Source organism: Melitaea cinxia, chromosome 6 (assembly GCF_905220565.1).
Source record: "Melitaea cinxia chromosome 6, ilMelCinx1.1, whole genome shotgun sequence".
NCBI classification, from domain to species: Eukaryota; Metazoa; Arthropoda; class Insecta; order Lepidoptera; family Nymphalidae; genus Melitaea; species Melitaea cinxia.
Genome location: NC_059399.1, coordinates 15,742,022 through 16,030,379, shown reverse-complemented (window position 1 = coordinate 16,030,379; position 288,358 = coordinate 15,742,022). Strand labels below are relative to the sequence as shown.

The following is a 288,358-nucleotide window of genomic DNA, read 5'->3' as shown; positions in this document are numbered from 1 at the left end:
AAAATGCATCTACGTACAACGTACTTATTGTTAATCGACTTTCAAATAATCATGTTTGCTCGCAAAGGAACAAAAACCGACTTCAACTACATCGACAAGTACATAAGCAGATGAAGCAATAGTCATGTAATTACGCATTATTAGATAAAACTCGATAAGTACTTGTTAGATCTCAATTAAATTTAAATGGGACCACATGACACGCTCCACCTTTCGATTAATAAAAATCATCAAAACCGGTCCACCGAGTCATAGGTTCTGAGGTAAAATACATAAAAAAATACAACCGAATTGAGAATCTCCTCCTTTTTTGAAGTCGGTTAAAAAGCTGTTTAAAGAATGTAAAAGTGCCATTTCCTATATTATTGCATTTAAATTATAACACTTATTATTTACGAAGTAAAAAATTCTAATACGCTTATTGGATTCGTCACAGAGATCAATTAGGTATCATTAAAAAAAACCCAGGAAACAAAAACGTCAATGACGATGACAATTATTCCGTTCCACTCAAAACAATCATCACAATTATGTCACGCGTCACACTCTGACGTAGTATGCACTTGACCTGTAATTTATATTATGGCGTAGTAAACGCCATGAAAATATTACAAAACATACATGAGTTTTATTTACAACTTTAGATTAATATCTCATGGTACATTTTTTCAAGTTCATTAAATTTCCAGTGTAAAAAAAATTTAGTAGTCAATTGTTTTTGAAAACAGGTATTATCAACTTAAAACAATAGGTTATATTCCATATCCAATTTGTTTCATTAATGTTACCAGTAAATATTAAGACTTAGCGGTGATAGTAATCATCTTAAACCGTCAAAGTTTATTTATTTGTATTATTTTTTTTTTTAAATGACATTATTTTGACTTTCGTTAAGTGTTTATATCACCTTATGACGAAATGTTTCATTTCATTTCAAAGTATCTAATAATAGCGTTTTCTCGCAAACAAAATAAAAACGAGACAATTACAACGTGGATCGACGAAAAAATAGTCAAATAAATATGGAATATTAGAAATAGCTCAAAAACGACTTGTCAAATATCCATCAAAATTAAATGGGACTACATGCACTATCTTTCGTTTAAAAAAAAGATCATCGAAATCTGTATATTCAGTTTAGTAAAACATTTAAGGTTTCACACATAAAAAATACAGTTGAATTGAGAATCTCTCTTTTTTGGAGACGACAATAATATTGTTTGCCAGCAAACGAAAAAACGGTCACGAACCTGCCTGCCCAGCGTGGTGATTATGGACAAAACACACTTGAGGAGGCCTATGTCCAGCAGTGGACTGCAGTAGGCTAAAGTGATGATGATGATAAAATGAAACGTCTTCCGAATAGTTAATACTAATTTTCTGTTTGGTTAGTCGCCATCTTTGTCATGTGTTGGCGGGATTGTTGTCCCATAAATATGATAATTTGTAAGTAAAGAAGCAGTTATTGTTTAATTATTGTGCGGCTCATGTTGCTACTCGATAAGTGGCGACAAGTGAGTAGTGTGATAACATATTCAGTGTAGTTAAAAGTTTGTATTGTTAATAAATAACTATAGATTTGAAGTGAGAAATAAATGTTTCGTTGAGTTCATTGATGATGAATGATTGTTAATGGTGACCGACCCAGCGTGGTGACTATGGGCAAAACACATGAGTTCACGTTATTTTTGGCGTAAACTTGTGGAGGCCTATGTCCAGCAGTGGACTGAGTAGGCTGTAATGATGATTGTTAATGAATAACTATAGATTTGAAGTGAGAAATAAATGTTTCGTTGAGTGTTCTCAGTCATGTTCTACACTACTTATTATTAATAGAATAAAAATTTTAAACAATTTTACAGATCATTTTATAAAGTACGTCTAAATATGACGAGACATGTTTTAAAAATTGACCCTTGGAACTGTGGCCTTGAAAATGTCTTTTTGTTAGAAAACTATAAAATAAAAAACTGCCAAATGCAACTGCATGAGATACAACATTACAAACCTGTACAATACTAGTTCCTTTTTGTGTAGTACGTATTGATTTACTAATTACTTAATAATATTTTTCGTTGTACAATAAATTAAATTTTCATAGCAATATTAATAACGACCGCTCTGGTGTAGTAGTGAATGTGCCATGTACGCAAATAAACACCGGCGCTTTTCGGGTTTAATTGCCGCTCGGAATAGATATTTTGACAAATACTTCTTTCCAGTTTCGTTGTATGTCCTTGCGGGTTCTTGGTTTGTTCAGGGAGGAGCCACCATGCCTCGGAGAGCCCATTAAGCTTTCGGCCCCGGTTGTATTATATACGCCTGATAGCCATCTTTACTCACAGTAGGAATATGTCTTTTAACTCGCAGTGGAGCAGCGTGATAAATTAAGCTCCAATACTTCTACGTGGAGAGAAGAGGCCTATTCCCAGCTATGGAAAGTTACATGCTGAATTATGTACAAGTGGTAATTACTAATATTTTAGAATTTACTGATTCTTGTACATAGATGAGATAAATCTAACAATAACTTCGAAAATAACTCAATTAAGTCTATATCATCTTAACCGTTAAAAATCATAGTATTATACTTGTGTATTATTAACTAAGCATTTTAAAACATACGGGTACGTATTAGGACTAAAGGTAGCGACCTTGATTTGATACACAAGTCTTCTATCTACTGGGTCATCTTAGGCCATATAATAAAGACAAAAAAAATTAACAAGTAACTCAAAACACGTACTTATCTTACGTGCAAATCTCTCTTAGGACCATATTAGTCGTATTCTGTCGCAAAATATAGTAATTTCAATGCCGTATTAACCGCGCATTATCTCAGAAACAAAGTCAGGTTTTTGACATTTAATTGCAATATTGTCTCATACGTATTGTATTTCAACTGAAACAAAAAATGTGGCTTGTTGTAGTTTTTGTTGATCATACGTGACTACGGATTCAATTAAAAAATTTCCGACTTCAGAAATTATCCTTGATATAATGCTTTGTTCTTTTGAGTTGATCATGATAATTACAGTTACCTGCCTAGTACGAATTTCCGTATTACTTTGTAGTTATTGAGAAAAAGCAAAATTCCCCTTTTTCTGTGCTTGAACTGAGAAAAATATATTACTACTGAGGGAATTTCCTTTTTCTCTATAGCCTCAAACCGCTCGAGAATTTGTGATAGCAGTTGGAACTATAGAATATTATTCTGTCGAAGTCATAGTAGGGATATCAATAAATCCCTAGATCACTATTCCACGCGGGCTCAATCTGAGTAGAGTCATAGTTTTGCAAAAAGTTAATGAAAACGACTTAAGACTTAGAAAGTTTTGTATAGTGAGACGATAAAACTTAAGTCCAAAAGGTCCCTTTTCAATTAATCTTTTCTTTCTGGCTTAATTTTATTTTACTTTTTTAAAGCGATACTGCAACTGTTCTTCTCTTACACTATTCATGGATGTCGATGTCCCGAAACCAGAAAATCCGACAGCATCTTAGCTGACTTTTTGAATGAAATTCAAATACATACTCATACACAAATAAACATACCGAAAGAAAATAAATAAAAAGGACCTGTGACGTAAGTTTTGTAAACATAGTCTTTACATTTCCGTAACAAGAAAAAAAGGCATTTTAAAGTGAAGTCAGATTTTTTAATTGGATTGGCAAACGATGTTACAGTCGACTCTAGATAGATAATTAGTCAATTTTGTAATATTGATTATTAATATTTTCACGCGTATAACACGCAATTAACTTCATTGACTTTTAAATGTAAAGGTTTAAATGATGTATAAAAGATTAGGCAATAAGTAAAATGCTTTAATGTTTGTTATATGTTGCACATTGATTGCTTAGAAATTGTTCTTAACAACAATTCGTTCGTAATTTCATTTGAGATAAGATTTATTTCTACTACGTTACAATAGGTTGTAGTATAATTTTTTAATGTTATATTAATGTGTGTGTGTGTGTATGTGTGTGTGTGTGTTATAGTGTTTTTTTACAGAGAGTCGATTATGAAAAAGAAATACGTGCAGCTGATAGCTCTATAAACTGTTGACAGAATGCTTCTTCTTGGCAGAACTTTTTTCCTATATTTTCGAACAACTAATATGTTCACGTCCTCAAGGTCCCACTATAATATCAAATCTCATTTCATGCTTTGAAACTCAAATATGATAAATACAAACGTCCAGACAAACATCTGTATGGACTATACAAATATTTTTAAGGCCAATGATTGATCATATGACCGTTAACGCTACAGCCTATTATTATGTGTGTGAATACGTCATTAGGGATTTTGAGTAACTTAATATTTGACTAAGTTAAGGTTGCTTATAATACTGGGTACCTAAGTTTGTAATATACCTAATTTTAAGATATAAATTTTTATTTATTGATATTTTTGCAACCTTAACTTTTTTTTATTATCGTTGAGTCTTTTTTTATTACTTGTAAATGATATTATTTTTGATTTTCGTTATGTGTGTACCGCGACCTTAACCTTATAGCGAAATAAATATTTTCATTTCATTAATTAAAAACATAATACATAATTATGTACTTTCCTTCACTCATTTTTTTACATTTACATTTTTTTCAGTTTTTATACAAAAGCTTCTAGAAAAAAAAAACGTGTGTGTGTGTCAGCACAACTGGAGTTTACTCCGTCAGCTCCGTAATCTAAATAGGCACAAAAAAGGCTTACTAGGCTAAGAATAACTGTGTTTGCAGGCAAACGAAAAAAATCCGACTTCAATTATATCGTCAAGTAATACAACGTTGGTAGACGAAAAAATAGTCAAGTAAATAGGCATTATCAAAGATTACTCCAAAAGTTGAAATCAGATTTCGATGAAATTTAAATGTGGCACATGATCAACATCAGCTTTCAATTAACTTAAAAATCATCAAAATCGGTACACCCTGTAAAAAGTTATGCGGATTTTGGAGAGTTTCCCTCGATATCTCTGGGATGCCATCATCAAATTCTAGTTTCCTTATCATGGTACCACACTTAGGATATCTCCTTTTCAACAAAAAAAGAATTATCAAAATCGGTTCATAAATGTCGAAGTTATCCCAGAACATACATAAAAAAATTCAAAATATCCGGTCGAATTGAGTAACCACCTCCTCTTTTTAAGTCGGTTAAAAAGAATAATATCAAATGGTAAATAAATGATTCACATAACGCCATCTATCGGAACCCAATAAGTTTCTGATAGATGGCGCACAAAACGTAATTCGTTCAGTAGATTTTACACCTCATATTTTTTTTATACCGGGGCCTTATATGAAAATTGATTTTTAAGGAGTAAACTCTAAAACATATTAAACCTATTACACTTAACGGTTTTCAGGCGAATGTAATCATACGCCGAGTGTTCAGGAACATACAACACAAGTGTAGGAGCCCGGACCATGACGGATGGATGGCAAGGAATATATGCTAACAGACACGCCAATCGTCAAAAGTAAATTTACTGAGAACCTAAGCAGTAAAGTTACTTTGTTTATAAGACAGGAAAATCATCAACATTAAACGTAAACCTTATTTTAATTTATTGACACACACACATAATTCTAAATTTAATATCGTATTAGGTAACACTAGCTGATCTGCCAACTGTAATCTTTACTCATACTATGGAGACAATACATATAAAAATAATGTAAAAAAACGAGTGTGCTTTAGACCACACGACTGAAGTAAAACTTACGAAACGTAACTTTCTCAACTTCCGTTCTTTGTAACCTAAGCAGCTTACTCCCCAAGTCAAGCGTATGTGAAGAAGTTTCACTTCAAAAACACTATTATTTGAACATTTTTGAATATCATATCAAAAATTGACCGCTCCAGCGGGGTTCGTACCCGCGTCTCCGACTGACCGTGTCGGATTAACTCCGTAATATTGTCCAGTTAGGACCGGTTTTACGTTTATTTAGTGATAATCATCTTCTATAGCACCAGTGATCATATTTTTTTAAAAACTCAATAGAGATCATCTATAACTAACATCCAAACGAATACAATTGTTAAGTCCACAACCACAAGTCTTATCACAGAATCACAGAAAAAAAGAAAAAAGTATAATTTCGTTTAGAAATATCCTGTTTTATTCTAACGACACAAATTGCATCACAAGTTTATTGCACAAATATTAGTGATTAATGCTACGTCATTAAGTTATCTGTAAAGATTTTCCTCTGTTTATATTTTTCACAAATATCAACTGTAGCGACATCTATCTAGCAGCATACGAACTACGGAACTAGAGAAAACTGACGTATCCAACATCGCACTATCAAAGTCATCAAAGTGATTGAGTATATATACAAGTACCCAACAACAACCGTTGGGGCCAGTAGACACAACACCCGTCTGGTTGGAGGATCCTCCCTTTGCGATGGCGGACGAAGAACTTCACAAACTATACCATCGCACCCCAAACAACTATACTGTACCTGTTTCTATGTCAACGTTAGTTTACATTCATGCGCATTCGCCCATGTGTGTGTAAGTAAAAATGTTTATATTGTTCCTAATAATATAGTAAAGTAGTTGGGTTTTGTCAATTGAATATTTTCGTATTTTATTGTTAATCTGTTGAATTGACATTATAAATAGAAAACAAAAGGGTAGTCTAAGTTGTAAGTAGAAGTTCTAAGTATTTTCTTCTGTATAAATCATTCACATGACGTAGCATCCGTATTATAAAATAAATATCAGCGTTTACCAACCATTTTCAATCAACTGACATAATTCGAGTTCCCATATGCAAAAACGGTCCGTTTTGACAAAGAATTTTAAAATTTCGAATAAGATCTGTTCGAAAAACGAATCGTTTCTTAGATTAACTTGTTCATATTAGTACGTACATATAACCACTCCAATTTTTTTAATATTTATTTTTAGGAACATGAATTAGAACAAAAATTATAAAAATTATCGGAATTTGCTTTAAAGTTAATAACGTTTACGTTATATTGATTTTATTAAATACTGGGTTCACTTAATCTCTTTATTTATTACCAAAACGTTCGTGGTCTTCGAACTCAAAATAATACTTTCTTTAGGAGCTTAATGTGCAATGATTAGGATAATATCTGTCTAATCGAAACATGGTTGAATTATGAAATTTTTGACGCTGAATTATTCGGTAGTCAATACAAAGTATACAGATGTGATCGTAATTATGCTTCTAGGGGGGATCGGATGGGTGGTGGTGTCCTTATAGCATTTAAGCGTGGCCTCTTAGTTATCGAATCAGAGCCTGTCGAATTCTCTGGTTCTGTTGTGGATGTTATGCAGGTTATGTTACAGATTAATGTACGACCAAATTCAGCTGTGTTGCATTTATTTTGTTGCTATTTTCCACATTGTCTATACCAGTCTAACGCTTTGGTCGACTTTTTTGAATCTATTTCAAATTATTATTTTAATAAACCTTGCGATCACTTTTTAATATTAGGTGATTTTAATATTAGTGCTACTAGATGGAGCCACTATGACTCATTATATAATTTTCTCCAATTTACTGGTTTTAGTCAATTTAATAATGTTCATAATATTAATGATAGATTTCTTGATTTGGTGATTAGCGATGTTAACTGTCATACCCGCCATTGTAGGAAGCCGCTGGTAATTGAGGACTCTCATCATCCAACTTTACTTGTGCAGCCTCTTATTTTATGCACTCTTACATTGTGCCCTCCAATTCGTTGTTTTTCTGTCTTCCGTGCTGCTGATTACGATACCATAAATTTAGAATTGTCCTCAATTAAATGGGCTGATGTTATAAATACGAATGATATAGATACGGCACTATGTAATTTTTATGAAGTAATTAATTTAATTATTGAAAAGTACGTCCCAACCAAAAAATGTGGTGTACGATAAGGTGTACGATATCCCCCGTGGTATACGAAGTCGCTCATTAAAATTATTAATGAGAAGCTGAAATTTCATAAAAAATGGAAGATTTATAAGAGAGAGTGTGACTACAATACGTTTAAACTTTTACGCAATCGCCAAAAGCGTGTTCAGTCGGAATGTTACGATAAATTCATTGAGAATGCTGAAAGTAATATCAAACTTAATAGCAAATCCTTTTGGTCTTTTATTAAATCCAAGAAAGCCTCTACCGACATTCCAGATATAATGATTTTTAATGAAATTCAATCTTCTAACGGTTGCGAAATCAGTCAGCTTTTTAATTCCTATTTTCAGTATTCCTTTGAATCTAATTCACAATCACATAGTGACAGTGAATCATTGCTGGTAGATCTCTGTTGTAACTCTCAGGCTGCTTCTATAGGTTCGTTCGATCTTTCTACTAAATTAGTCAGAAAGTACTAGAAAGGTTTGGATATATGCAAAGGGGGCGGTCCTGATAGTATTCCTCCCATTTTTCTTAAGTCTTGCTACAGTAATTTGGATGTCCCTCTATTTTATTTAACTTATCTCTTCGTACTGGAAGAGTGCCTAAAATATGGAAACAATCGTTCGTAGTACCAATTTACAAGGCGAGAGATAGGCACAACATACAGAATTATAGACCTATATCAAAACTAAACACTGTTGCAAAATTATTTGAAAAAATTATTTATGATCAATTGTATCCCGTAGTAAGCCCTCTGCTCATTGACCAGCAGCATGGATTTATAGATGGCAGATCGACCGAAACAAACCTTTGTGAGTTGACTCATCAACTAACAACAACAATGGATAGGGGTGGTTAAGTTGATGTCGTTTATACGGACTTTTCAAAAGCCTTTGATAAGATCTCTCATAACCTGTTAGTCAAAAAACTTAGTGCAATGCATATACACGGAGATTTGCTTCGTTGGCTTGAATCTTATTTATGCGACCGTAGTCAAGCTGTTGCTGTTAAGGGTTTTTGTTCGTCATTTGTGCTCGTTACCTCTGGAGTACCCCAGGGCCCTCATCTCGACCATTATTATTTAATATCTTTATCGATGACATAACTAAATACATTAGTAATTGCAGTATATTGCTCTATGCAGATGATATGAAGATTTTCAAAATTATTGACTCTCCTCACGACTGCATTTTACTTCAGGATGATCTTGATAGCTTTAAGAGTTACTGTAATTATAACCTCTTAAAATTAAATATAAAAAATGCAGTGCCGTGACATTTACGAGGAAGATGAGGGCTATACAGTTTGACTACAAATTACAGAATACCGTTATAGCCAGAGTTTCTGAGATAAGAGATTTGGGTGTCTTCTTAGATCAAAAGTTAAGTTATGCTTATCATATTGATTATATCACATCCAAAGCTTATAAGATTCTTGGTTTTATCCTAAGATCTACTAAAGAGTTTAAAAATTGCTTTACCCTTATCCTTCTTTTTAATGCTTACGTAAGGTCCGTTTTGGAATATGGATCTACAGTTTGGAACCTGACTTATAAAAAATATATAAATAAAATCGAAAAAATCCAATTAATTTTTTTAAAACATTTGCGATTTAGAATTGCCAACTGAGGTAGGGCACAGCAGGAATTTCCTGCTCAAAATACGGAGCAGCCCGACTGGGGTAGTACCTCGACCTTACAGAAGATCACAGCAAAATAATACTGTTTTCAAGCAGTATTGTGTTCCTGTTGGTGAGTAAGGTGACCAGAGCTCCTGGGGGGATTGGGGATTGGGTCGGCAACGCGCTTGCGATGCTTCTGGTGTTGCAGGTGTCTATAGGCTACGGTAATCGCTTACCATCAGGTGAGCCGTAAGCTTGTTTGCCGACCTAGTGACATATAAAAAAAAAAAAAAAAATTGCCAATTCCAACCATTCGAACAATAAAGTCCTAGCGAGTATCACCCCATTAAATGTGCGCAGAAACTTAAGGGACCAATTATTTCTTTACAAAATTGTCCATAGTCTTGTTGATTCTAAAAGTCTTTTCAGTAAAATTTTATTTGAATGTCCCCGTCTTAGCTCAAGAAATCAATCTTTGTTCTTCGTGCCCTGTTGTAAAAATGATTATGCCAGAAATGAGTTTTTGCTGCGTGCCTGTAAGAATTATAAAAAGCATTGTGAGATTTTAGATATATTCAACATGAAAATTAGTAAATATAAGAATAGTTTATATAAATTGTTATTTAGTGAACAATTGTTTTAACTGTTAATTAGTGTGTTTACTTTATGTTTAGTTTTTTTGTTTTTATCGTGGATTGTCAAGTGTTTGTTATAATTTTCTGTGGAAACTTGATTGATTTGTGTTATTCTTGTATTGTTTTTATTGAAGAGTGTTGTGATAATTGTTTGTTTCCAAAATAAAAAAATAAAATAAAACAAAAATAAAAGAGTGCTAACGTCTAAATAATTTTAGGGATACTACTAAATTTCAAAAATAGGCAGGTTGACTCTCCAAACGGACAAGGATTATTCTACACGAAACACGTTCACAGTTCACGAAATTCGTCTCGAATTGAAGCGCGCACAGCGCACGCACGTCATCCCTTCCACGGTGACCTTTCTTCACTACTCTTCTAACATTATATATTCTTTCCTCTGTGATCTTTATAATAAAAGAGTGAAATCCTTATCTCAGAAATAAAACGTAGTTTGTGGGATTAAAACAGAATTATATTTCGACACAACCTTCTCACAGCTCGGTACAAAGTAAAGTGAGTCGACATCTTTGCTGTCAGTTGATTCTGACAAATCGAATGAACGACATCAATCATTTGATTATTCGTTTGCAATGATTAGTCAATGTGACTAATCATTGCTTACAAGATGTTAAAAAAACTTAAGAATTATATATTAATTAAATTAACCTGACAATAATAACATATGGTAATCATATAATGTAAAGCGAATTTAAGTGTTCAAGGTTTGTGTGTATGACATTTTTATTAACTTAAGAGGTCCAAGTCTTAGCAAATAATGGTTTATGGACATTATATGTAAAATGACTTCTATTTTTAACTACACAATCACCATTTTATGTTGGTCAGTCATTGGAAACAAATACAACAAGACCTGCGCAGTATAATAAGTCTATCGCTACTTAACGTCTAGAAGTTTTAGTAACATGTTCCAATCCTATAACGCTTTTTAACAATCATACTACCGTAAAAATATTTCGTTACATTGTACAATATAAAACTATATTTTATAAAACTTAATGTCTTTATTAAGTAGCCCGTTAACTTCAGTAGTCTTTCTCTTACCTCTCTATTTTCTTTTATCTATTAGCTCTCTTTTACATAAAAGAAACCTTTGCCCAACCGTAAGCTTGACCTTAATCAAAAATTTTCCTTCGTTGATATCAACAATGCCGTTCCTAGGCATTACATCCATCAGTTCCGACACATTCAGCTGTCGGTCCCGATTGTTATCATGCAGGTACTCTTGATAGCGATCGTTACTCATAAAGGGAATATATCCACCAATCGGCATCGGAGCAGCGTGGTGAATTAAGCTCTAATCCTTCTCTTACATGGAGAGAGGCTATGCCCAGGAATGGGATATTCAGTGGAGTGCATAAAGTTTTTAGACAGGGTAGGGTAGGCAGTCAAAAAAATTTGAACAGCTACACTGAACTTACTTTCTCGCAATTTGTTCCTAATTTATTTTAATTTTGTTGGGAATAGAGGCTTTTAGATAATTTCAAGAACAGAGAAGTGTTGTGATTTGTATTAATTTAATTGTAATTTGCGATAAAAAGATTGTATTATTTCATTAAAACTTATAATTATTTATAATTTTACTATTAAATATTGTAAGAATCTGGCAACTAAATTAAATGTCATTTAAACCAATGGGAATCGATTACAGTGGGGGTATGTTAAGTGGAGATAATTTGTTGGTAAGCTAGAGGAAGGAACGGAGGATTCATTCTGGTTGCTGGATTTGAAGCGAGCACTAGTTCTGTCATTGGTTACTTCATCATTACAGCCTATACAGTCCACTGCTGGATATAGGCCTCCACAAGTTGACGCCAAAAATAACGTGAACTCATGTGTTTTGCCCATAGTCACCACGCTGGGCAGGCGGGTTGGTGACCGCAGGGCTGGCTTTGTCGCACCGAAGAATTTGGTTACTTAATCATATATATTGTATATTCAATCAATCCAACCAATTAAATTACTTATTCATATACTGTATATCCAATCAATTGTATTAAAAGATCAGTCAGTCAGAAAAGGTGTTTAATTTCATCACATATTAGAAGTGGCAAGCATCTACTGCTCACAAAGGTACGTTGAATAATTATTTATTAGTCTTAATCTTAATTTATTATTGATATATAACAAACTTTATTACGTATTTAGCAATATAACAATTTTTATTATTGTAGGTAACAGTAAAAAAATGGACAGCAAATTAATCGTTACTAAACGGTGGTTTTTATCGGAATATCATTCGGTCAAGCTACTCTTGATAATGATATTCTGTGTAGTGTTGCATGGATCATTTGGTCAGGGCTACACTCTGACAGTGACACTATGCTATACAGAACCGTGCCGATTACATTTTTTGTATTTTTATGTTGTGACAATGTGAAATGTTGGATAAAACTTGGCCAAGTCGACTCTTTGGCAGTTTTATGCTAATATTCTCGTACTGGGTTGGTTTGTGAGGGTAAAAAGAGTGTATCCACATCGAGTATAAATATTGAATATTGGATAAAACTTGGCCAAGGCAACTCTTTGGCAGTTTTATACTAATACTATCGTACTGAGCTATAATTAGATCATTTGGTCAGGGCTACACTTCGATAATGGTTTATAATAGCCTTAGATACATATAAAATATTACAAAGAAAAGAGAGGGTATCTACATCATTAGATATAGAATTTAATACTCTGTGTTATTTTTTGTTACTATTATAAAGCAGCATAGCGTCCGGGAACATTCGACTAAAAGAAGTTATTGTAGCTTATTCAAATTGCACAATGTGATGTATGATTCTGTGTATTGTGATTTAGTTTGTAACATAATTGTAATAATCCAAGAATATACTTGCGACCCTCTCTTCCTGTGGGTGTCGTAAGAGGCGACTAAGGGATAACAAGGTTCCACAACCACCTTGGAACTTAAGAAGCCGACCGATGGCGGGATAACCATCCAACTGCTGGCTTTGAAATACACAGGCCGAAGACGGGCAGCAGTGTCTTCGGTGCGACAAAGCCAGTACTGCGGTCACCAACCCGCTTGCCCAGGGTGGTGACTATGGGCAAAACACATGAGTTCACGTTATTTTTGGCGTAAACTTGTGGAGGCCTATGTCCAGCAGTGGACTGTATAGGCTGTAATGATGATAATTGCGACCCTGCGTAATTCATATATATATATATTACTAAATGTACATACTAAGAGGCTATACTTATGGAATAAAATAATATATGTACATATAACACTTGATTAAATTATACGTAGATAGTATATTATTATGTATTAGATAGGCTAGATGCGCCTTTATTTTATGAGGCTAGATGCGCCTCCGGTTTACCTGGGCTAAATGCGCCTTCGGTTTACAAACTTATAAATAAAACTGTAAATAATAGGTTAAGACTGATAAAGAAATTCATGTAAATAACTATTATATAATACTCTTATATAAGATAACGTTTGTACGAATAATATAAATAATGATTCGAATGTTGTGATTTTTTTAATTTAATTGTAATTTGCGATGAAAAGATTGTATTATTTCATTAAAATATATAATTATTTTTAATTTTACTATAAAATTTTGTCAGAATCTGGCAACTAAATTAAATGTCATTTAAACCAATGGGAATCGATTACAGTGGGGGTATGTTAAGTGGGGATAATTTGTTGGTAAGCTAGAGGAAGGAACGGAAGATTCATTCTGGTTGCTGGATTTGAAGCGAGCACTAGTTCTGTCATTGGTTACTTAATCATATATATTATATATCCAATCAATTTAATTACTTATTCATATACTGTATATCAAATCAATTGTATTAAAAACTCAGACAGTCAGAAAAGGTGTTTAATTTCATCACACAAGTAAATTATTGGACACGTAAAGTGCATTTATACTAATAATGCAGGCATACAAATATACGTACAGCACCCAACTGATACCTATTTCACTTGGGTAAGTCATGAGTGAAACATCAAACAAATCAGATACTGGATAAACACAGTGACCTCATAAGGCCGGCACTCTGATAATTTTGTTCGTTTCAAACATAGGAAATCATTGACAACACTATTAATTAGTTACGAAATTGTATTCTTAATGAAAGTACTTGTTTATTTATTAATAAATATGTCAACACTAGCGCCGTCATACGCAATTAGAAAGGAATTTATAAGCAACAGATGCAACGATCGCGCCACCTAGCACATTGTTCGATAAGTCATCTACCCTCATTTATTATATTACTCGAGTTATTCTGACGTGTACGAAACGAACGGTGCAACCGCCGCTAAGGCAGTCTTGGCTCTGGCTTGGCACGATACACTTGTTGTATCCTGCTAGTAGCTTAACCTAGACTCATTCGATAATTAATTTGTGCATACGAATTAATTGTTACATATTATGGCGGATAACTCGAGCAGTGAAGGTGAGCGTTGATACGTATCCCAAAGGAGATCTCCTTAAACCTACACCTGGGTCGCAAGTCCTAGGCACTGCTCTGAGTTACTCCCTATGCCACACGATAGATTGGATCGGATCGCATTACAATTTTGTTATAATCATTTTAAGTACTACCTACATAGTATTGTAAAGAGTGCGAGTATAACCTACGCCCGTGCCTTGCAAATATAGAAAAGGAGCTTCCAATTTAGTCGAAAGACTGCAAATAAAAAATTATAATGTCATTGTTATTTATGTGTTCAATCGATACGCCTGAACAATTTTTAATTTATCTGTAAAATCGAACGTGGTGAATTTCGATGCATTATTTACTTTCATCAAACACACGTCTCCGTTACATATTTCACAAGTAAACTTATTCATCACTAATATCTAATATATTAATATTTTCACTAATAACAAAAACGCACAAAAGAAAAATTAAAAGTGAATTATCATAATATTACTCTGTGGAATGTTGCGATTACGCGACCGTGTCAAAAATCATAATGATTAGTACAAATGGTATCGAATTCAAGACAATTTAATTTGACAGGTTATTCTTAGGCAGTACCTAATTTCGTTGTTAAGCCGACCAATGCTAAAAACACAATACTTTGTTTGTATTCCATATGACACGCGCGACATTATAAAACTGTAGGATTATTTAATGTCCTACTGTCATTGCTACCATTTGTTAAGCGATTATAAATAGGCAGAAGTTTCATAAAAGGCCCGTTGTCGATGCGAACGAAGCGCTGCTATCGCATAGGTATATGACGGCGGGTTTTTTTGAAGTGGATTTAAATTGCATTATGATTTGTGTCTTTTTCAAAAATATGTATTCAAAAATAATTGTAATGTTCATGTTTTATATATCATTTTTAGTAACATGCCAGGGTAGGCAGTACCTTTCTGCCTATATGAAATGCACGCTACGGTGGATATTATAGGCTGAAGTGTAAAATATATAATAATTACTACACTAATAAACAATAAATCTTAATTCAAATTAACTGACAAAATAATCAAAACGGCTTAAATTTAAGTAAATAGATCTGTTGACAGACGACGATCATATTCATATTCCTGATTCAGTATTCATCTCGCGTCAATAGCGTACGATCACGCAACGTCTTGTGAGTTGTATATTACTTATCGTTCCTTTATTTACAATCTTGTTATTTCACAAATACACGTTAAACATTACTACTACATATTATTGTTATTTTATTCGTGGAATTTTCAAAGTTTATTCCAAACGCCTCTACTATTCTTCAAATTCAATTCAACCTTCATAGCAATATTAGTGGGTTTTTTTTGGAAAACAACTTATTTTCACAATAATTTTCTTTTTAACAGCTTCGCAAATCCAATAGTTACCCAATTACTAACCAGTCTACTTGTTCTTTTCAGAAATTGTATCTGGTCTACTCAGAAGACTACAAAAATGTTTTTTAACATTCTTATATACATCGTTTACTACATGATGTACACAATTCTTCTGGCGATTGCTGGACTCTGGTGCTTTGAAGAGTGTGCCCTGACAGAGGAAGAAGAATACGAATTTATCCACCATCACCGAGCCATGCCGTACTGAGCTGCGACCTCATAGGCATCTTAGAAGCGAGGAGTGTTCTCGGCCTACTTTGTCTATGCCCAAAACTGTGAGTATCTTCTGACATACTTACATGCGGGTGTGCTATGTATTATTTATTATAAAGCAACATATGGATCACCTTATTATATGGTGTATTCACTTTTAACATAAATATAATTAAGCAGAATTGGTACTACAAGAACATATATATACAAGAAGATGAGCAAGTGAAATTGTATATTTAAACATTGGATAAAAAAAAGGTAATAAAGAAATCTACATAAATATGAATATCCAGTAAATATACCTTAGTCATGTTTTTTTTACAAAGTTAGAATCCTATAAACATCTGAAACAAAAATTTTATGCTATTTATATCGATGTGCAAAAAGTTAGGATTTGTAATTTTAACTACGTTCAATATTCATGTAAATTGGACGCATCATTGAATTGAGCTTTGCTTGTTAAACATAAAAATAGTATTTATAACTTTAAAATACACGATAACATTGTACCTAAATCAGGAAATCAAATCATTTAAACAGAAAAATGTCCTGTTATGTACTATATTGACGTAATTTGCGTGAGCGTTAAACACAAGCGGTTATAAACCTGTGACCCCAGAAGAACAATGTTAATGCTTACAAAAAATTAAAAAACAAATATATAGGTATTTATGACAAACGCTTTAAAAAAGTTTCGTCTTTAGAATGATTGTGTACTATTGTTTGAAGTCTCTCGAAATTATGAAAGACGTAAATACGTAAAAAAAATCATAAATTTATGAACTATTAAGCACAGAGTATATAACTTTAAGAGCCTTGAAAGTTAAAACATTTATTTTATATATTTTTTTATCTATATTTTTTTTTACATTTATGCAACATTAATTCAATTTCTATTGCACTTAAAGTATTGGAAAGTAGGATCTAGTATTATTTGAATCGATTTAGCTGTTACTGTTTGTTTTATATTTCTCGTATATTAAAGATGCCAAGCATAGAGTTATGAAAGCACTAGCAATGTATTTTAATTCACGAATCATTCATAAAAAAAATTATGAACTTATTTTTTAAAGTTCGTTGTGTACTCATTTTTTATGAGATCTATTAGTAATAATAAACAATTCAGCGCCATTTCACAATCACAAAGTTTCGACGTAACACGAAAAGTATAACACGTTGTTTTTAAAATTATAACGTTGTTTTTTTTAAAAAAAATCCCGACATTTCAGAGCTTACAATTTAAAAAAAGTATACAAACTTTTATACTTTATTATATGATCTTTTTATCATGCAAGATTCAAACATAACATCAAAACACTAGTAGGAAACAACATAACTTATACAACAACAGTTTTAAAGAATTATAAAGAAACAATAAATATTACTAGTCAAAAGATTACACAACCACCTCGCAACGAACGACCGGACGGACCAAGGTAAAGACACCTCTGTACGTTTCAGTACTCTATGTAATTTGAACGACGCTACAACGTTCAGTACTTTGTATATATGAAAACAATTCTTGCAACTCAATCAGTCTGTGACAGGCCTCATTAAAGAAGCCTTTTGTAGCATTTTTTAAAAAGTTTTGTGTCAGATATACTTTTAATTAATCGGATATTGAAATTATATTCTATATTCAAAGAGGTGATAGTTTAATTAGTATAAAGCTGTAAGTAACTTAATTTTAATGCAATACATTCTATTAATTTACATTGAACGAATAATATGAGTTTTTATTATTTTTTTTTTATGACATTCATTTCATGCAAAAACAAAAACTAAAGTTGGAAAACCAAAGTTAAATATTTAACAGTAATTGGTCAATATCATTTCATTTCATAGATTTGTGTAAATGAAAAGTTTAACTTAAACTACATCGACTAGTTGATACAACGTCAAGACGAAAAAATAGTCAAGTAAATACTCATTATTAGAGATATCTCAAAGAGTACTTGTCAGATCTGAATAAAATTTAAATAGGACCAATTGACACGCAGCACATTTCGATTTAAAAAAAATCCACGAAATCGCTCCACCCAGTCAAAAGTTCTGAGTTAACTAACATATAGAATCGAATTGAGACCCTCCTCCTTTTTTTAAAGTCTGTTAAAAAAGATACTTAAAATATCACAATCAATACTGTGGTTTGCCCAAACGTTTACATTTAATTTTAAGGCCTCATCATTTATTTACGAATAGAAAATTTTACTTTCTTATTATTTTTTTCATTTTTTTACTTCATTTTTAAATCTGTGATTTTTTTACACTTCCCTGGTAGAAGTTTAATAAATTCGTTTTTAAAGAATAGTTTCAACCGTAAATTACCTGGTGAAAGTTATGCTACATATGCCAGCAATAATTTAATGTTTTCAAATAAAATTAAGAACCTTTTGAACTATATATATTGTTTTCTAATGTTACGCGAATTTCACTCACATAATGTAACAACTTTTTCGAACTGTCCGACGAGTCCTCCCGTGACTATTGCTGTAAAGTATCTGAAACGTCGTACATGTGCAAAATCTAATAAACCGCGATAAAATCCGAAAAAGTTGTTTCATTATAATCGATTAATATTTTTGGTCGTTATTTTGCTTCAATGTCTCAAAGCAGACAGTTTACAGCCGTTACAGTATACAAGTCATCTAAACGAAATAGATTATTATTATATTTGACTTAGAACATCTATTTACTATGCTTGCAAAAACATAAATGTTTAATTTTAAAACGGAAACAGACAATATCGTCGTACTAAATACATCTTTTCTCACATGTGATAAGAGTTGAAGATCGATACACCTATACTAACACGTATTTCAGTACAATAAGCTTTGAATTTTTATCAAACACTTTTGAAATTTAATATCAATATATATTTTTAAAATTGAGTTACCGTTTATAAATAAAAATATGCATAAGTTCAGCACTGCACCAAATTGGACAATTATTTTTCTTTGTGTTCGTTACTGTCAGAATAAGGCATAAAGGAAATGCCTTATTCTGACAGTAATTTAAAAAAAACCGAATGTGCTTCAGACCACATGGCTGAAATAAAACTTCTTTAACTGCTACAGTAATGTACGAAACGTAACTCTATCTCTTTCTATCTTTACTAACTTGTATCTCCCTCACAACTTTCATTCGCCTCGCCTGATCACACTTTTCCTAACGCTTTCGTCACGCATTCACCAACTCACTCCCCAAATCAAGCGAGCGTATTGAAGTTTTACTTCAAAAATCTAACATAGATTATAAGTAAATATTGTTACTAAGACACTAATACACTATGGATGTTCACGTCTGAAATAAACGCTTATTATTATTATTATTATTATAAAAATCGGTGAATTCACGAAACACTCGTACGCTGGATTAGCTAATTTATTTATATTTATTTATTTTATCACATAGAAAACCAACACAAAAAATACGTAATCTGAAATAACTATTAAGAAAACATGCAATATTTTTAAACGACTTCAAAAGTGCTATTACATTTTAGTAGTTTATAAGCCTGTTTCACCACTTGTGGATAACGCTATTTGATGGATACGATATCCAACAGATAAGTTTTGATGTATTATTCTTTTTCACAATCGAATTTCACTGTATTTATGAAATGTTTCCGGTCTCAAATATGAAACTAAAACTTATAGTTATAGATTGAGGTGAAACCGGTCCTGATACCCTATCCTACCTCCTGGTATTAAAGTCTAACCGTAACATATTTGCACGAGAAACTTTATCCACAAGCGTTTATACAAGCCCTAAAAGATATTGAATTTACGACGTACATCATTTTACATTTGGTTTTTAAGAAGAACATGCTGACGTACTACAGATAAAGTTATGTTTAAATTTTTTTTTCAATTATCTTATCTGTTTACGATTTTCCTGTTACGTCATTGTTTTCCGTTTTAAATAATCATATTCCAAATTGAGAAACGTTCCGGAACAAATAGGTTGACTACGCAGAAGGTCTATATACCTTTATTCTTAACATATTACCACTATTACTTTAAGTTAAACTAGCTGGCTAATTTTTTTTGTGAATGTCTCGATTTTCAATAAAACAAACTTTTTTTTGTTCACGGCGGGATCACGGGGCCGCTATGCACTTCCGCGATTCCGCCGGCGTTTGCCCAAACTAAGGCCCGACGAAATAAATAACTCATAAAACAATATAGAACACAAACAAAAAATTATTTAATTTGGTGAAGTTATTGTTTGTAATGCTCGCACATACATTTTAGTAACTAATTTGTTTCTATATAAATATTATTTATATGTATTTCTCGAAAAAAAAGTAGGTATCTATATCAGCCGGTTGTTACCTATATATAACATAAGGATTAAGTTCCTTACCATAAGAACAGACGACCGTGTGTGTACATTATACATATTTGTTATTATTTATTGAATTTGATTTTTTTTGTATTGAATTTATTTGAATGTAAACATTTGTATGTAAGTTTATTATACATCTACACCACCTACCCAATTTAGATAATAAGTTTCCTTTCTATGTATGGATTGTCTCGAAGAAATGGCTAATTAGCCATTAGTCCACCCATTGTACTTCACTGTCTGTAACTATCTTTATGCTTTGTTTGTAATATATTTGTGGTGTACAATAAAGTATAAAATAAATAAATAAAATATTATATATATCACTGTCAAACATCATATTACTTAATCGTTGTAAGATTATATTAAATTATTTTACTGATATAACAATATTAATAACTACTGAGCCTGACTATTGCTGGTTCTTCTCTGCACGCTCTACATTCCGATTCGGCGGTAGCTTCACTTTTATCGATCATTAAAATTGTTACTTTTAAGATATCGATTCGAAGCTATTGTAGAAGCCTGTTTGATTTTTTTTTATATCTACACAATACACACACGGTCGTCTGTTCCTAAAGTAAGCAACTTAATGCTTGTTATAGGTAACAGATGACTGGTATAGCTACATATATTTTTTTCGATACACATACTTATAAATAATACATATATAAATATATAAATAAATATTTATATTACACCCAGACTCGGGGTTGGAATCGAACCCACAACCCACGGAGCAGAAAGCAAGGTCACTGCAAACTGCACCAACTGGCTAGTCAAAGTCACAATCAGCAATATTTTATTTATTTTATAATATTTGTTAATATTTTTGTATTTTTTATCGTTAAATAACAACTTCAACTGGCATAATTATAACAACAATCAATTACAAAAAAGCACCTACTCAAAGCTCTTTTGTTTAAAATAATATTTGCTATTATAAAAGCACAGGTATGAATACTCAAAAACTTTTAAAATTATGGTATGGATTTAATATATTATTATATTATTACATTTGTAAAATAAGTTCAATTGTATCATATTAATAATTTCTACGAGTTATATCTGTGACAAGAAGTATATTATCACTATACCATGTCAAATCATAGTAAAGCAAGCTGAAATCGCAAAGCTTGTTTTGTTAGCGCCTACAGATATTTTTTAGGCTTGGCTATTTCTTACACATCATACCAAATTCTTTTCTTTTTTTTTATTTAAGCCGTATATTTAAAATAAAGACAATGTATTTTATGTCATCATTACTTCAGCCAATTCCACTAGTAGACATGGGTCTCCACAAGTTAATAATAATAATAAGAAATTAATTTTTGTCAACACTATTTCAATTTACAAATGAAAATTATCAATTTAATATTTACATTTATTAAAATAATACGTATTTTATTAAATAATTTTGACCATAAAACACATGAGAACACATTATTATTCTAACCTTAAAAACCATAAAGAGCAATTACGAAAGTAATTTCGTAACAACCTTCAAGATTTCATCCGCAGCCTCGCCTCTATGTACCTATTTATCCTACGGTCACTGTCGCGTTCTACATAAACCAACGAACTTGATATTTGAACTTGTGAAAATTATAATACCAGTAACGCCACGAGGTCGTTTAGTAAGAGCTAATATTGATGGGCCTTTCTAAACTGAACGCCAATTACATGACATTTCTAAATGTCAAGTTGTTATTGAAAACCTTTGTTTGTTTGTCTAAAACAAACATTCTTACTATTTGTTCTTCATAGCCTCATTTTAATATTTTTTAAACAATCTGGAATACATCTTGAATTCAGTATGAATATTCAAATATAGATCGAAGTATGACGAAAACGTCGTTTGAAATAATATGACAGCCCAGCGGAACTCATACAAAACGACATTTTTTGAAGTATCAAAGAAGTCAGACGCTGTATATTTCTACTCCCTGCTATAATGTTATTAGATTTATTAGTTGTGCTATCCATGACATCGATCCACTTTAATCTTATATTTAAATTAAATTTTAATTTTATTCTTACATTTTTTTTAAATTTATATCTATTAAAAGCCATTTACTTTTGTCTAAGATTTAATATCTCAAAATACCTAACAACGTATATTTTTTTCCAATAATATCTTAATATACATAAATTACGGGTCACGTTGTTTGTCTGGAATGGACTCCTAAACTACTAAACCGATTTTAATCAAATTTGCACACCGTATACAGTTTGATCCAACTTGAAAGATAGGCTACATTTTATTTTAATATGGCGGTACGAAGTTCGCCAGGTCAGCTAGTTTTTGATATTTCCTTGTCATTAATTTGTAAAGCTACCGGATAAATATTTAAGTAAAGGTTAAAATATGATCTAAAGTTCACTCGGTTTATTGACATTTAGGTAGTTTGCTGAACTATATCGAAGAAAGCCAACGTTAAGGAAAAGACCTCCGATATAAATGTGTCACATGTTGTATGTAATCAGACTATATTAATTTTACTGGAGATGTTTACATGTTTAGACCTACTGGGAACTCATTCTATTAAATAATAGGTGAAATACAAATCATACTTAATAAATCGTCGAAGGAAGTAAATACATTTTTAATCTAAAACTAACTGGGTGTTATAATATATATAAAACATATAAAACATTCTGATTGATCACCTTACCCCACTTCCCAAATTGTGCCTAATCAAGTAACACAACCTGTAATTACATCAGATCAACGAAAAAAAAAGGAAAACGACTCAATAAAATCCTAGCACGTACGGAAGGCGGGTTAACTGCATGTCGAGTTACACGAATATTGTGCAACAAACAGACGCGAGTGCAGGATATTGCGCCAAGGACTAAAGAACCGGTACATTCGGAAGAATGCTGGAAATGGCTGCATGTCCCGAATGATTTGTATTAAAGTAGTATTTTTACAAGGAGGTTGTGTCCCAACGGCTTAACTAAAAAAAAATCTTTCTATAAGCAAAAAAACTTAAGCTTCATATGAAAATATAAAAACTACATTTTATTGAAATCAATATTAAATTCAATAACAAATAAATTTTATCGTTGGCTCTATCGTAAAATTATTTATTTTACAGGTAGCCCTTTTTGAATACGTGTTAAATTAATTATTATCGTATATTGAAGAGGCTTAAATGACGGTACAGACTGTTTTTTATACAACTAGGTCGGCAAACAAGGGTATGGCTAACTTGTTGGTAAGCGATTGCCCTAGCTTATAGACGCCAGTAACACCAGAAGCATCGCAAGCGCGTTGCTGATCCTACCCACAAATCCCTCTTAGGAGCTTTGGTCACATTACTCACAACATGAACACATCACTGCTTGGAAGCAGTATTAGTTAGCTGTGCTCTTCTGTAAGGTCAACTGACTTTCTTAGCCGGATTGCTCCAGATTTTGAGCAGGATATTTCCTGCTGTCCGCCACCTCAGTTAAGTTTTCTATTTGTCTGTTATATGCATGAATGTAGATTACGAGGTAGATAAAAATGTGAAAATATGTGGTATATTGGCATTTCAAGGCACTCACTCGGAATAGGAATAGTACCTGTAGTTACTAACTCACGAACAAAAAACGAATCGTTTTCTGAATATAAAAACCTGAATTAAAGTAAGAGTCGTTACCGATAACGAAATGAATAGTCTGATCTTTAATAAACTATTGTCTCATATTTTGTCTTTTTTTTTCGTTTTTCTTGACGTTTCCTAATAAATACAAACATGCAATTCAGTTACATAATACGGAAATTACGATCATACGAACCGTACTTTAGCATTTGAACTTGACATTGTATTATACAATAACAATGGAAAGAAAAAAACTGATGAATAATTAGAAATAACATTTTAATAAAAATATGATATAAAAAAATACGTACGTAATTCATTTTACATAATATACAACATAATGAACAACTATTTATAAACATTTTCACTTTTATATTAGGAGTCAAGGTCTTAATAAAAATAAATATTTTGTAAATAAAAATTAACTTATATAGCTGATGATGATGATGATGATGATGACGCAAAGTACAAAACACAAACGCCAATGCCACTACAAAAATTAATGCGACCTAAAAACACATAATTATATCTTAAATGGGAATCGAAAATGTTAACAAAATAGTCGTTTGAAATCCACTCCAAGTCATTAATGTCGCTTAAACAATTGAATCAAATTAATTTTAACAAAAATTTTCAACATATTTTAAACCTTTGGGTCAGCTGATTTTCTTGTTGATTTAATATAAAAAATAAGGAAAGTAGTGTATCGATTTTATTTTTTCCATTCAAACCTTATCCGGACAGTAATGAATACAGACAAAAAAAGATTCTCCAATTCACTTCGGAAGTTATTCGCCTACCTGCATTTCGGCGTTTCATTTTTAATTACATATGTAAGCATTATTATAGAAGCCACAATATATTAAGTCATAGACACGTTTGCAATTTTATAATGAAATAATTAGACATAAAAAATAAAAAATTACAATCTCGCAACAGAACAAATTGTATTAACAAATAGAATCTAGATCTAAAACTAAACCCACTTAAGCCTCCAAGCGAAACGATACTTGGTTGCCATCTGTAAACAGTAATAAGAGTTTATCAGAATTATAAAATGACAAACTGGCGTCAATTTTTTTTTATTTTTTTTTTTTTTTGTTTACATAGGAAAAGGTTGAGGTTCCATAATAATTTGTATGTGTTTTTTTTTTATTAGTATTTTTGTGAGTAGTCTTGTCGAAATATTTTATTGCGTTTGATTTTTCGTTGTAGCATATGAATGAGATCGAGAAATTTCCACAGAAAAATAACAAATTTTGATTAACGTAGTTATAGTAGCTATACGTCTATACATAGGAGGCTAATATCCTTACTTTGACTTCAAAGCAGCTCGTCTATTTCAAAAAAGTAAAATTAAAAAAAAAAACGCGCGTAATGTTGTCTATTACCATAACCACCCATTTCAAGTAACGCAGTTTACGAGTCGATCACCCCAATATTAGGTACCTTTTATTTATTTATTTATTTATTTATTTATTTACAGAAGAAAAAAGATACAATTTATGTGATAAACAGTGCAGCAAAAACAATGCGCAGTTTAACAGTGCACTGTGTTTCTAAAGTAATAGTACTAAAGTACATACGACATTATATACTAACATAAAAATATGATATAAAGCTTTACAAATATAGATTATACATGTGAATATATTGGAAAGAAAAAAAAATAACATTAAGTGGTTAAAAAATAGTTACAATCATAATAAAAATAATAAATGCGGTCATGTCAATCTCTCTCTTTAAGTTGGTCTAAAAAGAATTTTTTAAATATGTTTTTGTAGTTATTTTTTTGAATTTTTTTTTTTTTTAATTTGATGGCAGATTATTTATTAAGAATGGAATAATATATTCAAGCGTACGTTTTCCATAAAAATTACTATGCCTAGGTATTTTTAATGTATGATTTGTAATATTTCTTGTTAGTTTATAGTGACTCATTTTTATTTGAATGTTTGAATTATAATATTGTTCTATTAATAATGTATATTTTATTTTAGTATGTATTGGCATTACTTTGCAGTAGTTAAATAATTTCAATGAGTTGTTTTTGTATTTATTTCTTATGTATATGGGTACGATTGTTTTTAAGATTCGTAATTGGAGATGATATATTCTATCGAGATGTGATTTAAATGTAAGACCGTAGGTGCTTAGTCCATAAGATATAATAGATTCACCTAAAGATTTATAAAACATTAATAGTATTGTGAATGGAATTTTGGGTTTAATTATGGTTAATTTGGCTAAAAGGGCACGTAATTTGTCACAAACATTGTTTATATGTTCCTTCCAATTGAGGTTAGTATCTATAGTAATACCAAGGTAACGCTGAGTTTTAACAAAGTCAATGTGGTTACAGTTGCAGGTCCCAGTATATGAATTATGAAAACATTGATGGCTATGTGCAGTGACTTGTATGTCCCCAGAGAATCTATTTTGCGTTGAGCTTATATAGATGGCTTTTGTTTTTTCTCTATTTATTACTAGACCAACATCATGGGACCATTTTGAAAGTTGGTCAAAATCATATTGAATTTTTTTAATTGTTTGTTTTATATCATGATGGGCCGACAGAAGACATGTATCATCCGCATATTGATACATTTCACAGGTTTTTACAACGTTTTTAAGATCGTTAACATATGTTAGGTAATGAAGGGGTCCTAAAACTGAACCCTGTGGAGTTCCTTCTGTTATTGGTATTTCGTCACTGAGGATATCAGTAATTTTAACGCGATATGTTCTATTTGAAAGATAATTATAACACCAATTTAGAAGTGGGCCCCTTATTCCGTTATTTTCTAATTTTTCAAGAAGAATGTTATGTTGTAGAGTATCAAATGCTTTGCTATAATCTATAAATATTATTAAAATGTGCTTTTTATCGTTCAAGTGTTTATTTACAGTATTCGAAAATATTGATAAACGTTGTGTAGTACTTTTTTTTGGCTGAAAACCGAATTGATTCCTATATAATATGTTATTTTTATTATAAAAATTTTGAATTTGTTGATGAATGTATTTTTCCGTTATTTTATCAATTATTGGTAAAATAGTTATAGGTTTTAAAATAATAGTATCTTTCTTATAAACAATTTTTAATTACTTGCCTCTGATAGCACATTTACTATTATGACTGAAGTACACAAACGGTATGGGACAGCATTTTTTTTTTCATTTCCTGCATGCATCTATCATGAAACACGTGATGATTTGACATGATATACAAACCTTTGTATTGCAACACGAGATGCATGCTAGTTGCAAATTAACATGCATTATAATGCATTTATTCAAATTAAATCGTATCATTGCAAAAACGCTTCTTTTGTGCGCTTGAGGTTATAATAATTATTGCGTTAGTTATTGTGAATCAGATGAAGATTTATAATTATGTTTTAGACATATTTATACCCTGTGTTGTGTGTGAGGCGATTATCTATATTGTATTTAGATCATTTGATAATTTAAATTGCATTTGTGTTACGATCCTTAGCTGTAGACCTGAAATGAACGGGGAAGACTGAAATGTTATTAGTTGACTATTTTTAAAAGTTTAACTTACTGTTCCCTTTGTGTATATTTCGTTATCTGTACCTATATTAAGGGTATTTGGGATTTTGATTTTTAAATTTATACTAAAAGTAAAATTAAAAATTTTAAAAACCCTTCGCCACAAAAAATAAACTCTAAAAATGAACAAAATGACCAAGTCATGGTTACCTTACCATATACATTCAATATCATTGAACTAACACGGTACCAAATTTCGAATCGTTCATGCATAAGGAAGTTAGCCAGATCCCCTAATAAACTAGAAAAGAGCTAATCATCTTCAAACGGCTGAACAGATTTTCATGAAACATGGCTAAAACTAAACGAAAATCGGTTCATCCGTTTGGGAGCTACGATACCACAGACAGGTACATAGATACACAGACACGTTAAACTTATAACACTCCTCTTGTTGCGTCGGGAGTTAAAAATACAATAAAATATTACCTACAATTTAAGGATAAGTCCTGAAGAATTTAATTTAATTAAATTCAAAAATGGCGTGAACTTGTGGAGGTCTATGCATAGCAGAGGACTGCGATAGGCTGAAATGACTGACTGTCTAACCTAAATAATAATTAGTTACAAGAAAAGCTTGTCAGGATTTTTAAAACATTCTCTTTATATTGAATAAAATTTATGCAAAATTCATATAGGCCATGAACATGTCTTGCGTGAAGAGCATCCCAGCTGGGAAAGCATCTAAGCATTCACAGAAGGTAACAGCCAAAAAATACTGATCTCAATTAGTGTTGAGTTTCAGTGGTGAGTAAGTTAGCTAGAGCTCATGGGGAGGGTGCGGGCGCTTATAGGCTACGATACTAACAGGTAGACCGTACCTATACAAGTTTGTCACTATTTCGTGTTATGCGCCTATTATGACCTAGACTATTGAGAAATCAACATATCTATTACAAAAAATAAATCATTTTATGCACGACAATTTACCTTGAAGTTAGATCACACAAAACAGTTGAGCACATAAAATAATTATCGTACAATAATATTTTCAGTTACGTAATCACCGTTCTCGACCCCAACCCAAATGGTCTTTATTATTTTAATGACAAGTGTAAACGTGTGATGTGGACATTTCACAATGTTGACAAGCTTTGACCTTAGCGTTCTGGTCGAGATGAGAGTCGTAGGCGATATTGAATGTCCGGTATTTGTGAATTTACTTAATCGGATAACGAAATTCATTCAGTTTTCGTTTAAATTTCGGACAAATTTTTCTTTATTTTTGGTTTGGTTTATGATTTTTTTTTAATCGTCGAAAAATCAATTTGAATAAAGAGGTCTCTTAACTATTTTTCAAATTACATGACCTTAAGAATTTAACGTAGATACTATTTTTCTTGTCACTGTTGTGTTGAGAAAACGATTTTAATATTTCCTTAATAAAAATTATCTCTGAGATTTTTCTTTGAGTCGATCTTTGGATACGAACATGCTAATAAAAAAAAACAAGTGTGCTTTAGACCACACGACTAGAGTTAAACTTTTTTAGCAATAAGAATGCACTGTGTCTTAGATTTACAACGCGTAACTATGAGAGAAAGAGAAAGAAAATGTGTGATCGCACCTCTCTCTCGCTCCGTTCACCTCACCTGATCCCAGTTTTCGTAAAACTCTCGTCACGCATTCACCAGCTTACTCCCCAAGTCAAGCCTGTGTAAGGAAGTTTTACTTTTAAATTAATCTTTAACTCTGTAACGATTAATTTACCTACAGTATGTAACAAACTCTCTTCTATGATATAATATGCCCGATGGCTTTTCGTACATTCCGAGGTACGACACAAAGCCTCACACACATCTACATACATAGACTGAAATCAAATAATTATATAATAAAAAGATATAATTATTTAATTTTAGTCTAGGTATATACTTCTTCCAGCGAGGTCGATCCCGCGACCATCGGGGTTGAGTCCACTAATTTCACATTACGCTCAAACGACTGTAATAATTTAGATGAAAAATCTCGTATAATTAAGATGAAAAATTTGATTGTTTTAAATGAATTAGTTTCGGCAGTTTTTTTTTTTAAATATTTTTACTCATAAAACTGATATAAGTGAAGATGAGACGAATAATATATTATATAAATAAAATTCATGTGCCTTCCATATTCGTAACAATCACTTAACAGCTAAATTAATTGATTAAAACATCATTCTATATAATAGCACAGGCTGTCGTAAAAGACAGATGAAATAAAAGAATTCAAACTATTTAGTAATTATATGATATTTATTTAACGTGCGATTATGAATATAATTTCAAAAAGTTATAATTCATTGAAATGTTATAAAATTTTACAAAGTTTTATTTTTGCGTAACAGTTTGAAAGCCTTAAATCCACATATTACCATTATTTGAACATTATTATTTTCTTTTTAACTGATTTGTATCGTAACAATATTTTGTGATTCAACTATTAACCCGTACGCACTTTCCGGTGACCCTGCTTTCTGCTCCGGGGGTTGAGGGTTCGATTCCCGCCTAGAGTCTGGATGTGGTATATGTATATATTGATATAGAAGCATTATTTCTATATATTTATCGTATAAAAAATATATATAAAAACATATATAAAAAATTAGCAGTTACAGAGACTGCAAATAAAAGTGAAAACTTAGAACTTTCAACAATTCAAATAATAATCAAACAAAAACACTGTTTCAACAATACACAGTATACGCATTGAACTTCTCACTAAATCCATTAAATTTCACTTATAAGATACACATGGCACTAATGTGGCACAAAACGTCAGCTATATAGCTACAAATATTTTGCTAATACTCGTAAGTATGTCGGTGACGCGAGTTTTCACCTCAAAAATATGCTATGTAACTTTTTCTATAAAGAATTAGAGTCTTAGTTTAAGCTAATGTGCTGTTAAATAACAAATTATGAACTTAAAAATTACAATTAGATTAAAAATTCGGGTCTGATGGTACAATGTTATGTAAATAATATATTAATGTATAAATATTTTAAAAGCTACTTTTTTTAAGTTTACGTGTTTTCGTGGGGAAAAAAAACAACAATAAAAAGTTTAAGAATTTTTTTTTTTGTATATTAAAAATAAAACAACCTTGAAAAACATCTTTATAATGATAAATAAATAATAAATAAATATTTACACAATACACACACGGTCGCCTGTTCCTATGATAAGCAACTTAATGCTTGTGTTACAGGTAACATCCGACTGTTAGAACTATTTATTTTTAATATACACAACAAAACTTTACTTACATATAATACATATATAAATATGTAAATACAAATATTACACTCAGACTTAGGCGGGAATCGAACCCGCAACCATTCCAGTTGCCAGTTGAAATTGTAATTACATCTTTTCCATCTTTCCATGATTATCAATTACAGTTTATGTATGTATATATATATATATATATATATATATATATATATACAGGGAATATAACACATATTAACTTGATAATTTTTAGACGACTATTACGAAGTATTTTTAAAAGTCTAAATTTACAAAGCTTTGCGGCTACGGCATGATGGTGAATGATCAAGTTATTATAAAGCTATAATCACATTCACAATACAGACTCTACTGAGAATGATTGGCTTGAATCTCTAAGCTATGTACTTTTGAAAGCTAGTATTTATTCAAAAATTCTCAACTGAAACTTACCAACGATACGTTTAACATTTGATTATGACATTAATTTTAAAACTAAATAAGCAGTTGAAATATTATAATTAAGATGTACATTACACTATCCACAGAGGAAGTGGTTACTTAGCCGTTTCCGCTCTACGGGCTCTTACGATACGAAATTCATTTTTATATTTTTAAACAATTGTTACTATAATTTAATTATATAAAATGAGTTAATTACGAATAAATATTACACACCTAACAGACATTCGACAAATGTTGCAAAATAAAAGATATTGAAATAAATGCGAAAATTAGAAACTAGTGAAGGCCATTGCTGTTCCGAAGAAAAATTGCTCAATTTATCTGCTGTGTGTTGACCACTACACTATTTAAATGCATTACGAGCAGACGAGCGCATCGGACCGCTAGCTTCAAATGTTGGGCCAACGTGGACCAGATGTTATCATACAAATGTGCTTTAATATTGGACCAATTCGAGCCAGTGTCATTACATAAATAAACATCAAATTTTGGGCCAACTTGGTCAATATTGCCAATTTAAGCTAAAACTGACTAATCATTTGTTTCTGGACATAATGTTGTTTTAAACTTTTTTTATATAACTAGGTCGGCAATAAGCGTACGACTCACCTGATGGTAAGCGATTACCGTAGTTTATAGACGTCTGCAACACCAGAAGCATCGCAAGCGCGTTTCCTACCCTATCCTCAATTTCCCCCAGGAGCTTTTGAGATTTCTTTCAATAGTTAACAGTAAAGTATTTAATTAAAGATTCAGTTTCAGTATTTTTTTATTTTAAGTTATAATACCTATTGTAAATGAATAATATAGAATAAAAATTTAGAATAATAATTTTGTACTCTACAAGTTCTGAACTTTTTTTTAATATAACTAACTAGGTCGGCAAACAAGCGTACGGCTCACCTGATGGTAAGCGATTACCGTAGCTTATAGACGTCTGCAACACCAGAAGCATCGCAAGCGCGTTGCAGACACAATACCCAATCCCCCCCTCACTGAGCTCTGGTCACCTTACTCACCAACAGGAACACAATACTGCTTGAAAACAGTATTATTTAGCTGTAGTCTTCTGTAAGGTCGAGGTACTACCCCAGTCGGGCTGCTCCATATTTTGAGCAGAAAATTCCTGCTGTGTCCTACCTCAGTTAACTTAAATAATTAAATATTATTAACAAAAAATTGAACTATAATAAAAAATAAGCTAGTATTGTACAAAATACATACAGTACTGATTGGGAATTAGAATGATCATTTCATTTGTTTAAAAAGGTTTTATTTAGGTAATTGACTAAAAAGAGTAAATTTCATGTTTATAAATAAAAGCATACGTGTATTAATTGTTATCAGTTATCAGTCTTAATTAACAATTTACATTGCTATAATGAAACAACTTTTTCGGATTTTTCAACTTTTCAGCAACCATGGTAACGGAAGGACTGACCTCGCGTGAATATGGTTGCTGTAAAGTATCCGAAAGATCGAGCATCTAAAAAAAAATAATTGACCGCATTAAAATCCGAAAAAGTTGGTTCATTTTAGTGAGTGCAATTCGCGTAAACATTAGAAAATTTATCGTTATTCTTTCAAATAAAAACGTTTTTACGTAATTAAAGTTTAGTATTTTTACTAGAAATGTCATAGTATAATATAATATCAATAGTGAATTGTGTTTTGTTTAACTAATTTTTCTCACAATAATTATAAAATAATTGTGTTTGCTGGTAAAAGAAAAAAAAACTGACTTCAATTACATCGACAAGTAATACAACGTAGGTTGTCGAAAAAATAGTCAAGTAAATACGCATTATCAAAGATTACTCCAAAAGTTGTAATCAGATCTCGATGAAATTTTAATGTGACAACATGATAAGCATTGGCTTTCGATTAAATTAAAAATCATCAAAATCGGTACAACCTGTAAAAAGTTATGCGGATTTTCGAAAGTTTCTCTCGATTTCTCTGGGATCCCATCATCAAATCCTGATTTCCTTATCATGGTACAACTTTTAGGATATTTCTTTTCCAACAAAAAAAAAGAATTATCAAAATCGGTTCATAAATGTCAAGGTTATCCCCGAACATACATTAAAAAAAATATACGGTCGAATTGAGTAACCTCCTCCTCTTTTGAAGTCAGTTAAAAATACTTTAAATACTTTTTTAAAAAAATTCATATTTTTATATATTGTCATTCATTACTAAGTTAATATAAAGACTGTGATTATTAACAGAAGTTCAACATTAAGCCATCCAACAATAAAAGTAAAGATGAAAGAGCATATTAAGAGAAATTAGACCTTATATATTTTTTTTTACATTTTACTCTTTAATATAAACTATTCATGAGCATTCAGAAGCCTTAAATTAAAAAGGGGCCGTTGATCCAGGGGTGAACAGCCCCTTACACCCCACTCTTATTCCATCTCTGATTCATATATAAGTTTAATAAATACTTTTCACAATTTCATATTTTTGTGTTAAAAAAAAAAAACTGAAATCTATACATTTAAAACCACGAGCAAGGCCTCAAATCTATCAGTAATAATTAATTAATCTATATAAATAAAAATGAATGTTTCCTAAGCGCATAACTCGAGAATGGCTCGACCACTTCGGCAATTTTTTTTTTTTGTATGTTCCTTAAGTGCCACGGAAGGTTTTAATACAAAAAAAAATCTATTAACTTTTGACAGAACGAAGTCTGTCCGGGTAGCTAGTTAAAATAATTATTTTTGGTTTGACTTCATTTTACGAAAAATTTCATTGGACAGTATCGCACTAACCATGACTAACTTTCTCTGTAACAAAAACAAGAGTTCTATGTCTCTCAGTCTATGTGTTAAGGTTCTCAAATCGCGGAATACTAATAAAAAAAAATTAAAATATCATAGAGTCATATATTAGAAAGTTCTCGTCTCTTCTATGGGTTTTTGACGAGTGTCAATTGCATTTTTAGGTATGTTTTCACACATCACATTATGATTGTCAAAACATTTATAACATAAACACGTTTGTGAAATGATTTAAACAATACCTTAATTAAAAAATTTACAAAAAATATTCGAAACTTAATAAATTTTGTTTTATTTCCAATAACACAAAAATAAACAAGAAATTACTTAAAATTATATTAACACAAACAACTACGGTTAAAATCGTAAGACATCAATGAAAAATCATCTGACAATCACCGTTACGTATCGTCGTGGAAACGCTAACTCTTTAGCTTTAATAATAGAACGCAATTTAGAATGACGCAATCACGGTACTTACGTCCTTGTGAAGGCGTGGGGTGGTGCTAACGATCGCTTGAACAGAACCGCGAGTTTCAATTGCCAGCTTGTGACCGACGCAAGCGCACTTTCCAAGCTTTCATTTTCGTCTTGAGATGACGCGATAAAATATATTATTTCAAAAGAAATGTATAGCTTGATAAACGATTTCGGTAATATATTTTTATTATAGATTTTTTTTAAATAGTTATGGGTATTTTAATAGTTTTGGGTATTTTTTGTTTGTTGTCATTTTGTCGTTCTTTTCAGGTGACAGCTTGCACCAGCAAATTGTTGCCGAGTGAAGAAAGTGACACTGGCAAGTGAAGTGTAGTGTTGTGTTGAACATTTAAGTGTAAGTGACATTTTTCAACGATGTCCGGTTTCGTTAAGATCGCGATAGACGATTACTATTCAGACAACAATTGGACGACAATTATCAACAAATATTGGATGCTAGCGGAAAGGGTGTCAGGTAAGCGGTGATTTTTTTTTTAGTTTTGCTTAAGCCTTACTTATTTTATTATGAAAAATATTTAAATTAAATAGTGTCCTAGTTAATTTGAATATTTTTATTATTTTATTTTGTATCAGATGAAATTTATAATAAACTTAAAGATATAAATAATGGTACCTCCATAGAAATATTAAGAGATACACAATTTTTTTTAAGTATAAAATGAATAGAAAAAGGTAGTATATAATTTAAATTTAATTATTTCAAAAACTCCATTATTATAAAAAAAAAACTAATTAAATTTACGTAATTTTTTTGTGCATTATGAAAATATTTGATGAAATACTCAAAAAAAATGTAATACGCATACGTTTCTATTTATATAAAATTGTAGATAAAGAAAATAAACGAGTATCGAAAAGGAAAGTCCAATTTAACTAAACAAAGCATAGATCCAAATTTTCAGCTAGTAGCAATAGGGTACCGTAAATGTTATGTTACCCTGGTACTATAAACTTGACTAGAATCTATCATTATAACGAAACAACTTTTTCGGATTTTATCGCGGTTTATTAATTTTTTTATGTGCCCGACGTTTCGGATACTTTACAGCATGGTCACAAGGGGGAAGTTTAATTATGTATATATATAGATTATAAAATGAATGCGTAATATTTATTTTTTATAACAAAAAAAATCTATATTAGATTGTATTCATTAAAAAATTTAACATCATGATTTAGAAAAAAAAACTAAAATATTACACTTTAGATATCATAATTACATTTTATCTAATCAAAATTACATGTTTCAAATTTAAAAGGTGATACAAGATATGTATCATAAGCAAAAACTCAAAATCCAAATTAACTTTATTAATTCATTGAAAGGATGCCGGTAAAGATTTTACATCCTCTATTTTCATGTAACCTATACACGTATACTTATATGGCTTAAGTGCGTGCTAGTCTTTTTGAGAACTCGAATCAGAACTAAACGATAAACCTTTTAATTTAAAAATGCTAGTAACTTCTACATGACTTACTGTCTGTTTCTCGGTTTTGCTCGCATGTATTTCTAGGTTCCCAAACACTATTACAACAAACAAATGCTGAAATAAATATTTATTTCAAATACAAATATATGCTCCGAGAATAAATCAACTTCACGGCCATTATTATATTAAATACTTCGTCGAGCCTTCATTTCGAAGATTCAGCAATACTCGAAGACAAGTCTTCGAGCAATGCATCTTGCCTGTTTTGATAAACGGTGCTGAGACGTAGAAACTGACGAAGGGTTCACAAGCTTTAATTCGCTCAAAGTTTAATGGAACGGGCTATGCTAGGGGTCTCTCTTAAAGATAGGATCAGAAATGAGACTATCCGCTAGAGAACGAAAGTAACCGACATAGCCTGTAGAATAAGCAAGTTGAAGTGCCAGTGGGCTAGTTACGTGTCACAGGACCATTCTTGCTGGCGCAGACATATCCTGGAGTAGAGATGGCATGCTGGCAAACGCAGTGTGGACGCCCTCCAACCCGCTGGACTGACAATCTACGTAAGATTGCCAGTGGAGACTGGATGAGGATTGCGGAAAACCGGGATATTTGGTGTGAGGGATAGGTCCAGCAGCGATAAGCAAATAGTTACTTAATTACTATTCTATACAACTGCAGTTCGATTCAAAATAAAAAGAGTTGTATATGAGTATCACGATCTTTCTTTCCTTTTTGTAATATTGTATTTTCAATTATAGGATAAGAATATCCATACTAGATTTCCTAGTTTTATTAACTATATTATTTGTATTATATATCGTTTCCTCAAAGAACTATATAATTAAAACCATTAAGGTTTACATCTGTGCTATCTCGTGCCTATTTATAATATAAATTTACTATATATACGCATATATAAATTAAACATAATCACAAATGGTGTCGGCCGAGTAAAATAGAACCACCCTCTTTCTTCCCGTGGAGGTCGTAAAAGGCGACCGAGGGATAAATATAAACCTGACTCAAAATCATCAGGGTCCTGAAAAAGGAAAACTTCATTTGAAACCCGGAATGGGGTCTCCGTCAAGCATTCGTGGGATATCTCTAAAATGCGAAAGACTCCTGCAGCCGAACTGGCTCCACACGTATCGACTCTCCGTTCCTGTGGGCCTAGTCAGTGAGGTCGAGAGGGTGGCGCAGAGCTTAGGCAACTCTGCGTTTTCCTGAAGAGTGTCCTAGGCGACACAGTGTCTGTCTAACACTGTCTAAATCGTCTGCAATAGACGGACTAAGGTCAATGATTCTATACAACCAATTTTACTCTACATTTATAGCTTTTCAAAAATGAACTCATAATTTCCTTGTGTCTTAAAATACAATTATCATAAAAATTGCTATACTTTTTAATACCACCATATAATTTGAAATTTATATTGTGGTCTAGGATTTTGTTATAATCGAAATGTAGGACTGTATGTATGTACAAAAAAATATACCAGCAATATCATTTATCGATACAAAATTTAAATCAAAGCCAGTAAAATCGATTTAAATAGTTTGTCATTTTTGTTTTATGTATCTTTAAGATTTCCTGAAAAAAAAATCAATTTAAACATACACATAATAAATTAATTTCAAAAAATGCAAACACTAATTCTTATTAAACTAAATCGATCCATATAATCTCAAATCAAGATCTCTTTAATCACTTTTGAATCAAAGTAAAATACGGAACAACGCAAATTTAAATTAGGTATTTAAAATACAACCTTACTTCACTCTCCTCATTTGATCATATCAACTATCAACTGATTTACCCAATGAAAATTTGGTAGCTAATCCTAATTAACGATAAGCTAAGTCAAACTTTTGACCAAAAAAGAATTTAACAATAAAAAAAATATATTTTTTTAAAACCAACTTGTAAGAAGTATATTTAAAAACACGATGACATATTTAATACAAGATTATATATCATAAACTAGCTGTGCCTACGAGTTTGTCCGCGTGGAATTTAACAGAAAAGTTATTTTTTAGTTCACAGAGATATAAAATAAATATATTTTTAATTAAAGCTTAAGGTACTCCTTACTATATCACCTATCTGACAGTGAAAGTCCCGTCAAAACCGATCCAGCCATTTCAGAGATTGCCGGAACAAACAGACGGACAAACAGACAAAAATTGTAAAAAATGTTATTTTGGTATATGTGCCATGAATACATCCATATTGCATTTAGTAAAAAGGGGTTATTTTAATATTACAAACGGACACTCCAATTTTATTTATTTGTATATACGATTTAGTTATAATAATATGTATATGTATTCAAGTTTATTATAACACAACATTGTGAATCGCTTTTCGCATACTAAAAAAGAAGTGTTTCGTTTTTTCTTCATCTTCTTCATCAAAATTAATAATTATTATTTTTATGAAAATTTAAGTAACTACAAATGCAATTTAATATCAAATTATAGAGGAATTTGTATTTATGAATACATTCTTATTCAGAAGTTAAATTGCGATTCGTTCTTAATTTAATTGCAAGAAATATTGCTTAGAACGTCAAGATATGTGGCGTTGTTAAAAATAATATTTTATTAAAAAAATACCTTGAATCTAATCTCGACCTTACAGAAGACTTCAGCTAAATAATACTGTTTTCAGCAGTATTCTGTTCCTGTTGGTGAATAAGGTGACCAGTGCTTCTGGGGGGAATTGGGGATAGGGTCGGCAACGCGCTTGCGATGCTTCTGGTGTTGCAGACGTCTATAAGCTGCGGTAATCGCTGACCGTACCGTTACCGGTGAGCCGTACGCTCGTTTGCCAACCTATAATGGCATATACAAAAAAAAAAGTTTATCTAGGTCAGTTATAAATTACTGTCGTTTTCAGAACAAGACTATTCGAAAATAAAAACATTAATAAATTAACTATCTAACAACCTAGATCTATTCCAAAAATAAATATAGACAGGTTCTTAGACATACCATTAAAGTTTTGATCCCAAATCGTTTTCACCGTTATACTATCAATTATTAAACACAAATTATGCAGTGTCCAGTCCAGTACAGAACTGGATTTCTGGACATAGTCCATATGATTATTTGAGTTAATTTGCTGCCTAACAAGAATTAGTTACTTTACGTGACTCTCTTTAATCGTAATGCCTTCGTCTAGCAGTGATGTATTTCTAACTTTACGATACTACCATTCAACCACATTTTCTATGTCGGTTACTCCTTTTCTTCTACTGATTTGCAACCACACATCATCCTTGGCGATACGCACTGTTCCGTGACTTTGGTCTTCAGGCAACAATAATCTTAGACTATCTAATAGTGCTTGGTTTTTAAAGCATTACCCATATGGGCTAAAGCTATTGGCTTTTTTCTCTTTCCTAATTTGTCTCTTGTATATAATCAGTCGTCTTCCAGGTGTATTTATTATGTATATGTTAACAATTTTTCTATACGGTCATCAGCTACTCAGGTTTCGAACTTTATTCCTGTAAGTAACTTTACTCAGTTGATATATTTTTAGTAAATACATATATTAATAAATAATTTTATACATCCAGACTAAAAAAGTATACAATCCTGGAAAAGAAAACTCAAAGTAAAGTACTGCACACATACTTCACAGATTTTTAACATATTCATTTTAAGGTACTCTGCACACTTTAACTGGCTTTAGACTGATATCAATTGAAACAAATTTTTTCCTTAAAATTTATTTTAAATTCAATCAAACTGACTTAACAAGAAAATATTAAGGGAAAATCAATTTTAGTAGATATATTACTATGGGAATGCTGTATTTTTTAGTAGTAACGAAGTAATTCAAGTATCAAAACCTAACGGTTGAAATAAGACTAGTGCTTGTGACAGAATTGCGTAAATGTCTTAGTATCTAGTATAGTAAATCAGGCATAACGGCTTATAGCAAAAACTTGACAAAATACAGAAATAAAGTGATTACTTCACTGATGTCTGCTAAATCGAAACTAAAAATATATAAGAAAGTAACTTAGTGTTATCCAATTATCGTTGAAGGGTTTTAATGCGACTTTCACTCGTAAATTAAATAAAATAAAATTAATAGAAGATGACGTTTCACATGATCGGTAGTAAGAAACATGTTTTATACTCCAAAATACACAACTCTGCCTCTCTGACACACTTACGTCTTGATGACAATCATGTATTTTCCAATTATGCACTCAGAGTAATTTCCTATCGTAATAATTAAAGTAATCATAACTTTAAATGAGTGTTGTATGAAGCTTGCAATTTTTTTTTTTTTTTTGTTAATTTGAATGCCCAAATAGCCAATTAAAGACACGTTCTTGATTATTATTATTTTTTTGTTTTTGTCGTAAGAATCGGAGGCAAAAAAAAATTAATTCGAGTGAAAACTCTTCCCGTCTTCCGTTACGTTGAAAATGTAAAAAATCAAATTTACCTACTACTAATTTTGAATAATGCTCTATTTTGCTTTTTTGTTTTTCGCTGTAGCAAAATAGTCAACGACTTAACTTTGTTAATTTCCATACCAAATATTTAAATATGTTGAATCGCCTACATCTGCAATATAGGCAGGTACACATTTTATTTGTGTAGAAATAATTCTATTACAATATACAAAATATTATACATATTTACAATTCACAACTTAAGAACTAAATATTTACAGATAGTTTTGGTATAAATCATGTCCGCGTGGAATTGTTGAATATGTTGAATTAAATTTAAAATGAATTCAGACTCCAAAAAAAAAAATCATCAAACATTCTGTTAGAGAAAAAAAACGACATTAATACGACAAAAAGACTTTATTTATGCGACTTTATCAGTATTACTGTCTCGTTAAAATGTAAACGTAATGATCATTTCATCATTTATTTCCATAGTATACGTAGATATTATTTGGAAATTGAAGAATGGTTAAAATTTTAAAAGATTTTTATAATAATTTTAATTTTTTCTATTCTTTTTATTTTATAAAAATAAAATAAGATAAATTTAAATGAAATCATCGCATGTCATGTACATAAACGTAGAAATTGTCTGTCATGGCTTTCTATTTCTATTGTAAAACACAACTCCTAATGTACTATTATCGATATACTGTTTATGTTAGAAATATATTTAAAGTTATATTACAATAGTGTCAACGTATAATTTTAACATTTTTGTGTAATCTAATTAACTTCAATTAAAAAAGCCGACTTCAATTTACATTCATAAGTCGAAGAAATAATCAATTAAATACGTATAAATCAAAAAGTACTCGTCGAATCTCATTCAAAGTGACCACGTGACAAGCACCATCTTTCGAATAAAGAAAGATACATTAAAATCGGTAAACTCATTTAAAAGTTATGAACTAACACACATAAAAAATATAGTTCAATTACGAACTTACTACGAACTTATGGTTGATTTAGTACTTGCTTCTTAAACTTTTATAAGTTATGTAAAAGTCTACGCACATCTTTTTTCATGCTTTTCACATTAAAAAAATGAAACAATCTACGACGCTGCTACACCGCGGCCTGATTTGATATAATTAACTATCTCAGATAAGTTTGTTAAATAAGGTAATTTTTAACATTTTTTCCTACACTAACACTAAAGAGCGCGTTTTAAACTACCACTATGAATATATATACAGCATTATATAAAATGAAGAAAATGTATATCTTAACCGGTAAAATTAAAGTCGAAGACTTGATCGGTTAAACAACGATCAGTATAATTTCATGGTTAACTATTGTATTCAAAAATAACTTTGAGTATTCGTTACTGAAATAATTAATCGTAACAAACAAGTTGGCCTCAATAATTATAACTTTTCAAGCTATTTCTTCTATTTATTTAGAAACGAAATGACGTAAACTTAATAAAAATGTAAATATATATATTTTTTTATTACTTTGTTGGATACAAAAAATATATATAATTTATTTAATCAACAAAAGCGACAAAATACTCATAGGCAAGAGATTCCCCTATAAAAAGCCTTATTATTAGAATAAGGCTTTTTATATTAACGTTAATGTCAAAAATATATATCTATACAAATAAATAAAATCGAAGTGTCTGGTTGTTGTATAAAAATAACCGCTTTTTACTAAATTCATATTGATATACAAGGTACATATATAAAAATAACATTTTTCATAATTTTTGTCTGTCTGTCTGGCTGTCTGTCTGATTGTTCCGGCTAGTCTCTGAAACGGCTGGACCGATTTTGACGGGACTTTCAATAACAGATAGCTGATGTAACAAGAGGTAACTTGGCTACTTTTATATTAAGAATTTATTTATTTTGTAACTCTACGAACTAAACATATTTTTTTTAAATTCCACGCGGACGTAGTCGCGGGCACAGCTAGTTTTCTAAATAAAATGACAAAATAGAACTATTTCACTTCATTTTCAGGGATTTTAATCGAAAAACTAATATTTGTACGAGTGATTTTAATATACAAATGAATGATACCATCACGTTCCGTTACGATAACAAAAAATAAAATAATCATCGCTTTCACTTTTCGATTTTGTAATGAACAAGATACAAGACTCAAAGAAAATTACTACATAGAATTCAAGAGATTAAAAATTTCTCTGTTGCAAGAAATACTGAAAGTAGATAAATAATAAGTAATTTTTCCATACTTTTAAGATAACATCTTTTTCATCATTAACATCTTTTAAGATATAAATGATATTAAACGTATATAAAATTTTGTGAGCACATAATTTAACACAAACTTCTTCTGATAGTGGTATTATACCATTTGACGATGTTTTGAATGTGTTGCGAAGTTTGTAGTGGCCTTGCTTTCTGTTCCGCGGATTGCGGGTTCGATTCCTGCCTGATTCTGACTGTTATATGTGTATTTATATATTTATATATATATGTATTATTTCTATGTATATTTATCAAAAAAAATATTAGCTATAACAGTCGACTGTTTCCTGTAATACATTCATTAAGTTGCTTAACATGGGAACATTCGGCCGTGTGTGTATGTATTATAAAATATTACGTCCTTGTTATTACGGGTATATATATTATAGTACTTATTTTAGTAATTAAGATCACTTGTAATCAGTTGCATTCGTATTCTTGACTTTGAACATTCGAAGGTCCTTTTGAAGCCTATTTGAAAAAATTATTTTTGATTTTATGCATGTTTTATTGTAAGAAGTAAGCTATAAATTTTGACTCCTTGATTTTTCATCACTTGTCCAACCAAAGATTGCACAAGGTGTATCTTTGGTCCAATACTATTCAATTTATTCATTACTGACATTTCTTTTAGATCCCAGAGTACAAGGATGGTTTCTGTTCGACACACCAATAGCAACCTTCGCGATGGTTGTCGCGTACCTTGCCTTCGTCTTGGTGATAGGACCATTATGGATGGCGAACAGAAAACCATTCCGTATAAAGAACGTCTTGGTCGGTTACAACGCAGCTCAAGTTCTTCTATCATTATACATGTTCTACGAGGTGAGTGACAACATTAATTTAAAATATACAATTATTAATAGAAATAATGTTCTAAAGAAGCGTGATAAATTTAGGTTAGTTAAGACTGTTGATTAAAGACTCAAATTAAATTAATATTTTTAATATAAAAAGATTCAAGCATAACTTTAAATTGACTTAAAGAGATTTGAAGGAAGTCTCAACAAATTTGAGGTCATTTTTGAAATTATTATAATAGTTGGTCATTTGATGTATGTCACAACATTGTAGCGAGTACGTAAAACCACAATAAGTCATTGATGAAGCTGTTAAATTTGTACTTAGTACTACTTTGAGACTATGCATTTCGTCACGTGTTCGTGTTAGTGATGTCAAGGTGAGTCATTAAATAATTTTTCGAGCCATGCATCCGTGACGTAAACCAAAAATAAACCCAATGACATAGGGTTAAAATTTAGGATATGATTCATGAATATTTAATTAATTTTGTTCGAATAGGACTCTGTACTATAGTGCAGAATGGCTTTACAGATTTTTCTAGCCAATAATAATAATTAATATTTTTCATGCATTCGATTATATCTCTAAATAGTTTAAGCTTACTTAAGTTGATAAGTTTAGTTGAATAGTTTAAGTTAGACCCTTTTAAAGTGTGATTTTTAGATAAACTTTTCCTTTTTAAATAAATAATATTGTGTAATTTAAAATAAATAAATAGCTTTAATCATTAGACTATTGTACGCCTTTGTTGGAAAATCCTAAAAAAAATATTATTCAGGTTATTTACAATCAAGACAATTATTTTTTTACATGTTATTGAAACCATCTGACGTTTGTTAACATTCCTATTGTTTTCTTTGTCTAATTACATAATACAGTTGCTTGAAGATATAATACTGTGTAGATATCGAAAAATTAAACTTATTGACAGATTGAATTTAAATTACTGTTTATATTACTTCGTTACATGTTTGGATTTAGTGACGCTGTATTTAATGCAAGATGTTGCCAATTTTGTATTACAACACAGTTTTTTTTAAAGTAACTGAGAATTTTCTTTCCGATCATTCTCTGCAGAATCTACATTTTGAATTGGTGGTAACGATAATTAAAATTTTAATTTGTGATATGAAAATTCAGAGATGCTTTTGAAGCCTATATGAATAAACTTATTTTTTATTTTGGATTTTTTCAAAACTATTTTATACCTATTATTTAATAAAATTTACGATTCATAAAAAAAAACTTCTCAATATGTATACATTAAATTGAATTATGTTTTACAGAGTAATAATTAGTTTTATGTAAAAATTTATTACTTTATACTTTATAACTTTTTTCCTTACTAACATCAATGTATTCGTACAGTCACTTCAGCCGTGAAAGTTACTGTGGCGTTATTGTTATAGAAGTTTAAGCATGTCTTACGGTCTAGGCCATTTAATTTGTTTTCTAATAACATACTAATTACTGACGTAGGTACGTAGTATAGGACGTAGGACGTAACCCCCTCTCTTCCCGTGGGTGTCGTAAGAGGCGACTAAGGGATAACACAGTTCCACTACTACCTTGGAATTAAAAGGGCCGACCGATGGCGGGATAGCCATCTAACTCCTGGCTTTGAAATACACAGGCCGAAGACGGGCAGCAGCGTCTTCGGTGCGACAAAGCCAGCCCTGCGGTCACCAACCCGCCTGCCCAGCGTGGTGACTAGTATGGGCTAAACACATGAATTCACGCCATTTTTGACGTGAACTTGTAAAGGCCTATATCCAGTAGTGGACTGCGAAAGGGTGCTGTAATGATACTGACGTAGGTACAACTGCTAAGACGATTTTAATTGAATATAAATTAGGAGGGGATAGTCTGTAAATTAATAGGAATCAAAAAAACACATTTTTTTTACTACCTTTGTTATAACATATGCTGATTTGTAACATTATTACTTCAGCCTATCACAGTCTACTTACGGATATAGGCCTCCTCAAGTTCGCGCCAAAAATGGCGCAAGCTCATGCCCATAGTCACCACGCTGGGCAGGCGGGTTGGTGACGACAGGGCTGGCGAACATTACCATTAGGAATCGTAAAAAATCAAGAAATTTCTTATATCTACTGATATAATCTGTGTCAGCCAGTTGTTACTTAAAACATAGACATTAAGTTTTCTACCTTTGGAACACATGACAGTTTTATGCTTAGTTTACACAGTTTAAAAAAACTGTGACTATTCATAGATTTTACTGTGGACATAACTCATTATTTATATAAATTTTGTAATAATATCGTTTATTTACAGCACTTAATGTCGGGATGGTGGGCCGACTACAGTCTTTCCTGCCAGCCAGTTGACTACAGCGACAGTGAAAAAGCACGGCGGGTAAATATACACTATATTTTATTTGATATAGTTCATACTTTTTTAAACGAGTTCAAAAAAAAGAGGTTACATTTTAAGGGGGTGGGTTATATAATTACTTGATACGATGTAATTTTCTTGATTCTTTTTTTATCGAAATATGGTGTTTGTCGTATGGTCTAATTGAAATTTGATCGAAATGTGATGGACAGTCTTTAAGTTATACCTAATAATACGTTTCGATTTAATTGAGTATTCTTTCGCCTACTGTAGCTGTGTTACTTGTAAATTAAAGTCAGATTTTTCATTTTCGAGTAAAAACAATTCTATATTTATACATATAACATTATATATATAATGTAAGTTTGCTACGTCACATTACAAATCATCCCTTAGTATCAACTGTAACTTTTAACCTGCTAAATCTCATATCTTATATATAAAATTCTCGTGTCACAATCTTAATTAAAATACTCCTCCGAAACGGCTAGACCAATTTTTATGAAATTTTGTGTGCATATCGGGTAGGTCTGAAAATTGACTATTTTTCATAACCTTAAGTTATAAGGGGGGGGGGGGGTCAAGGGTGCTAATAACATATATGGGAAAACAACGTTTGCGGGGTCAGCTGGTATTTATATAATAACATTTTATATACACATAAACAATAATGATATTGTATATATTAATCAATATATAGACCCATATAATAAATGTGGACTTGTCTGAAGTCTCCTCTTCTAGTAATAGGAAAAGACAGAAGCTTAATCTGCTAGGCTGATCCAGTGTGTATTTGTGGATGTGACATAATTTTTTTAAATTTCTATCACTCAATAATAAAGCTGACTAGAAATTAAATCCGCGAAATCTTTCGTTCTTAAAGGCAAATATTTCAAAATCTGTATTTACATAAACATACTCATGTTAAAGTGATTGAAAATTTTTATCAAATGCTTCGCACAAAACTTCAAATCCCTTATAATAAATAAAATAAATAAATAAATATCTTATAACATTCACACATAGTCGTCTGTTCCTAAGAAAAACAACTTAATGCTTGTGGTTATAAATAACAGCCGGCTGATATAGCTAAATATTTTTTTTATAGATATACATGGAAATAATATATATATATATACAAATATTACACCTAGACCCAGACGGGAATCGAAACCCAAAACCACGGAGCAAAAAGCAAGCCACTACAAACTGCGCCAACGGGCTAGTCACTAATAATTTAAGTTAAGCCTCAAAATGTATTCACAAAATAAATACAATACAATTTTCAATTCAATTAATGATAGTTCAAAAAGATAATATATTGTCTAATTACAAATATAATAAACGAAACGAATATGAGAGACACGGTCAACGAGAAGCTCATTAGTCATAGAAAGTGCACGAGGATACCGGTTGTGCGGGCCGGTAAATATTTGCAGATATTGTAACGAATAGAAGTGACAATCGCTCTAGGCCAGATATTCGTATGTGAACAAATATTTGGTCTGGGTGTGTGTACGGATGTACGAGATGTATATACAAAGTATATGTGTGTATGTATATGTGTTTGTCAGTCACTCATTGAGTCAGTTTTACTTTTATTATAAAATTATAAATATATTAAAAATGATAATTAAAATAATAATTATATCAATGACATTTTTCAAAATATTGTTTTAAGCGTCCTTTATGTTGTTGACAGTACTTACTGCTATTTTAACAAATTAAAATTTGAAAACACTTGATTCGCACAATATGAGATGGCTTCTTGGCTGACTAATTTGATTTTATGACTTTTTGATACAATCTGATCGGATAATAGTTAATTTTAATCAAATTGATAAATTGACTATTTCAATAACAACTGATTGCAGAATAAAATTTAAAGAAAAAGTAGAATGGCCGCTCGAACTAAGCCTTTAAAATTTATTAAAAGAAAGTCATATTTGTATTAATTTCTGTTCATATTATTGAAATTCCAAAATGTAACTTACACAAAGCTCATTATGATCACATATTTGCAAAATTAAATATTAAATGACTAACTACCAAATTTGCTGTAAAAGCAATGAATGAAAAATTAAACTAACTCATTAACTTAACTCATTCACAACATCTGACCATTAACAGATAATAAACATTTAAACTAATGCAGTAATAAATTACCAAGATTACTTTTAATCAAACCATGAAAGCGTGAAGAAACAAAATATGCAGAAACATTTCAAAAACATCCATAAAAAAAATTGCCAAAATGAATAAACGGTACCAGGCATATCTAATAGTCTACATGTCTGTGCATGTCGGTCAAGTTCACTCGAAGGCTATGCACATGCGTACTTTCGAAACATTATTTATTTTCGCATAAGAAACAAAAGAGAAATTACAATTTCTTCGCGGGCGTGGTCGGAAATCGAATGTAATTTGTAAATATCGGCTTTAGGGTTAATGTTATTTTTGACAAAAGGTTAAGAGTTCATTACCCTCTCGCGTCATTTTCAGTAGTAAAATATGAATAATTTCATATTTTACTTCAAGCAATATAAATAGAGAAATGAAATACTTTAACTAACAAAAATATTTTTTTGTATTCTAAATATAATGACAATAAAAAATATATAATAGAAACTAATACAAAAAGTATAATAATATATTCGTTTTTATTATACCTACTTATATAATTATATATTATGACGATAATATATGATAGACTCGATTTATCATTACATAGTATAAAACAAAGTCGCTTCCCGCTGTCTGTATGCTTAGTTCTTTAAAACTACGCAACGGATTTTGATGCGGTTTTCTTTAGTAAAATAAAGTGGTTCCAGAGGAAGGTTTATTTATGTGTACAATACATGCATAATATAGTTAAGGAACACTGATAGTTTTTGCAACCGTGCTAAGTCGGGCGGGTCGCTAGTATACTTATGAAACAAAACAACGAAGAAGCCACAAGACTTTAAACTATACATAACTTTTAATTTTTTTTTTTTCATACCTGTACCAAGGAACTTAATAAAATAAACAAGTTGACCAGTATCAGTAGAAATTAATTGTTTGACTTTCAACTCTGAAAGCTGCGAAAATAAGTCTTCCGACAAGACACCTACATTTACTACTTTTATAAGTATACATTTTATAATTATCTTTCAACATCAAAACAACATCTTTGTCGACACATTAGCATTAAAACGAATCATTACAATAATTGTATCGTTTAAATATGTACGTATATATTTTGATAGCTAGCACTTTTATCAAATAATAATATATGTGGAAAAAATAGTGACAAATATTGATAAAATGACGACGCGTTAATAACGCAACGGCTGATGCACTGGTGAAGATTTGTATTGGCCATACAGATGTTTGGCCAATACAAATCTTCTCTTTTCTTGATCTTGATAAAATACCGAATACTTAATAATCTGAGGTAGAGCACAGCAAGAAATATCCTGCTCAAAATCTGAAGCAACTCGACTGGGGGAAGTACCTCTAAAAATTATGTATCTATAAAAGGCAGCTGTTACCTAAAACTAAGGCATTAAAAGCAACTATTAGAGAACATTAGGAGCCGTAGACTGTGTGTATGTTAAAGATATTTTATAGCGCTGTTGACACATATAGCACTAAACAATATTATAAAAAAAAAGACACACACACCCACAGTCCCACACCTCACATACGTATATGTACTCATTGTACTCAAAACCTGTTCCGAATAACCGACACCGTAAAATATTTCGATAAAAAAGTTCCGCAGTTCCATTGACCGCAACCTTTACTCGCCGTGAACTCGTGACGTAAGAGTGAAAGCCGGTTAACGGAGTAACTCTTTGCGTCATCTCCGTTAAAAGTGAAATTACCGTCTATGTGGTTGCTGAAGGAAATTCCTTGATCACTATTTAACGATGTGTATGGTCTTTTTAGAGACGATTTCGTTAATAAGCTTAAGTATAAGAGGTCACAGAAAAAATATTATATATATGTATAAGTACATAGTGAGTCCATACTAATATTATAAAGCTGAAAAGTTTGTTTGTTTAGCACGTTAATCAAAAATCAAAATCAAAATAACTTTATCCAAATACGCTTCAAAAGCACCTTCCAATCGCCATCTAACAAATTGATCCCAGGAGCTTCTGGTTCGAATCGAAAAATTATTTGTGTTAAATAGTCGTTTTTTTTTTTTTTTTTGTTTTGATATCGCAGGGTAACCTATTTACGGGTGATATCCAGGATGCCCGGGTAGGCATTCCTAGACCGTATGTCGGCTTAGCACTTGGGGGTGCACTACCGACCAAAACCCCTGCGGGAGCCTTCGGCCGCTTTAATTGGAGGGTCCCGGAACTGCAGGCAACAGAATCCCTCCAGCGATAATATTCGATAATAAGCGAAATAGTCGATTTACCGAGGAAGGCTGTAGACTTTTTTTCTCAAATTGCGCATGCGAAACGGCGGGAACAGCGAATAATCATATATCCTCCCCCCCCCCCCCCCCCCATAATAACCCCTACTAATATTATAAATGTGAATGTATGTTTGTTTGTTAGGCTTTCACACGAAAACTACTTAACCGATTATCATGAAACGTTGCACACATATATTTGGAGATATATAGTAACATAGGATACTTTTTATTTTAATAACTTTTTATTTTCGAAAAATTTAATTCGAGCGAAACCGCGAGTAAAAGCAAGCATAATATATATATTTATAATTATAAATGATATATAAATTTGCCACGATAACTTTTTACTCAACTAAGCGTTAGATTCTACATATCTATCATATATTTGTTTTACTTCAAGTCTCAAGCTCAGGCGTAATATATGCAATCATTAAAAGCTTCCATATCAGTCGACTGTCATCTGAAAAACAGGTATTAATTTACCGACTTCACAAACTAACGACCGCGTGTTTGTTAAATTTGTTTATTTATACATACACATTTATTTATTTATTGCAAAGACAATTTTTCATATATAAACATGGAAAGATGAAAAAGATGTAATTACAATTTCAACTAGCAACTGGAATAAATACTGAAAATTTAATTGATCGGCTCGTTTGGCAGCTATGTTGGTTTCAATTTCTTGTGGCAATAAAATCTAATATAATGCTTAGTATTCTTTTCACAAAATTAGTAAAATAAAGTTACTATACAAAAACTTTTCTCTTCCCGTGGGTTTCGTAAGAGGTGACTAAGGGATAATACAATTCCACTACTACCTCGGAACTTAAATAGGCGACCGATGGCAGGATAACCATCCAACTACTGGCTTTGAAATACATAGGCCGAAGATGGGCAGCAGCGTCTTCGGTGCAACAAAGCCATCTCTACGGTCACCAACCCGCCTGCCCAGCGTGGTGACTATGGTCAAAACACATGAGTTCGCGCCATTTTTGGCGTGAACTTGTGGAGGCCCATGTCCAGTAGTGGACTGCGAAAGGCCGATGTGATGATGTGATGTACAAAAACTTATTATGCTTAACATTCGATATTTACAATGCATTTTGCATTTATTTGAATAATCTAACCATGTATAAAACGATTATTATTGATTAAATTTTGTTTTTTTTTTTTTTTTTTTTGAAATCTGAATCCTCCATTTTTCTTCTAGATGCTTCATCTATGCTGGGTATACTACTTCTCAAAACTGTCAGAGTTCGCAGACACAATATTCTTCGTGATGAGAAAGAAGAAGAGTCAGATCACATGGCTACATCTTTACCACCACTCGTTAACGCCATTCGAGGCTTGGCTTTTAGTCAAATTTATCGCAGGTAAGTCATTTGAAGGGTATTTTACGATATTTAGGTTGAACGTTTAGGTAGGAAAGTTCTAAATTCTGTCGTATTCAAAGTACGGTCATTTTTCCTACAGTAGTACACAAGTATATATATAGTGTATATACACAATAATTAATCTGAACATAATGGTACTCTATCAACTTGATTCAGGCTTGAATTGTGATATAAATTTTACCTGAAACTGGAGATCAGCAATGTATGAATTTCTTTCATAAATTGTTATAATAAACTTCATAAATATACTAAACTTCAAAAAGCAGCAATTTGAAGACAAAAACAAAAATAAATATCTCAGATTTGTCACAAATCAGGTAAAAAAGCAGTGAAACATCACATAAATATCAATTAATGAGTATTAATATCTAAAATACGTATACGTTTTGTGGCAAAACTAGGAAGAAATCAACGCCAAATAAATGTGTAAGAATAATATATTTTGTCTAATCACTACCATTAGTCACTTACGCTACGATGTTCGGTACTTTGATATTAATTTTGTGTTCGAATATTTATTATAAAATTAAAAAAAAATCAATCTCTTTTAGACATTTTTTTTTTCGAATTCGAATTGTAACACACTTATTAATTTTGTTAAGGTGGTCACGGAACCTTCTCGAACATCATCAACAACCTCGTCCACGTGATCATGTACAGCTACTACATGATGGCAGCCATGGGACCGCAGTACCAGAAGTACTTATGGTGGAAGAAACATCTAACAACGTTACAACTAGTAAGTAATTTTTAGCAATTTCTTACCATTTCATTGATTTACCTCTTTAAGTGCAACAATTTAAATATTACGAATTTGATTTTGAAATACTTTTGACGTCAATAGATGCTTTAAGATGTCAATATCAAAATGTGATAAGTCGACCCGTCGGCGTATATAGGCTAAAAGACATTTTTGTTTACTATAACTTCCTCTTTACAATAATTATTTTCCGTGACTTTTTCACTCAGATACTTTCTAATATCTTTTCTCGTCATTAACATTACTTTGTTACATATTATGTGTATGCTATTATTAGTCAAATATGTTGTCTTCTGTAGTTTTCTTGAGTGACTAACTAAAATTTATAGCATTATAGAACGTCTTTTTAAAAAGACGGGTAATGCTTTCGAAGAAGAAAACAAAGAAATTCATAGTGAGACAATTATATTAAATCTGTATTTGCACTATTTAATGAGTAAATTTGAGGCCACTGAATCATACAAATGTTTCAAAATAAACTCACACATATAGTGACAGTTAGGAAACATCCGCAGCTAAAGTATTTAACACATTTTGGACCTATTAGGACCTTTCATACCACACCCAGATAACTTGCGCAGGCTGATCTTGCGCAAGCTTAGGACTTGGGTATGCTAGTAGTAAATCTATTGCAAATGATATTCTGATCCGTTCAATATAAAAGCAAAAGGTCTGTGAAATACATTTGTATCTGTCAAAATTATAATAAGTGGTGGTGGTGATCCATATCTGTTTTACTGATAGAACTATTAAATTTTGTTCTATTAAATACTAACTTAATTTCTCAAATTACACTTTTCACACATAGACACTTTCCAAGAATTTGATTTAATCTATGTCTATAATATAAAAATAGTCGCTGAATGTGTTGCTAAGCGCAAAACTCGAGAACGGTTGGACCGATTTCGCTAATTCTTTTTTCAAAATATTCCTTGAAGTACGAGGATGGTTCTTACGGAGAGAAAAATTCTAAAAAAAAAAATTTTAAATTTCCTGAAAAAGTCTAAAAACAACACTTTTCTATACTCCCATACAAAAGATTTGTGATAATACTTAAAAGTCAATTTGAACTTTAATACCATACGATAAAGTTTGTGTTAGGCGATACGAAGTTCGCCGGGTCAGCTAGTATATAAATAAAAATGAATGTTGCTAAGCGCATAACCCGAGCAGGGCTTGACCAATTCGGCTAATTTTTTTTTGTATGTTCCTTTAGACCCACGGAAGGTTTTAATACTAAAAATAAATAATAAAGTAAATAAAAATCTATTAACTTCCTGACAGCTAGTTTATAAAATATTTTTGAAGTTATATTGATAGTTGAAGTGTCTTGCTATACACAAAATTATCTTCAGTTATTATTATTTTTTTAATATGAAGATTTATTGTTTCCCATATTCTAGAACAGTGGGGACTGTTCTAGAATATGATTCCAAAATACCGTTAATTATTTAATTAATCAATAATTGATATCATTGTTTAACGCAATAAATCTCGAACATTTTTTTACATATTTTTTATGAATGAGTCCGGATATTTGTTACGAGGTTACTAGGAGGAAAAGGCTTCATCCGGTGCATAATAATTTATACAGAATTTGTATTACTATTGTAGAAATGATTACCAAGAATAAATAAAATGTTTCAAGGTCTACTTAATTATGATACTTCTTTAATTGGTAAAGTAGAATTATCTAAATTCAACCATTTGATGAGTTAGCTCAGTGTCCACAGTTACTGAGTTTAAATTCGATCATTCATTTTTTTTGTATTGATCATACATATGTGTGCGGAATGTTTGTTTATTAATTACATTGTTTATTACAAGCTCGTTGCCGAAATACTTTGAAATGTATGTAGATTAAAATCCACAATCATGTATTCTTAAGTTTTATATCATTAACTTTAAGAATGAAGTCTTTGTGGACCACACTTGGTAGTTGTTTTGTGCAACGCAAGTAATGACGTGTGGCTGGTAATGACTCTCAGACGGTAATGATTCTTAGATGGAAATGATGATATTTTTTAATGTCTTAAATGACTTCAACACATTTAATAAAGGAATGCAAGAAAAAACTGTTATTTAAACACGTCATCTATTAAGGTTTTGTGTACAAGTGTTAGAAAGCTGAATTACTTTATCTGCCTCAAAAATATTGTAATTTTTGCTGTTTTAAAGAAATACGTGGTTCTACATTCATTTACATGACGAATATTAACTTAAACTCAAGCAAACAGTATTTTTTAAGCCTTCGAAAATTTGAAAGCAAGTAGCTCCATTTTTAACCGACTTCCAAAAAAGGAGGAGGTTTTCAATTCGACTGTATTTTTTTTTTTTTTTTTTTTTTTATGTATGTTACATCAGAACTTTTGCCCGCGTGGACCGATTTCGACAAATTTTGTTTTTAATCGAAAGGTGGTGTGTGCCAATTGGTCCCATTTAAATTTATTTGAGATCTAACAACTACTTTTCGAGTTATATCTAATAATGTGTTTTTACTTGACGCTTTTTTCGTCGACCTACGTTGTATTATACCGCATAACTTTCTACTGGATGTACCCATTTTGATAATTCTTTTTTTGTTGGAAAGGGGATATCCCTAGTTTGGTACCGTGATAAGGAAACTAGGATCTGATGATGGGATCCTAGAGGAATCGAGGGAAACTCTCGAAAATCCCTAATAACTTTTTACTGGGTGTACCGATTTCGATAATTTTTAATTTAATCGAAAGCTGATGTTTATCATGTGGTCACATATAAATTTCACCGAGATCTGATAACTACTTTTTGAGTAATCTTTAATAACGCGTAGTTGCTTGGCTATTTTTTCGTCGATCTACGTTGTATTACTTGTCGATGTAATTGAAGTCGGTTTTTTTTTCGTTTGCGAGCAAACACAATTATTTACTCAAATGCAAAGAAAAGCTTATAAAAAGGGAGAAGTTTCTTCTTTTTCTGTAAGAAGGTACTGTCAAGAATGTTCAATTTCTCATGGCCTTATAATAGAATGCGAGCGTGGCGCTGTCAGATGTAAAAAAGAAAAATAAGAAAAATTGTACAATGGTAATACTAGAACAAGGCCGAGTGGTGGCAACTTGAAATAACAATAATAAGACATTCTAATTACAATAGCACGACGACCTATTTTAAAATTTTAATTGACATAATTTTAAATATAATCTGCAGGTAAAAATATTAATATGAGTTGTAATCTGATACTTTATGCCTAGGCGTCAACTATTTGATCTACAGATTAAGCAGAATTTTTATTTATTTATATATTCATTTAATTTTGTGAGAGGAACTTCAGCATTTTAAAAGAGGTTTTATGTTTTAAAGTCGACGCGCTGATTGTAGTAATAGCAGTTTTAATTGCACGCTTATTAAAAGTACATTATATCGAAAATTATGATTCTATGTAATATCAATGATGAGATTTAAAAAACATAACCAAACATCGATTCCTCAAAAACCAATATCTGTATGTACGAAGACCAATCATACTTTTTTAAAATAATTATATATATTTATTAGATAAATTTATGGAATAAAATTTCAATAAAATGGAATTTATTTAAAAAAAGAACATTACTCGAAATAATGTTTCAAATCAAAAAAAGAACCAAAGAGGTCAATAACGAAAAACAATATGAAACTCACAAAGAACTAATCAAATAAAAATCTATAAATAAATAAAAACAAATAACTTAAATATCGTTAAGATCTAAATAACAGTAACCAGACTAAATGGCAGTTAAATTGCTAGTTATTTAATAAAATACAGTATTAAATGCGCGAGGCAACATTCGTAGATTTCAACACGGCAAGCGGAACGCCATATCCTTTCTCTGTTGCATTGCAGTGAACGTTCTACTGCATACTAAGACCTTCGACTGATAGAACTTAATTAGATATTTAATAAAGATAGTCTTGAACCATGATAATCATCCTTGAAACTTGAAAATAATCACGATAAGTAGTAAAATAAATGTTTAACACATACAAACAGTTGTCTGTTCCTAAGGTAGGCAACTTAATGACTGTGTTATATCTAACAGACGACTAATTAGCCACACATTTTCCTTTGATAAATATGTATACAAATTTGCAGAGGGTCATATATAAAATTTAGAATGTGTAGGCTGGCCAGATTCAATAAAAACTTTGAAAACTTCCGTAGAGGAATTGAATGAAGTCATGATTCTTTTTTATTATAAATTCTTTATTGCACTTTAAAGAACATAATTACAAACATAATTACTTTTTCTGTAATACATTGCTATCGCAGTACGTTTTGATACGGCCCGGAGACCGGATATGGCCCGCGGGCCGTATCTTTGATATCCCTGGTTTAGAGTTTTATCCACCACAATGCTTCACTAGGAGTTTGTTGATAATTAATTAATTTCCCTATATATAAAAGGATTGAACTTAAGCACGAAGAGTTCATATTGATTATTTTTAACCGACTTCAAAAAAATCGTCACTATACAAATTAAAAAGGAGGTAATTCTCAATTCGACGGTATTTTTGTTATGTATTTATTTCAGAACTTTTTACTGTGGACCGATTTCGATTATAGTTTTTTTTTTTTTTTTTAATGAAAGCTAGTGCTTGTCAGATGGCTGGGACCATTTTTAAATTTGACTGAGATCTGACTAGAACCTTTTGAGTTATGTCTAATAATGCGTATTAACTTGATTATTAATTTTTCGTTGTATTACTGCTCGATTTAAGTGAATCCGGCTTTTTTTCCGTTTGCAAACAAACACAATTATATTTGTTATTAAAAATGTCATACTACATACAATACACAATTAATAAATGTTTTGTATTATTTGTAGCTTTATGACGTATGTATAGTCTATTTTACAGCTTAGACCACAATGTTTCACAAATAGAGGTCTATGTAAGAACCCTTTATTGTCAAATTCTTAAAAACGTGTAGAGTTTGTTACAAAATTTTTGCAATTGTCTTTCTAATCTTCGATCAATCTTTGCAATCTTTCTTTTTAATTTCATTCAATGTCAAATGATTTAATAGATAGAGAGATATCCAGACAACAATGAACATTTCTTTTTCGTTTTTGCGTTCAACTTCGATAATATAAAGACCCCACAAAAAATCCAAATAGTTTAAATGTATAGAACTGAGTCTATCACATTTTTAACACAACTATAGTTGTACCCGACAATTGTTAAATATTAACAATAAATAACTATTATTACAATTTTAAAATAACATCGATTCGATCAACTTATTTTCATCCATACCAAATAAACGAGTAATAGAGTCATTGATGTTAAAATCGAAAGTATATATAGAGAAAGTTCGAAAGCATATCTCCTAAGACATGAAGGCTGTATAGCGAAATTTGTTCACCTTGAGATGATTATAAAAAATTCGAATTATTTTTTTTTTTCATTTTTGTTTATTTGTACTGACGATTTCGCGACGTTGGGTAATTCATTTGTTTATTGCACCCTGTACATTGTACAAGGTTGATAGAAAAATTAACGGATATAGTTTCATTTACTTTTTCATATTTTACTAAAATAATGTTTACTGTGAGCATTATAAAATATAATTTTGGTACTTTTTTTTTCTAGTTATAATACTGTTGATGAACAGACTACCTGACAGTATGAACTTTTTGGTTAGTTTCGTATGCAGGATAACAAAAAACCGTTTTTTAATACAAATAATTTCGATTGCTATCTCATTTTCCGATACTAAAAAATAGACAAAAAACCGTTTTTATTCACTTTTATTATTTTTATATTCCTTGAAATTATAAAATCAATTAAAAGAAATTCTTACCGGCCAGACGTCTAGCCAGAAATCTTTTTTTTTTTTAATTGCCAAAAAACTCATAGTCGGCTATTATTGAAGTTATATAGTTTCCTAATGTTTACGCGAATTTCACTCATTGAAATGAAACAACTTTTTCGGATTTTAACGCGGTTTGATAAGTTTTTAGATACCCGACGACCTCCTCCCATGACCATGGTTGCTGTAAAGTATCCGAAACTTCGGGCATCTAAAAAACTTAATAAACCGCGATAAAATCCGAATAACTTGTTTCATCATATTGTGTGATATAGTAAGTATATTGAAACCTACAAAATATTTTGTAAAGTAAAATTAAATAATGCATACACCACGAGTAACTTCTTCGCTTCAGCCTGTAATATCCCACTACTGGGCATAAGCCTCTTTCCCCATGTAGAAAAACGATCAGAGCTTAATCCACCACACTGCTGCGGGTTGGCGGGTATATTCTCTACTATGAGTAACGATCGCTATCAGGTGTACATGATAACAACCGGGACCGACGGCTTAACGTGCTCTCCGAGGCACGGTGGGGAGACCCACAAGAACTGCACAAACACCCAGACCACGGCAAACCCCTGTATGGCCAATAGAAATGTTTGTCATGTGCGGGAATCGAACCCGCAACCGCCAGCGCAACAGGTAGATACAATCCATGGCTGTAACCGTTGCGCCAACGCGGCGTCACGAGTAATTTAATCATTATTATATCACTATGTCAAAATAAGTCAAGTAATAAAATAAAAAATAATTCTTTGTAATCATATACGATTTCCTAATACGAGAAGGTCGTATAATCTACATCTGTAATCGAAATCACTTTTAGAGCGGAACAAGTTCAAGTGCACCATTTTACGGGTTTTGCAATCAATTATTGTTTACTACAGTCATTAACTTACTTAATCACTAATTAAAATTACCAAGGAATTGGTAAATATCCCGTTTTACATAAAAATCATAATATGTAACATATTTATAAGATTGTATAGCATGGTTTTATAAGTTTGACATAATTAAGTACTAAGGTACAATTGAAATGTAAATTAATTAATTTTTAATACTAACTAAACTTAGCAACACAGTATTATTTATATAATCTAAAAATAATTATAACATTTTACAAAACAGTTAAATATTAATATAAACAACTTTTGTGATTATGTTTAATTTATATATGTGTATATATGTTACGCTCAAAGATCGAAAACGCTCATTGAGCGGAAAAATAGCTCACAACGCGATGTGGTCACAGTAAAACATCCACATACCGAAATTCGTGTTATGACTCTAATGAAAACGCGCACGACGCGTTGTGGCAATCAAAGAAAGACCAAATAGCGAAATTCGTGTCGTGGCTTACATGCTAATCGATCTCAACGCGTTGTGGCAATGAAGAAAAGCCATGACGTGTTCTGAGCATTCATTGTGTTAACCATATCACGACGGACAGGTTGTAACTTGTCGGTGTCGGCTCGGGTGCAAAGACGCATTGAAACCTCAGTTTTATTCATTTCTTTTCTGTTTATGAGAGTGAATTTTAATGTCAGCGCTAATTATGACGAATAAAAAAGAATTGTTTTACGATAAATTACGTGAGTTTGTGGAAACAAGCACTGATCGCAGTTTTATTATGACTACAGAAAAAGTAAAGAGAGCAAATGTAACTTGTAAGCTCTGTTTCAGAAAGAATAGCATAAACGTTGAAAGAGAATGTGCTAAATGAGGTCTACAGGAACAGGCAAACAAAATGGTTTCATTATCTAATTTGAAATTTCCCTGTGTTGAAACGTTAGTACTTTTTAGTTAGAGTTCCTGAAGTTGATAGAGGACGTGCAGCACCCAGGAATGTTATGTGTGTTGTTATGAGCATTAATCCATCAGGTCACCAGTTAGGAAACAAGGAAGGTACACTCGATAGACTTTATGCACGTAATGAATTTACACTTTCTGAAACCAACTTTATTAACATTTGTGATGTGCCCTCAATCGTTAACACTTCGCTCGGCATCTATGTTATCGTCTGGAAGTAAGCAAGGGTTTATAATGTGCCACTGCAAAAGATACTGTATTGATAAAAAGTGCAAGTGTCGCTCCAAGAATATAAAATGCAACTCATAATGCCACAGTAATAGTTCATGTAAAAATAAATAGCAATCAATATTGTTGTTGTTTATTGGTGATCAATAAACATTTGTGTTAAATATTTTTATTTCTTGAAAGAATTTTAATTGTCATGAAAAAATTAAAACCCTTATCATTTTATGTGAATTATGAGTAATTTACAAATGATATGAATATTTTGTGTTCAGTGATTTATTACTTAATACATTGATTTTTTTAAATATAAAGTAATCTCAATAAATAATAAATATCGTTTCATTTTAATTTATATAATTACATACTTAATATATTTGATAATGAGAAACACGCCGTGATTGCCGTGATTTTATAAAATGAAAAATATTTCTTAAGGACATCTACCAAAACGTTTCCAGCCTAGGCCTAGTAGGATCTATATCGGAAAGTAGTGTGCGTTGTAATCAAATAGTATTCCATACGCGTCATGGCTTTTCTTCATTGTCACAACGCGTTGAGATCGAATAGCATGTAAGCCACGACACGAATTTCGCTATTTGGTCTTTCTTTGATTGCCACAACGCGTCGTGCGCGTTTTCATTAGAGCCATAACACGAATTTCGCCATGTGGATGTTTTACTGTGACCACATCGCGTTGTGAGCTATTTTTCCGCTCAATGAGCGTTTTCGATCTTTAAGCGTAACATATATATAGTAAATTTATATTATAAATAGGCTCGAGGTAGCATAGATCTAAACCTTAATGGTTTTAATTATATAGTTCTTTGAGAAAACGATATATAATACAAATAATATAGTTAATAAAATTAGGAAATCTAGTATGGATATTCTTATCCTAGAATTGAAAATACAACAATGCAAAAAGGAAAGAAAGATCGTGATACTTGTAATACAACTTTCTTTTTATTTTGAATCGAACTGTCAAAGCCAAATTCCTCAAAGCTTGCATAATTATTTGAATCATTATACCGACCGAATAAAACTTTTACGTACAGTCAAAGGTCGCAATGAATAGTTTTCGTCGATAACAATTTCTTTTGTACTTAAAAGAAACATTGGCAAATTTATAGTTAATTTTATCAATGAAATTTAATAATAAAAATATTACGAATTCCGGAATCATTTTGATGTATTTATGACATGTGTATTCTTTAAAAAGTAATCACACCTTTCTTTATAATTTCTCAGGTCTAAGGTGCGTATTTTTGCACATTAAAACTATTATTCAAAATCTATTATATATTTTTCGTTTTTTGCAACACGAACTTTAAAAGCAAAACTGCTTATTATTAACTTAAATAACCATTTAAGGTAATAATTTTCTTCGAGTCTTTAAAAAACTATACACTTAAAATATATACATTAACAAAATATAATCTTACTTAAAAAGTTTTTATTTTGAATTTTACAGAAGAATAAAGCGTGTAGGTATCTTCTTACTTTGTAAGTAATACTTATACTATCTTCTGCCTAAGTATATTTTTTTTATAAAATAATATAACAATAAATATAAAAACTTTTTATATGTTAATATTTATTTATAATAGTTAAAATATTTCATATTTGAAGTGTTAGCGTAAGTAGTTTTACTCGATTTCCTAATTATTTCTTACCGACGTGATATGTTAAGAATTCTCTGTGGTGTCACAAATGTAGGTTAGTAAGGGCTTTGACAAAAACTAAGTTTACTGGTTTGATGCAATTTTACTATAACCAGTTGTCATACAAATGTGTAAAAGTGTTTTTGTCAGTCACTTTCGTGATATGAAAAAATAAAATTTAAATTATTTGTTCATTTTGACCTTTAGAAAAATTTAAACTTAAATATTGAAAGTGTTTATCATGTTTTATCGATTTTTATCGAGGTTTATTTTACATTTTTATCACCAATACATGAACTGACCTTAAGTGTAGGTCCATTGGATCTTTTTCGCCATTTTACAGATAAATTAAATTTTAATGGTAAAACAGAGCTGTCAATATATTTTTATCTGTTGGTTACCGTTGTTCGTTCAAATAGCTCTATCAGCAATTAAAGAAATAGGTCCCTAATATATATAGTTCTGTTTTCAACATTGATTAAAAGAGGATTGTTGTTACTTCACTATCTGTGTTTATTTCATTGTTTTGATGTGACAACGTCTAATAAATCGATTAACGCCGGTTGCATGCACGAAAAAATTGGTCGTCTGTATAGTTGGTTTACGGACGATAGTTTAACGTGACAACGTCATAACAAACATCTCCTCATAATAAAAATGAATATAACTCCCAAACCGCGATTGATCAGCGTAATGGACTAAGTTCCGAGCCTACTTCTACATGGAGAAAGAGCTCCATGCCCAGCAGTGGGATACTATAAGCTGATTCAGTCAATCAGTACCTACTACCATATTTATAATACCCTGGAGGAAAATATTCTATGATAACCATCAATTATGTTTTTTTTTACTTTCTTCTTCTTTCTTTCTTCCTCATTGATGTGAATCTAATATTTGTATGATAGCTGTTAGTTCGACTGTTGATTCGAAAGTGTTAGTCAAAGCCTACTTGAATAATTTAATCAGGGTTTTTTTCTATTCTTATTCGAAGTGAGCGGATAGCATTCTTTATAATATTTTCACTTCTTTCAAATAATAATTCAATTTGTACATTGAGCGTCTAATGTTTTAGTATTTAATGAAAAATATTTGAAACAAAAAGAACATAAAATTCAAAAGTTTAACGGCAATTATTAAAAATGCGTAAGCTATATTGAAATGTGTGTATATGAGATATTGTGCTGATAGTTAATTGTTTAAATATTTTTAAATTCTTATTTATGAAATATGCTACAGTTAATTATTTCAGTGATTCAAACTAAGCCATGAATACTTAAGTTTATATTAGTAAATAATTAGATACATAGGAGATAGATTGACTGAAAGATAATATCCCAAATATTTTTGATTGAATTTATTTTTTAGACCATTTGTTCACTAAAGACTTGTCAATTATCTCAGTTATATTAACAATACTATTCATCTTGAGCGATTTTAAAATTAACATAGATCGCTTAAAATATGATTTGTAACTGAAAATTATAAAACATTACCTTCTCCCTGATAATTTATTCAATACATAAAATAATTTTTAACAAAAAAAAAACCGACTTCAAACAGGAAACTAAAAAGTGAAAAATAAATTTACTTAGTACAAAGTAATTCGTATTTTGATTTAGTTAATCCGAAATGATTAAATAAATATTTTATAATTTTGAAGTCGGTGCCAAGTAAAACAATAACTACTCTAGTATCATCTACTCGTAAGTTATACTCAGTTTTCTTTCATAATTTGTTTCATTGACTATTAGGTTGAATACTGTTATTATTCTGTTATTGTTTTGACATATCTAATAGTATTTTTTTTTACTTGTTTGTTGTGTGTGTGTTGTTTGTATTTGTTATTGTAGCCAGGTTGTATTTGTATTGTATTTACTTGGCACCAACTTCAAAATTATAAAATATTTAATCGTTTCTGATTAACTAAATCAAAATACGAATTACTTTGTACTAAGTAAATTTATTTTTCACTTTTTAGTTTCCTGTTTGAAGTCGGTTTTTTTTTGTTAAAAATTATTTTATTTTACACTTTTTAGTGATGTTTAGACCTAACAAGGATGCTTTTTCTCTTATGCCGGGGGTCCGGAAACATACACAATACACAAGCACAAACACCCAGACAATGACAAACATCTATATGGCCAATACAAATGTCTATCGTGCGCGGAGATTGAACCCACTAACGCCAGCGCAACAGCCGGTGCTGTGACCGCTGCGCTAACGCGTCGACATACTATGAGTAAAGTTCGCTATCAGGTGTACGTAATAACAACCGGGACTGACAGCCTAGCGTGTTCTCTGAGGCTAGGTTGGGAGAACCACAAGGATTAACAACTAGACCGAAAATAAATATTTGTGTAAACATAAATATCCACTCCGAGCAGGAATAGAACCCGCGACCGTCGGTGTTTAGGCGCCGCCGACACGGCAAATGCACCATTATATCAAAGCGGTCGTCAAACAGCAAAAGGTAACTGCTGTAAATTGTTGAGAAATTCCCTCGAGTGTTTATGGGCTCCATCATCAAACCTGGTCCTGCGACACAGATGATCACACAGAAGGTAATTGCTATAAATCAATGAAAAGTTCTCTCGACTATCTTTCGTCTCCATCATCAGACTGTAATGGCACTTGTAACTCATATAGGTGCAAAGTTCTCATCAATAGAAACGAATTAAGTTCAAACAGCAGGTAATTGCTATAAGTCGTTGAAGAGTTCCCTCGACTATCTTTCGTCTCCATCATCAGACTTTAATGGCACTTGTAACTCATATAGGTGCAAAGTTCTCATCAATAGAAACGAATAAAGTTCAAACAGCAGGTAATTGCTATAAGTCGTTAAAGAGTTCCCTCGACTATCTTTCGTCTCCATCATCAGACTGAAATGGCACTTATAACTCATATATATGCAAAGTTCTCATCAATAGAAATGAATTAAGTTCAAAAACCAGGTAATTGCTATAAATTGTTGAGGAGTTCCCTCTACTATCTTTCTTCTCCATCATCAGATCGACTCCAGACCTTTATTAAATAGTAGTGCTTTATAGTACTTAATGAAAACATGATTAAATTTACTAGTCACCGTTACGATTTTTAAAAGTTTCCCTCGATTTCTCTGGGATCCCATCATCAGATCCTGGTTTCCTTATCATGGTACCAAACTATAGATATCTCCTTTCCAACAAAAAAAGAATTATCAAAATCGGTTCATAAACGAAGAAGTTATCCCCGAACATACATAAATAAAAAAATATATATATACGGTCGAATTGAGTAACCTCCTCCTTTTTTTGAAGTCGGTTAAAAATACAAATACGTATTCGATTAAACCTTATGAATGTTTTGTTTTTATTATTGAGTATCACTCAACGTGTGCGTAAGCACAAGTTTATCACTTGTAAATATCATACAATAATTTATTCCATAATTATAGGCTGTAAATGTTAGCGTCAAATAAACACTTAGTACGCAGCCAGGTCAACGACTTTAATGTTTCGCAAACACAACTCGATCTTAAATTTTCATTGATAGTTTATATACTTTGTGATAGAATATACATTTATATAGATATTATAAATCAAAGAAGTATATAATCACTACTAAAATGATAATGCATATCTCATGAAATGAACTATTATCTGAATCCAATAATAGGTACGTAAGTACTTAAATTTTATAAATATAATATTATTTTCTACGTGAAAATTAGAAATATTGTATTTTTAATTTGATAGCTTTCAACATTCAATAAAATATTATATTCAATACAAAAATATATCATAGAAAACTATAATAAACATTTACATCACAAAATTTATTGAACACCATAATAAAAAAACGAGTTTACTTTAAACCCCACGATTGAAGAAAAACTTTTTTAGTTACTCTACAGTAATGTACGAAACGTAATTCTCTCACTTTTTATCTTCACTCACTTATATATCCCTCTCAACTTCCTTTCACCTCGCCCGATCACACTTTTCATAACGCTCTCGTCACATATTAACCAGCTTACTCCCCAAGTCTAGCATGCATAAAAAAGTTTTACTTCAAAAAAGGGGAAACAAAAATTCAGGTTACTTCGTAAAAAAACTCTGTGAGGACTTACACAAATTAATTAAAAAATTATAAACAAATAACATAAAATAACATGCAAAACATACATGTTAACTCCATTTGACGAGAATTCGAAATTCAAACTGTCTATGACCTTTAGAACCCTTAGTCCGGAAACTTAATATAGAATAAAAATGAAAATATTCAATACCAAAGTTTGTCGTGTCATGGGCGGCGATTAAAACAGCCGTCAATCACGCAAGAAGAAATGATCATCACGCAAATGCCTACGAATACTACTTATGTGCAGGATAAACTTCTATCTACAAAATAGGCCCTGAGTATTTTACGACTATTGCCATTTATGCGACGACGCGTTATCTCATTGGTCACTGAAATTGACTGATGCGCAATCGATGACAAATGTTTGTATAATTTCACAAAAATATTTGTATGATTTGGGCGTTTGTGGTTGTTTATTGAGTGTTTTTGGACCTACAAACACAGAATCATATTCTAATATGTCCGTTGAAAATTAATCACTGATAATGCATAATTAAAGTGGCCCGTCGTTGGTGCAGTTTACAATGTCCCTGCTTTCTGCTCCTGGAGTTGTGTGCTTGATTTCCGTTCCGAATCTAGGTGTAATTAATGTTTATTTATTTGTTTATTATTTTTAGCTAAATTTGTTAAAACATATAAAGGTAAATCTATTAGATGTGTGGTTACGGCAGTAAGAATATAGCCTCTTCCCGTGGGTGTCGTAAGAGGCGACTAAGGGATATCACAGTTCCACTACCACCTTGGAACTTATAAAGCCGACCGATGGCGGGATAATCATCCAACTGCTGGCTTTGAAATACACAGGCTGAAGACGGCAGCAGCGTCTTTGGTGCGACAAAGCCAGCCCTGCGGTCACCAACCCGCCTGCCTAGCGTGGTGACTATGAGCAACACTCATGAGTTCATGTCATTTTTGGCGTGAACTTGTGGTGGCCTATGTCCAGCCGTGGACTGCAATAGTCTGAAGTGATGATGATGATAATGTTGATGATGATGAGCTAAATCTATTATTATCAGCCATTTGTTGACTACTTTACACAGGCACCTGAGAAAAAGTAGGCCATTTATGTATGTTAATCATGTGATATTAGTCAAAAGTATTTAGATAAATAAATGTGTGTCTTTTTTACAGATCCAATTCTTCATGGTTCTCTTCCACTCGATAAGCGCACTGGTCTACGACTGCGGTTATCCGAAGTAAGTTAAAATAAATAACTATTTATTTAAAGAAGTATTTCAACAAATGACCCATAAAAACAATTCTTCTAATAATGAATACAACTAAAAAATTTAATTGTCACAACAATTTTACAATTACAATAATAATCATAATAATAACTAATACGAATAAAATAATTAACAATAATTTCATTATAACATTTAAGCTATTTTTATTTAAATCACTCTTTTATTCCTTGCATTTTATTATGAGCTAAGACAAAAATTAATATTATGATCTCCTTCCCAATTCAACCACATTGACAATCAAAGTCCAATGTCCAACCAGCAATTCGGATGTAAAAACTATAGACATATGTATAAAGTGCCTTTCGTATCAATGGTATTTGTATAAAATAACTAATATAACGTAAATAAACAAACTATTTTTTATTTTATTAAAAGAAATAAAATTAGCAAGCAAATTAAAGCAGCTAGTAAAAAAACTATCACCGAACTATGGTCTAACGTTAACAAAAGAACAGAACGCAACCTTCATTATAGATTATTATGAAGTATCGTGCTGTGTAAGATCTTATATGATCTTTCGATAAGAGATTTTAATGAAGTCACGGTAATGATGATGATTACATATCACACCATTTCGAACTTTGCTTACGAACTTTCTATTGGCGGATTGATTGTTTATTGTTACTGTTTAAGATTCTTGATATATTTTCAATGAAACTTAAATTTTGAATCAGTGATACTATAATGTTTCCAAATTGCATGTCTTGTAATACGATAATTTTTTTTTAAATATTGATGAAAGTGATTGGTAAAATTGATTGACAGTAAGTGATTGATTTTATATGTGTATAGCCAAGAGAGGTGAACATAGAGCGGTTTTCATTTTTACTTTTTTATTTAGATACTATTGAAAGCTTATGCATTAACTATCATTACATAGTATAAAACAAAGTCGCCTCCCGCTGTCTGTATGCTTAGATCTTTAAAACTACCCAACGGATTTTGATGCGGTTTTTAACCGACGAAAAAAACGGAGGAGGTTCTCAAGTCGACGCGTATATTTTTTTATGTATGACCACGCATAACTTTTTACAGAATAGTCCGTTTATTCTTTTTTTTATTGGAAAGAGTATACCCTGAAATTGGTCCCATTTAAATTTGAAAATAAAAATCCAACCCTAAGGGTAAGAAAACAGGGGATTAAAGAAGTTTTATATAAACTTTAATAGCTTAAGTAAGACAGGTAGATATTTTAAAACTAATAAAAAATTAAGCATGTAGAAATTAGAGGATTATAGCCCCAAAAAAAAAAGAAATAAAAACTTTTTATCAAAAAATTAAACAGCCGAAAAAACTGAAAAGCAAAAAGTAATAAAAAAACTTAATAACTAACTTCTTAAAGTAATGCAACTATATCTAAGTAAATAATTTAGTTTTCAATTAACCTTAATAACTAAGTTCTTAAACTAATGTAAGTATAGCTAAGTAATTTTGAGGAGTTTTGAGTAAATAGAGTGATTCCAGAGGAAGGTTTATACATAGTAGAGGAACACTGATAGTTTTAGAGGTTTCTAATGTGATGTCGTAAATAAACACATTTTTCGCGCTTACATTGCAAATATTTATTTTATATTAAGTATCAGCATTGCACCTGTACGAAACCGGGGCGGATCGCTAGTATTGAATAAATATAATACAGATAGTAATATAGTTGAAAATTTGCATAGGAAAATATTCACGTGAATAATTCACTAACAAGGCAATTTTACTTGGAAGTCTATTATTTTTTATTGTGTTATCAATTCAAAAATTCTTCAGAACTACTTATGGCAAATACCTGAATTTTCGAGTAATTAATCAACAATTATTTCGACCACAAATGAAAATGAAAACACCATCTATTAATGGTGATGACGAAGCTGGATCGATAATTTGGTTTCATTGGTTGAACACATCTACTCGTATCACGTGATCCGTTTCCTAAAGATGCTTTCTGCATTTTAAACCCTGTTATTTTTTAGACAAAATAAAGGGTAACACCACACTATGACGAATAAAAGTGAAACAATAACTAAGAAATAATTATATTGACACAAAACGCGGACGAAAGTAATGTGAATCAATTTAAGTAACTTGAAATGATGATGGACAGCTTGGCTAAGAAAAGTCAAGAGTTTAACAGACCATTCATATCATACAGTGAGACTATAACGTATAGAAGTGAAAAATTGATTAGTGGAAGGGTACCCTAGCGCACAAAAATCTTCCGTAACGTTAAAAATCCTATAAGATGGCTATACAGTGTCTAATGTATAGTCTACGTGATGACTGTTATTATTATTGCAATTTATTATTATTAGGTTACATAATTATTATCATATATTTTTATAAATCATTGTAAATAAAATTAAGTTGTTAAAATAATTTTGTAAAGTAGTTTTTTTAATTTTTTATCGATAACAACTCATAATAAAAAATGTATACCCGATAAATATTTTCTTAATACCTCGAATAGAAATTGAAATTTATATTTTACACTAAGGAACTTCGTTCCTATCTGGTGTCCCACGACACCACACGGTTTTTTATAAATAAATTGATATTAAGCTGGACCTTAAAGTAACGAACAATTTACCTTCTAAAAATCCATCAAACTTTTTTAACAGCATGTTAAGAATAATAATTTGCATACACGCATAAATAACTCTAAGAACCGGACCACACTATCTAAATGGAAAGTCATACATAGGTGACTCTGACTGTATTTATGTATGTGTCGTATTTTGTCATGCATGATGTGCATTTTCTAACTCGAAATATGATCTTTAATTTTCTTTTATATAAAATAGATTTAGGCTTGTAAAATGACAGTTAAAAATAATGAAACGTTTAATTATGACATGGTTCTATAAAGGTGTCCCCAATCCCAATTATTTTCACAGTCGCCAATTCAAAAATCAATCCTTGATGCTACCTATAATTATTAAAATCAATACTAAATACATTTGTTGTCTGTAAGAGATTACTTAAAAACAATAAGATCGCCTTAGTTTGCGCGCCTGTCTTTGCTGTGTGTGTGTTCTTTTCTCTGTATTTTTAAGTGCAATAATTTTAATTTCTTAAATTAAATATTTTATTAAATAAATTAAATTAAATATTTAATTAAATAAATTAAGTAATACAATAAAATTTTATTTCACTTTTACTTTTCCTTAATACATACTTTTAAAGGCGTTATAAATATTAATAAGCAATCAAACAAATGGATTTTTAATTGTAACATTTTAACTGTAGTAATTACCTTTCTTTTACAGAATCATCGCTGCTGGTCTTATTCTTCATTCAACAATCTTCATCGTCTTATTTACGAACTTTTACATGCAAGCTTACAAAAAGGAGAAGCCCAAAACAACAGTCGATACGTGCAACAACAACACAACTGGATACATCCCTAACGGTCACGCGAAAGTAAATGGACACGTTTCTGTAAACGGAATAAAAACGAATGGAGTACCAAATGGTTTCATAAATGAAACCGAAGTACACGAAGAATTAGTGGATGATAAATCACTATCGAACGGTTACACAAATGGACACGTCTTGAAAGAAAAAGTGCAATAACAAAAAGTGGTTGTAGAACATGAAAGAGGTACAAAGACTTTGCTACTGATAATGAATTAATGCTCATTGCTCAATTTATTGTAATTAATTTTACCTTAATTACATTTACTATTGAATTTATATGTGGCTCCATTTGTATTTTGATTATTCTGTCAATCAAACTAAGTACAGAAAACGATTTGAAAATTTTATCGAATATTCAGAAGCAGAAATTTTAATTTCAAATTTAATATACACCAATAAATTACATATACAAACATTTGTACATAAATCCGAACTTTTGAATCCGTTTATCTTTTATTGAATCAATAAAACTTAAACGATTTCAATAATATAGTTGTAAAGAAATCGAATAAAATATCGCTGACAACAGTATTTTATATGATGTATAATTAAAGCTGTCGCTGTATCGTTAGCTATGTTTTGCTGTAAATAGCTTTGTATATAACATTAATTATATTTTTATGCTACAAAAGGATCAGATGTATTCAAATATTGTGGTGCTATATTCTATTTTCTTACGCGTATTGTTATATTTTTTTTTCAACGGACGCGACTTAATCTACCTCATAGTCTTCCGTTCTCTTCCTAATATTCGTTCAATTTGAAGCTTTATTTAATATTAGACTTATTTGTAAATATAAGCTTACGAATGTTAATAGCGTTATGTATTTGATTAACTCTGATTTCTACTTTTTTTATTAAAAAAATAATAATAATAGTGCAACAAAAAAATTAATCGCTAAAGGCAATACCTGACTGAAAATTAATTCAAATTGTGAATTCAAAACAAAATAATCATATTTGATCTTATAAAAATCGAATTTATGTCTCGTTAACAGTATTAAAATTATCAGAAGTAAATAAGTACATTTTTATACAATTATACATAATTATACATTGTACATAAATATTAAACATATTATAGCTCCGGTGGAAGTAAATGTTTATATTTTAATGTTAGTAAAGGCAACGTATACCAGTCAATTGTAGCTCAAATATTTTTATTTGTATAAATGTATTAGTTTTAAGAAATTTAAGACTATTTTAATAAATGTACACTTTTGTACTTAAATAAAATACGTATAAATATTGTTTGTCTTTTATTTCGTACATTATTTATAAGCATACATAAATAATTTGTTTTAACATAAAATAAATCAATACTAATATCATAAAAATGAAAATTTCGTTTACTTAAACGCGCCAATCTCAAGCAGAAGTGATTCGAATTGAAAAATTATTTTTGTATCGGATAAGTCCATTTACCAAGGTAGGCTATATGATATTTGTTCCTCAAATTAACCGTGGAGCACAGCTAGTATGTAATAAATTGCATCCTCAACGAGCTTCGTATTTACCAACTGTTTGATCACTTCTACTTTGCTACTACTGCGTCAGCTTTTTAAGACGTTTAGTTAAGGTTACTCTGGTTCTTGTTGGATGTTGATATAACCTGATTTATCTGTAAGAAAGTATAACAATAGTTTATTAAACATTATACATATTTACAATTCACAACTTAAGAACTAAATATTTACAGATAGTTTTGGTACAAATCATGTCCGCGTGTAATTGTGCCAAGAATGCTGGCAGCATTTCCCCGTTGAATCGCTATGCCGATTCTCTGGGCAAAACATGCACAAGCCCTCTTGTGGTTTTGATTACGAATAATCAATCAAAAAATAATAATCAATAAATAAATGTGAGCAACTTCATGCTTGTGTTATAGGTAACAACCGACCGATATAGGTATATCTTTTTAAATACATATATCCCAGATTCGAGGCGGGAATCGAACACACAATCGTCGGTGCAGAAAGCAGGGTTCTCACTGCGCCATCACAATATACAACAATAAACAAAAACTAATTATAAATAAAAATATATTTTTTTCTTTCTCAAAAAAAAAGTTGTGCTGGTGTTGAATCGACTTAATTCTGTTTAGTGTAGACGATAATTTGTGTTTGCTCGCAAACGAAAAACAAACCGACTTCAATTACATCAACAAGTAATACAACGTAGGTAGACGGAAAAAATAGTCAAGTAAATACGCGTTATCAAAGATTAGTCAAAAAATTAGATCAGATGTCGATGAAATTTAAATCTGACTACAAAACAAAAGATCAGCATTCGATTTAATTAAAAATCATCAAAATCAGTACACCCAGTAAAAAGTTATTCGGTATAATACAACGTAGGTTGACGAAAAAATAGTCAAGTAAAAACGCATTATTAGATATAACTCGAAAAGTATTTGTTAGATCCCAAATAAATTTAAATAGGGCCAAATGACACACATTATTTTATTTTTTTTTATCGAAATTCCATCCAGTCAAAAGTTCTGAAATAACATACATAAAAAAATAGAAAAAATACAATCGAATTGAGAATCCTTTTTTGGAAGTCGGTTAAAAAGTTTGAGCAAGACAGAACAAGTAGAGTAGTCAAAGCAAATCAAATGTTGATCGATTTTTTCTTTTATAGATTTAACATATTATAAACTTGGCGTTTTTAACTTTTAACTGTAACTTCAAATCTTCGAAAAAAGAAACAAACCATCTGAATTTCTTAGAAAACCGCTGAAATTGAATTACTAAGTTTGAAGCTTGAAAGAGCAAATACGAGCTGAGTAAAGCTCAGTAAAGTAAGTTTGGTTCGTTGTGAACTTAACAAGAGACTTGTTAGTTTCGCGACTACTGACGAAACGTACGATACCATTGTTGTACTTAAGAAGTACCTTGCTTTCAAACGGAAGTGCTGTTAGGGTAGTTTTCGTAGAACCTACATGGACATTTTAATGAAAATAGCAAGTACAATAAAAAAATACAAGTCCTTACACGCTTAGACCGGAATCAAAACAACCATGCATAATTTAAGACTCAATGTAGAGTACTTTCTTAAAAGGAAAAATATAAAAATAATCTTGACAAATTTTTACTCTACAGCGCCATCTATGAATAAACAAATGAACTAAGACGGCAATAGCTGTAAATTTTCTCTACATAATTTAGTGAACTAGTAAAAACGTGGTTCTAGATGTCGATGTAATAGAATATTTTATATTAGAATGCAGTATTAAATATGTATAATTGATTTTATTTTTAATTTTATCCTGAATCCATACAGATACGTATTTCTATTTGTATAAAGTAAATCTACGTAAAATAACGGCATATTTAATGCCTAAACTACACATATATCGTCACAAAAATATTAATATCGGCATTTTTTTTCTTTACCTAGTATTAGCAATAACTATTTATCGACTTGATTAAAACTGCGAGGGCTGTTTAATATTAAAAAAAAATTGTAAAGAATAATAAAAACTATACATGTGTATATACAAAAGTATGGTAAGTAATGAACTGAATTATTCTGAATACGTTCTACCGTTAGGCCAAGGCCTCTTTTTCATATTAGAGGAGAGTTGGAACCATAGATTACTTATACAATTGAACAGACACAAAGTCAAAGAGTTACGCTCGACCACAGACTCTTAAACGGGATATTACAATCGAGGAGTGTATGGATAGGTTAGGGTTATTTTTTTATTTTTTTTTGTATGACGAAACTGTCGTTAAACGTTGTACTTTTTAATGTTAGATAAGCTAGGGTTATTTTTTTTTTTTTGTTAAACGAAACTCTCGTTAAATGTTGTACTTCTTAAGTTAGATAGGTTAGGGTTAAATTACACTCCTCGATTGTACATAATTACCCTTAAACGTCTAAACGAATCTCTACATCGTAAATATGTACAAATATAAAATAATTAACAAAGTAACTAGTTAGTTAAGCTGTTGTGTTGGTATGGTAGGATTATAAAATATTTTCTTTGCAGTCTTATTCCTTATCACGTCCTTTTGATTCTTGAGATTGTCTGGAAAAGATCGCTCATTTAGAAATAAGGCCGTTTTATACACGTTTATGATTTGCCTTCATACAAACATTTTTTTTTCCTTTTCGATGTAAAATATCATCTATTAGTGTACAATAAAGCATATTTGTAATGTTTTGTAAAATCTATAATATAAAAATGAGTCGCTGAATGTGTTGCTAAGCGCAAAACTCGAGAACGGTTGGACCGATTTCGCTAATTCTTTTTTTAAAATATTCCTTGAAGTACGAGGATGGTTCTTACGGAGAGAAAAATTCAAAAAAAAAACTTAAATTTCCTGAAAAAGTCTAAAAACAACACTTTTCTATACTCCCATACAAAAGATTTGTGATAATACTTAAAAGTAAATTTGAACTTTAATACCATACGATAAAGTTTGTGTTAGGCGATACAAAGTTCGCCGGGTCAGCTAGTATATGTATAAAAGACAATATGTAAACAATTGAGCAATTAGCCTCATCGGTTAAAGTGTAACCTTAATCATACAAAAATATCTTTGTGTATGCACAATATTAAGACAGATAAAAGAATTTAAGTATACAAATGTCTACATTTACAATGTCTACAGCTTACGAGCATAGCCACCATATATTTTAATATATATATAATGCCTGTTCATGTAGGTAATACACAAGTACAAAAAACAAAGCACACAAAAAATTATAAGCTTAATCTTCTTTATCAAGATGCTATCCTTATCCATTCTCCTAAAAGCCTGTGTAAACTAATGACCGTGGCAATATTGATTTTGATTACAATACAAAAGGGGTAATAATAATAATGTATTTATTGACCCTAACAAACGTAATCCCAAGGGTCCCGATAACAATACAAACACATACAAACAGAGATTTAAATGTTCGCTACCGACTTAGAGTTGGAGTACTTACTACTTGCAATAATTTTATAGATATAAATATGTTATTCGATGCTAATTATAGTTAGTTATTATTTATTATGAGAAACTCAGGTAAGACAAAATGTCAAGTAACTATACATGTTCATATTTGTAATGTATATAAATGCCAAAAAAGATGGTAAAATTGAATTTAAATGCATGGATTAACAAAACTAATTAAAACATTTTAATTTTAATTTTTATACATTTCTGCCCTGAGTTATCAGGTCTTAGCAACGGATGGACGCAATAGTCACAGCAACTGCCCAAGTCCCAGGTTAAATTTCCACTTATGACAATTAGTATCATAGGACAAATAATTTTTATTTTTGCACTCCGGGCGTTTGCTATTGCGTTGTGTTGTGTTTCTGACATAGAAATTTCGCAGTTTCCACGAATGTGAATTTAAAATGATATAATGCCAATGAAACATATAACAGCATTCAAAAACAACTACGCTATAAAATAACACGTAAAGACATACGCGCAGAGCAATAACTAAAGACGCAGACGAAACCGCGCTAGCAGTGTAGTTTATTATACTTATAATTAGGTAGATCATGAAGAAATTTTCTCTTGGTCTATTTATACTAACAAGATTCTACAACCAGCAATAGTATTTAAATCGAATTATATTAAAAGTAAGAAAAACGACAAATCATAAGTGCAATAAATTAAACAAAAATTTTCATTAGTATTGAGAAAGTACGCTCCCGTCCTTCCGGCTAACTTCATCGAAAACCCCTAAATAAGAGCTAATTAAGCAGCCGCCATTTTTATCGGCTTATTATACGACAGATTATATCGAATACCTGTTAAACGAAATCCAATAAAAATAACAGTTCCGTAGCAACCTCGTTCTGGCGCCATTCGAATGAACTAATTGAAACGAAAATCCAAGCTTTAAAATTTAACGGTGTGCCGATAACTTCCCAAGACCCTCGTAAGCCTTAATTATCGCCCGGCGAAATGTCAATAAATGTGACGTTCAGACGGTTTTTTTCCCTCCCCTTCCTAATTTGTTGGCCCTAAAATTGTAGCCCTACATTTTGTATACAAACCAAATATGAAGAAACGCCGCGCAAAGCGTTGTACAGCTATGATATTTATGTGAATGGATACATCGAACAAAAGCTGAGGTCAGTTTATAGTGGATACTGTAACCCTGCTGAGAGAAGGGTACACAGGGTTGAAACACGCACCACTCAAGCGCCCTTTGTTCACAAAAGTGTGAGAGAGATGGCGTTACTGTTGCCAATGTTGAACCGTTTCGATTCATGCATAGCCAATAATAGAGATTTACAAAAAAAAAAATTAAAGCTTTCTTATTAAAATTAAAAAAATAAAAATATTTTGAATCTTGAAGAATGAAAACAAAAATTGTAAACAGATAACTTAATATTATTATTGATAAATATAAAATAATATAAGTTTACAACTGCAAATAGTATTTAAAAAAAAATATTAAACATTAGCTCGACTGAATTTTTTGAAAGTGAATTTAAAAATGTAAACAAAATATCATGAATCAATATTGTTTTGAGGAGAACGGAACGCAATTGAAGTAAACGTCGTGCGCCGGCCGGGCCGAAACCTTCGGTCGGCCGGGGTAATGTAATCAGTCGTCCGAGTGCGTGCATTGAGGACGCACGTCCGCCGCGTACCGTACCACCGCTCTCTATACAATATACAACAAAATAACCAAAGAATCACTACCCTGACCACTAAAATATGCATCGAAACAGTGTTCCCGTGTTATTTTAAAGTGTTCTGTATTTATAAATATGTGAAAGAATCTGTTATATCGAGTGGTAATGTCAAGAAGCTTTGCACCCAGCGTCAGTATCTTGAATAATGATATAAAACAACATTTCGTACGGCAATAAATCGCTCGTAAATGTGTGCTTTAATCGGTAATGTGTCATCGAAGTAGGGGTTGAAATAGAACATTTTAGTGGAATAACAATGGTTAGACCACATAAAGAGTAGATGTCCGTATAATATGCTAATCAGAGGGTTTCTTTAAACCCGCACACAAAACCTCTGCACTAGACACTGCAGTGCGATTTGTGTTGCAAATTTCCATGTTTTTGTCACTCTGCCCAAAATGTATTGATATTTAATCGAATTGAAGAGTGATCGTTGTATTTTTTTTTTGTATCAATATTTACAACTAAACATTTGATAATTAGAACGCTTTGTTTATATTTGGATTAAACTGTGACTTCAGTATTGGTTTGTGCAAATCAGCTTGTTAAAACGAAAATAGGAATGTAATGAAGTATTTTAATTAATCTGAATAACTTAAGGCTACATTCATAACAGTAACTTTATGGTGCTTCTATACTAGCTACACTATCCAGGGACTAGACTGGTTTAACTTGCCGCACCGTCTGCTCACCGAGTTACTTTTTGTTTGATAAAACAAAAGCAATAATGACTACCGTCATTGCAGTTTTATTGTTACTTTTTCATGGGATTGTTATTAATTGCAGCAAAAGTAACTGCTACTAATTACGCTTTATAATCTTAAATTTATGGTTGATTTGTTGGTTTAAATACAGATTAAAAATATAATTATACAAATTTAAAAAAAAAAACGTCTATTACTAACTGCATAAAAAACAAACGAACAATTAAGGATCATTTTATGAAATTTATCATACAATATTTAAAAAAAAGTCCGGCTCTTACGATTATATATTTTTAGGACCTTCATCATTTTATTTAATTAATATAGGTATTATAATTTATCTCATCGCGAATTAAAAACAATTGTAAAGATTAGCTACTTGGCAAAATAAGAGTAATTTAAAGATATCGAAAATAAATACCTATTGTAGTAGTACAAAGATAGGGTACACTCTAAAACATTATATCTCTTCTATATAAAGAGTTTCGATTCATCAAAGAAATTAAATCTCTAAATAATAACTCGAAAATGTCTCGACCAATTCGGTTTGTTTATTTTTTGTATGTTCCTTAAAGCCCCCGGAAGGTTTTAATACTAAATAAATAAATAAAATAAACAAAAATTTACTATTACCTTTTGACAGAACGAAATCTGTCCGAGCAGCTAGTCAGTAAATATAGTTACAAAGTAAATTATCATAACCTTAGATAACCAACGGACTTCTGCCAGGAATATGTCATTTACTCAAGTTCCATCTAAGAAATGGAACTAAAACTTGTCTGTTCTATTCAGAGAATTCAAGCTTTAGAAACTAGTGATTCATCTGAAAGTACCTAGTTGGCTTTGCAAACTTCTATAATAGCCTTTGCAATTCCGCCATTGGTCAAAAGCATTCTACTACTTTTTCATACCCTCTTTCAACCCTCTCGCAATCTTAATAGACTCAATAACCAATTTTGTATTTAGGTTCAGTAATCGTGGAAGGAAAATACGGATTTACGAAAGCAGATGGAGTGAAATTTGTCCACGCTCCGTTTATTTTCAATGACGTCTTCGAAAACAATGAAGATTCTTCGCTGTGATGCAAATTTCTCAGTCTTTGATTTAATAAATAATAAATATTTTATATCAAAAGTCACAACAAATACAACTGTAAAGCTTTTTTATTTTAAACTGGTAATTATTAAAGTTTCGCAAACAACGGTGATATAAAAATCAAATTATTAATTCATAAAATTAATTAAATCTTTAACTACCCTTTAAAAATAAAACAAAATATCAAAATATTTACTTTATTAGGAATAAAAATGTTTAAAAAGAATGTCTTTGACATTCTAAAATACTTCGAAAAACAAATCTCAAAAACTAGTCTCATGTTTCATTATATCCCTAAATCGAAGTAATGTAACAAAAACAATTTTACGTTTAATACCAATCTTTGGTAAAAACGTTAAGGTTAACCGATTTGTCAAATTTTCTTACAAACAATACAAATCATAGCAGATGTACTCCCTCTAAGAGAACCCACCAACTATGGAAGGTATAAATCATAAGATATCCGAGAATGGACGACGAAGAACATCGATCCCATCGGAACTCGGTAATTTATGGGTTATATCATTTAGTGCGTACTTATTGGTTTACAAAATTTATAGCTTTTAAATTTTATCTCGGAAACAACAAATGGGTACATGAAGTATTTATCTTTATTGCACCTATACAGCTTTCTGTAATGTGTCTTTTCATTTGAGTGTTATAAATTATTTAACAGGGAGTTTTCGTATGGGAATGAATGTTTTACATTTAATGTGTTTTTATGTCTTGATAGTAAATAAATTAACATTTTTATGTCCAACCATTTTTAAGATAAATTCTTACATAATTGGTAAACTTATGAATTATAGTCAACGTCTTGAAAACAGAATGTATTATTAATTAAATATTAAAAGCATTATCAGCAAAACACATAAATTCGTGGAACATTTACTAGAAAATAAAACAGAATATTAAAACAAGAAATCCAAAGTTATTGTAAAAAGAATAGAAATAATTGTGTTTGCTGGCAAACGAAAAAAAACCGACTTCAATTATATCGACAAGTAATACAACGTCATCATCATCATTATCATCATTACAGCCTATACAGTCCACTGCTGGACATAGGCCTCCACAAGTTCACGCCGAAAATGGCGTGAACTTATGTGTTTTGCCCATAGTCACCACGTTGGGCAGGCGAGTTGGTGACTGCAGGACTGGCTTTGTCGCACCGAAGACGATGCTGCTCGTCTTAGGTCTATGTATTTCAAAGCCAGTAATTAGATGGTTATCCCGCGTACAACGGAGGTAGACGAAAAAGTAGTCAAGTAAATACGCGTTATCAAAGATTACTCAAAAAGTTGTAATCAGATCTCGATGAAATTTAAATGTGACCACATGATAAACATCGGCTTTCGATTAAATTAAAAAATCATCAAAAACGGTACAGCTAGTAAAAAGTAATGCGGATTTTCGAGTTTCCCTCTATTTCTCTGGGATTCCATCATTAGATCATAATAACGACGTACATAAACGAGTTACATAAGTCATAACGACGTACATAAGTTATCCCCGAAAATACACAAAAAAAATTTATATATATACACGGTCGAATTGAGTAACCTCCTCCTTTTTTGAAGTCGGTTAAAAAATAAAAAACGATACAAAATAAAAATGACCAAAGATTAAGCCGACTTAGAATCATTACTTACCGGAAACTATAAATATCAACCGGTTTCGTATAAAGATCACATGAATAAAGAGAGCAAGAAATCTTACGAAAATTATAGATAATCTCACTTAATGATAGCTTAGGATACATGACGAATGGAATGGCATCGTAATAAACTTGCGTCTGACATTAATAATTATGTTATAAAATGTATAACTAAGACCAAAATATGGTGTATTTGTTTCTATTTATAGGTAGATAGTTATAATGATGCATTCTAATTTTATAGTAAAATGTTTGTTAAAGAAAATAAGTTAAAAAGTCAAGAAAAAATACGAAACACAGTATTTTATTAGTGGAAAAAATTACTAATTCATGTGTCTTCAATTCTATTGTTTCCGACTTGTGTTCGTTAACATGTTATGATAAGTCCTGCTTTTCTAAAATAATTAAAAAGTAAATACTAATTCATTTAAAAGTAGTAATTCCTACTAAAAAATAATAACAGTATGTTGCTATACTCGGTATAAATATATAAAATGAATACCAGATTTTTTTTCTTCACATTGTTGTAACACACACACACACATAACAGATTAATCTAAAATATCAACGTTAGTTAATATTATCGATACTTAGGTAATTATATTTTTATTAACAAAAGAAAATAACTAATAGATTTAATATGCAAGCAATAACTCTTTTCTTACACTCACGTTTATTTTTAACTTAAAATTAATGATCAAATTGTAAAAGCCATTCGCGTTTCGTACTAAACGCTACTATGTTAGATTAATTTCTCAGCTAGGAGCTAATTCACCTTTTGAATCGCTTTTCCTTTATTTTCTTTCTGCTAAAAACTACTGTTCGAATCAATTTGTCTTCTCAAATACATTTTTGTTTCACCAGCTCGTGAAGTTCCGTGCCCGTTCTTTATGTAGTAACGATTTTTAAAAGTTTCTCCCTAACCGAAAATATATTCTAACAAAGGAAATGCGAAACTTTTGTTGTATATCTTAAAACACATCATAAGAATATGCTCGGTATGATTTCAACGGAAGAAAAAGTAATGTTCGTCAAATCTTGACTAACGTTTTAACCATTAATAGTTTCACCAAAAAGTATCTAATCTATGCAACGTCTAAGCAGAAGAAATTGTCTCATCAATGAAACACCAATCACCCTTTAAAAAGTACATGTATTAAAAAAGAATTTCAGTGACATTTATAACCTCCTTTCAAAAATTCAATTAAAATTCCATCTCAAACCAATCGTTGATAGTAATAAAATCTATTTTCTATTTCTACCCCTCGAATCCGAAGCGATCGTTCAAGCGAAAAGTGGGACTACGCCTGGATACCGTGTCACTTGTGACTGACAGCTGACAGAATCGCGTGACATTTTACATTTTTGTTTGCAAAACAATGAATAATAAACCATATTATCTAAGCAATAAAGGTCAACGTGGATGCAAATGTTTTTGTCTAAATGCCTCGGGCAGTAGTATTATATAGGACGATTAATATATCACATTGTATACACCACCGCTGTGGGAGACAGACGTGCAAAAATTTATCATTTATATGAAAAATATTATGTTAATTTCTCGTAAAACAAAACTGACGTTTTTTGGATTTAATAAACGTTATTCTATTATAATATTAGTCCAAGACTTTCTTGTATTTGACTACATAAATAAAATACAATTTGTTTATTGTTTCTTGGACAGTAGAATATGATCTCTCATAATCTATTAAAGAGTATAATGTAGTTAGAGACATTTGGGATTATATATCGCTAGGTAACCGTAAGTTTCATGTTTTGTAACGATAGCTATTAGTACTAATAGAAATTCTATTTACAATCATAACTATAATGCCAGTTTCAATAGTTCACTATCGATATAAATTATAATTTTAATTAAAACCCTTTAAAATATTATATTTAATACAATACAAGTTATTCATTCTAATATAAATTTATTTGAATAACTTTGTGTAGAGATGTAAATACGATTTGACGATAGTGAATAAATAATATTCAACAAACTTTCAAATTGGTTTACCAATTAAAATATTTCGTTATTTGAAATAAATTCGAACATGGAATAAAGATGAAAGATTAATTGGCAAGAAAACAAAAATAATAAAAATTCACGAAGCTTTTCCACAGAGTATTCTTGTTAGAAAATAATTAAATATACAGTCATTTTATTAAATTTTATAAAAAAGAAGTAACTCATTTATTTTATTGGTAAAATTTATTGATAAAAATAATAAATACCTTACTTTACTTAACGTCACTTTTTGTAAAATAACTTTTAGAAATGTATTAAGCAATTTTATTAATTATTAAATTAGATAAATTTGAATTTAAATTATATGAAAAATAAATATTCAACCAATACTTTTATTATCTCTTGAGGTCTAAAATTTAATGCGCTGTTGTATCAATCAAATAAATATTACATAACACATGTCTTCACTTTAAAATTAATTAGAAATTATATATATAACAAGAATGTACTGCAAAAAATAACATCTTCAGTGTGATGGACATCATGAATGGCAATGTTATATTTGAGTGTTCCACATATACTCTATTTTTTGCTTTACTTGTCCATATCCTGGCAAATTTGAACTAACGTTCCCTATGAAGTCCGTACTCCCAAGGATCATCCTAACTGGTCTCATTTGACTGTCCGTGCTCAGTTTAACATGTTACATAAGGGTGTGTGCTCACCCCATATTTCCCAGCGTCACTCACAATGTTTGACCGACTTATTTCCGAGTGACTTCAGACCCTCACTATGAGAGGAAATAAATACTAAGTTGACTGAAATGATTAACCGCGATGACGTCTGGATAGTTCGCCTTTTTATGGCAAGGGAGATGTTTGCATAATATTCCAGTCGTTGACAAAAAAAGCAACTTTTTAAAGTCAAACAATAGGTCACGAATACTTAACTTATTAATTTAAATTTGTTACTAACATTATTGTAAAATGTCAAATGATTTTATGAAAACGAGAAATAAAAGATTTTTTCATAAAATTAATCAAATTATTGCCTGCATTAATTGCACATACATTGCTATTTTTATACAACGACTCTATCAACTAATACCACCAACAGATAGACGTATTGACTCAGGATATTTAGAATTTGATTATTTTCAACATAACTTTTACATACTAATTGTTTTAAGTGCGGTTCATACCTTCGTTGTAATTCCACTGTTACTTATTTAACACTTTATTGCACATTTGCAATAACATTCGGAAAATAAAAATAATGTATCTTGAAAAAAGTTTATGTAGTAACGATATTTGTGTAAATTGGAACATTTGATTAAAAGAAACAAATTTTTTAGCCTTTATTTATCCTACACAACAAAGACTTTTTGCTTTACTAACGCCGAGTTGCACGAAAAGAAATTAAAATTTAAGTAGTGATTAAACTAATTTAATCGCAAGTATTGTATGAAATTCTTGTGATTAAATTAGTTTAATCTCTACTTAAATTTTAATTTTGTTTCGTGCAACTCGGCGTAAGGAAAGTAACTAAATACAAAACGCTACTGCACTGCGGATTGTTCTGACATGTGTCTTGAAATTTTCTGCTATGTACGGCTACGCGATTCATTTTTACGCCATTGAAAAATAATAATGACACCTTTAAAACACGAAAATATAAGAAGTTCCAACGTATATTGTGACATAATTAATTGTATTAGTTTAAGTTCCGATGCCCTTATAAAGAATTCGTCAAATTAAGATTTTTATTAAGCACAATTTTATCAGTATTATTGACTGGAATTTGTAATTAATTTTACTAAAGCTGCAAAATCAATAATAATAATTTTCAATGATGATAATAATTAATATAATTACAATTTTAAATGAAAAAAAAACTACAGAAAATTACAAAAACTGACGATTAAAATTAAATTTAAAAAAATCCATAAAACATAAAAGTACCAAAATATTTTATAACTACTTCAGGAATACGTATATTCTCAACTTACTTTACTCTATTCTTTTTAATCCTGTTGTACCTGCTTATCTAAAACGACGATTTAAGTTTCTTAGTGATTCCAATGAACGCAGTTTTCGTTCTGAGGAAAGCTTACTTCTTGAATTTCCCTCTCACTCCTCTTTCGTTTATACTAAATCTTTCACTGTTCAAGCTTGTCGACTTAGGAATTCTATAGACGTGTAAAATCGGTTTCTATTTTTAACCCACTTCCAAAAAAGGAGGAAGCTCTCAATTTAACTGTATTTTTTATGTATGTTACTTCAGAAATTTTGACTGAGTGGACCGATTTCTACAAAATTTTTTTTAATCGAAAGGTGGTGTGTGTCATTTGGTCTCACTTGAGTTTATTTGAGATCTAACAACAACTTTTCGAGTAATATAAATAATACGTTTTTACTTGACTATTTTCGTCGACCTACGTTGTATTATACCGCATAACTTTTTACTAGGTGTACCGATTTTGATGGTTTTTAATTTAATCGAAAGCTGATGTTTATCGTGTAGTCATATTTCAATTTCATCGAGATCTGATAACAAATTTTTGAGTAATCTTTTGTTGTATTACATGTCGATGTAATTGAAGTCGGCTTTTTTTCCTTTGCGTACAAGTCGAACTCGGTCCACCCAGTCTAAAGTTCTGAAGTAACATATATACAAAAAAAAAAAGAAAAATACAGTCGAATTAAGAACCTCCTCCTTTTTTGGAAGTCGGTTAAAAATCAATCTGATACGTATTATTATTTTCTGTTGGTGTTCAATAAAGTGTATTGTTATGTTATGTCATGTTAATCAACCACTCTTTAAAAAAATTCAATCGATTACGTAATTTGCCTAACTAAAAAAACATAAATAAAATAATAATTGAAAAAGTCGCCTTCATGATTTTTATAAGTGTACAGTACATAATGTTTGAAATTGGTGTAATTTATTTAGCTATCTTTGTGTAATTATTGAATTTTTATCTTGTTCCAGCTTTTTCAATTGACTTTCTAATAGTTGTTCTTCACGCAGGCGGCTTTTCTTGTTTTTTTTTTATTTATAATATTATTTTTAACCATTGTTATATCGCCGCAATTATATGTTAATTAATATATATAACCTATACCCATGTATTAATAACTGCGACAAACATGAGACATTACAAATTATATAGGTACTAAGACAAACGTTTTATACTATGTATGTACTACATTACATAATATATATATTATTCTTACACTTATACTATATACTACATGTATACACTATAATTATGTATGTATCTCAATACCCATTCTTACACACACCTCAACCATGTAATTACATACCTAATTCATAAATAAAGTACCTAAGTATTTCGATAATTACCCACAAAAATATAGTAATGTATCAAGTCACAAAGAGTATCCAAGTCAAAATAATAAAACATAATAATAAGTAGTTTACGAAATCCAATAATAGTAAAGCCGAATCACAGCAATACGATGCAGAACAAATTCAATAAAACAAGCCAAATTCAGAAAAATAGCACTATGCGCTAAATGTACTCGTAGTCAATAAGAAACGAAAGATGCGAATACTCAAATATCGTCAACAATTAATAGCTGAATAGCCGGCGCACGCACACTAAGAACGCGACAGTCACACGTAGAAAAAACGGAGCGGAGATGGTGCGGGGCGCGGTAGCGGCATGCAGCGCGACAGAAACATTTTATTCAAATACCTATTTTTGAAAAGTCTCTTCGGTACCCTTTCCTCTTAACTAAACTTATACTAAGATTTGTGAACTGTGATGTTGTTTGCATAATTACTAAAAAGTCTATAAAATATTAGCGATCAACTTGTACACAGTGTTACTATTGTAGTAATTAACGATGTATATTTGAAAAGATCGCCCTCAAAACATCGAAATATTTTTTTTGTTTGGAGTTTCTTTCCTTCCTTTGGTTTCGAATTTATTTTACTTGAGGTCATTATAGCGACAATGAAGTACGTAGATTCTGTAAAAATCAAGAGTCTATTGCATTTATCAGTCTATATATCTCGTACATTACATCCCTTAGCCTTTGACTACCCTACGGACCCTGAAAACGTATCCCACGTCTTCCCAGTAATGACTCAATAGACTACGAATAACGAACGCCGACATATAAATTAACCGCAGAACATCTGCCAAACAGTTAGCTGCCATTAAATTGTATTTAAATGACTTGAAGAGGTTTTTCTTTTTTATAATAATAATAGTTATTTAGTTCAACGATTATCAGTTCGTTTAGATATTGTTATTTAACGAAAAGGGACGTCTACTTATTCGTTACTGTCTTAGGTCTTTATTTAGTATTTAGTGTAAATATGAGTGCATTATTCTACAACGACTTTAAAAGCCTTTACTTATTTAATTATGTATTATTATCATGTGACGTACAAAAAGTTCAATTTTTTTTCACCATAATATATGAACTTTTTTTGTAAATTACACTTCGTAATTACTCCCAACAATGGATCATCGTTCATCAAACTTTTTAAGTTTTTTTTTTTTCAAATCTGTCACATGCAACATTTTGTTTTTTCCTTCCATAATAATAATTCACATTTTCACGTACTCTCCCATAAACATAATAATGTCCCATAAAGTCCGTTAATGACAAAAATTTGGATTTACAAATGGCACATTGCCAAAAATTTAAAGCCTATTTAAAAATGAATCAATAAATTTAAACACGTTTATACATTAAAAGAAATTTAAAATTGCTGTCCAGTTTCCGTTGATAACAAAGGTTTTCAAACGTTTCGAATAGTGACATGAGTAGACATCGAGTTGATATCAAAGAGCGCCCACGACCCCTTTCGTAACGACGAGATATACCTGGGCGTTTGAAAGTTTTAATTTTTTTATTCGGTCTTCTATAGTGATTTAAAAACCAATTAAATCTTGCAGTTGTTCGGGATGAGTGGGTTTTGTGTTGAACGATGTGTTTTGATCTTTGCCCATTTTTGTTATGAGAAAAAGTCTATGACAAACAGTATGAAAGAACTCTTTGTCAGTGGCAACACATACGCGTATTTCTATAACATTATAATAGTTATAGTACTGAACTTTTTTAGTACGAAATTCTCACTTCCAAGTATAAATATTAGATTTAAATAAATATTTTGGGGTCTGCATATGTTTCTATGGTGATATAATTAAAAAAGTCATTAACATTTTTAATAATTTAATCACATTATAAATATGCAGTCAAAACCGAGACCTGCCTTTAATGTCATGATTAAATATATTCGTGATCATAATTTGAAGTTCCCCACCTTATAATGTTGTTTTTATTCTAGCGCGCAGCTGTCTTACTTGTATTATAACCCTTATTTGTATAGAATAAAGTTTAGATTTAGTTGAACAAACTAAATCCAGAACAGTTACCCAACGTTTTTACAAGTAGATCGCGTGACCGAAGTAAATCACATAGCAAGTACATGCGGATGGCTGGAACCTAATTTCAATACCTTAGGGTTGCTTTTCATCCCATACTTTTAGTTCTAAATTTGGTTCTATAATAAGCCATGAACTATGGTGTATGGTGGTGTATGGTTTCTTTGCTATAGCGCACTTATCGAGTGGTTTATTTGACTGATATATTTACCATATATTATGATGTTATTTGCTTAAGTGTCCTAGTTATTGAAGTCTGAATGTTAAGGATCAATCGAAATTAACTCAAGTTCTTCTTTATTAATAGGTAAGTAGAAAGCCTTATACTCGACCTACAGAGGATATCGTCTATTTCAAACAAACATCTGTATGCTGTACTGCATAAATATTTATCATGAGTGCCTTCGAGTGACGCACAACTTCAAGGCAGTAGCGAGCTTCTCTCATACCATCATACAAAACAGTCGTTAGACTTTATCCTCCTTATTCCTTCATTACTTATTTGACTTCTCAAATATGACCCTTCTAACCTCAACTGGTGATCAAAATGTATTGCATATTATTAATGCTAGTATATTATGGACTATTTGTTTAATGTTACACGATGATCGTATATCGTGATAAATATTTCTACCGCCGTTATTACTATCCTAACCTCATCTTCTATCTACGCTGGTTTTGAACTAAATATCTTCGATTTATGACTCAGTTTCTTGATTCATGAAGATCAATTAGTTACATAATATGTTTTCAGTAAAGATGTCTAACAAAAAGAATATGATAGAACTGTAGGGATACTGAAAATAAAAGGAGTTCCTGAAATCAAATTAGAAATAAAATAATTTAAATGACCTAAATTTTGTTTACCCGAGGAGTGATAAAGGTTTTCTCGTTGACAATAAAAAGGACTTGTGTCAGCTTTTTGAATACTCTTAACGAGGTGTACCGAATGCCCTCGAACCAACAATAGCTGTCGACAGTTCAAGGCTTTTAGATAATTACATAATCGATATTCAGTACAGCAGAACAATATAGAAATTTATTTATTTGGTAACACTCGTCGAATTTCGTCAAAATGTATTCAAAGAAAAGTTTGTCGTTTATATAAACGGAATATTTAAATAAAATTCGTGAACCAAAAAAAAATCTCTTATTGTGAGGATATGAATGATGTGCCATTGTTTTAATCTGATCAGTGTAGGTCTATAAAGGTTATATCGTATATTTGTAAACCGCACCCTTTAGCTTCAGTCTATCGTAACCCAAACAAATAGCGAACTACTTGATCTTACAACACAGCAAATTACAATATTTGACATTTTCGGCAAATTAAATGAAGTAGGGCGCAGGAAATTTCCTGCTCAAAATCTGGAGCAGCCCGACTGGGTTAGTACCTCGACCTTATAAAAGATCACAGCTAAATAATGTTGCTTTCAAGCAGTGATCTATTCCTGTTGGTGAGTGAACGGAGCTCCTGAGGGGGATTGGGGATAGGATCGGCAACGCGGTTGTGGTGCTTCTGGTTTTGCAGGCCAACGCCTGCTAAAGCAACGGTAATCATCTATTAAGTGAACCGTACGCTTGTTTACCGAAATAATTGTATAAAAAAATTAAGATGTACAAATCAAATTTATTTATTCATTGTTTACTGTAAAAATGATTTAACACATGTAAACCCAAAAATATCAGCCGAATCATCATCTTAAAATTCGGAAACGAATAAATCTTTAAAAAAAATAATTACGAATTCCCTAATAACCATGTATAGATTTATCCGTTATACTAAAAGGCTGATTAAAGTATTAACTTAGATTGAAAGTATTAATCAAAACTTGAGAGCCTTCGTAACGTTCGATCCATTCTATTACTACTAAAAGGTGCCTTATCGACGATCTGTTTCAACGTTTTGATTTATTAAGGGCGCCTCCAGAGTAGCCATTAAACTTAAAGCTTCATAAAAATCTAGGTAAATATATGTAAAAAAAAAAAAACTTTACGAATTTTAGCGAACAAGGTCAAAATCAGGCCAGCTATATATCCCTAGCATTATTAATCTTGCTTTGTTTCAAAGATATATACTTTATGAGACTACATATTTAACGTGATATTTATCGTTCAATCGTTGGGCGCTTTGTCAAATTAATAAGCATCTTTTATAGGCGGAATATTATTAAACTGCGCTTGAAATTTCTATTTTTATAGAAAAACTCCTTCTCTACATTAAGTTCTTCTAAAAAATTTATAAAAACTGTTAACGTCAAGGAAAGACAATATCATTAATCACATTATTAGACGAAGAGTTGTTAGCGTCAATGAATATTATTTATCACATTCTTAGAACAAGAGTTCTCAAAACTAAAACCAATATTTAGCCAATTAAGTACAACAATAAGTAAAAAACAATTTCATATTCATTATAATATTTTTTATTCCTTCTCTCTCAACTGTCTTCTAAATATCAAATGTACTATATATGCTATTAGTATCACATTTAAGCCCTACATATTATCATTTTTAATTTAAATGTAGATATATTTTATATGAAATTTGGCATGATGGCATTGATCTTTCGTGTCACAAAGTACTTAATGACGATATTCACTTTATAAGTATAGGTAATGTGTAACGAAAAAAAAAACACATATTCTGAGTAACATGAAATAGTACCAAATTTTAGCTGATAATCTTATTATACGACGTATTAAAAGAGCTTATTGAAAAATACTCTCGGACATGTTACCGGCTTAACGTAAAAGTTTCTAACTAAAAACGAAATAGCAATAGTATTTTAACACTGAATCCTACACAAAGTTCATCTTTTTCTGAATTACTGTAGGAAATTTAGTCATCGGAACTCGACCATCTTTGTCAAAATGTCTTTTGATCTCACCATAATTATTCTCTTGACATCTATGGGAATATATCTAACTTTTAGCAATTTAATATATTTCTAAACTCACACCATTTCTAGGATTTTATTAAGAGCTTGATTAGCAACAAAACTATTTTATTATTCTTAAAAAATCATATCATAACTCTATAACAAATATACCACCATGGGACAGAACTAAGCAACGCAAATTGAAGTTATTTAATCAAACAAACAAAAGTGGAGCTAAGTGACGAGTAAAGTGTAGTGTCAATGTTCAAACCATGGCCCGGGATCGGCCGACCGCGCGGCACTTCCACAACCAACCAGAGCTACAGAGGGGCGGAAGCTACGGCCTCGTGCTGAGGTGGATATTCTTCGTGTGGGTGGCGAACTGCGGTCCGTTGGGGAACACAGTAAAACAAGATGGTGAGTTTAGATTATAATATGTTTTACCGCACCATTTAACTCACATTTTGTACATATATACATATACAATTATATATAAGTACATATTTAATTTTTTTCTTTTAAGGTAAGAAAGAATTGTATCTAATGGCTTGTATAAGTGTAATATCTTTCAGCAAGCAGCACAAAGAAATTACAAAGGTTCTTGCATCTTCTGTGATCAATTAGTTTCCTATAGTTTTTATCTGCACTCATTTTTATCCTGCATTATCCAGGCACACTTTACCAAGTTATTTGAAAGAAGAATTTGAATATCCTTAAGATTGTAATCAGCAACTTATATCCTCTAATGACCTAAATTTTGCGTACCCAGCTTAATAAACAAAGTTTTGTAAACGTTCATTTTGTATACAGGCAATACAGTTGTGAATTACTTACCGGTGATTTTATAGCTGAAAAAAAAAACATTTTTATTTAGAGTAGGTAAACATTGGTGTAAAAATAATTGAATTCGTTCTTCCGTTTAAAATGTACAGTCTATTTTCAACCGCTTTCTGGCATTCAATTAGACCGAAATTGGGCACAAATACATCAAAAATATATTTTTTTATTTGATCGCTTATAAAACATAATATCGAGAAGTTATTACCGCCTAACTAATGTATGCATTAGAAGACATAAAGAAAATGAGACATAGTCGAAACTTTTTCCCTTAAAGTTAAGCGTATTTTACTTTTTTCTTGTTACTATTGCATTGGCCTTTGCTTTTCATAATACATTTACTAGTGGTACTCAACGAAAGATAATTGTCAATTTATAAAGTTATTCACAACGCGGTTATAAATATTCTTCGTGATCCGGACATTGTGTTGAGTCTGTATACCGTACATATAAAAAATATCTTTCCGAATCAAGATTCTCATTACACTTTTGCTTGTTGAGAATTAGTCATTTTTGTGTATTCGGTTTTTTTTTTAGATTTTCATATACGTTTCTTTATAGAAAAAAAAATTAACATAATTGTGTTAAAAAGTAACACAACGTTACCAAAGATTACTCAAAAAGTGGTGATCAGTGCTCCATCAAATCAAGACTACAAGATTAGTATTTCTATTAAAACAAGTGTCATCAAAATCAGTGTACCCAGTGAAAAGTTATGCGGCTATAATACAATGTAGGTCGATGAAAAAATAGTCAAGTAAATACGCATTATTGGATGTAGGTAACTCGAAAAGTACTTGTCAAATCTCAATTTAATTTAAATGGGACCACATGACACGCACGAACTATCGATAAAAACAAAATTTCAAAACCGGTTGACGCAGTCAAATGTTCTGAGGTAACATAAATTAAAAAAAAAGTACAATCGAATTGAGTACATCCGCCTTTTTTGGAAATCGATTAAAAATCCTATAAACAACATAAGAATCGACTAACTAAAATGAGGAGTAAATGTTGTACATACACAACATTGCGTTACGCAACCAAACAGTTGAGATATAGCTATCAAAGCCAGCAATATTTTTCCATCAAAGGCAGTTCGGCCACCGTGACGGGGGGTTCAGTAGACAATAGTTCCAAAAAAACCAGTCCCTTTTGTTTTCACCGTCCCTCTGACAGCAATTAATGTTGTATTTTTACTTCATGCCGCCTTCACACGAGCTACGTGTTTGTTAGAGATTGTATTGGAGACGATGTGTGTTTATTTATGTTAGTAAATTAAAGTTTATATTTTTGACGCAACGGTCACAGAACTGGTTTGTGGCTGTTGCACGAGCGGTTGCGGGTTCGTTCCCCGCCCATAATAACCACCGTGCCCCGAAGAGCACGTTAAGCCGTCGGTACCGGTTGTTATCATGTACACTTGATAGCGATCGTTATTCATAGTAGGGAACATCTAAATATATAATAGTAGGGATATCCGCAAACCCTCATTGGAGCAGTGTGATTAAGCTCAGATCCTTCTCATACATGGGGAAAGAGCCCTACCCAGCAGTGGGATATTACAGGCTGAAACGTATTTTTTTGTATTTAAAAATCGCAATGCAGCTAAATTGTTTTGTGTTTGTCTGGATAATCATAATAGTACTAAACTCTTTTTTTTTTCAATTTGAAAATGTCATATTCAAGTCATTATGCTAATTACATTTAATTAATTAAAATCACCCTATAATAGATAAGAGTGGATTAATGACGTAAAACTTTAACTAATCTGAGAAAAAGCGAGTAAAGTCACGACGTATTTTTGTCTTGTCGATATTAATTTTATTTAGAAGTGTAATTTTTTACAGGTATTTGATTTTCATTTTTATTTTTCCGATTCCGATTCCATTTTTATTTTTGATTTTCATTTTTTTTTAATTAAAAAAATTTTTAAAAGACTTCGGCCTCCGAGTATCAACATTTTAAGTAAAGAATTATTTAAATTCTATCTTCATTATGATATATGTAAAATAATACAGATAATATATTTTATGTTACCACCAGATAGTAAGGCAATTAAAGATCAAAACTGCGAAAGCCGCGTCCAATTTCATTCAGCATATTTTTCGCGAAGTCGAAACCAACACAGACGGATAAAAGTTCTAAAACTAATTTAGCTTATTTTGCTCATGTGGATTGTCTCTACAATTCGTTTTCCTATATATCTCTTATTTATAAATAGCAGACAATGAATATTTAAAATATTTGAATTTATTGTTTTATATTTTAGAAGTATATTGACTGATAAATTCGTCTGAAGGTGACCTTTATTCCCTAATAGAGTTGTAACGACACCACCTGCCCGGGGCGGGCCAGTTGCGGATATTGTTTAAATGATTAATTTTTTATTAAAACATTTATTACAAATTATATCACAGCGCTCGATTTCATTTACGAAAATATTTCATTTATGTTGTATTAATAATTTATGAGGTGTAAATTAATTATATTGCTTTTTATATCGTTACATGAATACTGTTTAATTTTACGCATAAATGCGTAAATTTTTAATGAAAATTTTATTATAGGTGTATATTGAAATTGTTTCATGTTTTAACCTATTTTAACAAAGGAATCATGTTAAGTGTAATTAATTTTTATATTTGTTTGTTATGTCAGGGTTCACACCAAAATATATATTTCATATAAACATTGAAAAAATATTATAACTACGATTGAGGAAGGAAAATGTTTAATAATGTTTTGTTTTTTAAGATTTATTTAAATGACTTATGTTTTTAAAAAACAGAGTAGAATTCATTTAGTTGAGGTTATAAAATTTAGTTTTAGTTTTTAAATATACTTAAATGAGGCATGAAATTGAAGGATAAGTCAAATCATTCTCTCTTTGTGCATGTCTCCGACTGCATGTTATGTAGTTGCATAAAGTTTCGAAGGACTACCGTATTAATATATTTTAAATGTATAGCACAAAATGATTGATATTGTTTCTATTTATTTCGCTGATTTTGTGTGCATATTGAATTTTTATCTTGTTCCAGCTTTTTCAGTTGATTTTCTATTAGTTGTTCTTCACGCAGGCGGGTTTTTTGTTTTTTTTTTTTAATTATTATTTTATTACTTTTTTTTCGGTCGTACCAACTCAGAAACCTTTGTGGGCTCATGCACAATACTTTTTACGATTTTATAAAGGACATGCCTACAGACAAACATTCATATATATATAGATTAAAATATGAATGTTCTAAGTTGTCATTATAATAAATTTCAAATTTAATAATATCTGTCGGTACAATTGTATTATCGTTACTATTCAGACTGACTTCGAGCACGTCGCTTGCTACTAGAACCGGGCTTACGATTCAGTTAAGACCAAGACGTCTGAGAAGTTAGGAACAGAGTTTCAACGTAAAGTGGACGCAAAAAAAGATATAAAATTTGAAACATTTTCTCGATAACACCTTTATTGTTTCAGGGGTTGTCAGTTGGGTAAGTTTTAAAAGCAATTTAAAATTAAACAGAAATGTTTGTATTTCTGTACGAAGTTATTCATTTTATTTTATTGTTTACTTAGTCTGGACGGTACAATGGGTAGAGATTCATGAAGTTCCAACAAACGTTCGTAATATCTCGTGCATACAGTAAAACAAATAACCTAATTGATTATTGAATAAATCAGCTTACTAACTAATAACGAATGTATGTACATGGATCCCAATATCAATTATGGTTGCCTAAGTCCAAAATAATTTCCCAACATTGTAGCTTACCTTATTCCTTCCTTTTTGATTCCTTTATATAACCTAAGTAAATTCGTCGTCAGATACCAAAAAATACGTCCTTTATAAACAGACCTCATCAAGTAAATTGAAGGTCTATTTGTCTGTGGGTACAATTATAACCGCCATTGATGATAGAGAGCTAAAAACTAATAAAGCTATTATAAATTTTATTTTATTTTTAGGTTTGAAATACTTAAAAAAAAATTAGGGTTCAGACTGAACATCCTATCCACTACTTCTTTTTACTCCAATTCTTTTTCAGTTAAAGCTGTTCAACTTTGGAACGCTCTACCTCTTCCTATAAAACAAGCCCAATCCCTGTCTTGCTTTAAAAAATACCTCAAGGCGCACTATTTGTCACTTAGTACGTCATAATTGTTTTTATCTCTGCATAACATATTGTAGGAGTATCGCTTCACTTGTATTTTGTATTCTATGCTATTATTCATATTATATGTATTTCGTTTATATGTAGGTATAGTATTTTTATGCGTATGTATATATATGTGTATGTATGTCTGTGTATATATATATATGTTTGTATGTATGTATCTATGTATGTATGTATGTATTGTGCTGTATATGTATGTGTATTTATACTCGATAGTTGATATTGTTCTAGGTGACACTAATTGTCACTTCTCTGTATACACTTCCCCTACCGCTTTTTCACTACGCTGTGTCCTATATGCCCAAAGGTTGTCTGGAAGAGATCGCTACTCTAGCGATAAGACCGCCTTTGTACACTGTTTTATTTTTATTTTATTTTTATTTGTGATATGTTATTGTGTTGATTGTTGTTGTGTACAATAAAGAGTATCTATCTATCTATCTATCCTATATGGATTATCAGTATAATCTGTGTTGAGGATGATCAGCTAATCTCCCCAGTGATAAAATGTATAATTTTAGTACAAGCTATAAAATAGTTTTTTTTTTTTTTTTATAGAAATATTAATAAACTAGCAACCCGCCCCGACTTAGCACGGTTGCAAAAACTATCAGTGTTCCTCTATTATATCATGCATGTATTATACATATAAACCTTCCTCTTCAATCACTCTATCTATTAAAAAAAACCGCATCAAAATCCGTTGCGTAGTTTTAAAGATTTAAGCATACATAGAGACAGAGAAAGCGACTTTGTTTTATACTATGTAGTGATATTAAAATAAATGAAACTAAATATCATACTACTATATACCAAATTTCATAATTTAATTCACTTAGGCACTTAACATATTATTTTATTATATAAATAAAAAAGTCGACAAAGACCCCATTTCATTCAACCTATGTGATGGTGACACACATCAATGAAAAGATCACTTGTTAGTATAATAATTTCTATCGTCTCATTTCATTATTTAGCTTTTATTTAAATTAAATTTATTTCAGCCATGTAAATGAATAGCTGGCACTTAACACGGTTTATTTTAAAAAGTAGGTAAGTTAAGTATACAGGAATCCATACAACATTGAAGTCTAGTGAAAAGCAGAGTTATAAATAGGTTGCCGGGGTCGCTCAATTAAAATGAACGTCGAAGAAAAATCACGTTTCAAACCATTTAAGAAATTACCTACATTTCAAGTTTTTCTTGTGGCATCGAGATTCAGTACTATACGCTACAAAAATCTATACGTATCATAATTTCATTAATGGCTATCTTTTTACGTAATAGTAGTTCGATTTGAAAAATTCTTTTCTAAGTAATGCTTTATTAGAAAATATAAAATATATACATACTGCCCTTTAAGAGTACTGTCATTAATCTTAAACACTTTTAATTCGTGTTGGCGCAGTTTGTAGTGACCCTGCTCTCTGCACCGAGGGTTGTGGGTTCGATTCTAACCCCGAGTCTGGGTGTAATATAAATATTTATTTATATATTTATATATGTATTATTTATAAGTATGTTTATCGAAAAAAAAATATGTAGCTATATACCAGTTGGCTGTTACCTATAACACAAGCATTAGGTTACTTACTTTAGGAACAGACGACCGTGTGTGTATTGTGTATTAAAATATATATATATATACCTACCTGGTTCGATGTGAAAATATATTTTCTAAGGATGATTATTATGCAGTTGATGAAAGAAGAGATATTCACCATCAAATGATTATAAGTAAAGTTAAGTTATAGATCATCTAATTTAAATAATCCGATCAACGTTACAGATAAACAGGTTAAGCAACAAACGGACAGGTGCAATCTCGTTCTTTTATATATATTTTACAAAGAGACATAAACAAAAGAACACGTAGATCTCGTCATTTGTAAGAGAAAACATCTGCATGTCCTGAGGGAACGGATGCGACCTGTGCGGAGTCTTTGAAGCTGATACACCTGTGCACAAATATACCATGTGAAAGAGAATGAAAGCACTTACCTATCTCTATTTGAGAGAATTACTCTTATTGACCTAATTTTAATACTACTAAAATAGTTTTGTTTATAGTAGGTAGTCGTCACGATATCGGAATATTGGCAACGATTTTTTTTTTTAAATAAGTATCAGTTTTAAATTACCGATTTCCAGCTGAATTTTTTTAAAATAATGAAATAAATAAATGTCTTAACAACATAGATAATTAGTAGCAAGTGACAAAGTAACCCGTAACAAAGCTCTAGCTACCCTTCATACACACGTATTTATGTAGCCTAAATACTAAACTCAGCGAACACCGTCAAGGCTCTCCCAAAAGACTCATACATCGATATTAACTAGAATCTCCGTCATTGTCCTTATTACACACAACACATGCGTATAGCTAATGTAGCTTTTAAGATGATAACAATAAAAGCAATTATGCTTTGAATTGTTTTGTACTTTGAGTAAAGATCTGATCTGATATACAACGTTTGCATTGTCCGGTTCACGAGTCTACTCAAAACTCAGATATATTATTTTGGCCAGAAAACTTTTGGACTCAATGTAATATATAAGGGTAACATATTAATGTTGACCTATACATAATGTTTGGGTAAATAAATACATACGCTATAAATGTGTCTGTATAAATACTGTTCAAAATTATTTTACCAAATAACGCCAGTGTGTGACAGTATTCTGAAGCTTGTCTAACTGAGTGTTCGCTCATTCTCGTATATTTACATCATATAGGTCTGTCTTTGACATCACAACGAAGGCTTTGAACATTTTCAGTAAATATTTATATCTGTAGATTATATTATCATCTACAAAATAATAAAAAAGATTATACGTATATTATTTGGAATTTTAGCTTAATTATCAATTTTTTAATACTTTCGAAAAGAAATCTGCATGCAAGAGTATAACCAGCTCATTAACGAATTTATTTTTATGTATCTCTGTCTCTTCGCTTCAGCCTATCGCAGTCCACTGCTGGACATAGTCCTCTCAAAGGTGGCGCCAAATATCCCGATTTTTCGCAATCCTCATCCAGTGTCCACCAATAATCATCAGTCTAGAGGGCAGGAAATAATCCCACACTGTGTTTGCCAACAAGCGATCTTCATTCCAGGAACTCCTACTCCAGCGGCCATCAATCCTGTGACATAGGTGATCAGTCCACCGCTACCGTAACTTGCTAATTAATGATACTTTAATATGATTTTAATTCGTACTAACTGGTTTGCAGAAAACTGGATCGGGAGACCTATGTCCAGTAGTTGAGTGCAATATGTTAGCCTGGTAACTAGTAAAATATCATTGTATCTCTATTTCCCTCTCTCTCTTGCACAATAATATTGTAGACATAAACATACCATTTAAAGTAATCCCTCTTAATCTTATAATAAATCTTATCCCTTACTTTGCAAGTGTAAGGGGATAAAGTACGTCGATTTGTGTTAGAACTTGGGTGATTAAGCCTGTTTATCAATTAGTATTGTCAGGTGTAAGTTTAGGAGTGTCGTACTGTTGGATAGTCAGAGATGTATTGCCCTTTTTAATTGGTAAAAGTTTATTATGATTTAACGTGTGTATTGATGAATAACTTTGATAATAGAGTAGGATTTAATTAATCGATGACATGTTTAGCCCGATATTGTAGAGGGTATTTGTAATGACAAATTAATACTGCACAATTTCATTTTTTTTTGTCGAAATAATTTTCCAATATTTCAAGATATTAAAAAGTGGAACAAACTTGTGATTAACTAACAACATGGAAAAATCAGTCAAACATTCGACAAATGTTTAACATTCTAAATGAGATTATCAATAAATATAATATTCATTTTTGAATTTAAATAATAGAAGATTTTAAGTACATTTTGCTTAAGTATAAAGCTTTTAGGTAGCGACAATCTAAGCAAGAAATATGAAGTCTCAAATATGTACATCTGTTATTTCGCAAAACTCTAGTGCTGTGAAGAGACGTGTCAAGAGACTCTTTGAACCTTTGATATTAGAATTATGGATTCTTTTTTTATTTTTGACACGAAACAAACGACCTCTCGTACTGTTATGCGCCGAAATATTTTTCACAAAATTTTCCATGCGATTTTATCGAAAATTCGAGATAAAAGTAGCCTATTCTATTCTGAACTATCTGCATACCAAGTTGCGCGGCAAACAATTTAACAGTATTAGCGTGAATCGGATTGATCCTAAAATTAGCAATTTCAAACAAACCATCAACTTTGTAATATATGTATAATTTAGGAAAAGCTAAAATTTTGTTTTAATGAATCAGTTACATTTGCTGCGAAATTCTTTATCTAAATTCAAGAGTGTATCTCCAAATTAAGTGTATACATCTAAGAACACGCGATATCCAATCGACCTGGTAGCGATATAGCCCTTAACCGGATACGTAAATGGCCGTTTGTTATAGAGGGTTGAACTGTCCAATGTAGAGACAAGGTAGATCGAGTTCCCGGTGACGCGTTAATTGGAATACGCGTTTATTGAAACTCGCTGTCCGTAGAAACATCTGCAAAACACCAGGTGATTCGTATTGTGGCTTTTATCTCAAAATATTTTTACCTCGAGCCTTAAAACAAAAAAAAATGGGTTTTCATAGTAACTCATTATTTGCCTACCTTGATTTAAAAAAAATTGCATGATTTAGAATAAAAAAGGACATGGGTTCAAAAGCCCGTGGATCTATATCACTTACATAAAAAATATTAACTCATTATTACTAATGAATTAGGAATGACAACTTGATACTTACAAATTTATGTTACTGTACGGTAGAAACTGTTTTGTCAAATTAATAATTTATAGTAGAGATATAATAAGGGTATTAATATTATATTCTTTTTCGAGTTAAATGCGATATAAAAATTATCTGGTCAAAAATGCTTATGTTTCAAAAAAATATAGCAGTTTTTTTACATAATAATCAAACTTGAATAGTTAAACTATATTTTTTTTGTGACTTTAGTAACTCTACTATTGAATTCCAATGTTGGAAGTATTCGTAATTAATTCGAATTCTACTTTTCGTATTTCAGATTTGTGTAATATATTGATGACTTCTATAAAGCTTTTTTCAGACACAGCACGGCGTTGATAGCCTACGTTAGGTACTTGTATGTGATTTTTCTAGTAAAGAAAGAACTTTTAAAACTAAATTGATTAGTTACAAAGATTTTCGAAGACACCCACAAATGCGTTTTTTTCTTTTTTTTTTTGATAATGTAAGTAGGTAAACGTGTTCAATATTACGTACACAGGAAAAAAGTTTTCTTAAAACAAAACACATATGTATAAAAACGCGATTAAAATCTGTATCCAAAGTTTGGTACTTTGCCAAAACAAATACGTCGGAAAAAATGTAAAAAGTGCTTATTCTGGCTACGAAAGTATATTTGACGACTCGTCCTTAAGTGGAAAATAATATTTATTACTTAGGAGCTGCTAAAGTAAATATGATTCATTTGACATTTAAATAAAACATTTGTATTGAATAATATTTTTTGCTGTAAATATCTGTTAAACGACTAGAAAATCTACTAATACTAACTTCTACTCGCGGCTTCAGTCGCAATATTTTTTTTAAATAAAAAGTAAAACATAGGAATGTTACTTTTAATACTCCAAGTTCCAGTTAAGTAGTTTTCGCGTGAAAGCGTAACAAACACACATTCACATTTATAATATTATAGGGATGTACTCCACTTAATGTGAGTAATCCGCTTGTATAAAAATGTTTCCTTTAATTTTTTTTTTTTTTTTCAAAATATATGAGTCGCTTCTTGCTTAGTTTTTATTGACGAACAATTTTTATGTTTGTATTTTTTACTGCAAGCAAATATGATCGTTCTTTTTGATTAATTTCATTTGTCTTTGCTTGAGTATAAAAAAAATTCTAGTTATATAAAACTTTTGTATTTTTAACTGCTTTTTTAAGTTGTTGGTTATATTTGGTTATTTTATTTGTTTTTTGTTTTTAATTTGTGTGGATATATTTTGTTGTTAATCCACTGTAACTTATCATTACCTTCAAAGGCTAAGCTAAGTAAGTGTAATTGGTGGACTTTACTGGATTTTGTACTACTATTATTTGTTGTCAACGCGATTTGATTAGATAGCGAAACATTTTCACTGAATCTAAAGTAACGGTTATTTATTTTTATATAAATTTATACCTATCTGTTTTTTTTACTGAACATAAATAAAAAGAAATATCATTGAAAAATCTCCTGATCTGGATGATCGATATAGAGACTTGATTCTTACATTAAACATAAATCTCATACATACATAAATACGAACAAAATCAGAACGAAGTTCGTCAAGTTGTTGGCCAAGCTAACCGACTCGAGTGAGTCACAACATGAGTCAGGACAATAGCGACTGGCTAGATAAGACTAGATGTTTTGGTACTTGGCTGCTTGGTTTGTGTAGTTTATTCGGCAGTTTCGCTACATTTTGACATAAATATTTATTGCCTTTCGAGTTTTCTATTTTCAACAAAAATTTTGTGGACATTATGTAGTACCTACATTAGTTATTTTGACAAAACTAAAGCATTGCGATTTTTTACCAGTCCGAATAAATAAGATTATTGTTACTCAACAATATTGTAATTTAAAAAAATACTGCTTGTTATTATTATTATTATATACTTTATTGCACTTAAAAAAACAATATACAGAAAATTACAAGTATAGTTGATGGCAAAGGTGTACTTATCCCTAGAAGAGATCTCTTCCAATCAACCAATGGTCATGAGAGAGAGTGTCATATAACGGGGGACACAGTGCAAGAAATAACAACGTAAAGAAAATAGTTAAATATGTATCTTAAAGAAAGTTCTAGAGACAAAAACATTTAGATCGTAGCTTGTTTGACCTTCTGCTCGAAGCAACAATCGTGACTATAGCTGAAAAAATGTAGATCTTCTTTTGCACTATCTATTTGATTATTATTATGTTTGGAACGAAGTTCCTTACGGCAGGCTTGACATTTGGCTGGGCGAGCGAACTGAAAAAAATGTGATACTAAAACCGTAAGAAAAATATATAACGGAAGTGACGTAATATCAGTCACACGACTGTATAATATGAGGTATTACTAGTAAACTATTTTTTTTAATTATTTTATGTAATTTTATACTGTCGATAAAAATAAATAAAGAGTTGGAATTATTATTATTATTATTATTATTTTGTTTGATTTATTTTATTTTACGGTATTTTTTATTTTCTAAAATACTAAATTTCCTAAATACTTTTATGTACTTAATTAAAAACCAATCAACAAAATTAAAAAAAAATCAAGAACTAGAAAATACATATATAATTCAACATTTTTTTTTTTTCAAATTGTCTTGCTTTTATACTATCCGAAGGAAGTTCGTTCCTACCTGGTGTCCCATGACACCGCATAATTTTTATATTTAAAAACTTTAGAAAGCCCTTAAACTAGTATCTTCTTTTCCTAAAATAAACATGCAAAACATATTAATGATTTCATGGAGGTTGTATGTATACTATTTGATATTAAACCTGATATTAAAGGCTGTAATAATCCATACAATTGCAAAAGATTGCATATTATTAGTATTATTATATTTTCTATTAGTATAATAGATATTTACAGCAAATAATATTATATACAAAATTTAGTTTAGCATAATATACAAAATTTAGTTTTTCCTTTGTTTTATTTTAAAACTGCTCTCAATATTCCAAGAACTGGATATTTTTTTTCATTGCGAAACATTTTCACCGAATCTACAATAACGGTTATTTATTAAAACACCGTAAAACTTTTTATCGCACATAAATCGATCGAATTAATTTGTCATAATTCATAAACTTGGCTATAACTGTACTAACAAACTTCGAAGATAATTATTTGAAGCTATTATTTTAACTGAAATGGGGCACAGCAGGAAATTTCCTGCGCGAAATTTGGGGCAGAAGCCGACCGGGGGCTACAGAAGATCACAGCTAAATAATACTGCTTTCAAACAGTGTTGTGTTCCTATTGGTGAGTAAGGTGACCGAGAGCTTCTGGTGTGGTAGACGTCTATAAGCTACGGTAATCGCTTACCTTATCGCTGCTTCACTTAGTTATATATATATAAAAAACACATAAATATGACTTGCAAATAAATGAACATTTAAATAAAATGGTAATTTTGCTATTAACATTATCGGCTATTTTATGCAATCAATATTTTATTTGTGAAGTCTTTTACGAATTTTTTGATCAACGTAACTCTATAAAACTGTACCTCTCGCAACAGCCAATTACACTAAAAACTACTTATTATTTTACATGTAACACAAAGTTATTCTAACCGGCTTCAAAAAAGGAGGTTTCTCAATTCAATTGTATATTTTTTTTTATTAATATGTGCTACCTCATAACTTTTTACTGGGCGTACCATTTCTGATAATGTTGTTGTTGTGTAGTAGTGTTGTAAAATGGAACTCTTTAAATTTGATCGAGGTCTGAAGAATACTTTTCGAGTTATCCCTAGTCATGCATATTTACTTATTTATTTATTTCAAATTCCTATGTTGTATTACTTGTTGATGCAAATTAAAGACGTTTTTTTTTTCGTTTAAGAACAAACTGTATGTATATAATATGTAATAACATACAATAAATATATACAGATTAAATATAAAATTGTCTTGTTTGGAACCGCATTAAACAGACAATGAGTGGTATGCAAATAATTCTAAATTAAGCGAGCTAACTAAACGACCCCTAAGAATAATAATAGACCTGTTTGCCACAAAGTGCTTTGCTGTGTCACCATTCATCATCTTCCAACTACATTAATATTAAGACGGATAGCATCTCCCCTCTCACTCTCACGTTTCTCTTTCTCCCTCTATCGCACACATTCTCTTAGACGTTATCTATTCGATAGCTCTACGTTGGGGAAGTTTTTTCGATAGTAAATTAGTTTGAGAGCTACGAAATCATTTGATATAGATTTTAGAAGCAATACTTTATTTAATTTTAGAATGTTCGTTTCTTCGTTATATAAAATAATGTATAATATGAAACTTAAGTTTTTAAAGTGACTTTTTAAGATTTCCATTTTGTTTCTCGTTCGCACGTTCACCTATCTCTTTCGCACGTGATCCTCAGACGTTATCTGCTTGACAGCTTCGCTGGGGAAGTTTTTCGATACTAAATAACTTTGAGTGCTTCTATAAAATTGTTTTTATAGTGAATTCTTTATTCGTTTTTTAAATTGTTTTTCTTTTTTATAGTTTAAAAATGCTTTTAAGTTTTAACTTTATATGTATATAACACTTTATTACTGTTTAAGGTGATGTCTAATACCTAAAGAAAGCTACTTTGAATTTTATTCGTAAATTTCTACTATTTTAAGTTGAAATTTCTTTTCCAAATAAGTGAAATTAAACGATAAATTGTTGATTGATTTCTTATATCATATTCATTAAATGTACTTGAAATTTCAATTTAATTAAACACTGTTTCAAATTTTTTAAAAAATCTTAATTTTTGACTGTGATAAACTTCATAGAACGCGTAAACATAGGTTTTTTTAATTGTATAACAGTATTACAAAATAGGTGAATAACCTTGGTTAAATATTTTTTGTGTTGCCATTTAAAAAAATTGTTATCCTCCTAGACTATGATATTTAATATCCAAGGGGAGCGACACTTACAAAAATGCGACTGCCTATTTAAAATTATTGATGGCATTAAAAACGTTGATAACAGCAACATGACTTGTTTTATCTTAAAGTCGGGAGAATATTAAAGTCATTTGGAGTCATAATGGAATTATGGATATTAATCTTAATAGCTATTTATGACTTACTTATAAATTACATGTTAACCATTTTTAATCATAAAATGTTCTTAGGAAAGATTTCGAATAATTATTAATAGAAATATTGATATAACTTTTTTATAGAATTTAACAGGAATTTTCATTTGAAAACAAAGACAAAATTAATCTTACTTTAGAATAGACACGTACCTGTTTTTTTCTGAGATTCTCCGTTAAATTATTCGAATATCTTAAGAATTTTAAAAGCACATGCGCAATTTAAAAATTTCGTAACAAAAATGCATCTTCATAAAAAGTCAACATCAATGATGAACGCGGGATGAATTTAAATTGTTTTAATATTATTCTTAAAGTCGATTTCTGTAAAAAAGTTCTCATAAAAATGATACTATACAAAAAATCAGATGTGAACAAGAGATAGAGAAATCCGACGTTGTATCAGAAACATTAAAATTCGTAGTGTGATTATTGACACTTGGTTCGTTCCACATGACACCTGAATTTTTTTAAGGACTAGATCAGCAGACAAGTTTACGGCCCACCAGATGGTAAGGATATACTTATAGGATCTTCTGTAAGGTATACTACCCAGACGGTCTTTTCCAGATTTTCAGCCGGATATTTCCTACTTTGTCCTACCAGTAAGGTAAATCTTATTTCACGCATAAGCCTCTTTGTCCGTGTAGGAGAAACGTCGGAACTCAGTCTACTACGCTGCTCCGGTTTTGGTTTGGCGGATATATTCCCCCGCAAATATCAACAAATATTAACCCGCACTGGAGTAGCTGTCTATTATTTAATTTCAAAATAATATTTCAATATAAATTTGATGTAATGTATTTTTTTTATAAAATTGTAACAAGGTAAAATAGGACAAAAAGAACCCATGAGCTTCCAGATTAAACCCAGGTCATTCTTATCATTCAAATACTTAATAATTAAAATTTTTTTGTCAAATAATCAAAATAAAAAACAAACACAGGTATCATGTTATATATTTCACTAATTCGTATCATATATCACATTATATAAATCTAAATATACATTTACAAATAAACAAAGTTAACAATCATTGTCGCAAGTAGAACAAATCATTTTTTCCCTCCCTCGTTAGTAAGCTCGACAGTACTTTTTTGACGTCTGCCGTAGGGCGTCTCTAGCGATTCAAGGGTTTTACAAAACAAACTTACGCACAGAAACAATATGATTTTTATATTTAAGAGCGTAAGGGTCAAAATGTAGAGTTTTTTAAATCACCAAGTACATTGTTACATTTACAATGTTTGGACAAAATTTTTGCAATTGACAAAAAACTTTGAGTCTTATGATAAAAGAAATACAGAATAAAATCCTATATAACAATTGTAGCCTGTCATATACATAACAATTTTCATTCATGTACACTCTCGTAACTCTTCAGATGAGTGTCTGAGACGCGTACTCGGAAAATCTTTGAAATAAATACAACTTCTTTCAATTTTGTATCGAAACCTCTTATGATTTTATTTAAATAAGACCAAAATAAGTAGAAAGTTATGTACGTGTAATTTTACATTTTAGTACGTAATAGAAGGTAGTTGATAAAATTATAAAACTAAATTGCAACGCATGCAGCGCTCTTACTATTTTCAGTTTTTTTTTTTTAATTGCCAAGTAAATTAATAGATAGAACTTTTATAAAACTATTATTTTAATAAACTATTTATACAGTAAATCACAGTAAAAGGAGAACCAATTACATCAAAAATTAAACAGTAATATCTGTTAAGTATAATTTTATAATCTATACTTAGGTAGTCATATATACTTAAGTAGTACTACATATACTACAAATTAATTTAGATTTATAAAACTTTAAATTTTGAAATATAAATCATTTTCAATGTTTGGTTTAGTACTTCACATTTGAAAGTATTATTTATGGTAGTGAAGGCCAAAAAGCTAAATCTGAATTCACTCAAGCGTCATGAGGATCTATTGAATTGTGAAAATTAGACGCAAAATAAAAAAAAAGTTATATTATATATGCCCTTATAGCGGTAGGGAAAGCGTGTAGTCAGTCACAAAGAAATAAGTAGGTACTCGAGCGCATCAGATATTCATACTGTATGTACTCTGCGTGTTTCTGATAGCGGAAAAATATTAATCTGCCAGTTTGCATGGTGGGTGTGATCATATGGTGGGATAGAGTTTTTTTTTCAAGCTCAGTGATTCAGGTATTTCCTCCACGTAATGGTCAGATTTTGGGTCAGTACGACGAGAACACCAAGATGAAGCGTCTGTATAGCATAATAATCTGACGTGCTCGAGTTTTTCTAATAATCGTTTTTTTTTTTTTTTTTACTAATCCGATCGGGTATCCTAGGCGATTATATAAAGTCCTCGAGTATAGTTGGAGTTCTTCACAAGGTGCAATAGGGTACCCATTATTTTATTCTGATGCGCTCGAGACATTCCTTAAATCTCCGATAGGGCTCCCTTACCATTATACACAAATTTGTCAGTTGTCAGTTCAGCCTATTGCAGTCCACTGCTGGACATAGGCCTTCTATTTATATAAATCAAAAAAATAATTAAAAAATAATAACGATAACGAACAATAAATAATGACCTATTTAAGAAACTCTAAAAACAGATATTATTATACTAAACAAAATATTATGTCACTCAAATCACTCAATCAAAGAACAACTCAAGTAGCGTTGCAATTGTAAACAAAGTTCTACGTAATCGGCCCTGCTCCGAGTACGACTTGAAAACTTCATAATTACCACTATAATAACTACTTAACGTTTTACTAATTTATATTAGGAGTTACTCCCTTAAAAGAATTACTACATTCTTTCTATTTGTCTTTTTTACGTCTTTTACGACTTGAGTCGATTCTTTTTACACTTGAGTCACGACATTATTTTTATATCATTGAAGCGAAATAAAAGAAGTAGTTATTAAGGAGATGTTGGCGCGTATATTCATTCACAGAATATTTGTATACGCAATATAAATCATTGTCCTGGTCTGAGATATTGTATTTCTGTGTTATGTTTTCGGGCTCTCGATATGAGATTTACATTCTTAAATTATATTATATCACATCATATGTCATATATCATATCATATCATATATTATATATCATATCACATCATACCATGTCATGTTATATCATATCATATTCGAAGCCGTTGACTATAAATTGCTTGTTTATTATTATATTTATAGAACTTTGACTAGGAAAACAATTCTGTATTATAATTTAAATAATTAGTCATCTCTATTCTAATACTCAGACAATGCTAACTTTCCTAATTTAATAATTCTAATATAAATTACTCGTTCATTTGCAAGTAAAATGAAAACACAGCAGAACAAAGAAAGTATTTATTCGGTCGTAGTTTTAAAATAAATGAAATAAGTTAAATGTAATTTTTCATAGCTTAAATTATAAAAATATACAAAAACAAATGCAACAGCCCTATTTTTAAAAAAATTGAAGTATTGTGTTAGGTAACAGCCGACTATTTTTTTTTTTATATCACTAGGTTGGCTAACAAGCGTACGGCTCACCTGATGGCAAGACATTACCGTAGCTTATAGACGCCTGCAACACCAGAAGCATCACAAGCGCGTTGCCGACCCAATCCCCAATCCCCCCAGGAGCTCTGGCACCTTACTCACCAACAGGAACACAGTACTGCTTGAAAACAGTATTATTTAGCTGTGGTCTTCTGTAAGGTCGAGGTACTACCCCAGTCGGGCTGCTCCAGATTTTGACCAGAAAATGCCTGCTGTGCCCTACCTCAGTCAAATAGGGGCCCATGAGTATGAAACGCTTGTTTACCAAATAGCGTTGTCAATAAATCTTTACTAGTAAAGTATGAGCCAGTAATAATAAACAAAAAAATAACCTTAATTAGACATTTTATAAAGTTCTCAAAATTTGTATCAGTCGATCGGAAGGGGACCGCTAAACTTATTCGGCCCTATATCTATGTGCGCATCTGTAATCCTCAGAATGGACCCAAATAAAGGGAAGGGCAGGTGAAAAGACTGCGGTTGGTAATTTATTACAAAAATAAAGCCGTAGGGGCTATCTGATCGTGACTTACATTGGACCTCTGGATCCTTTAGGGATTTTGTGTTCGCACATACTTAACTGAGAGCTGATTATATTAGAAGTGACATGTTTGTTAATAATATTGTATGCGTGTTGTTTTAGTATGAATCCGAGTTTACTTTCGAGATTTGGTAAATTGGGTGATATGTACGGTCGGCCAAGAAAGTGGTGTACCAGTTTTGATTTAGTTTCCTGGTCATCGAAAATTACAACAAGGTTCGTTATTCAAAGATATTACTGAAAGAGACATATAATAATGACGTAAACCTTATTGATAAGTATTCATACGTCATTTTTATACATGACATTTTAAACTCTATTAGGTATAAATAATATCGTTATCAATAATCAGATAAAGACGGCAATAGAAGTTGTCAGATCGATCTGCAAGCGAAACTAATCTTTATCACCTGTGAATATAACAACAATATAATAAAAATAACTACACTAACGAAATTGAGGACCATCTTTGAACTAACAAAATAAAAATTATATTTCTATTGTTTTTTTTTATTATTATTTTTTAGTATGTTATATCGAATGCCATTTGCAATATTCTCTATTCTACAGTTTCGGTTCCTAAAAATGTATAGGCTGTTATAAAGTTTATAATGCAGTGATTTGTAACTTGACGTTCCTACTGCTATTATGATATTATATACAGCCTAGGAACAATATTTACGTCCTATATTATTTACATCAGAATATATGTTATATACTAGTTAATATATAAGTTTTCAAAATGTCATCGTCACTTAAACCATTACTAAAATATACAAAATTAATTCCACAGATTTCTTTAGTAGGTATACGCTTCAGCTTGTAATATCCCTCTGGGCATAGGCCTCTTTCCCCATGTAGAAGAAGAATCAGAACTTAATCCACCACGCTGCTCCAATGCGGGTTGGCGGATATATTCCCTACTATGAGTAACGATCGCTATCAGGTGTACATGAAAACAACCGGGACCGACGGCTTAGCGTGCGCTCCGAGGCACGGTGGGGACCCATTAATACCCACAATCCTGATGCTTGTAACTCCAACAAAATAAAAAAAAACATAATGATTAGCGAACATTATATGTATCTTATTTTTCGTCTTCATTGTGAATGTCAACATCGTACAAGATTAAATAATTCTTACTTAATTTTTCTTAAATAAATCTATATTAAAATCATTAATTTTTCGAAAAGAACACATTAGCGCTTCTAATTAATACCATGAAAAGATAACATCGTTCACAAAAGCCGGAATCACTTGAATAATTAATTACTTAATTAAAAATAACGTTTGATTGTGTCACTCGAATTATTCCTCGCCCGCATGGGAATAAAATAACGTTAATGAACTTGCTTGTGGATATTAACTGATGTTGACGACTGTACGAACAGTGAAATACCAGAGTTGGGTATAAGCTTACTCTTATGTAAATAAACAAATAAAATATGCTTAAGAGATAAAGATACACCCGTCTATTCCTATAAGAAGGTAATAAACGACGGTTATACTAATTGTATGTATATGTTTTTATAATTAACTAGCTTTTAACCGCGACTTCGCTCGCATTGATTTTTTTTAATAAGAAGTAGTTTCCTGTGTTACTTCTAATACCTCCAAGATTATGTGTACAAAGTTTCATGTGATCGGTTAAGTAGTTTTCGCGTGCAAGCGTAACAAACAAACTTACATTCACATTTATAATATCAGAAAGGATTATAGATATATTTTATTTTAGCTGTGATGTTTCTGATAGTTAACAACATAACAACAACAATACACTTTATTGTACACCAATACAGAAATAATACATATCAGATTGATTTTAACAAAGTATCATAAGGTACAAAGGGCGGCCTTATCGCTGAAAAGCGATCTCTTCCAGGCAACCTAGGGGCAGAGGAGATGGTATTGTGTCGGTGTAGGTGTACAAATTGAGACATAAACTTTTGAATATATTTACTTAAACACATATATATATATATATATATATATATATATATATATATATAGGTACATACATACATACATACACATATACATACATACATAATTTTGATGTTTCTATATATCCGTATTCAATGGATAAATTTATGATGAATTTACTTTATATATAGAATAATTCTATTCCCAATTGTGAATCTTAAAGCTTATCAATTGAAATAAAACATTCCTGTGTATTATATTTTGCCTCCCACTGTTAAAATCTATTCGTAGCTTAAGGACAAATAGTATATACCTTAAAGCTACCATTTTTTATTTTAAATAACACATTTCAAGTATACTCGAAAGAATAGTGATACAAATTCTACCAAACTTCGGAATATTAGTAAGTTATTTATTTTTCTTTACAAACCGGTCGCGTCACTCATCACCGCCTTGATCGTCTACGTGTAATGTATACGTTTTACGATCACCGGACCGAAATTATAATAACTTGAAACCAAGAGGTTTCTAAGGGAACATTAATTAAAATATGATTTATTTTTCTAGTAATTGAAACACCAATTTTGTGAGATTTGGTACGATTTAATAGATTTTTGGTTAGATTTAGTAAAATAGAATGCATGATGTTTGAAAACACTTTAAAAGCTAAAGTACCTGTAACAAACAGACATTTGAGTAATAAATAAAATTACACGTTTTTGACTGTTTGCGAGATAATACATTTTTTAAAAAGAATTTCTATAATAATAATGTACCTATATAATGAAAGGTTTAATGTCAGAATGATTACTTATATTTAGCTGTTTGCAGGTGTGTAACATGTACTCGTATATTATATAAATAAATAAAATAAATAAATAAATATCTACACAATACACGGTCGTCTGTTCCTAAAGTAAGCAACTTAATGCTTGTGTTATAGGTAACAGCCGACTGATATGGCTACATATTTTTTTTGTTCAATAAACATACTTATAAATAATACATATATAAATATATAAATAAATATTTATATTACACCCAGACTCGAGGTGGGAATCGAACCCACAACCCTCGGAGCAGAAAGCAGGGTCACTACAAACTGCGCCAACGGTCTAGTCAAATATATATACATACAAGTGGAATTTGTCGTTTTCAGCTTTAACTAAAAATATAAACCATAATGGAATACGTTTATAGGCTCAGCCTATTCTGTATATTAAAAAAGTATCTTTTATATTAAAATAATTTAATTTATATAAACAGTATTCTTTCAAATAAAAAGAAAAACACCATAGTATTATGACATTAGCCGTTTCGTTTCACTAAGCGGGGATTATGCTATCGGCCTCCGACACTCGTGACCGATACAGACGCCCAGTACGTTCAGATTTTTGTTCATTAATACCTTAGTATCATAATTAATTACGATACACTTTTTAAAAAAAATTTAATATCCCACTGCTGGGTGAAACACTCCTCTATATGGGAGAATTGTTGTAGCTTCATCACGCATGCATCTCTTGTTAGATTGGCGAATAATTTATCTATTTTGATAACTTATCTAAACAGGTTCAACTGAGGTAGGGCACAGCAGGAATTTCCTGCTCAAAATATGGAGCAGCCCGACTGGGGTAGTACCTCGACCTTACAGAAGATCACAGCTAAATAATACTGCTTTCAAGCATTATTGTGTTCCTGTTGATGAGTAAGGTGAGAGCTCCTGGGGGGGGATTGGGGATTGGTCGGCAACGCGCTTGCGATGCTTTTGATGTTGCAGGCATCTATAAGCTACGGTAATCTCTTACCATCAGGTGAGCCGTACGCTTGTTTGCCGAACTAGTGATATAAAAAAAAGGTATCTTTGATACCAACTGAAACTGACGGTTTTATGTTATTTCTGAAAAAAGATGATAAGAGATAAAAGACTACCATTTAGTGCTTTCTGGATGCGGTGCACGGGTACTCAGACCAGAAAAATTATTAAACGAAAATATTTGTCATCATAAGCAATTGAACCTCCTACCTCCGGTATCAGTTTCTGGCACCATTATATCAAAATTGTTGTCTGTGCTTATGTACAAGTAAAATTAATTACTATTTCATTATCATATTTTAATATTTATAAAATTTTAATACAAGCAGGGGGAAATTCTGTTGATAGAAAATTCGGAATCGATACGCCATCTGTTAATTTGACGGCGCTAATCTCAAACATATCTTTCCAATTAAAACAAAATATTTATTCAGTTGTAAGTAAGTTTATTAGTAAAGATATGGATACGTTAAAACTTCTCCGTATGTCGTTGATACATACCTACCTATATGTGTCAAGAGCCGGAATTATTAAATGAATAATATTTAAAAAAAATTAAAAAAATACGCTTTTATAAATAAACCAAACTAAAAATGGATAATGCTATCAAATTAGTGTATTGTCTATATCTCGATAAGTCTACTAAGTTTAAATGAAATCTGAACGTTTGAAGTAGGTGTTAAAATGAAGTCCAAAGGAGTTGGCAACAAACATACAGGTGAAGCTAATAAAAAGCGTGTAGTAATACAATGAAATCATTTTATTTCCGAATCATTTTACAATTACGAGTATTATTGAATGGGCAACACATGAATTCACGCTATTTTTGGCGCGAACTTGTGGAGGCCTATGTCCAGCAGTGGACTGTGATAGGCTGAAGTGATGATTCAAATTGATATAATTCATATTAGATTCCACGATTTGGACAACCATTGACGTCTGCGCAATAATGCTTCATCTTGTAAATCCTTGTTATTATACGAGTATCATTCGATGACGAGTTCATTGATATTGCATGTTCGTTGCACTCGTTGTTACCAAATATTGACGGTGCTGTCATATACAAATGCTATTATTGAATTCGTGTGAGTAAAGTATAAAAGAAAAGGTAAAGTAGTCAGGTATACGTTCTTACACATACAAATACACATTGAGTTTATTAATTTATTTCCTAAATTGATATGTGATATCACATTTTTTGTTGAATATATTCACACAATAAAACAACAAAATATACGCGTTGATCGTGTAACGACCACTGCAACACTGTCACACAGATCGAAGTTATGGGATTAACAAAGACACGCACACAGAAGGTGATGTATCTGTCACAGATTATAAAATATATCCAATGACTCATAAGACAAAGAAACAACCATAAATGCCTATAAAACCTGTAGCCTAACTTATTCTTAAATTGATTATTACAATGTAATAGTAAAGCGTTTTAGATCCGCTGTTTCAGATCAATTAAAATCTCCGTTTGTGTTTACATCAACTTCTGACAAAACACGTTATAATTCTCTAGAATAACAACCCAAACACCTCAAGATGGGAAATATTTGACGAGACGATACCCCGGTACATGTAGACGAGGCTGTGTTTCCATTACACTGAATGAAAGAATAATATAACGCGTTGTATTAAATAAAAGGTTTGAACACGTAAATGACAAAAGAGGTTTTTTAGATTAAATCAAGCATTAAAAATAAATTTATTTAATTACAGTGATAATATTGTAAAGTTATTTAAATTATTTTTATTTTTACTACAAATTATATATGCACTAAAAATAATATACAGAAAATTACATGTAAAGTTGATGGCTCAAATCGACATGCATAATAAAAACGTGTAGTCTTTATACTTGCTATATAAATATCACAATTAAGAACCGCTCTGGTGTAGTTGTGTGTGTCCCGTTTTGGATGTGTTTCCGGTTTGGATGTCTGTTCTAGTGGGTCTCCCCACCGTGTCTCGGAGATCACGGTAGCGCGGTCCCGGTTGTTATCACAAATATCTGATAGCGATCTTTACTATCTATGATATATATATATATATATATATATATATCAGATATCAGATATGTTCCTTTGTAGTGAAGCAGCATAGTAGATTTGACTCCGATCCTTCCCCTACAAGGAGAAAGAGCCATGCAGTGGGATATTACAAGCTTAATCATGAAATTTCACAGATAAATTATTAAAAGTCCCCTTTGTTATGTCGCTTGTAATAGTATAGACATATCGAAAACTCAAATTTACAGACGATTTATCGCTAATCAGACTGAAGGTTATCTTCGGTTTAAGTGAGTTTAGGTCATCGTGTTATTAAGTTTAAAAAAATGTACACGTGACCATTGTAACGGTTTCGAAAACTTGACACAAACTTGGAAAATATCCTTTTCCATTTCAATCAAAATAATAAATCTTGAGATATAAAGAAATACCGCCGCCAACAAAGCCGTAACTACAAAGCGAACGCGCGTCCAATATTCTTCAAGTACGTACGTAGGGAATGAGATCCGATGAGGTTCTATTGATATCGCTTCCAATGCAACTCCAGATTTCAATCTTACGTTGTGTACCGCAAACTGCATCTTAAGACTGATCTAACTTTACGGAGCTATATGGAATTATCGACTACGCGGATTATGTTTGTTGATGTCTTATTTTAGTTTGTTTTATAAACATCAAACAAAATTAATAGATATGTTTAAAGTTCCTAAGGTAACTAAATTCTTATATTACTTTAGTAGACCTCCTTATTCTCATATTCTTAAAAGATGTTTTTTTAAAAGGTTAACAATTGTATGACTGATGACAATATGACTTAAAATTGAAAATTTACGTTGTGTATGGTATACAGTTTATATGCGAGTGATGGTCATGACGTAAACCAAACCCAATGAAAATCGATTTAACACTAAGTTTATTAGGATAATTCTAAGCATATACTTATAGGCAGAAGAACAGCAATATATGCAATTCAACACTTTCTTAAGAAATAACCTAAATTAAAGAAGGTTGTTAGATCGCAAAGATAATTAAATTGCTAAATACCCATTGTAACACACACACACACGCTTCAGCCTATTGCAGTCCACTGCTGGACATAGGCCTCCCCAAGTTCGCGCCAGACATCCCTGTTTTCCGCAATCCTCATCCAACCTACACCGGCAATCTTACGTAGATCGTCGGTCCAACGGGCCGGAGGACGTCCCACACTGCGTTTGCCAAGACGCGGTTTCCACTCCAGATGACCAGTCCATTGCCACTTCAACTTGCTAATTCTGTGGGCTATTACCCATATACCCACTGTAACCCACACAAATAGTTATTTTATTTCATTTTAGAATTTTGTGACGAAAATTATGACAACGGTATAAAAATATTAGTTAATATTAGTATATTTTTAAAGTTTATGTAGTCGTTGAGTGGTGACAAAATCGAGTGGTAAGATGAACACCTCAACGATCTCAATCAACGATCCATTCTAACTGGGGTATAGCAAGAAATATCCAGTTCAAAATCGGAAGCAACCGGACGGGGAAGTACCTCGACCTTACAGAAGATCACAGCTAAATAATACTGCTTTAAAGCAATGTTTAATTTCTGTAACGAGTGAGATGACCAGAGCTCCTGGAAGGGCCGGCAACGTATTTGCGATGCTTCTGGTATTACAAGTGTCTATAAGCTACAGTAATCGCTTACCGTCAGCTGTGCCGCCAACACCCAGACTACGACAAACACCTGTAAGACATTTACAAGTAATTGTGATGAGTGGAAATCGACCAATAAGCTCCATCATAATATATAGTTACTCATATATAATCTACTATAAGTATTTAAAAAATTGTTCCTTATTTCCTTAAACTTTTTTAAACGCCACATTTTAAAAAAAAAAATTTTAAACAGACGTTTTATTCACCGAGAACGTGCAATGTAAACCGACACTCAATAATCGTGGCTCGAATGAGACCGGTTACAATTGATATCAGTTGAAATGCATCTCTCGATGAGTTCGTAAGTTCTTTTATGGGACCCTAAATATCTCAGCATCGAATAATCCGTTAGACGCTTTGAAGAAGTTTTTAGATTAATTCGAACGGTGTATTGCTTTCTGCGATGATTTGTTTCGTGTATCACAAAAGAAGAATATTAAAAAATACCGCATACGAAATGCGGTACGATAAAAAAACATAGTTAATGTGCACTTGAATTTATGTCATTTGATATTTTTACATATTTTTTTTTTTATACAACTAGGTCGGCATACAAGCGTACGGCTCACATGATGGTAAGCGATTATCGTAACTTATAGACGCCTGCAACACCAGAAGCATCGCAAACACGTTGCCGACCGTACTACCAATCCCTTATTTAACTGGCGTCTTCTGCGATTTGTGTTTGAAAGAAAGTTTTTAAATTTCAGCAAATTAACAGGCTCACAGATTTAAAATCATCCAAACTTTTTTTAGGTCATCGTATTTCACTCTCTGCGTCAGCTCTCTCTCCCACTCATCATCAATAATAAATATAATCTAAAATTATCTATATTAAAACTTGCAGTATTGCAGCATTATGTCGGCCGCGACTTGATTAAAATAATGACAATTAACATAACTCCCAAATTAGTAAAAATGCATGTCTAATTTTGAATTTAAAGCCATAAGTCTCCGCGCGACCATGACCTACATTCACAGAGAACTACGTGAAACAAAAGTAGTGTTTCACGTAAGTTCAAAGCGAGTAATGAGAGTTTCAAGTAAACAAGTACATTATATTAATTTGACGGCACACTGTACGTAAATTAATTATTTCATTGACATGAATTTACCGATTTTAGTCGTATATGATATATGAATTATTAAAACATGTAGTTCTTTGAGTCGTTGAATTTTAAATTGTAAATTTAAGTGAAATTTTGCAAGATCTCTAACCAACTTTCATAATACAGCCCTTAGATAATTGTGTTTGCTCGCAAACGAAAAAAAACCGACTTCAATTACATCGACGAGTAATACAACGTAGATCGACGAAAAAATAGCCAAGTAACTACACGTTATCAAAGATTACTCAAAAAGTAGTTATCAGATCTCGATAAAATTTATATGTGACTAGATGATAAACATCAACTTTCGATTAAATTTAAAATTATCAAAATCGGTACACCCAGTAAAACGTTATTGCGGATTTTCAAGAGTTTCCCTCAATTTCTCTGGGACTCCATCATCAGATCCTAGTTTCCTTATTATGGTACAAAACTAGGGATATCTACTTTCCACCAAAGAAGAATTATCAAAATCGGTACATCCAGTAGAAAGTTTATACACACCACCTTTCGATTAAAAAAAAATTGTCGAAATCGCTCCACACGGTCAAAAGTTCTGATGTAACATACATAAAAAAAAATACAGTCGAATTGAGAACCTCCTCCTTTTTTGGAAGTCGGTTAAATAAAAGAACGATATGTAGAAAATTAGAGAGAAGAATATTCTCTCGTCTGTTTCCCACTCTTACATCCCGTTTTTAGCTCTACCTTACATTAGAGATACTAATTTTGATAAGATAAGATAAGGAAGATATTAAAGATGTTTATGGAACTATAAATCTATACAAATAAATAAAATTGGAGTGTCTGTTGGTACTATTAAAGTAACCGCTTTTCACTAAATTCATGTGTATGTAAGTATACACGATAGATGAATCTTTGTACCCCACCATAGAAGATACTATACGAGCCATTCAATTCAGTAAAAATAACAAATCTCCGGGAATAGACGATATCCAAGGCGAGCTTATAAAGTATGCCGGAACTGGTTTCGAGAAGGAGTTTCACCACCTGGTTCTCCAGATTTGGAATGATGAAAAAATGCCTGATGATTGGAATACATCTGTTATCTGTCCCCTACATAAGAAAGGCGACATATTGGAGTGCAATAATTACCGAGGCATATCTCTCTTGAACACCGGTTATAAAGTTTTTGCCAATATGCTTTTCAATAAACTAAAGCCATATGTAGAATCCAGCTTGGGGGAGTATCAGTGTGGGTTCCGTCCAAACAGGTCCACAATAGACCAAATCTTCTCGCTTAGGCAGATCCTTGAGAAAACGTTTGAATACAACGTGAACACTCACCACCTTTTCGTAGACTTTAAGGCTGCCTATGACAATGTGCACAGAAGTTTCCTGTACCAGGCTATGGTGGAGATCGGCATCCCAACAAAGCTCGTGCGCCTGACGGAGATGACTCTTAGAAACTCTCAGAGCGTTGTCAGAGTTCAAACAAGTGTATCAGAACCGTTCAGAACCAATGACGGCTTAAGACAAGGGGATGTGCTCTCGTGCCTACTGTTCAACATCGCTCTCGACAAGTGTATTCGCGACTCAAAGATCGAGACCAAAGGCACTATCTACCACAAATCCGTTCAAATTCTAGGGTATGCGGATGACCTCGATGTGATAGGAAGATCTCTACCTGCAATGGAGAGTGCATACCTTGCTCTTGAAAAATCAGCTGTGGAGGCCGGTCTTCAAATTAACATGGCTAAGACTAAGTACCTGAAAGCGTCAAAAGACCAGCAAACCCTACTACAAGGAGTTAATATTGGCAATAACACCTTCGCTAGCGTCAATCATTTCGTATACCTGGGATCCTTGGTAACCGATAACAACGATGTGTCTTCAGAAATAAGTAGAAGAATAATGGCGGCTAACAAGTGCTACTTCGGACTACTAAGATACTTACGTTCGAAACTCCTTTCAAGAAGCATAAAACTTCTCTTGTACAAAACCTTACTAAGGCCCATACTCACCTACGGTTCCGAATGTTGGGTGCTGAGCAAAAAAGACGAAAATTCCTTGTTGGTATTTGAGCGGAAAATACTAAGACGCATTTTCGGAGCTGTGATGGAAAATGAGAGATGGCGAACGCGTTATAACCACGAGCTCTACCAAATGTACGATGAGCCAAATATAATTAAGACCATAAAGATTGGGCGCCTGCGTTGGGCAGGACACGTATTGCGAATGGACGAGGCCAGAGTACCCAAGCGCCTTTTAGAAGGCCGACCGGAGGGCCGCAGAAGTCGAGGAAGGCCCAAGCTCAGATGGTTGGACGGCGTCGAACAGGACATCAAGACCTTGGGAATAACAAGTTGGAGAAGGAAAGCCTCTAACAGATCGGACTGGAGAGCTTTGCTGGACCAGGCTAAGGCCCACCCGCGGCTGTAATGCCTCAGATGATGATGATGATAAGTATACACGGTAAAAACATTTTTTTTTTAATTTTTGTCTGTCTGTCTGTCTGTTTGTTCCGGCTAATCTCTGAAACGGCTGGACCGATTTTGACGGGACTTTCACTGGCAGATAGCTGATGTAGTAAGAACTTAGTCTACTTTTATTTTACGAATTTATTTATTTTATAACTCTGCAAAGTGAACAATAACTTTTTGCTAAAACAAACACACAAGTCACCACGTGACAACAAGCGATCTAGAAATGATGATATACGTCCACACATCGTAAACCTTCCCGAATACACTGAAATCGGTCGGCCGGTGTCGTCCTACGATCGCACCGATAACAGAGATTCAAATCACCGTAACGAAATCAGCATCCCGGCAGCCAGTTTAAACGAAGCGACGTGCCTCGCAAATCTTTAGTAACAACGTCAGAACAATGCGGAATCTGTTCGCCTTATTATACTAACTGTACAGAATACTGCATAGCTTTAATTATTTAACTGTGAAAGAATGAAAATAATGTTTTCTGCGCTAAAATAATTCTACTGATATTATAAATGCGATGGTTTGTGACGATGGATGAATGGGCTCTTCTTGGTAACTTGACGACGCGTTGGCACAGCGGTCACATCGCTGGTTGTTGCGCTAGCGGTCGCGGGTTTGATCCCAGGACATGACAATCATTTGTATTGGTCATACAGATATTTGTCGTTGTCTGGGCGTTTGTGCTTGTGTATTATTGTGTATTGTGTTTCCGGACCCCCAACAAAATCAAAAAAATCAAAATCAAAAACAACTGTATTCAAATAGGCTCCAAGAGCACTTTCGAATCGTCATTTTACAAATTAAAACTTTAAATATAAATTATTATATTTGTAGAAGTAAAGCTAATACCGACACGGGAAATAATCCTACTGGGGGCTTTTATTGCTGGTGAGTATTTAGGTAACTACTAAATTGATTGTAATGAAACTTGGTATGTATATAGCCAGAGGTCAGGAATATGATCTGGTTGAGCCTGACCTTTTTTCTAGTCGGGAATAATATATGAATGATTTTTTATCCCGACTTTCTCTCGGGATTGGAAATTATGCGCGTGGAACTGCGAAGTTCAGCTTGAAATAAATATGCAGAAATGAAATCATTTATTCAAACAACGTTAATAGTGACTTCTACTCCTGAAAATTGTAGCATATTTTATTTAATTAATATAACACAAATTAATTACCTAATAAAAGGGCTACCTAAGGAAAATATATTAAATCCGAACTAAGTACCACGCTCAAAAAAATAAACAAAAATAACTTGTATTAGTTAAAAAAATATCGACTGCAACCTATACTAATATAAGGCTGAACAATTCGTTTGTTAAGTTTGCTAATATCAGGAAATACGGGTTCGAATTGAAAAGTTATTTTTATGTTGGATAGCCCATTTATCGAGGTAGGCTATAGGCTTTTTTTCTGAAATTAGCACATGTAAAACCGTATAACGTGCATTGCTAGGCTATATATAAGTTCAAACACAAAGTTTTATAACATTGACTTTAAATATCTTACCATTTTCACAAATGCTGTATCATTCATTTTCAAAGACTAGTAGTTATTACTAAAAGACTTATTACGAGCGCACCGAAACAGTCATCATGTGACTTTACACAAGCTTTTTTTTTTTCTCTAAAAGAGTAGCCAATAAGAAGAGCAGCAAAATCCGAAGTCGGATAATCCTCCCGAGATGAAAAACTAGGGAAGCTATAAGCGCCGGCGTTCGATCGATACGCGGAGTAAAGTAAAAATGGCAAAATGTAAAAGATTTAAACGCATTTGGGGCAGATACTACTAATTACTAAACTTACATTTTTTTTCAATAATGTATTTTAACGAAAAAAAATATTTAAATTAAAAATATATTATATTTTCTAATAACGCCATCTATCGGAACCCTATTTGATTCGTTTATTTGACATTTGATATGGTATTAATCTTCAGACTAGTAAGCCTTTTTTGTGCCTATTTAGACAGTCGATCTGAAGGAGTAAACTCCAGTTGTGGGTCGGAACTGACACACACTTTGTTTATTTATAGTGTCTAAATACCGGCGTTGGTGTGGTACCGGGTTGTGTTTGTAACTGTTTTGAGTATACGTCCCTGTAGGTCTTCTCACCATTTTATGGAGATAACGCGTAAAGCTGTCGATCCTGGTTGCTATGACAGACATCTAATAGTGATCGTTACTCATGGTAAGTTACTGAGTAAATTATCCGCCAAACCCTAATGGAGTAGTCCTTATTTGTCCAGCAGTGGGACAGTATCGGTTGATTAAGTTTAGTTCAGTAAATAATATAAGAAAGAATATCCTTAACAAAAAGGACGTAAGCTTACAAATAATTATTTATTCGCTCGTTGCCATATTTTTAAAGCACAAATTCTAAGGCGGAATTTAGCTCGGATACTCTGAAGTTTTAGGTAACAGATGGCGGGAAATGATGAAATTATTATCTTCTCTGTAATTTATTTTACCTATCTGGTAAATATAATCGAGATAACCAAGAAATAACTTCAAGCTTAATACAAATTACCAAATGTTTGTTACTGTTATTATTAAATTTAACCAGAGAGCTATTTTACATTTTTTTCATATACATAACTATGTCGGCAAACAAGGGTGACCCACCTGATGGTTACCGTAGCCTATAGACGAATGCAACACCAGAAGAATCGTAAGCGCGTTCCTACTCCCTATACCCAGGAGCCCTGGTCACCTTACTCACCACAGACACACAAAACTACTTGAAAACAGTATTATTTAGCTGTGACCTGCTGTGCTGTGTAATGCTGCTTTAGATTTTGAGCAGGTTATATCCGGCCGTGCCCCACCTCAGCTAGATTATTCTATCGTTCATAAAAATAATAATTATTCATAACGAATCAAAATTAACAATTACTTGATTTGAGTAAGTTTTAAAATCACATTTGAATCGTCATTTTGCAAATTGAAATTTTATTTCGTGTAATTAATTAATTCTATTTAAGTGTTGTATATTTCGATTTAGTCCATAACGTCCTGCAGCTGGGCATAGGCTTATTTCTCCATGTCGGAGAAAAATTAATTATTAATAACGGATATCACCTTCAAAAATGTACGTTTTTGAAGTTATTACGTAATACAATTAGTTCGTTTAAAAAAGTGTGTATGAGACGATACGTGACTAAAGTTCACTCTTGAAGAACAATTACCGTAATATTTAAAAATAAAACAGTTCTCTTACAATTATATTTTGATTTATAAAATCTATTATATAAAATGTGTGAGACTACTTGCGGACAAGCCCAAGGGCTTTTGTAAGTAAATGTAATGGAATGCATAAATGTTACAAATAAATAAAAAAAAAAAAATCTAAAAGAAATCTGTGCATTCTATTCGTATCGGTACAGGGGGTGGGGGCACTGATAAAAATATTACAGGTATAATACATTTATCTTATAAAACACATGAGGCGCTGTAAAACATCAGTTCTAGCGTCACTGAGTCAAGAAGTAAACTCAATAAAAAAAATGTGTGTCAGCTCCGATGCATAACTGGAGTTTACTTCTATAGATCGACTGTCTAAATAGGCACAAAAAAGTCTTACCTACAAGTCTAAGAAAAATATTAATACCATATTAAATGGTAAATAAACGAATCAAATAACGCGATGGAGTTAACATAAACGTAACGAGGTCATTCGTTCAGTAGAGTTTACTCCTCATTACCATACCGGGAATAAACGGGGAGTAAACTTCAAAAAGTGCCTAACACTCGATGGCCCCTAGTCGGATGGAATATTATATCAGTAATGTGAAAACACAAAAAAAAACTTCAACAAATGCTCAGGTACTAAAAACATCTGTATGAGTCATTCAAAAACTTCTCATTGCGGCAATCGAACTGTTGTTGGAAGTATTGGAACAGCCAATTGCTTTGATCATCGCGTCAATCCACAAAATAAGAAATTAATTTAAAATAAGCTAAAAAAATCCATTATTTTAGCTATAATATATCGTAGTAATATAAAACTAAACATTTATATAAATAATGATGATTAAAATACAACGATGTTTTTATACAACGACGCGGGTATATTTTCATTAAATATTTTTTATTTATTAAAAGTCTAACATCACAATAGATACTCGTATGTAGAACAAAAAACGGTTTTATCTGTCATTATTTTCAAAGCTTTATTTCAAAATTATTTGCTTTGTGACTTTCCGTGATTCGAAGCACGCATGTGAAAATACTGCTTCATTATAATATTTTTATGCATATAAAAATATTATACATATTATTAAAATAAAAAATAAAAATATCAATAAAACACGTAAAACGTAATATGACTTATTACATTATGCGCTGTATGGGTTTGGTAGATTAATATACAGAATGTTCGACTCTAACTACCTTCCTTGAAATGGGGGGTTAGGTTAGGTTAGGTTTTCAAAAAATAATAATAATTAATAACGCATCTTTTTCACTTCCTTATATCTCGTCTATTGTCAAACTTTTTTTTAATCTATACTAATATTATAAAGAGGAAAGATTTGATCGTTTGTTTGCTAGGCTCCGAAACTATTTAAGCGCTTTGAAAAATTCTTTCACTATTGGGAAGCTACTTTGCTACTATGCTAAGAAGCTACTATGCTACTACATTTTCAAAAAAATTTTTAGGATAAAATTGAAATTTTTGTTAAATACCCGTGCGAAGCCGAATTGCTACATATAAATTTTTAATATTGTAAGCCTTGGTGGATAAGCGGGGTACCTAGTAATACGGAACACCACCCAGGCCCTTGCTACTTGTTTGTTAAAACTTATTATTATTATCAATAACATGCTTAACACTAGAATAATTTCATGCAATAATACCTGTCTAATACTTCTCTCATTATTATATTTTTTTATCAAATAGAAACCATGTGTATATTGAAATAGTCCATAACCTAAAACAAAACGCACGATCACTGCCAACTGTATACATTTCAGTTATAATATTTAGAATAAATTAACTTTATAATCAATAAACTGCCTACCGAAGCTTAACCTAAAACGCTAACTATAATAAATTTAACAATCACACGATTTACAATTAAAATAATGATTACCTGTTACCGTAACTATGTAAACTGAACTAATTCTCGTATAACTAACGCTTCAGCCGAACTGAACGACTTTTGCGAACCGTTTTAATTGTCTAACAACCAAACGTTAATTGATAGACTATTCGAAAGACTATTCGAGCTTTACCTGCCATTTAGTGAAGTATAACTTTTGCATACTCGGTAATTTGTGCTAATTTACATTCGAATTGAACTTTAATTAGACTTACAGTTGGATCATATCTTATGAATATTGAGGGAGATGAAGGCTATTTGAATTTCTGTAATTTGTGTTGTTAGTTTGTGGGAAAAACGGTGAATATGTAACGCTTTACCTGTTGGTCATGGTTTCATTTTTAAACAAGTACTGAGGTATGACACGGGAGAATATATCCTGCTCCAGCAGACCAGCCAATCATCAAGTATCTCAACTTTATAGAATATGAACAGCTAAATAATATTGGTTTTAATTAGTGTTATGTTTCTGTGATGAATAAAGTGGCAAAAGCTCCTGGAGAGGGTCGGCAACGCGCTTGCAATGCTTCTGGTATTGCAGGCGTCTGTAGGCTACGGTATCTGCTTAGGATCAAATGGACCATACGCTTGTTTGTCGACCTATTCGCATAAATAAATAAATCCTTCTTTTCTTTTTAAACGGTTTTATTTAGCTCACCCCGTTTGTTTTTTTATTTTTTATTTATTATTCTTGGGTCAAATTTAGTAATTCAAATTTCACCCTCTTCCTGTCAACCAATTAATCTGAAATTTTGTATACACTTTGGATTTTGGTGACAATACAATAATGTTTATTCATTATCATTATAAATTCAAGATGGCCGCCGCTACAAAATGGCGGATAACGTAGGTTTTATCAATCCCATCAATATGGGTATCAAATGAAAGGGCTAAACAAGCAGAATACAATATACTATAAAAAATTGAAATACAAGATGGCGGCCGCTACAAAATGGCGGATAACGTAGGTTTTATCGATCCCATCAATATGGGTATCAAATGAAAGTGCTCAACCAGTATAATCAATGTACTATATAAAATTAAAATCCAAGATGGCGGCCTCTACAAAATGGCGGATAACTTAGGTTTTATCAATCCCATCAACATGGGTATCAAATGAAAGGTCTCAACAAGTAGAATACAATTTACTATGCAAAATTGAAATCTAAGCTGGCCGCCGCTACCAAATGTCTGATAACAATTTTTTATCAATCCCACCAATATGGGTATCAAATAAAAGGGCTTGATAAGAAGAATACAGTGCACTATACAACCTCAATATTTAAGATGGGCCTTGCAATAATGAATCACTAAATGAATTAACGTGAACTCGTGTGTTTTGCCCATAGTCACCACGCTGGGCAGGCGGGTTGGTGACCGCAGGGCTGGCTTTGTCGCACCAAAGACGCTGCTGCCCGTCTTCGGCCTGTGTATTTCAAAGCCAGCAGTTGGATGGTTATCCCGCCATCGGTCGGCTTCTTAAGTTCCAAGATGGTTGTGGAACCTTGTTAAAACACACGAGTTCACGTTGTTTTTGACGTAAACTTGTGGAGGCCTATGTCCAGCAGTGGACTGTATAGGCTGTAATGATGAAATGAATTAAACAGAATGCGAAATAAAAACTAAAAACTAGAAAATAAAAATAGGTAAAAAAACTTTTTAAGTTAAACGGTTTTATGTTAAACATACATTGCAATGTTTAAGATAAATGTACTAAAAACCAAAAAATAATAAAATAGATACAGTCGTGGGAATTATAAACATATGCATAGACTAGACTAAAATAAAACCGTGGGGCACGTCAATTGTCTACAAATTATCGACTTAATGTGCGATAGAAGAATCGTTTAATTCGTCGTTAAAATAGGCAGTTGGCCCGCAGACGGTGAGGAAATTACTTACTATTTTCTTGCTCATGGAAATTCCAATAGTTATACACTCCATGTAAATAAAAGAGATGTTTCAACTAGTTTATCGTTGGACATTCACACTGCTGGCTGGCGAGGAATCGTTTCACTGCTCGTAGTTTGTCTTTAATCGACAAAACATATAATAAAAGTACTACTAGCTCACCACTATGAAACCCTAAAACTCGCTTATAATCGAGCTTGCTAGCTTGTTTCCACATTCTAGCCCTACTTATCACACGTCCATCGTTGTCGGTTGAACAACTGCCTAATTATAGTGTAACATTACAAAACAAACATTTTAATCAACGATTGTAGACAATTGACGTGCCCCACGGTTTTATTTTAGTCTAGTCTATGCATATGTTTATAATTCCCACGACTGTATCTATTTTATTATTTTTTGGTTTTTAGTACATTTATCTTAAACATTGCAATGTATGTTTAACATAAAACCGTTTAACTTAAAAAGTTTTTTTACCTATTTTTATTTTAACTTACATCTAACATTTCTGTGAAGTTACGGCAATAAGAATATAGCAACCTCCTCTCTTCCCGTGAGTGTCGTAAGAGGCGACAAAGGGATAACATGTTCCTACATGGATCTTAAAAAGCCGTGGCGGCGGGTCGGCTGCGGTGTCCCACAGGGATCGGTGCTGGGCCCGATCCTGTGGGACATCGGATACGACTGGGTCCTGCGAGGCCGTCTCCTCCCCGGGATGGGTGTCATTTGCTACGCGGATGACACTCTCGTTTACTCCCGGGGACGAGACTATAAGGAGGCGGCGCGGCTGGCTGAGGTCGGACTCGACCTCGTGATCAGCCGCATAAAGAGTTTGGGGCTTCGTGTCAGAATTGAAAAGACCGAAGCCCTCCTCTTTCGCGGGACCGGACGCAAGGGACCCCCACCGGGGGCTACCCTGCAGATCGGAGAGGGGAGGGTCAGGATGAGCTCCCAAATGAAATATTTGGGGCTCATCCTTGACGGAGGGTGGACCTTCGGTCCACACTTCGCTATGGTGGGACCGAAGGTCGTGAAGGTGGCGAGTGCACTGGGCAGACTCCTCCCGAACCTTGGAGGACCCAGCGCCGCCTGCAGGCAGCTATATTCCGGAGTCTGCCGGAGTATGGCGACGTACGGTGCCCCGGTTTGGGCGGATCGCCTCACTGCGAAGAATAAGGCCGCACTGCGGTCGGCGCAGAAGATCATCGCGGTGAGGGTGATTCGGGGGTATCGTACGGTATCGTGGGCTGCAGCTACTGCTCTAGCTGGCGACCCCCCGTGGGAGCTCGTGGCGGAGGTCCTTGCCGAGACCTACTCATACGTCTCGGGTAGGAGGGCTCTCGGTGAGAACCTCACGTTGGACGGGATCCTACGGGTGCGCCGGATGGGGCAAGAAGCATTAATGCGGAGGTGGGGGGAGGACCTGGTGGAGCAGCCGTATGGCACACGCGTAACGGCTGCCTTGCGCCCGGTCCTTGAGCGGTGGATGCGCCGTAAGCGCAAACCCCTCACCTTCCGTCTGACGCAGGTTCTCACCGGGCGCGGCTGCTTTGGTGAATACTTGTGTCGGACGGCCCAAAGGGAGCCGACGACTGAATGTCACGATTGTGGCGCGGCGGTGGACTCTGCCCAGCACACCCTCGAGGTGTGCCCGAGATGGGCGGCGCTACGTCGCGATCTGACGACAGTCCTCGGAGGGGACTTGTCACTGCCGAGCGTTATCACCGCGATGCTCGGTGACGACGAGTCCTGGAAGGCGATGGTCTCCTTCTGCGAGACAGTAATGTCCCAGAAGGAGAACGACGAGCGGATGAGAGAGGGGGCCGCCGACGAGGCCTCCGTCCGCAGGCGACGAACGGGGGTGCGTAGGAGGCGCTACTTAATGCGTCTCCAGTAACGCCCCTGTGCCCATGTCGGGCCGGGATGGGAACCCGGTCCTGCTAGACATGGCGTCGTCGGGATTGTTCAGAGGTGAGCCGGACAGTCCCATGGAGGAGAAGTCTGGTCTTTTCGCCGAGGCCAGCCTGTCGCTGGAGGGATCCTGTTGCCTGCAGTTCCGGGACCCTCCAATTAAAGCGGCTAAAGGCTCCCGCAGGGGTTTTGGTCGGTAGTGCACCCCCAAGTGCTAAGCCGACATATGGTCTAGGAATGCCTACCCGGGCATCCTGGATATCACCCGTAAATGGGTTACCCTGCGATATCAAAAAAAAAAAAAAAAAAAAAAAAAAAAAGGATCTTAAAAAGCCGACCGATGGCGGGATAACCATCCAACTGCTGGCTTAGAATACACAGGCCGAAGACGGGCAGCAGCGTCTTCGGTGCGATAAAGCCAGCCCTGCGGTTACCAACGCGCCTGCCCAGGGTGATGACTATGGGCAAAACACACGAGGTCACGCCACTTTTAGCGCGAACTTGTGGAGGCCTATGTGATGATCTGACATTACAGGGAACCCAATTCGTTGTTAAATTGATCTCAAATTCACAATGCAGATTTTGTTATAACATATTATATCTTATAACATACATACACGGTCATCTGTTCCTATGTTAAGTAACTTAATGCTTGTATTATAAGCAATTGCCGACTGATATAGCTTTTTTAAATAAATAGAAATAATACAAATATTACAATTTATAATAAAACAAATAATAGTTATGAATAAAATTTTACGCCTTTTCAAAACCTTTTTATTGGTTTCATTTTTATTAATTAATAATCATACTTTTTAATAAAATTAATAACTTAATAGGCAAATACTTACAAAATTTATCAAATATGCAGTTAAAAAAATTATCATAAACAAACGAAGCAATAAAAACGAACATACACTAATGAGCCATTAAAACAGTACATTAATTAAAATAATAACCAAGTCGGTACAAAACCTTATTTAGAAGGCAATAAGGTGAAAATTAAACTTTAAAAATTCAAAAACAAATTAATATGACAAGTCTACCCAATAATTTTAACGCTCGGGCATTTGTTTTGTGGGATCTCACATTAATTTAAGCCCTATATCAATGTGGCAAGATTCAAATTAGCTTGTCATACCATTTTATAAAATTTATACCTCCTAGTAACTCCTTTTTTTAATATAACATCCATGGCTTTTAAACTATAATAAGATTATTCAGTGTTTCGTGTTGTTTGACTTACATTATAAGATTTGTATATTTAAATGTTGAAATTATAGTTATTGTTGACACGCATAGGTACGGTTCTTATATAAACGGAGGAGAAAGAGGACGAACACCAACTTTGTTTAAGAATACACCAAAATGATCGTCAAATTTATCTTATTTATATCACTATAGTAGCAAACAAGCCATTTTCATAACAATTCGGTCCGCCTGATAGTAAACGAGACCATATCCATATACATATTAAAAATAGCATGGTGTCGTCTCCTGTCAAAGATTTTCATTGTAATATGAAACTTTTAATAGTTACGGGTTTCTGTAAAGAACTCACTATAGACGGCGCCACGGTTCGCTTAAACCGAAAATAAAATCATCATATCAAAAATTTCGATCTAGCCGGTACATCGTTCCATAGCTTAATTGGCTAGAGCGCCGACACGTACGGTCAGTCGGAGACGCGGGTTCGAATCCCGCTGGAGCGGTCAATTTTTGATATGATATTCAAAAATGTTTAGAATTCCTAATGTGTGGGTAACACAAAAATAAAATCGTACATATAGATGATAAAGTTATACATCTGATACTTTTATACGCCAGACAGTTTCATCAGCGACCAATAAAGTTGTTTCTAAAATGTGTTAAAGATGTAAAAAAGCAAAATATCATATATCACAGCGGCATCGGTAACGTACTTACGATAAATTCGGAGATGTAATTTAGTATTATTGTCAGCTTGGGCTAATGGTTGACGCGTGACGAAATGTCGCGTTTACCGTCATTACCGACAAACACGATTGACTGTAAGACATTTTATAAAAATAAGACACGAAATGAGAGCCAACAGATGTTTTGGAGGAAACATTTCAGGATTTTATGTAAACGACTTTGGGCTATATTTAAATGTTAAATGCTAACTTATTAACTTATTAATTTATTTATATTATTTAGAATTTTTGAATTTTTTGCTTTTTAGTTTTACTTTATTTGATTTTATTTTTACTTATTGATTTTTTAATTTAATTTTGTTTTGTTTTTTATTCTAAATGTTGTTTTGTTGTACTAACCCAATATGGACTTAAAATCTAGTCTGAAATAAAGTATTATTATTATCATCTCTATTAATAATTAGCAAAAACAGAAATATGTACAATTTTATACATAAACGCGTAGTCAGATTTCTTTCATTCATTTTTTTTAGATAATTTTAGACAATGTGCATAAAGTATTTCAAGGTATATACCTTGAAACCTTGAAATAGTTTTTTGGTTTAGTTAAAAACATCAAAAAAAACACGTTATTATGTCTAAATATCTTGAAACTCAGAATGTTGAAATTGGCTAGAGCGCCGACACGGTCAGTCGGAGACGCGGGTTCGAATCCCGCTGGAGCGGTCAATTTTTGATAAGATATTCAAAAATGTTTAGAATTTATCATCTATTTTTCTTTTTCACTATAAAACACTACATCATCTGTCAGACATTTTTATTCGCAACGTTCTAGACGAAAAGTTGTAGTTGATATTTGTGGTGCAATCCTGCAGATAAAGCCTGTCATTAACTTATCTGAGAGACAAATTGTAGCAGTAAAGAGTGCAATAAATCGGTTCCGTAATTTATTCCTAATTCGTAATTTATCTTAGGTGACTAAGGGACTAACATCATCACTTATTATCACCTTGGAACTTAAAAATCCTACCGATGGCGGGATAACCATCCAACTGCTTGCTTTGAAATACAGAGGCCGAAGACGGGCAGCAGCGTCTTCGGTGTGACAAAGTCGGCCCTGTGGTCACTAATCCGCCCGCCTAGCGTGGTGACTGTAGGCAAAATATATGAGTTCACGCCGTTTTTATCGTGAACCTGGGGTGGCCTGTGTCCAGCATTGGACTGCGATAGGCTGAATTTATGAATTTATTATTATAGGCTATTAAACATCACAGTAAAATTTATAGAAACGAGTACCTTAACTGAACCAGACCTGTCTTCTCTTCAATACAGAAAAGAGTTTAATTTACCACGCTATTGCTGTACAGGTTGATGGCGTTTTCTCTATCAAGTGTAACTAACATTATTAGGGTTTAATTACAAGAACCTTTAACCAAAGGATATACGTGCTCTTCAGGATACGAAGGAAATTCAGTTAAGTAAACAAATATGTGTACCCTATTCCATTATGTACATTCTGTTTACATATACCATGTACGAATGTGTAATTTACATATGTGTAACCGCTGCAGGTAACTGTTTGCGTGATACGATTATGAATGATAATTGTATAGGTGTGTATATGCATATATTAAAGAATATATATAGGTGTGTACTAAAATTATACGTTCTTTAAAAGAAAGAAACGTTATTTAAAGAAATAACATTGAAATGAACGGAAAATAAGTTAGTTTGTGACAATTAACGCATAAATAACTTTAATAATATGGCTAAATATTTACCATACCAGGGTCATACCATTCTTTGTCTCAATTTGCCGTTTTGCCAATTTTTTTTTTTTACTCTACAACGCGACTGGCTAAATCTAGTACAGTCTCTTTCATGTGTCACATTTTTTGATCTCCATCTTTAATTTTCAAACTTCTACTTCTCATTCACGTTTCATTTAAGTCTTTACTTTATTCCTAAGAGATCTGTCAACACTTTAATTGATTTATCCTGCTCAAAATCTGGAGCAGCTCCTCTGGGGAAATACCTTGACCTTACAGAATATCACAGCTAAAGATCAATGCTTTCAAATAGTGCTGTATTTCTGTGGTGAGTAAGGATGCCAGAGCTTCTGGAGAGCATTGGGGATAGGGTCGGCAACGCGCTTATGATGCTTCTGGTGTTGCAGGCGTATAGAAGCTACGGTAACTTTTTATCATCACGAAAGCCGTACGCTTGTTTGTCGCTCTAGTCATACAAAAAAACTACGTTGCCTTAAATGTGTGTTACATTTACGTATGTGTATTTACATCACATACGAAATATTGCAGACGACATTCCATACACATTTCTTTACGTGAAAACCTCGACTTGTGCAAAATCTGTTGTTTCATATAAAACAATACGGAACGCTAAACCATGTCAATAGAATTATATCTAACCATCGCTTACAAGTGCCGCGATTAAACGCAAAAACATGCAAGCACGTGAAAGGGCAGCCTGTAAGCGAATACTTATTCCAGTTCCGCATAAAGAAGTCTTGAGACTCGTTTTAAATTCATTTAAAGAGCATTCATAAAATTTCGTAAAGACCGGATTTTTTTTTAATTAAAACCCATACAAACAACTCTCATAATGCATTTCAAAATTTTTTTAGTTCTTAGACATAACTATGGGTTTTATTTTTTGATTTTTAATGAGATATTATGGTACTGTTGGCAAGTTACTGGATATCGAGGTTTAGTGTTTCTGATTTATTTTAAATTTTTTAAATTTGATTTGACGTAAATAAAACACACCTAAAAAAAAAACGTAAATATTATCTTTTCATTTGTAATTTAATTAAGGTTATATTAATTGTAGGAAAACAACAACTTCTAATGAAATCAGAAACTGTCATTCTTTATACAATTAGGTACATCTCACGTCAAGGCGTCGTATATTAGTAATATTCTTAGAAGTAAGCATATATAATTATGTATGTTCACTTTCGTTTGTCGACATTTGTTGTTAACTGATTTCAAAAAAAGGAGGAGTTTTCTCAATTCGACCGTAAATATATAATATTACTTTTTTATGTGTGTTCGCGGATAACTTTGTCGTTTAGAAACGATTTCGATGTTTTTTTTGTTAGAAAGAAGATATCCCAAGGAATCTTCGAAAATTGTAGTGGCGACTAGTGTGTTCGTTAATTTTCTACGTCTACTTACGTGTGTTACTGGTCAATGTAATTGAAGTCGGTTTTTTTCGTTTACTAGCAAACTCAATTATTTCTAATCGTTTTGAGACAAATAAATATTTTATTAAGTGAAACTTTTATTCCATCGCCCAAAATTTTTTCGTTCATCTATCGCATGTCGCATGTCGCATGACGCAAGTGGTCCGTGGTGGTGGTGGTTGTGTATTTTAATTTGTGTATTAATATAAATGTTTTTATTCACTAAAGTTTCAACTGCATCGTGGTTTCATATAACCACATTTTTCTTTTTTTTATTATTTCATTTATTTAAGATTTTCGACTCCTAAGTATGTTTCTTCAAATGGGGGGTTCTATAGATGTTATAGACCACGTTTCGCGTGAACAAAAAAATAAGTAGCTCTTTATAAATTTGACTTTAGACAGAGACTGTTTAGACAAACAGTCGAGCTACTTTGACAGACACAGTTGAGCTTTTTTAGATTCGTTCCGCATGTCAACTTCGTGAGCGCGTAAGCACGGCTATAATTTACAATGAAAAACGTTCCGTTAACAGAAAAATAATTCGTTTCCCTCTGCGGTTCTTTAGTTGTATAAGGAAGATAGTATTAATATTAAGTAAGAAAAATAGTAATGAACGGTTATGCAGAAGTACGTTGCCAGATTAGCTCGTATATTATGACGAGGTAAAATTTAAAAAACGGCTTTGAATTTTTTTTTTACTTGGAACGTGATGTATAATAACACATTCTGAGCCCCCAATTCGAAGAAACGCGGTTAGGAGTCGAACATCCTATATTTTTACTAACAAAAACCTACTTGAACCTACTTACACTGATATAAAACACCTGATTTTTAACGCAATGTCGTCATTAAAATTTTGTAAGGGATCGTCCATTAATCACAATCATGTTTTTTTAACAACCGAACCTTCCCATGGTGATATATGGTGAGGTTTTAGGCTCCCCTCTCCTGTACTTAAACCATAAACAGAATTTTTTTTTTTTTTTTTTTTTTTTTTTATGTCACAAGGTCGGCAAACAAGCGTACGGCTCACCTGATGGTAAGCGATTACCGTAGCTTATAGACGCCTGCAACACCAGAAGCATCGCAAGCGCGTTGCCGACCCAATCCCCAATCCCCCCAGGAGCTCTGGTCACCTTACTCACCAACAGGAACACAATACTGCTTGAAAACAGTATTATTTTGCTGTGATCTTCTGTAAGGTCGAGGTACTACCCCAGTCGGGCTGCTCCATATTTTGAGCAGGAAATTCCTGCTGTGCCCTACCTCAGTTAAAATAAATATAATCATACGCAAAACCCATATTACCGAAGATGAACAAACGCGATACAGTATTCTGGCGCTTTCAGGTGAAAATCAATTTAAAAGGTGACGCCACACGCGTGACGAATAGACATCCACTTCTTTGACATTCATACAAGCTTGTTATAAATATTGTATGGTATGGTATCACAATGTAGAGCGATTTGTACCTACATCTTAGGTAGTTAATATCGGAATTTATCAGGTCAATTGACCTCTTAATCTAGACTTCTCGTGATTTTAAGTAATAACTTTAATTATATTACAACGTGATGTTTTATAGCATGTACGTAATAGAGCCTATCAAGTTGTGATTTACTGCAACTTTTAGATTCAGTTCGCAAATAGCCATATTTGACACATTGAGTGAAATTTCATGGGGTTCCAAGTTGAATGATTATAACGTAATGTGATGCTTTATAGCCTATATGTAAAAAACTTATCAGGCTTTGAATAACTTTAACTTTTGGATTGAATAGAAATATTTAATAGATAGAGCTGGATAATGAGTGAAAATGAATACTTCAAACTTTTATATATTGGATAAACGTTGTACATCAGATAACTTTATAAGTAATTATTGAAACAGTGCCTCAGCATTGCAAGTGATCTTTAAATATATATTTTTCTAATTAAAACTCCTTAAACATTAGAAAACCCTTAGGTAACCTTATGTAACCTTTGAGTTTCCGCTACCTCGGCACCACCAAAACCGCTCCATCAATCGTAAAAGCCAAACAATACCTGATAAAAGCCGTCATATCAAAGCCAGTTGTTTTGAACGCTGGCGCAACGTATGAGCAACAGCGTTTTGTCATAAAAATATCGATTGAAATATTTTTCAGAATTAAATTTTTTGTCGCTATTTTAATTTGTGTATATGTTTGTTCTATAAACATAAAGACATTATTTATATATTTTCATGACAAGTAAAATTTTGACTGCACGAACTTATCAACGTTAATATGAAATTTGCTTATTGTTTCATTTTCATATATATAATTTTAAATTAAGTCATCAGTCAGTTAAGTTAGTGTCCTGACCTATGTCACCGCCAAAGATTCGCTCGTAAGCTAGATGATGGTTGACAAGCAAATATTTGGAATCCATGATTTGTATTTTACTTATCTAAAATAAATACATTGTTACTTGACATATTTTATTATTGAACTAGCTAAGTGTCGCGGTTTCACCCATGTTAACAGGTTCCCTGTCCCCATACAATCAAGTTTTTGGCACTATAAATGTCCCAGGTTATTTTTGCAAATACATAATTTTTGATATTTTTAAGGGCTTATTAATATAAGAAAAAAAATCTTCCAAATATTATATAGCATACATCCTTCCTCGGTTAATTGAGTATCCAACACAAAGATATTTTTTCAATTCGGACCAGTAGTTCCTGAGATTAGCGCGTTAAAGCAAACAAACAAATCCTTTAGCTTTATATAGTAGTATAGATGTGGTTAATTATTCGCTACCGCTTATCGATTGTGCCGCGTCATCTTTGTATAAGTAAAACTCGATTGACATGCCGACGGGCCGCTTTCGCTTGTCATTTTACATTTTTGCGAGTGTCATCTTTATAAGATATCAACAAGGAAAAGGGGTTTGGATTTTTCGTTAACTGAAACTGTATACAATGTACAGGAAATTGGGTCTATGTTTGTAAATACGTTTATGAAACATAATGGAATACGCTTCAGTAAATAAAAATATCATCATGTAACTCTCTTTTTTTAAACTTTTGCTTTAAAATACTGATATATTTCAGCAGTAGCACTGCTGAGTGATGTATGCATCAGGCCTTTTTTTAACTATATAGATGGCAAACAAGAGTACAGTCTGCCTGGTGGTGGCCAACGTTGCCTGTGGACGCCAGTAACACCAAAAGCATCGCAAGTGTGCTATAGTAATTCTAGCTACCGTACTCGCTACAGGAACACAACATTACATGGGATCAGTGTTATTTCGCTGTGATCTTCTGTAACTTAAAGGTACTTTTCCAGTAAGACTGTTTTATATTTTTGCAATATATTTCCTGCTGTGTCAAAAACTTCAAAAAACCTACGGAATCAGGATGAAACCCAGTGTAAACCAAATAGATGACCAAATAGATAAGAGTTGCTTAAAATGCTCTCAATCGTCTAAATTAGATAGAATTTTAAAATGGAAATAAAAATAATTGTTCCTAAAATTACATTTCAGTGTTGATCAGATCAGAGTTCATCAAAATGTTGGTTTCAATTGCTATAAAAGAACGTCTTCGCAAATAATTTCCCAAACGTATTAACTTGGGACATGTATGCAAATTCGTAAACATAAACTCCCTTGTCGTATACATAATCTATCAAAACCAAATATTTTAACATGTAGGCAACACAAACGTTATGTCAAACTTGCACTCGGGCCCTTTCCTGTCTAACCTAACTAGATACAACCAACAATAAAGCAATAATGCTTTGTGCTGTTTCCAAGTAAAGGATACTGTAGCAAGTGAAATTACAACGTATAAAACAACATCGCACGAATAGTCATTGGCAATTTATGGCATGCCTTGGGCATTTCTAAAGTTATGTCTATTAATATAGTTGGTTAGACGTGGTTTGTTAAATTTATAATCGTTAGAGAAAGTGGGAAAAGAAATCGGGAAAAAAGGACAAAGTAAGATGTGGTAAGATAGTGAAAGTCAAAATAATGTACCTATTTAATATTATTAAGCTGAAGAGTTTGTTTGTTTGTTTGCTTGAACGCGCTAATCTCAGGAACAACTGGTCCGATTCGAAAAATCCTTTCAGTGTTAGATAGCCCATTTATCGAGTAAGGCTATAGGCTATATAATATTTTAGTACCTCTTATTTCTTGGATTAACATTTGTCCGCAACAAACCGCGGGGCACATCTAGTGTTTTGATAATTTACTGAAATTAGAAAATTTGTGAATATATGATCGCGTGAACTCCCTACTGCTTCTGCAGACTGTTGCCCTGTCTCTTTATGTCCGTTTGGTGAATAATTTAAACGTATTACAACCCAATCTCGTTACCGAATGTAACATTTAGTATTTATTCGATAATTAAACAGTAATATTAATGTTTATGTGTCAAGAGTCATGTTTTTGCGTCAAAATTAAAATATGTGGTATTTTATTTAAGTTTTTTTTTTTTAGTTTAGTCTTTTCTTAGTTTGATCTTGTACACTTAGTTTATATTTTTACTACTTGTCTTTTTTCTAGTTCTTGTTTTTTTTGTAGTAATAAATTTACTAAAAAAAAATCTTTTTACGATAAAAAAAGATTATAAAAATTAATAGACGAAAGTAACAAAATATCTTATTGGAAATTATTTTTAAAGGCGTATACTTTTTTTTCATCTTCAAAGTATTGAGATCAGACGGCAATTACTTAAGCATGTAACCTTTAAACTCGTCAAAAGTACTAGGGAAAAAGGTTGAAAACAAAATTTATAAAATAATATCAAAGTCTGAAGAAATAAAATATTAACGTTCTTACAATTTACGAACCTTATTATAAAATACTTATTTTTACAATTTAAAGAACTCGAAATTCTACTTTGCGTTGGAAAGCTCTTTTGAATCGTTATTTTACAAATTAATTTTCTATCAATTTTTAATCAATTATTGCTAGTGTGGAGCTACCGCCGATTTGTAATGTAGATTCTGCCGAGAAGATTCAACAACGCATTTGCTCTTTGTCAACATCTACATACATATCTATTTGCAATGTGTCTATGTATAACAACTATAAAAAAAGTAACTGCGGAGTTTCTTACCGGTTTTTCTCTGCAAAACCTGCATTCCGAATCGATGGTAGCTTCACTTAAAAAAAAATTAAAATTTAATTTGTGAAATTGACGATTCATATTGACCTATTTGAATAAAGAATATTTTTGATTTTGACATGCAAGTACTTAATAAGACATTTATTAAATAAAATAAAAAAATTATCATTTTACGTAAATAGTATTTCTTTATTTTTTATTTTTTTGTTTCAGGTAAGACCAGCAGTAACAATCAAGTCGGAGCTAATGAAATTGATGTAAAAAACTTAAAACTATATCATCATGTAAAACTTGTGACTAAAGCTGACCGATTTTGTCCTGTTTTTTTTTTTAATAATTAATATTTTGTAATAATTAATCTGTCAACTTGGACACAACGTAATCGTGATAATATATATTACTAGATGACTCAACAGACGTCTGTCTTGCGAATTATCAAACACGTGAAATTTAAATAGATTTTTTTTTTTGGATATGATCACCCTAATCTACTAGCGGTATAAAATTTAATGACTTTTTCTCATTTATACAAAAAAAATCATAAAAATCACTTAAGCCAAAAAAAAAGCGACCACGAACACCATAACATGACATTTTTACAAATTAGATTTTAATTTCTTTTTACAAAATACTTTCCTTTAATACAAATAAATTAAAATATTATTAGAGATATTGATAGTTAAAACTTAATACATTTTACAAAAAAAAATATTGTGACTTTAAATACAGCATCAGAATTTACATTTATTAAGAAGAATTGACGCCGCGTTGGCGCAACGGTCACAGCCATGCATTGTACCTATTGCACTGCCAGTTGTGGGTTCGATCCCCGCACATGACAAAAATTTGTATTCTCTAGGTCTCTAGGGTCTCCCCACCGTGCCTCAGAGAGCACGTTAAGCCGTCGGTCCCGGTTGTTATCATGTACACCTGATAGCGATCGTTACTCATAGTAGGGAATATATCCGCCAACCCGCATTGGAGCAGCGCGGTGGATTAAGCTCTAATCCTTCGCCTACATGGGAAAGAGGCCTATGCCCAGGAGTGGGATATTACAGGCTGAGGCGTTTAGTGTTTAAGAAGAATTGGTTTTATGCATCATGAATCATACAAGTCTCAAGATTAATTCTGAGGCATATACTTTCAACAAGTCACAGAAGATTAGTGTGGCTTTTTGGTAATTGAAAAGGTCTTTGTCAAGTAATTAAGAGTCTACTTCTTGCTAGCGACTTGTTGTAATCAATTACGCTGTAGTTAACATAGGCCTCACTATTGATTTTTGTTATATTTTCAATTGGTATTACATCAGTAGCTTTTATACAAGCATATATAAAGAACCCCAAAATGTATGTACGCGTATATGTTATGAACGTCTGTACCAAAATCGGATCGTTCTTTTTTTTGCCTTTCATTATCGTCAGGACAAGGTTAATAAATAAAAGTAGTGTAATACAAAATATGTATTCACGAAAAGAAAAATGACCAGAGGAGAATGACCCTGGAAGGGTCTGGGGTACGGTCAGCAAAGCCCCCGGGGCGAGGTGGCGAATGCTAGCGCGACCCCATCTCGCCCCACCCAGGCAGACGACTGCTTACACGTGATGGTTTTTTAGTCAGTAGGAGTCTGACATAACCGGGCCGGTGCAGGGGATCCATGATGGATTTTCCCTACGTTAAAAAAAATGGTCAGCAAAGCCCTGCGATGCTTTTAATATTGCAGGCGTCCGGCTGTACGCTTGTTGTCACTCTTGAAGTAAAAAAAAAGTATAAAAAAAATTCAAATCTTTGTAGGATAATAAAAAAAGCAACACTGAAATTACCCTAACATTCAATTACCCAAAGCAACACTAGTACCCACCGTAACATAGCAGTCGTTAATTCAAATCTGTTTTCAAATTAAAATTAAAACCATCCGCATTAAGGCCCGGCAAATCGTTAGTCTTAATTTCAGTTGCCCGATGATTAAGGTCGTCGCTTTTTTGTAAGCGTTGCGAGTCGATGCGATGGCAACGCTACTTTGAGTAATTGCTTTGAAATGTAAGTTTTCTCTGTGTGCTTTAATTATTATTTTAATAATTTCTTACTTGTACCATGAAAAATAAAATAAAATCGCCGATAACCGCTCTGGTGTAGTATGCGTGTACCTTGTAGGTGCCAAAAAAAAGCACTTTCGAAACGTCATTTTACAAATCAAAATTTTAACTTTTTTTAAAAGTGAAGCTACCACCAGTTTGGAATACAAATTCTGCAGAGAAGAACCGCAGTTACTCTTTTAAAATATATATAAAAAAAAAAACTGTTTTTTAATACAAATTTGGTTATATCTTGCGGGAAATACAGCGTCACTAACTCCTCACATCTTTATTTAAACACCGATGGTCGCGGGTTCAATTCCGGCTAACAGTGGATATTTGTATTTATTCAAATTTTTATTTCCGGCCTGGTTGTCTGTCCTTGTGGGTCTTACAACCGTGCCTTGGAAAGCACGTTTAACTGTCAGACTTGATATCGATCGTTACTCATAGTAGAAGAAAATATATCCGCTAACCCCCAGTGGAGCAGCGTGGTTGGTGGGTTAAGCTCTTATCCTTTTCGAGGCCTAATCCCAGGAGTAGGATGATACAGACTGAATCGTATCATGTAAATAAAATCAATTAATACTAACTAATGAGAGTTTAAGTATTAATTTAAGCTAAAAAGCCTGTAAAGTGAAACGTAAGCATTATATTGAAATGCACAGTCAGCCTTCGAGGGTGATTGACGAGCGGCCGGGTAAGCAAATACTGCGGGGTACATACGTTTACAGCATCCGATACGATGGGGGAAAGGTTTGAAAATATTACTACATTACATGCTCTCGAATATTAAATCGCAACTTATAAATTATAGTTCAAATATGCAATAAGACTTGAGGGTAACAAACATACTAATTTTCTTAATTATTAATATAACCTTACAAATGTATATAAAAATGATAAAAGAATACTGGTTAAATAATAAAAAATAGACAGTTTTATGTTAATAAATCATTATATGTTATAATCCTTATTAAGTAATGAGAACACACACACACACACACAACACACACACACACAACACACACACACTTCACGATTTTTATATTTACTGTAGAGCACGAGATACTTTTAATAACTCTTTATTTCAAGATTCACTTCAGATGCCTCTGCCAAACACTTGGTATCGGTACAACTTTTTCGTCATTTTCAAATATTAGTAGTAAATACGCTCTAGTATGAACTGATATAGTTGGTTATGTCTGGCCATATTAACACTATAAATTTGATTAAGTGACAAAAAAATTACATTTTCCATTTGACTACACACTAGCCGACTGTCGCAACTTCACTCATGTTAAAGTTTGTTGAAAATGAAAATTACAAAGAGTTAACTTTTTGTACAATTATCAATTTTAGGCAAATAATTTCCAACCTATAACTTTCAACGTTTACTCATAACTGAATGATTATTTAAGTTATAAAAATAAGGTCATCCATAGCTTGAGTTTTACTTACTCTCCTCCTATAATTGTTCTTTTACCACGTACTCCTCTCATCATTACCGCCTATACAGTCCTGGACATAGGCCTCCACAAGCTTACGCCAAAAATAACGTGAAGTCATGTGTTTTGCCCATAGTCACCACGCTGGGCAGGCGGGTTGGTGACCGACATACTCCTCTACTGATTGTTAATTTTTACACTTTTTCTCCACTGATTATCACTCTTACTAACTTATTGCTATTTTTCCATATTCCCCTCCACTGATTATACTTTTTTTCAATTGTGGCATTGTCGAAATTACCTGTAACTTTTTGAATATAATTTAATTATTTAACATAATATCGTTCATTACTTTAATCGTATCGCACACGTGTCGTATATCTTTAAAGCTAAACCAACCGCACAAGAGTTATTAAATTTGCACACACGCCACTAATTATCGGGCCGACTCAGTTCCGAATCTATTGAACAGAAAACGGATGCCATAGTTCTACGTACATATTATACATTTATATACAATTAATCTATATAAAAGGTACAATACGTTTATAAATAGTAAAGTAAGGTAGGGCACAGCAGTAAATTTCCTGCTCAAAATATGGAGCAGCCCGACCGGGGTATTACATCGACCTTACCGGAGATCACAGCAAAATAATACTGTTTTCAAGCACTGTCATGTTCCTGTTAGTGGGTAAGGTGACCAGCGCTCGTAGGGGGGAATGCGGTCCTGAGGATAAGGAACAAAAAAAAAGTTCTCTGTTTTGAAACAGTCGTTGGATGTTTTTCACGTACAGGCATTTCTACGATTCATTACGATTTACGATCAACTAAATTTTTAAAATTAACTTAAATTACCCAAGTTTTACCGTCAAATAACTGCTGCTTTGTATACAGCTAATTTTAATCATGCCTTACTTTGTAGAAAACCGCGGAAAAGTATATATCAACTACTGTTCTAATTCGTGCAGAAGCAAAATAAAACTCGGAGCTCTCTATCCTGCTTCTTTTCTATTGGTTATAACACATTTGCGGCTTATCTGGAGCTGCACTAATTTAACTTAAAAGTAGTGATTTTCCCGATTGTAGAAAATCCTTATATTAGGTTTAAGATAAAGTAAACAATAAAGTATTGTAATTAAAATTAACGAAACTCAAGAACTACTACTGACTACTAAGACTACTACTGACGACTAAAAATCCTGTTAGTAAAGCCTATTTATTAATAAAAGATTACAGGCTATAAAACATCACGATAGAATCCTTAAAAGCTATCCATTAAAAAGTCAACCAGTCAGTCAAACATCAAAACTCAAAATGATCAAAAGCAGAAGACTGCAAATATATCTATCGTATAAAATTAAGAAGTCTTATATTATAATACAGTAACAATAGTTTATATGAAACACTTCATTGTTCCGCATTATAAAAGGTCGACGTGACATTGCGCAGTCTTTGTTCAAATGAATGTTTTATTGCTTCAGTTCTCGTTTTGTTTTCTGAACGAGTGATGAAGAAAAAAATGGGGAATATATAATTTTTTTTGTATTTTTGTATTAATCATTCTTGTCGTATTTGTTAGGTCATTTATCATAACTATGTTTACTAAATAAAATTCTTAAGATATATATTAAACAAAACATAGTTTCATTCAGCTGATCAAATAGATACTTTCTAAACCTTTCCTTTCTTGAAAAACTAAACAATGAAATTATTATAATATTCATTTTATTAATAGATAACCTATTTTAAGTCTAACCATTTCTTCTATATTCTTCCAACAAGTCCCCCTCTCTTTCCGTAGCTGTCGTAAGAGGCGACTAAGGGATAACACGGTTCCACTACCACCTTGGAACTTAAAAAGCCGACCGATAGCGGGATAACCATCCAACTGCTGACTTCGGCAGAAGCGTCTTCGCTGCGACAAAGACAGCCCTGCGGTCACCAACCCGCCTGCCCAACGTGGTGACTATTAGTGACACGAACATGTGGAGGCCTATGTCCAGCAGTGGACTGCGATAGGCTGAAGTGAAGTGACACCCAACAAGTTAAATATCCTAAAATACAATACCTTTAGCATAACTCAGTCTACTACCTGAACAGATCAAGTAATCCCCGTTAAATATATATATACTTATCGCATGTGACCGTTTTCGTGCTCCTTAAGTTGTAACTTAAAAACGTAATTCTGAAGTATCTAGTATTTCCCTAAAATTTTTTACAATATTTAATCCCATATCGAAATGTAGACCGTCGTTGACAACAGATATGGAGTAACGCCTACGAGCATGTCTATCGTGCAGATAAGCCAATGTTATTACAGGTGGAGAATATTATATTCACGCATTAGTGCCCTTACCCGATGAAATGCATATAATATATGCTTCTTGATACATTACCGTATTATTTTTAATTATATGTCACATATATATGGTAATAATAATAATAATCAGCAATGTTTGAAACATATATGCTTTACTACACTGAATAATGTTACAAACAAATATTAGATGCGAGTCGTAAAATTTTAAATTGATACCAAATTTTATGGTGTTAATCCTCTTAGATCTACTCACCTGATGGTAAGCGATTCCAGTAACCTATAGACGCCTGCAACACCGGAATAATCACAAGCACGTTGCCGACCCTACTCCAACTCTTCGGCTCCGATATACTTTAATATCTTTTTATAAGTCTAGAGGCAATGACTTAGTTATGACTTTATGAGTCATATCATATCGTTCTCGGGAATATATTCATATCCTTAAAATGAATACCGTCAACCGTAGACTGGCACCAACTAGTTTCTTAATGAAGTGTCTGTCGCCAGCCAGACCGTTTCCTTTCTTAAGACGTAAAAAATATGAAAGAAAATCAGATATGACAAGGCGTTTTTGAAAGTTTTTCATGTGGATTTTCCGTAACACAAGTTTATTGTTTTAAATTTGATTGGTTTTGGGGTTCAGTCCTTAAGAATAGATTTTCATATAAGGTCCCCGGTATGAGAAAAATATGATTAAAATCCACTGAACGAATGACTTCGTTACGTTTCTCATAACGCCATCTATTGGAATTTGGAATCCAATAAAGTTGCGATAGACGACAACCATTTTTTTTACATTACATTATTTACCATTTGATATGGAAGCCTTTTTGTGCCGTAAACTCCAGTTGTGCGTCGGAGCTGACACACTCACATTTTTTTAAGTATTTGTTTTTAATTATTCGTTGTTCCACAATTCCATATTATCTACATACACAATTACTATAATATATATTTTCTAGTTGAAAACCGCTTTGGTGTAGTGATGGGAACATTCGTTTTTTGGCCAGAGGAACCTGCGAAGGTTCGATTCCTACTCTCTGTGCGTTTAGTAGTCTATACATCGAGTAGTATATTTCCCGACCTGCCTCGAAAAGCACGTAAAGCAGTGAGTCACAATTGTTATCATCGACAACTGATAGTAACTGTTTTTCGTGACAGGGAATTCCACCGCCACAGTAGAGTACTTTGTTAGGTTCAGTTCAAACTACTCTCTACTAATCTGCATTATACTATGTTTTATTACATACGTTGCTAAACCAGTTTTTATCATAGTAAAATCGGAGAAAATAAAACGACTACGAAAATCTAGATCAATATATTCTTTAAAGGAGACCACCCAGAGAAATAATATCTATTGCCCTAAGTCAAAATTTCCATATGCATGAGTTAAGAACAAGCACATTCTCATATCCTAAGTGTTATGTTACTACAATTTATGCTTCACTTTTATTGAAATAAAGCTCCATATTGAATGGAATGTTCTCAAGAGTCCATTTGACTAGCGCGCATTAGTAAAGTTCTCCGGGCTAGAATAGGGATGCCATACGTTTGAAAATCGAAGGACGAAACAAAACTATTTTGAATTAGAAATAAAAATAAAAAAATATATGAAATACATTTACCGACTTAACCATATAAAACAATAATGATGAAAAATAATTACTTTAAACGAATAAAACATAAAAAGGTACGTACAATGTCTAATTAGCAGAAAGTTACTACGCATTTAAAACTTAAATTGTTCGTCCTTGGTTGGATTTTAAAGACATATTGATCAATAAACAAAAATAAAAAATGACAATAAAACACACATATAAATAAATCCTCGTAATATAAGTACTTCACCAAATTCAACAATTCTTTTTATTATTTAGGACGTTGTGTGAAGAAAATTGAAAAAAAATCCATATATTCACAAAACAAATGTGGCGCTACGTAACTCATCGTGCCAGCCAGTTACTATTGTAATAATAAAAAGTTTTTGTGCGGTACACTGCTAACCAGACAAAACTATTTTCAGAATTGTCGCGTAATTACGATTGATAGCTTAAATTGAGGTAGGGTAAAAGGGTTCAAATGTATTGCTCTAGCTAGAGCGAGTATAGAGCAACGTTTGAGGTGATTCAAACTTATTGAAAGACAAAAATAAACACTAGGAATAAAACACAGATTATAATAATAATAATAATAACTCTTTATTGTACACCAAGAGTGAGCAAAATTACAAAAATAAAAACAGGAGATAAGTACAAAAGGCGGCCTTATCGCTAATGAGCGATCTCTTCCAGGCAACCTTTTTGATTATTATCCTTTAGGACTAGAAAATCGTGTGTGTATGTTAAACAAATTAATATTTTATGTATTTTTGTATTTTGGACTAGATGAATTAAATTACTTATCATATATTCACTTTTATAGATATTATTTTACTTTTAAGGACCATACAGTAACTTTTTCGGACTAAAAATTCGAATGGGGTACTTTCTTGTAATATAAATAACTCAATAAATAATAATTTTATAGCATAAAGATAATTGGTGATAGCGTAACTTATCCCCTTGGTATCCCTATTCAAATAAATAAATTCAGCTATTATAACTATACATTATTTATTGCACACCAATTATAGTTTTGTCACAATAATAATTTACAACATAAAATTTGACAGACAGTAAACCTAAATTAGAAAAAAAAACTATTCTACTGGGTCCCTAATAATGTAAAAACTTATCTGTTGTTAAAAACTTCAAACTTTAAAAACTAAAAAAAATGAATTATAAAATCACACGCGCACATATACACATCTTTGTTAAGATCCCAATCAATACAAAACTTTCCCAAACAACACCACTCATGCTCACCCTACGTCTAACTATACGAAATAAAATATTTATAGAACTGAAAGCACTTTTTCTCTTTGATTCAGTGGTTTTATTGGATCGACTGTTTCGCGGTAATAAATGTGTTAGGGGCGTCCGACCATAAATAAAATTAGTGGTTCCGTATCTACATCATAATATTACTGAGATTATTTTTATTAACACTTGAGAGATATGAGATAAGTTAGCAATAACAAATTCAGTTAATATCATTTTGAAGTAAATAAATTATACCAAAAGAAATAACTACAATAAATATAATATTATTTAACGGTAACAAAAACCAAAACATAAGCTAATTAAATAATGTCAGAAAAAAATTAAATAATCGAATATGTATTTGAATATTTTTATTAATTAAATTTCTAAAATATATAAATAAATTATTGCGATGATAAAGAGCTACTCTTCTTATTTCTTTAAAAGTACTCACAGATTTCCTTATCTATTAGTCTAAGATCCGAACTTAACTCGATCTTCACCTAACTGCTTAATGGATAAATATTATTTTATATATATTTTTATTTATATGATTTATTTTTAACATACTAAAGTGATTTTTTTGTCTGGCCAGGAAATTTGCAGTCAACCCTTTTGCGAATTATTTTTAATATAGTAAAATTAATACTTGTTTCAATACTTTTAGCTTTATTTTTACTTATCCATGGAAGAATATTGGTATAAACTATAAAGAGATATTAAAACAAGCCATTAATTAATAAGTAAAAAAATGTTTTAAAAATAAGTTTAATTCCTTGGAAAATTAGTTAAGACAAACAAATACGATTCAGTTTTATTTTTACATATCTACAGAGAACGCAATGGATTTCAGCCTAGACCAGAGAGGACAATATTTACTGGACGAAGTTCTAAATTAATTTTTCTATGTGCTTTGAACGTATTTTTGGTGCGCTTTTAAAGTTCGACTTTTAGTTTAGTTCGTTAGTAATCAACAAATTTTTACTAACGCTTAAGCATACATACATTTACATTAAAATAATAAAAATTAAAGAATAATTTTTATATATATATTTATTGTGTATTTTAATTAATAATGCCAAAAATAAACTATTGAAGTGCTAACTAAAAGTAAGACCAAAGACCAAATATCATCATGATACTACGATATAAATAATAAGAAATAAATAAATATCTACAACATACGATCACGGTCGTCTGTCCCTAAAGTAACCAACTTAATGCTTGTGTTATATAGGTAACAGCCGACTAGTATAGCTACATTTTTTTTTCGATAAACATCACTCACTTCAGCCTATCGCAGTCCACTGCTGGACATAGGCCTCCCCAAGTTCGCGCCAGACATCCCGGTCTTCCGCAATCCTCATCCAGCCGACACCGGCAATCTTACGTATATCGTCGGTCCAACGGGCCGGAGGACGTCCCACACTGCGTTTGCCAAGACGCGGTCTCCACTCTAGGACCCGTCTACTCCAACGGCCATCGGTCCTGCGACACAAATGACCAGCCCACTGCCACTTCAACTTGCTAATTCTGTAGGCTACGTCGGTTACTTTCGTTCTCTCGCGGATAGTCTCATTTCTAATCCTATCTTTAAGAGAAACCCCAAGCATAGCCCGTTCCATTGCACGCTGAGCGACCCTAAACTTGTGGACCAGTCCCTTCGTCAGTGTCCACGTCTCGGCTGCGTATGTTAACACAGGCAGGACGCATTGTTCGAAGACTTTTGTTTTCAAGCATTGCGGAATCTTCGAAGTGAAGACTCGACGAAGCCTGCCAAACTCCGCCCAGCCCAACCGAATCGTCCTATCGGCCTCCCTCTCGAAGTTGTTGCGGCCCAGTTGGATAGTATGGTCTAGGTAAATATAATCCTGAACAACTTCGAGAAGGGTACCATCGACCGATACCGGTATCGGTATGACTTAGTTGTTAAACATGACTTTCGTCTTATCCAAGTTCATACAGAGACCGACACGTCGGGAGGACTCGTTTAGGCCGGCCAGCATTTGGCCTAACTCATCCAGCGTCTCCGCAAAGATGACAATATCGTCGGCGAAACGAAGGTGAGAGATGAATTCACCGTTGACGTTGATGCCTCGTTCCCCCCAATCTAAGGTCTTAAAAACATCCTCTAGCGCAGTGGTAAACAGTTTCGGTGATATTACATCCCCCTGTCTAACCCCGCGCCGGAGGGAAATAGGTCTTGTTCTTTGGTCATTGACATGAACGGTCATCGTCGCCGCGTCGTACATAGATTTCAGTACATCGATATATCGCCAGTCGATATGACATCTCTGCAGAGAGTCCAGGACAGCCCAGGTCTCGACAGAGTCGAAGGCTTTCTCGTAGTCCACAAATGCCATACACAGCGGTTGATTATATTCTTCCGTCTTTTGAATAATCTGCCGAACAGTATGGATGTGGTCCACGGTGCTGTAGCCATTTCGAAACCCAGCCTGCTCTGGTGGTTGGAATTCGTCGAGTCTTCTGGCGAGACGATTAGTAATAACCCTCGAAAACAGCTTATAGACGTGGCTCAGAAGTGAGATCGGTCTGTAATTCTTTAACAGAGACTTATCGCCTCTCTTAAAGAACAGCACCACCACACTCCTGGACCACGCCTCCGGCGTGGTACCTCGGTGGATGACGGCGTTAAATAGTCTTGCCAAGGCTTTCAGGACTGGTCGCCCTGCGGCTTTAAGGAGTTCAGTGGTAACTCCGTCATCCCCCGGGGCCCTGCCGTTTTAAGCTGCCCAAGCGCTGCACCAATCTCATCCTCTTCGAAGTCCGGGATACACTCCGAATAATGGCGCAACAATGGTGCCCGTGGATCTTCGGTGTCCCAAGTCGCAGGCTTGCGTGTGCTCAATGAGTACAGCTGTCCATAAAATTTCTCAACCTCTCCTCGGATCTGAGGGCGAGAGCAGACGGTTCTGCCATCCGCTGTTTTTAGCTTCGCAAGAAGGCTTCTCCCCAATGGTCTTTGGAAAACTTTGGACCCCCTATTCTGCTCAATCAGAGTAGCAATCTCTCTCGTATTTGAGCAGCGGAAGTCTCGGCGTACAAGCTTCCGTATCCTTTTGGAAAGAGCCCTCTGTTCTGGCGAAGCAGCCGGCAACTCGCGCCTCTGCCGCATCAGATCCAAGGCTTCGGGAGAAAGTTTGTTCTGCTTCATTGGTTTTGTTGGTGGAAAGTGCCTGCGACCCAGTGTACACACCGTCTTCACCACGTTGTCGGTTATCTCGTCCACGTCGCTAGTAGTTTCCAGCGAATCGAATCGGTTTTGGAGTTCCAACTGAAACTGCTCGGAGCCACATAGTATTTGGGGCAGCGTAGGTCGGAGAGTAGATTTCATCAAGCGGGTCCGCTCCTTTCGGAGACATATATTCAGAATGCCCCGTACTAGCCGATAGATAAACATACATATAAATAAATGTATAATTACACCCAGACTCGGAGTGGGAATCGAACCCACAACGCCTGAAGCAGAAAGCACTACAAACTGCGCCAACGGGCTAGTCAAGTATGGTGTAAGCCTAATGAGTGAAAAGTTAAAAATGATTTTTTTTTAATCCTTTATTTATAAAGCCATACACCTATATAAGGTTAAGTCGGCTAGTTAAGAATAATTGAACTTTTAAAAAAACTATCGCAAAATATTACAAAGCAACAAATATACGGGAGCAATTAAAATCAAAATCAGTCCAATGGACCAATGTGTACACAATTATTGTTAAAAAAGTTAAGCATTATTTATTAAATTCATAAATCAATGATTAAACGAAAATAAACTGTCATTAATTTTCGTTGAATAAGTGCATTAGTTTTTTTAACAGTACCTTTTTACCTTTGCTAATAAACGAATAGGGATTCGCTAAATTGTTATATTTCAGATACTTTTCGTTGGAAATGACGGAACATAATTATGATGTTACTTGAGTCGGACAAAACATGTGATGTGTGTTTGCTCGTAAATGAAAAAAACCGACTTCAATTACATCGACAAGTAATAGAACGTAAGTAGACGAAAAAAATTAACAACTAGTCGTTGCTACAATTTTCGAAGGTTCCCCTCAATTTCTCTAGGATTCCATCATCAGATCCTGGTTCCCTTATCATGGTACCACACTTGGGATATCTCCTGTCCAACAAAAAAAGAATTATCAAAATCGGTTTAAAGCGCGAGTGAACAGGCTTCTTCTGGGCGAACTCGCTCCATCTTCGACTTCGTCTGTGCTCTAGAGCTAGACTGAGGTCAAGAGTAAGCACATAACATAATAAAAAAAAAAAACGACGAAGATAGCCCCGAACATACATTAAAAAAAACTATATACGGTCGAATTGAGTAACCTCCCCCCTTTTTGAAGTTACTGAGATACCTACTTACCCATAGACTCAAATACTGGCATTCGAAAGTGGATTTACAAATTACAGATTTAAGTACAATTAAACAAAAAAAAACGATTAAAATTGTGTTTACTCACAAATGAAAAAAAAAGTAAAAACTTTGGTAGACAAAAAAATTGTTAACTAAATACACATTTTATAAGTTCCAAAGTGGTAGTGGAACTGCGTTATCACTTAGTCGCCTCATACGACACCCACGGGAGGGAGGGGGTGGCTATATTCTTTATTGCCGTAACCACATAGCTCAAAGTTTTTTTTTATATGTCTAAAATTATGTATACATACATGTGGTATAAAAAATTGGGTACAAAAAACTAATTGCTAAGTCACCTGATAAAAGTATCAGCTTAAAATATGCATTGTATAAACAGCAGTAGCATCTAGCCAAATATCCAATTGTACAATCGACCATAACGTGAATTTTTAAACCTTATTACTATTTAAGGTTCTGGACTATATTTGTAGAGGCGGTTATTTAGTTGAAATTCACCTAAATCATTTTTGATTTTACATATAAAGTGCTGCGTGGCTACGGCACTAAAGAATTAGGCCACCCTCTCTCTTCCCGTGGGTGTCGTAAGAGGCGACTAAGGGATAACAAGGTTCCACAACCACCTTGGAACTTAAGAAGCCGACCGATGGCGGGATAACCATCCAACTGCTGGCTTTGAAATACACATGCAGAAGACGGCCAGCAGCGTCTTCGGTGCGACAAAGCCAGCCCTGCGGTCACCAACCCGCCTGCCCAGCGTGGTGACTATGGGCAAAACACATGAGTTCACGTTATTTTTGGCGTAAACTTGTGGAGGCCTATGTCCAGCAGTGGAATGTTTAGGCTGTAATGATGACATATAAAGTAGGCTAAGAGGTGATAAATTGTTTTCGTTTAAGTCTACATATATGTATAAAAAAATTATTTCATTACTGACAGAAAAATTTCTTATGACTGTCCTGTCTCTTAATACTGTAATAATTAAAACTGTTAACACATGACTTGTAAGTATTCACATAAATAAACCGCAAACATATGTTAGCGTTGTTTAAATGTTTAACTGTAACCATTAACGATAATCCTTTAAAAGTCGTGATATATCGTGACGGTCGTATCGACCGTACAGCATCGGCTTACGGTTGAATTCGTTGAAACAAATACATTTAAAGATTTCTGGATAAAACATAATAGATAAATAAGTATAGGTAGTACTTTTTTGTAGCTCTTTGTTTTTTTTTCCTAAAAAAGTTGGTGTGTAAATGTGTGATACATTGGCGTATTACTATGTATATTCTAGGAAACAGAGAGCAGGAAAGACAAATTTGGCAAAAACAAATCTAACTACTTATATAATAACATATATATATATATAATCTTTAGTTCCTTTTTTAATATATATATATATATATATATATATATAGGTAACAAACCATGGCAAACATCTGCATGACCAATACAAATGTTTGTCATGTGCGGGGATTGAAACCGCAACTGTCAGGGCAACAGCCACAAACCAGTGCTGTGACCGTTGTGCCAACGCGTCGTCTGTCTGTGTGTTTTCTTTTCCTAGTTCGTTCGTGTTATTTTAGATAAAAATCTTATATACATACTCATACTGTAATTATTCTATGCAAAGATAAAAATACAATTTGAAAGTTGTCATTGAAACAGTCAGCTTAGAGCCATCAGACTATTGAACTCTGTGTTAAATCAAGCAGCTTAACGATATTTAGGCGTTTGATTGAGTGGCGTTGTTTAATGAAAGGACTGGCCGGTCAAATAAGCGGCTATTTTGACCTTTGGCTAAGACACGTATACTCGCCAAACCGTAATGATTTTGTGTGACCGATTAGGCTCAAATCGCTCTCTATGACAAGAGAAGGCATCAGTGTCCAATACTTACTGACAGCTATTGTTATAGTCCACTATCAGTTATAAGTTTATCTAGCAATAACGGAGCTTTGTGACTATTTGGGAATACTCTATAATCATGCATATATCAAATGTAGGCAATTCATTTAGTAGAGATTAAATTAGTTACTAACCGTGCTTGAACCCGCCTGCCCAGCGTAGTGACTATGGGCCAAACACATGAGTTCACGCCATTTATGACGCCTACTTGTGGAGGCCTACGTCCAGCAGTGGACTGCAATAGGCCGAAGTATGAAGTGTGTATAAGCTATGTAGGGTAAATTATTTTTCTTAAATTATCCTTATAGAACGAATACCATACTAAACTTAGATCTCGAAAATACGCTTTGTGTGGACCACAAAACCGCATGATTAAAATACCGCAATTATTTGATACAACTAAAAAATTTGCCCAGAGTAAGTTTTTAATATTTTTATTTAATTAAAACAGTAACATTTAATTTAAATGCATATATTAAAAATTCTTAAACCGCGCTCAAAACATGGAATTAGCTTTTGTATTGTTGGTTATGAAATTCTTGTTTAACAGGCTGGTTTGATACATCACTGACTCGTGCTGTACGTGAAGCATGTACTTTTTCATGTTTATTGCGTTTACGTCTCAAAAGATTACAGCGGATGTTAAGGCACTTGCCATCTTTACGGTTTCATCCGTTGTAAGTTTTGATGATAGATCGATATTTATAAATTACTGCTCTGTCAGTTTTATATAGTCCATACCCTATTAGGACTTATACATCAATAATAATTATGGGTTGACTGGAATAGATCTCTTTTATGCGATAAGTTCGCCCTTGTCAACTTCCTATATTATAATGACTATTGTAAAATTACTTAGTGGAATAAAGAATATATATATATATATATATATATATATAAAAGAAGGAACAAAAATGTAAGGTTGTTTTTAGGTCTTTCTTAGACAAAAAAAAAATTAAAAAAATTAATTTTTTCTTGACAACTTACTTGACAAAGTTTTATTTCTGATAGAGTCAAATGTTTCAAATATTATATATATACATTCTGTACATTTCAAATAAATTCCAATTTAAATAAATAAAATGAAAATAGAGGATAGAGAGAGAAAGTAAAAAATATTATTCATCATCTTGAATGTAGTAAAATTCAGTGTACACCCAGCATTAAATCATTTTCACGATTATTTGGAACAAATCGTTTAAAAAAACGTCGCGTGTGACGCCTGATGCCGACGTCCGCTCGACGTCGCGTGATCGAAGTGTATTTTGTAACGCCGAGGGCGTCGATTGTGTTAACTTACGTTTTTTAAAAGCACACTAATCCTTACATATTCTTCTGGAATTTTCAATTCATTATATGCATTTTAATTAATTGAATACCTTTTTAAACTGACTTAAAAAAAGGTGGTGGTTCGACTGTATTTTTTATATAACTTTTCACTGGATATACCGATTTTCATGGTTTTTTTTAATGAAAAGCTGTATGTAGCTGATGGAGATCTCACCGGTAATTTTTGAGCTATTTCTAATAATGTGTATTTAGTTAAAAATTTGTTGTCTACCAAAGTCTTTACTTTTTTTTCATTTGCGAGTAAACACAATTTTAATTTTTTTTTTTTTTTTGTTTAATCGTACTTAAATCTGTAATTTGTAAATCCACTTTCGAATGCCAGTATTTGGGTCTATGGGTAAGTAGGTATCTCAGTAACTTCAAAAAGGGGGGAGGTTACTCAATTCGACCGTATATAGTTTTTTTTAATGTATGTTCGGGGCTATCTTCGTCGTTTTTTTTTTTTTATTATTAAGTTCCAAGGTGGTTGTGGAACCTTGTTATCCCTTAGTCGCCTCTTACGACACCCACGGGAAGAGAGGGGGTGGCTAAATTCTTTAGTGCCGTAGCCACGCAGCACTTTATATGTAAAATCAAAAATGATTCAGGTGAATTTCAACTAAATAACCGCCTCTACAAATATAGTCCAGAACCTTAAATAGTAATAAGGCTTAAAAATTCACGTTATGGTCGATTGTACAATTGGATATTTGGCTAGATGCTACTGCTGTTTATACAATGCATATTTTAAGCTGATACTTTTATCAGGTGACTTAGCAATTAGTTTTTTGTACCCAATTTTTTATACCACATGTATGTATATATAATTTTAGACATATAAAAAAACTTTGAGCTATGTGGTTACGGCAATAAAGAATATAGCCACCCCCTCCCTCCCGTGGGTGTCGTATGAGGCGACTAAGTGATAACGCAGTTCCACTACCACTTTGGAACTTATAAAGTCGACCGATAGCGGGATAACCATCAAACTGCCGGCTTTGAAATACACAGGCCGAAGACGGGCAGCAGCGTCTTCAGTGCGACAAATCCAGCCCTGCGGTCACTATGGACAACACACATGCGTCCACGCCTTTTTGTGGCGCGAACTTGTGGAGGTCTATGTCTAACAGTGGACTGTGATAAGCAAAAGTGAAAAAAAACTCATATATTTTTAATGTTTTAAACATGTTTAATTAAAACGATAAAATACTTCCATTTGTATTAAATACATTATTATAACGTTACAAATTATTGCTGTATTAACGTGCGCCTAATAAATATCATGCCTAATTGTAATGTGCTAAATAATCAAATCTTTACAGTACACTTCTCCATTTCGATATAATAACGAAACTAATAATTTGGAAATACCCTCTTAAGAGCCATTTCACAAAAATCGGTAACAATCCGCGAAATTGTAATATTTTGACGTCGTTAATCTCAGTGTTGGATGCAATAATGTAATTTATATTCTTGAAATATAATAGAGCAACCTTTGTTGTAGTCCATAGTCAGATCAGAATTTTGATTTATATTATGTGTATAAAATTATTAACCTTTTCATCAGCCTCCTCCCTGGGTAAACGGTCGCAATGTATACTTTGAAGTCCTACTTTTCAATAACCTCTACGTTGAAACCATTTTTAAAAAATATCATAATATGTGGAATATAATTTTGTTGTCCACTATCATAGATTTTTATTCCATTTGTATCTCTATTAAACGATAAAAAAAATTAAAGTTACGAATATTTTCCAAATAAGTACAATTTTAAAAGCGATATTTCTCTTAGAAAACTAAGAAATTTTAACGAACTATCTTCATCAAAGTAAACTTACATCATTAAGGAATACAAAAAAAAAATAATTAAAAGATGTAATTATTTTTAATACATTTTATATTAAATAATAAAAAGATAGTATATATTGCCACGCATCAAGCCCGGTAAATCAGTCGAGCGCTAGCGCTCTTAGAGGTAAGGTCCACGCTAAATTCTGCGCAGCCGTCTCTTTCGCTCACACGCGCCAAGCGCCTGTTGTTATAGCGGATAAAACGCATTTGATACTTTCATAATAAAATATAAATAAAATAAACATATTACGAAAATGACTGTAAAATAATATAATGATAATTTCTGTAAACAAATGTATAATTTAATTTTCTTTTCTCACACTATCAATACAAATAGGCATTTCAATCTGTTTGTCTTGTTATTTGTTAATTAATATGTTTGTCGGTGTCGATGTCATTAAATGCTTTTTTATTCATATCGTAAATATTAGATTCATTCGTAAACTGAAAAAACTAAATCAATTTAAAAAAATTGTTTCATAAAATTGATTTTTTTAATTTTATTTTAAATTTATTGACTGTTGTTATATAACATACTTGAAATTTTTAACAAATTAATTATGTAAAAAACATTTTATACCATAGTTATAATTTTTATTATACATCAGAAAATGATCACGATGGTCTTTTGGTTGTCACACTATACTTACTAGCACAAAGGTCGCGCGGCTCGTACGACTCGCGCGATGCGGCCAAATTTACCTAAACTTGCAGAGCGTAAAAGTGTGAAATGGCTCTTAATACTCAAACGGTGTTATTTACTTGCACATCTGGTAAACATCTATAAATAAGCAACACTATAAACTATTTAATTGAAACTGGTTCAGTTTAATCAAACAATCGATGTTTAGCTGTTTACTATTTTAACCATACATATTACATAATTAATTAATAAAAACATTTGTTTTTATAAACAAATATAAGACCGCAATCATAAATCAAACGAACTAAATAAACATTTCCTCGTGACTTTGGTTTATTTGAGGGTGGCAGGCTATTTGTTCGGATTTAGGATATTAGTACTGACAGACAGCTGTTATTGTCATATCTTAAGTGTATAACGATTTATCTTGAACTCTATCACTTAGGTATAAAGATTGAAAATTGGTATAAACGTTTTAATAATTACCGGTATCAGAACTTTTTTGATAATAAATGTAGCAACGCCATATTATTTATTTTATATGAAAAAAAATATTTACGAGGACAATCAGTAATATTAATTTTTATACAATATTTCGTAATAATAATAACGATTAAATAACGATGTAACTAATAATTAACTGCTTGCACGAGAGTTTTCATAACAAAAAGAACAAAATCAATACATATTGAAATGTTTGCCAGACATTGAAGGATTTAGGTATACGTTTCGATTTTTTTCTAAAACACTCCTTAACCGTATATTTTTCTTCGCAGTTGTATGCGATGAAACATAAACACAAATCATCATTTCGGAAACTCTCAAGAATCTGAATTTATCGCACTTTCTTAGTACTTTTTAATTTTATATATTTTTTTTATATATAACTTGGTCGGCAAACAAGCGTAAGGCACCTGATGGTAAGCGATCACCGTAGTTTATAAACATCTGCAACACAAGATTCATCGTAAGCGCGTTGCTGATCCTATCCCCAATTCCATCTAGGAGTTCTAGTTTATATTTACCAGTAGGAACACAACACTGCTTGAATACGGTTTTATTTACCTGTGATCTTCTGTAAGGTCGAGGTACCCCCAGTCGGGCTACCCCATATTTTGAGCAAGAATTTTACTGTTGTGCCTGTGTTAAATTAATAAAAACATTTGCAATATTGAATAGTTAAAAAAATTAATAAAATAAATTAGATACATATCATTTCTTATAAATTAGAACTTGGAACTTGTTGAAAAAGAGTTTCACTTAAAGCATAAAAAGAATAAAACATATAAATTAATATTAAGAAAAGAACAAGCTGACCTGGCAAACTTTGTACCGTTAATACATTTTTTTTTTGTGAACATATATATGTCAGATGTTAAGAAAGAAGAAGGTATACTTTTCGGCTTGAAGGTATATTTCTCTTTCTCATCGTCTCAGAGTACTCAGTCTACTGTGGGCTTCAGTGGGTAATGTTGACTGAACAAGTAAACACGATTTATCATGAAACAGGATTCACTTAACAGAAAGACAACGCAGCACGGAAGGCGGGATAGTTATTAGTTAAGGGGGCGAAGACTAACTTCTTAGCATTCGATGGATTCACGGTTCACCGTGCGGGTACCGAACCCATCGTGTGGCAGAGGGAGTAACTCAGAGCAGTGCCTAGGACTTGCGACCCAGGTGTAGGTTTAAGGAGGCCCCCTTTACAATGCGCATCAACGCTCACCTTCACTGCTCGAGTTATACGTCCCGCCTAGCCAAATTAATCGTAATAGGTAATAATTAATTCGATTGCACAAATTAATTATTGAATGAGTCCAGGTTAAGCTACTAGCAGGATACAACAAGTGTATCGTGCCAAGCCAGAGTCAAGACTGCCTTAGCCGAGGTGACACCGTTCGTTTTATACACGTCAGAACAATTCGAGTAATATAATAACTGAGGGTAGGTGACTATCGAACGATGTGCTAGGTGGCGCGTCGATCACCCCACTACTCTAACAGCTAATAATTGACAACTGACATTATCTGAATACACCCAAGTCAAACACTTGACGTTCCGTATTCATACTCTGCGACATATATTTTATTTTATTTAAACGCGTGTTCTAACAATAAAGAACCGAACAAAAAATTACCTAATTTGATGCAATCGTTTGGAAGGTATCGTATACATTTCGCCGAATCTTTTGTATACATATAGATAGTTATAAAATACCAACGAAAATGTTAATAAATAATATTATCTACATAATAAGTTTTATAGCATACCAATTGTTATATAAGCCTACTATTGTAAATATCAAACTGCCAACAAGCACGTTCATCTTACAAACTTTCATATTAACTCTATTTATGCGAATGTAATAAAAATAAATTGTTAGAAAAATATTCGTGGACTAAATCGTAGTGCAGATAGCTGTCGAAAATAGGTACAATTAGCTATCAACGAGCAAACGTTGTCAAGGTGGGCACATTTTGACCGCAGCGGCGGCGTACGGTTAAAATGCTTCTCGTGTTTACGTACTGAACCTCGACATCGATATAAACGTTTTAGTTGTGAACTGTGAAAACATATTAAGCTAAAATCTAAAAAAAAATACTGTAATTTTTTATTTATTTATAATAGACCGATTTGTTTTATGGTGAATAATAATTTCTGTACGTTTAATTTGCAAATATTAGTTTTAAACCGACTTCTAAAAAAGGAGGAGGTTCTCAATTCGACTGTATTTTTTTTTCATATTACTTTTACTGGATGGACCGAGTTTGATGATTCTTTTTTATAATCGAAAGGTGCTTGCTTGTGACGTAGTCCTCTTAAAATATAATCGACATCTGACAATTACTTTTCGAGTTATATCTAATAATGACTATTTTGTCGTCGACCAACGTTGTGTTATAACCTCATAACTTGTACTGATGCTACCGATTTTGATGATTCTTAATTTAATTGGAAGATGGTGCTTATCTTGTAGTTCTGTTAAAATGAAAACGAGATCTGATAACTACTTTTTGAATAATCTTTGATAACGCATATTTACTGGACTATATTTTCATCTACCTGCGTTGTTTTAATTGTCGATGTATTGAAGTTGTTTTTTTTTCGTTTGCGAACAAACACATTCATTGATTTGATATTTCAGTTAGTTTCACTAATTTATTGTCACCTTGCCATAGCAATTTTGCTAAACTTTACAGGTTTAGCAGTTCATTGTAGTAGAAACATAATAACTAATACACATAGAAATAATCTCTCCTTAAAAACGGAAAAAATTATTTTGCTGCTTTGGATGGTGAAGTATTCCTTAAAGATATTAATTTGTATAGACACTAATAACTACTTCGAGCGGTAATCTAACATGAAGGCACGAAATCTATTCTAATATTATAAAGCTGAAGAGTTTGTTTGTTTGTTTGAATGCGCTAATCTCAGCAACTACTGGTTCGATTTAAAACATTCTTTCAGTGTTAGATAGCCCAATTATCGAAAAAGCCTATAGGCTATATATCATAACGCTAAGACCAATAGGAGCGAAGCACCAATAAAAAATGTTTCAAAATCGGGTTTTTTTTTCCTTTTGAGAGCTTCTGCCCTGCCCAAACAGTAAAAGTTTTGCAAAAATTATAATATTTATAACAGAATGGTTCCTATTTCACGCGCACGAAGTCGCAGGCAGAAGCTAGTATAAGGTGAAAAGCGTTATAAATATTAAATTCAAGTTCGATTACTCGACGAAAATCATTACACGTGCTTAAAATATTACGTCACGTGGGCACGCACTATCGACCAAAAGTCCGAAAATATTTATAAACAGTTTTCCGCCCGCGGCTTTGCTCGCACGATTTTGACTGTTCCATTTTCTTTCTTTAAATTATAGTCATCATGTAATTAAGTGGTAACGTAGGTTGATCGTGGTCTTTGAGTTTTTTTTACTATACCACTAGTACAAGCAAACGTCCGGCTAGCCTTGATAAGTGGTTGCAGTAGCCTATGTACGCCTGCAACGCCAATACCATCGCAAGTGCGTTACCGAGTCTATTCCCAACCCTCCCCAGGGGCTCCAGCTATGACATTTACGTAAAATCATTTGAGAATAGTATTGTGTGTCTACTAGCTTAGCTTAGCATAAGTACTTTCAGACAATCAGACTGCTCCAGATTTTGAGCAGGATATTTCTTGCATTGGCCTACCTTAGTTAATTATCCATTACAAACAAACAAAAAATCTAGTATTCCTTCTTAATAATATCAGTATAGATAATAATCTGTGTACGAGGATTGGCGCCAAAGTTTAAAATTATACATTGCTTATTTAGGACTTTTTTGTTTTGTTTTCATTAACTTTAATGACATAACTTTTTTATTATCTTTTTGTTCTAATTTTAAATGTTAAGATTGAGATGTTCTATTTTGTTTTTATTTTTTGTTATTTTTTTTTTTTGTTTTTGTGTAAGGAGGATTACCAAATATTTAATTTTTTTTTCTAATACAATATCAATTTTAGTTACAAAAAAAAAATATTTAGCTCAAAAACTAGTACTTATCTAAACTGATTACGAAACAGGAAAGTAACTAAAACATATTTAATGACTACCTCTATCTGTCTAGCATCTCTCCTTCATGTAATTTTAGTTTTATTACGATTTTATTTTTATTACCATTTTTAAATTTAATTTTGTTGCGTTTTATTTAATCATGACGATGTTTTGTAATTGATTTAAAGATTGGATGCTGTTTTTTTTTGCTAATAAATAATAGTAACATTTATTTATAAGCTTTATGGTAAGTATTTTTTTATATATATCCTAGTACATATTCCTGGAGAACCACATAAATAAATGAATAGACAATTACGTAAAAAACCTATATACCTGTATTAGTTGTGCATTGCGGTTTCACACGCGTTAATTTGATGAAAAAAATAGCCTTCCTCGGTAAATAGGCTATCCAACACAAAATAATTTTTCAATTCGAACCAATAGTTCCTAGCACGTTTCAACAAACAAACAAACTTTTCAGCTCTATAATATTCATCATTATCATCATTACAGCCTATACAGTCCACTGCTGGACATAGGCCTCCATAAGTTTACGCCAAAAATAACGTGAACTCATGTGTTTTGCCCATAGTCACCATGCTGGGCAGGAGGGTTGGTGACCGCAGTACTGGCTTTGTCGCACCGAAGACGCTGCTGCCCGTCTTCGGCCTGTGTATTTCAGAGCCAGCAGTTAGATGGTTATCCCGCCATCGGTCGGCTTCTTAAGTTCCAAGGTGGTTGTGGAACCTTGTTATCTCTTAGTCGCCTCTTACGACACCCACAGGAAGAGAAGGGGTGGCTAAATTCTTTAGTGCCGTAGCCACACAGCACCTTTATAATATTAATATTGTTTAAATAAGTAAATTTTAAGTTTTATTTAGGTACGTATCAAAATTTATGAAAAAAAATAATGTTAATACGTTCTTCTATAAACAACGAGATAATAATATTATATTATATTTTTCTCTCTGTCGGTTATGTTTCATCTATTCATTTAAAAACTCCTAAAGATCTATCTAAGTCTTAGTTTACGAGGTACATTAAAAGCAATTTTTACGGTGTATCGTAGACGACTGACTCGTTTTACCAACACTATTTATTACCGTAACTTCAAGTCAAAATAAAATCTAACCTTTAAAAAATTTAATTCTCAAATAGAATTAAATCAGTTGAGGTGTTACAATAATTTGGAATGTACCTATTATAGAAGAGTTTGAATGGTATATGTTAATGTTATATATTAATACGTGAAGCAAAATCTGTACCCCTTCATACGAAAATTGCGCGGACGGAGGACTATGAAATTTCGCACACTTATTGTTTATATTGAATAGGAGTTCAAAATGCTTACATATTTTTGCTATAATGCTTTTAATTACGCATAAAAAGTGCATTAAACCAATATAAGAACATTACACACACTACCATGTATTTGACACAAACACACATATTTATCTTTGACAACAGAACCTTAATAATGGTCAAACTTATAATTCAAATTAATTATGGTCGAATTTCCGAATGCAATGAGAGATGTACAGAACGGTTTTGTAGCAAGAAGGATATGTCATAGTACGATATATACCAACCGTCCATTCCATCAATTTCAAAAAGTATCAATGTAAAAAAAGTATGTGTGTGAATATGTTCACACGTGTGTGAGTCGTGCGTGCGTGCATTTTTCATGTGGGCGTGCGTTTTGTATCTGCGTGCGTGCGAGTGTTCAATACAGACTCAAATGTAATATAATATTAAAATCAAATTGTAATTTAACTTAAGGACCAACTGATTTTCATAACAGTAAATTTGAATTTCTATGTCTTCACAAGAATCGGACGGGTGCTATCTATGTGTTTAGGCTCTCACAAATACTTGTGTTTATTTATCTAAGTAATTGTAGAATATATTAATATTAAGGGTTTCAAACGTAATTATTTATTTAGGTCTACATATCTTTGTAACGAACGCTCTGGTGTAGTGGTGCGTGTAGTCGCCTGAAACACCGTGGATTTGCGGGTTCAATTCCCGCTCGGAATGTATATTTAAATTTGTACTAAGATTAATTTCTGGATGTCTATCCTTGGGGTCTCCCCACCGTGCTTCGGAAGTCACGTTAAGCCGTCGCACATAGGGGTATTAGTATGAAGAACGCTGGTCAAAACTCAAATTTATTAACTAAACAATAGGACAACTGTGATGAGTTTGTAAAGCAGTACAATAGATGGCGCATAAAGCGGCAGCCATTTTGACAGCCATTTTTAAGTGGTTCATTTACAGCGTCAGTCGTAATCTCGTCTTTGTTTACGTTGCAAGTTGCATTTCTGGGAGCTTTGAAACACAACTACTTTTAGTTTTCGTAAAAGTCAGTGATACTTTGATTTAGAAGAAGATTTCGATATGGATATTGAAAGTGAAGGTATGTAGTTTATTATTACCTGAATACAGTAACTTATGACGACATTTTTAGGTTTCTATGACTTATATTTGTTAATAATAAAATTTTAGTTTCTTTGTGATTTTTACTTTATAAATTAGTAGATTAGTTATGTTTCCGAGTTCGTCCGAATAAAAATTTATGTATTATATTAATACAGGTTATCTTAGAAATTAAGCTAAAAAGAAAAAAGTAACGGAAGTTTGGCGTTTTATTTACTATGAGATTTTTTATATGAGATGTCACTAAGTGTGGATTTCATCATTATAGAGTGTTATACTTTGTTTTAGGTTACTCGGGGGATATGAAGACATTTACCAAACAATATTTATATGATATTGTTCTTCAATGCCCTATTAAACAAATTGACAAGAAACTTGATCATTTAGAAAACCATTTGTTTGAAATCACCAAATGTGAACTTCATATACTGAAACATAAACTATCACATTTTAAATCCGATTTTAAGAAAAAGTGGATGGCTGCTTACAAGAAAAGAGACGTATTTGAAAAGAAGAATACCAGTTGGTTATCAGGTGTTATCGCTTTGCCAATGATGACGTCATCTCTACCACATGCAGGTGCAGGTGGTCGGCCATTAAAATCATTCATGGAATCTAGTGACCGCACGAAGAGAAGAAAAACAAAACATTTACGAGAAAATACAGATCCACAGCAGTTAACATTTGCAGCACAAATGAGCTTGAGGGCCTCTGGCAATGTAGATGCTTCCAACATTGTAAAAGATATTACAAAATCGCCAACGAGGGCAACTAAATTTCGCAAATACATTACTAAAGCACATCATACAACGCAACTATCACCTACAGAAGCGTTATCTATTTTTGTGGAGGGAGATTTAACGAGAAGACAATACAATATTGTGAGAAAAGTTGACAGACAACGTTTTCCGTGTTACTCATTATTACAAAAGGCAAAACAGCAATGTTATCCGAAACCTGAAGCATTCCTTGTAACATCTACATGCGCTGAGGTAAAATTGCAAGATATTCTGGACCACACTTGTTCCCGTTTATGCCAGTATTTGGACGAAGTTTTTGAAGGATGCAGCGATAAAGAACGATATAATTTAGAACTGATTCACAAATGGGGCTGTGACGGATCGCAGCAAAGTCAATTCAAACAGAAGTTTAAAAATACAACGGACTCTGATGCTTATATCTTCCAAAGCTCCTTTGTTCCACTGAGATTAAGAACTAGAGAGGGCAAAATGTTGTGGCAAAATCCAGTACCATCCTCCCCCCGATATTGCAGGCCCATAAGAATTAGGTTTATTCGTGAAACAAAGGATGTAACCAAGGATGAAATCGTATATGTAGAAAATCAAATAAAAGATCTACAAAAAAGTAGAGTACCCTTAAAAGGGGGATCTGATCTTGAAGTTAAACATAAACTGTTATTTACCATGGTTGATGGGAAAATATGTAATGCCGCAACTAACACAGCATCTACAATGCGGTGTTACTTGTGTGGGCTGACTTCAAAAACTATTAATAAAATAACAAAAAAGAAAGATGTGAACCCAGAATCATTATCATTGGGAATATCCGTTCTTCATGCAAAAATTCGGTTGATTGAGTCAATCCTTCACTTGTCATACAAGCTTCCAATTGGAAAGTGGCAAGCAAGATCTAGAGAAGATAAAAAGACTGTAACGGAGACAAAAAAACTAATTCAAGGAAAATTCAGACATGAGATGGGTCTCTTAGTAGATATTCCAAAAGCTGGTTTTGGAAATAGTAATGACGGGAATTCTGCTAGAAGATTTTTTCAAGACCCTAAATTGACAAGCGAAATTACTGGAGTTGACGAAACTTTAATTTACAGATTAAAGTTTATATTGGAAGCAATATCAAGTGGACATGAGATTGATGTCGCTAAATTTGAAAAATATGCTTACGAAACAGCTCAGTTGTATATAAGTTTATACAGCTGGCATCCGATGACACCAACCATGCAAAAATTTTTAGTGCATGGTGCTGAAATTATTTCACATGCCTTGTTGCCAATCGGGCAACTATCAGAGGAGGCTGCTGAAGCTCAAAATAAATATTTTCGTAGATACAGGCAAGGATTCGCAAGAAAATTTTCCCGAGAGGTGTGTAATAGAGATGTTATACCCAGATTGCTACTAAGCTCTGACCCTCTTTTAACAAGCATACGTCCATTGCCAAGAAAATCAATGAAGCCATTTTCCAAAGAAACCATCCATCTTCTTCTGCCACCAGAAGCTACAATAACTTCACCACAAGAAAGTTGTGAAACTGTCCATGAAGACGAGGAACCAACTGATGAGAGCTCGTGTGAATCAGATTAATTTTTTAGTGTGCAACAACTTTACTTTTAATAAATATCGTTTTGTGTTAGTTTCTGGTTTTATTTAAGTTCCTTCAGTAAAAAAAAACCTTATACAACGATTTTACTGACATAACGAATAAAAAAAGAGTTTTGACCAACTTTTCATGTCAAATACCCCTATGTGCGTCGGTCCCAGTTGTTAGCATAATAAATATATCCACCAACCCGCAGTGGAGCAGCGTGGTGGATTTAGCTGCAATCTTTCTCCTACATGGAGAAAGAGGCCTATGCCCAGTAGTGGGATGTTACAGCATGAACTGTCATATCTTTCTTAACACAGTACTGCATGAGAGCAGTCATATTTTGCAACAACCTTTTGTAATTGGCTTTTGCTAACAGTAACTTTGCTGCGTAGTTACAGCTGTAAGAATATAACCACTCCCTCTCTTCCCGTGGGTGTCGTAAGAGGTGACTAAGGGATAACACAGTTCCGCTACAGCCTCGGACCTTGTAAAGCCGACCGATTACGGGATAACTATCCAACTGCTGGCTTTGAAATACATGGACCGAAGACGGGCAGCAGCGTCTCCGGTGCGACAAGGCCAGCCCTACGGTCACCAGCCCGCTTGCCCAGCGTGGTGACTATGGGCAAAACACACGAGTTCACGCCATTTTTGGTGCGAACTTGTGGAGGCCTATGTCCAACAGTGGACTGTATTAGGCTGAAGTAAACAGTAACTTTGCAACATGCAATGTACACAACGCGCATAGCTTGCAACTAATATTGATTACTTAGCAATCTTTTCCTTCTAAAAGTTTCTTTATAAGCAATATAATACACTAAAATAATTCATAGAATCTGTCTTAAATCATATATCATCCTGAGATAACTTTGTTTTCCTATCTGTGGAAACTACAAGGTATGGAACTAAGCTTTAAGACAAAAAAAAATCTCTTTCAAAAAATCTTATCAAAAAAGTTTAATAAACCGATTTTAATGATTCTTTCACTGTTTTAGTAATTCTTTAATTAGAAAACTAGTTTATTATTACAAGTAATATAAGGTTTAAAATCTTAAACTATTTTTCATAATACTAAAATTAGAATAAATGTATTTATTATTTCTTGTACATTTAGAATTACGTTGAGGATATAAACACTGTTAATATATTATATATTTAACGAGTAAAACCGCTAGGATCGTCTAGTTCAATATATATTAAATAACACTATGATTCTTCGTTCGGGTCCTCTGGACCGGGTAAAAGCATTAGTCAGACACGTTCCAAGATCGCCTCCTGAATCACGTATAGTAGCTACGAACGGAAAATATTAATAATATATGACCTCAGGGTTGCCGCATTCAAATACATTTTTTTAAAACTGTACATTTTATTTAAAGTTATTGCTAACAAAAAAAAAATCTTACTTAATTCTCGCGGGAATTATGTATACGTTTACGTTTATATGAAAAATAACTTATATCTTTGTATATCGTTTTCAGCAAAATGTTGCCTTTTTAGTCAAAAATATCTCAATAATTAATTAATAAACAATCGCCTCACACTTAACGACATTTAATACAATCTACTATATTTCTGTGTCTTGGTCCGGAAACAAATTAAATACAAAAAAACAAACATTTAGATCATGACAAATATCTATATGAGCTACACTAATATTTGCCACGATCGAGGATCGAACCCGCGGTCGAAAGCGCATGAGCTAGTGCTTTAACCGCTACACTAACGTGTCATCAAATTTATTTTTGTTGTAATGTTGTATAATGTTTAAATCGATATCGTATATAATTATATACATAACTTTATCATCGTATATAGTCATATATCAAGTATGACTTTTCATGGCCACAGTTGAAACTATCCTGCACAAAATCAGACCGACTGGGAAAGTAAGGTTTAAAGAATATTTATTTCTCATTAAAAAATATAGTCACTTACGCTTCAGCCTGTAATATCCCATAGGCCTCTTTCCCCATATAGAAGAAGATTCAGAGCTTAACCCACCACGCTGCTCCAATGCGGGTTGGCGGATATATTTCTACTATGAGTAACGATCGCTATCAGGTGTACATGATAACAACCGGGACCGACTATAGTAACTTACATGAGAAATTAAAAACAATAATCTGTGTGAAACACGAAAAATGTCGAGCAGTTCGCAGATACATTGCGGTTTGTTTTGTGTATTATATTGTACTTACAACAGAATTCTCATAACTAAACATTTTACATACTAAATTAGACTATTCTTCAATGTATATCCATTACCCTGACCCTACAGAAGATCACAGTTTAATAATACTGCTTTCAAGCAGTGTTAATTTTCTGTGGTGAGTAAGGTGACCAGAACTCTTGGTAAAATTGAGGGTAGGGTCGGCCAAGTGCTTACAGTTTAATCTATAAGCTACGGTAATCGTTTACCATCAGGTGAGCCGTATGCCCGTTTGACGATCTAAATGTGTAAAAAAAGGAATATTAAAATATTTGCTTGGTGAAATGGTGGACCAAAATAACTTAATTAGTTGTACTACTACTATTAGGATTAGTAATCTTCCAAGTATAATTCGCGTACCGAAGAAAAACTAATCCGTTTAGAAAATTTAATAAAAGATCCCATGACTGAGAGAAAACCGTGAAGGTCGCATAGGATCCGCGGAGGTCGTATTTCCTAAATATGAACATATTCAGTTTCAACTCTATTTATACAACATTTAACGTTTATTTAAAATTATTTTTAATCTGCAGGTAGAACCAAGTCAACTAATATATTCATGAACATAAAAATAACTTCAGAACAAAAAAAAACTACATAAAAACTATTCTAAATAGAAAAACAACGCAAGAGTTGCAGCAACTGCAGTTTGCAGTTCAATCCCTAAGAGAATCAAATAGCTTACTAAACTTGGAATTACTTGTGTATTAAACTTAAACTTCAGTCTTTTAAAATTAAGTACATGTACAGAAAATTATTTTCACTATATCACATGTATAATATACTTATATGTCGGGTCTTAAGTAATACGGACTCGGCAAATAATTGTGGGTAGTTTTACGAAGATAAGCGTTGCAGTTTCTTCATAAAGTACATTTAAATTTGTTACTTTCGATTATTATTAAGCTTCAAAACGGTAAAAGAATTATTTAAATTCAGTAGTTTTCATGTTCGGTAGTTTTGAAATTTTTATTTTTATTTATATATACAAATAGGTAGGCAAAACAAGCGTACGGCTCACGTGATGGTAAGCGATTACTGTTGTTTATAGACGCTTGCAAAACCATTGCAAGCAGAAGAATCTCAAGTCCGTTGCCAACCCTACCCCAGACCATTCTCAGTGCTCTGGTCACTTTACTCACCACACGAACAAAACACTGCTTGAAAGAAATAATATTTAGCTGTGATCTTATTCTTAAATAAAAAAAAATAAACTCGACAGCCCTAAAGCAATAGTCTGGCTATTTATTTAACCGGCCATTACAGGGTTAAGTATAGGTTACTTGAAATTTATACCTCCTCGCCGTGTAGGTGGTATACAATATATTTATTACTCTGAGCATCTGTCTATACGGAGATTACACCAAAACGATCAAATTATCGCATGTTAGATATTATGGTATGATTTAAATATGGTATTCAACAATTTATGGACATTTTTAACATGACAAGATAATACATGGGTTGGTCTACGACGCTTATGTCTGCCTGTCTGGTTTTGTATTTTCATTTCTCTTAACGTTAGTCTGTTTTTTCTTTCGTTTTTACATTTGTAATCGATTTAATCAATGGTAACAATTACAAAAAATGCATAAGTGAATTTTTGTAATTGTTACCATTTGCTTAAAATGTTTATTTTTAAATAAAGCTATTATTATTATATTATTAATTACAGCAGTTACTAAATTTATTACTACTCAGTAAATGCGTTATTGAAAATTGCATTATTCAAAATTGTATTTCAAAACAAGAGTACCAAAGACCGAGTTTATATTTTTAAACCGAACAAATAGTCAAGGTGCTACGAAAATCCACCACACATACAATTTTCCTAACATAATTTTTTTCTAATGTAGTATGGAAATCGAACCCGTGACCGCCGGCGATAAGGCGACTACTCCACCTCTATATATACTAGAACGCCTCCAATACAATTATGGTTAAAAACGTATTTTACATCACTATTGATGGAACGCAATTTATGGAATAATTAAGGCTTTAAAACATCACTCTAAGAGTCATACGAGCGGTTAGCGGTGGTATATCTTTCAAAATCACCAAAACCACAAACACAACCATAACCACAAACCATAAACAGACCACTTAAATAAGACGAATCTTGTAAATACTAACTTTATTTATTTAAGACTAGCATTCCGCCCCGGCTTCACACGGATATTTAACAAAAATTTGAAAAAAAATTCTAATTTTGTTGAAAATATAATATAGCTTATATCACCCGTGGATAGTGTAGCTTCCCAACAGTGAAAGAATTTTTCAAATCGGTTCAGTAGTTTCTGAGCCTATTCAATGCTAACAAACAAACAATCAAATTATTCCTCTTTATAATACTGGTATAGATTATAGACGATTCGATTCAGAATGTGACTGCTGGGCACTGTCTTCTTTCTCCATATACGAAAATGGACTACATCTTAATTCACCACACTGTTCCACTGTGTTTTGGATATATTTAAGTACTTTTTGTTGTCACTTTTTGAAAAAATAAACTGTTTCACTGACTCTCAAGTGTTATTACATCAATATCAAAAACAATACCTCAATACGAGACTGTATTTACATAAAAACAGTTGAGGAGAAAATGTTGGAAGCGAATGTAAACAAAATCGCATCACTTGGGCGGTTTAGGTAACGCATACGATTTTTTATGCGAAGTAGGTGAATATATCAACAGGGGCGGGGAGGAAAATTGTGGATAAATCTTTTGTTACCACTTTTATACAGTATTTTTTCATACAAAATGTGCTTTGTATGTATGTATCAAAATTAAATCAAATGGTTCTATGATAAGATATTTTTTTATTGTTTTATTTAAACTAAAATAAAAAACTGAGGTAGGGCATAGCGGGAAATTCCCTGCTCAAAATATGGAGCAGCCCGACTGGGGTAGTACCTCGATCTTACAGAAGATCGCAGCTAAATATTATTGCTTTCAAGCAGTGTTGAATTCCTGTTGGTAAGTAAGGTGACCAGAGCTCCTGGGGGGAATAGGAACGCACTTGCGATGCTTCTGGTGTTGCAGACGTCTAACCAGGTGAGCCGTACGCTTGTTTGTCGACCTACTTTTATAAGAGACACTTTTTTTAATAAGCGAGTTATAATTAATTTTACAAACATGCAAATATAAAACCTCTCTATCTGAAAATAGACGTGCTGTGTGGCTACGGCACTAAAGAATTTAGCCACCCCCTCTCTTCCCGTGGGTGTCGTAAGAGGCGACTAAGGGATAACAAGGTTCCACAACCATCTTGGAACTTAAGAAGCCGAGCGATGGCGGGATAACCATCCAACTGCTGGCTTTGAAATACACAGGCCGAAGACGGGCAGCAGCGTCTTTGGTGCGACAAAGCCAGTACTGCGGTCACCAACCCGCCTGCCCTGCGTGGTGACTATGGGCAAAACACATGAGTTCACGTTGTTTTTGACGTAAACTTGTGGAGGCCTATGTCCAGCAGTGGACTGTATAGGCTGTAATGATGGCTGTAATGATGATCTGAAAATAGAGACAACGACATGAAAATAGTTACTCCTAAGCACAACAAGGAACTATCGATTATAAAATATTGAGAAAAAAAAAATACTAATCTAATTATTTTTCATTTGCTTCATTTACTAGAACATTTTTTATATACAGTTTGTCTCTAAATTTTCCGAGTATTTTATTTATGCTTAATTTCAATTTTATTCATTTTGTAGTAGCTTAAAACTGCGACTTCGTGAGCGCTGAATTTAAATTTAGCTATTACATTTTCATTAATTCTGGTTTCGTTAAATGAATAATATCTACATTTAAACTTAGTTTAGTAACATAATTTAATACACATTATTGAAAATAATTAAAAAGTACTCATCACATCTCAATCAAATTTAAACGTGGAACCACATGAGCATAATCAAAATCGGTAGCCCCAATAACAAAATATTAGGGAACCAACATAAAAAATACAGTCAAATAACTGCAATAAGTCGAGAACCTCTTTGCTTTTTGAAATCGGTTAGAAATAAAAGTTATTCAACGTAGCGCCGTAGTTTTACCTTACTACCACTGCGAATGACTTTTATTTTGAAAACAAATTGGAAAGTGACCCTTACATACGATATCGTAGAATTAAACGTTAGTGCGGTTCAGGAACCAGTCATTGTACTATGTCTACTCATAACGTATGCTAACATATTATATTCGGTGTATATTAACATTTTTAGTACGAGTGTTAAATATTTTCTTGACAAACATAATCTCCAACGATGAAGTATTGTTATAAACTAATGCAAATATTTATTTAAAAGTGCTTTAAAAATCAAATATTTATTAGTCGTCACCAATGACATTTAAAAATAAATTTTCTTTCTCCGAATTAATCGCTGGCTAAAAAGGCGGAACTGACTGACTGACTGAATTAATCACTGAAATTGTTATAGAACTCGCTGACCCTACAGAACTGTCGAATGCGTTAAGTGGAAAATCGACAGAATAATCGTTATATTTTATAAAACATTCCAACTTTATGCGCAATTTTCCTAATTTTCATTCCATATGTATTTCTTATTTATATTATAACCTTCAGCAAAGTAATAGAAACCTTAAGAAAAAATCGGCTAGAATAGGCCAGCCGCCAGCTGCTCTCGAGCTTTGCGATTTTATCGACAAATTTAGCGTTTATGTTTTATTTGTATCACTTCATCCTATCGCAGTCCACTGTTGGACATAGACCTCCACAAGTTTTCGCCAAAAATGGCGTGAACTCATGTGTTTTGCCCATAGTCACCCCGCTGGGCAGGCGGTTTGGCGACCGCAGGGCTAGCTTTGTCGCACCAAAAACGCTGCTGCCCGTCCTCGACTCGTGTATTTCAAAGCCATCGGATATATAGCAGCAGATATATTTATTAGTATAGATAGGTGATATTTAAAAAGGTCATAAAACATTTAATAAACCAACACAAGTCAAACATTTGAGAAGTGCTTATAAGTCATTTACAATTCACGATTATTTAAAACATCTCCCTCTAAATTATCTTAATTACAGAGCGAGTAATGTCGTGCGGTATAAATGTGTCTTTTCACGTGTAATTTGAATAATTAGCAAAGTTACTGCGCGCGGAGTTAATTTACCCTGTACATATGTATATACGCCTGTATTGTGTCGACGGGTGTCAGATTTAATATATAAATAAATATTATTTTCAGACTTTTTAATCGAACGCGATCTGAAATCCACAATTATAATAATATAATTATATGATAATAATCTTTTTTTCATACAATCTGCGACAAATTGAACCGTAACCGTAGCCTATGAACGCTTGAAATACAGAAGTATAATGGTCATTACAAGCATGTTGACAACACTACCTGCAACCTTAGGAATTCTCACTACCTAACTCACCACAGGAACATTGCACTAATTTTTTTTTTTATATAACTAAGTTGGCAAACAAGCGTGCGGCTCACCTGATAGTAAGCGATTACCGTAGCTTATAGACGCCTGCAACACCAGAAGCATTGCAAGCGCGTTGCCGATCCTACCCTCAATTCCCACCAGGAGCTCAGGTCACCTTACTCACCAACAGGAACACAACACTGCTTGAAAACAGTATTATTTAGCTTTAATCTTCTGTAAGGTCGAGGTACTACCCCAGTTGGGCTGTTCCATATTTTGAGCAGGAAGTTTCCTACTGTGCCCTATCTCAGTTAAATATTGCATATACGATCTACTCAGTAATATTATAATATAAAAGCAAGAAAGGAAGAACAAATGATTAATATATTCGGAATACATTCTATTGTATCCTGTTTCCGTCGATTTCGTGCCGTCTATACATTGTCTTCGTTTTACTTCGACAAGCGTTATTTGCATATCGATCTCATGCATGAATCAATATCACGAACTATGACGAGTCGTTTGAAAATAACTTACTCAAATAGGTATTTCTCGAGGAGTAGCCTGCTATATTTTTAAATTTCTTTAACACACACATGCAATCTCACGTACATGTACACATACATACACGCACACAGGCACTCGCGCACGCATTCACGCACACCTCTACAACACACTATAGCAAAAAAAATTGTTTACACCCGGAATCGGGGCGGAAATGGAACCCTCAACCCTGAAGCAGAAATTACTGTAAACTGCACCAAACGTCCAGTAAAGAAATTAAAATAATTACGAATGAATATGAATAAAAATATTTAAATCCTTATTTCTACCCTATTCATGTTAAAACTTCCTAAAAAATTTAGTTAAAATCTCTAACATTCACATACGGATGAGCGCTTAGTAATAATTATAATAATTATATAAAGTTGCAAGCTGCACCACGCGATTTTACCCGGTTAAATAATTTTCGTATATTTTAAAATAAAACATCAGTATTTAAATCCTATTTGAATCCTTCGTTTTTTTTCAACTATTTAATCTTTATGCCACGTTATAACTGTGGAATGAACTTCCTCCTGAGGTTATCCCTGAGTGGTTTAATTTGGAGGTTTTCAAACGTCGAGTCAGACATCTTCTCCCTGAAGGCCATATAGGCATTCAACATTAAATGGTACCGTCCGCCTGTATATAATAAATTTACGATGCTGTATACTAAAGTGGTTGCATATTTTTACAAAGAGTAAGGAGCGTCCATCCGTACAATTCTCCCTTCTAGTATATTATACGGATTTTTAAAGGATTAAATGAGTTCGTCTCTAGGACACGTAAGTTTGAACGCGAGTTCTCGACACATATTTGAAAATGGGCCACCTTTTATGCAACATGTATATATGTTTCCTAACCTAATTTACCTATGCAGTTGGCGATGCGGTCGTATCATCTCTGAAAGCCTATCAAGTTGGCTGCATTGACCTGGCCTGCATTCAAAAAACGTGGAATATTATTTTTAATTATCTAAATAGATTTATCTATGTGAGATAGGTTCACAGAGTCCCGTTGCAACGTTACTCTTTATCAAAAGTGTATAAGTAATTAAAAATCTTAATTAAATAATTCGTTGTGTAGTTACGGCAGCAAAGAATATATTCACCCCCTCTCTTCCCGTGGGTGTCGTAAAAGGCGACTAAAGGATAACAAAGTTCCACTACCACCTTTGAACTTATAATAATAAAAATAATAATTTATTTCAGACATCCATCTCCCATTCTGTCCATGTTTTTGTTAGTTACATTTTTTTCTTAAACTATGTTACGAGTAATTTCAATAAGTGTGACACATAAATTATACTAAATCAAAATGCAATTAAACTTAATATTAAAATCAAAATTAAAATCTATAGTGAAATTCAATCAAAATTACAATAATTAAACAAAGCCGAGCAATGGCGGGATAACCATCCAACTGCTGGCTTTGAACTAAACAGGCCGAAGACGACCAGCAGTGTTTTCGATGCGACAAAGCCAGCCCTGCGGTTACCAACTCGCCTGACCAGCGTGGTGAATATGGGCAACCCACATGAGTTCACGCCATTTTTGGCGCGAACATGTGGAGGCCTATGTTCTGCAGTGTACTACGATAGACTGAAGTTATGATGAAGTGATTAATTAAGTCATATTTTAACAGTAACGCTCTATGAGTGTCTAAATATTCAAAAAGTATTACAGTTAAAGATAAAAATTTAAGCTTGATTTTTTTATACGATGACTCTCCGTGTAGACTTTCTCTTAAGTTATTCAGACTTAGTTACGATGTTTTGCTACAGAAACCTCTAATAAAATGCACTTGGAAACTCAACTCATTAATATCCTCCAGTTCTGTTATAGGCCAAGCAATTACGTTCCGATTTATGAAATGTGTCCAATATAGACGATCGGTATGAAAATAATTATTGAAACACTAAACTGGCCACATTGTATGAATAATCCCCTTCACCTGCCCCAGTGAACCATAAAAATGTATTCATTTTTATGGTTTTAATCGTAAAATTGTTTGCTTTTACATAATTTTAATTTCCATACTGAAAATATAATTTTAAAAACAATATTTTTTATTATTAACCCAGCAGTTTCCCACAGCTATGCTTTCGCAAACGTGGATTGTAATTACATAATCGAACTAAGGGCTTATCGCACAGGGTGCTGATACAGTTTATCTTGTAAATATTCTCCTGATAGATTTGATTTCATTGCTTACGAATATAAAATAATAGGCATATGTATTGACGTCGGTTACTGAGGTAACTGGGGTATATTAGGAAATATCCTGTTCAAAATTTGGAGCATCCTGGCTTGGGAAGAGCCTCGCTCGACCTTACAGAAGATCACAGCTAAATAACACTGCTTTCAATCAGTGTTGTGTTCCTGTGGTGAGTAAGGCGACCAGAGCTCCTGGATTTGGGAAAATGCGATTAGAATGCTTCTGGTGTTATAAGCGTCTATAAGCTGCGGTAATAACTTACCATCAGGTGAGCCGTACGCTTGTTTATCGATCTATTTGTAAAAAAAAAGCTATCTGCAATTATTATTATCCGATGAAAGATACCCATTATCTTATTTTTAAAAATCACGTAAAAGAATACATTTATTACACATTTGTTTTATTTTTTAATTCAACTAACTTCAGAAATGACAGCTCCAATACAAATTTTCAAGCCTCGTTCCTACTCCCTTAGGGGACAGGATATCTAAAAACACGAAAACAGAAACATAACAACAGATTTATCATTTGATTCATAACGTAGGTACATAACATACAATTTAATTTCAACATCAAATTTGTAATCACTTTTGCGTTTTGTATTTGAGATTTTGATTATTGAACCCCATTTCCGCTTAAAGGAGATTAATGTATTTACTTTGTACTTATCTGGGGCTTAAGTTATCCCGACATGATAATAAAACCAGTTGAGCGGCTTAAACGATAGATTTTCATAATTAAATCAATAAGTCGATTTTAATGAAAATTTGTGTAAAGATAGTTTGAATCCTTTCAGGTCATTAGTAATGAATTAAATTGACGAATTTGTTACTGACTACAGCGCTAACGGTTGTAGTAATCACATTATGTTTTTATATGGATCGTAATGAATTTTACCTTTTTTATTTTATTTAATGTAGACTCTTTATCAACCAACAATTTACAAAAAGAAAACATTTGGAATAAAAGGCGGTCTTAATGCCTAATCAGTCAACCTTTAGACCAAACAGAAAAAGAAACAAATTAATCGTATGAGTTTGTTATGTTTGTCTTTGTTGCGTTTGTTGATGTTAGCTAGCTGTTTCTGTTGTTTCTGTTTCGGATTTTTTTTTTTGTTTATAATGTGTCTGGAATTGTTGAGTTCTAGTTTATTTACTTGTTTATATATAATTTTAATTGATATCAAATATTTCTTGATGAAATATTGTATTTACCAGAAAAAAAAAATTATAGTTCGTGGTACACAATGTTGCTGTTACTTTTATTATCTTTTTGTGTTATATTTTTTGTTTAATGAAATACTCTTTTTAGTGATGTTTATTTACCCCCAATAAAGTAAAACATATGCCACATTCACGACATCAATGCCACATCTCATCCTAAAGTACACGGCGACGACATTAGACATGGACTTGTACATTTACATAAACAAATGCACTTATAATTCTTAGATATAATTGATTTCAATTGTGTGTTAATACGATGTTTTTTTTGACAAAAAGATAGTCAACTAATAAATTTACAATAAACTTTAAGTATGGAACTGTAAATATTATAAAGAATGGTGTTTTTATTAAAAAATCTAATTCTTTTCTAGTTAACGAAATTCAAGTTTCATTGGCGATGTTCCAAGTTAACTAGATAAAATATACCAAGCGCCAACGGCCTTTCTGAAGTAATACAAACGCAAACAATAAGCCCGGATTATATAAAATGAAAAGTTTTTATGAAACATAATCATGTTTGGATTATATTTTATAACCGCTTAAAATTTGAAATTCGCGTATGTTTTCGTAAATTTATTAAGTTATTTCATTAAATTTAAACATGTAAGTATGTTAAACCTTTTTCTTACTTATCTTTTCGTCCTGATTGTCGGAATATAAGTTATAAAAGTGTCAGTAAAATAGTAGTTAAAATGTAATAATACGATAAATTCATGATTTAAAAAAAAAAAACAAAAAAAAATAAAGACAAAAAATATTTATTCGGATTTTATCGCGGTTTATTAGGTTTTTTAACGGGAGGACTGATTATAGAGAGGAAAATATTTAATTAATCTAAAACCTTTAAAAAAACTATGAAATAGAATAGATATTTGTTTATTACTAAAACGTAAAAGGAAACTGTAAAACGTTTTTCGAATAAAAATTACAATTTTTTTATTTAATTTATAATTAGTAATTTACTAAATATAAAACTTTACTTCTACTAAAGTCAATAAAAATAAACTTTATTTTTAGACATGAAAATTAAAAATTACTTTAATCAAGTATTCTTCAAAATCGCTTTTGAATTGTCATTTTCATCATAGCTGTTTTAATTAATTAAAGGTTAAAAGTGAAGCTACCACCGATTCGGAATGTAGATGCTACAAAGAAGAATCGACAATTATAATTCAAACAATAATGTAAAACACACACTAACAAAAAATAAATACAAAAAAATACATAAGCTTTCGTAAAATGTCACGGTTGATTGTATCAAAGTAATATTAATAAATCAAAGAGAGGTATGTCTTCTAAATTAAGAAATTATCATAACCCCGCTGGATTCAAAATATCCTTTAAAAGCTCGATATATATAATAATAGTCCTTAAAGCTGAGGGCTTTTTAAAAAAGTCGGGTGTTTCTCGCGTTTATAGAGACCATTATACCGTTATCAATAATCTAATAATGAGTTTGTACTGTTTCGTAGATGTGGGCGTGTCGTCTTTATTTAATTTAAACTTGCGTCTGTTTGTGTTTTACATAATTTTATGTAAATTGTTTTGTAATCAAATAAGTCAGATTTGTTTGTTTATGTCTTTGTTAAAAGTTACATAATCCAGTGGATGGAACATACACGACACAATACATGCTGGTTGTTTATTCGTATTATGTAGAATATAGCTGAAAAAAATACGAATTACTTATTTACGGATCCGAATCTGAATCCACCCGACTGGAAGTACCTTAAATTTTTTTTTTATTTGTTCAAAATACAAAAAACACATAGTTAAAACTTATACATAAGCCTGCCACGAAAACTAACGAGAGCTTAACCGGGCAAGCCGAACTATCTATTGTATACTACTGTATAGATCACAACTAAATAATGCTGCTCTCAACAAGTTTCCTTTGGTGAATAAGGCAACCAAAGATCATGAGGATGCGCTGTACAGATGATCACATCAGCCTATCGCAGTCCACTACTGGACATAGGCCTCCACAAGTCCGAGCCAAAAATGGCGTGAACTCATGTGTTTTGCCCATAGTCACCACGCTGGGTAGGCGGGTTGGTGACCGCAGGGCTGGCTTTGTCGCACCGAAGACGCTGCTACCCGTCCTCGGCCTGTGTATTTCAAAGCCAGCAGTTGGATTGTTATCTATGTAGATAGCGTGGACAAATTAAAATCAATTCGCTTCAAACACTCCTGATGCGAGAAGAGCACTAACCGCTTACATCCTAGTGATATATAAGAAAATGTTTCAACACGTGTTAATTTGAACTTACATAAGACACATACCTTTGGATTTTCAAAGCTTCTCTTCTAATATTATATACAAGTACGTCTACATCTACACTTTGTATTTGAGACGCTTCATTTGCCTCTTATCTTTTATGATAATACTAGCTGTGCCCGCGACTTTGTACGCGTGGAATTTAACAAAAAAGTTATCGTTCAAGTCGCATAGTTAGAAAATAAATACATTTCTATAATAAGAGTAGCCTAAGTCACTGTTTACTATATCGGCTATCTGCCAGTGAAAGTCCCGTCAAAATCGGTCGAGCCGTTTTAGAGATTAACCGGGAGAATCAGACAGATAGACAAAAATTGTAAGAAATGTTATTTTGGTAACGTACCCTGTATACATCCATATGCATTTAGTAAAACGCGGTTATTCTAATATTACAAACAGACACTCCAATTTTATTTATTTGTATAGATATATATTTACTAAGATACCACAGTTCATTCACGTTAAGATAATTTAGTCACTGACTTGTTAAGAATTTGTGTCCTCATTACACAAATTAACATTAGTCCTCTTTGAAACTATAGTTTTGCGCCATTTTCGCGCTTTTATTTTATGTAATTCCGTAGTATCAATTAATTTTGAATAATTTGAATACGTGACGAGAGCGTTACGAAAAGTGTGATTGGGCGAGGCGAACGGAAGTTAAGAGGGAGATATAAGTTAGTCAGTTGGTCACCAACCCGCCTGCCCAGCGTAGTGACTATGAGCAAAACACATGAGTTCACGTTATTTTTGGCGTAAACTTGTGGAGGCCTATGTCCAGCAGTGGACTGTATAGGCTGTAATGATGATGACATATTTGGTAGTAGAAGAACCAGATTCACATATAAGAAACATTTTATCCCGAAATTCCTACAAATTGGAGTCGAGACCAGGTAAAAACACTGAACTAGTATAAATTGTTGTTATATGCATATGTTAAATATTCTGGAACTCGAAATTGATATTAAACCGTCTATAACTTCGTCAGTACAGTTCTATTCACTCCCAGGGGACAATCGGACGCCTATTGTGCGGTAATCGACGCACCGGTGATGGTAATCAAAGCACAATGTGTCTATCAAATAGATCTATCACGGTAAACGTATGTTATGTTCCCACTAGATAAGTATTAATTTTTGAAGTTATAGTTCTTTTGGCACGTTAGGGAAAAGTTATGTGATTAAAAGTCGCGGGCACAGTTTGTATATAAATAAAACTGTCTGTGCCCGCGACTTCGTCCGCTAGGAATCTAAAAAAAAGTTATTGTTCAGTTCGCAGAGTTATAAAATAAAATTCTAAAATAAAAGTAGCCTAAGTTACTTCTTATTGCATCAGCCATCTGCCAGTGAGAGTCCTGTCAAAATCGACCCAGCCGTTTCAGAGATTAGCCGGAACAAACAGACAGACAAAATTGTAAAAAATGTTATTTTTGTATACGTACCGTGTATGCATCCACTTTTTTTTATGTCACTAGGTCGGCAAACAAGCGTACGGCTCACCTGATGGTAAGCGATTACCGTACACCTGCAACACCAGAAGCAAGCGCGTCCCTATTCCCCCAGGAGCTCTGGTCACCTTACTCACCAACAGGAACACAGTACTGCTTGAAAACAGTATTATTTAGCTGTGATCTTCTGTAAGGTCAAGGTACTACCCCAGTCGGGCTACTCCATATTTTAAACAGGAAATTCCTCAGGGCTCAGTAGTTGTTACCACTTGCATTTGGTAAAAAGCGGTTATTTTAATATTACAAACAGACACTCCAATTTTAATTATTTCTATAGATATTTCTAACCTAGTTTGCAGTGACCGTGCTTTCTGCTCCGAGGCTTATGGGTACAGTTCCCACACCGAGTTTGGGTGTAATATATATTTAATTCGTATTATTAAAAAAAAAAACAATATTTATCCATAAATTTACTATTTATATATACATTCATTAGACAAATATATGTATATCAAACGGCTATACCTAATACAGTGACATTAAGTCGCCTACCTTAGTAACAGACAACCATGAGTTTATGTCAGATAATATTTCATTGATACCGTGGGATACTCAAGAATAAATTAACAAATAAACGTTACACACTCAACAACGTCTAGGAAGTTTAGAATGTAGCGTCGATTGTCCGGGAACACGCACAGCACAAACAACTATGCAGACTACAACGTATGTATGGCATATAAACATTTGTATAGGCTATCGAACTAACGATCACTAACCCAATGCCTGTTGCTGTGATCACTGCATGTACAAATAAGTCGTCAATCAGATAAACTCGATTACTTTCTATTTATTCGGCGTAGTATTCAATTTTTTTTTTTTTTTTTAATTTACCATAGCCTATAGACGACTGCAACACCAGAAGCATCGCAAGCGCGGTGCCGACCCTATCACCAATCCCCCGCAGGAGCTCTAGTCACCTTACTTACCAACAGGAACACAACACTGCTTGAAAACAGTATTATTTAGCTGTGATCTTCTGTAAGGTCGAGGTACTACCCCAGTCGGGCTGCTTCATATTTTGAGCAGGAAATCTCCTGCCGTGCCCTGCCTCGGTTACAAATAATTAGTTCTAAAGTCAAGTTAAAGTCAGCTACAAATCAATTAGTTCTACTCTAAATTAACAACTGCAATTAGTCGCTTGCTATCTGTCTTTTGATTATTTTAAACTACCCACAAAATTGTGATTTTCCCCAGTTTTATGCGTATTAATATGAATAGATAAATATAGAAGAACTAGCGATACCCGTGCAAATAATTCGCACAAAATAAGTAAAAAATTTACCAACCACCAAACATGTTGACGTTGTTTCAAAATTGAAACCGTCATATATATAATTTTAATAATTAATTTACAAAAACAAAAGCAACAATATTTTTTTTTTTTAGTTGTGGATGCCGGTAGAGCAAGCGATTATCTATAATATGATATATAATTTATGTAGAGTAATTGTAAGGTTTTTTTCTAAAAAGGCAGGATAACATCTTAACCTTAGTGTATTAATATATATGATAAGTAGATTCTTATGATGAACTTTGTAATTTAGGTACCTTATCTTTAAATAATGTTTCTTGTGGATTTTACTGAATTCAATTTACATTTCGACACATTATTAGCTTCTACTTACAAAAAAAATAATTAAAAATATTAAAACTTAGTAAACGTCAACCTAAATAAAGAAAGAAGAAGAAAATGATTGGTTTATTTTTTCGCCTTTAATATACGTATTGAATTATTAAGAAAATAACTTATCTTTTGTCTATTTGTAGCACTTTGGCTTCAATTATTAATAAAAAATAGTTTTTTATTTACTTAGTCAGCTTCTACATTAAACCTCTTTATTAACAAATTATCTATCCATATTTTTCGATAGATTTTTAAAGCATATCTATAAAAAACGATACAACGTATTAAGCCAATAAATATGTAGGTTAGTTGGAATACATATTGTAAAGCTATTACCGACCGACAGTCCGATCACCGCACAATACCCGACCGATTGCCCCTAGCAAACGGGTGAAGGAAAGCTGATGATGGTAACGATCTAACTGGGACAATGAGTATCAATTGCTCGTTCCCTATTCTTAGAATATTTATCTTACAATACGTACTTCCTATTTGCCTATTACTTGAATAGAGTAAAAAGTAAGTAATATTACAGTAACAAAGAAATGGTTCTTAAACTATCATCGATAAAACTGGATGAAATGTATTAAGACTAAAATTATAGTCGATAATACTCGACGAAATGTAGCACAAGACTTGTGTTATTATTGTTTAAATAATTTGAAGAAATAATATACTTTAACACCGAAAAAACATCAAAGAAAGAACTGTAAAATATATCAGTATGTATATAATATAAAACTACATAAAAACATCTATACTAGTTTATGGTATTAAAGAAAGTAATAGATGTACTTAGATTATAAATTAACATAAAATCAAAATGTATTAACCTACTTTTTAAATCTCATAATTTAATATTCAAATGAAATGATATACATAAAGAAGCTGGTAAAGTCAATCGTACACTGATCAATACTCGAGAGCTGGGGCCGACGGCTGAATATTTTATTTTTTCATTACATAAAAGCCTAGAAATACTGCCTAGATGTGAGCTCGGTATAGTCTAGACAACTTTCCGCTCACGAGAGCTTAATTGCGGTAATGTTAATTAATTTTTTCATATGCATTTGCCAATAAAACTTTCGAACCACGCTTGAATAAATATTAATGAATCGATAACTAAAACTAAGTAGCTAAACTTGTTTTAGAATAACTAATTTATTGTAAGAGAAATAGAAAAAATATCGTGTATTTAATTACTGCGCTATATATAACCCAATTATGTATACTGTGTAAATTGTGTATAGCGTAGACCCATTAAATTATCAATATTATTTCTTTTTGTGTTATTGTATATATATATTAATTGAAATATTGTTTCATATTGAACGAGAACTGTTAAGTTCCGAAGATACCTTTTGATGAACGTAAAGGCAAATCAATTGATAGACCTCACTTAAAGATCAAGTTGACAATTTGCTAAAGGACTTTCAGAACACAAAGGCTATTACTATTATTACTGCTATTACTATTATTCATTTACTTACTCCACTCGCAATAGATAAAGAACTAATTTCTATAGTCCATCTCAGACAGACTATAGTAATAGAAATCAAATTCACTGAACAAAAAACCTAAATAAAAACAACAATCTAACAAAAAACAACAAAAAGTACAAAAACCCTAGAGACAAAAATTATATAAAATTAAATTTTGCTTTTTAAGAATGAAAATCAAATACTAAATTATTTATTTATTTAACAATTTATGTACACTAGGATAGCAAAAGGAAATAGCTCTTATAAACAATGCTGGTACAAAGGCACTAATTAACCCATGATGGAATCTCTGCCAGTAGTCCTGCTACAGGAAACTTATAAAACAGTCGCAAAATTAGCGTGTACAATCTAAACATATAGATAATAAAAATATAATATAAATACATAATTATACAATATTATCTCATCTTCAAATTATTATTTATCAACAAACAAGCATATTTACCTTGTTACAAATTTTTGAATCTCCAATTATTTGTATTATAATCATTTGTAATTCGATATCTATAATAGATCGTTAGCGGAACGAATCAAGCTAAAATTTTATCTGAGATATTTCTTGAGTTTATAAAATATTGACTTTACCATGATCTGAGATTTCGCAATGTTGTATGAATCTTTCAAAATATTTATTGATCTTGATATAAATGATTTTATATTAACATGGTTATTTTCATTACTAAAATTGTTTAAAACGGGATATTTACTATATTTTTTATTTATTGTTTTCTAATGTTTACTCGAATTTCACTCATTGAAATGAAACAACTTTTCGTCTGACACCTCAGTCCTCCCGTGACCATGGTTGCTGTAAAGTATCCGAAACGTCGGGAATCTAAAAAAGTTAATAAACCGCGATAAATTCCGAAAAATTTGTTTAATTTCAATGTTTTTTATTTCTATTTTAGCATAGCTCGATTATATTATCGCTCTTTATTTTCATTATAGCTCGATATTTCAACATAATCTACGAGTCTCGTGAACAAGACACTCCACAAAATAAAAATATAAAAAAATATCCCGCTTTAAATAGTCCCTCAATATTATTTTTAATGGTTAAATAAATAATATTATAGGTATATGCAGCTTATTAGTTACGACGAAAAGCCCCATTTTAAAAAAGATGAGGTACAAATAACTAACATACATCGATATGTCTAACCGTTGTATTTTCGAAGTAGCAGTAATAAATATAAATAATTTTGTCCTCAGGCTGCGCATTTCCAACCAGATGGCAAGGAAAGTGGTTCCAGTCAGGCGTCATCCAGCCCATCATGATCGACGGTCCCATCCTCTCGAATAAGGGCAGGTGCCTTTCTTCAGAGGGCGATAAATTTCTAATAGTTGATGAGTGAGTATCAATTAACAAATAGATTTCAGATTTATCTACATTTCTTTCAGTAAAATGTTAATTTTTTTTTGAATTTTTCTTTATTAACTGAATATTCTTGTAAAAAAAACTGTCATAAAAATGGTACACAAAATTGACTCAATTTAACTTCATTGTAATCGTCTTCTTCATTAAAATTAGTTCTGCAAAACTCGCATTTTTACGTTGAATATAAAACTTAAATTGTCGACGGCGTTCTTTTATATCTTTTAACATATTTAAATTTAAATATAGACGTAAAACATTTTCAAATGCTAACGTCCAAGTATATAAAATAATACGAATGGTAAATTATATTTAACATATAATAAAAGTCAGTATTTCTGCGATTCTGGGTCATTAAATTGTTCAACTAATCCGCAAACGTTTAAGTTTTAATGACGTAACTTGATAATATGGCAATCTCTCTATATTACCTCGAGTATCATCCAAATTGCTAACAAAAACGTTTTCATTCGCTCACCTCATTTCAGTCTCGCTCGAAGATATTCTATGAAATTCGGAGGAGAATGGGGCAATAATTTTAATCTTAGAATTATGCGATCCGAGATTGTCATTGTAGAGCTGCTGAACGTTCCTACGAGTGTCTTTCGATAAAATCTGGGGCGGGGACATTTATCACTTTTGTCATTTTACATTAGGCTCCAATTGCGAGTTCGGTTACTGCTTCGGAATTGTATGGAATGGATTCATTTGAATTTGTAGCGTGATTGGAGACAGCTCACATAAATTATTATTTGCATTTGTAATATTATAGCCAAAGTATTTAATAATAAAATATCTTCTATTACAGAAAAGGGTGCTATCGTTGCGTTGTGATGCATGAGAAACATATAAATGTTTTGCAGTATAAAGAAAGTGAGTACAGTAAAGGTGGAATTAGTCAGGATACCCAAATCCTTAAAATATCAGATTTTGTCACTTTTTTTTTTAATCTTCCAGCTTTCTGCCACCGTCGCGACGCTCTTCCTCACTTGTGTTCACTTATCAACGGAGACGCCTTACTATACTCGATGTTCAGAGAAAATGCGGAACCTGTTGATTGTCCACTCAAGGGACCTTTCTCTTTTACCTACAATAGGTGAGTATTTGTAAGATTAGGTATGTGGTATTTGGTTGGTGATATTTTGAAGTTCTGATTTAATATGAAGTAATTGATACGCTATCACTATTTAACGAAATAAATGCCTGTGTAAAGCAGTTGTGGTCGCCCAGAGGTTGAAATTAGACTATAATTAAAAATTTAAATTCTAGAAAACCAAAAAATAATAAAAATAAAAAACACTTTTTTTTAAAGTTTCGATTTGACTACAGACTGACAATCAACAAAAGAGTAGTATAATATGCGTGTGTGCGTTTTTACTGATTTAATATATTTTTATACATACTTATAAAAAAAATTAGCTTTCTGCACTCCTCTATATAAATTATAAATACCCCTTCTCTATATCGCAATTTTCGTAAAAAGGGGTACAGTTTTTGCTTCACGTATTAATATATAGATATGTCTGTATTTATCTTGAACAATTTGAAGTTGAGCTATTCTGACTAATTTCGTTTCAATTTTTTTTTTTAATATAATAATGCTCTAATTTAAAATACTAATAATCTTAAATTAAGTACACTTGTTGGGTAAATCAAATTGCGTAATGGAACATGAATCAACAAGTTAATGTAGTATATCCATCAAATATTGTGTTTCTTATTCCGAATTAAAAACTTTGAATAATTATACATATTTAATAGTAGCAGTTACTTGCCTTGAGTACTCAAAAGTTTGTACTATCCATTGCGCCAGACAGACCTAAGAGTGAGTCTAGTCCATTTTTAGTCTCGTCAGGCTTTAAGATGAGTGGCTGTACAGTGCACTTCATAAATTTTGTATGCCTACAGCTACACCTGTTCTAACAAACTCTAGAAATATTAACGCTTTTTCTTCAATGTCACGTTACTTTTTATAATGATGTCGGTACATCAAATTCAAATTTATTCTTATTTTAGAATTTGTAAACCCCGCAATTCAAATTTAGTAATTATAAAAAAATTAAAGGCGAAAATATTTAGATACCTACCTACCTACAAAAAAAAAATACACCGTAACAAAAAAGCACGTAGTTGAGTATTCTTTAAAATCGCTTTAAATTTTTCACGTATAATAAGCTCTTTCATGTAGAATGTATATAGTAAAAAGTATCAAATAATAAAATAAAATAAATAATTCACTATTAGCATTAATATTTTGATAAAATCGTAAAAGCAAATTATACAAAGCTGATAAAAAATAGTACAGACTTTTGGATTTTAATATACCTACTTATAACTTTGACATGAGTTCACGTTATTTTTGGACTGTATAGGCTGTAATGATACTTATAACTTTAGCTATTTCCAGTATTATACATCGCTCAATTATGTTTTACATCGGGTTTTGGTATTTGACAAGCACCGCAAATTATACTGCATATCCTACCTCACCAAATATCCCAAACATATCTGTGTGTGATGCAGTGTTTGAGGGAATTTCGGTAGAAATAGAATATTCAAAGTCAACATTGTTCTTCCGTCATAAATAAGTAACTATATAACAAAAAAGGATTTTCTGGTTGTATTGTATTTTTGTCTCATATACAGTTTTTAATTTGATTTTCGATCATATTTAAATGAAATCAAGCAACAAGTACCAGTTTTTGAATAAAGAAAAAATTATCAAATATATATATATATATATATATATATATATATATATATAATAGTATATACTCAGGTATACTCAGGCTATACCCGGTATACTCAGTAGATTACACACACATATAAAATACAGTCGAATTGAGCTCCTTATTCTTTTTTTAAATGTGTTATAACATAAAGATAAAATCGATTACAATATTATTTAAACATATGAATGAATAAAGCAATAACGAGTCGTTAATTACATTGTGTTAAAACTCTTATTAATTATCTGCGGTCGATCGTATTGGCTGATTAACGACGTACAAATTAAAAATCCATTACTGCATGTCATATACGACGTGCCGTCAATAATTGCAATCCAATACAGCACATTTCTTTATTACTTTCACGCTTGTTTTACATCCAATGTGATAGCGATCGAATTCAGTAAAAATCCGCTAAAATATTACAAAGCGTAGAACTCATATAACCAACTGATATCATCTATTCATTCCGTTTATAACACTCGCCAATATGCATTGTACACAAACTGAATGAACGAACTTAGCTAAAATACAACTAGTAAATCTATAATATAAAAATGAGTCGCTGAATGTGTTGCTAAGCGCAAAACTCGAGAACGGTTGGACCGATTTCGCTAATTCTTTTTTTAAAATATTCCTTGAAGTACGAGGATGGTTGTTACGGAGAGAAAAATTCTAAAAAAAAAAATTAAATTTCCGGAAAAAGTCTAAAAACAACACTTTTCTATACTCCCATACAAAAGATTTGTGATAATACTTAAAAGTCAATTTTAACTTTAATACCATACGATAAAGTTTGTGTTAGGCGATACGAAGTTCGCCGGGTCAGCTAGTTCTATAATAGAAAATTTTGTTATTTATCCACTTTCTACTATTAGTTGACGTGTATATGAAATAACTGACACCTACTATATAACTACACCAGCATATTTTACTCTACCGATATGAATAGCGATCGTCAATTTATGTTTGATTATTGAACATTATTATTTTAATTAATTATAATTTGATTCATTGAATAGACCATTTTTAATTTAAAATGTCATGTTAATCGTTCTTAATGATTAAACTCAAGTCACGTGTCGGAGTTTACGTACACTTTCTTTCTTAATTAGAAAACACCCACAAGTTGTTAGTTTTGTATTATGATGTATAAGCTCGCAAATTATGTTTATCCATGTGTGCTTTATGGTAAACTTCAGACCAGCAGCCCTGAGACTGCCTAATTCTGTGTCAGTTACAGTAAAAAAAAAAAAAAAATAGACGCGTTCTTCAATTTTATAATGTCTACTAGCTGTGCCCGCGGCTTCGCCCGCGTTGAAATATGTGTGTTACAAAGTTTTCCCGGCAAACTTCCAGTGAAACTCTCATTAAAATCGGTTTAGCCGTTCCGTAAACATTCCTTTTGAAGCCCTCTCTCCATTGGTGAAACCGCATGAAAATTTGTTCAGTACATTTTGAGGGAATCGATCACATACACTTTTGGGGACTTTGTTTTAACACAACACAACACTTAACTTAACTTAACACTTTGTTTTTGTTTTTAAAACAAATACCTGTTACTACAACTGTTACCCGCGACTACATTCGCATGGTTATGAAGATATGCATTACTATTAAGATGTTTAACGCAAATTTTTTTTAAATAACCTATAAGGCGAACTTATAGCTGCTGTATATGTTTCATACAAACTATCATCCCCAATTTAACCTCCTTAGGGGTGGAATATCACAAAATGTTCAAACAAACAACGAAGTTCTTAGCGGAAGTCTACTAACTATAATACCTCCCTGCCAAATATCATCTTTGTCCATCCTGGATGGATGGGACCATCCAGCGATTTTTGAGTTCTCGTGATGAGTGAGTCAGTGACCTTTCTCTTTTATATATATATATATATAGATTACGATGCATTATTTGAACAACTCCTCACCATCTTCAGCAGGCATTTTAAATTTCAACTCTCTTACTTCAAAAATATAGGACTTTCATACAAACTTCCAGCCCCCGTTTTATCCCCTTGGGGTCGAGTTTCGTAAAATCTGTTCTTGGCGGATGTCTACCTTTTATAAAAAAAACTACCTACCAAATTATAAGTTTGTGGCTGTTATAGTTTCGGAGATTTTGTGATGAGTGAGTCGACCTACCATCCCCCGTTTTAACCCCAAAAGGGAGTTGATTTTTAAAGATACATTATTTGAACACCTTCTCACCATCTATAAAGCATACATTTTTAATTTCAAGTCTCTTACTTCAAAAACATGGGACTTTCACACAAACTTCTAACCCCCGTTTTACCCCCTTAGGGGTCGAATTTCGTAAAATCCATTCTTAGCGGATATCTACGCCTTGTAAGAAACCTTCCTGCCAAATTTCAAGTTTGTAGGTGTTATAGTTTCGGAGATTTCGTGATCAGTGAGTCAACCTACCATCCCCCGTTTTAACCCCAAAAGGGGGTTGATTTCTAAAGATACATTATTTGGACGCCTTCTCATTATCTATCCAGCATACATTTTAATTTTCAAGTCTCTTACTTCAAAAACATAGGACTTTCATACAAATTTGCAACCCCCGTTTTACCCCCTTGGGGGTTGAGTTTCGTAAAATCCGTTCTTAGCGGATGTCTACGTCCTATAAGGAGCCTACCTCCCAAATTCAAGTTTGTAGGTGTTATAGTTTCGGAGATTTCGTGATCAGTGAGTTAACCTACCATCCCCCGTTTTAACCTCAAAAGGGGGTTGATTTCTAAAGATACATTATTTGGACGCCTTCTCATCATCTATACAGCATACATTTTAAATTTAAAGTCTTTTACTTCAAAAACATAGGACTTTCATACAAACTTGCAACCCCCGTTTTACCCCCTTAGGGGTCGAGTTTCGTAAAATCCGTTCTTAGCGGATGCCTACGTCTTATAAGGAGCCTACCTGTTAAATTTCAAGTTTGTAGGTGTTATAGTTTCGGAGATTTCGTGATGAGTGAGTGACCTTTCGCTTTTATATATATAGAGATAGTAGATTAATAGTTGTATTATTTTTTAGGGGACATGGCGATTGTAAGATACCAGCTTCGTCGATCGAGAGCTGCACTGAAGATTCGAGACTGCTGCTTAACTATCAAGCTTGTCCTGATGTTTACGGATCCGAGAGTACAGGTAAATGCAATGCTTTTAACGATTTCCTATTACTATGATTGCAAAGTACATCCGTCGCATAGTGAAAAAATTAAAGTTGCAATAATTCAAGCTTATTTTAATAGTACTTTTCAATCGTTAATTTTTTTTAATGATAAATAATTTTCCTTTAGTAACTCGACAACAACGAAAAGACTAAAAAATGTTTTTTTTTTTTATTGTCTTTCTTTCTTTCTCAAAATATTCTGAAAAACTAGTTAAAGATTTATTTGCATAATTTTTTAGCACATTCTACTATTTTTAGCTTCGTAAATAATAAATATATTTAGGATATGCGACAGGGATCTATGCATATACAAATTCAATAGATAAAAATTGTAAATCTGCGTAAACTCGCGTCTACAAAATCAAACAACTCTTCTTTATATTTAGACTATGACACGACACCGGGACTGAAAACACGTGTCTCCGATTGTGCCACAATGTGACACAACAATAGGTGTCGCAATGTATTTTTGTCAAACGAAAAACAGAAAAATAATTTCTGACATTCATGTCAAAAATTCTTAGAACATCTTCTATAATATAAAAATGAGTCGCTGAATGTGTTGCTAAGCGCAAAACTCGAGAACGGTTGGACCGATTTCGCTAATTCTTTTTTTAAAATATTCCTTGAAGTACGAGGATGGTTCTTACGGAGAGAAAAATTCTAAAAAAATTTAAATTTCCTGAAAAAGTCTAAAAACAACACTTTTCTATACTCCCATACAAAAGATTTGTGATAATACTTAAAAGTCAATTTGAACTTTAATACCATACGATAAAGTTTGTGTTAGGCGATACGAAGTTCGCCGGGTCAGCTAGTTATATGTATAATTGGTTATCGAAATATGTCATAATTATATATTGTTTTAAATTCTTCAGACCTATAGTAATCTTTCATTTTATATATTTTTTTTCTCTGTTGTTTCTTTTAATGGTGTACAATAAAGAGTATTATTATTATTATTATTATTATAGTATTTGAAGAAAAAGTCTAAAGGGCTACTTAAACACGTTAATCTGAACACGACGTTTTAGTTTTCTATGATTTAAATGGACAAGAGGCACTACGCTAACAGCAATCACTTTTCGCATAATAGAGTATAAGACAGGAACGAAAGAAAACAAATCTCATACTACCCACATACCAGACGGATCGCCTCACAGCTACTCAATATAATTTTACGAGATACATACATGACTCGGGCCATCTTCATGTGTCTATTGTTCTGCACAGGGCCGAGTTATCACAGGGGTGAGTCAGGTAATTTTAAAGCTCAATATTATGTAGGGTTTGTGAAAAAAAAAGATATAAACTTATATTCCATGGCTAATATAAATATGTGAAACCGTATTTGGAGCCTTTAAATTATTTGAATTGTTGTAATAAATTGCTGTTATCTCAACCACACTTACCAACCTCATTCGTGCTTTCTCCGTCCTATACCGTCCATTTGCAGAATCAAACGTGCTATATTACCACAACTTAAAACCATTAAACCAGTCAATTAGTTAACATAATATATGCATATCACTGAAGGTCATTACTGAAGGTAAAAGTAAGATGAGAATCCTGTGTAGGGTCTGGAAAACAGACAACCCAATACCCAGACTACGTCAAGTATGTATCTCTTGTATGGAAGGTGCTGTGGTCGATACCCTTAATCGCACAGTGCTGTGAGTCTAGGACAAAAAAGAAAAAAACAAATTTCGGTTTCCTACAAATCGGTATTGCCGTTTTAAAAATAATGAGTTCCTACACAACGAGCACCAATTTTTATTAGCTGGATAGTTTTTATTCGCTTATAATGACACTTTGAATGTCTCACTTTGAATGAATACCGCTAACTACCTTATCAGTCGTAAATCGTCTGTTGTGCAAAGTGCATTGTGAAAAGAAAGTGTAACGTTTTTATAAACTAACAGCTATGGAGATTAAAGGCCAAGGTATGTACTTTAAATTATTATAGTTTTTGAGTCTATACATTGTCTTTAACTATGTATGAATCTATCCAAAGTTGCTATTGAAAATAAGTATAACTCGGTGCATTTTAAAACTTTGAAGAAAGTTTAAAAAAAAACATTCTATAACATTGCATACTTGTAACATTTTATTATTACTACATTGGTATACTTTAATTTTCAGTACAGTTTAAGTGCTTCCGTTTGCGACTTTTTTTTATAATATCTTTTTCAGCGAGAAGGAAATCTATCAAAAACTCCGGGTAATCTGGTAGAAGTACGGTTTGAAACGGAAAAAAGTGGTCGAGAATCAGCTGCATTTGAGAGAATTTGTTCTCTTTTCGTCGGTTATTTTGTTTAAATATGAGCAATAAGTGGAAAGAAGTTAGTCGTAGCCGCCAAAGACTTTATCAACGCCACGGAGGTTGGCTACAACGGGAGATTCGCCTGCCAGAAAGTTTTAATTAATTTAAAATAATTTAATTTAAATTATTTTCAATAATTATTTAATTTAAAATAATTTAGTTTGGCTATTTTGATAGATTAATTAAGTTAGAATGAATATTGTGTTTTTTTTACCTTAATTAAGATAAATATAATTTTATATTTAATATTGTTATTAGATTAAAGAAGCTAAAAATTATTATACTAGACAACATTAACAAAATTATGTACGAAATATAGTTTATTACAGCATTAAAACTGTGTTATGATTTTTGTCCATCGCGCCATACATTTCACTGCACTGTGAATCGTGGCGAAATCATGTTTTGTTTGATTCGACACGGCAACATGGCACTGTTGCGAAGAAGTGTCTTTCTTTCTAAGCACCAACCTGCTTCACTACGGATATATTCCCTAATGAAAAATATCGCTAACAGGTGTCTAAAACGACAACCGGGTCCGATATAGCCTTATGTGCTCTATTACATATTTAATTTTAATACACAATACGTTTGTACATTCATAGATTAAATTTTATTATTTTAGTGAGAATTCAATATTATTTGTGTAAAGGGATCGGTATGTATTGACTAGGGCTCCCTTAAACTCCTTAATCCGTCCCTGCCTCGTTGTCTGGCCCGAAATAGAATGTAAGCGACGTTGACTCGCTATTGTTCCTATTTGGTCTACGCTACAACGCTTCTTTGGAATTCTTAAGGTGTTTGAAAGTAAGCAATTAACAAGATTTCAGTAATACAATAGAACTTCCTACCTCATGTTTAGAATTATTTATAACCATTTTGTATTCGAGTATTTATATAAGTATTACTCTATGATGTAATTTGAATTTCTATATTTAAAAAAGTAGCTTTATCTGAAGCTATCCTTGTATATTTGTGAATGATATGTCGTGGAATATTAAAGTTTAGAATAGCTTGTTCTATGTTTCTAGAATAATCTAGATCTAGAATAAAAGGGAATATTGAGACAACTCATAAAATTTATGTTGTAAACATATCTACATAAACAAAACTTTCTTAGCTAAATCTGTATCTTTAGACTTTATATTGGGAATATATTTCGCTTCAGCTTGTAATATACCACGGCTGGACATAGGCCTCTTTCCCTATATAGGAGAAGGATCAGGAGAAGGATCTCCTCCAATGCGGATTAGCGAATATATGAGAGATCCTATGAGTAACGAACGCTATCAGGTGTACATGACAACAACCGCGAGCGACGGCTTAACGTGTTCTCCGAGGCACGGTGGAGAGACCCGCAAGGACGGCACAAACACCTCACGGCAAACATCTGTATGGTCAATACAAATTTTTGTCATGTGGGGGGATCGAACCCGCAACCGCCAGCGCAACAGCCACAAACCAGTGCTGTGACCGTTTCGCCAATGCAATATTTTTATGAAGCACTAAGTTTTAATCATTTATCTGTATGTACATCCTTCTTAAATCAACCCAATTAAAGTCAAGTGAAAAGTAGGGCATCGTAATAAATTAATTAGGTTTATAACGATTGCAACAATTTCTCGTTGCTCGAATAAACAGTACAATTTCATTTCTAATTAAACTATTATAGCTGTTGCAAATTAATTTTCACTTTTAGTGCATAGTAATTTTCATATCGCTGTAGTAGTGACATTTTATGTCTATCGTTATATGCTTAGTATAAAACTGACTTCATAAATTGTTTCCAATTAATTGTTCTTCGTCAACTTTGTCTAACTTCTTTTATCTTTGCCTGGCTCTTTCCCATTTCATTTGGGGTCGGCCCTCCGTATCATGTGCCTCCAGACAGCACGGTCCTGGGTCTTCTCATTGGTGACTTGGGCTTGTTTGAGGTTCTTATTTACTATAGCGATCCATGTGATTCGGGGTCTTCCTCGTCCTCGGGGCTTAGTTTTAATATCCAGCACTTTTCTGGTCATGTGGTCAGATGGTCGCCTCATAATGTGTCCGTACCACCGCAGGCGGCTCTCCTGTAGTTTTTCTGGGATAGGTCTTACTTTGAAGGTTCCTCGTATATGTGTGTTTCTGACATGGTCCAGCCTAGTCACACCACCTGCCCACCTGAGCATCTTCATCTCTGCGCAGTGCAGTTGGTTTTCGTGCTGCTTTTTGAGAGGCCAGCATTCAGCTCCGTATGTCATGGCTGGTCTGACGGCTGTTTTGTATACTCGTCCCTTTATGCGAACGGGCATTCGGCTGTCACATAGCACGCCGGACAGTTCTCTCCATTTCATCCACCCAGTATTTATACGGTGGGTGACATCGGTGTCTATTGACCCATCCCTACTGATGATTGATCCTAGGTACTTGAAATGGTCCACTTCTTTTAGCTGGGTATTCTGAAGAAAGATGGTGTGTTTGCTGTTGACGCCGCTAAAGTTACAATGCATGTACTCGGTCTTCTCTCTGCTTATTCGCAGGCCTGATGTTTCCAGAGCTTCCCTCCACTTTTCCAAAATCTGCTGCAGGCTATTTGCATTTTCACTGATGAGGACAACGTCGTCCGCATACAAAATGTTCCATGGTGGCGCTCGTTGCAGATGTGAGGTGAGATGGTCCATTATAATATTAAATAGCAGAGGGCTGAGTGCGGAACCCTGATGCACCCCAACCTTCACACCAAACTCATCGCCTGTTCCCGCTGGAGTTCGCACTTTGGCTGATACTTGGTGGTACATATCTTTGATAAGCATTATGTAATGCTCGGGCACACTCTGAGCCCTTAAAGCACGCCAAATTAGTTCTCTCGGTACCCGATCGAAAGCTTTTTCTAGGTCGATGAATATCATGTGCAAGTCCGTTTTGTTGTCTCTGTACTTTTCCATCAAGGTTCTGACCGAGTGTATAGCATTAATTGTGGACTTACCGGGAGCGAATCCGCATTGGTTTTCAGTGACGCTAGTTATTTCAAGTAGCCTTTGATTGATGACTCTTTCCCATATTTTGAAGGAATGTGAGATCAGCTTTATAGCTCTGTAGTTGTCGCAGAGTCTTATATCACCTTTATGTTTATAAAAAGGGATGAGAAAGCTTTTCCGCCATTCGTCGGGAATTTCACCAGCTAGGAACTTGTTGAAAAGTTTAGTCAGAAACAGTACGCCAGTATCTCCCATTCGCTTCCAGAATTCAACAGGGATATCGTCAGGACCACAGGCTTTATTATTTGTCATTCGTTTGATTGCCAGAGTTATCTCTTCCGGCTTTATACAAGGGATAGGGCCTTCTGTAGCAGGAATATCTTGTGGTGCCTCACTGGGGGATACCTCATTTAGTAACTCCGTGTAGTATTCTGTCCAGCGGTCTCTGATGTCTTTATTTGATGTTAGTAGTTACCTTGTTTATTTTTGATAAATCTGTTTGTGGTAATATCCCTACTACTTTGGTGTTTGCGTTTTGCCAACTTAAAAATTTCTTTATCATTTAAGGCAGTTTCAAGTTTGGCGTAGAAATCATCCCTGGTGGTTGCCTTGGCCTGTGCGACAGCTCGTTTTGCGATTTTCTTAGCAATTTTATAAGCCTGGTGATCAGCAACGTCTGTTGTCTGTTGCCATAATTTGAAGAGTGTTTTCTTAGTCTCTAATTTTTCTCTTATTTCATCATTCCACCAGCTAGTATCCTTGTTATTACATTGCGTCAGCTGTACCATCCTGCTGCTCCTGAAGATGTTGTGCGATGTCTTCACATAGTCTGAAACCTTCTTCACCCTCCAGTTTATGCCACCGCGTTCTTATGATTTTCACCTTCTTCACCCTATGTGGTTTTGGTATTTTAAACTCTGCTACTAGTATTCTATGCTGCGTAGTGAGAGGTTCCCCGGGTATGACTTTGCAGTCTTTGCATGTCTTTAGTTTTTTTCTATCAGTTAGAATGTAGTCTATCTGAGTGCATACTCCGCCACTTTTATAGGTTATCAGATGTTCTGCAGGTTTAGTGAAGAAAGTGTTAACAATCGCAAGGTCGTCAACAAGGTAGTCAACTTTGTCTAACTATTCATTTAATTAATATTGTTTGCAATTGTATAATTTCTTAACAGACTTCAAAAAAGGAGGAGGTTACTTAATTCGACCGAGTTACTCGATTCGATTATATATATATTTAACTGAGGTAGGGCACAGCAGGAATTTCCTGCTCAAAATATGGAGCAACCCGACTGGGGTAGTACCTCGACCTTACAGAAGACCACAGCTAAATAATACTGTTTTCAAGCAGTATTGTGTTCCTCTTGGTGAGTAAGGTGACCAGAGCTCCTGGGGGGATTGGGGATTGGGTCGGCAACGCGCTTTCGATGCTTCTGGTATTGTAGGCGTCTATAAGCTACGGTAATCTCTTACCATCAGGTGAGCCGTACGCTTGTTTGCCGACCTAGTGATATAAAAAAAAATAATTTTTATGTATGTTCGGGGATAACTTTGTCGTTTATGAACCGATTTTGATAATTCTTTTTTTGTTGGAAAGTAGATATCCAAAGGTATACCATGATAAGGAAACCAGGATCCGATGATGGAATCCTAGAGAAAACGAGGGGATCCCTCGAAAATCGTAGTGACGCCTAGTGCGTTTGTTAATTTTTTTCGTCAACTTACATTGTATTACTTGTAAATGTAATTGAAGTCATTTTTTTTTTTCGTTTACGAGCAAACACATTTATAATGTAAATAGTACCGCGTAACATTACACTATTTGAAACATAAAAAAGCTTCATCGTTTAATCGTGAACGGTGACAGTCTCGTTAGAATTGATCCATCTTTTTCAAAATTTGAATCAGACACATTCGATATATAAAAATCTGTAGTTTTTTATTGATACTACAGAAGGAGACATCAGTTTCATGAACTTTTATATATAGATTTTAAGTATGGACATAAAAAAATAATGCTTCTTAGAAAGTACGATTGAATAACGAATATGTTGGCTATCTGAAACATGTCCTAATTCTAACTCCGTTCATAATATACAGAACCATTTGTTGATAACGCATTTGACTGCTTTCTGTATTAAATATCTAATGACGCATTAACATCAAAATAAGATAGTTTTGGCAACAAGACCCCACGTGACGCATAGCAAAAGTAGGTCCTGTAGTTGGCTATTTCTGGTATGAGAATATGCACAAAAAATTTCCTGTTTACTCAACGCTTCTATGAATGTAATTCATCTATTAAAATATAAAGCGTAATAACGTGTTTGACGTTTTTACAATTGTGATTGTCAATTACATTAAAAATTAAAGTTGACCATGTTGTGTTAATTTTATAGATTCAAAGATTTTATGACCACATACCATTTATTAGTTTATTAATATTTGATTATCATTTTCTCTACCAGTCAACCTTAGGACATACAAGAGCGGATATTTGTGTATTTGCAAAATCGGAAACTGACCAATTTGTTATACATTTAACTTGATATAAAATCATTTCATATTATAAAACAAAGTCGCTTCCCGCTGTCTGTATGCTTAGATCTTTAAAACTACGCAACGGATTTTGATGAGGTTTTTTTTAGTAAATAGAGTGATTCCAGAGGAAGGTTTACATGTATAATATAGTAGGGGAACACTGATAGTTTTAGGAGTTTCTAATGTGATGTAGTAAGTAAACACATAGTTTTGCGCTACATACTACATACATTGCAAATATTTATTTTATATTTAGTATCAGCATTGCACCTGTGCGAAGCCGGGGCGGATCGCTAGTTATAAATAAATAATTGTTGTTATATGTACGATTTTATTTTTGTGTTACCCACATATTAGGAATTCTAAACATTTTGAATATCATATCAATAAAATAATTTTTAACAAAAAAAAAACCGACTTCAAAAAGGAAACTAAAAAGTGAAAAATAAATTTACTTAGTACAAAGTAATTCGTATTTTGATTTAGTTAATCAGAAATGATTAAATAAATATTTTATAATTTTGAAGTCGGTGCCAAATAAAACAATAACTACTCTAGTATCTACTCGTAAGTTGTATTCAGTTTTCTTTCATAATTTGTTTCATTGACTATTAGGTTGAATACTTTTATTATTCTGTTATTGTTTTGACATATCTAATAATATTTTTTTACTTGTTTGTTGTGTGTGTGTTGTTTGTATTTGTTATTGTAGCCAGGTTGTATTTGTATTGTATTTACTTGGCACCAACTTCAAAATTATAAAATATTTATTTAATCATTTCTGATTAACTAAATCAAAATACGAATTACTTTGTACTAAGTAAATTTATTTTTCACTTTTTAGTTTCCTTTTTGAAGTCGGTTTTTTTTTTTTGTTAAAAATTATTTTATTTTACAATTTTTAGTGATGGGTAGACCTAAGAAGGATGCTTTTTCTCTTGTGTCGGGGGACCGGAAACATACACAATACACAAGCACAAACACCCAGACAATGACAAACATCTATATGGCCAATACAAATATCTGTCGTGCGCGGAGATTGAACCCACTAACGCCAGCGCAACAGCCGGTGCTGTGACCTCTGCGCTAACGCGTCGACATACTATGAGTAAAGTTCGCTATCAGGTTTACGTAATAACAACCGGGACTGACAGCCTAGCGTGTTCTCTGAGGCTAGGTTGGGAGAACCACAAGGATTAACAACTAGACCGAAAATAAATATTTGTATAAACATAAATATCCACTCCGAGCGGGAATAGAACCCGCGACCGTCGGTGTTTAGGCGCCGCCGACACGGCACATGCACCATTATATCAAAGCGGTCGTCAAACAGCAAAAGGTAACTGCTGTAAATTGTTGAGAAATTCCCTCGAGTGTTTATGGGCTCCATCATCAAACCTGGTCCTGCCACACAGATGATCACACAGCAGGTAATTGCTATAAATCGTTGAAAAGTTCCCTCGACTATCTTTCGTCTCCATCATCAGACTGTAATGGCACTTGTAACTCATATAGGTGCAAAGTTCTCATCAATAGAAACGAATTAAGTTCAAACAGTAGGTAATTGCTATAAGTCGTTGAAGAGTTCCCTCAACTATCTTTCGTCTCCATCATCAGACTGAAATGGCACTTATAACTCATACATATGCAAAGTTCTCATCAATAGAAACGAATTAAGTTCAAACAGCAGGTAATTGCTATAAATCGTTAAAGAGTTCCCTCGACTATCTTTTGTCTCCATCATCAGACTGTAATGGCACTTATAACTCATACATATGCAAAGTTCTCATCAATAGAAACGAATTAAGTTCAAACAGCAGGTAATTGCTATAAATCGTTAAAGAGTTCCCTCGACTATCTTTTGTTTCCATCATCAGACTGTAATGGCACTTATAACTCATAAATATGCAAAGTTCTCATCAATAGAAACAAATTAAGTTCAAACAGCAGGTAATTGCTATAAATCGTTAAAGAGTTCCCTCGACTATCTTTTGTCTCCATCATCAGACTGTAATGGCACTTATAACTCATACAGGTGCAAAGTTCTCATCAATAGAAACGAATTAAGTTCAAAAACCAGGTAATTGCTATAAATTGTTGAGGAGTTCCCTCTACTATCTTTCTTCTCCATTATCAGATCGACTCCAGACCTTTATTAAATAGTAGTGCTTTATAGTACTTAATGAAAACATGATTAAATTTACTAGTCACCCTTACGATTTTTGAAAGTTTCCCTCGATTTCTCTGGGATCCCATCATCAGATCCTGGTTTCCTTATCATGGTACCAAATTATGAATATCTCCTTTCCAACAAAAAAAAAAATTATCAAAATCGGTTCATAAACGAAGAAGTTATCCCCGAACATACATAAAAATAAAAAAAAAATATACGGTTGAATTGAGTAACCTCCTCCTTTTTTTGAAGTCGGTTAAAAATTGACCGCTCCAGCGGGGTTCGAACCCGCGTCTCCGACTGACCGTGTCGGCGCTCTAGCCAATTAAGCTATGGAACGATGTAGACGCTAGAACGAAATTTTTGATATGATGATTTTTTTTTATTTTCGGTTTAAGCGAACCGTGGCGCCGTCTATAGTGAGTCCTTTACAGAGACCCGTAACTATTCAAAGTTTCATATTACAATGAAAATCTTTGACAGGAGACGACACCGTGCTATTTTTAATATCTACGATTTTATTTTTGTGTTACCCACATATTAGGAATTCTAAACATTTTGAATATCATATCAAAAATTGATACCGCTGATTATTATGATTGACAACCGCTGGAGCGGTCAATTTTTGATATGATATTCAAAATAATTGTTGTTATTCTAGTTGAGGAAATGGAATGCCTGGCAACATGGAAGGAAGGCAGCCTTAGGTTCCTGGTGGGGAAGTTACACCACAACCACGCAACCAGCAACGAAGACAGATACAGATGCTTCGTTTATGAGAAGACAAATGGTATTGGTAAGACTTAGTTGCGTTTGGGTTGGTATTTTTTTTCCGCTTTGGCTTTTAAGCGTTATTTTCTAATAAGCCATTTGAAGAACCTTAAAAAATATATTTTGTTTTTTGTTGCTAAAAAATTATTTAACAGCAGGTCATAATGGACTGTAAAAATTTATCTAAAGCTTATTTAATTAAAGCTCAATTTTTTTTTTGTTTATTACGAATAAATCAAATTAAAATGGGATATTTCTCTTTTTTCAGCGTCAGCTACCATAAAAGAGGGGCCTAGTCCAGCTGGTGGGGTTGAGTATAGAGTGGCGCAATCTGGCGACGCAACTTGTAATGGATTGTTTAGCGCGACTGAAGGATCTAGAACCATGGCTTTGAAAAGAGGTACAATATGTATTGGTTTACTACAAATATTATTAATAGTTTTTTTTTTTTTTTGACTGGAGTTCGATAATAAATTGCGTCGCTCTAGTATAGTGGTGCGTGCACAGTGTGGGCACTCGCACACCGGCGATTGCAGGTTCGATTCCTGCTCGGATGGATATTTGTATTTACAATGTATTGCATTGTATTATTACTAGCATTATTATTGTGTAGTATTATTTAGTATTACTATTATTATTGTTTAATTTATTGATTACTGTACTTATTTCCTTTATTTGTTTTGCTTTGGTATTTATTAGCGTTGATAGAAAAAATATATATTAGAGTTTCTTATTATTTTCCAGTATCCGTAAGATTTAACTGCCAGTTTCCATCTTGGATGACCTTCTCCCAAACCTGGCACACCCTGGACTTCAGCAGCAACTACACTTTCTACCAGCGAAATGCGACCCTCCGGATCACCAATCAGACTGGTGCTGAGATCAAAGTGTACTGCGTCAATGTAAAGGCCAGTTCACCCAGTGGAAATTCTGTAGCGCTGGTGGCTCACTGGCAGCATCATTGGTACGTAATTTTTCAAATCACACTTTATATAACTTGTAGATCATTTTTAAAATACTATACTAATGAGAACTGATTATTTCATCGTAAATGTATTTAACGCTGGTTTTTTTCTTATGAAAATGATCAAAGAATATTTATATCAATTATATCAAGCCAAATAATATCGCATTTGTGCAAGCGTGTGCAAGCGGAATCTGTTAATCATTGAAAAAGTCATTTTTAAAAAGTTTTATTTCAATATTTCAGCGCTTCCCGCTATGTATGCGTCGTGTTATATAGAAGAGACACCTTTATAGCTGAGCTGCAGCGAGGGTCTCCAACCTCAAGACCTGATGAAGCGTGCTCCCCACATCACTTCAATGCCGTAACTGCTCCTTACGTCACTTTAGTTGGTGAGTTGGTGTATTTAGAGACATTTTGGTATTAAAATAGAAAAAAAACCAAATAGGAACGACGTTCCTTATCACATAAATATTAAATTCAAATTCTAGTCGAGGTAAAAAGAAAATAATTATTCGGATATAAATTTTTTATTATGATTTTTTCATCGATAAAAATCAAAAACTGCTTTATAAAATTATCTTAACACTTTTATTTTATTCACAATGATTCATAAATAATAATAATAACAGTCATCACGTAGACCTTACATTAGACACTGTATAGCGAGCATACACAAAAATCTTACTCCGCGCATTTTCGTTACGGACGTTTTTTGCAGACTAGGATACCCTTCCGCATGGTCAGGAACTTCGTTCAAAAAAATATTGTAATGGCACTAAGACTAAGGTGACACATTCCTCTAAATAAATTCGCATATTTAATGAAAAAAGTAGACACGCCAAATTGCGAAGTATGTAATTATGTAGAAGATGTACAACATATTTTGAAGGAATGCGTCCGTTACAAATGGAGCAGACGAGACTTGGTGTCCAAATTAGGCTTGAATTTATTGAAAGTCGGCTTGTTCAATCAGATCTTGTCTAAACCAACTTCCCAATGTGCCAAATTTATACTAGAGTTTGTAATTAGTAGTATTAAGTTAAGATCTAGTAATAATTTAGTATTATAATTTAGTTTATTTAAAAATGTTAAAATTGCTAGTTTTATAATAGACAAGTTTAGTATAGGACTGTCATGTACGTATGTATAAAAGTCCCTAATAAAGCTAATAAAAAAAAAAATATTAAAACGATGTTATTTACGTATTTTATATTTTTATTAAACTGTTTCTGAAAAAAATATTTATAACTATTATAGTAGAGAATATATCCACCTACCCGCTGCGAGTCAGTGTGAAGGATTAAGCTACGACTCCTCTCCTACACGGAAAAAGAGACTTATCTCCAATATATTACAGACTGAATAATTCAATCAATCAATTACCAGTGGAGCTCAAACCAACCTTTATAACCAACACATGCTAATTGACTTAGCACACCACAGTCAATCTATAAGGCTTCTACTATATAGGATAATCTTTTGCTTAGCTTTTCAAGTCCCACTATCTTAAAACTATATGTATATTAATTGTACCATATTTTCAATTACAGCTAGTAATCCAGAATCAAAAGATTGTCCATATTCTGGAAAATACGTTATTTCGAATCATAGACACAAGCGAAGTTTTCGTCCGGACAAGCGAGAGAGAAATAGAACGAAACGTGACAAGGCGATGTTCCACAGCCATAGAATGAACCACACCAGACTCTTCAATTTCAATGTCAGGAATATGTCTGACACGCCAATATTACGGAGTAGGAGACATTCTGAAGGCGATATGAGTTGTTTAGGCGCAGTTTATAATAGACTAGAGGTTGGGTGCAACTCGGTTAAGACGATGGAGTTTTATTCTACGTGTGATAGTAAAGAAGCAATTACAGGTAAATATATAATTCATTCTTGTATTTTATGAATTATTGTACTGGGATGACACTCAAAATTAAAAATTTGTCATTTTAATATTAATAAGATACTTCTAGGTAAGCGTGCTCTATCTTAGACCGCTTTTCTATTATCATCAGGTAAAATAGTGGTCAAACGCAAGCCTATCATTGTATAAAAAAAAAGAAAAATTTAATAAGACGTAAAAAGTGCAAACATTTCATTTTTAACATTGTATTAAAAAAAAGAAAAATTTAATAAGACGTAAAAAGTGCGAACATTTCGTTTTACGTCTTAATATAAGTGACTTTTTTAAAACATAAACGATGTTTCTATTTTATCTTGTAAAATTAAAGATCTATTTTTAATAATAATAATAATAATATTCTTTATTGTACACCAAAATATAAACAAACAGTAGTAATTACAAAATAAAAGATGTACAAAGGCGATCTTATCGCTGAAGAGCGATTTCTTCCAGATAACCTTTGGGCACAGGACATGATATAGTAGTGACGGATAGGGAGTGTACAATATTCTTAAGGATGAATAAAAATAGTGTATGATAGATTCATTAATTCATACAAATACATAATACACATATTTTTAATTTAATTATTTTAATATTAAATTAAATTAGAATGCCTTTCTAAGAATGGCTTACTTCAAGTGGTCGATTTGAATACAGCAGTTGACATACATGTCATGTCAAGTCATAAAGATAGCATCAATTAATGATAAATACACATTGGCGAAATCGTATGTGCTCATTTAATACACATTGGCGAAATCATATGTGCTCATTTAATACACATTGGCGAAATCATATGTGCTCATTTGGCACTATTGAAAGCCATTTTAACCTGAAGATGATGATGATGATAAATACACATAAAACCCTTATTAAAAATAAAAAGCGAGTGTACTTTATACCACACGACTGAAGTAAAACTTCTTTATAGGCCTGAACTGTATCTTAGACATATGAAACGCAACTGGCTATGAGAGAAAGAGATAATGAAAATATGTGCTCGCACCTCTCTTTCTTGCTCCGATCGCTTCGCTCGCTCACACGTTTCGTAACGCGTTCCCCACCCATTCACCGGCTTACTCCCTAAGTCAAACGTGCAAAGAATTTTGACTTCAATAAATGTATTATACAGCGTACACGTGTCACGGCGGGTGGTACGAGAACGGGGCGTCGTTCGTGGTCACGACGCCGGTCACGCGCGACAGCACGGCGGCGAGGCGCTACTGCTTCGTGTCGCGCGACGGACGCGACGGGGCGCTGGCGGTCGCGCGCTCCGCCGCCAACTGCGAACGGACGATCTCGGAACCAGAAGCACTACTGTTTGACGCTGGCTTCACTGGTAATGTCTTATTCAATCACTCATATTTTAATCTTTTAATATAATATCAGTGTATGTATGTGTGTAAGTAAGTATGTATGTATCCATCTATGTATGTACTTATATGTATATGTGTTAAGTAAATATAATCTTACGTTTATGTCACAATTAGTACAAAAAATTCGCTTTTCAGCGATAAGGCCGCCCTTTGTACCTTATAATACTCTGTTTAAATCAGTCTGATATGTCATCATCATCATCATTTCAGACTATCACAGTCCACTACTGGACACAGGCGTCCACAAGTTCACGCCAAAAATAGCGCGAACTTATGTGTGTTGCCCATAGTCACCACGCTGGGCAGGCGGGTTGGTGACCGCAGGGCTTTGTCGCACCGAAGACGCTGCTGCCCATCTTCGGCCTGTGTACTTCAAAGCCAGCAGTTGGATGGTTATCCCGCCATCGGTCGGCTTTATAAGTTCCAAGGTGGTAGTGGAACTGTGTTATCCCTTAGTCGCCTCTTACGACACCCACGGGAAGAGAGAGGGTGGCTATATTTTTTATCATCGTAGCCACGCAGGGAAGGAGGAACTCTGATATGTATTATTTCTTTTTGGTGTACAATAAAGTATACTGCTATGCTATGCTATATCAAAAATCGTCCGTTCCAGCGGGGATCGTACCTGCATCTCCGACTGACCGTGTCGGTGCTTTAGCCAATTAAACTATGGAACGTATGTACTTTTTGATTTTTCAGGTAAATGTCAGGACGAACCGAACAGCCAGCCGCTTCTAAGAGTTTCATCACCTTACATTATCATCGTGGCGCCAATCATCATCCATTACATAATACCGAGGTGATTCACAACCGAGAATTAATCTATATAGGAACCTTTGAACCCCTACCGTTGTAATTATATCGATACGATGCTTAGGTAAATAATGTTCATTTCACTTACATTGTTATAGAATTATTTATTATTAGTCTATGAACTTGCTCATAACATTTATATCATAAGACTTTCTTTTTAATTTAGTTTTACTTTTTAAATTGTGAAAATATGTAATGTTTAAGTTATACCTATAACTAAACACTTAATGTTTATTACATACATAATTACATTTAATTTTGGTACAACCTAATCAAAATCGAGTGCTTTTTTTGTATGATAATGGCAAATGATAAAAACGTACAGCATGTTTACACAAAAAAGGTTTTATAGTAAACCCTGAAACATTAGAAAATGCGTTTATTCAAATTAAATACCTAAAATAATTCACTCCTATATAATCTCCAATTTTATAATAACAATCCTATATATTTTAATATTAATACTTTTAATATAACTTCATACTTATTTAGTATCTGCTTTAACACATTTTTAAGGATTTCAAGTAATCTAAATAGTTAATAAAAATTTATATGACATGACTGTGTGTAAGAAACATATTTTGAGATAGGAGAAAGGCACCTTCGATATTTTATTATAAAGTACATATAATTAAGTAATATTGTTGATAATATTTCAAATATTTGCCACATTATTTTCAATGATAGAAATGGTGCAAATGGTTGTGAATTAAATGTTTAAATTACAAATGGAGTAATCTAAATTTTTCGTTCATTTAAGTGTTAGCAACAGCTGGATTATTATATAACGAAGGTTAGTAGTCTAATTCACTGTTCTTAAATGTATGATTTTTACTAATGAAAAGGCTATTCATGTAAAAAAAAATTATAACTAAAATTCAAACCGTTTAAGATACATAGCCAACGCTACTCAAATATTTATAACGAGCAATGCTACTGTAGTTTGATTTCACTAATTTGTTTTTTTAATTTTACTTAACAAAAATTTTAGTTTACAATATTACTAGCTGACCCCGCAAACGTTGTTTTGCCATATAGGATATTAATCCTCTTAATTCCCCCCAATAACTTAGGGGTATGAAAAATATATGTTGGCCGTTTTTCTCAGACCTACCCGATATGCACACAAAACTTCACAAAAATCGATTCAACCATTTCGGAGGAATATGGTAACTAACATTGTGACACGAGAATTTAATATATAAGAATAAGTTGCAATTTATAAGCAAATCCTGTCAGTGACGAAATAATAAACAATGAAAGAAATAGAAAAAAGTCTTGTTTTTTTCACTGCTTACTGGCAATCAATTAGATACTACAAATTAAATACTAAATACATAGTAATCTTGTATAAGGGGTAACTACGAATCAAATAGAATCAAGTTTGTCTTTTTTGTAATAATGCATGTACGTAATTATTGACTCTTGACTGCTTAGATAGGTAAATACTTTAGTTACATTTATTTATATAACTGTATGATTGTGATGATCATACTATTATGAAAATTATGATTTTTTCAATTTCTGTTTTATGTATACGGCCATTATTTTTTGTTTCTTGCATATAAATGAGAATAGGTGGGACGATTGATCTTGATATTTTTTTGGGATATTATTACTTGTGTAAATCATATTAGCTTTTGTTGTGTGCACGTTAATAGTATTTGTGAATTTCGAAATATTATTACAACATAAAATATAACATACTCGTATGGCTTATACATACATACAAAGAGCTGACAACCTCAGCATTTTTGTGTAATTGTTTACCTTTAATTTTAAAAATTAAAACCCAATACTGGTTCAGAATTAATAAATAGGTTTTTTATGAACATCACAAACGCCACACAAAATTATAGCCCTATTCTGAACAGTAAACACCGTAAAAAATAATTATAATGGAATTAAATTAAATTATGAAAGTTTATTTTTGAATGTTGGCAGCTCGTCTTTCATATATAAAAATTGATAATTTTTACAGTATTAATATTTTAAAGCAGTTAATAGTCATAATATTTCTTTTAATAATTATTTTATTTCTAATTAACAAGATATAATTATTATTTCATCTATATAATCTTAATAGATATACACTTAGCATTTCTATTAAATTATAATATATAAAAATGAATTAGCTTTAAATACACAGCATCGAAGACTGTATCAAATATAAATACATTTAAAATCTTTTTCGCTTAAAGTTAATCTTATATAACACAAAATATGTTTTACATAAGCAAAGGTTTTCATGGTACAGTATTTAATAGAAAAAAACAAAATCAAACACGAAACTTAGATGATATGTACAAAGTTATCGTAATTTTTAACGTGTTATTATGTAGCTAGAATAATTTAGCGTTATTTTAACCCGTAAATAAATACTTGAAATTATTTTTTATTTAAATGCGAATCCAGGGCAATGTAGAGACAGTGGTACCCAAAAATCGCTCGTGTGGAGAGGGAGGGAAACATAACACCGAAAGAATAAATTTTGTAGCTTAGTAACAGCTAACGTTATTTCAAATGTGATCATATGTCCTTATTGTAGTGGGAAAATGCTGCATTTAGACTGCTCTGTTTCCAGCAAGAATCGGACGTCCCGCTTCCACAAGTAAAACTAACTATATTTACAACAAATTGCTTGTAAAGTGTATTTGTAAAACCAATATCTATAGAAGGTACATAACCAGCCTCTACTCTCTATACAACTGACGACAACTGACGATGGCTGTTGGGCTGGCGGTTCCGGACTTTATCTCCGCACATGGAGTACAATTGTTTTGACGTATAGAGGTTTGCCGTGGTCTGAGTGTTTGTACTTGTATATTGTATGTGTTTCTAGACCCCCGACACAGGAGTCAATCCTAGTGGGGGCTGTTGAGAGTGAGGCGTTCATTAATCAATTTATAAAATGTAAGATGTCAATTTGTGAAATGCAACCGTATTGATAGTTTATGTACTCTTTGTCAAATAATATGGTCACGTTGTCTACTCTGCAATCCTTCCCTCTGTGAAGCTCGCTTTTAAATTTTTCATTTAAATTAATTTAATATAAGTACCTATTTTATTTTATTTTCAAAGCAAACATTGACTAAAATGTACACAATTTTGTTCACAAATGTATATTTATATCTTAAACGTTCCTTGATTAATCATAATTCATTATTTATAATGTTTTAGGTTAATTTCAAGTCATCATTCATACCTAGGATTACCGTTATTGCACTGTACCTTTTGCCGTATTACAGTTTTACACTTTGGTGACGTCTGGTAGCTCAACTAAGTGCTGACGTAACTCTTACCTTTTAAATTAAAAATCGATTGTAAAACCTGTATAAGTATGCCTACCTAAGAAAAAAAAAAAGAATCAATAATAAACGTTTTACTTAGATAATAATATGTTGATACGACACTTAAATTAACTTTATTTTTTTAATAAATCAATTTCAGACTGTAATACGGTACCACTTCCTTCGATATAGCATATTCACAATTGTTACAAACGCGCCATCTGATGGTCGCTTATAGTTAATAAAAATGTATTTGTTACAATTTATCTAAGGAAAGCAACGTTTTCCTTCATCAAGCAATACTAAGATAAATTAGTTTATAGATATACATTTAGTGTAAGTGAAAAAACGAATACTCATTTTGAGATAAATGTATAGTTATCTAGATAGTTAAGGTGAACTAGGTATAACATCGCGACAGCAATAATATATTTGTATTTATAGCTATCGAGCGTTAAATTTTTAATAGGTTAGTAGGTAGACAGTTGTGAATAATTGAGCTAGTGTTGTTATTTTTTATCGTGACAGAGATTATTTCTTTGAAATAAAGAGGTTGAGTCATCTTTGAATATAAGGTGATTTGGTTTACATCGTGTGATATAGATACATTTAATTAAGTATATAGTCGTCAGCATGGATTATAATAAACTGCAAAATTGTAATCTTGTGTTTTATTTCATTGTCTTCCTGTTTGAAGTGAGAAATAATTATTCCAATATCCATATATATCGTTTATGTTTTAAAGATTACCTAGAAATTTATGAGTTATATTTTTAATATTATAGTTATACTTCTTTTGGCGCATTAGGTAAAAATGATGAGAGTAAATTTTTACAATGCGCGCGTACACCGTCATAAAAACCGAAACCGTGAAGTTAGTCGACGAAGGCGAAGTTAGCAACATGAAGTTAAGCTAGCTAGCCAATGTAGTATAACTTCTTACGCGCGTACATAAGTACACACCCACTTTTTTACAATAGATTACAAGTACTTCTTTCTGTTACTTACTTTAAAAGATAAAGATAAAAAATAACCGAAGAAAGTAAAAAATGTACAAATGATAGCCTAATCGCTAAAGAGTTTTCTATTTCTTTTTTCAAGTATTTAACGAAGGAAAATATTTATTGGGATAGGGCATGCAAAGGTGGCTTTACCTAAAGTGTAGTGTGTGCGGCGCACACTGGCGCCCTGTCCAAGGGGGCGCCGAGCGCCCTTTAATGCGACACTTCCAAAAATGCGTCGTTCGCGGCACCGGCGCTCTCAAAGACCCTGTGCCTGTGTTAAAGCCAATGCCGGGCGCGTGGTAGTATTGGTACGAGATCCCGCTGAAAATTAGTGCATGCATCGAGGTTTTGCTAAAAAAACAAATTTTTATATATATTGGGAGAAGTATCGACCAGTTTGCCTATCAAAATGTAGCCGCTAATATTTTTATTTAAATTTTTGTTGATTGATTTGTGTCAAAAAATTTCGTTCACTTGTTTTTTTAATAAAATATCGTTTACATCATGGCAATATATATAAAGAGTCTGAAAAATCACGTTTACCGTTGTGTACCTGGCCGCACCTCTTCGCAGGCAGGTATAAACAGGCACGATTTTGATACGTTTATACGTTCATAACGAACAATTCGCCCATGACTATTAAAAACGTCGGATGTGAAAAACAGCAACTTTACAGGAGAGCGATTCAAAGTGTAAATTGCGTGTATCTTTTTACTTATTTTAAGCAGGATCATGAAATTTTAGAATAATGCTGTACAGGCTATTTATATTTTGGATAATATTATTACTAGCCGGTATTTAATGTGTAAATAGGAGAAAAGTCACTTGTTACATTTTTAACGGGTTAAGACTAATACTGATTTGTCAGAAGTACCACAACCGACATTGTTGCTTGTACGAAATTGATGATTGCTTGTCGGAAATGCCATTTACGTCATTGTTCATTGTTAGTTTTTATAACAAATGTATGTCGTATGTAAATATTACTAAAAAACAAACACCAAAATTTTTAAAAAGTAAATATATTTATTGAGAAATAATAAAGAAAAGTTTGTTGAATAAAGGCAATTGTCAAAATAAATACAAAATGTTTCTTTTGACTTAAATAACTCAACCACCCACCTCCTCTCACCCTAGCCACCCCCTCTCTTCCCGTGGGTGATGTGACTAAGGGATAACACAGTTCCACTACCACCTTGGAACTTACAAAGCCGACCGATGGCGGGATAACCATCCAACTGCTGGCTTTGAAATACACAGGCCGAAGACGGGCAGCAGCGTCATCGGTGCGACAAAGCCAGCCCTGCGGTACCAACCCCCCTGCCCAGCGTGGTGACTATGGGCAAAACACACGAGTTCACACCAATTTTGGCGTGAACTTATGGAGGCCTATGTCCAGCAGTGGACTGTGATTGGCTGAAATGATGAAATAACTCAACAAATAATTACAGCTTTTGTTTTTATTTAACTAATATTCAGATTAATAAAATAAAGTCAATCTTCTTATTGACAATTAACAAAGACCACTAATTGGTGGCATAACTAAAATCTACTAAACAAAACACAAAATCGTCTATAATAATTATCTAGATTTAATAAGACACTTGGGTAGTAATCAAAGATTTGGTTAAATCTAAGACTTATATATTAATAGGTTTTAGATTAATCAATGAAAATCAGTCTTCTTCATCCAACATTCCTTCCGATACATTGTAGAATTCTAATAAAAATTGTGATATCTTTTGGGGATTAGTCACTTAAATGCGTCCTAAAAATTATATTCATATTAAATTCTGTCAAAACTGTGTCATAACTGTTACATATTTCATATGTGTCCAATGTAATTAATATAATTCAAAGCAAGGATTTAAAATCCAATATTTCTGGAGTTGTCATCACTTTAACTTCATAAGATTCACCTTCAGCTTTGACCCAGCGAACGAGGCAGCACCATTCTTCTGGTACATAATATAGCATCTTGCGTTCACTAGCGCGCTCGATGATTGAATGCACACTATCCCCTTCATTTTGAGTATGACCCTTCTCCATGAAACAATGCGTAATCGTGACTCCAAATTCTTATACTACAAGCAAGTATAGAGAAAAAACCTTCCTTCCGTTCCTGTTCTGACCTGGGCTATAGTCGGACCGGAATTTCTGCCTTTATGTGCGTTTTCTTATATATATTGATAAAGTCAACTTAAAACTTCATTTGTACAACGTTTTGCAATAGTTTCGTGGCACATAAAACATGCAGCTATTTTGTTGGACAAATTATATAACGTAAAGTTTAAGGTAGACAATTTCATTTTGTAGTACAACACGCTTACATATCTATGTGGTGCTATCAAAACTTTTTCAAAATCAAAAGTAGCTGCTAATACTTCTTCATTTGACTTAGCTTCATCTTTATCTACTGATTACTTTTCTCTTGTAGGTAATTCTTTACTTTCGTATATGTGTGACAAATATCATAGAGATCTTTTTTAGGCTTATGAAAGCGAATATTAAAATTTGCGTTAAGTATATTCCTGTTTATTTGCTTTGTCACTATATTTTTTTAGAATCAAATCTATCCACACCTTCTAAATATAGTTTCTTTGAATTTTTGCTGACATAATATGATACTATCAATGAAAACGATTTGACATCATCACACACACTTCTCGTGAACTCTTCATCTATAATTCAGTTCTTGTGCTAATATTTGCCACGTTGATCTACTAAAACTGAAATTCGTTCCTCACATTTTTTTCATTATGTAGTGCGATGATGCGCTTACCTGCAGATATTGTAGTTAAGAACATTACACACTTTAACATTTTGACCTTTATCGTCTAGAAGGAAATAGTAAAATTGTATGACCATACTTAGTAGTTATTGGGGTAGGGCACAGCGGGAAGTTTTCTGCTCAAAATATGGAGCAGCCCGACTGGGGAAGTACTTCGACCTTACAGAAGATCAGAGCTAAATAACACTGCTTTCAAGCAGTTTTGTATTCCTGTTAGTTAGTAGGTTGCAGACGTCTAAAGCTACGGTAATCGCTTACCATCTGGTGAGTCTTACGCTTGTTGGCCGACCTAGTTATATATATAAAAAAAAAATTAATTCACTCATATTGAAAAGTTCTCGGTATAAGAAACTCAATAGGAAGTAATTTAAAAAAAAAAAACAATTAAAATTAACTATTTTATATGTTTGGGTGTTATATTTAGTATTAAAGACATTTTAACTCATCTGCATAACCTTATAGAACTTCAAATGTAATACATCCGACATTTAATAAATTTAAAAAAAAACGTTAAAAACATCGGATATGGTACTACCGACATTGAACCCATTTAATAAACCGATAAACAATGTCAGATGTGGTACTAATGACATTTAACTCATATAGAAAACCGATTAACAACGTCGGATATGGTACTAACGACATTTAACTCCTTTCAAAAACCGGTTAACAAAGTTGGATGAGGTACATCCTACAATTTTAAATTACTTACTGTAAATGGCTCGTGTAATTTCTATTATCTATTATTAAATTTGCAATAGTATTAAACTATGAACTTTATTGTTAGAAATCGTAAAAGTAATATAATAAGTAAAAATTAATACCTGTTTCTCACTAGGTTTTGCTTTGCTCAAAATGTTTTCATCGGCATTTTTACTTCTATTACTATGTTTTTCTTTACCACGTCCAGTAGCTAGTTTGACTAAACGTGCATAAGCACAATAGATAACTACTAGACATTGTGAACGGTGTTATAAAGTAAAGGATTAACAATAAAATGTCCTAAAAAACAAGTGTCAAACCAACATCAGTTAGTCCCGCTAACATAGTCTGAAGTGGGAGATCGTGCGCACTCAACCGCTCCTGCGCACCGCTAACAACGTTGGTAGTTATTATCTGACATTGTTAGCGAGCTAGCCAGGTAATATCCGACATTTTTAAATTGAGTAATTCAAAAACTATGCATAAAATAAAAAAAATCTCTTCGGCTGATGATAGATTTGGTCATTTGGGAACGTTTTATGAAATAAATAAAAAATTGCAATTTTGCAGTTCCGACGATGTTAATAGTCACTAGCGAATTATAATTTATATATCAAATTAAAGCTAATTTTTTCCTATTTATTATGATATATGGTTGCCTAAATAAATTTGGCCGCAAATAAGCGTTTCTGGCTGTTGAAAATGGTAAATGTTTGAACGCGTTAATGTAACAGTGCATACGCGTCGTTGTCGTAGCAAAAGATGGCGTTATTTTCGGTTCGAACTATCGTATAACGTTTTGAACTACTTGTATTATCCACTACAGGTAGTGGCAATTATTGTTTAGGTATAAATAATTTTGAGGATTCTTGTTTTAATCAAAAGCTGATGCTTGTCTTGTGGTCCCATTTAAATCTGATCAAGATCTGATAACTACTTTTGTAATTAAAGACGGTTTTTTTTTTTGTTTGCGAGCAAACACAATTATAAGCCGTTGCGCAGGCGTCGAACACTAGTGTTCTCAACTGAACAGTTGCGACTGTTCAGCTTTCGATTAAAATAAGAATCATCAAAATTATTTATTTATTATTATCTGCTTTTTTATAATATCGGTGGACTTTTGTTCGTAAGAATCTGATGGTGTAAAAAAAAATACACATTACTATGGTAAATGTTTTCAAAAAATGCAAAGAAATGCTCAGAAAATAAAAAGAATATTTAATAAGACATTTTAAAAAATAGGAACTACCTAACCATATACAATCTATACTTTTTGTTTTGAACGCGTCGTAATATAAGGTCTACCAACATAGTAAATTAAAAACACAACAGAATTGCCAGCTTTTAAGTGTTTTACGTCAAGTGTAGTTTGTATTTATAAGTGGCAATGCTTAGTTGCTTACTTGCTTAGGTACTTTCTGCTTTCGTCGCTTAACCCATACGCGCGTCGTCAGTCGATGGACTTTTCTGCTTTCAGAATACAAAACATAACATAGAAAAAAGATAAATAAACTTGAGTGTACGATTTGTGATACGTGCAAACCGTGAACACCAATACAACTGTGATGCTTCGAAGATATGTGAAAGTGACAGTCGCATAAAATCGAATTCTTTTTTGTGAGAATTACAATGTTGTTTCGCATAGTTTCAAGTACCGCCACATAAAATATAATGGGAACTCTGAATGCCCGTGCGACTAGGAAGCACTATGTTCGAAGCGGGATGATAAATACAAGTTCGTGATCAGCAGTTAGAATGCAAGACGACTATTTGAATTTGAATACGAAGAAGAACTTCGGGCAGCGGAGGCCTACGAAAGTGCTGAAGATAGCGGAGAGTTTCACAAACTTGGATGAGACGGCAAAGGCCAGTCGGTTCGTCCGCGGTCCAAATTCGAAAGCCGGGAAGAGATTCCTGGAGAATGGGGGACGTAGTAGACGCGAGTGTTGTGATGATGATTGTGCGGAGTCAAGTGTGAGTGATGGTGAGAAACTTGGTGACCGCAGGGTAACCGGGTCCTCGTGCAAGGCGCTCAGGACTGCGGTGGCGGCGCTCTATCCTTTCGACGACTTCATATTGGAGAAAATTGGAACTGGCTTCTTCTCTGAAGTATTCAAAGTGAGTACCTACTTCATATTACCAAGAATGTCTTGTTTAAAAGTGATGTCAGGCCATGATATGAAAGTCGTATTAGCAATAAATAATAGAGTTGTTGCTGAAAACAAATGTTTTTTCATCATATCTGATGCTCTAAACAACACAAACAAAATGTGTAAAATGAAATTATAAATAATCATACATAACATTGCAATGAAACCTTATCGGAGATTAGTGGTAAATGTATAAATCCTGTTAGGATGAAAACACCTATTACTTTTTTGGTATCTCTACTATGCAAAGAAAGTATAGTGTTATGACAACGCCGTTATCATACACATAAAATAACCAAGTCATAAATACTAACATACGATATTAATTTATTAAGTGTTAAATAGTGGCTAGTAACATTTCTAAAGTAACATAATAAATAAATAAACATCCTTTTAAATGTGATGATTTATTACTCAAACTAAAATTAACATGCTTTAACCTCAGTATTTTTATAAATAAACAGAAAAAAAAGGAATATAGACATTGACTTAAATGTAAAAAAAAATTAACTTTCTAATCTATCACAAGAAATAAATGGCAATTTAAAAAGTCTCCATGTAAAAAAGAAAAAAAAAAGTGTGGCCTCTTTATTTTGTTGATAAACAGATAGTGATAAAAGTGTTATCAATTTCTGGCAAGATACACTGCACGGTAAATGTTATGTGTGTTATTTCACCGGTGTTGGCAACTTGCCTTCCCTACATCCACTAAAATATTTGCACTAGAATGTTGCTAATTTATCTTTGATTAAACCTAATTTCATAACTGTCCATAAATTGGAAATTCATTCAAGTAAACGATTAAATCGGTTATCCAATGTTTACTGTGTATTCACAACATCAAAAATTATTTCATTCACTTTAGTTTCAAAAGCACTTTTGATTCATCATTTTGAATTAAAATTATATTAAATGAAAATCATTGATTACAATTAATTAATCATAAATATTTGGAAACATTTTATCTCTTTATTATTATAAAAATTAATCATTTGTTGATTCGTATGTCTTCTCAGAATTGATAAGTCGTAAGTACTAACTTTAGTTAACTTAAGTTCATTCTACTTTATATTTCATATTAATTACAAAATGATCTGAACACACATAAGTGACTGTAATATTTACATTATAAGTATTTTTCTTATATAAAAATAAGTAAAGCAAGTGTAAAAAATCACCTATAAGTCTTTCTCGATAAATGGTAATCCAACACAAATTATTAATATTAATATTTTTCAATTCAAACTAGTTCCTAACTAAACCAGTAGTATAAATAATCATCTACTTTATAAACATAAAGTAGATGATTATTTACAGACATCTTAGTGATACCTCTATCTTAGGGATGGCTGGAAAATATCACTCTTTAGCCTTTTGTACTTATTTCTACTTTTTTTTTTGTGTATGCCAGCTTATTTTGGCGAATAATTAAGAATAATTTTATTTTTAAGTCTATTCTAGTTAATTTTAGTGGAATGTCTTTTCTTTAAATTAATAATGTATATTTATTTAATTACAGTTATAAATTATTTTCATTATTAAAGAATCTTATTAAGTGCATAATTATTATTTAGAATTTTTTTTTTTTTACATTTCTTATGTAATGTGTTACATAACTTTCTAGTGGCATCTTAACATAAACAGAACTTAGGTTCAAATTTTACTTATATAGCTTTATTTCAAAGACTAGCTGCCCGGACAGACTTCGTTCTTTCAAAAGTAAATAGTAAATATTTTTTCCTTTTTTTTAAGTATAAAAACCTTCCGAAGGCCTTAAGGAACATACAAAAAATAAATAAGTCAAAATGATCGAGCCATTCTCGAGTTATGTGCTTAGCAACACTCATTTTTATTTATATAAGAATATAACTCTACATACTTTTATGTTCACTTACCTCATTTATAAGTATACATATTAAACCTTTATATAAAGTGGTTTTGTATCACAATAAAGATACCTCAGAATCAAGCAATAACAGATAATGATCGTCTATTAGAAATAATGTTAAAAATGTGATTGTTACTTTCGAGTAATTTTAGTCTGATGAAATTTTGGCGAAGCAATCATAGCTCTGACTGTGGTGGTGATTGCGAGTTAGATCCTTGGTCATTGCAAACGCTTATAATTTGGGCATTTTTTCTTGTGTATTGTGTGTTTCCAGTCCCAACACAGGATTAAATCCTACTGAAGGCCGTTGAGGTGATTTAAACAGTTTGATGCATTTATTTTACTTAACAAGAAATAATAAAATTATAGGAATTAAATATTATTACTCACTAAAGCAATTAATAATCATTAATTAATTATAATAGGTCAATAATAAATATATTAATTAGTTGTCCTTGTGTCCTTTCATATCTTAATATTTATTCAATTAATGTAATTATAGTATTTTCCTTATCGGGGCTAAAGCTATTAAGAATTCATTATTTATTTTTACTGTTTATTAGTCAATGTTAGGAATTTGTGTGATGAGTATTTACTTAATACTCTTGGATTGTTTGTAATGATAATACTGATTATCAGAGTTTGTTTAGGTGTGAAATATTAATTGTGTAGTTAAAGTTTAAATAACAATTCTGTGCTATGGAGCGATTTGTTTCCAGGGACAGATATAAGTATGTTTTTCTACAAATATCTGTATTCTGATCCGTATTTTTACCATAGCCAGATTTATACAAGAGTAAAAATGAACAAATTTGATACTTATGTTAGATAGAAATAGGGGGGCATAGGAGACTAATGTGGTCATAGATACTGACATGTCATTACGGGTTAATACATTGACATATACATATAAAGGCCTAATAAAGTATTTTGTTATATTAAAGGACATTGATTGTACTTAATTATTTTGAAATTTAACTAGAGATGCATTTAAATAAGTAAAATCTTGGTTTCCTTTTTTTTTTTTGAAGGAATCAACTTGCAAACCAACACAATAACACTATAAATTAACACAAAATATGTTAATTACACTTCTTATTTGTAACTAAATCTCGCCAAAGTGTTTCCTTAACTACAAAATTGTACTTCCACCATATTTTCCAAGATATTAAATCAAAGGCTACGAGTTCATACTTTGCAAATTTAAATTTATTCATCGGACTATTAAAATTCTGAAAGGTCTTCGTGTTATGGTTTTCCTAACCTTGCCAATGACCTTGGTACGTTTTTGTGTTTAGTACAATTAGTTTTGTTTGTTGAGTACCTTGAATAAATATTTTGACATTGAGTCCCTAGTAAATGGTAGTAGCTGATAATTGTACTGATGATAGATCGGTACATCCTGTGTCTTTCTGTGATTACTTTTGACAGATATGAAACTAAAACTGAATAATTTTTAACCGACTTCCAAAAAAGGAGGAGGTTCTCAATTCGACTGTATTTTTTTTTTTTTTTTTATGTATGTTACATCAGAACTTTTGACCGGGTAGACCGATTTCGACAAATTTTGTTTCAATCGAAAGGTGCTGTGTGCCAATTGGTCCCATTTAAATTTATTTGGGATCTAACAACTATTTTTCGAGTTATATCTAATAATGCGTTTTTACTTGACGCTTTTTTCGTCGACCTACGTTGTATTATACTGCATAACTTTCTACTGCATGTACCGATTTTGATAATTCTTTTTTTGTTGGAAAGGGAATATCCCTAGTTTGGTACTGTGATAAGGAAACCAGGATCTGATGATGGGATCCCAGAGAAATCGAGGGAAACTCTCGAAAATCCGTAATAACTTTTTACTGGGTGTACCGATTTTGATAATTTTTAATTTAATCGAAAGCTGATGTTTATCATATGGTCACATATAAATTTTATCGAGATCTGATAACTACTTTTTGAGTAATCTTTGATAACGCGTAGTTGCTTGACTATTTTTTCGTCGATCTACGTTGTATTACTTGTCGATGTAATTGAAGTCGGTTTTTTTTTCGTTTGCGAGCAAACACAATTATTTTATTGAGTTATGCTTGTTCGGTTGTTGTACTGTGTGGCTACGGTACTAAAGAATTTAGCCACCCCCTCTCTTCCCGTGGGTGTCGTAAGAGGCGACTAAGGGATATCACAGTTTCACTACCACCTTGGAACTTAAAAAGCCGACCGGTGGCGGGATAACCATCCAACTGCTGGCTTTGAAATACACAGGCCGAAGACGGGCAGCAGCGTCTTCGGTGCGACAAAGCCAGTACTGCGGTCACCAACCCGCCTGCCCAGCGTGGTGACTATGGGCAAAACACATGAGTTCACGTTATTTTTGGCGTAAACTTGTGGAGGCCTATGTCCAGCAGTGGACTGTATAGGCTGTATTGATGATGCTTGTTCGGGGGCTTATTAATATTTTTTTATTTTTATTAATGAATATATCTATTCGTGGATCGTTGTAAGAAGCGTCGTATGCGTGCGTACATGTGCATCTTTACATGTGCTCGTGCTTGTATGGTGTTTGTGCAGGCATGCGTGCGATAATGGCTATGTGACTGTGCGTGTATTCACGTGAGTTTTTGCAAACAAACATGTGAAAAAATGGTTTTTAAACCTTTGTTAAATGGTCATTAAATCAATAAATAATAAATCAAATCGTCTTTACGTTAATTAAGAATGAAACAGATTTCACAAACAGTTTCAATTCATAAACATTGCACAAATAGAATTTCAAATATAATTAAGTAAAACTCTATCACTTCGGCCTTGACTTGATTGTATAAAGGGATAAATTTATGGCGTTTGCTCACGCGACTTACCGTTTTGCTAAATGAAAAATACAATTTTTACGATAAATTCTCACTATGAAAAATAAGTACTCCCTTGAGATTATGCATTTCTACTTTTTATTATAATTTCCTGTACCGTACTGATGTAGTATTTACACTATATTAATGGTGCTAAAGTTACATTAAAGCTGATGGGTGTGCGTTCGATTCGGAGCAGATATTTCTGATCTGGATGTTTGTTCTTGGTGGTCTCTCGAACTTGCTTTGTAGAACACATGAAGATCGTCGGTTCTGATTGTTGTCACAAACATCTAATAACAATTGCCACTCAAGCGTAGAAAGGTCCAACCTGCCTTTGAATAACAAGCTTTGCCCAACAGCGGGACGTGTTTGTGCATTTAAGGCTGTTTCAGTTAATTTCAAACATTATTTGAACATATGAAACACATAGATGTTATTATTGTCTCTACCGTGACTGTGTTTGCCTTGTTGTTAACTCAAGTGACGGCGAAGAAAGGCATGCCTCGCCACTGACATCATTCATTAATTGTTTATTGTAGTTCAATATAACATTTTAAAGTTATTACTGTAAGATTCTTTTTAATACTTATTTACTTTATAAATTTTATGAATTGTCTGTCTTAAATATTACAAAAGAGTCCGAATATAATATTAATTACGATATGATAAGGTATATCATATACTGTATAGTGCTCATAGCATAATTTATTTTCTATTAGAATGACAGTAATTAGCAACCCTACCAAACTATCCTAATTTCTTTTTTAAACTATACATTGCACCTGAGCCATCGAGAGAATGAACTCAAATTTTTGGCATTTTGTTTGTTTTATTTAAATTTAATGAAAATAATGTTATCTGTAAGAAATATCTAATACAAAGCAAGGTTAACTACGTAGGAAGCTCTTAAGACACATTTGTAAATAAACACAGCTAAAATATAAGTTAAAATATAAACCCAACAAAAAAGTACAAAAATAACATTTCGTATTTTACAAAGTAGCTGAATCATTTCCTCTGTTTCTTAACAAAGAGGTTAGATTGCTTCGGAAATAAGACATTTTACGAATAAAAGTTATATTATAAGAACGAAAATGTCTTAGCCGAACTTTTGCTGCGAGAGACGGTAAAATTTCTGCCGGTCGATAGTGTTGGCGGACTCTTAATCAGTAGTTGCAAACTTTTTAAAGGTCCATACTCTTTTTAATTCTTTACACTCACCTTTTAAACCCCTTCCATCTTTTGTCTCCCCCTCTTGTAGGAAGCTAGTTCTATTTGTCTTTTGCGGTCTGGAATTACACACATTGTAAACTTCCAGACAACAAAACTGCTGTAGGGCCTACACAAATATTAGTCTGGGACGCTCTGAGACCGCTTATACAAGAACCAGTTGCTGTAGCCACAGCACCGAACGCACCTTCGATAAATAATGTATTGGCTGATATTTATAATTACCACAACGTTATAATGAGTAGAAACGTGATGATTTTTAATCGATATATATCGTAATAAAAGTCTTTAACCCCTATTAAAAGTATCATTAAAAAAATGAAAGAAATTTCTCTATCTGAACCTAAACTCCGATCTCTATTCTTGTCCATAACGGAAATGGTACTGTAGCTACGTGGTCCATTTATTTTCGTCTTAACGTGTGAATAATGATATAAGAAACCTGATTAATCCCTTTCCGGAAATGCGTTTACGGTGCAATTTTGAGTTAAATTTAGACTAGCTCGTTAACCTGAACGTTAGTAATTATGAGTCGATCCAAGATTATAACGAATTTTGTACCCGTCGCTAGCATGTTTTGTATTTGATTTCATATTGTGTGTTTTAATATTATTTCCGGTCACATGATAATACGAAACACTGAATCTCAAAATCCATGTTCCATAAAATCTTGTCTTTATTTACAATAAGAATAATGCTCGCAAATTATTATAATAAAATACATCCGTTAAAATATATGAATCCAAATTGATATTATTTTACTGCGTACCAGGAATTTCCCTAAAAAATTCCATAAATATTGCTAAGGTTACTTCTGAAAGAAAAACTACTAAATAATGGATGTCCTGACAATATTTGTCCTCATATTCAAACGCGATATGAATCGTAATTATGGAGACGGGTAAATGGAATTGTTTTGCCAAAATAGATGTCTGTCGTGTACAAGGCACCTTTTCCCTAGACCGATAACGCACTCGCAACTCCTCTAAATTTTGAAGGTATCTAACGGCATCAGTAACTATTTAACAATAGGCGATGCTCTCTGATCGTTAGGCCCCATCTTTAATTACTACTTTTTTTTGTCAAGATTCACTGGACAATCTGTGCTCATTTGTCGAATGTTATTAATTTGATGAACAGATTGAACAGTGACTACATTCGCTAGTAGATGACCTCAAACTGTCATTGTACAGTTAATACGAAAGTCATTTATGTTTTAATGTTGATTTTCTGCGGTTTCATTTTTATGGGTGATCTCTTTAATTGCTATTAATTGATTGTATGCTAGTTTTTGCTCGTTTTTGTTTTTACTATAATTAATAGTAAAACTTTCGAATATTTCAATACAATCCTAATTTAATTTTTTATCTTCCATTTTTTTTTTTTTTTTTTTTTTGCTTTTTGCTTGCTTTATAAATGGTATTAATATTGCTTACTTTAATAATGGAATAATGGTAGTTATATAGTTGTTTTGACAATACATTCAGTTGCAGATGAATTGCTAAGTAACACTTCACAATCCCTATTAAAGATAACGTTGTAAAATTGTACATATTACGTACGCCTTTCTTTTGTAGTTAATTATATCATCGCTAATATGATGCAACTGCTTAATAACTTACAATATTCTTGTACGTATAATATTTTTTGTACGAAATATATTGAAGATGTTTTGTAATTTATAGGCATAGTTACAGCTAAGTGGAACTAAAAATTTGCACCTTTACTTTTAGGCAATTTATGTACCTACATTGATAAAATCTACTTATAGTCGAAGGTGGAAAGCGATGGTGTATTTTTTTTTTTTTTAGGTGGAACTGCCAACGTTTTTGAATGTTGCCAACTAGTTTTTTTATAGATATCATTAAGTATGCATGTATTTATTATCTTTTCTAACTTTGGGTTTCTTTGTTTTAGCTTTTAAGTAATTACTTCTATATTTATCTTACAATTCTTGTGAAGTTAAATTAACGATCGTGAAGCGAAAAGTAAATGTAAAAACTCTTTTGTTATTATATCTTAATGCGCAGTTAATATATATAACCTTCACTGTGTATTTTATACGAAGTATTCTTCATTTTATATTTATAAGAACAAATTATGGAAATAATTCAGGTATTTTTTTAAAAGCTGCCTCTTAATATCTATTAGAAACAAAATTTCAATATTTTTTCTTAAACATTAATGAGTAAAATATTGAAAGAAGGTGGATAATTTCATAGTCGTTTTACATAAAGCATAAAATCGTGGACAGGTTTACTTTTCGAAATTATTGCCTGACTTATGTGTTTTGTAATCTTACGTTGCTTTCACTCTATTAATACACACACATCAAATTATCTTATCATATTAGGTTAAGGTAACTCCGCTACTAGGTCGAGGGTTGGGTCAACGACGAAAAACAAGAAACGACGCGATGCGATTCTATACGACATAATACGACCATGACTTGCGCATGTAACTTGACGCAATAACATCAAAACAAAATCAGAAATGGTAGGTAAACGTCTCTACTCTATGATAATAAATAATAGAGGCTTTGGTCAGCTTCCTCCGTTTTAAGCGATTACTTTTATCTGATTGTACATTCGTGCGGCGTCTAATTATCTTTGGCGATTGTTCTAAGCATAAAATAGTAATAACTGTGTTATTATTGTCTACTTCATGAATTGTTTTCTGTCCAGTTTGGTTCTTCTTACAAAAATGCCAAGTTTATCGATTAGGGGTGGACTTAAAATGTGACGGAAAGATAAGCGTCTAGATTAGTAAGTACTATTATTAAGAGCCATTTCACAATTTTACGCTCTGCAAGTTTAGGTAAATTTGGTCGCATCGCGCGAGTCGTACGAGCCGCGCGATCTTTGTGCTAGTACGTATAGTGTGACAACCAAAAGACCATCGTGATCATTTTCTGATGTATAATAAAAATTATAACTATGGTATAAAATGTTTTTTACATAATTAATTTGTTAAAAATTTCAAGTATGTTATATAACAACAGTCAATAAATTTAAAATAAAATTAAAAAAATCAATTTTATGAAACATTTTTTTAAAATTGATTTAGTTTTTTCAGTTTACGAATGAATCTAATATTTACGATATGAATAAAAAAGCATTTAATTAAATCGACACCGACAAACATATTAATTAACAAATAACAAGACAAACAGATTGAAATGCCTATTTGTATTGATAGTGTGAGAAAAGAAAATTAAATTATACATTTGTTTACAGAAATTATCATTATATTATTTTACAGTCATTTTCGTAATATGTTTATTTTATTTATATTTTATTATGAAAGTATCAAATGCGTTTTATCCGCTATAACAACAGGCGCTTGGCGCGTGTGAGCGAAAGAGACGGCTGCGCATAATTTGGCGTGGACCTTACCTCTAAGAGCGCTAGCGCTCGACTGATTTACCGGGCTTGATGCGTGGCAATATATACTATCTTTTTATTATTTAATATAAAATGTATTAAAAATAATTACATCTTTTAATTATTTTTTTTTTTTGTATTTTTAATGATGTAAGTTTACTTTGATGAAGATAGTTCGTTAAAATTTCTTAGTTTTCTAAGAGAAATATCGCTTTTAAAATTGTACTTATTTGGAAAATATTCGTAACTTTAAATTTTTTTTATCGTTTAATAGAGATACAAATGGAATAAAAATCTATGATAGTGGACAACAAAATTATATTCCACATATTATGATATTTTTTTAAAATGGTTTCAACGTAGAGGTTATTGAAAAGTAGGACTTCAAAGTATACATTGCGACCATTTACCCAGGGAGGAGGCTGATGAAAAGGTTAATAATTTTATACACATAATATAAATCAAAATTCTGATCTGACTATGGACTACAACAAAGGTTGCTCTATTATATTTCAAGAATATAAATTACATTATTGCATCCAACACTGAGATTAACGACGTCAAAATATTACAATTTCGCGGATTGTTACCGATTTTTGTGAAATGGCTCTTAAGTTATTTGAGTGACTTGGTCGATTGTTTCGATTGTAGCCCTATAAGTTTGTATTTATGAAAGAAAAACCCAAATATGGACCTAAGTATATCTATTAGCCGGCTATTACCTAAAATAATGTCATTAAGTTGTTTACGTTAGGAGCATATGACCTTGTGCGAATTTTAACTTATTTTCTTATATAAAAATACATATCACGCGTACAGAATTATGGCCTAAAGATTGTTAAGGAAATAAAAGTCTTCAGTAGAAAATTTCTTCTATAATTTCTCTTGTAATTATATATGTATCAAACAATCGATTGTCGTTATCGCAACATTCGCAGTATCGCGGAAGAAATTAATGGTACTTTTTGTCCGGCATTGTAAACGACCTGCCGAGATCGAATGCAGGAAAATGTTTCTAAGGAAGTTTATTCGTTGATGCAGGATGTTACCTTCGTTGAAGGTTCTGCTGGACATTTTGAGAGGAAAATCTAAATCTTTTTTATGATAAAATATTTAAAACTGTAACAGTTTAACTCGAAATTAGTTTACTATTTTTAATTTTTATTTAGAACATTATATTAACGATTAGTGATAAAGATACTTTTAAAATTTTACTCTGATAAAAAACTAGTTTGAAAAAAAATGTAGCGGTTAACCGCAAAGGTGCATATTGGTGGCTTAAGGTGCGAAACTTCTATAAAGAAAAAGCACCCTCCTATAAGTATAGTGTGGGACGTTATAGGCTAAATTAATCAAACAGGAGTAATTCAATTTTGATTGGTGCCTGCCTGGTTTAATCGACTAAATGAAGAAGGACACTAATTCAGAAACAAAACATTACCTAACTAATCAAAAAAAATTGTTAATTTGCGGTACAGCATTGTACCAACGAGATATGTTCATCGGGCCAATTCAATTTTCACGTCTAAAGTGGGAACAGATGAGATAAAATGTTTAATTATAGAAGTATATAGCACGTGTGGTTTATTTGTTATGCGCGTTGTTCTTTATGAAACATATATTTAGATTGGCTCCTGCAAAATGCTTAGCAGAATTAAAAGGAGGGGTTATCTTATAATTGGAGAGGTCGTGTTAAATGTGATCCTAATAAAAATTTTGATCTGTTAAGTTTTTATCATTTTACTTTTTTGAACAAATTCTGTAGACAGTTTTTCCGAGATCATCAGCCTATAGATAAAAATAATAAAATAACTAAATATCAACACAATACACACACGGTCGTCTGTTCCTCAAGTAAGCAGCAAAGCTTTTTTTTTTTAAAACATACTTATACATAATACGTTTATAAATGAATAAATATATATACTACACCCAGACTCGGGGTGGGAATCGAAGTCATAACCCCACTGCGCCAACTGGCTAGTCAATAGATTTTATTATAGAAACCAGTCGTTAGGCTAGCTAAACGATCGAGTTAAGTGTAACGAAAATTCCAAAGTAACTCATTCCAATCTCGTCCACTCATTAATGAAACATGTCAACGCGTTGAGTAGAATGTCTGCATCACAGACCGAGTAACAAAAAAAAAACGAATACATGTATATTTATACTAAGCGCCTTACCTCGACCGCCTTTTGTCGACCGAGCAGATGTTTTCGACATTTGGCATAGATAGCCGCGCTAATTGCCGCCTATATTCTGCAATACACCTTTATTTGTCACTAGCGAATTATTTGATTCATCTATAATTGAGACTGTACATGTGTATACCTTTACATTGCAAAAAAGTGTTTCTGTACCTCTGTATAATGGTGATATGTTTTTGCGTTAATTTTTGTTGCCTTAAATAGGTTAATTAGAAGTTATTTATATTTTGCAATACAATACAATACAATAATACTCTTTATTGTACACAACAACAATCAACACAATAACATATTACAAATAAAAAACAGTTTACAAAGGCGGTCTTATCGCTAGAGGAGCGATCTCTTCCAGACAACCTTTGGGCATATAGGACATAGCGTAGTGAAAGCGGTAGGGAAGTGTATACAGAGACACAGGAGACAGAGGAGAGTGTATTTTACTGTAGAACCAAGAATTAATACTCTAATAAATTATGTAGGTACCAAAAATAAGTCTCAACCATTGACAATAGGCAATCTTAACGCAAAGTATGGAGGTTTACATATAGGTAAATTAATATGTGTATGTATGGTATTTATTTATTTTTTCTTAATATATTGACAAGTCACGTCTTTATACGTTTATATTGAGGTTTTAAATTTATTGAAATGTTTTCTTTTGTTAATTTCGTCTTTATCAAAGAAAAATTTTGGTTGGCATGGTGGATTAGGTTCGTTCTACAATGTAATTAATTTACTTTGCGAGCTCGTGAATCAGTTTACTTATTTAAACAGACATAGATTTTTTTTTTATTATAAAAAAAAACACTGTCATAATATTGTGTATGATTGCATTGAAATATATACGTGTGTTTGCATCTTCGCGTCACGTTCTTGTTAAATATTTCAAAACTTATTTTTAAATAAAATACTTACAAGTTTTATTTAAATAAATAAATAAACGCCCCACACTCAACAACCCCCAGTAGGATTTACTCCTGTGTCGGGGGTCCGGAAAAACACACAATACACACAAGCACAAACACCCAGATCACGGCAAACATATGTATGATTAATACAAATGTAGATATGCCATGTGCGGGGATCGAACTCGCAACCGCTAGCACAAGAGCCAGTGCTATATTATATAGTGAATGTAATTTATGCGAAATATAACTGCGTATAAAAAAAAATAACAGTTACATCGTGAACATTGTTTTGGTAACACAACATACGTTTTGGTGAAAAATGTTTAATTTTAATAATACGTTACTTTGTCGATTTATTTTGTACGATCGTGAAAAATACAACTGTTCGATATCTCATTGACCCAGAAATGACCGGTTTTATAATATTAAAAAAACAAAAAAAAAATACCGTATTTCCATCTCAATAATTATTATATCACGCTCGTTAATATAGACGGCCTCTGGTGTAACCTTATCGATAAAGGCGCCGCCTTTTCGATAAACTCTCACGACGCGCGTTCATACGAAACAAGACAAGTGGTTTTACTTGTCTTAAATTTATATTGAGTTGGTGAAATTGTTACAATAATTTAGTGTTACGATAACATCGCTATTTTGATCCTAAAAAGTAAATAAAATGAAATTAGACTTAATTGTTTTTTAAAAAAATTACAAACCATTGTGATTTTAGTCATGTTCTATGTAACGTTCATTATCTCTTAGTTTAGTCATGTTCTATGTAACGTTCTTTAATGTTCGATTTACAATTATTTAGAAACGGCTTGTCTTTCGCCATATGTAAGTCTCCTATAAAAATTTTCATTTTTCCCTTCATTTTGCAACTCGAATCCATTTTGAAACCTGGGTAAATGTTTGTAACAAATGTTTAAATAGAACAAATAAATAACTATAATGGTCTAGACGTTTCTGTTTGTGTTGTGTTCTTTGTGTCTGCTTCTCAACTCCCGACGCAGAATTCTTCTTCTACTGCAAGCCGTTAAGTGTGAAGAGTTTATTTATATATTTATAGATTTACAGATATCCTACAATGAGTCATAACAATTACTAGTGTTTATGGTTTTGCCTTAATACAAAAATGCTTGAAATTTAGTTAGCATAGTTAGGTAACGATATAATGAAAAAATATATACCTACTGTAATTATAAATAGAGAATCAGATGAACAAGCGTAATATCTTTATATTATTAATATATTAAGTTACATTACTATAAATAGCGCTTACGTTCACATATCTTGACAGAGGTCAGTTAGGATATGTGATATGACGCGCGGCAGACGTGATCGGAACAGTAGTAAGTATAAAGAACGTCGCGTGATGCGGAAGTTATATTAGCGCTAATTTCCGCAAACATGCAATTTTCAGCTATACTTGACCATAGCACATTGTGACAGTTTGCAGTGACCCTTTTATTTCTTTCTTCACTGGCTTTCTCGTTTTCTGCACTGGCGTTTGCGGGTTTATTGTTAATTCCAGACCCCGTGCCTGGGTGTAATATGTTCATTTATTTGTATATATGTATAGTTATGAGAAATTAATCGGTAGCTACATATATCAGTTGGTAGTTCCTATAACAAGGAACAGGCATTAAGCATGTTTGTTAAAGTATTTTATGTATCTGTTAACCATCAATTAAAAATTATATAATCTTTTATTTCCATGATCACTTAAACTAATAATATCGACGTTTACACATAAGTCGTTGAGATCGTTGGTTATTTTAAACTATTAATGTCGGCGATAATCGCATTTGAAGTGTTTTATATTTTACGGTTCGATTTATACCTACCGCGTGCTTCGTGTTGTATAAGGAATCCTTAAAATTACAATTGAATTGAAGTAAAGCCTCCTTATGTTCTATTGATAGGCAATCCGCAAAGTTATTCCACTAAGGCTTAATAATGTCCCTATTAAAAAATTTCAAAGACTGTCATACAGATGTCTTCAAAAACCATCTCTACATTAATTATAATGGTTATCAAAATACTCCGACCAATTCGATTTTTTTTAAATCGTAAGATAGTGCGTGTCATTTCATCATCATCACTCCAGTCTATCGCAGTCCACTGCTGGACATAGGCCTTCACAAGTTCGCGCCAAAAATGGCGTGAACTCATGTTTGTTGCCGATAGTCACCGCGCTGGGTATGCGGGTTGGTGACCGCAGAGCTGACTTCGTCGCACCGAAGACGCTGCGCGTCTTCGGCCTGTGTATTTCAAAGCCAGCAGTTGGATGGTTATCCCGCCATCGGTCGGTTTTATAAGTTCTAAGGTAGTAGTGGAACTGAGTTATCCCTTAGTCGCCTCTTACGACACCCACGGGAAGAGAGAGGTGGCTATATTATTTTTTGCAATAACTACACAGCTTGTCACGTAGTTCCATTTAAATTTAATTGACATCTGACTAGTGCTTTTCGAGTTATTGCTAATAATGAGTATTTACTCTATTTTTTCGTCGATCTACGTTGTATTTATTATACCTCATAACTTGTTACTGGGTGGGCCGATTTCGATAATTCTTGTTTTAATCGAAAGCTGATGGTTGGCTTTTTGAGTATTTTATTATAACGCGTATTTACTTGACTATTTTTTCGTCTACTTACTTGTCGATGTAATTATTGAAGTCGGTTTTTTTTCGTTTGCCAGCAAACAATTATATTCTAAATCAGATAAAAGTGTCATACAATAATTATATTGTATACTATACTTAATGTAAGATTATATGATAAAATGTACTGAGAAGAAGACCTTTGTAAAGGCCGATAACAAACAGGTTTGTAATGATTCATAACATATAATAACGTTTGAACTTGAAACACAATGTAGTCGACTTTAAGTGTCGCTTAAGTGTTATTGTACTACGTTTTAAATAGAATACGTAAGAATTAAAAACCAATGTTTTTGTTGACTTATTGTTACTCTCAGTCTATGATTATATTTTATTTTACGTTTGAAGATTATGTTTTAATCGAAATACACAGAATAATACAAGTGTAACAGGGTTTTTAAGGTTGGGCTGTTACATAAAATTCAGAAGAAACAAATAGTCACATTCAAATATAAATGGTATTTTCTAGAATTACTCTTTCCCCCGATGTCACTAGCTTGAAATTTGGGTCTTAAATTATGTGAAACATTCATAGATATGAACTTGATTCTAATTTCAAAATTAGTTCATAAAAGAAAAACGACTACTGTTTGCTTAATTATAACATAAAGTATCTGTATATTAATAATATTAATACGTGAAGCAAAAACTTTGTAACCCTTTTTTCGAAAATTGCGCGGACGGAGGAGTATGAAAGTTCGTACACTTATAGTTTATATAGAGAAGTAGTGCAGAATGCTAATATTGTTTAAAGTAATGCATAAAAATACATCACCATGTACATGTATATATTTGAAACACACACGCATACCTATACTCTTTTGTTTATTTTTATAGATATATAGTCTTTTACAACAGAACCTTAATAATGTTCAAACTTATTATTTAAATTACTTATGGTCGAATTCAGACCACTGAGTGACCACTTAGTTTAGTCCAATAAGGACAATTGTTCATTCATGAACAAACAGAACTAATTATTTCTATATTATAATAGAGAAGGTCTTTTTTTCGGTCGCTCAAGCCAAATATCATATGCATACTTACGTATAAACGGAACTCTAATAAATAATAGTTATTAATAACGATTTCGCCAAAATATAAAACTGTCAATTGAGCTGGTTAATTATCAATAATAAAAATGAGTCGCTGAATGTGTTGCTAAGCGCAAAACTCGAGAACGGTTGGACCGATTTCGCTAATTCTTTTTTTTAAATATTCGTTGAAGTACGAGGATGGTTCTTACGGAGAGAAAAAATCTAAAAAAAAAAAAATAATAAAATTAAAGAATCGACTGTTAGGCGATACGAAGTTCGCCGAGTCAGCTAGTTAACAATAATTATAAAGTTGGCGACAGGAGTCTTAGACAGTGCCAACAATGATTAAGTGCATACAAATAGACCCCATGTACAAAATTCGTACATTCGAAATCCTCGATAAATGATTTTGAACTAAAATCCAGGAACAATTTTGAAAAAGGAAATGCAGCTTGAAAAGTATAAAGCTGTTTTTTTACGGTCATATACAGTCTGTTATTCAGAGTTTTATTACGTATCTACTGCATAACTCTATTGCTTTTGTTTCCCATCGAGACCTTCATCGACCACTATATGTACCTATTCACGTGTCGTTAATTTTATACTTCTATAAGTATATTTAGCCCAAAACTGTTAAAGAGAACAACATTTCATCCACTCAATGTCATAGTCTCACTCAATAGCATATTTAAATATGCAATACAACCAGCAGGTTGCTAGCTTTTTAGGTTAATGGTCGCGTATCACCCGCAACCTCGCTCAGAAGGTTGCAGTTTATCAATCGAAGGCAGCGCTTACAATCAATATGTGTTTAAGTATTGCTCTTCGAGACGCGATAAATTTCTTTTCGATAAGATAATCGTTGTTTACGTCGAAGATTTTAAGAGTTAAATTAGTAATTTATTGTTTAATAAAGTTCTTACCTTGGTCTTAAGGTGGGGTTCCTTTAAAGCTGTTTTAATAGCTGTATTTGATAAGGCCTCGCCTTAAGTAATTATGGTTTTGGTGAAAATTGTGTTACGTTGATTTAGTTTTAATTTTTGTGGTACTTATTTAATTCTTAATTATTATTATTTTTTTTTATTTTTAAAAGAATATGTGTTAATAAGCACGTGTACATTTTTAATAGTGTTTGTATACTGCGCCTGTATTATTCTATTAGTGGCCATATATTGTACAGTGAGAGACAGGTTGAAGATGAGTCCAAAATGATACTAAACAGCAGGTATTTAGATGTATGCATGCAGGTTTTCGTATCGTTTGCACGCGCACGAATTTGAGAAGTAAACTAATCCTCTTAAATACTTAGCATCAAACTGCTGAACTGTATCCCCTTCCTATTTATGTGTTCAATGATGTTCTTAGATTTGTCCATACTTTTGACGACATTTATTTTATATTCAAAGCTGCTTTAAGTATTTTTTTTTTTTTATTATATAACGTGAAGTAATAAATTTTAAACGTACCTACTCAGTTTAATAAAAATTGGAATGAAAGAAATATAGCTTATATTCAAGTGTCAAAACATGAATATTTAAATTGCTACCAACTTTAACACCACTTGTAGTAAGCACCATCGTGGGGCGTTATAATTTTACGAGATTTCAAGTAACTCGACCGTGGGATGAAATTATTTCAAAACCGAACAAGACCATGTATAATCATATATTTCAAAATTTTGGATGATCGCAACTATTACCATTTATTGGAGTATATTTATAAGTATTATTTATTTTTTCAATTTACGATTCCTTAAAATACTTCCTTATTAATCTTTGCTAACTCGTCCTAGGTCGATTTTCCATTATTCTTAAATATTTCAAAATCATAATTAAATTAATTAAGTAAATTTATTAGTTTAAATTAATTCATAAATTAAAAGATGCACACGTACACTTCATAAGTACTCTGCTGATCCAATCATAACTTTAAAACCTGAAGTTACTAAAGATTCGGAATGTACTTTCTGCTCATCATAACTGCCATGAAACTCAATTGTTACTTTTAAAAGTCCACAATATATTGCTCAACCGTTATACATTCAGTCATAACTCATAAGTCCCGCATGAAAGCTAGTGTTAGTAATACTACACGTCTCTGTCATTTATATATTCAAATATAATTAATATCAATACACTTTTGGCTTGTTTACATCGTGAATGAGATCCAATTTAAAGTCAAAGTTTTATCACTCTGGCGTCATTCCCACTTGGCTGAATACTGTAATAGTAAAATGTATGTGTTGAAATGTGTTACACGTTACAGGTATTACATGAATTAAAACGTTCGATTACAATGTATCGAGACTGTTATTGTTTGTACGTTGACAGTTCAGTAATTGGTTTTCGCGTTTGACAAATAAGTGTCGCTTTTTGTTTTATTATATCTGATTCGTACAATATTACGTGTTTGTTATCTTCTTCTTCTATATAAACAAAAAGCTTTGTACCCCTTTTTATAAAAATTGCGTGGACGGAGGAGTATGTAATTTCGCACACTTATAATTTATATAGAGAAGGAGTGCAGAATACTAATTTTTTTTTAAATTATGCATAATAAATACATTAAATCCATAAAAAAAAACATTACACAAACTACCATGTGTTTGACATACACACGCATATTTTCATCTATATTCTAGCATCTTTTGTTAAGTGTTCAAACTTAAATACCTATAATTAAAATTAATTGTGGTCGAATTACGACCACTGGGCGACCAATAATATCATATAAATATATGATCTATTACCAGTATCAAGGCAGCAACCAGTAAAGTATACGCAACTTTTGTATACACAAGTAAAAATTATATGTTAAGCTTAATATTTTTATAGTAAGAAACGAATATCTAAGTATATACAATAATAGACGATAGATATATTTATTTTATAAAACAATTCTCTTTTGACATAATTAAAAGGAGGTTGCACGATTTAAGTTTTAATTAATTTAATTTATTTATTTTAGAGCCTTGTAGGTAACTAAAGATCGTATAGTTTACTCAACCGGGACCTGGCCTTTCTTTGGCGATCCTCTAAATCCTCTGTAGCCCTTTGGTATACGTCACTAATCCATTTGATTCTCCCTTAGCTCCGAGCACATAGGCGATTGTGATCTCTTAAAATTAAATGCCTCACCGCCTGCTCCTTTGTTTTATATTGTACATTAACAGCCAATAAATTTTATCCAACCACTAGATCCTTTTCACGTGAATAAGATCTTATTACGTAACACGGCTCCACGATAGGTAAGAGGATGTCTCAAAATTTTATTTAAAATATTCTAGTTTGAAAGACATTAATTTTAAAGAGAAATATTATTTGAACCCGCTATCATGAAACTGATACTCTACTGTCAATAAAAATACTATAAAAAGAACCAAGCGTATTGCAATTGGAAAATACTTTATTTTCGTATCTGGGAATTTAAATATTTAAGCCTTTTATAGTAAACGTGTCAATGAATAATCCTCTTATTGTTAATTGTTGTTTAGTACCTTGAACAAATAGTGGAAAAATATAATTTATTCATCAGCAAAACACGAGAGATTTTCTACGTAAAATCCTCCATTTAAATTACCTTTTGTTCTATCCGATGTTACGTGGCGAGACATCTGCGCTGTCTCATTAGCGCGTCTTACGTTTGATGGATTTTATAAAACTTTTCACGTAGATAAATTTCCGTTAAAACCCTTATTTGTTATATACGAATGAGTAAATTATCTTTTATATTCAACGCTCGCCTGACCATCTGCTTCCAAGTTACAAGCTACAACATTTTTTTTAATGATTTCGCGGAATCATTAATGTGTTAATTAATTATTGTCACGCGTCGTTTATTTCGATAGAATTTTTATTTATATATTATTAATTAAGTGTTTTTACGTCTTGCTGTTTGACGACTGATTTTCAAATGGTATAACTAAGAAATAAGGACGCTCCGAGACGCCTGTGAACGCCCCAGGAGGCTTCTGAGCTTCTGGAAGGAGCTGGGCTGGCTGAATTAGTCAGCCCTCTTTTCACGCACAACGGACCACCTCTGTCTAAATGCGGAAAACCGAGCCCACCACAATACATGGTATAACTAAGTATAGAGATATAAAATCTCGGCTCTCTTTCCATCTCTGTCATATTTTTTACATGTATTTTATTTTTCCACAACCGCTTTGGTGAAGTCGCAAAACACACCGACGGTTTGCGGGTTCGATACCGCTCGGGCTGGATATTTCTATTTGTACAAATATATTTCTTTCTGGTATGAATGTCTGTCCTTGTGGGTCTCCCTACCGTGCCTCGAAGAGCACGTAAAGCCGTCAGCCCCGGTTGTTATCATAAATACCTTATAGCGATCGTTATAGTAGGGAACATATCCGCCAACCCGCAGTGGAACAGCGTAGTGGACTAGGCTCCAATCCTTCTTCTACATGGAGGAAGACGCCTATCGTGGGACGTTACAGGCTGAAACGTATTTTATTTTTAGTTCAATGGTAAAAACTTAGCTGTTTTTTTTTTATCAATTCTTTCTCATCCTAAGCGCCTATCAGTCTCCATGTTATGACATTTTACATCAGCGTTGAGACTAATCATCTATTTTATATGCAATTTCATTCAAACGATAAAGTGGCAGCTAGACAATATAAATTAATTTATACCATTCATAATATAGCCAGACTCGTTGATGCTTATTTTAAGTTTTAATGTATTCCAAACGATTTAGAATGAAAATATAACTTTGCTTTATTTTATCCTTCGTTCATTGTAAAAATATCATTCGAGTAAAAATAACGTTGTTCTCTAACAGTAACTTTGTTCTTTATAATTTGAACGGCAGGAAAATCAAGAGTTCTAAGTTAAAAATGACTGGCACGTTTATCCTGTAGACGAAGTGAAAAAAGAAAAAAATGCATACAATACACACAGTATAACACCATGGTCTCAATTTCTCTTTGCTTAAGTTTAACATCCGATAAACTAAAGATATATTGCTTAAAAACGTACTTTAAAAGATAATTTTTGATATAAGATTATGTAATTGAATACATTATATAAATTAAACTTACAATTGCTAGTAAGCGCATCCATCAAAGCATTAATTACGGCTAAAAGTGAAATGCTTAAGAAGTATGGAGCACATAAACTTAAATCACTCGTTCACTGACGTAATTACAATGCAAAGAATCCAATTTCACTTGTCATAAACGTTAACTGTTTTTTTCATTTTCCGATTTCGACTCGCTGCTGATTGTAATAATTTTATGTATGAAAAATACAGAGGTAAAATGGAAAGCGCAAAATTGTTATTGATACCGAACGGGATAGAAATTTTTTATATATCTCGTCCGCTTCTAAAGCCGCCGCTCGTCCGCGTCCGCCATACTGTCTCTAAATAGTTGTCATTTGTTATTATTCTAGTAACCACCTAGAATGGGGTCGAATTTGGCTATTTTTTTAAATTAGGTATTAAAAACTAACTTGAAAGAAAATAAAGGACGCTCGCTGTATCTTGTCATGCTATAAAAAGCACTGTTAAATAACATTCTTTATTGCACTTTCAAAAATTTTACAGTTATTTGTATATAAATTTAGTTAGCAACGGTGGACTTATCTCTTGAAGAGATCTCTTGCAGCCAACCTGTGATAGTGAGAACTAATGTTACATAGCAATCTAAGAGATTGCAGTAATGTAGACAACATACAGATTCTTGAAAATAAAAACCTAATTAAAAATATTCATAACATCATACAATATACATATACATATTACACATCATATACTATTATACACACCACTACTTATATAAGAATATACACATAATTATTACATATATATTTATATAAAATACATACATATTATACAAATACACAATAAAAGTAAACATTAATGACAAGATATTTTTATTAATCGAACAAAATTATTACTTACAAATTTATATATTAATTTCATTATAAAGTCATGGTTAATTTGTTATCCATATTCGGATTGTATATTTTTTTGAAACTCAATAGATACTCTTGTATTTTCCTCAACACAAATCAAAAATGCGTCAAGGTTTCAAACTCGTTACTTTCGGTGTAGATGCCTCCGAAACTTTCCAGATGCAACATGATTGTGCATGACAACGCTGAATCGGTCCATCTCGAGCCGACACTCGCACTTGCCATATTGGAAAGTCAAAATCAGTGAAAGTCGTACTAACGTAACGTATTTTAATAATTGCTTTGTTTTCATTCGCCGAGATACGTTTTCCGTGATTCGATCAAGGAAATTTACTATCGTGACGATTTTATCTTCATTATTTTCAATTCTTTAACTATATAGTTACGCACCCGGTCTGTTACATACGGTGTTACGAATACCGTCCCTAGTTTATTGCGATACGAAACGGTCGGATTGGCAGGGAGCTGGCGAAACGGTTTTGATAGCTCCATATTGATAATTAAATAACTGCGTTGGTCTTCCGCCACTAACAGTAATGCTCATGAAATGGCTAATTTGTATATTTTTGTGATTATAAATGTAAATTATTTATCCATTCCAAAGTATTTGAATTTTATCATTTTTTGTTATTAATTTAGTTTAAATTAAGTACGGTTGTATCATCATTAAAAACTAAGCATATGTGTAAGACTAGGACAACAATTAATATTGTGTATAATATGTATATTTTGTATTTATTTTATATAAATATATATGTAATATTTATGTGTATATTCTTATATAAATAGTGGTGTGTATCTGAAATAAGTCCACTGTTGCTAACTAAATTTGTATACGAATAACAGTACAAAAATTTTAAGTGCAATAAAGAATATAATTATAATTTTTGATACTTTGATAATGATTTATTCTTTAATTAGTAAAAGACACATTATTCATGACTAATTTAGGCGTCAAAACATCACACTACAATTATCATCATCAGTGGAATCGATAACTATTAAATTCAGGTGTGTAACATTCGACGCGTGTGTAAAACTTGGAGAAACGATGATCGTAATTAATTTAACAAATTCGAAATAAAATGATACCGATGTGCGTCTACTAACTATATACTCGTATTCGTTTATCAAATAAACAAATAAAAGTCATTACTTTTATCTTTCAATAAAACAACTTAATTAAATTAATTGCTGACTACCCTCAAACAAGTAATGATAAAACAAGTAGAAATAAATGTTTGGACGCATCAAAGCGTCGACTATCTTTGTAAAAATCTTCATTCATCAATTCGTTCGTCGGTAGCTGTGCGTCAATTACCTAAATTGATGTGTGCACTGCACATAGATCCAGTCATTCCAGCGAGGGGACCTCTCGTTTTAATTCAATCAATGCTCCGCTCGGATCCGCATCTCCCTAACCGTAATGTTGTGTTACGTTTCAACAGCTGTTTCAAATTTTTAACTCGTTTTGCAAGTTTTTGTATAATTTCTAATGTGTGTTTTTATAATTTCAAGACTGAAAAATTCAATCTGTGACCGGAAAAAACCGGTCAGTCCCGGGCCATGTCCAAGCCTTTCAAGTTCAGTTCTAGGGCTGTTCTGACATGCCACTATAAAAAATGCACGCAAATAAGCCCAAAAAATGTACGATTTACAAAAAAACATGGTGTATAAAATAGTATATATTTAAACAATTCGAAATGGAGGATTGTCTTTTTATTGGACACTTATGATTATGTCTAAATAAGCAGATTTAAACGAATTTTAAATGTAATGTTTGGCCGATTACCATGAGATGATCACGTTAATAGAGACAAAGACAATGGAGAGATAAGGCTTATTATATTTGTATTGATAAAAATCTGTCTGTCCAAAGTCCACGCTACTGCCTTTATTATTTACTAAGATTGTAGTCTAATCTCAACTTAGCACGATTTGTACGTAAACATTGAAGTCTAGACCGGTAATTGTAAGTTAAAATAATATTTTTCGTGTCTAGAAAAATTAGTTAACCTTGTAACATGTGCATGAATAAGTAATTTTAGTTTTTTTTTTTTTTTTTGCAAGAAATACGCGTCTTCCGTTTGTTAATTCTGTTTCTTTAACTTATAAATAATTTTGATATAAAAATTTATTTGGAATAAGTTCGAAATGTTAATTAATTGGTTGTATTATTAATGCGTTTAATCATTTTGGTATGTGTAACTATTTGTACTAATAGTTAAGTTACAAAAAAAAACTGGTAATATCTGTTGCTATACAGGTCACTTCCGTCCTCGTGTTCTACATGAAAATTAATTGGAGTGTTTGAAAGCTATAGCAAATAAATTAACTGTAACACATGTAGTCTTTATCTATAAAAGTTTAATTGAAAAACTTTGTCTTAGATTGTTTTTATGTGTGAATTAATGTCTGTGTTAGTCTTGCAAAAGACCAGTCCAATTTGATTAATTTATTTCAGTGTCAATGTAGAGAGATGGTAGAACACGTGAACATCGGTGGTTTAAACCTGTGGTTGAGAAGATGAGATTTCTATTTCTTATCCCTATTTGTTTTTTTTTTTTTTTTTGAGGCAGAAGTTAAAGTGTAACAAGCCCTATATGCTGGTTTTACTTATTAATAAACCATGTCTGTAATTTTTTTACAAGTTAAATTTATTTATCACTTCCTCGTTTTAGTAGTTTAGTATATTTGGTTACTACACAACGTGAAATAGGGGCTCGAATTCTAAGCGTATTTTTCCTTCAATTTCCTCTAACAATACTCTAGTTAGCAATGCGATATCCTTATTAGGACCGGAGCGAGGATTATTTAACGTTTACAAAGCTCAAACAAGTACGTAATGTAAGTAAAGATGCGATCTAATTGCGTTCACATACGAGTTATAAAATCTTGTCTCGCTCGTATCGTGAGAAATATTTTACAATGGAAATCGTTGTACAATTAAACTAGCTCTTCATTGTTAATGACATGATATTTTTTTGTAATATAAGATACATAATAGCTACACAGCTATAAACGTGAATATAAATAAATAGACATCTCTAGAGGGCTATAATATATATATAATTTGGGTGGATGTAAATCCTGTGTGGGTGATTCGGTAAGACACAAGTACAAACACACAGACTGCGACAAATGTTTGTAAGTCTGTACTTTAGCCTAGACTTCAATTAAAAGTATACGTCTCTAAGTATGTTGTATGAGTGTTACATATAATTAATTACAGTCACTTAATGGAAACATGTTACAAAGCCACTTTGTAAGTAGATTTCTTTTCTCTGTGAAATAAAATAGTGTCGTCATAATCATAGTTGAAAAACGTGATGATACATTTGTGTCCTTCTATTAAGGATTTTGTAACTACTAGGTTTCAACTCTGTTACTTAGACATGTCTCTACTTATTGTGAACTTTAAGGTGACTTGTTATTTTCAATGTATTTATATGGCTATATTTATAAAAACTAAACATAGAAGTTAGAGGAAATCATAGAAAAGGGTGATTTTTCGATGTTTTTGTTTCGGTCGGCAGTAGATCTCTGTATATGCGATTCAAGTGGTTAGCTTTATTATTGTGGTAACTCTAACTTATTATTTATAACTTTTGGAGTCAATTTCATGATAATCAACTGTGGGAAAAGTTACGAAATAAATCCGTTTGTTACCCATCAAACGAACGTGTAATAAGAATACTGCGGTTTCGGTTTTATGACCACTAAAATATTAATGAAACGTTCCGCTCTATTCTTCCGAAACTTATAACCTTAGAAAGGGATATAAAAAAAATTATATACGTTTTTCTTAATCATCTCAAACTATAAAACACTATTTAATTTAACCATCTTAAGTTGTAAACGGTTAACTAATAAATACAAAAAATATATATATTATATACCTATATGAAGAAACAATATAACGTCAACGAATAAAAATAAAACGATATGAATCGAATTAAAGCACGCTACCAATTGCATTCGCAATAATACGATAAAATGTAAGCCCATAATCTAATTTCGAAGCAGGCGTTAAACCGCAACGTAACCGCAATAAATAGTTCAGTTTCAATAACCTCTGATTACCGTCTCGACCCATTACTACTCGCGACTTTTATAAACAACATTCGTGAAATACCTAATAACCGGTACGTGAAATTATAGGCTATTCATACAATTAAACGTACTTAATTACATAATTACTTCATTCGGTTGATAAAGTACCGAGCCTAAATAAAACTCGATCTATACAGTATCGTCTGCCCCTAACCGGCTACCGATAGCGCGCTCCTGTAAGCAACGACTCGTAAATTAATCGGCAGTACTTCGCTTCCCTGAAATTAAATAATCGTAACGGCCTTGAAGACGTAACACTAAACGTAATAAGAAAATTAACAATAAGAAGCTCTCACGTGGGAACGTGTGTGGAGACTTTCACGCACGACTTTCGCCACTAATTAAACATGGTAACAGAACAATGGCAAGAAGCAGATCTCTAGCTGATGTTGATGATGCCATTAATTGCCGATCACCCACGCTTTCTACCGCGCTGCGAACACTCGATATTCACATCAACTACCGCGACAATGATTGTAATCACATTATACATATCATTCGAAGCGATGACATGTCGAAATTTATAAATACTAGGCTTTATTACATTATCATCAAGCAAGTGAATTAAAATACGCCTTCAAACGGTAACAAGACTCAGATTAGATTTTTGATAAACGAATAGAAAGTTTACCATTGAGTATTTTTTCTATTCGTTTTCTACGCTCATTCGGATACTTAGATATGTATGTATTCGTCGGTGACGTCCCATTCTATTGCATGTATCCATATAATTATATATTTATTTGCATACGCATATGATGCTATACTAAAAGTAGGAAATTTTATTTTTTTCGTCGCAGCCTCGTACATAATTTCACCTTTCGAAACATCGATTGCCTCATCGTTTTAAACGTTTTACATTAATGTTATCTATTTATATCATTTACATATTTCGTATAATTAGTTACGAAGATTAATTATGTGTGACGAATGGAGATAAAAACTCGTCTGATAAATGACATTGAGGCAAAGAAACTTGGATAGAACTGACGGTACAATTACTTTATACACTTTCCCACAAATTTTATCGAGCGGACCATGTCTACATTATAAGATGTTCCCCATATCAGATCTAAGAAATGGACGAGCCGAAATAGCTTTTATCTTATTTCTGCGATTACTGGACTTAATCCAAAAGCTAAGAAAATGTAAGGCAAACACGACTTTATTTCACCAAGCGTACATACGCTTAACAATTACAAAATTTTTAGACTAGGAATACTTGATTAATTCAACCCAAAGATCACAGCTAAATAATACTGTTTTCAAGCAGTATTGTGTTCCTGTTGGTGCGTAAGGTGACCATCCTGGGGGGGATTGGGGATTTGGTCGGCAACGCGTTTGTGATGCTTCTGGTGTTGCAGGCGTCTATAAGCTACGGTAATCTCTTACCATCAGGTGAGCCGTACGCTTGTTTGCCGACCTAGTGCTATTAAAAAAAAAAGCCCAACGTCCCACTGCTAGGCATAGACCTCTTCTCCATGGAGGGAAAGGATCCTAGCATAACCAAAACTACCAATTTCTAAATAATTTGTTTGTTTACAATTAATAACAAACAAATAAAAAATAAAAACTATTTTATGACTATTTCGTAATTATAAAATATAGATAACACTTTCAAATGAATTTGTTACGTAATATCCGTGTGACATTTGACACGTTAAAAAAATAAATCACAAAAAAAAATCGTTTGAAATTTAAACGAATATCGTCAAAGAAAGTTTCTCAATCATCGAAATAAAAGCGCTTTCTTCGATTTGTGTATTTGAAAGTACAGTTTGAAAAATTGATCAGCCCGGTGTTATAGACTACTTCACGCGATTGTATTAATTTTCCCATAAATCACTCTCGTCTTTCTATTGAAATCTTAATATATATAAATTACGCGTCACGTCGTTTGTCCGCGATGGACTCCTAAACTACTTAACCGATTTTAATCAAATTTGCACACCATGTGCAGTTTGATACAATTCGAAAGATAGGATATATTTTATTTTGATATATGCAATTATTATATTTAAGAAAAAAATAAGGCGATACGAAGTCCTCCCTCCAGGTCAGCTAGTAGTCTATATAAGAAAATTTTTGAGGTATGGTTTCTAGTCGTTGTTTTTGCTTTCCAAATTTTATCTAGTTTTTTTTTTTTTTTTTTTATATCTTATCCTCTTTGGTATTTTTATCGTCAAGCTATTGTTCGTAATGACGTCAATTACTTAAAGAAAATAACAAAAACGTCGACAAAAAATAAGAAGTCCATTAAACGTGGGTATTGTCTTAAGAAATAAACTGATATTAATTACTGAAACAAATTAACTTTAATCAGTTATCCACTGGTAATAAAACAATACCAAAACTAAAAGTAAGAACTTACATCTTAAGGAAAGAAGCAAAATCAAAACACAATAGGTACTACATAAAAATCATTAAAACAATAAATAACAATTAATATGATAGACTTATCTACGTGACCAAGACGGCGTGTAACAAATCAATTATCTACACTTGAAAATGATATGACGCTAATCATTCGGTTTATTTAATGCCTTGACCTTGGTATCGTACTAATAGCGAAGCGGTTCGGTTCATAGTATAGAACTACAATAAGCTTGTGCCCGCGCAGCGTCTTGCTTACCCGGCACCAAGGGGTCGTTGACCTTCTCGCGGGTTAGCGCACGAGATTTCTTAAACCGATCCGCTTATTAGGTATTCTATATCGTTTGCCGAGTAGTGAGCGAGTTTTGTAACCGTATTCTATTTTAGTCATGTAAAAATGTTTACTTTACTAAATTCACTTCGATATTGTAATGCGTATGTAATCTTCATTAGCGCCGCGGTGATGGATGCAGTCCGTTCGATGCGTGTGCATTATACAGTATTACAAATTGAAAGTGTGAATGTTACTGTTGATTACATTCAACTTTATTTCACATACTTAACATTTTGTATAGAAAATAATGAATTCTATGACTAATATATAACATAAAAGTATTCTGTACAAGTAAAAATTGGATTTTTACCGTGTTTTTTTATTTTCATTTTGCGGAGCTCGATATTTCGACGTTATTTACTAATGTCTTCTTGTTCACGAAAACCACATTTTTAAATAATTTAAGCAATATAAATAACCATGTTAATTTAAAATCATATATCTAAGAGTCAATTTACGAATTCAAAAACGATGGTATATGTAAATAAATCTACAGAGACTAGAACGGATATATAATATTTGATACTCACTGCATAGAATATGGCGTCGACGCCCTTAAATCAATGTTAAGCTTGATGCTCGTTCTATCTCCTATTCAAAATGTCCCCTCTGGCCCTTAAACGCAGATGATAAGTTCAATGAACCTGAAATAAAATAAATTCACAGTAAAAATCGGCACATATCAAAATAATCGACACTCGACGTGACTTTAATGTCATTTCATACAAGAATTTGTTATTAAATTGTAATATGATTTATAAAAAGTAAATTTGAAGAAGTTTTTTTTTGAAAGAGATAAAAATTTAGGATTGCTCAGTCCAAATACCGGAAACTCAATAGATAAGGAAAAGATAGACTGATATTTAGAAAATATTTGTACTCGTCTTGATGTGACGATCGTCGTGTTAATAAATATTTTAGACTTACTAATCTAATCGTAGTGTGCAAAATGGTAATAATAATATTGCAAATATTAAACGTACAGAGCCTTCAAGTTATAGAAATAACACATACAACAATAACATTGATACAGATATATATATACTAGCTGACTCGGCAAACGTTGTCTTGCCGCTAAACGCTATTTAAAGATAGGGGTTGGTGGTAGAAGGGTGAAAATTTAGGGTTGTATTATTATATAAATTTTTGACGCCAAATCATAATAAAATAAAAAATAAATTTTCTAAAAATTAAAAAAAATAGGGGTGGACTGGACTACCCTTAACATTTAGGGGGATGAAAAATAGATGTTGTTCGATTCTCAGACCTACCCAATATGCAAACAAAATTTCATGAGAATCGATCAAGCCGTTTCGGAGGAGTTTAACTACAAACACCGCGACACGAGAATTTTATATATTAGATATATTTTAATGTACGTTCGGGGATAGCTTCGTCGTTTATGAACCGATTTTGATAATCCTTTTTTTTTGTTGGAAAGGAGATATCCCATGAGTGGTACCATGATAAGGAAATCAGGATCTGGCGATGAAATCCTAGAGACATCGAGGGGAATCCTCGAAAATCGTAGTGACGACCAGTGCGTTTGTTAATTTTTTTCGCTTGTGTAATGTATCCATTGCATCCAAGCTTCTAACTTATAAATAAATGTAAATATACCATCAAAAATTAAAAATAATAATTGCTTAATATATAAGTATTATATATAAGTAGTATATATAATATAATAAGTACATTTTATTATATCTATAATATAAAAATAAGTCGCTGAATGTGTTGCTAAGCGCAAAACTCGAGAACGGTTGGACCGATTTCGCTAATTCTTTTTTTTAAATATTCCTTGACGTACGAGGATGGTTCTTACGGAGAGAAAAATTCAAAAAAAAAATTAAATTTCCGGAAAAAGTCTAAAAACAACACTTTTCTATACTCCCATACAAAAGATTTGTGATAATACTTAAAAGTCACTGTTAGGCGATACGAAGTTCGCCGGGTCAACTAGTGTAATTATAAAAATGATAAAACTAAATCAGTCGAATTGTATTTAAAGCACAAGCATTAAGTTGTCTACCTAAGTAACAGACGACGTATGTTTGAATTAACATAACATAAATATAATTAAAAAATATATAATTAAGTAAAACCATTATCAGCAATTCAATACACTCCAACATCAAAATTGATAAAAAAATAACTAAACATAATTTAAGACACAAGGATAAATTAATGCTGACTAGTGTACGTACAAAGAATGGTAAGAAAACAATATTGTTTGAGGGAGTGCTATATAATAATTTACCAAATCATGTTCGAGATTCGGATAGCATGAATATTTTTAAATGAAAATTAAAAGAACACATATATACAATGTTATTGTAAATATTTTGATAAGGCGCTCCAGAGGTAAAAATTGTTACATCTATAGTATATTGATTGTATCACATTATAAGTGAACGTTATGTTTTCATGAGAAATAAATTATTTAAACCTAACCAAGTCTTGTTTAATGAATTGGTTTCGATAAGCGTATCAGAGACGCGTTGAACGTTCTATAACAATCTATACAAGTATCGTGAAAGTATGTTTAGCGCATCGTCGTTAATTATTGAGATCACGGAGACATAGTTAAGTCACGCTATTAAAAATAAAAACACGAGTGCTAATACATTAAATATTTATTATAGATATTATTTGATATTATATAATTCGAGTAACTTCCAACCCGCATTGGAGCAGCGTGGTGGATAAGGCTCTGATACTTCTCCTACATCCTCCAGGAAAGAGGCCTATGCCTAGCAGTGGGATATTACAGGTGTAAGTAACTTCTTAATTATTTTAGTTACAGTGAGGTAGAGTTCAGAAGTGAATATTTTGCTCAAAATCTCGCTGGACTGGGGTAGTAACTACAGAAGGTCAGAGCTACATAATACTTTCTTATTCACAGTAGTATTGCGTTGTATTCTTATCGTAAGGAAGGTAGCCAAAGCTCCTGAGGATGCACTGTGTTGCAAGCTAGGAAAAGTCTACTGTAACAGCTTACAATATGACTGACCATAAGCTTATTTGACGTTTTAGTGTTATTAAAGTTTATGTTTTCTTACTAGCGGACCCGGCAGACGTTGTCCTGCCCGGAAAACAGCTACCAAATTTGATAGCTTACATACCGATAGCAGCGCCACCTACCGGGTCCAATTGAGATAAAAACTACCCTATCTCCCAAGTTGGACCAAATTACAGATGCTTAAAAAATTTGATAAAAATTGGTTCAGTAGTTTCGGAGTTACATACATTTAAAATTTTCATTGTTAACGCCCACCCCCGTAAAGCTTTATGGGCATTTCTACATCACATATAGGAGATTCGTAACCGAATTTGAAGTCGATAGTTTAAAAACGGGAATTTTCCATTGTTAACGCCCCCGAAACAATATAATAAGTAATAGGAAATTGCTAGTTAATACCGTTTTTACTGCATGTAAATTAAAATGCGGTCTACGAATAAGATCAATTTAATCATTAAAAACTTAGGTAAAATGCGCCCTAATATATTATTTAACATGACTAACTAATTGACTCTACATTTTAGTTAGAAAACGTTTGTATGGGAAAAAGAAAAGGGCTGTTTTTAGGGCTTTCACGTAAGAACCATCCTCGTACTTCAAGGAATATTTAAAAAAAAGAATTAGCGAAATCGGTCCAACCGTTCTCGAGTTTTGCGCTTAGCAACACATTCAGCGACTCATTTTTATATTATAGAATATACACACACATTCACACATACTAACATTTTTAATTGTAACGCGTCAAAATATGAAGGTGTTATTAATTGGTCAATCCGACTGTCGTTAGAATAAATTAAGGTCGTCTTAAATACATGCAGTGTCAAATAACTGGCTTCCTCCTTCAAGTAAAGCAACTGACTGATAGCTATTTGTACTGCGCTAAATAAAAATAACAAATTGCCACTTTTTAAAAAAAAAATAACCAACCTCATTAGTAAATAATATTAATTATATCTTCAAACTACTTTCGTGTTAAAATTATTTATAACTGTTATTATCTATATAAATACCGACCGCTCTGGTGTAATGGTGCGTGCGCCTTTTCGGCGGCGCTTAAACCGACGGTCGCGGTTTCGATTGCCGCTCCCAGTTGATATTCAGTGGCGTAGCTATCATAGGGCCAGGTGGTGCAGTGCACCAGGGCCCCGGAGCTCAGGGGGCCCTCTAACCTCAGCTTTGAAAAAAAAAAATAATAAAATAAAATAAATTAAAAAAAAAAAATCTTGTGAGCAGGCTCGAGCCTCGAGTCAAGATTTTTTTTATTTTTTTTTTTCAAATCAACATCACCAATTATAGAACTCCTTATTCAACATTTTCAACACATGCGCCAAGCGTCCTCGATAAGCATGTGCTGTTTGTTATCGTTATTTCAGTTATTTGGTAGTTTGGATGAGTACGCCCGTAGCACATTGGATCAGCGATAAGCTCACATGCTTGACGGTCGTGAGATCAATTCGCCAATTCCACCCATCAACTTTTTAAGGAAGTTTTCATTCGCTCTTGCCTTGTATCAGTTCTCATTTATGATATTTGTGGCGATGTTTTCAACTTTCTGGGATCTGGGACTGGGACGTACTACAATAGTTGACGCTAGGCGTGTCGCTGACTGTTGTAATTCGTAATTCCCTACTATCAGCCTTATTTCATCAAGTATCACCACTAATGCTATGATTTCTATTCCACACATCCATCCATCTGGCATCAAATTCTGCTAGAACTCATTTTCGCTAAAAAAATTTCCGATGACAAAATATGTATGATACAGGTTGCAGCACAACGGTAACCGTATAATCTATGATAGCTCTCAACATGATCGACAACAAAAAATAAACAACGTTTTTCTAAACTCAAGTGCAAATTAAGAAATGAGCTACTATAGAAAAACTATAATATCTTCTTATGAGTTAATATTGATTTTACCGCATCATTACCAAACAAGCTGTTTTATGGTTCTTTTTTGTTGAGCTTCCTGTAATCTTTACTAAACATTGACAAGCAATATAGGAAAATCTCAGTAAGTACTCCGAATTTCTAAAATTTCGATAGTTAGCAATTGAAAATTATGGAAAGAAAAAAGGAACGTAGCGGTGCCGTAAAGCGGAAACAACGTCAGGAAAGGGAAGAAAGTATAAAAAAATTGACCAAGCTAGACAGCTTTTTTACGAAACCGCTTTCTGCTACAGTTCCTTCAACAGCCGAAACATCGGTCAAAAGTGACAAGTGTTCATTTATTGATAGCGTGGACACAGCTGTGTTAATTAATAAAGCGACTCGAGTAGATCAGGATCCAATAACTACCATCAATGCCACTGCTGAAAATGACTACCTCAACGCTTCCGTGCAACCTACAGTAGAGGAATCATCAATTTCTACATCTTCAAAAGTTCTTGAAATTTCAAATGACTTGGGAAAGTACATAAACAAGAAATTGAACGATAACGAAAAACGGCTGATTCTTGACAAGGGACCTTTGAAACCTCCGGGACCTTTTCCGAAGGACCCCCACCAAGACAACAGGAGCTTTTCAGAAACGTATTACGTTTCTACGTCACAATACGGTCCAGTTGATCGTTTTTGGATATGCTACTCGAAAATGCTGGATGCTGCCTACTGCCAACCGTGTTGGTTGTTTGCTTCGCAAATAAATGCTTGGTGCACAGGCATTCGGGACTGGAGGCATTTATCAGACAGAGTTAAGCAACATGGTTCCTCGAAAGCACACACGGAGGCGTGCGCTGTATATGAAGCGTGGCAAAAAAGTTCTACCATCGACAGAGAACTTGAAGATGAAATTCGCAAAGAAGCATCATTTTGGAGACAAGTTCTTCGGAGATTATTCGATATCATAATTACTCTTGCGAAGAGTTCTTTGGCTTTGAGAGGACATCGAGAGGATCTGAGTGAAAGAGGAAACCACGGAAATTTTCTCTCAATTGTCCAACTCGTTGCTAGAAATTATCTCGTTTACTGAGTTTATAATTTATGTTATCATAATTTAATGTTTTCTCATATCCCCAATGTTTCTAGGATCAACAAGATACCTCAGTGCAACGATTCAAAATGAAATGATCGAGTGTTTGGGCACCAAACTCGAGAATCATTTATTGGATCAAATTAGGGCGTCACCGTTTTTCACCATCATCATGGATACCACGCAGGACATATCAAAAGTGGATCAACTAAGCATTGTCGTAAGATATGCAGTGATATCAAGATCGGAAAATGGACAACCAATCGATATTGAAGTAAGAGAGGTATTTCTAGGTTTCCACGCAGTCACCAAACACAGCGCCGCTGATTTGGTAAATCAAGTTACCACGTTGTTCTCCGAAAAGGGTCTTGATTTTAAAAAGTGTGTTGGGCAAGGTTACGATGGGGCCAGTGTAATGAGTGGTGCGTATAATGGTGTACAAAAACAAGTTAAAGATATTCAGCCAAACGCAGAGTACGTACATTGCGCCAGTCATAATTTAAATTTGGTAGTAAATGATGCCGTTCGAGGTTCCGTCGAAATTCAGAAGTTTTTTGCAACAATTCAGGACTTGTTTAACTTCTTTGGAAACAGCATTAAGCGCTGGGACCTTTTATCGAAATTCACCGGTGAATCAGAAATCACTTTGAAAAAATTGAATCCGACAAGATGGTCCAGCAGGGTTAACTCAATAACTGCAGTCAAACTTCGTTTTTTCGATATCATTAAAGCATTGTCCGAAATAACGCTGAAGAGTTCCAGTAAAGACGAACGTAGTGAAGCAGAGATTATAAAATCGAAAATGCTGAATTTTGAGTTTGTATTTCTTTGTGAATTCATGCACAGCGTATTGAACAAGATCAATTATGTTTCCAAAGTTTTGCAAAAACGTGATATTGTTTTGGACGAAGCGAGTAAGGCTTTGGACGAAACAACGGATAAATTGAAAAAGTATAGAAATGACTTCGAGTCCTTCAAATCCAAGGCCACCGAAACCGCGAGAAAATACGATATCGATTCTACCTTTCCAGAAAAGCGACGAAGAAAAACTAAAAAGCATTTCGATGAATTGGCTTCTGATCACCGATTCGAAAACCGGGAAGAAGTCTTTAGAGTAACTATTTTCAACAATGTACTCGACATAATAATCAATCAGTTAGATGCGCGTTTTATTGGTATGAGTGCAGTTTGTAAATCATTCGACTTCCTGATTCCAAAAAATTTGCTTAGCTGGAATGAAACGATTTTACTCAAGAAATGTGATCAGTTTCAGAAGAAATATTGCGATATAATTGGACCCAATTTTTCGCTCCAATTTCTTAATGTGTATCATCTGATCCTCCCTCAATTGATGGAGACGTGGTCTATTCGCCAGCTTTGCAAAGAAATTATAACGAAATTTGGCGTGCTCGAATGTGACCTTACGGAAGTGTATACAGCGATGCTACTGTTTCATACAATTCCTGTTACTTCCGCGGCAGCAGAAAGATCTTTCAGTAAACTGAAGATTATAAAAAATTATTTGAGAAACAGCATTCGACAAGATCGCCTGCGACATCTATCGTTAATTGCAATAGAAAATGAGGCGGCATCAAACTTGGATTTGAGTGAAATTATAGACGAATTCGCAAAAATTAAAGCGCGCAAGAGATTGTGAATAGGACGGGGAATTCTGTTAAAAATCGTTTTTTCCCTTAATTAATCTCATCTGTATAATAAATATTCTATATTGTCATGTGCGTCGTTGTTTATTTATTCCCTTTTTCTTCTATTAAACACATGGATATTCTAATAGAGACGGGGTATGGATTTAGCCTACTAGGGATAAGTTCAACTCACTGCTTCCTATTCTTATTCCTATCAATAATTTTAAAGGCCAATACAAGTTCAAACAACGCGGAAAGAGGGGAGGAGGGCCCGATTCTTTCCCTATGCACCAGGGCCCTTGTCCCCCTAGCTACGCCACTGTTGATATTTATGTTTATATAAATATTTATTTCCGGTCTGGTTAACAGTCCTTGTGGGTTTCCCCATTGTGCCTCGGAGAGCACGTTAAGCCGTCGATCCCGGCTGTTATCATGTACACCTGATAGCGATCGTTACTCATAGTAGGGAATATATCCGTCAACCCGCATTGGAGCTGCCTACATGGGGAAAGAGGCCTGTGTAATATCCCACTGGTGGGATATTACAAAGTGAAGCGAAGCGCTATATAAATAGAAATGAAACGCCGGAATGTATGTACGCTTACTTTTCAAAATACTGCACCAAATAGAATATTTTCTAAGTAATAAAATATTAATCCAATAGTTTTATCCGTTATTTTGTCAGGTAAATATATAAAAAAAGAAGTAGGTATTAACGTGGAAAAAAAATTAAGATTAAAAAGTTAAACTTGTCTGCAAACTTTAAAAAGCAATTTCAAGATAATTTCCAACTTTAAAATATTCTAGACGTCTTTTGACGTGTATGTCGATCGTAAATGTAATTAAATTATCGATCCGCGTATTTAGTGCGCATTTAATGGCAATTATTTAATTTAAAAAAATAATAACTAGTTTTATGTTATCATCTGAAAACATGTTCGCCAATGGGTTTATAATTTTCGATGCCTCGGGCGTTGAATATACAACTTTTGTGTGGATCTTGACCTGGATATACTTATGTGTTTATTATTTTTGAAGTTAATACATTATATAAATAAAAAATATAATTGTGTGCTATAAAATTTTAATAACTTTATTATTTATCTATCAATGATTGCTATATTCTTATTTATCTTTAAATGAGTCATAATACAACATGGAATTGTTTAAATACAAATGAACTCAATTCTTCTGTATGTAATAAAATTGTAATCTGCTGAAAAAAACCTATGGGGTTTTGTGGTTGATGTCTATAAATATGTTTGTTTAGCTGTCAAGAAAAATTCGCCAACGAAATTTGATGCGATTATTACAGGTGTTATCCTAGATATCTAACTTACAATCCGATGCAGGTGTCGTGTTGTTAAATCATCTAGAAGAAGAGTTCCTACTCTATAAACAATTACTAGTGAATTCATTTCGATAACGTTTTGTACGCACATAATTATCGAGGCAGACGATGTCGCGAGCATAAGCTAGTATAACAGCAAAGCTAGCGACGTTTCACCCTGAATGATTACATCGAATAAGAGATTGTTATCTAATTGCATATGGATCTAATTATACACTCTTAGTATAGATAGGTGATAGCCAGCGTTTCATTTTCGTAATTACAGTTTTCGAAATTTACACGTTATTGAGAATTTGCGAAACTCGCCTTATCTGTCTGTCTAAACGCCGTCAATAATCGTTACACGTCGATGGTAATGTAATTGAAGTGTCGGTGTTCTAATCCTGTTAGTAAAGGAATAGTAATTAGTTGAATCTGACTGTAAGCGTGCCACTGCTAGGCTAAGGCATGTAAACAAGATGCCTATGTGGGAATATAAGAGACGGGTTGAACCTTAACTGAAAACTGCAGGTTCGAGGACAAAACTCCTACCTTGAATAACGATCGCTATATGATGTTCGTAAAATATGGTTTTACGTGCTGTCCGAGGCACGGTAGGAAGATTTACACTTAGACCAGAAACAAATATTTGAATAAATATCTACTCGAGCGGGAATCGTAACAGCAACTTACATTGAAACATCTAGCCAAAGAATAATTATGTTTGCTCGCAAACGAAAAAAAAAACGACTTCAATTACATCGACAAGAACCTAATACAACTATGTGGAAAAACTTGTCAAGTAAATACGCGTTATCAAAAAAAATAGTTATCAGATCTCAATGAAATTCATAAGGAACCACAAGAAAAGTATCAGCTTTCGATTAAAACAAGAATTATTGAAATCGGTACACCCAGTGAAAAGTTGTGCGGTATAATACAACGCAGGTCGACGAAAAACTAGTCAAGTAAATACGTAGTATTAGATATAACTCGAAAAGCAGTTGTTAGAGCTCAAATAAATTTAAATTGGACCAAATGACCCTCACCACCTTTCGATTAAAAAAAAAACAATGATTTTTTTTGAAATCGATCGATCTACTCACTCAAATTTTCTCGGGTAAAATAAAGTGAAATTTAGAACCTCCTCCTTTCGGAAATCGGTTCAAAAAGATACTTATACAATTATGTAAATATCTTCAATTAGATGTAAGACTTCTTGTCAACGCATTGCCACACCGTAACTAGCTATTGTTTATCGCGGACGAGGGTTCGAACCCCGCTCTTGATATTTTCTTCTTTTGTTGCGATATGGGGGTTTGAATTTATGCCGTGTTTCAGGAACTAAATAATATCTATATGTTGTCTATGTATGGTATCATTATAATGCGGTCTGAAAGCAGTGACAAAAATCTGAGTATTTAGTACGTATCAGCAATATATCCGGTTCCTTGTGAAATCAAGGTGCGGTTTAAAAATTACATGACACATCAGTTTCAGTGTCATAGCTGGTGTAATCGTTGACGGTTCAAATGGGGTATTGATATTCATTGCGCATTTATATTAATGTGTTAGTCACCGCAGCGTATTAGATAATATTGCGAGAGACGATAATAAAATATATTATATATAATTTTACTATCTCGATGATTGTATCTCTTACATAAATATTTTGAATGTTTATTATATTTCAAAATCACTTGCAAGTGTATGCTTATAAGTAATGTTTTGGCAAATTTGCATTTTATAAATTGATATATCAAAATATTGTTATTGTCAAACCTACTAATCCTTTTCTTTACCTACTATTTTTTTTACGATATGCCAGGTTGCTACTACGGGCTTGCTAAAAAAATTCATAAAAACTTAATATAACCTTTTCAATGAAAACTAACCAAAAAAGTAATTTAAAAAAATGACGATAAAATAGAATAAATACACACATCATCATCATTACAGCCTATACAGTCCACTGCTGGACATAGGCCTCCACAAGTTTACGCCAAAATAACGTGAAATCATGAGTTTTGCCCATAGTCACCACGCTGGGCAGGCGGGTTGGTGAAAATACACACATATAGTAGAATATATACCAACAATTAATGTAAAAAAAATAATAATATACAGAATTGACCTCGCTACGATTTCATTTATATGAACGTGTAAATATAGATGACCCGACCCAGATTCGAATGCAATATATTGCAAAATTAATTTATGTTAAAAGGTAGTTTTTTTTTTTCTTTTATACAATTACGGAAGCAAAATAATTTAATAATATCGTTGTATAACTCGTTCCCGAAATCAAAACAATGTTCACACAATGGACGATAATTCGCACAGGTTACGTAAATACATCATTGCGTTTTGTGAATGGTGTTTAATTTTAAAACATAACATTCGTATAATTGTAGGTTGGCGCGTCGGATGCGACTGACGAATTTTAAGTATATTTCCGCAAAAGACAAGGCCATTGGCATAGCTTGCGGTTCTCTTTCAAGGCTTGTAGGCTCAGTTGTATTTCTCAGTCCTGCAGGCCTAGCATGCACGCCACGACAAAATTTTGTCGACCCCTTTTCTCGTATTATCTCTCTATGTCTACAGTAGCTAACATGCGTGCACGCGATACTCTTCTCGTTACGTCAAGAAGAGATAATCATTAAATTTTAGTGATCTGTGATATTTATCTCTACGGAAGCTAACATGACATCGTAATTTTGTCGAATTTTGTCGTTTTAGGAAGAGAAACTTCTCGTCTTCAATATTATCGACGAGAAAGACAATAAATAAAAAATAAATAAAACCGGGTGCCTATTTTTTTTATACCATGGCGTTTCCCTATTATAATTATATAATTTCGGTATACGAAGAGCGGGAAATGCGAAAAGTCGAGTGAAGTGTGCCATATAAATGACACAAAAAACGTATTTGCGCCCTGTTGCTTCTTATTCTAAATAATAATAATAATACTTTATTTTAGACCAAAGTATAAGTCCATATTGGGTTAGTACAACAAGACAAGACAACATTCAGAATAAAAAACAAAACAAAATTATATTAAAAAAATCAATAACTAAAAATAAAATTAAATAGAATAAAAGTAAAATCAATAGTCAAAAAAAAAATTCAAAAATTCAAAAAATTTTAAAAATTAAAAAAAAAAAAAAAATCAAACAAACAATGCGTGATAGAATTACAATTATCTAATGTGCGACAAGATATAAAGCACAACACGAGCATATTGTTTTACATATATAATTAAATTCATTTACTTACGCCGTTTTATTTTCCATATTAGAGTTTTTTAAATTAGATATACACTTTTTATCTTAGCCAAAAGGCCGAGAACATTTTTAAATAAAACATGTGTCACTCGTTTGAAATTGGTCAATAACCTTGTAAATTCAACTTTACGACATAAGAAATAAGAATGATATTCAGTTGTGATTATGGTTGATAATGTTTCTCTACTCGACAAGGCGAAGTCTTCGGAAGAGAATTTTGTCTCTCGTAGTGCGCATGTTAGGGTAATCGAGAAAATACTCGATGTAGACATTATCTTTCTCTCTCGTCAAGAGATATCTCGTTGTATGCATGCTAGGCCGGCTGGTCATTAATTTTATTTATGTTATATGGTCAAAATGCTAACTCAAAATTACTGACGAAAAATATGGTACGAGTAAATATCATGTTTACAAATAAACTACGACGATGAAAGCTAAAAAAGTTATACCACATAACAAAGATTATTATCAACATCCTCCTTTAACCTATGTGTAAAAGTATAATCCAATTTTAACAAACTCATAGTTATTCCTTACCTCCGCATTGCATAATCCAATAGCTTTTCAAGTACCACTAAAGTTTTACGATCGCTATGTAAGCAAAGTGTCGTAAATGCAATAAGTATTTTCGTAATCAGACAAGATAACGCCTCTTTTAACTATTGTTATTAATGCACGTATGAAAATTATATCCTGTCTAAGTTCTGTTTTAATTAGCGACTCCAAGAAAATTTGGTTCTCGATTAGACTGTACTTTCATATGTGTTAATACTTCGACTTTTTTACTACGGACTTTGAGGATTATTTTTGTACCCGAAAGCTGGTTCTTGTCGAGTTGTTCCAATCAAATACGACATCTGATGACTAGTTTTTGAGTTATCCCAAATAATTTAAGCATTTATGAAGTGGTTTATTTAGTTATTTGGTTAAAGTACGATCTAACTTTCGTTGTTTCGCCTCCGAGTTCCGGACATGCGTATGCCGGTTTAATACAGTGATAAAATCTACTAGCACCAAACGACCGTTGCAATTATTTACGGTTAATTTATGGGTGTTGCTGCTTCTTTATGTAACATTTCGTAGTGAAATGGAAAATTTCTCCCTCGAAACTGTTGTATTTTCAAAAGATTCGTCGGGTATGTGCTAGTATTCACATACACACCATAAAAAGACAAAAAAGTAGTGATCATAACAATGATAAAACTTACAACTTTCGAGAAAAATTCCAAAAACCGAAAATTTTGACATTGAAAAACATTATAGCAATCGTGGGATCTATATGGACTTATGTGTTATTTGAAATATGTATTGAAACCGGACTATTAATTATTGTTAGTAATTATTGTGTTAGTAATACATTCTTTTACGTGATGTATTATTACAATGATAAATACACTAACGTATTTGTATGTTATGAAATAAAATACCTCTATTAAAACCATCTTTAAACAAATATTTTATCATCATATTACAAAATAGTGATTAAAGTTAGTGCATTGTATAATGTTATTAATATTATCATATAAATCAGATATTATATAATTTTACGACTACCGTCGATAGGCAATAGACGCGATGGAGTAAAATTGTAGTTAATCATGCTATGAATTAAACTGAATATATTTTAATATTAAGTGCTCATTTTACAAGTAACAAATCTAATATATAAAATTCTCGTGTCGCGGTGTTTGTAGTTAAACTCCTCCGAAACGGCTTGACCGATTCTCATGAAATTTTGTGTGCATATTGGGTAGGTCTGAGAATCGAACAACATCTAATTTTCATCCCCCTAAATTTTAAGGGTAGTCCACCCCTAATTTTTCTTTTAATTTTTAGATAAATTATTTATTGTTTATTTTATTATGATTCGGTGTTGAAAAATACATACAACCCTAAATTTTCACCCTTCTACCACAAATCCCTATTTTTAAATAGCGTCTAGCGGCAAGACAACGTTTGCCGAGCGTCAGCGAGCGTATCTATATTAAATTATCATCGAAAGACGACGCGTAACAATCGTCTCATATATTTGGGCCTTTCTCTACTAACAGGAAAATCATTGTCCAAGCACATTTTTTTACTTTGACTATATTAATGCATAGTTTTATTTATGAAAACACATAATATACAACCTGTTATTTATGGAGCCAAGCTTAATCTTTAGTTTATAATCATAATCATTTCATAAATTCGCTCTAAAAGCCACTAAAAACAGTCCTCTGTTATGTCCTAATTCCGGATCGAGTATGATTCGGTTCGGTTTTTATTAGTTGTATTTAAAAATGTAAAATCTTATAACTCTATAAACATAAAGAATATTGAATGCATGTGAACAAAAAACAATTATAATTTTAGAGATTTTTTTAGTACTAAAAACTAGTGTTCGAATTTTGTCCCAAACATTTTTGAACAATCCTCTGTCACAATTTGAATATCGCACCATAAAAATATTAAACACTATTGTGGTTACATTTCGCGTGAAACAGAACGTTAACAGTGTGAATTTTGCTCGGTCGTCATGCTAAAGAAGTCGCCGCCATTTTGCGCAGTGACAACTCCGCGTCTGTCTGAGAGCCACGTCTCTGCAATGTTGAGTAAACATTCCTCTGGTAAGTCTATTTTACGGTATTTTATGTGTTATAATTATATTTATTTAACTAAAAAATTGTTGAGTGTGATAATTTATAGCTGTCTCTGTATTATGAAGTAATATTTAAACTGATACGTGGTATGACATTTTTTACGTAAAAATAACAGTCCTCTGTGCAACAGTCCTCTGGAAATTTACAACACAGAGGAATGTTCAATGTGACAGAGGACTGTTTTATTTGATGTCCGTGTATTTTATGAATATTCTTTATAGTCTAAACTAACCTACTGCTTGCCGATAGCCTCTTTCTTTCTTACAGTAGCCTGTCACGGTAATTCAGGTATTTTGTTTTCTATTTTTATGGATTTTGGAATATATAATATAATACGTACCTAGTAACTACCTGTTTTTAAACCCTTACTTTTTTTTAAATATTGAAAGTATGTTTGATTGTTTTAGTATTGCCACAATGCCCCCAAAGAAGAAACCTAAAACTAAGAAGAAATAAAAGAGCACAACAAAATTGCAAAAAGATTAAGATATCAACGGCTACAAAATTACCCTGTAAAAAGAGAGCAATTGACAGAAAAAGAACGACGAAAGTACCAAAGAAAGAAGGGAAAAGGTACAAGAAAACCAATTAAGGATATGAGTCGACGTGAACACAAAGCTGTGACTAAAGAACGGAGAAAGCACTGTGCTACCTATCGTGCAAAAAAAAAGCTTTGAAAGAAATTACAAACAATTTTGTACGACAAAATACGCCTGAATCCGAGGGTTCTTCTTCTTCCGAGGTCTTGTGTACAAGTTATGGCGAAGCAAAGATAGTTGTATATCTTATAAAACAATTCAGAAATCAGTGCTTCAATCAGTTTTAGTACCCAACCTTCGGACTCGTAAAGACAAAATTTCATCTGATTGCATAAACACTGTACGAATCTTCTATGAAAATGATGACAACAGCAGACTTGGCGCAGGAAAACAAGAATGCCTAGCCAGAAAAGGGATTAAAAACAGAAAAGATATCTATCGGATAGTATCGCAAATTTATACAAGAGGTTTCAAGCTGAACATTTTAAAATAAGCTACACAACGTTTTGTCGTCTACGTCCTTTCTAGGTCATAACACTAAATGTAAACGATCCTGACACGTGCCTGTGCATAAAGCACGCGAACATCGATTTGAAACTGTCAGCATTGCACAGGTGAAGAATTTTGACTTACAATAGTCACACTGCTCTGCTTTAAAAGACATGTAATCGCTATGACGAGCTATGTTTGTCACGAACCTGCCAACGCTGTATTGACAATAATCCTGACTACAGGGAGTTTGATGACAGCAAGCCTATTGAATTTAAAAAATGGATATCCGAGAAACAAACTTATAAACGACGAAAAACGTTCACGGTTCGCCCTCGAGAACTAATAGAAGAGCTGCATGAGGATTTGGAAGCCTATTATCAACACGAGAAAAAAAGACGCTATCATACATATGGATTTTTCAGAAAATTGTTGTTCCAAATACGGTCGTGATTACATCTTGGTTAAATTTCTAGAAAGAAACACTAAAGGTTATCTGGAAGAAATCGCTATTTAGCGATAAGATCGCCTTTGTATATCTTGTATTGTATCTTTCTATATATGTGTCTGTATTTCGGTGTACATTAAAAATAAATAAATTAATAAATAAAAACAAACACTGAATATTGTTATGTTGCAGTAATCAATAAGATAAACACAGAAGAGGGCGAACTAACACTAACCTTCTTAAAAATTGTGATGACAAAGGACACACATTCAGATTCGATAAAAATGATTTTCTGATGTGTCCTTTGACCAAGTATTAAAGAAGTTGCCAACCCAGATATTGCCCTAAAAGGAAAACGAATGTTTTTTTAATTTAAAATACCTACCTGTACCTGTTTTTGAGAAATAAGTCTGCATTGATAAGTAAACAAGGCTGATTCTTAGTACCTTAGTTACCTTAGAGAGCTAAGCTCGCAATTTGTTCCTGATAAATATAAGTATTTAAATTCTGTATGTACAGTATTCAATAAAGAAGAGAATTTATTTGATTACATTTAATAATTAATATTATTGTGTTTTTCTTCATATTAACATTGACATAAACTGTTCTCTGGGTGGAAAAAACAGTCCTCTGGGTGGCAAAACAGTCCTCTGTCGCATTTTTTTACAAAATTGCCAATAATTCGAAAAATAAGGGTAAATTACAATTGTTTTTTGTTTATATGTATTTATATTATAACTATCTATCGACTTAGCACATTATATTTTTAATTTTCTAGAAAAAAGGTTTCGGACAACTGTCAATAGACAAGTTTCCAGTTAGTAGAGAAAGGCCCATTTACAGAACCTAATAAGATAAAATCTCGGAGTTGAAGCAAATATTTGAAAAATGTTTTGTGGCCAATGTTGTCTCCCTTCTACTGTTATTATTGTTATTGTGTATTTTATTTTTAATTAATTAATTAATTAATTTGAAGTGTAATAATATTTTCGTTTGCTTTAATTCACTTGCACATTCTATTTTTTTAATATATTTTTTATTTAACCTTTTAAAAACATCCAAATATTTCATAAGCTTTCGTTAAGTTTAACCCAATGTCAATTATAACAAAATAAAATAAATTCGCATAGAATTTCAAACCGAAGGACGGTAGGTGGTCGATTAATTGTGCCACTGAGTGTTGATGTGTGTGTGTGTGTGTATAGTAGTGTTTAATACTCACCTTTTTAAAAGTAAATGAAATTTAACCTGAAGCGTCTCTCAACACCTTTAATTAGAGACCGCCCACCTGTTGCACTAGCATCGGAACGTATGTATTAAACATACGAGTAAATCTCTTTCACGCGCATTTGTAGTGAAATCGAATTTGAAATCCGTTCGATGTTTCGATGTTATTTATTTTCTACTGAGCGATGACGCTGCGATATTTAGAGTGATAAGAGCTTCTCGAGTAATTTACTACTCGTCAACAGAAGCATCTTTGTATTTAAATTTTCTTTCTAAATATATAGAAATGACTCGTCGAAATATATGCAAAACACAGCTAAATAATACTGCTTTCAAGCAGTGTTGTGTTCCTGTTGGCGAATAATGTGACTAGAGGTCCCGGGGATAATTGGGGGAAGGATCGGCAACGCGCAAACTACGGTAATTTCTTACCGTAGTTTCAGGTATTTCAGGTATTAATATCAGGTGAGCTGTATGCTTGTTTGCCGACCTACAGATATAAAAAAAATCTATCTGCAAAAAATAAAAATAAAAACTGGCTATCAATCCGTCAAACAAACAATCAGACAAATATTGAAATATTTTAAAGCTTTGTTTTATTGATGTAGATTCAACTAGCGTAAAGCTACAAATTAAATATTCAATTTAAAACTAATTAGGTAATTGATTATTTTAAGGTCGTTTTAGTGTCAATTATCACAGTAAATGCATGAAAATGAATGAATGAATAAACAAAAATTACAGTTAATTAAATAAGTATAGAATCGGTTAAAAATTTACAATAAGTATTTCCAAAAATTTCATGTTAGTTTCATTCTGTTTACGATGTATTTGCTATGTGTTTGTTACTATCATTGCTTTTGCAGCAAATAAATAATAACAACCGACAAATTACTAGCCTCGCAAATAAAAGACTCAGCAGTAGCTACAATACCTAATAAATATTTATAAAACCAAATATCACTTACCCTTTATTGATGCAAATAATAATATGTTTATGACACCATTTATGTATTGAACCCTACAATGAGAGTTTAAAAACAAAAGGGGTTAAAAAATTGCAAATGCACACATTCACATATTCTTGAATCATCAACAAACCCTTAACAATTGTTTATCTCAATTCATTCATACAATATCGCCGCGGCACGCGATCTCTTTAATTATTTTGGTAGTGACTCACAGTTCGCCGTCACCAACTCACCACACATCGGTCGCTGTTGTGAATCATGTGTTTACAATTCGGGACACGGTATATTCCACGTTACTATTACTAAACTCAAGGTCATGTTAAATTTAATTTATCGATGTACTAGAGATTCCTCGCGGTTGCTTTAAAATCGAATATCAATGTCAGTTTCATTTTATACAGAAATAGATTTTAAAAGTATTTTCGAATCGTGACAGTAATTTATTATGTAATATGAAGCCTTTGAATTGCTGGCTACGCTGTGTGGTTACGGCAGTATAGAATATAGCTACCCCCTCTCTTCCCGTCGGTGTCGTAAGAGGCGAGTAAGGGATAACACAGTTCCACTTGGAACTTAAAAAGCCGACAGATGGCGGGATCACCATACAACTACTGGCTTTGTAATACACAGAAAGAAGAAGGGCAGCAGCGTCTTCGGTGCGACAAAGCCAGCACTGCGGTCACCAACCCGCCTGCCCAGCGTGGTGACTATGAGCAGAACACATGAGCTCACGCCATTTTTGGCGTGAACTTGTGGAGACCTATGTCCAGCAGTGGACTGTGATCGGCTGAAATGATGATGAATTGCTGGCATACAAATCTACAATGACTCTTGTAATTTTTTTTAAATATGATTTAATTATTGTAGCAATAGTCATACATGTACCTACCTACTTACTACATTGAAAGTGAATTTTACTAAACCCACATCAGTTTTAGATACATACAGGTTTCTTGACACTATTTGATGATATTTGATAGATATTAAACGTATAGATATAAATATTTTCATTTACCTACTGAGAATAATATACTGGTATCACCGTGCTGATAGGGATTTTTACCACTCTACTGAATAACTCACTACAAGATGCTACTAATTCGGGCTAGTTACTACCTTCAACATCAGTTTTAGTGGATTTTGTATCGCAGTTTAACCTATATTTTAAAAAGACGCCATTTATAAATTTTCCTTTAAAAAGATGTAATTCTGTTTAAATGTCTAGTAAAATGAGTGGGAAAAAACAGGTACGTTTTAATTAAAACGTTAAGTACCATCAGTTTGTCGCGGCATGAAGTAACTTTCAGTGTTTTAATTAAGAACGAATTGGCGGATCTTATATTTATGAATTATGCGCATCTTTTTTTCTTTTATCGGCGATAAAATCCGCAATGGGACATTGCCTACAGCGTTGTATTGTCTCCTGTTTTTATTTTGCTTAGTAACATTCACATTATTATCAGGATTGTATATTAGTTTATGTTATTTCAAAGATCCCGTTATGAAGGTTAGTTATGTTATTACTGTCAATAATTTACATATAATATAAATCGATTACACATAAACTTAATTTATGTATAACACAATATTTACTGGCTCCAATAATTCCGTAAAAAGAATGTTTCTTTCGTTACTTTTTTTGTAATTCTAACCGCTGGCTTTAAAACACACAGGCCGAAGATCGTCTTCGGTGCGACAAAGCCGGCCCTGCGGTCACCAACCCGCCTGCCCAGCGTGGTGACTACGGGCAACACACATGAGTTCACGCATTTTTGGCGCGAACTTTTGGAGGCCTATGTCCAACAGTGGACTGCAATAGGCTGGAATGATGATCACTTTTATTGCCTAGAATCGAGAATATCGTTTTTAAACGAGATACACCGTGTATTCTCGTTTATTGTATTACTTATATTTTAATGATATCAAAATCTGGAGTAGAGCTCCTTTGAGGGGGATTGGGGGTAGATCAACAACACGCTTAACTTGTGATGCTTCTGCTGTTGCAGGCGTCTATAGGCTACGGAAATCGCTTACCATCAAGTGTTGTATAGTATAGTATACAGTTGTTGTTCGACGTAGTTTAATAAAAAAAAGACAATTTGCGATTTTTAAGTAAGCGACAATTTAGTCTGCATACTGTATTTTTCTTCCTGTTCTTTTTTTATTAGATACTCAAAGTTCTATTTCTACTGTACACAAATATAATAATGTGGTCTTATTTTTATTTAAAAAGTTTTTTTATTTAAAACAAATTCTCTAAAAAAATGAAAAAAATTAACTGATGTTTTGAATATCGTCACGGTTAATATTCGCATAACTGGTATGCAGGCATCGTTAATCAATTATTCGTTTTATTTTTAATGTCATCACTCACGCGAATATTCGCGTCAGCTTGCGTGTAATAACGAGCACAAATGCTATTCATATATATTATCTTTTCAAACAACAAAATTATAATATTAAATAATGACTTACGTAATTGAAATTCGTTTATTCAGAACTCCTGGGAATACGCTGCGTTGACAGCAAGGTAGCATCGGTAGCGCTTGTGATACTAGAGGCCGTTTCATACTTAACTTTTTTTGTCCGGACGGAACGGGACGTGAAGTTTTGGAAATCTATCTAAAATATCGTAAGCGAAAGATCATACGTCACGGAAGCACTGACGGGACGGGAATGTAAAGCGCGCGAGGAGGTAAAAATATTGTCGGCGACGATGTTTAGCACGTCCCGCCCCGCGCGTGTTCCGTCCCGTCCATGATTCCGCTGCGTATGCAGTCGCTCCTTTCGCTCTAGAGAGCTAAATTGGGGAAGCACGGGCATTTACCTACTGTTACTGAGTTACTGCTGTCACGGACCGGTGCGTACTCATTAGCAATCCCCGTCAGTGTTTACTAACCACATTCCGTCTCCGTCCCGTCCACGTTCTAACGCTGGCTCGTGCACGTTGCGTATGCAACGACCTTTATAGTGTTGCAGGTGTCTATAGCCTGTGGGAACTTACTATTGGGTGGACCATACGCTTGATTGCCCCCGTAGTTGTAAAAATAGTAATAGATGGTTTCAAATTTTAATTTTAGTTTAACTGTTGGTTTACAAGCCTTTGTGTGTCCGCGTTTGTTTAACATAATATGTATGATAAATGTATAAACTTAATTTAATTTAAAAATAATTGTTACACTTAAGATTTGACAGTACTAAAGTTTGAAACAACCGTTTAAATTAACATTGTACGTCTTGTCAAATAATCGACACCGCGTTAAATTTTTGAATGGGCTTTCATCGTAAAAGTCGTCCAAGTACGTGCCAATAACATTGCGAGAGCGCGACGCTCGGACCGGAAAGAAATATAAAACGAAATAATAAAAAGTAAAATAAAAATATACGCTCCAAATGTCTTTCGTGCATTTCACCGCCTGCACTTTGTAAATGTCGTAAGCGTGTGAACGGTATGGGCTGGCGAGTTATTTCGTTCGTTTGTTATAAAAAAAATAATTTTGTTTATTGTGATTACTACTGCCTTGTCATATGTATGTTACTGAGGTATCGGCCAGTACGTTCGATTCTCGTATGTATTATAAGTATATGTATTATACGCGGGTATTTTCGCGAGGCAATTCTACTGCTCTACAAGTAGACTGCAAGTGTAAAAACGTAATGTTCGACTCGGCTGCCCGCGATGTCCCACTTGTTAAGAATATTTTCAAAGGTCTTCGAATACACAAACACGGAAATTCTAGTGTTTTACTTACGTAATTTGAATTCGTAATTATGGTGGATACGTTTATGCAGATTTTATTTTATTTGTAATAACAGATACAGTGTTACAACATTCTGTAATAAGTACTTAAGTATCACTCCTTAACAAAAATTACAAAAGTATGAATTATGCAATCATTTTAAAAATAATTATTACGAGCTGACGGCTCGATACTTAATAAATTAACACAAAAACTATGTCACGATGTATTATGAAACTCTCAGTAGTCTCAGTTATTTAACGTCCATTAAAAATTAATAATATAATCGGAATAAATAGGTGTAAGTGACTTTAATATTCAAGTATTAATTAATTTTGAAGTAAGTTTCATACAAATGTAATAATAATACCAACAAGTCATGTTAAATCGTTAATTGTCATTGCGTTTCGTAACAAAATGACGGTATAAAAGTAAAAATTAGAGATGTATATATCATTTCACTGGATACCCTTTAAAATTCCAAGTCACGAATAGAAAAGAAAATAGTAACAAAGTTTTACGGTCGCGTCGTATATAAAACGTTTCCGGTGTCGTCCGAATGGCGTGCACGGAAACTCTTGCGCAACGCACTCTGAAACTGAGATTGCGATTTGTTTTATCAGCAGGAAGTTCGTTCGATTTTATTTTGTATTATTTTTCATTAAATAACAATATCTTAAGATATACAAAAAAAAAATGTTTCCAATATCTTTCCTAAGTGTCCTAATCGAACACTAAGCCCGGCGAAATTCGTTCCGCCATGTTTTTTTAAGCATATTGTTTTTTTTTTTTCTTAGATAAACCTCGTAGGTACTGACAAATACAACGCGAAAATAATACTATCCATTTCGGGATTATCGCATTTCGGCGATTCATTTAAATTTGTAGACTAGATGTTCCCCGCGGTTTCACCCACGTTAATTTAAGGATAAAGAGTTACTAAAATCTTATGGAGTTTATAGCCCTCCTCGATTAATGGGCTATTGAACACTGAAGGAGTTTTTGAAATCGGACCAGTAGTTCCTGGGATTAGCGAGTTCAAGCAAACAAGCCAGCTTTATTATATTAGTATAGATATATGTAGATTAGAAAAAGATTTTTCCCACTTTCTTTGTCTTGTTCGGCAGCGTTGTTGTAGCGAATGTGTTACATACACGTGCCTCATAACAATTTCATGCTTCTAGACATCTAGACCAGTTTACGCTGTGCATTATCTAGCAGAAGATGAGTTTTAAATTATATTTATAGTTATTTTTAATAATGCAGTTAGGTTTTTTGGGTGGCGCCGCAATAGCGTTGTCGGTGACAGACTACACGAGTCCAGCAAACTGTACACGGTTCGGGGTATGATTATACGGTACAGTAATTTCAATATTTGACATATATTTTTAAGAGTTATTTATAACGATTAAGAACTAATGGCTTAACGCGGTGCAGGTTACATTTTTATGTATTTTTGATCCGGATATCGTCGTTTCGGGGGCTATCCGGTTCAGCTTCGACACTGTATACCGTCGTAAACTCGAAACCTTAACTAAAATTCATAAGGCAAAAAATAAGCATCAGGTGTAATTTTACCTGTACGTAAACCTAAAATTACATTATCATGTCAAGACTGTAATTTAAATCTTAATGCTATATTCGGTATGGTTTATTTTTGCATAAATTGTCGTTTAAGAGCTCGTTAGTGTCGCGGGTCAGCTCGATCGCTCTGACCAAAAAATATCGGTATTCATTTCGTAATACTTTCATTTTCGTGTATGCAATTGCACATGGGTGACCGGTTTTGCACGTAATTTCGTCCTTTTTGTACGTACGTCTTTATGTAATTTTTTTCTTGTTATGAAAGAAGTAATTCCCCAATTGGGTCGAGAAACTTTGCAGAAGCTGAAATCTCACTATTGTGAGGAGGAAAATAAGATTTGTATAACGACGTTTCTTTTTCATATTTTGTTCTCAATAAGTCGCACCAATTTTCTTTATTTATTTCACCTACTTTCTCGAATTCAAATGTTTTTATGTGATTGTTTTTAATTGGCATGTTAATCTAAAGCTGCTACGTAGTATTATATACTTTCAATAACTTTTTGCTCACTCATCTACACCAACTGACGATCAAAACGCTAGATCTGATAAGTACCTAATATTTCAAGTATTCTTATTTATTATTTATCAAGAGCTTGTTTATTCTTTGATAGTAAAAGAATTTAGGTACAAACCTTATTTAAATAAATCAAGCTAGTTAGTAACATTGTTCCAACTTCATTTTTAGTATCATTCAGAAAATACCCAGTGCACTCTTTATATCAGTATACTGAATTTTCTAACCGTTACAATCTAACGCAAGTTTTGCACCATTTTTAGCAATATTGTCAATGTTTTGTACCTACGTTAAAGAAAGTAGGTACTAAAATTGCTGCTTTACAAATTAAATTTGCTAAATACAAGATAGTATGCAGTGTTACCTCTAATAGAGCGGAAAGGGTCATCGTGATTGCTGCCTCGCGTGCGGACCGGGCATGCTTTTAAACATTTTATATAAATTAAAACATTCCGTTCATGTCATCGAATCACGCATAACTTTTACTGATTTATTTTTTGTACGTAGTTCATATTATTGGCAAATGTTTGTGTAGAACATATATACGTTTGTCCTGTTTCTGTTGTGTATAGTTCTGGAACGACACAGAATTTTCTACACGGACGTCGTCAGCGAAACTGCGTCCAACGTTGCTTGTGATATATCACATACATTTGATATATTACATATATATATGTAAAGTTGTTAACGTGTTAGTATGTAAGGCAAATAATGTTAAATAAAAATATTTAAAAAAATAAATGACTGGATTTTTGGAATAAAACATTGTCATAAAGTGAAAGATGAAAGTTGGTAATTCCGCCAATTAGAGATTCGCAGACCATGGATAAAGACGTGACATGTTAAGCTCTAAATCCTCTGCATGACATGAAATAAATCGTTTAGCCGACGGCCGTAGTGTAAAAATTGTTTTCTCAATATTAGTTACGTTAAGATTAATATAAATAACTCTTTATATTAAGATGAGCGTTAGTTAATATTATTGAGATTTTGAATACCTAATATATAATAATTGTGTTTGCAGACAAACGAAAAAAAAACCGACTTCAATTACATCGACAAGTAATACACCGTAGATCGACGAAAAAATAGTCAAGTAACTACGCGTTATCAAAGATTACTCAAAAAGTAGTTATCAGATCTCGATAAAATTTAAATGTGACCACATGATAAACATCGGCTTTCGATTAAATTAAAAATTATAAAAATCGAAACACCCAGTAAAAAGTTATTGCAGATTATCGAGAGTTTCCCTCGATTTCTCTGGGATTCCATCATCAGATCCTGGTTTCCTTATCATGGTACTAAACTAAAGATATCCCCTTTCTAACAAAAAAAGAATTATCCAAATCGGTATATCCAGTAGAAAGTTATGCGGTATAATACAACGTAGGTCGACGAAAAAAGCGTCAAGTAAAAACGCATTATTAGATATAACTCGAAAAGTAGTTGTTAGATCTCAAATAAATTTAAATGGGACCAATTGGCACACACCACCTTTCGATTAAAACAAAATTTGTCGAAATCGGTTCACCCGGTAAAAAGTTCTGATGTAACATACATTAAAAAAAAAAAAATACAGTCGAATTGAGAACCTCCTCCTTTTTTGGAAGTCGGTTAAAAACTACGTCTTACCTTTCAAAGGAATTCATATTAGATTAATGTTTTTGTTCCTCAGGCCACTAAAAACAAATTATTGACATTTTGGTCGTGAGCAAAACGAAACGTTTCTGAATACAGGAACTGGGCTTAAGTTACCGTTTATGCAACGTTTAAGTAACATTGTAAAGGGAAAAGTTGTATAAACAGCGATTAACTTTTTTCTAAATACATTAAGCAATTAAAGTAACTTATGCAGATAAGTCGATCCGTATTCATTGAGCGTGAACTCTTTATTTTGTAATGCTAACAAAAATCTGAGGCTTTCGTTGAATTTTAATTCTTGTTGTTATTGAGCAAAAACGATTCGCATAATGAAAATGAAGACGTCAGTGCGTTCTTTCTTACACTTGTATTCCTTTTTGCGCTTTTTACTTAATCCTTAAAATCAAATGGAAATTGGCAAGAGCGAGATTGTCTCTTTATGTTAGAAGATTCTTATGTACCTAATTCACATAATTTTATAATTAATCTTAATTCGTAATAGTAATACGACTTGACTAAAACATTGTGACTGGAGTCACTCAAGCAATTTTAGCGTGTCACTCTATCTGTACTTGAAACAAGATATTCGATTACCATACCTTCATATAGATACGTTATTGGGTTCAATATACCCAAAGGGTGTTAATACAACCCTAAAGCTAAGGTTAAGGTTATGCTCTCCTTCCGAACGACCATGTTTGGCTTGAACCTACTTTACGATTTCAAATGTTTACAGTGGTACATTGACCTTCTATTCCAAAAAAAAATTATAAATTGATTGTATATATTCTCAGCACTTTTTGTAAGATCTAAATCGTATATAAATTTATAAAAGACGTTTGTGTGATGATTTACTAAAAACATGACTGTAGTCGAATCACTAACTAATTAAAACCTACTTGAGTAGCCCGTTGGCGCAGTTTGTAGTGACCTGTGCTTTCTGCTCCGGGGGTTGTGGATTCGATTCCCATCCCGAGTCTGGGTGTAATATATATATATTTATTTATATATGTATTATTATTATCATCATCATCATCATTATCATTTCAGCCTAATACAGTCCACTGCTGGACATAAGCCTCCACAAGCTCGCGCCAAAAATGACGTGAACTCATGTGTTTTGCCCATAGTCACCACGCTGGGCAGGCGAGTTGGTGACCGCAGGGCTGGCTTTCTCGCACCGAAGACGCTGCTGCCCGTCTTCAGCCTGTGTTCAAAGCCAGCTGTTGGATGGTTATCCCGCCATCGGTCGGCTTTTTAAGTTCCAAGGTGGTCGTGGAACTGTGTTATCCCTTAGTCGCCTCTTACGACACCCACAGGAAGAGAGGGGGTGGTTATATTCTTACTGCCGTAACCACTCAGCATTATAAATATGTCTATCGAAAAAAATAAAATATGTAGGTAACTATACCAGTCAGCTGTTACCTTATAACACAAGCATTAAGTTGCTTACTTTAGGAACAGACGACCGTGTTTATAATGTGTTGATATTTATTATTATTTATAAAATTAGTCAAAAGGCAAGAAAGTGATTTACTTTAAGAAAATTATTATTTTTAAATATTTTTGAAAATATTATTTTTCGTGTATGAAACTTATAGATACAAATATAGCAGGAAAATTGACGAATTGACGAGATTCATTACAACAGTTTAGTTACTTTTGGCCAAATATAACCGACAAAAAGGACCGAAGCGTCGGTCAATTATTATATCTATAGCATTAAAACAATACAACTACTGGAAGGGATCGCTGTTTTAACGATAAGACCGTCTTTTGTACATGTTTTTCTTTTACTTTTGATGTAAAAAAAAAATCTCAGTTAGTGTACAATTAAAAGTATTTGTATTGTATTATATGTTGTTGCTTATATTCTTTAAATTTATTTTCTTAATATTCATATGTTTTACATATTATATTCGTTGCACGAATATTTTTAACATTAAATACGTACACGCTTGCCGTTTTTTTACATAAATTTTTATGCCTATAAACTTTATATGTCTAGAAAAAGTGTATTATAATAAAGTACGTTTTAAAAGGAACTTGGAGGTCAAATATTGAGAAGCTTCTTCGACCCTCATTCGGCCAAGCGTATCGCCTTATGTTGCGGCAGGTGCTTATAGAGAGGGGAACCGCTATGTGTACTTACGGTGTTCTATTATCATTGTACGGTATAAAATTAAGTTTTAATCCGGGCTTATCATGTTTCCCGCTGTCTTCTATTAAATAACGCAAGTCGTCTTGATACGTTCATCACGATAATTATTACGTTTTATATTCAAATTAACTTCCAGTAATGGTCCTGTGTAAATTATACGATTTTGATGATCAATTTGTACATTTTTAAAGAGTGATTTTCAAGCGCTTACATACTATACCTACATACTACCTACACACTGTGCACAACTAAAACCCAGAAGATACACAAAATATTTTATCGTCTTAGTAAATGTAGCTTTTAATTTTTTTTCTAATCACAAAGACTAGTTTTAAAATATGTAAGAAAAAAAAGTGTGTGTGTACTTATGTACACCCGTAAGAAGTTACACTTCATTGGCTAGTTAACTTCAGGGTGTCGGTTTTTGTGACGGTGTGCGTGCGCATCGTAAAAATTTACTCTCATCATTTTTCCCTAGCGCATCAAGAGAAGTATAACTTCATAAAATGTTATTGCTTACCCTAAAAAAATATTAACTATCTCTTTCATTTAATGGAAATTTTAATAACAGTTTTTATTACGATTTATGGGCTTTAGAAGATATTACGGTTTTGAAAGTACACACAAGCGAAAATTCATTTATAACGAAAACAAGCACGCCGTTGTCTCGATCTTCATTTAATTTGCACCCGCGTTAGGGTCGCAGGAATATCCGGTATATAGGAAGCAGTTATAATTTTTGATAACCAAAATTACGTAGTGGATAGACTACGTGAATAGATTGCCAGACATTGTTGGCACTGTTTAGTTTTTCAGTGCCAAATATTTCTAAGTTTCGTTTCGTGCTTGGCAGCAAATAAAAATGTGGTAAGGAAACCTCCGTATTTGGGAAAAATACTAAGATAAAAATATCCGCTAAATGGCAGAAGAGTAGCATACTTGATAAAAGCCATTGTCTAAAGTATTACTTTTCCAATGTATAACAGCGCATATGGGGATTGTCCATTAATGATATTAAAGTAATAAAACTGAAAGTAAATGAACATCGTTCCATCGTTCGAGCTTAATTGGCTAGAGCGCCGACACGGTCAGTCGGAGACGTGGGTTCCCCCGCTGGAGCGGTCAATTTTTGATATGATATTCAAAAATGTTTAAATGAACATTGCGAAGTTACAATGAAAAGCCTTTTTCAAAACATTCACCAGTCGTCATTACAACTAATCATTTCGACGTCGGAATGAAACTTAATGATTTAATAATAAATTTCTCTCATTTGCCGTAAAACATACCACCAATGATCAATTCAATGGTACGATCGAAAGGCGTGCTTCCACGATGCTCGTATAGATATAACCAAGAGAAAATACTCATTATACAAGACGCACGTCAAGGTACTTCTGTCTTCACTGTGCCGTCGTGACTTCACCTGTAATTGTTCTTTGGCATTTTCCTTTACATTCGTAATATATTGCATGATAGTTACGCTTCAAAGAACTATAATACATACTTACATGCTTGACGTTTTATCTAGAGAGTGATTGATGTTCGGAATAAGCTTTTGCGACTCTTGTTTACGGTGTTATCTAGAATTATCGTGCATATATTTTCGCTAGTTCCGTTTTGCGGTTTCGTTTGCGTTATTTACAATCCACTATGTTTTGATGAAAATTAGCCTATGTATTGTTTTAGATCTTCGGTCGTATGCATACCAAGTTTCATTTTCAATCACTTCTGTAGTTTTTAGTAGGTTAATAAGAACATCCAACATTCATCCATCGTCACAAACAATATCATTTATAATATCAGTAGATTATAATGCTGTTACTTTATTTTTTACGATTTTTACGATAAGGAAAATACTACCGGAGTTTGTTGTTAAAGTTTTACCTAACAATGTATTGTTTGCTGATCGAGGTACGGTTTGGACTTTGTTCTTTTGACATAGAATATAATTTAAAATGATCTTACCTTACTCGTGGCATCATTAAAATGTAATAGGATATTTTAACGGGCAAATAAACCGAGTTTCACTTTTAATGGATTATGGTAAATACACGTTTTTAACTCGTTATCGTTTGCGGTTTTGACCGCATTTTTCCGATGTCTTAAGAAAATTGTTAGGTATTAGAGAATGACGAAGTATATTTATAGTGGAAATGATAGTTTCGTGTAAAGAAAATCGTTACCGTTTAGTAGAAAATATAAATTATATTTATGATCACGTTCAATTGATATTTTTTTAGAATCAATTACTTACTTAAGGTTTTACTCAGAGTTTATTATAAACTATTTGCAGGAATCATCAAGTCAATATGTAAAATCGGACATAGATAGGCTATTCCTACCAACCGTTATTAATACAACAAAAGAGTAGTTAAAGAATTATGACATGTTTTCAGAGTAATACTATTTATCCGGCTGTTGTCACAGTATTCTGACAACGATCTTAGTGGTCTCGTATTCATGTAGTGGAGCAACATTGTCGATCAAGCTCCAAACATTTTTCTATATTCAAAAGGTGCAACCCTTTTTGTACGTCTAATAATAAGTTCCAAAGTCCTACCGTGCTTCAACAATTAATATATCCTTTCTTATATTGACATTTAGCTCTTCCAGCTTATAACAATTTCATATATAGTATACAGGTGTATTAAAAGAACCGGTAGATAGACAAAAATATATAGAGTTATTGTACAATTTGTTAGTATCAAATAACTACTATTATTACCGTTATAATATGTAAAACGTTCACGTAACTCGCTCGCGTCTCGTAATAAATTTCTGTTAAGTTTAGGATCTCGGGCCGTATTTGTTGTGAAATAAACATTCGTAATATTAAATAACATTAGATAACGTGTGCCTGACCTAGCACGGTTACCTACTTCATTTATGAATCGACCCGTTACTAAGTTGTGCGTTATGTTGTTAATTATTCTTAATATTTCCTTACTGATTTATCTTTATGTTGCGACAGTTATTATATATGTAAAAAATACGAAATATCGTCTCATAATAGCAGTCTGTATAGTAATATTTATAAAAATGAAGAGTTTGTTCACATACGCTGATCACAGAGTTGATTGGTTCGAATTGAAAAATTTCTTATATAAATAAATATCTTATAACATACAAACACGGTCGTCTGTTTCTATGGTAAGCAACTTAATGCTTGTGTTATAGGTCAGCCAGCTGATATAGCTAAATACTTTTTTTGATAAATGTACATAAAAATACATACCTACATAAATATATAAATACAAATATTACACCCAGACTCTGGCGGGAATCGAACCCGCAACCCGCGGAGCAGAAAACTCTTAGCGTCTTATAGTGTGGATTAGCCCATTTATCGGTGTAAGCTACGACTAATAGAAGTGGATCGTCAATCTAAAATGCTGAGGAATCGGAAAAATGTGTTCCTTTTAATTGTATAATGTATGGAATAATACAAATGCGAACGAAGTTGCGGCTAACGGCTGGCTTACAATAAAATTTTAACTGACACTTAAGTTACTTAATACTAGTGTCATTTGAAAATATAGTCATGGTGATCGAATTGCATATACTTTAATGGAATGTTGTTTTATAGGAGTTTCGACAAGTCTCATTGAACCGAACAGATGGTACAATCGCCTACACTGTATTCCGAATAATTAGTAAATTCTATGTGGTAATAATAATGCTAGAGAACTAATGTTCAGGCTTTAGATCATCCATCATATATTATAAAAATACTTTTATAATCATTAGTAAATGTAAATACAAACGTGCGTCATTCGCTTTTCCGTCGGTACTAGCTAAGAATCATCACATTTAAATTATTAATTTTATGTTATATAGTTTTGCAGTTATTTTAATTAAATAAGTAATTACAAGTCGATGATAATCCGCAACACGTTTTGTAATCAGATTTGCTCGCACTGGCGCCACTACGAGGCCAAGTTTTTACTCGGTTCGGTTTCACGTGTGTAGGTCGTTTACGCGCCGTGGAGGTCGGACACCCGATGTACCAGTCTTGTGTGACTGTTATTATTCAATAATACATGTACTCTCAAGTCTTTCTCAATAAAGAACACAAAAATCAAAAAAATCCTAATCCAATCTCTAGATATCATATTACTTTTAAATAAAAACTTCCAAAGAGTGTTATTAAGAAATTGGTGAAGACGAAGTTTACAAATATCGAGACGAATTCGTTATTAAACTTTTCTCAGACAATGACGTCCCAGCAATAATAAATTATGACATGTCTCAAGATAACGATAAAAATAAACCAGTTGATATAAAACCGAGATGATTTTGCAATGGGATGCGACGAGGTATCTTTATCAATGTCAGATAACATGTCATGCGGTGCATTTTCTAGAATGTTCGAGTTTTCTGCGGAATAAATAACAAGGCACGCTATTGACGCAGTGGCTTACCTAGATATGCAATTGATAAAACCATCTGTCGCGACATCGTTTCTTTCTATGGACAAGCCGACTCTTGCACGTAAGCTGGAATTCAATGTACGATTTATTTTCTTAATTGTTATATAGTAATCATTATCATTACAGCCTATACAGTCCACTGCTGGACATAGGCCTCCACAAGTTTACGCCAAAAATAACGTGAACTCATGTGTTTTGCCCATAGTCACCACGCTGGGCAGGCGGGTTGGTGACCGCAGTACTGGCTTTGTCGCATCGAAGACGCTGCTGCCCGTCTTCGGCCTGTGTATTTCAAAGCCAGCAGTTGGATGGTTATCCCGCCATCAGTCGGCTTCTCAAGTTCCAAGGTGGTTGTGGAACCTTGTTATCCCTTAGTCGCCTCTTACGACACCCACGGGAAGAGAGGGGGTGGCTAAATTCTTTAGTGCCGTAGCCACACAGCACTATATAGTAAGCATCGAAATAAATTTTTATAACTGTTACACACATATTAGTATTATTTTTATTCTGCTACTTATATATCTCTGATGTGATAATTTAACATTTGTATAGATATGGATTCTAAAGATATGTCGATTAATTTATAAGCGAAAGTTCCAGTATTATAATAAACTCGACTTTATTGATAATTGCACAGTAGTCTTCCAATGCAAGCACCTGTCGTGCAGGTTTTTCAGCTAAGTATTTCGAATTGTTAGCCGACTGCACCGTCTTAAAAATATTTGCGGCAACTTTTGTCTTTCATTTCCAGTTCGCTTACAAAAACCAGACGACCACCAAAATGTATCCCCAATCGTAGATTCAAGAATACCTTTAATAAATGTCTTCCAGGTACGTCTGTAGAAAAACTTAGCCACTATTGACCATAAAATGATAACAACTTTCTTTCTTACATAAAAATCGCTTTTAATGGTAACTAACAAAAAACTGGTAACGTTACAACTTACTTCATGTTGTATACGTAACGTGTTTTCACATGCTTCGAAATATATCTAGAAAATTTAAACAAGATTTAAGAAAAGAGTGAGAAAATTTTATTCTACTTGAATCAATCCTAATCTGAAATCAATTTAATTAAGTGTCTTTATGCGTATTGGAATATATTATCGTATGTATTATATTATGTATTGTATATGTGTATGCGTGTATGTATTAGTATCATATTATTTGTATCTAAGTGTGTATACATGATTATGTATGTATGTATTTATATATTGTATAATTATGTATTTATTGTACACGCTAATTTTGCGACTGTTTAATAATTTTCCTGTGGCAGGACTACTGGAAGAGATTCCATCATGGGTTAAGTAGTGCCTTTGTACCAGCATTGTTTATAAGAGCTATTTCCTATTGCTATCCTAGTGTACATAAATTGTTAGATAAATAAATAAAAAATAAGATCTAGATTTTAGATCTGGAAAAAAATAAAATTCTGAATTTATTTCTTTGAATATACCGAGAACATTTTAGTGATTGACAGACGATCTATTAACATACAAATGTTTGATTTTGTTGGTCCATTTAACACGGTTGTCGTTTTGAGTGATTTTACGATCAATAATATTTGCATACGTTTCATACACAATGAATGTAAATCATTTTTTTTCAATGAGATCACACCCACTCCCAAGACCAAAACGAATTTGGTATCGTCTTTGTTTTCCATAAATAATAGAAAATTTTCGTATTCAACATTTCAATTCTTTCTCTTTAGCTATGGGCTCTCAGACAATACTTTTAAATGAAATGTATGATACTCAAAAGTAATTATACTTAGAGACTATGACACTAACAGCATCTACCCTACTTTGCTTACCATTAATGGTCTAGCTCCTCTCCCTAGCGCTTACAGGTCCATTTTAATTTCGATTACAAATAATATTTGAAAATAGTAATATTCCTAAATATTACTTCAAATGTTTGAGAAAATTTTATACTTTTTCGCCATATATCGGATGTGATAACTAATACTTAGAAGTATTTACTATTATATAAAATAACGTGTTCTTGATCAACTACACTGACTGCTCGATCTAAATATGTTAACTGAAGGAAGTTACACAAATGTGACAGTAATTACTAGTTATACTGCGTTCACTTTTACTTTTGAAACTAACTTACATTCGATACAATGAAAATTTTCCTTGCTTATTATTAGAGCGAGAAAAAGATAATTATCGCCTTATAATAAAAGTTTATTCTTACTTCGTTTGCTTCAAATTTTTATGTTAAATAGACACCCAAGTTAGAAAGTCTTAAAAATGAATAGTAAATTAATCTGAATATCAATAAAATGAACAACTTACGATCATATGGCCTTTTTGTGTCGTCTATTAATTAAAAAAAAAAAAAACATTATACAAGTTCACTTCGAAATGTCCTACAAGACTCAAAGATCATTTATCGTCTAAATTTGTCCCATATTCAATACACTAATATATTTTGACATTGCTTGTCTATACTTGTTGAATCGCCATCGGTACCGTGACTGTTCCCATAGTTGGCAGTAATGATCTGTAGTGACCTCTTAGAAAACATATTTCATGGCCTCGAAGTAATCTTGATTGATTAATGTTTCTATTTATACTGTATCGTATTGTTCGCTTCTCACGTGTCCGTTTGAATGCGTAAGCGTACACTTAACCCTCTCGTCTTGAACGAGGACTTGCATAGCGCAGTCTAATTCATCATTGTCCTCTTCAGTATCTGTTGCTTCATCTATTGTATTGTATTAGTATTGATTTTATTACGTTTTTCGACTATAATACCTTCAATTTTAATCAATTAATGCTATTATCTTTTTTTCATACTATCAAGTACTTTCTAAGGCTTTTTATATATTTTAGTATTTGTTTTAATTTGATGTTTTTCGTTAATAATACCCTACTTTGTTATATTTTCTAAGGCTTCGCAGTACCTATTAAGTACTTCTTAATCCTGTTAGAAGAGATTTCGTTTGTTTTTCCGAGATTTATTCTTGTATTTTTAGCTTATTAATATGTTTTGGTAAATCAGGTCGGAAAAAAATATTTAATTATTTAAACAGTTCATTTCATTACTCTCGTATTTATTTAGTCATAAATTAAATGTTATCAAGAGGTTTATTTATATGTGTATTTTATTCGCATGGTTTTATAATCAAAAATTTCTTGATCAGTATGCGTACAATTTTATATAAAAAGTCGTACTCGAGTAACGTGACATACATCACCTGATGTGTATCTATTTGAACTAGCAAAAAACTAGGACTAACGAACCGTTAATGATTGAAGTGTCGCCGCTGTCTACACTAAAAAAAAGATTTTCGACATTTTTCATGGCACTTTTCGACACTGACTTCACTGACGATTTTTTTTTTCAAAATACCCCAGTTTTTGTATACAATGTAAAAATAACCTTATCGTCGCTTAGCAAAAACGGTTGTGAGTTTTCCTCGAATGGGATTTTCGCGTTATGTTAAAATTTTCCGCAAAGTACTAACATTTCCTCAGTTAAACATGTCCTTAGTTACAACGATCTTCACTGTCTATGTTAACTGTCCTTTGTGCCGTCATCATTCGCATTCAAAATTATTTCAATCGAGGAAGTCATTATTATGAGAGATAAACTTATGATGAACTCAAAGATCATATCATTTTTCCTCGTATAAAAAATAACATCAGATTTTACTTTAGTTGGTAGCATTAATTAGAATGTAATATACAATAAATACAAGTTTCCTGAGATTTTTACGTAAAATCATACGTTTTATAAAATTCAACACTGCTTAAAACATTATTAGGCTTATTATTAGAGTAATTAAATGAAAATTGATAAAATCTTTTCATTAAAAATTAAATCTTTTATATAATTATTGTAATATTTTTTTTCCTCAAAGTTTCGTCTAACATTTCATTATATTAACGTAAATAATTAATCTTATAACATAATAGAATAAAATTGTGAAAGTAAAAACTTTGGGAAAGGAATATATTTTAAATTTGAAAATTAAGACATTTTCGTGGGCCGTAATTTGCAAACCAGCAGGTGCTGAGAGAAAGATCTTGAATTCGACGAATATCGTTGATTATTGTCTTTTGATGTATTCCTCGTCTTTTTTGAAATTCTGGAAGAACGTTTGATGTGATAGAAGAGATTCGTATTTAATCATCATATTTGAATAGTAAAATTTTATCCTGAATGTTGTTAAAAATTATTTTATTTATGTTTTAAGTTCACTACCTACTAGTTAATACAGTAAAGTTTCATTTTAAAAAGTTTATACACAAAATCGTATATTTTGTCAATTTTTATAATATTTATTAAGGTAAATTTGCTAATTTAATTTATAAGTGTTTAGCTGCGTTTAGGTATAAATTGTACGCTATATGCCTCCCAATGATAAATAAATAATAAAAATAATATACGGCATTATTTGATTAGACAAAGTACTTATATGATACATACAAATTATAATAAATTACATATTCTTTTTTTTAGAAAGACAAAAAATAATGGCTTAAACTTCCAACTTTACAGTCGATCACACGATACTAGAAACTATTCGAATTTCCCCTAACATGTTAGGTCAATGCCTTTCTTATCCGTTATGGAAACAATCGAACGTACAATAAACGCTCGCATGTCGATAAAAAATATATACGTTTTTAAGAAACATAATAGTTTGCAATTTGTAGTTAAGACGTTAAATGGATCGCAATGAAAAGTGCTAACCGCTTTAACGTACATTCTCCGTTAAAAATTAAAACCGGCACGCGAACAGCGATTAAGCGTTTTACGGGGAATCTTTGGTATTGCATTCATTAAATTTTCTGTTTATTAAAAACGATAAACTTTTCCATTGTAAGTATATTTAATGAAAAATGGTTATGATATTCAATGTTCTATGTATATAAACGACAATAATTTTATTTTTATAAACATATTTTATAATAACATATAATAACATATTTTATTAACATAACTATATCACATTTATACCGATTTTAAAAAAATCTATAAATGTATGGCAGGTACTGATGAAGGAAGGCTTATGCTGTTAAAACGCACAACTTCGATAAGTTGTAATTAACCCTAAATGTGCTTTTGTGTGTGTGCATGTACTTGTACGTGTGGGTATTATTTACAAACTCAAATAATTATTATTGCTGCCTAAGATAGATCACAAATTTTCTTAATAAAAAAATCGCTACAAATTCATTTCACACGATGCTTTCGTAAATTAATATAGAAGAAATTGCCCTTGATATACGATTTATCGGTAGACTGGCGGAGGTGAGCGCACGCGATATGAAACGGAGTCTCAAATGACACGTTGATCATCGTGTGGGTTCCAGACAAATAAAGTTGTCTACTTGACAAAATAGGAAAACTAAAAAATACACACACACACACACACAATAAAAGACCAGACGCGTTTGTTTAGGGGTTCTAAGTACCATTAGGATGTAACGAATGCGGGTAGAATTAGAAACACACAAAGACCTCGTTTTTTTTTTATGTGGGAACGTACAATTTTTATTTTGCATTGTGCGTGTACGCTAGGGTATTGCTTGCCAATTCTTCTCTGCTGAATCTACATTCCAAATCGGTGGTAGCTTTACTTTTACAAAAATAATAATTTATTTGTAAAGTTTTAATTTGTAAAATGACGATTCGAAAGTGCTCATGGGGCCTATTTGAATAAAGCTGTTTTTTATTTTGATTTTGTATTAAGAAACGTAATTAAATTTATTATGAGTATTGATGCGAAATTTATTGAAAATTTGGTGGTTATTTGTTTTTATAGAAAAATTTTCAGAAACGTCCACTGAGAATCAGAACCAAATTAATATTTTGTTAATAAGCCTTAGTGAAGAGTAAAAGTTCCTTACAGAAAATTCTAAGTCAGTGTATATAACTATTTTTTTAAATTACGTTTTAAAATATTATCGGTAAATCAAAGAATGTATGGCATTTATAATCTTATACCTATGTAAAAGTTGTTTTGTTTGTGAGTAAAATTCGTCACTTTCATAAATTAAGAATTATACAATAGTAGTCCAACGACAATATTATGTAAATTACGCTTTCAATGTACATTATAAATAATATAAACCGTAACTACCTGCACAAAATTCATTTAGAGTGTTAACATATTACGTTCGCGAAATTTCACGACACTGCTCCATTTGGCAACTGTTGACACGATTAACATAACCTTGGCTATCTGTAAATGTAAAATATACAGATACAAGCAAGATACGTTAAATTAAATCTCATAACCTACAAAACATTTCTAGGATACAAAAAAGTGCAAAAAGATATTTATAAATAGATTCAACGTTGCGCGGTTAAACGTCACTAGTGGTCATCCATTATTATTATCCAGTGGTCTCTAAATTCGACCATAACTAATTTATATTATAAGTTTGAACATTAAACAAAAGATTATATGTGCGTGTGTGTTTCAAATACATGCTAGTGTGTGTAATGTTTTTTTATTGATTTAATATATTTTCATACATAATTTTTAAAAAATATTAGCATTCTGCACTCCTTTTCTATATAAACTATAGGTGTGCGAAATTTCATAATCCTCAGTCTGCGCAATTTTCGTAAAAACGGGTACAAGTTTTTGCTTCACGTATTAATATAAAGATTCTCACTTCACGTCATGTCGTAC

At 32.6% G+C, this 288,358-nt stretch overlaps 4 protein-coding genes across 4 annotated transcripts; all 4 read left to right on the top strand.

The window, feature by feature from the left end:
• Positions 1–34,933: 34,933 nt before the first annotated feature.
• On the top strand, positions 34,934–71,026 carry LOC123654786 (elongation of very long chain fatty acids protein 7-like). Its single transcript, XM_045590670.1, has 7 exons — positions 34,934–35,150; positions 43,470–43,660; positions 45,938–46,018; positions 51,625–51,787; positions 52,411–52,547; positions 67,350–67,414; positions 70,720–71,026. The coding sequence occupies exons 1-7, from the start codon at positions 35,051–35,053 to the stop codon at positions 71,024–71,026; spliced, it is 1,044 nt and encodes a 347-aa protein (XP_045446626.1). The 5' UTR covers positions 34,934–35,050.
• Positions 71,027–91,537: 20,511 nt separating this feature from the next.
• LOC123654784 lies at positions 91,538–209,555 on the top strand. Its single transcript, XM_045590669.1, has 12 exons — positions 91,538–91,682; positions 188,276–188,414; positions 189,247–189,311; positions 189,396–189,534; positions 194,210–194,322; positions 205,006–205,140; positions 205,384–205,515; positions 205,860–206,079; positions 206,326–206,471; positions 207,633–207,962; positions 209,127–209,333; positions 209,506–209,555. The coding sequence occupies exons 1-12, from the start codon at positions 91,538–91,540 to the stop codon at positions 209,553–209,555; spliced, it is 1,821 nt and encodes a 606-aa protein (XP_045446625.1).
• Positions 209,556–254,127: 44,572 nt separating this feature from the next.
• On the top strand, positions 254,128–255,036 carry LOC123654783. Its single transcript, XM_045590668.1, has one exon. It carries the CDS (start codon positions 254,128–254,130, stop codon positions 255,034–255,036), a length of 909 nt encoding a protein of 302 aa, XP_045446624.1.
• A 46-nt stretch (positions 255,037–255,082) lies between these two features.
• LOC123654782 (zinc finger MYM-type protein 1-like) lies at positions 255,083–256,693 on the top strand. Its single transcript, XM_045590667.1, has one exon. The coding sequence runs from the start codon at positions 255,083–255,085 to the stop codon at positions 256,691–256,693; it is 1,611 nt and encodes a 536-aa protein (XP_045446623.1).
• The last annotated feature ends 31,665 nt before the right edge of the window (positions 256,694–288,358 follow it).

What these genes read in the sequence shown, in the direction of transcription:
- LOC123654786 (XM_045590670.1), top strand. Translation starts at nt 35,051, where the DNA reads ATGTCCGGTTTCGTTAAGATCGCGATAGACGATTACTATTCAGACAAC. An exon ending in GCTAGCGGAAAGGGTGTCAG is followed by an intron (nt 35,151 to 43,469) that starts GTAAGCGGTGAT and finishes CATTTCTTTTAG; the next exon opens with ATCCCAGAGTACAAGGATGG. An exon ending in CATTATACATGTTCTACGAG is followed by an intron (nt 43,661 to 45,937) that starts GTGAGTGACAAC and finishes GTTTATTTACAG; the next exon opens with CACTTAATGTCGGGATGGTG.
- LOC123654782 (XM_045590667.1), top strand. Translation starts at nt 255,083, where the DNA reads ATGTTTCTAGGATCAACAAGATACCTCAGTGCAACGATTCAAAATGAA.
- LOC123654783 (XM_045590668.1), top strand. Translation starts at nt 254,128, where the DNA reads ATGGAAAGAAAAAAGGAACGTAGCGGTGCCGTAAAGCGGAAACAACGT.
- LOC123654784 (XM_045590669.1), top strand. Translation starts at nt 91,538, where the DNA reads ATGGCCCGGGATCGGCCGACCGCGCGGCACTTCCACAACCAACCAGAG. An exon ending in TTACGGATCCGAGAGTACAG is followed by an intron (nt 194,323 to 205,005) that starts GTAAATGCAATG and finishes TTGTTATTCTAG; the next exon opens with TTGAGGAAATGGAATGCCTG. An exon ending in AACCATGGCTTTGAAAAGAG is followed by an intron (nt 205,516 to 205,859) that starts GTACAATATGTA and finishes ATTATTTTCCAG; the next exon opens with TATCCGTAAGATTTAACTGC.